The sequence below is a fragment of the Acanthochromis polyacanthus genome, chromosome 16 (assembly GCF_021347895.1).
Source record: "Acanthochromis polyacanthus isolate Apoly-LR-REF ecotype Palm Island chromosome 16, KAUST_Apoly_ChrSc, whole genome shotgun sequence".
Taxonomy (NCBI): Eukaryota; Metazoa; Chordata; class Actinopteri; family Pomacentridae; genus Acanthochromis; species Acanthochromis polyacanthus.
The window spans coordinates 24,284,993-24,521,760 of record NC_067128.1 but is presented as its reverse complement, the minus strand read 5'-3'; the positions used below and the strand labels follow the sequence as shown (position 1 = coordinate 24,521,760).

Genomic DNA, 236,768 nt, shown 5'->3' with positions numbered 1-236,768 from the left:
AGATAACATTAAATGAATCAGAAATGCAGTCTCGACATTGTTAACGTGGTAAATGACTATTCTAGCTGGAAATGGCTCATTTTTAATAGGGGTACAGAGGTCCATTTCCAGCAACCATCACTCCTGTGTTCTAATGGTACATTGTGTTCACTAATGGTGTTGAAAGGCTAACTGATGATTAGAGAACCCTTGTGCAATTATGTTAGCACATGAAAAAGGTGAGTTTTCATGGAAAACATAAAATTGCCTGGGTGACCCCAAACTTTTGAATGGTAGTGTGTATATAGTAGTGTGTGCATATGTCAAAATGGAGAAGGAAAGAAGCTACTCTGGTAATATTACTGTTTACTCCCTGTAATTGACCACAGGATGCTACAGGAGTGACCTGCTGTGACCAGGAAATACATTTCCCCACTGCCTCTGAGCTGCTGCTACCTGCCACCAGGAGGAGCTTCAATGGAGCCTTTTATGTGTCTATGCCCAGGGGCCAGTTGTGTTATATTTTAGGCCATAATAAAAGGATATTTGATTTAAGAAGTGTGAACTGTCCTTTCGGGGGGTTTTTTGTTTGTTTTTTTTGTTTGTTTGTTTTTTACGAGAGGCAGAACACTGGAGCTGTATTTGGTATGCAGCCACATTTGAACTTATTCACTTCTTGTTATTCAATTATATATACACTAAATGATGTGTAGCCAAGACACAACATATAAGAACACTGTCAAGTCAAATCAGAGGAAAATATTAGCACATTACTCCTGCTAGCTGTAGTAGCTGGAGAGTCATTCAACTCTCAACAAACAACTTAAATTAACTGCTGTCACTTTCAACTACTTAATTCATCTAAGTCATTGATTTTGCAGGTCCAGTTTGCAATAATTTAATATTCATTACAATTGCTTTTTATACCTGGATAATGTATTGTCTGGTATCATGAAACAGGTATTAAACTCAATTATGTGGCATTAAGAAGGTGAGGACCTTTGCCTGAATCTTTTGAAAAAAAAAAAAATTTAATTGCACAAACCTCCATCAGAGCTTTTGTGGGCCTTGCCACAAATTCTCCAGGTCTCTGGCAATCCACTGGATCAATTGCATACTTACATAAGATAGCCCCTCCTTTGGTGTTTGATGCTGGTGGCTGAGGTAAGTGCTTCTTGCTCCAAACTATCTTACAGGTGTCCAGATAGGTTGAGATTTAGTGGCTATAAAGAGTACAGCAAATCAAACATAGCATGTCATACACTTACTGAACCTCCATTGTTCTCTAGACAGGTCCGTGTCATCTCAGAAGACACCACTCCAATCACAGAGGAAGCTTTTATTCATCCATCTTGATCTAAATTTGAGGTCACCTGGGTTTTATCAGCATTCGTGTACATTTTACACAGCATTCTATGATATTGTTTGCTTCATTTGTCATGTAGTAAAACTATACAGAAGCATCTTTATCAGATTTGTTTCTCTAATCTGTTATTCAGCTTTAACTTCAGACACACACATACATTGATGGCCCCAGCAGCAGATTTTTATCAATTTAGATCTACTAAAGAATGGTAAGGTCATAAAGTTTCCATATGTCTGTGAGGGAATTAAAGATACATACAGATACATAACCTGATGATGACTTTCAACATAATGTCAAGATAGAAGACATTCTTGTCAAAAAGTCCTCTAGATGTGAGGAATGCATGACACCAGCTCCAGTGTGGATCTTTCTCTGCTTTATTCAAGATTGTTTTTTGGTAAAAAATAAAAGCAAATTTGGGATACAGATACATTCACTTGTCACAGATAAATGTGTTTGCTTGACTTGAATGTCAGTTCCACACTTTTATCAACACTTCCCTCTAACAGCAGAGATACTCTCTTGGAACTTTTATTTCTCTTTTAACTAGTCATACTTTGCCTATGCATTAAAAAAAGAAATCAAAAGAGAGAGAACTTAAAAACATAAAACCACCATAAGGCCCAAAAAAATAAAATCTTTCCTAGATTGTGTTAGAAAAAAAATTGAACAAAAGCAGCTTAACTAACATGCATGAACAACATTTGTCAATAAGCCTCAAGTACTTTGTAGGACGAGAAGGGTTTAACAAAGTGATAATCCAGGTTGCCACAGTGAGGGCACTGCTGGACATTGCTGTACTCGGAGAAATACTGCATTCCGACTCGAACGTCCACCACTGGCTTCCCGCAGTGTTTGCAGTTGAGACGGGCCTGAGGACACACAGGACACAGGTCAGTTCACAGGAGGCTCAATGACAACCGCACAAGTCAAGATTTAACTACCATGACAACTAGGGAAGTCATAAGAACCTACATTTTGGTACCAAGTTGCTGCTAAATTCAGAAAAGGTGACTGTACAAAGAAAACTTACATGTACAAACATGCGATTGGTACTGGACATACTGGGCACTAACCACAAAATGTGAAAAGGCACCAGCAAGTGCAGCTGCAGCAACAGGTAAAATGTTACTAATGGGGGAAAAATACACCAAGAGAGGAACATTTTGTGTTTCAATTGGATGATCAGGGACAAGTGATACACAACCAAAATTAAATATTAATTCATTCAACAATCAAGATTGTCAACATTTTCATGTCCTGAAATTTTCTGTTACTGTTGCTGACAGGACTGCACAGTAGCTCAGGAGTTAGCACTGTTGCTTTGCAGCTAAAAGAGCCCCGGTTTGCATCCCAGCATTCCCGGGATCTTTCTGCATGTAGTTTGCATGTTCTCATTGTGCACACGTGGGTTTTTCTGGGTTCTCCGGCTTCCTCCCACAGTACAAAAACATGTTGAGGGAAATTTATGATTCTAAATTATCCATCGGCATGAATGTGAGTGTGCTGTGTGTCACTAAATGTAGCCTTGTTCAGGGTGCCCCCTGCCTTCACCCCTAAGTCAGCTGGGATAGGCTCCAGTCCCCAGTGACCCTAATGAGGACTAAGCGGTGTATAGGGGGTGGATGTTTGTGACAGCTTTTTGCATTAAAGGACTCAAGTATCATATTTGGTATCAAGATTTGCAGGATTTCAGTTGTATTGATATTAGCTACCAAATTTTAGGTACTGGGACATTCATATTGACAACTACTGTATTTTAGCAGCTGTCAACAACAACTGGCAGCGACTGTTACGTTTGTAAAATAAATTTGAGGGAGGCTGCAGGCCTATCCCAGCTGACTTAGGATGCAGGCAGGGGACACCCTGGACCCTGGACAGGTCAGCTAAGTCAGCTATAAAAATTTAACAGCTGAACTTCATGTAAATTTGGACACTATCGTGTCCCATGTCAAGCAGCATCTGGGAAGAGCACTGACTCTCTAAACTGTGTAGAAAACAGTGATCATTTTGGAGCTATGAATGTGTTGTTGTGGCCAAAAGAATCTGTACGTAATCCCAGTGCTGTGAGCCTGCCCACAGCATACTGGAGCACCCACATGTCATCGTGCCTCAGTGTGGGATACCTCAGATACCGGATACCTCAGGATAGAATACAACTTTGCTTTGACAGTGCACAGTCATGACAGTTTGGGAAAAAAAACAACAAGGATGCTCCTGGTTCTCCTGACCTACTGCACTTGGTCCAGTCTTTGAGATTTCAGCTTTTTTACAGTGAAAAAAAAGCTGACCTCTTTGGGTCTCGGTGTGTTCTTTGCTCATAAAAAATCAGCGATCACTGACCAGCAATTATCCTGACTGATAGTGTTTGCACATGTTATGGGTTCATAAATGTGTCACGCTTTGCGCACATGTACCAGGTATAATCTCAAAATGCTCTGATCACATCTGGTATTAATAACTGTTTGCCCACAGGGGGGCAATGGAACAAGCTGACAGCACTGACTTCCTGTCAGTTGTAAAGGTGCTAATTAACAAACACCTGATTACGCTCTCATTGAAAAGAAGGACAAGACAAGTTTCTATTCGCGCTCCTTTTTTTAAAAAAATACTGTATTCATACTAGATACCCATCATAGATCAATGTGTCTACCTGACAACACGGTGAAGCAGCCAGTATATCATAGGTATACATGGTGCCCAGCTGGTGCCAGCTGCCATCCCAGCGTGATTTGCACTTGATGCAAACGATCTTGTGGACGCCTTCTAGACAGTCCACACAGATGGCATAGAGGTGCATTAACCGGCCTGTTGGAAGAAGAACAAGGGAGAATTAGATCAGCCAAGAAAATCTATAAAACAACAAATTCTTCAAAAGCTCATTGTCATGGTTTTATACAACAACAAAATAAAAAGTGATTGTGTCTATTGATGCAAAATTTATACCACAGTAAACTAATGGTTATATAAGCTGGTGATAAAGAGCTGGATTAAAATGACTTGTTTTGTCCATCTCCTAATCCAAAATCCAAATATATTTGATATTTTTGGCATTTTTGCATGATAAATATAATTTTTCAGACTAATCAACTAATGAACTTATCAATGCAGCTCTAGACCTGAGCAGTGCAGGTGACTGAGCCAACGTGACATCCACAAAAGCGTGATCATAAATGATTTCCAGGACGCCACATTTCCCCACTGATGTAATTTCATTTCCTAAAACAGCAGGAAGATGAAACTTTCTTAGCTTGGACTTAAGAGTAAGTTTAAAAGGCAGAGGTTGGAATATGATCACATCCATCCGTGGGAACAGTAACATTATATTTGTACAATAAGCAGTCTAAGGAGGTAGGAAACAGATGTAAAATTAATTAACGCACTTCTACCTACTTAGAAAGACTACACAATACCATTCAAAAGTTTAGGGGTCAGACATTGTTAATGTAGTAAATGACTGTTCTAGCTGGAAACCACTGATTTTTAATGGAATATCTACATGGGGTACAGAGGTCCATTTCCAGCAACCATCATTCCTGTGTTCTAATAGTACATTGTGTTAGCTAATGGTGTTGAAAGGCTAAGTGACGATTAGAAACCCCTTGTGAAACTATGTTAGCATATCAGCAAAAGTGTGAGTTTTCATGGAAAACATTTAAATTGTCTGGGTGACCCCAAATTTTTGAACGGTGGTGTATATTTGGTCTGAAAATATCTTATAACACTACCATTGTAATGTGCACAATAGCCACCTTGCAAGTGAAGTAAACACATCATACTACTTTTTTTTGCTAATTAATACAAAAAGGAATCTCAGACAGTTTTCCATGACTTATCTACAAGAAAAGCTTGTCTGATAGAACATAATTTACTCCTTCAATCTATTAACAAGACACCGAATTTGTAAACATACAGGCTCACATTTGCACAGCAACATGAGCATAGAACACAAGAGAACAACTGAAAAGAAAGGTTTTGTTTGTATGAAAGAAATAATGTCAGTTGTAGGGCTGCACAATTAATGGAACAGTAATCATGATCTTCTTCTTCTTTTCCTTTCAGCTTTTCCCTTCAGGGGTCGCCACAGCGAATCAATTGCCTCCATCTAACCCTGTCTGCTGCATCCTCTTCTCTCACACCAACTACCTTCATGTCCTCTTTAACCACATCCATAAACCTCCTCTTTAGTTTTCCTCTAGGCCTCCTGCCTGGCAGTGGGAAACTCAGCATCCTTCTACCAATATATTCACTCTCTCTCCTCTGCACATGTCCGAACCATCTCAGTCTGGCCTCTCTGACTTTATCTCCAAAGCCTCTGACATGTGCTGTGCCTCTGATGTACTCATTCCTGATCCTATCCATCCTGGTCACTCCCAAAGAGAACTTCAGCATCTTCAGTTCTGCTACCTCCAGCTCTGCCTCCTGTCTTTTCTCAGGGACACTGTCTCCAGACCAAACAACATGGCTGGTCTCACCACAGTTTTGTAAACCTTTCCTTTCATTTTACCTGAAACTCTTCTATCACACATCACACCTGACACTTTTCTCCAGCCATTCCAGCCTGCCTGTACACGCTTCTTCACCCTTTTCCACACTCTCCATTGCTCTGTACTGTTGACCCTAAGGACTTAAAATCCTCCACCTTCTTGATCTCTTCTCCCTGTAACCTCACTCTTCCATCTGGGTCCCTCTCATTCACACACAGACACTCCATCTTGCTGCGGCTAACCTTCATTCCTCTCCTTTCCAGGGCAAACCTCCACGCCACTAGCTTCTCCTCCACCTGTTCCCTGCTCTCACTACAGATCACAATGTCATCTGCAAACATCATAGTCCATGGAGACTCCAGTCTAACCTTGTCTGTTATCCTGTCCATCACCATAGCAAACAAGAAGGGGCTCAGAGCTGATCTCTGATGTAGTCCCACCTCCACCTTGAACTCCTCTGTCACACCTACAGCACACCTCATCACAGTCTTACAGTCCTCATACATGTCCTGCACCACTCTAACATACTTCTCTGTCACTCCAGACTTCCTCACACAAAACCACAGTTCCTCTCTGGGCACCCTGTCATAAGCTTTCTCCAGATCTACAAAGACACAATGCAGCTCCTTCTGACCTTCTCTGTACTTCTCTATCAACATCCTAAAAGCAAATATTGCATCTGTTATACTCTTTCTTGGCATGAAACCATACTGCTGCTCACAGATGTTCACCTCTGCCCTTAGTCTAGCTTCAACTACTCTTTCCCATAGCTTCATCGTGTGGCTCATCAGCTTTATTCCTCTGTAGTTGCCACAACTCTGCACATCTCCCTTGTTCTTAAAGATGGGCACCAGCACACTTCTCCTCCACTCCTCGGGCATCTTCTCACTATCTAAGATCCTGTTGAACAACCCAGTCAAAAACTCTACTGCTACCTCTCCGAGACACTTCCATACCTCCACAGGTATATCATCAGGACCAAGTGCTTTTCCACTCTTCATCCTCTTCAATGCCCTCCTCACTTCATCCTTACTAATCTTTGCTACTTCCTGGTCCACAACAGTCACCTCTTCTACTCTTCGTTCTCTCTTATTTTCCTCATTCATCAACTCTTCAAAGTACTCTTTCCATCTTCCCATCACACTATTGGCACCTGTCAACACACTTCCATCCTTATCCTTTATCACCCTAACCTGCTGCACGTCCTTTACATCTCTGTCTCTCTGCCTTGCCAACCTGTACAGGTCAGTCTCTCCCTCCTTACTGTCCAACCTAGCATACAAGTCATCGTAAGCCCCTTGTTTGGCCTTTGTCACCTCTACTTTCACCTTACACTGCATCTTCCTGTACTCCTATCTACTCTCTTCAGTCCTCTCAGTGTCCCACTTCTTAGCTAACCTCTTTCTCTGGATCCACTCCTGCACCTCCTCATTCCACCACCAAGTTTCCTTATCTCCTTTCCTTCCAGATGGCACACCAAGTACTCTCCGACCTGTCTCCCTGATCACATTTGCTGTAGTTGTCCAGTAATCTGGAAGCACCTCCTGACCATCCAAAGCCTGTCTCAACTCTTTCCTGAAAGTCATACAACACTCTTCCTTTTTCAGCTTCCACCATTTGGTCCTCTGCGCTGCCTTTGCCCTCTTCATCTTCTTCACCACCATCCTATGCTGTCTGGTTACACTCTCACCTACCACTACTTTGCAGTCACTGATCTCCTTCAGATTACACCGTCTACACAAGATGTAGTCTACCTGTGTGCTCCTACTTCCACTCTTATAGGTCACCCTATGTTCCTGCCTCTTCTGGAAGTAAGTATTCATTACAGCCATTTCCATCCTTTTTGCAAAGTCAACCACCATCTGTCCTTCTGTGTTCCTCTCCTGGATACCAAACCTACCCATGACCTCCTCATCACCTCTGTTTCGTGTACCAACATGTCCATTGAAGTTTGCACCAATGACAACTCTCTCACTTCTAGGGATGCTCTGCATCACTTCATCAAGGTCCAACTAGAATCTCTCCTCCTCCAGCTCACATCCTACCTGTGGAGCATACCCACTAAAAACATTGAACATCACACCTTCGATTTCTAGCTTCAGGCTCATCACTTGATCTGACACTCTTTTTACCTCCAGGACATTCCTAACAAACTCCTCCTTCAAGATAACTCCTACTCCATTTCTCTTCCTATCTACACCATGATAGAACAACTTGAACCCTGCTCCTAAACTTCTAGTTTTACTACCTTTCCACCTGGTCTCCTGGGCACACAGTATGTCCACCTTCCTCCTCTGCATCATGTCAACCAGATCTCTACCTTTTCCTGTCATAGTTCCAACATTCAAAGTCCCTACTCTCAGTCCGAGACTCTTGGTGTTCCTCTTCTCTCTCTTCCTACGAACACACCTTCCTCCCCTCCTTCTTCGACCAACAGTCGTCCATTTTCCACCGGCACCCTGTAGGTCGACAGCACCGATGGCGGTCGTTGTTAACCCGGGCCTCGACCGATCCGGTGTGGAAGTCATACATTTGATTCGCATGTTTGATTTGGCCAAAGTCTTACGTCGGATGCCCTTCCTGACACAACCCCCTGTATTTATCCGGGCTTGGGACCGGCACAATAAGACACTGGCTTGTGTCCCCTTGCAGCTACATTGGAACAGTAATCATGATCAGTGCTGTTATAATAAATAATGCTGATTTGCTAAATAATGATTTATAACTATGATTATAAATTTCAGATCTAGTCACAGTATTGAGTCTGCTCTGTTAGAGGTCCACAATAAAATTGCATTGTCTGTTGATGCCAAGCGCCTTATGATTGTAGCGCTGCTGGGTCTCACAGCAGCATTTGACACAGTGGATCATACAGTCCTCCTGTCTCATCTGAGCTAATATGCTCAGAGCAGTGGCATGCCACTTAGGTGGGATCCCTTCCTACCTTACTGATCGAAGTTTTTCAGTAATGATTGGTGACCTGTCTTCCTCTTGCGTGTCTCTCTCTTGTGGGGTGCTGCAAAGTTCAATTCTTGGCCCTAATCTGTTCTTGCTTTAGATGCTGTTGATTGGGTCAGTTAAGGCAAAGCATAATCTGTCTTTCCACTGTTCCGCGGATGACATTCAGATTTACCTATCAGTGCAACCAATTGAAAGTAAGGCACTAAGTATGTAACCAGCTGTATTATGGACATTTAACAAGTGGTTGTCGTCTAACTTTGAACTTTTAAACAAGGACAAAACTGAATGCATTATGTTTAGGGGTACTGATACTGATATATCAGGTTTCGGTACAATGACTTTGACTGATGGTCAAAAATCTTGGGGTGTTATTTGACAGTGACTTAATATTTGACAAACAAATTGACACAGTAGCCAGAGCAAATTTCTTTCAACTACATCTTTGAACCAAAGTCAAGCCTGTTCTTAATTGTATCAACCTTGAAAAAGCTATTCATGCTTTTATCAGCTCAAGATTGGACCACTGCAATGCACTTTGTGTTGCCACCTCCCAGTTTTCCATCAGCCACCGCTGTTTAAAATGGCTTTTAATACCTAGCAGCATGATGACATTTTATTTAGATTTTTTCTAACTTTTCGGTGTATATTTTAGTGTTGTTTTACTGTTGTTTATTTTTGTTGTTTACTGTATATTTTACTGCTTTAAGTCACTGTATTGTTTTTGTAGTTGTCCTCTTGTCTTTACTGAAAAGCACTTTGGTCACCCTTTGGGCTGTTGAAAAGGGCTATATAAATAAACTTTCAATGATTGATGATCAGGATTTTGGCTTCCAACAATTAGACGGATTACAATCCTGATGCTTGATAAATAGAAAACAGTCCATACAGATAAAATTACTTGATTTCATCTTGTGTAAATCTGACATTACAATGTCTTTTTTAAAGCCTTTCAAGGTAATTTTTGTCACACACCTGTTCAAGCTGTTGCACTGCTTTAACCGATGAAGACAAGAGGCTTCTGTATGCCAAGCTGTGCAGCAAGCTTCCACTGCAGCCTGCATGTGAGGCATTTAGGGGACATCAGTAAATTACGGCATCTATTGATAACCATATATTCAGGAAGAGAGGAATTTTGGGTACAATGGGTACAATTTTACCTCTAGGAGATACATTGAATTCAGGTGTGGCTAAATTTAAATGATATGTGATGCACATTTGTATATTACTATAAATGCAGCACATCATGGAAAAGTAAATATAACTTTTGCCTCTAAAAAGCAATGAATATTTGTGATAAATAGATCAATAGTAATCTCAATATTGATAAAAATGATCATGATTATCATTTGGTGCAGCCCTGATGTTGACCTAAAACAGGTACTCTGTCAGCAGTATCTTGCAATAGCTGCCACTGCCTGATTCACCACAGGCAATATGCTCAATCATTTAAATCATCCCCACAAAGCTCTCTGTGATGAGTGCTAAGAAAGACCCGAATAACAGAAAAAAATAAGTTAAGCCAAATTATGGATGCACTTTCATTTTGTTGAGTGTTATGTGCTTGGGGGCACATAATTTAATTAGCGCAGCTGCCCTTTAAAGGGGGCTGTTCCCAGGCCATGGAGAGTCGCACCTTGCTTCGCCTCGCCTGGTGGCTGCCTCTCTCTCATTCCCTCCTCACTCACTGCAGGTGCGGAGCTCATCACACACCTGGTGTGCTCCTCGCCTGAAGGTCTGGCTGCTTGGCTCTGGCCATGCCGATGCTAGCTGGTTAGCCTTTTGTCTTTAGCCTTTTGTCTTTTTTTTTTGCACTTTGTTTGTTTTGCCCAGGGGTGACTGGTAGTCATGTTTTCGTGTTTTGCTTTACTGGGTTTAGTTGGGGTTATTTTTCCTTAGTTTGAACGTGGAAACCGCTCCTACGACTGCGTAGCAGTTGGCCGGGGACCACGTCCTTTTGTTAAGTTTGGCTGGCGCTCCTGGGCCATCTTTCATTTGTACTTTGGGTTTTCTTTTTGTTTAGGGGCACGAGTGGTTAAGGGATCTTTTGTTCTTCTGTTCTGATAATTTAAGATATAACATTTATTAATGAAACCATCTCTTTTCAGAACGAAGAAGCAGTTTAAACCTAACAATAAAGTTCTTTATTTGATCCCTTACTTTTTTTTCCTGTGTCCCTTCTTTAAATATGTTTGGTCCCTTTCGGGGTCGTAACATTGAGGCAAAATCAACATCCAAATTTAACATCCTACTGGAAACTTATAAAGATGGGAAGTCACGCTGACAAAACTACTTTCATTTAACCTTATTATATATCTTAATGGGACCACTTCTCAACATTTATATTCTGTCGGACAGAGAAAAAAAAGAAAAACTGAATAAATAATCCTGTCATACTGATGCATATCATCAACATATATATCAAAGCACATCAAAGAAGCTTCATGCCGCCGCCGTGCTAATTCACATTCATGTTGGACAGTGCAGAAGCCTGCAGAAACTCTTTTATGTCTATATACACAGTGTGGACTGAACTGAGCGATGGATCATTTTTTCTTTATGTAAGGAAAGCTAACGCAGTTTAAACTCTTTAGATAGAGACTGAATAACTCAGCGACATAGCCTTTTAATGATTCATTTATAAATGCTCATTGTGTAAATTTTTCATGATTAGTAGTAATCCTGGCATTTCATGTGTTTTTGTTGCACTGTGTAGTAGTTTAAACCTTATGGTGGCTGTGAGATCTCAATGCAATGCAAAACACATGCAAATAAACTAAATAAAAACAAATAAATAAGGCATAATTAAGACATCCATCCATTATCTATACACCGCTTAATCCTTATTAGGGCTGGAGTCTATCCTAGCTGACTTAAGGTGACACCTTGGACAGGCCATCAGTCCATCACAAGACTACATAAAGCGACAATCAATCACACTCACGGACAATTTATAGTCACCAATTAACCTCAGTATGTTTTTGGACTGTGGGATGAAGTCGGAAAACCCATGCATGCACAGAAAGAACAAGCAAACTTCATGCTAAAAGATCTTGGGAAGGCCGGGACATGAACCGTGGATCTTTTAGCTGCAACGCGAAAGTGCTTTATTAGCCAACAGGTGTCCTGTTGGCTAATAAAGACATAAACAGTATTTTTGAAAAATGCAAAGTCAGAAAACACTCAGCACAGCCCTCTTCAGATCACCCCACAGATTTTCGATTCCGTTGTTGCCCCAAATATACCTTTTGGAATCATGGCCATAAAGTTCAACCTTGGTTTCTTCGGACCATAACACATTTTCTCACACACGTTTGGGAGATTTCAGATGTGTTTTTGCAAAATGAAGCCTTACTTGGATATTTTTCGTCATAAGGTAAGGTTTCCATCTTGCCACCCTACTCCATAGCGCAGACATATGAAGAAGACAGGAGATCATTGTCACATGTACTTGCCAGAAATTCCTGCAGCTCCTTCAGTGTTGCTGTTGGCCTCTTGACAGCCTCCCTGACCAGTTTTCTTCTTGTCTTATCATCAATTTTGGACGAACATTCTGTTCTTGATAATGTCACTGTTGTGCCATATTTTCTCCACTTGATGATGACTATCTTCACTATGTTCCATGGTATATTTAATTACTTGGAAATTCTTTTGTACCCTTCACCTTTGAACAATAAGATCCCTCTGATGCTTTGGAAGCTCGCTGCAGACTATGGCTTGTGCTGGAAGATGTGGCCACAAAAATGTCAGGAAAAGCCTACTAGAACAGCTAAACTTTATTTGGGGTTAATCAGAGGCACTTTAAATGGTGACAGGTGTGTGCTGACATCAATTTAACAGGAGTTTGAATGTAATAGGTTAAATCTGAACACAGTCACATTCCCACTTATAAGAGGGTGTGCACACTTGTGCAATCTCATTATTTCAGTTGTTCATTTTTACTTCACCTACCTGAAATTTTTCAGTTTGTTTTTCAATTGTGTTGTACATGTTACAGGTCACATTAAAGGTAGTAAATGTTGTGAAATTATTTATCTTGGTGTAATTTTTTTATATCACACCTGTTGGGTGTGTAGACTTTTTATATCCACTGTATATGCCTCACTCCAACTCTACCAGATTTTGTTCTTCTTTATACCGTCCATCAGATAGGGACAATTTGCCAGAGTTTTCTTTTTACTAATTTCTGTTTCCTTGGTGTGCAGCATACCTCAGCCTGACTCACTGCTTCATCAGTGAAAGTCTCCAGCTTCCTAGTTCTCTGGACTCCACTCTGGCCTGCTCTCTGAAAGTTTTCCTTCCCTGTATGTCGAGCTTTCTACCTAAGCCCTGGTCTCCAGCTACCTGCTCCAATTCCGGCTTCAGTTCAGTTCTGCCCACCTGCCCAAACTCCTCCTACATATGCAGCTCCTCTTCCGTTCACCCGGTTTCCTGCCTCTATGATCTGTATTTGGATTTTCACCTTTCCAACACTATACCCTACATATCACACTGCATCCTACTGCAAAACAATAAGCATATTAGACCTGTGTATTCATAGGCTTTTAATAGTTTGCAAGACACAAATTATCTGACAGAATTCACTTTTTCAAACTCATTGTTTTTGAAGTTATTAAAAATTCACATTATCAAACAGCTGGTCGAGTTAGTAGCAGCTCTAGAGTTTTCAACTGTATAATCTTGTCTCATAAAGCAGATGCACCAGCCCGGAGCAGGGCTCCAGACTAACTTTTTTTCCTAGGAGCACAGTGGCCCCTAACTTAAAATTTTAAGAGCGCAACCAGAAAATTTAGGGGCGCACACCAAAATCGACTTGCAAAGTAAATATTCACATTCCCTCTCATTTTCACTATATTACTGATAAATACTTGCACAATAAATGCAGAAACTATGTTTTCAATTCACATTTTATTGTGCAGCAACTGACAACATAACAAGAAAAGCACTCAGAGAGCACAGTACTCCACCAAAGCTGCTCAGCTGACGTATCACTTCCGACGGATATAATCTTTAATAAAAAATGACCTTGTGCTGAGCACAGGCATGTGTCATGCCTGTGCACGTTATGTGTTTATACTAAATCACATGTAAATTTCTCTTATAAAGGTCTGTTGATCAGTTCATCAATTTTGGAAAGCCTTTGTTTTGCTAGTGTTAAAATAACCATTTCCTCCAGGCTTTTATTTTGAAGGCGTATTTTTAATGCTCCAGGCTTTTTTTGTGACCATTTCAGCGGCACAGGAACTGGTTCTCTAAGAAGAGCTTTCTTGACATGACAAAGACCGAAAAGTCCGAAAATTTACATAACGATGAAAGAAAACGGTTCCACTCTGTTGCTGTCCAGCAAAGGATGTGTCTAAACCAGGGGTCTGCAACCTTTAACACTCAAAGAGCCATTTCGACCCGTTTCTCACAGAAAACACCAGGAGCCGCAAAATCCTTTTGGCATTTAAAATGAAGACAACACTGCATATATCGCTTTTTACCTCTATGCCCTTGTTAATTTTGACTAATTAATTAATAAAAAAAATAATGCATTAAAAAAATAATGTATTTAACTGCACCTTTCTCAGTTCCCCAATTTCTGGTACACCAATAACACTGATGAACACTCCAGCCAGGTAGGTAGCGCTATGAACCTAAAGTCTGTTTTCCAGCAGTGAAGAAGATTCACAGGATGCACTGTCAGCGTACAACAAAGTTTGGTGAACAGTGACTGAAGACGAGAACACTCTGAGTGTGTTGGGCAGAAAGTTTCTTTTAAAAATCTTCCTGATGGCAGCTTGGATAAAAGTGTGGTTATTTGCAAATTGTGCAACAAATAGTTATCTGATCACCGCAGCACTTCAAGCTAGTGTATCCATCCCATATTAGACCACTTTTCGAGATGCTAAAGGTGCTTGAATTTACAAAAAGCTTTAAAATATTGAATATAATCGCTATAAATGAACTTTGAGTTTGCAGCAATCTGTAAATGTAGTAGACAAATGAAAAATGCAGCTAAATATAAATGAAATCAGGGTTTCCGCGGGGTTTTAAAAAGTATTAAAAAGTGATAAATCAAAAACGCAAAATTTAATGGCCTTAAAAGGTTTTAAATTTGGGCAAACGGTATTATTTTTTAAAAACGAGGTATTATTTTTTCTTTTAGACAATGAGCTGTTTCATTTTGATCCAAAAATAAACATAAATAAAATAAAACATATCTTGCTTGCAAAATTTTATACCGGAACGTTCGTCAGTCGCTCACGTCGACGTCATAGCAATGCATTCATTGGTCGTTAGAGGCATAGACATATACAAACACTAGATGGCTCATGAGCGCTGTCAGCCTATGGGGAGCGACGTCGCCACATGGCGGCCATCTTGGGACAGGGCTGCTCGATCACTCATAACATTAAAGTCAATGGAGCATGGATTTTAAAATCACTGTAGATTGCTTAATTTTCAACCGATTTTAGAACAGCTTGGTTTGTTATAAACGTCAGAGATGTACTTCTTTTACTCTTACATAAGAATAATTAAAACCATTGAATTCATATAATAATGAACACAGATATCATCTTTTTTCAGCATAAATGGATGTAAATGAATTTTATAATTTAGCATTGCACTTCTTTATTACTATCAGCTTTCCAATGCACAGACAAAAACAAAGCTCAACCAAAATCAATACACAACAAACAGAGATGTTGTCTTTTCTTTTCATGAACCTGGTGCCTACATTACCCACAATGCATTTCGGCTGCAGGCTAACTAATCCAGGCATAGATGTATACAAACAATAAGTCTAAGGTCTCAATCAAAGTCTCTTAACAAGCAAATAAATACAACCACAACCACAAAGAATGTAATTTCACCTAAAGATTCGGTTCTCAAAAAACGTTGGTCTCAGGAAAACCTAATAATTGAAAATCAGATTGTGAGTAACACCATCTTCAATGTGAGTAGCCAGGCAGAAAAGACACACAACTATGCCGCATTTTTCAAAACGAAAAGCTGCGATTTCGGAATTGAGCCTGAATCATAGCCACATTAATAAGGCTTGTAATAAACTAAACCGTTTGTAAATCAATCAAGAATTGAGCGAGTTATGAGTGTTAAAGTGAGGAAATCATCCACCTTACCATTGACTACAGTACAGTGCGCCAGAGCAGTCCCCTGTCCTAAGATGGCCGCCAAGTGACGACGCCGCCGACTCCGTCTTGAGACATCTAGTGTTTGTATATATCTATGGTTAGAGAGCTGAAATCCTCTGCGTGCGCACTGAGTACATAGCTGACTTAGCTGCTGCAATGCTAACTTGACATCTCCCTGGATGATGCCACTTCGACTTCTGAGAGCGACCGCAGCTAGTGATGGGAGATCGAGGCTTTGATGAAGCTTCAACGCTTTATCCAATACATGCTTCATTACTCGAGGCTTCACTGACACTCAGTGCTCGAGTAGGACATCTAGTGGTCAATAAAATGAAGTGCAATTAATTCATGTTTCTGATTGGTTCATGGATTGTTTTGGATTTGATTCGCCATGCACGTTCCTGTTTCACTACATTAGATGATTGTATCTGTTCTAGTGGCTACAATAATAATAATATTACCAGCAATAATAATGACAATAACTACTGAAGAGCCTGTTTCTTATCTGCCATGTCTGTCTGTAACGCTATATACTCTTCACTGATATTCTGTGTTATGAAACATTTAAACGGTGCTGCTACATTCATGAGATGTGCTCTTTAAGTACAGACCGATGCAATTTTCACATGAGGCTGGTGCAAATACAGATTATATTATGGATTTTGGCAAAGTATGTCTTGGGTTAATTGGTAAAGAGGGTGTGCTTGTGTAACTGGATATGATTTTTTTTAACAATGTATTAACAGTTTTTGTATGCAGGTACATATATGCATTGCAGTATACCTTACAAGACTTACTCAGTTATGCAAATATTTTTAACCATAATGTGGTACTTGCACATTAAACAGATCCTCATAAAATAAGGAAATGAAGAGAAAAAGATGGGGGGAAAAAATGAAATAAACATGTTCTCATACATGCAAACGCATAAATACAGTACTTTATACAGAACAGCAGGTAATCCTGTCATTCCTCTCATTCTGGCAGTTCCACGAGGTTTACATCACAACTGTTCATTCCACCTCATCACTGTCATCTGTTAAATTCATGGATTTCAAAAAAGCAATAAAGGGTCCCCACGCTTTCTCAAACAAATCCTGTCTCCCTTTTCGTACATGTGTCACTCTTTCTAGAGGAAAGGTTATTAACATCTGCCTCACCCAGTCTACTAATCTTGGTATGCAAGTTTTTTCCAAAAAAATGTTGTAATGTAATGTTTTTGAATGCAGGAGGCTTGAATCTATTATTATACGCTCACTCTTGGTGTACTTATGTCACCTTGGATAAAGTCCCAAAATAAAGTGAGCAGGGTTCATTGTAATATTATTAGAAATAATATTTTCTATTGTTTGTTAAATCTTCCCCCAGAATTTTTTTAACCTTTGGGCAATCCCACATACAATGGTATAAAGTTCCGTTTGCCTCATTACATTTAACACATAAATCTGGGATGTTGCTGTTAAATTAATTTAAATGGTGTAATATATGTTCTCAACAACCATTTGTATTATAGCAATTTAAATCAGGTATTGATTGACTGAGTGTGAGCTTTGGTGCAAATCAGTTCCCAGTCCTCTGATGTTATGTCCATCTTTAGATCTTCTTTCCACTCTTTTCATTTTTTTTAACAGTCACAGTTACCTTGATATCAGGCAGCAAATGGAAATTATGCCATACACAGGACCTTTTCCTGATTGGCTCCTGCTGCAGATCTATCTATCTATCTATCTATCTATCTATCTATCTATCTATCTATCTATCTATCTAACGAGCTAGCTATCTATCTATCTAGCTATACACTACTAACTGTCAAAGCAACAAACGGCAGCAACAAAACCAACCTACTCTGCGGAAAATCAGTCAAATAAACGACACTCTGGGATCTCCTATCCCGGAACACACTCAATCCCTCCGAGTGATTCACAAAACTAACTGAACCAATCAGGTGATTCGAAGCAGTTGAGTGCTTCAAACGTCACTGAAGTGATTCAAACGTCACGAGTCACATGACCAAATCAAGCGTCGGCACAGTGGCTCGATACGATTGCTTCATGAGCTACCGCGCATGTGTTGAAGCCTCGGGTATCAGAAGACCATCACTAACCGCAGCCTGCGGGATCGTGGATTAGCGCTCATCTGTCCACAGATTGCTCTCCCACAACCTATACGTGGATCCAAACTTTAAGCCGTATCACTGCCGAAGTCTAATCACTTGGTCCTTGTGTCATTTCTGACCGACCCTGAAAACTTCATTCAAATCCCCGAGTCCGTTTTGAATGATGTGGGTAACAAGGAAATGATTCACACACGCTGATCGTCACATAACTCCGCCGTGGCTCTCAGCGGCGAGACCGAGACGCTTTGTCTGCCCCAGTTGTCCGACCACGGAGCGCGTTGCCTGTGGTAGCGTCCCGCTCAGGCGGTGGTCGACCCTCCGGATGACATGGACATTTCTCTCCACTCTTTGGTGGAATAATTAATCTAATTTACCTCATTCTTTCAGTGCTCTAATGGATCTGGATGCAACAGTTTCCATCATGGTGATTTATGTGGTCTGTTGTCCGCTCATTTCAGCCGTTCTAATATGTTTCGTGAGTGTGTATCAATCGATGATTTTTTTTTCTTTTTTTGTATTCCACCACAGTATTGCACGGTTGTAAAACAGTTTAGCTCCGCTTTGGTGAAGAACATCAGTGAATTAATTGTTTATCACGGTCTTCAGCAGTAATTTTTACTGGTAAATGAGAGACATCAGTATCGCACATGTCTGCATCTTCAAACCATAAACAGGAAGTGAATTCGGTGACATACGTGCATTACGTTTGCGCTGGGAGCCGCTATGATTGGTGGAACTCACGGGAGGCGGGCCAAAATTGCGGGAAAGTTGCGGTGATTGGACAAAATTGCAATGGCTGAACGAATCACAAAATCAAATTCTCTGAGGAGAAGATACAAAGAGAAGAAGGAGGAATTGGTGCAAATGGACCAAACTAATGAGGACAAGGCTGTGCAGCTGACGCACTTGCCGTAAGATTTTGATTTTGTCTCTCTCTATATATATATTTTATGAAAGGTTAAGGCACTTGGCACAAGATTTTTTTATTTTGTCATCCTGCTCTCTTTGATTAAGTGTTTTGTGAAAATTTGCTGCAGATTTGTTGGTCATTTAAACCTAGTTGGTTGTTCAATCCTTGTCTCAATTTGTTTTTACTGGTTTGTGTGGTTGTTAAACATGTTCTTAATGGGCTAGTGGAGTCTTCCATGGGGACAGGAAATAAATGTGCAATATTTTGTCTAAATCTCTTCTTTTATAGTATTAGTAGCTGTTGCCTAATGGTTGGGAGTCAATCTTGAAAAGGTTGTACGTAAGTTTAAATTCAATACCATTCCATCGCTTAAGCGCCTCTGAAGCAAGGCACCCCACCTGACATTGTACCAGTTACTGTAACTAATACCCTGTAGCTAAATAACTAGGTCTCCTTGGATAGTGGTAAGTATGATGTAAGTGTTGTATGTCAAAATCTGCGTGCATATCAAAAAAGGTTTCGGATTAATACTTGCAACTCGGTGTCTTGATGGTTGTAAAAAAAATCTGAAGGTAGTAAAAAAAGGTATTAAATGGTAGTAAATTTAACTTCAAGATTGGTGTATAAACCCTGGAAATAAACTTGTTGTTTAATGTATATGTCTGTTCACCAATTCAGTCATCAACCAAAAATTATTTAAATTGAAAAACTTTGCTGATTATGTCAGCAAAGTTGACATAATCAACTTTGTCAACTTTGCTAATTAATCATCAGTTGTGATTAATTAATTACAAAGCCTCTAATTAGATAGATTCATTTTTTTTAATTGTGTCCTACCACTAATACAGACCTGATCAAAATCTTAAGACCAGTTGAAAAATTGCTAGAATTTACCTTTTGCACATTTGGATCTTAATGAGGTTTTAAGTAGAGCTACAATATGCAAAAGCAAGAAGGGGGAGTGTGACAAAAAGCACTTTGAAAAAGTAATTTATTGAAAACAACAAGTTAACTGAAATAGGCTGTTTATCAGCTGATCAAAAGTTTAAGACCACAGGCTATAAAAGTCAAAATCTGCTCAAAATCTCATTTTATGTCAGCCATTCGCACGGTCATGCCCTCCTGATGGCTAAAACTAAGAAGCTTTCTCTTCTTGAACGTGGTCGGATCGTCGAGCTGCCTAAGCAAGGCCTCTCACAGCGTGCCATTGCTGCTGAGGTTGGACGCAGTAAGACGGTCATTCTAAATTTTTTTCAAAGATCCTGAGCATTATGGAACAAAAAAGTCAAGTGGTAGACCCAAAAAATTAGACCTGCGCTGAGCTGGAGGATCCGATTGGCTGTCCGTCAAGACACATTGCGGTCCTCGAACCAAATTAAGGCCCTTACTGGTGCCCACTGCAGCGCAGTAACCATCAGACAGCATCTGCGGGAAAGGGTTTCTAAAACAAAAAACGAATTCGAAGACCTCGTCTCCTTCAATGCCACAAAACTGCCCGTTTAGACTTTGCCAGGGAGCATCACACATGGGACACTGAAAGGTGGAAAAAAGTTTTATTCTCTGATGAGAAAAAATGTAACCTTGACAGTCCAGATGGCTTCCAACGTTACTGGTATGACAAGGAGATCCCACCTGAGATGTTTCTACCCGGCACAGTGGAGGGGGGTCCATCATGATCTGGGGTGCTTTTTCATTCAGTGGAACACTGGAGCTTCAGCAGAAGGACAGATGGTGGTTGACTTTGCAAAAAGGATGGAAATGGCTGTAGTGAATACTTTCTTCCAGAAGAGGCAGGAACATAGGGTGACCTATAAGAGTGGAAGTAGGAGCACACAGGTAGACTACATCTTGTGTAGACGGTGTAATCTGAAGGAGATCAGTGACTGCAAAGTAGTGGTAGATGAGAGTGTAGCCAAACAGCATAGGATGGTGGTGTGTAGGATGACCCTGGTGGTGAAGAAGATGAAGAGGGCAAAGGCAGAGCAGAGGACCAAATGGTGGAAGCTGAAAAAGGAAGAGTGTTGTATGACTTTCAGTAAAGAGTTGAGACAGGCTTTGGATGGTCAGGAGGTGCTTCCAGATGACTGGACAACTACAGCAAATGTGATCAGGGAGACAGGTGTGTGATGGGAAGATGGAAAGAGTACTTTGAACAGTTTATGAACGAGGAAAATGAGAGAGAACGAAGAGTAGAAGAGCTGACTGCTGTGGACCAGGAAGTAGCAAAGATTAGTGAGGATGAAGTGAGGAGGGCATTGAAGAGCATGAAGAGTGGAAAGGCACTTGGTCCTGATGATATACCTGTGGAGGTATGGAAGTGTCTCGGAGAGGTAGCAGTAGAGTTTTTGACTGGGTTGTTCAACAGGATCTTAGTGAGAAGATGCCCGAGGAATGGAGGAGAAGTGTGCTGGTGCCCATCTTTAAGAACAAGGGAGATGTGCAGAGTTGTGGCAACTACACAGGAATAAAGCTGATGAGCCACACGATGAAGCTATAGGAAAGAGTAGTTGAAGCTAGACTAAGGGCAGAGGTGAACATCTGTGAGCAGCAGTATGGTTTCATGCCAAGAAAGAGTACAACAGATGCAATATTTGCTTTGAGGATGTTGATAAACAAGTACAGAGAAGGTCAGAAGGAGCTGCATTGTGTCTTTGTAGATCTGGAGAAAGCTTATGACAGGGTGCCCAGAGAGGAACTGTGGTTTTGTATGAGGAAGTCTGGAGTGGCATAGAAGTACACACGTGGACAAAATTGTTGGTACCCCTCAGTTAAAGAAGGAAAAACCCACAATTCTCACTGAAATCACTTGAAACTCACAAAAGTAACAATAAATAAAAATTTATTGAAAATTAAATAATCAAAATCAGCCATCACTTTTGAATTGTTGATTAACATAATTATTTAAAAAAACAAACTAATGAAATAGGGCTGGACAAAAATGATGGTACCCATAACTTAATATTTTGTTGCACAACCTTTTGAGGCAATCACTGCAATTAAACAATTTCTGTATTTGTCAATGAGCGTTCTGCAGCTGTCAACAGGTATTTTGGCCCACTCCTCATGAGCAAACAGCTCCAGTTGTCTCAGGTTTGATGGGTGTCTTCTCCAAATGGCATGTTTCAGCTCCTTCCACATATGTTCAATGGGATTCAGATCTGGGCTCATAGAAGGTCACTTTAGAATAGTCCAACGTTTTTCTCTCAGCCATTCTTGGGTGTTTTTGGCTGTGTGTTTTGGATCGTTGTCCTGTTGGAAGACCCATGACCTGCGACTGAGACCAAGCTTTCTGACACTAGGCAGCACATTTCTCTCCAGAATGCCTTGATAGTCTTCAGATTTCATCGTACCTTGCACACTTTCAAGACACCCTGTGCCAGATGCAGCAAAGCAGCCCCAAAACATTACTGAGCCTCCTCCATGTTTCACCGTAGGGACAGTGTTCTTTTCTTCATATGCTTGGTTTTTGAGTCTATGAACATAGAGTTGATGTGCCTTACCAAAAAGCTCCAGTTTGGTCTCATCTGTCCAAAGGACATTCTCCCAGAAGCTTTGTGGCTTGTCAACATGCATTTTTGCAAATTCCAGTCTCGCTTTTTTATGAGTTTTTTCCCAGCAGTGGTGTCCTCCTTGGTCGTCTCCCATGAAGTCCACTTTGGCTCAAACAACGACGAATGGTGCGATCTGACACTGATGTACCTTGGCCTTGGAGTTCACCTTTAATTTCTTTGGAGGTTGCTCTGGGCTCTTTGGATACAATTCCAACGATCCGTCTCTTCAATTTGTCATCAATTTTCCTCTTGCGGCCACATCCAGGGAGGTTGGCTACTGTCCCGTGGGTCTTGAACTTCTGAATAATATGAGCCACTGTTGTCACAGGAACTTCAAGCTGTTTAGAGATGGTCTTATAGCCTTTACCTTTAAGATGTTTGTCTATATTTTTTTTTCGGATGTCCTGGGACAATTCTCTCCTTCGCTTTCTGTTGTCCATGTTCAGTGTGGTACACACCTTTTCACCAAACAGCAGGGTGACTACTTGTCTCCCTTTAAATAGGCAGACTGACTGATTATGAGTTTGGAAACACCTGTGATGTCAATTAAATGACACACCTGAGTTAATCATGTCACTCTGGTCAAATAGTTTTCAATCTTTTATAGAGGTACCATCATTTTTGTCCAGGCCTGTTTCATTAGTTTGTTTTTTTAAATAATTATGTTAATCAACAATTCAAAAGTAATGGCTGTTTTTGATTATTTAATTTTCAATAAATTTTTATTTAATGTTACTTTTGTGAGTTTCAAGTGATTTCAGTGAGAATTGTGGGTTTTTCCTTCTTTAACTGAGGGGTACCAACAATTTTGTCCACGTGTGTATGTTAGAGTGGTGCAGGACATGTATGAGGACTGTGTGTGAATGAGAGGGACCCAAGTGGAAGAGTGAGGTTACAGGGAGAAGAGATCAAGAAGGTGGAGGATTTTCAGTACTTAGGGTCAACAGTCCAGAGCAATGGAGAGTGTGGAAAAGAGGTGAAGAAGCGTGTACAGGCAGGCTGGAACGGCTGGAGAAAAGTGTCAGGTGTGATGTGTGGTAGAAGAGTTTCAGCTAAAATGAAAGGAAATGTTTACAAAACTGTGGTGAGACCAGCCATGTTGTTTGGTCTGGAGACAGTGTCCCTGAGGAAAAGACAGGAGGCAGAGCTGGAGGTAGCAGAACTGAAGATGCTGAGGTTCTCTTTGGGAGTGACCAGGATGGATAGGATCAGGAATGAGTACATCAGAGGGACAGCACATGTTAGAGGCTTTGGAGAAAAGGTCAGAGAGGCCAGACTGAGATGGTTCGGACATGTCCAGAGGAGAGAGAGTGAATATATTGGTAGAAGGATGCTGAGTTTCCCACTGCCAGGCAGGAGGCCTTCGCTGTGGTGACCCCTGAAGGGAAAAGCCGAAAGGAAAAGAAGAAGAAGAAGAAGAAGAAGAAGAAGAAGAAGAAGAAGAAGAAGAAGAAGGAACGCTGGAGTTTCAGGTGGTGCAGGGTCGTCAAATGGCGGCTGCTTACGTGCAGATGTTGCAGCAGGCATCCCTCATGACTGAGGGCCCTCGTCTGTGTGGTAACAGCTGGGTTTTTCAACAGGACAATGCTGCAGTTCACAATGCTCGCTTGACGAAGAACTTCTTCAGGGAGAATAACATCACACTTCTGGACCATCCCGCATGTTCCCCAGATTTAAATCCCACAGAGAACATTTGGGGATGGATGGCAAGGGAGGTTTATAAAAATGGCCATCAGTTCCAGACAGTCGATGCCCTTCGTGAAGCCATCTTCACCACTTGGAGCAATGTTCCCAAAAGCTTCCTGGAAACACTTGCATCAAGCATTCCCAAACGAATTTTTGAAGTGATTAACAAGAACGGTGGAGCTACTCATTATTAAGTCCTACTGAGAAAATTTTTTGTTCTGGTTTGGAGAGTTTTTTGTAATTTTTTGAGCGATGGTGTTAAACTTTTGATCAGCTGATAAACAGCCCATTTCAGTTTACTTGTTGTTTTCAATAAATTACTTTTTCAAAGTGCTTTTTGTCACACTCCCCCTTCTTGCTTTTGCATATTGTAGCTCTACTTAAAACCTCATTAAGATCCAAATGTGCAAAAGGTAAATTCTAGCATTTTTTCAACTGGTCTTAAGATTTTGATCAGGTCTGTATTTATCTTGCCTGGTTAATGTCATTTTTGCTCCTGGACCTCATATGTTACATAATGTTAGCTGGAAATCAATATTTTGCGAATGTCTATTTAACTTGTAAAATCTATTTATCTTCTTTTATCTATTTATCTAGTTATCTTAAACTAATAACTTTTCTCCGGTAAGTCGCTGCCCTATTTTCCAAGACGACACTCCTCTTACTCTCTGACCTGCTGCCTGGATGCTGGACGTGACATCGAGCCGTGCTCTCACGAGTAACGTGGTATTAACCTGACATATCAAAGAGTAGATACTGAGCAAGACAATTATCCATAGTTTACCTTAGTACTCACAAGTACCCGACACAATGAAGGACTCTGCTGTGAAGGTGGAGACGTGTGGCGGTGGTGTATTTGCAACAATAAAAACAGAAAGAAATTTGAAGGAGCAACGGGTACGATTTAGGAATGGTGGCCCACTGCTGCTGAATGAATGTAGAGCAAACACTGGGATCTGAAGATCAACAGGACTCCAAATGAACACACGCTGGCCGGCGAGTGTCGGAGATTGACGGCTGGGACGCATATGTTCAATTCAAATCAATTGAATTCAATTTTATTTATATAGCGTCAATTACAGTCAAATCGTCTCAAGACGCTTTACAGAACCCATATGCCTGACCCCCAGAGCAAGCCCAAAGGCGACAGTGGCAAGGAAAAACACCCTTTTAACAGGGAAGAAACCTCGAGCAGAACCCGGCTCTATATAGGGGGGACCCATCTGCCTGCTGGCCGGGCGGGTTGAGAAGGACAGAGGAGGGCAAGGGGGAGGGATGGGAGAAGAGGGAGGGGTGGGAAAGCAAGGAAAACACAACACACATTTCGATACAAAATATATATGTTGACAGACAAAAATTAAGATGTTTTATTTTGATGTTACAAGATCACCATAATATTCAAATTTAGAATTCAATTTTAAAAACTAACAAACTAAAATAAAAGAAATTTTAATTAAATAGCCTGATGATTATTTATTTTCCAAAGCTACAGGGAGCCGCAACAGAAGGATGAAAGAGCCGCATGAAGCTCCGGAGCCGCGGGTTGCTGACCCCTGGTCTAAACTTAGAAGCAACTGGAATGCAGACAAGAAAGGAGGGAAGGACAGAAAGGTGAATTTGTGTTCAAAATAAGGTTGAACGTAAATAGAGGCTTTGTGAAACATCAGGAGCTTCACCGTCATTCGGCCCCCGCTCTCTCACACACATTGGCCCGCCTTCTTCTTCTTTGGTGTTCATCTCCTTTCTTTTTCTTTTGGAGTTAATGTCGGTTGGTAAACCAGCTCATTTGCGCATTACTGTCTACTGGGCTGAAGTGTGGAGCAGAAGTTTGTAAGCAACAAAAAATATTCAATAGTAACTTGAAAAAAATCAGCAAATTTACTGGTCGCACATGCGTGAGTAGATGAAAAATTTACTCGCACTCGCTCAAATTTTGGTCGCAAAATGCGACCATTTCGTCGCAGTCTGGAGCCCTGGCCCGAAGTGTAAATTTGTCCAGAAACATCCCCAAAACTGAACATCTGCATTCGTAATTGGGCAGCTTTGTCTGATGAAGACAATGATGTGGAACAATCAAAAGCGCCAGATTGCCTACCAATTTCCTGTTTCCTCATAATGTATTATGTACTATTATTTGTGTCTCTTTATGAGTTTGTGTGCACATGGTGAGAACAACAATTGTCACAATAGTTCTTTGCATTTTTTCATATTTATGAACCTTTTATGTACAAAAACTTTGCACTGGTGCCCAGATAAGCTCAACTGGTTGAGTGGGCAACCCATAAACAGGGTCCCCGATGGAGCAGAGCAGCCTGCATTTGATTCCAGCTCACAGCTCTTTGTTGCAGGTCTTCTCCCTACTTTCCTGTCTGCCTCTCTACTATATCTACTATATCTATATCTACTATAATAAGTATAACCTATAATAACCTAATAATAAGTGTCCTGTTTTATACTGCAATCTGCTGGCGAGGCAGTATAAAGAACAAGGATGTAAGGGGTCTGAACAAATTGATTAAAAAAGCTGGCTCTGTGGTTGGAATCAGATTGAACACATTGGAGGATGACGTGGAGAGACAGGCACTTAGAAAGATGGAGGCCATTCTGACAAACATGCATCATCCACTTCACATCTGTGTCAGTGAACACCAAACCATTGGTGGACGGGTCCTATCCCTGCGCTGCAGGACTGAAAGATTCAGGAAATCTTTCCTGCCATCAGCAATCAGACTGTTTAATTCAAAAGCAAAAAGATGAGACCAGAGAATTGAATTGTCCTTCGGGGATCAATAAAGTCATTCTATTCTATTCTATTCTATTCTAACCTGTCTCACAAAGTCACAAAGGTCAAAAATATAACTTTAAACAAAAAAAACTTTGCATTATTTAATTCTGTAAGCAAGGCACAGGTGTCATCCCAAGAACACTCAGACTGACCTTGCAGGTGGCAGGGGACGTCGTACTCGATCTCATCGTGGCGTGACGGGCTGAGAAACAGTGTGCCATCCACCAGAGGAAACTGTTCAAACACAGGCAGCACCCGGTGGCATAGCGCACAGTTGACCACGTTTCTCTGGCTCGCACTGAGGGCTGACAGGATGAACCTATAAGATAACATGGGCAGAATTAATTCACCATCCTAAAGTCACTCACACTGAGTGGTTCAGGCAGATTGATGTGACATTTTTTCTCAGGTATGATACTAGAAGAAATGTTTTCATTTTTTCTTACAAGTCTCATACAAGAACCAAAATCAACAACAATTTGATCATTAAGGGTGCTTTCACACATACGCCGTTTGGTCCGCTTAAAGTGGACTGGAGTCCGCAACACCAGCAAGTACGGTTCGTTTGGGCTGGTGTGAAAGCAGACCAGATGTTTTTGGTGCGGACTAAAGAACCGGACCGAGACCACCTTCGAGAGGTGGTCTCGGTCCGCTTCTATGTGAACTCAAGTTCGGTTCGCTTCTGGTGAGAACACAAACCTGTCTCCATTCGGACCGGCTTGATAGCGCAGCAGACTTTTTAGTCTACGGGAGCTTCCGTAGCAACCTGCACGGGGAATTTTGGGATAACGATAACGTCTTGCAATGCATCTTCTCCGGGCCAAAAACGACTGTGTAATGTTCTTGTACCGAATGCGAGCTTCATGCTGGAACAACAGCAGCATTTGTGCTTGCTGCATAAAGCAATGATACGAATATCAGCGTTCACCTACGTCATTATTTTTGTGAACAGCGCCGCCAAACGACCAGGGGGAGATATAACATTCATCGTAGTTGGTTCAACTGCGAAAACACTGGTGTGAATGCGAACCGAACCAGTTGAAATTAGCAACATTGTAACAACTTTTGGGTCCAAACGAACCACTCTAACGGACTAACAGGTGTGAAAGCACCCTAAAACACATCAGTAAGTTCCTGTTTAACAGTTTGGTTGTGATGTTTGACTGACATGGGCAATGTAGTTGATTTTAAGGCACTCCCAGATAAACCATCCTGCTGCTGTATCATTACGAGATAGCGACAAGGCATCACTGTAATAACTATGGCTACAAGCTGGCTGCTGGCGATCACTTGATTGTGATCCTACTACAAATCCACCGCTGCAGACCACAAGTTTTTTAAAGATTTCATCCGTCAGAAATCATACAATGACGAAGCAGCCTTGGCAGAGTACTTTCCTCTCTGAGTGTATTTCTTGTTTAACTAAAGCTGAACACAGATTAAAATTTAGAGGAATTTTCAAACACAAAGCAACAGAGCTCTGGTGGAGCTTTTTTTTTTTTAGTTTTCTCTGAATATAAACAGGATTGTTTCCTAAAATATGGCCACAGCAAATCATCTGCTTCCATCTAACTCTATCCTCAACATCCTCTTCTCTCACACCAACTTACTTCATGTCTTCTTTCACTACATCCATAAACCTCCCTTTCGGTCTTCCGCCAAGCCTCCTGCCTGTCAGTTCAAAACTCAGCATCCTTCTACCGACATATTCACTATCCCTCCAATGTACATGTCCAAATCATCTCAGTCTGGCCTTTCTGGCTGTATCTCCAAAACATCTAATGTGTGCTGTCCCTCTGTTGTACTCATTCCTGATCCTATCCATCCCGGTCAGTCCCAAAGAGAACCTCAACATTTTAATCTCTGCTACCTCCAGCTCTGCCTCCTGTCTTTTCTTCAGTGCCACTGCCTTTAAACCATACAAGATCTCTGGTCTCACCACTGTTTTGTAAACCCTTCCTTTCATTCTTGCTGATAGTTTTTTTTTTCACACATCAAAACTGACACTTTTAAGTGAAATTTGACTCTAAACATGTTAATGAACACCTGTTATCATGTGACTAAAATTCAATACTAACCTGACAGTCAGTCTGCTCACAACTGCAATCAGGGTGTCAACTTGTGCAGATTTATTCTCCATGATTATAATAAAAACACAACTAGTCACGTTTTATCATGCTGTATGACATACTGTACAGTTTGTAGTTTATATATTTTTAAACTATGTTAGTTATGCTCTGTATGTTTGAGTTGAACATATAGAGTTTAATATTTCAAAATTCAAATTCATTCCTTACTTTTTCCATTTTGATGTTTATCGTTTCACAATATTCTCAAAAACTGAAAATGTTTGATGACCAAACTGTGCTGCCTTGACAAGAACAAGAGTGCCTCAGGACCAACACTCACTCTGACAATTCATTTCATTATAACACCATTTTTTCAACAATGCATCAGAGACTACATTTTCCAGAAGCCCTACCTGCGCAGCTCCTCCCCCTGGCCTGCCTGGGCATCATCTTCCATGCGGACGTGGTAGGTGTTGAGTTTATGGCGAGGGATGTGGGTAAGGAGCTCCGAGAGGTCCAGCCTCCTCAGGAACTGCACTGGGTGAGGGTGGGTGCCGTCACCCACACTCCCGGAGGTGAGTCGGTGATGAAGCGGAAGGGCGAAGGAGAGCTGCAGGGGAAGGACAGAACCTGGGTCAAGGTGAGGACCACCAGCTGCACTGCCAGAGGCTCCCAACGAGCAGCCGCCGCCCCGACTGAGAGCTCCTCCCACGAGCAGGTGTTTCCTCTGCGGGTCCATGTGGACGGCTGATTTGAGGAACTCTCCCAGCTGACGGGAACCCCGCAGACCTGCTCCTCCGCCTCCTGAGCCGAGGACTGCAGTGGGGCAGAATGTGAAGCCGGTAGGAGGGGACTGTCCTGGGGAGTCACATGGAGATTTCTGAGGAGGCCCCAGAGGAAAGGGCCCTCCTGTGGCGTGTCCTGCTGCTGCTGCTCCTCTTTCTGTAGAATTCTGTCGGTCCACTGATTGTCTACGAGGTAACTCCTGACTAGAGGCCCTGTGAGCTGGTTTTCCTCCTCCTGCTCCTCCTGGTGGCTTGCTTTTCTTGGGATCCTCAAAAAGCCCATCCCCAGACCCTGCAGGCCCTCCACTGGACCCGGTCCTGACCGTGCTCCTCTCTGATGGCTTCTTCTTGCGCTCGTCCTGCATGCGTTTCACTTGATACCAGTCGGTATCTTTCTTCAGGTGACCCTGACCACAACGGCAAGAGCAGAATCTGAAGGCCAGGTCGTAGCCCTTCTTGGTCCACATGTTCTGCCGGCACTGCTTTTCGTTCCAGGACCGTGCACGGCCTATGCAGTTAAACTGAACCAGGATGGAACTCTCCCACTCGTAGAAACAGTGGAGATGCATCCAGTTGCCGTAAGGACAAAGCTCGTTGTTGCAGAGCACCCGCTGGTAGTCATCCTTCTCCAGGTCGATGGCACGGCCCAAGTTGCAGCCCAGAGGGGTCGCACACTGGACCTCTGAGTAGGCAGAGAAGAGGAATGAGATGATTCTGTTGTGTTCTCATCAGTTTTACAAAAAAAAATTTAATTTATTCGAAATTCAATTCACCAGTGCAGTATTTCATCAATTCTATAGCTGCAGCTTCTCTATTAAACATTTGGTATGTAAATTTACTCTAAAACATTCCTATTGACACAGGGCAACAGTGTAAAACACAACATACAATATTTATCTGCTTATTACATAACAGTATGGTCTATTCGTTATCAGTAATTGCTAAAACTATCTTCCACATTTTCCTAGAGTTCAACAGAAGTCCTCAATGTAGTTTATCTGACACAAAAAGTGCTTGTGTTTCTGCACATAACCAAACACATGACATCAAAAGCCAGTCAGAAAGACATAGATTTGACTGTGTTCTTACCACAGCTTCTTTACTCCCCCTTCATACATACATTTTAGTGCTGCAAATAATCAATCAATATATCCTCTATTTATATAAAATGTTACAAAGTGGGCCCATTACCAGTCCCCACAGCTCAAAGTGAAGACTTCAGACCAATCCAAATTTGACAGGTACCTGGCCAAGTTCATTCAATGTAACTCCATTGTCCAAGTTTCAGTGAATGCAACTATACTATCCCAGAGAAAGTGAAAGCAACATCAGATGAAGCAATAGCTATGCCATAGTATTGCATCATCTCATGTTGCTTTCACTTGTAATTTGACAGGTTCTTGGCCAAGTTCATTCACTGAAACTCTGATGCCCAAGTTTCATAAAGTGCAACTATAATGTCTCAGGGCAAGTAAAAACATGAGGTGATGCAACAGCTATGCCTGGGTATGGCATGGATGGGCTGCATAGCCGACAGGTGTCATATAACACAAAAAGTAAAGTTTGTGCCTTTAGTTGAGAAGACACACGAAGACCTCTCCAAAATGACAAAACTCACTTCCTGGGTTTTGCACTGAAGCTTTTGGCTGTTCGTAGGAGTCCTGTAGCATGTGCACATCAAAAAACAGCAGTAATTTCCATAATTACTTAGAATCATATATAATCTGTAATTACGGAGACAGAGTCAGTTAGGATGCTACAGTAAATGATATTGTGTACTGTTTTTCAAGTCAGACAAGTGATTCACAGTTTGCAAGCTGTAGTTAAATCAGATTCATTTACTAAAGTCTTAATTATTTTTTGTTATATCGAGGGTATTTGTTATGGGGATTTTTCCATTTAACAGCAGAATATTTGCAGCAGTGACATTATACTGTATATGAAAACATTACTGATCATGACCTCTCTAATCAATAAATTAACTATGAAAATATGCCATTTTATTGTCCCATACGTTGGATGCAGTTATATAAATTATCATCATAGATGGCTAAAATTACAGTTTTGAAATCATATATAAGTTATGTACAAACTTTACCCCACAAATACATCTCTTCTCATGGACTATTTTAAACTTTAGTGACCAAAAGGTTGACTTAGCCTACTTTAGATAATAAGTAACATTGACTCTACACAAGAAGAAACAAAGAATGTAACTTGGTAAGCCTCAACACCATAACAGAATTCCTGAAATTCAGCCATGACTTCTGTGTCATTCCAGAATTGGAGGGCCGTTTGCATCCTGAACATCAAATTTCAAATAATCCATGTACAAAACATTAAAACATGCAGTTGTGTAAATGTACCTGTCCTGAGACCAAATCTTTAAAAAAAACTAGGAGAAAAGAATGTTAGAAAATATTTTTTAAAATACCAAATAAGTCTGAAGTTCCCCCTAAAATGGCATTTTTCTCTTGTCCCATAGCCTAGCCGCGCTAGACCCAGCTCTTAAGACACAAGGGTCTAGGAACGCTCGACAGGGAGGGAGGGGGGCTAAAAGGTTGTCTTTCAAATCACTCTGCAGCAATTGGGTAGGTATACAACCAATCAGCGCAACGAATAGGCTGACGTAGTTCCTAGAGCGCCATATTGTGGCTAAGTCCCATTAGCTTCCCAACCAGCGGAGCCAACTGGTATATTAAGGATTTGCCATATTCTGTCGGCATAAGTCCAAATACGTCTTTCTTCTCAATGAAACACTTCAGTGCCGTCCTTTGTTTATCTTTCAAGTTGAATTTTAGCTTCAAATCTTTAAGGGCTGTGGCCAAAGCCGAGTCGAAAGATAAGTGTTTATTGGGCGCTGGTTGTTTCTGTCAGAATTGTCGCGCCTCTGTCATCACTTAGTTACGCCCGCCTTCTGACTCTACACTTCATGGTGATTCGTCCAGCCAGTTTTAGGAGCATCCAACCTCGAGCCTTATGGAGGGTAACTAGACCCACCCTGGCAGAGAATTAAGTTCGTTGCTGTGGGTTGTCTAGCGCGGCTAGGCTACTTGTCCCACCCTGATGATGTACAAATTGAATCCCAAATAAAACAGTTAAAATAAAATTTAAATCTATTAAATTGTATTAAATCTATTTAATTTTGCTATTATTTTTTCATTGATGCATCTTGTAATTGTGGGAGCATTTTTTTTAATCAACATAATACTTTAAATAATAATTATTATGCATGGAGCGTGTGTCCCACAACATGTTAGAGTAACCTTTTTCACTGGTAGAAGAAGAAGCAAACAGTGAATCACATGATACGCTGTAATTAACATTATCAGTTTTCGAGAAGAATGGGTAGAACAAAGCTCTCGCTTCTATTTTTCATATTTTCATAACATTGTCAGCCTTGATTGAATGTCTCACTCTATCTCATGCAGCCCTGTTGTGCATATTGTCAGGATAAGACAAATTCTTTTTCTTTTTTCTTTACTATTTTACATCAGTAAGTCTGTCCTCTTGGTCAGCAGTAACAGTTAGCTAAATGTCTAGCTTCTACTCTTGAGAAAAAGCTAACATTAGCATGGATTAGCAACCCTGTTTCTGTGATTAGAGTAGGGTTAGCAAACAGCAAATAAAATATGGAATAAAAATGGTACCACTGATGTGTAAGCTGAGCAAATCAAGCCTTTGATAGTTTATCTATCATTGATGAATATGGAGCAGAAAATTGTAAAAGAGAAAGTTATTTTTTCAAAAGCTTTGAAGCCCAACTTTCCTCCAATCCTGGAATGACCATTCTGTATTTGGTGTCCTATAAAAACTGTGTGCGGGCACAACTGATATAATAGAGCCCTGTATTTGAGAAGCTCAAAAGGAAGATTTATAATTATTTAACATATAATTATCAGTTATCAAACATCCTGGGAGGACTTACACTCATACAGCTGCAGAGAACTAAATTAATCAGCAGTGCCATAAATCACATATTTGATGGTTTCAGCTTCTTGACGTGTTGCTGGTTTTCACTGACGTACATTTATATAAACTGAATATTTTGGTGTTTTTTGAATTTGACATTTCCATTTTGCAAATTAACCATAAGGAGAAGGCTGTATAATGCCTATCAATGTTCCCACTGATCAACTAATGGTAATAATGGATTCATATCCCAGCAGTAAAGCATTACGGGAGACATTATATCTGTAAACAGTGCTGTAATAAAACTGACAACTCTGCCTTTAAAGCAGTCTCTCCATCATAGGCTTCATTACCACATATGCAACATGAGGTAAAAATGCTCTAAAGAGTGATTTCAGTGCTGTTGCAGCCTCATCGTCAGCTATTTATGAATTTCAACTAGGCCTTCCAAGCCTGTGAGCAGCTCTATTCAAGCTTTGCCAATTGTCAAGCCTGGATGTGAATCAAGCAAATGTGGGCACACAGTCTCTACGAGGAGTAGCTCATGATAATACATTGTGGGTGTGTGTGTGGGGGAGAGGAGGGGGGGAGAGGAGGGAGGGGGAGAGGAGGGAGGGAGGGAGGGAGGGAGGGGAGTTTCCTCCTTCCTTTTCCGGTAAACTGTCACTGCTTTCTTCTCTCTCTCTTTCTAGCTCTCCACACAGCAGGGAAAAATACAATTATCTGTGCTTTTTGTAACCCTACATCTTAGTGGTAGTGAAGTGCTGCACTGAGTTCAAATTTTGGTATGAATGAATGGCTACGTAATAATTACTGGTTGTTTTCTTGATTAAGGGTTGGGTCATATACTGGTAAAAAAAAAAAAAAAAACTAGCAAAAAAAAAGGTCACCTTTGAGAAGTTTTCTGATGTTTACCATGTTTGCCTAAACAAATGACTCAATCATTTCATTGACTCACTTCAGCAGTGCTCTGTTGGGGTGCTACCTGCCCTTTGTTACTACAAATGCACTTCACAGCTGATGTGATGTACATTAGGTGTACACTCTGATCAGATGAGATCAAGACAAATTTGTTTGGCTCAGATGAAGTCCAGCATGTTTGGCATGAACCTGGTCAGGAAAGCCACAGTGCATAGTCCTTTTAGTGAAGCACAGAGTGTGATAATATGGGGCTGCATGACTGTAAAAGATGCTGTGGAGATGGCATTTATAGATAAATGTCTGGGGATCTACTAAAATACTGACAAGTAGAAGCTTAGCAGAAGAGGAATATTCCTGTATAATAGTGATCTGAAGCACATAGTCTAAATCAAACAAGAAATATTCTGAAGAAGGACAGTCAAAGACAGTCAAAACTATGACCTGGCCAAGTATGTCACCTTACTGGAATTCAACAGAACACCTTTGGGGACTTCTGTTGCATTGAGTTTCTACTGCAGGAACTGTATTTTTAACATTGTAAATCTAAACTGTAATTTTTCACAGTGCAAATACCTACTGTTCAACTTAGAAGTCCTGTGCACTACCGTTCAACAGTTTGGGGTCACTTAGAAATGTCCTTATTTTTGAAAGAAAAGCGATTTTTTTTCCAATGAAAATAACAATAAATGAATTAGAAATACAGTGTAGACATTGTTAATGTTGTAAAAGACTATTCTCGCTGGAAACAGCGGATTTTTAATGTAACATCTACATGGGGGTACAGAGGCCTATTTCCAGCAACCATCACTATTGTGTTCTAATGATACATTGTGTTCACGAATCGTGTTGAAAGGCTAATTGACGATTAGAAAACCCTTGCACAATTTCGTTAGCACATGAATAAAAGTGTGAATTTTCATGGAAAACATGAAACTGTTTGTGTGACCCCAGACTTTTGAAAGGTAGGGTAGTTATTGAAAAGTGAAAGAATTTAGAATTTGATCTTTAAATTAAATTGCAAAGGGGTGTACTCACATCTGTTGTATACTGTATGTATGCATTAAATTTGGATCAGTGTAATTACCAAGTACCTAACTTACAGTATGTTCAATTCTTTTATTGAGTTCAACAGTAAACACAGAGAAGTGCACTGATTTGTGCTTTTTTTTTACTTTCAAAAATGACCACAGCAAAAGCAGGTTTTCATTATAAGTCTCAGAACAATGTAAAAAGTGACTGTTCACTATATGTAACATTGCACTGGTGACCTATCAAGTGGAAGAATGGATTGTTCTGTGACATGGTTTCCAAACTCAAAATCTCTGTTAAACTACATATGTACTATTTGTCAGAGCACATGTAGCCCAGCAAGACGACTGTTTCTCGCTGCTGTACGTGTGCATGAGATGAAGTTGAACCTGAGTGCGCTCACAAGCGGTGAGTTGTCAGTATTACCCTTGAGGAGGAAGGCCGACAACTGTGGACAAGGTGCGCGTCAGGAAAAGACAGCTGAGGCCTGCAGGAGAGCCTGCTCAGCGATCAGACAGAGAGACGTTCAAACAAGGGCCTCAGTGTGCCAGGAACACTTCAGGTGGCTTCTTTTGACAGCAGGACATATTTTAAAAGGACCAATCCTTTGTTTTTAGAGGAGCTCGAGCGCCAGACTTCATTCATAAATTCCACAAATTAAGAATTGCTCCCTCACCATCTTCTACTGAAACAAGCAATAGCATGACTGAATCCGACTTATGAAACACCAACACCCGCTGTCAAGTTCGGCTTACATCCAACACACCAAGCAACACCTACTTTCATGATATTTCCACTGCTTCGTCTGCTGTTTCACTATTTTCTTGCACCAAAACAATCCCCAGGGGACTTTAAAAATCAGTGTTACAAACCAAGATTTCCGTGCAGCTGAGAAATAGGTCGTTGCTTGATTGTGCACATGCAAGAGACTCACTTCATTTACACAAGGCCTTCAGTCGCGGTCGATCAGCAGAGCCTATATGTGTCAATAATCGAGGAACCATTAAATGCCAGATTTTTTAATCGGAGTTGGCTCCATGTAGAAGAGAAGTGGAGGGGTCCAAACATTTCCAGTGCATGTATGTGACAGTCGTGCAGACAGAGTGTGAGGAAGGCAGCATCACCAAACTTCCCTACATCTGTGAGGGTTTCCTCTCTTACCACTTGAGCGCTCGGTTCTGGGTGCAGCCGCCGCCGTTGCGCCTCCTGTTGCGGCCGCACAGGCTCCATTTTCCTGCTCATCTCCGCTACTGTTAGTGCGTTTGCTTTTCTTTCCCTTGTTGCTCTTCTGGTTGGGCATTTTACAGGATTCGGATGTCAGTGTTATTTTCGACCTCTATCAACGGCTCCTGTCAACGCTGTTTGACATTTCCGTGGACTCCATGTTGTCAAAGGGCTCAGCGCTGCAGCAGAGACTCCTTGTGGTTCTGTGTGAGGATCCTCGTGGACGACGGGCTGCTTTCGTGCAGAAGCTAAAATAAATAAGCTGCTATAACCTTTAAGATGAAGGCGTGTCCGAGTCTTGTTTTGATTCTTGCTGCTGTTTTCTTCCAACCCTGACGTCACGGTCCCCGCCCCCCAGCATTGGCTGTCAACCATTGAAGCTGCCTTCCAGACCCGTGGGAATGCTCGGAATTTGCTGCTTCAAGATACAAGAACTTTATTGCCATATAAACCGCAGAAACACAATGGTTACCCTGAGTAACGAGATTCTTATTTTGCGAATTCTCTTCTTACAACTGAAATAATAAATTAAATTAAATAGAATAATATTATTTATGGTTGTGTAATATTCATATTATGTCCAATAATCATGCACTGAGCCGGTCTCTAACCACAAAACTGATTCCACACTGTATGTTGCTTACATTCTGCTCTCTGCATTTATTTCAGTTGTATATATTTTTAGTCAGTGTTTAATATTGCTTTGTATAGATTACTTTTTAATGCTACTAATGCAGAGAGCGCTAAAACTGATTTTCACTGTTTTTGTAACAGTGGCAATGAAGACCTATGATATTCTATAAAATAAAACAAAAGGAAAATAATATAAATATAGTTAAAAGAAATTCTTTGTGCAAATGTTGGCATCTTGTGCAATACTCTAATATGTAAACAATAGAATACTGTCATGTGTGAATAGGCAAGAGGTACGTGCAAAATATTTTTAGATATTACAGGTGAGAAAGTGATTCGCATGTATATTTCAGTGGGGTTGGGGCGACTAATGAAAATCAGCATCAAAGTTATACAGGTCAGGTACCATACACAATAACCTGAAACGCCAACATGTCAAACATTAACTTGTTTTTCATAAACTGAGCAAACCTGAGGTGGTTAGTTAACCATTTTCATAATGTAACACAATCAGGAATGGTTTTATTGTCAAGCAAATCCTAACACAGGAGGAATTTGACATGTGGCATGACGCTGACATGCAGATCATTTTTAAAGAGAGATAAAAAGATTTAAAAAGAAAGCAAGTTTTGCAAATCAAGAGACAGTGTTATAACTCAAACAAAAAAACAAAGATAACAAGAGTAGCACATCCACGCAATTTGAAATGATACAAAGTAACTCAAATATTTACCATTTGTAGGAATATATAAGTTATTGTTATACCAAGAATGTGCAAATTAACATAGTGCATGGTGTACACAACTTGAAATGTGCAACAAATAATAATGTGATTTAAAAATCTGTGCATTAATGTAACGGTCAGTGTTTATGGTGGAGGGTGGGGGTGTGGGGTGGGGTGGGGTGGGGTGGGGTGGGGGGTGGGGGCAAGGGCAATGTTCCTAGGTGTCTTTAGTCTTGTTGGTGAGAACAGCTGACAGTAAATTAATAAATTAACATCTTAGTCAAATTCTGGCATCAACAATATGGAAACATTGTTTGTATGCTGCCAATTAATTTGTTCATCTTTTTTTTGTCAAACACGTACAGTATTTGCGTCTTGGTGACTCGGTTCTGACAGTCTAGTGACTGATTCCCTGTTCTTCAGCTACAGACTGATTCTGTAAAGTAATGGTTTCTCATACCTGTGCTGCAGCCAGTCAGCCTCTTTACTGGAAACTGAAACTTAACCCCTTTTTCTCTGCAATATATTCTTTGCTGGAAACTGAAACTAAGAGTGTCTTTGAGATTTTCAGATTCTTGGAAATAAAAGTTATCATTGTACAAGACAGGTGGCACTAAGAGATCAACCGCAGTTGAAATATATACATCAGATTGTCTGTAAGATGGACACTGATGCCATACAAATACACAACTTTAACACTTATTAATTCTTAATATTTAAAGTATCAAAGGTTCATTCTGAATGTGGGAAACACTGTTTTAGGTACTCTGCACCTGCTGCCTGGAATTCACTACAGAACACGTTGAATCTGAAGGAACACATCACCACTGGACCTTTTAAAAAGCGTATGAAAGATTTTGCAGCAGCTACTCATCACACTCATCATTGTTTTAATGTAATTTTTTTTCCTGTGCTTTAATCTATCATGGACAACACCAACTGACTCAACAAAACAAGTAAAATTACTTGTTGAGTCAGTTGGCGTTCTCTGTTTTTAATTGTTGCAGTTTTAATGATACCCAGGCTGCTGTCTTGACCAGGCTTCCCTTGAAAAAGAGGTCATTGCATCTCAGTGGGATCAACCTGGTTAAATAAAAGCTGAATAAAAAAAATAAAAAAACTTATCAGACACAGTTTTTTTTTTAAAGAAAAAGATTTACCCATTTGTGCAACAGATGTGCAGTTGTTCTTTGGCAGCATTATATAATCTCTGGTTACCAACTGAAATCCTAAAGCTGTTATGTCAGATATTCCCAGAGTTTCTGAATGCAGCAGTATATTCAGTGAGAAGAATGGTCACATAAGAAGAGAAGTGATCAGGTCACATACCTGCAAGGAGGCATCACTGCCTTATTTATGTAATTATGAAAGAACATATTTCATCAGCTTGGGTGGTGACATTCCATGAAAATCACTGTGAAATAACTGAAGATTTGCAGCAAAATAGCATTAAGGCAGGTGGTGTTGCTATATGTAAATCAAAGTATCCAAACTACAGTTCATTGTATTTACATTTAAAACAATTTTTTTACCAACACAATGAATGAAATGTATAAAAATGATGAAAGACAGATTAGGGCACCAAAGCCCATTCATAAATCTGAAATTTTTAAAGATTTCTTGTGTGTCATATATTACTCAAGGCTGCTAAAGCACAACTAAAGATGATCTAATAGAAGCAATTCTATAATTTGGCCCACTTTCAACAGAAAAATCAACAAATGTTTTAGTGATACAAGATATATTATGTTACTCTTACAATCTTATTGCACCAAAACACACTTCAGTGGCCATAAAAAAAATCAGTGTGAACCTATTACACAATTGCAAAGCAATTAATTACAAGCTTTGCCTAAAATCTGCTCTGTTCAGAGACAATAGTACTACGATAACCAAAATGAATACAACACAAAGACAAAAAATAATTTAAACTTCTTGTGTTTTGACCAGAAACCAACAGACTGAAGTCAAGTATTAATGTTGCATATCTGACATCAGTAACATTTTTTTTAATGGTAAAATCTGAATCAGAGTTTTAAGATCTAAAAATGAAACACTCAACAAAGCAGGTTCAAAGCTTCAAGTGTAAAGATTTTATTTCTTGGAGTGTATTCCACAGTAACAGAAACCTCTGCTCTTTTAGGAATGTGTTATTGCCAGTATAAAAGACAGTAATGATGCGCTTGAACACATCACACAGGTATTCCACTCAAGTTGCTCACATAAATGTCTCGAGGTATTGACACAGCTCATTATTTTCTTTATCTTACCAAATGCCGATGTTGTCATTTGTATATTAGAAAGTCAAGTGAAACTCACTCCAGAGCAACAGCAGGATATATTCTTGACAGTGATGCGAGCACCATGTTCCTTCTTCACTCTTGCTTTTTTCTGTACGTCCTACAACTTTTAGACTTCTCCCATTACTTTAGTCATGATGATTATATGTCATGCAACCAGGTTACACTGTAGGTTCATTCAAAATGGCACAATACAATTCAGCTCATCTAGTTTTCTTAATGTCACCAAAGTTTTGATTCATCTATGCCACTGATGCGGAGAAATAAATCACACATTTCAAGTCAAGCTTAGTTCCTGAACATAAAAGATTTAGCGAGGCTGATCCAACAGCGGTGAATATGGAATGGGTTTTACAAAACTTTCAGACCAGATATAGTCTGATAACTTGCTTCTTATCAACATGAAAAAGCAAATAGTGTGCGGATGGTAACACGACCAAGGCCCCATTTAATGAACGACTGTCGAAAAGTTTGACATTATGAAAATGAGCACAGTAGCTGTCAAACTAAGTGTTACTCATAGCTCCTACCACCGGCTAAACTACAGAGGCCCAAAGAGGCCCACTTTCTTCTAGCTCAGCACAACAACATGAAATATTTCCTCATTCTGTTTATTTAATATACAACATTTTATATTCAATTTCAGCAGTTTGTCTTTCAATTCTGTTTGCTATTTATTTGTCTGTATTTATTCATACTATTACTTATTCCACATTGTCTTAACAAATTTTGACAGCTTTGGGCCATACAGAGCTGAGAGCACTTTAATAATATTTTGGCTGAAAATAATAACAAGAAGGTGTAAAACAAACAAATCCACTGTAAATGTAGATGGTTAATTCTGATAGTAGGAAAGTGTTCATATCTGGTCTACAAGTTTCACTGGACCTACAGTAGAGAATAAAGAGTGATAAAATTGAAAACAGTAGTGGAACTCTAAATGCACATTTTGTGTTTCTAATTTAAGTCACAGGACAATTATTAAACATATTTTGGTTGTGTTGATTTGGTCCTGAGAATCAATACAAATTAATCTTTTGCATTTGGCACCAATCACCCTGTAATTATACGTGAATAAAAATTGCACAGAAATACATTCACCATTTGCTCAGCAGCTATTCTTATGAAAAGGCAATTTTTGGAATTTGTTAGCAGAGAAATTTCATTAATGACTACATATAAAAAGATGAAATAAAAACTACTGTAGCACATTGCAATGAGTACAAAAAGGTGCATCGTCTTTCCTAAAATGTACTTGAAAAGTCAGTGTAGTCGTAGTTTCTATGAAGGAATTTCAAAAAGCACTGGTCTGATAATGTCTTATTACAAAGTCCACAAGAGGTAGTAGAAATGGCTCATGTAAACAATAAATGGAACTGCCATTTGGTGACGCTGTTGTGGACACAAAATACCCTCTGTCTTACAGATGCACTAGACTTTCCTGCAGTAATACTCATTACATTACATACTGTTCAGGTAATGAGGACTTAACTCCCACTGCCTTTTGAAAGCGTAAAGGGAGAATTTGCAGAGTGCAACACAATAGTCAAGATCAGACAGTTCCAATTAGAAATGTGAATTAGTTTGCTATAGTTGTTAAATTTAGCCAGCATCTAATCCTGTGTGTCTTTTATCCTGACACCTAAACTGTAAATAAAGGCATTTGATTGTGATCCACTGTAATTTCACCCAAAACAATAAAAAGCCATACATCAAATATTACATTTCTGATTTGTGCATTTGTAGTCTTAAAAGTGTAGCAAAATGACACCTATGGTTGATAAAACCAATGCCTGAGAAACACCCCTTTTCATGTAATCTGAAACTAACTGTAAACAGAGCTCAGCCCTGAAAACCATAAAATATTATCAAATCTGGCACACTGAAATCAGATAAAAAGCATATGCACACATGCCAGCTGGGTCCATAGGTAACGTCTGATCTGATTGGTTAATGCGTTTTGGTTGAAACACTGAGCTGTGTAAATGAAAGGAAATAAGTGAAAACAGAAGCTCAGTGACAGGTCGGTATACTGCAAAAGCTCAGTATTTAGGAGGATTCAATAGTACACACAGCTGCTGGAAGGCCGTCTGTACGAACATCCATCTTATTCTTGGAGCAAGATGATATCAACGTTGTCGTGGACGCCCTGTAGAAGCAACTCGCCTTGGAAGTTAATCAACTTCTTCTTTTTGGCTGCCTTCAAGGTGCCCACCAATGCCTCGAAGATATTGGCACAACGGTCGTCATTAAATAAAACCCCAAACTTCACCATAGTTTGACCATCAGCATCTGAAATAAGAGAAGGGTAAAACAGTTACAAAAATGAGTTTCTAACGGAGCGAAGTGCAAGAGTTTAAACAAGTAGTCAATGATTACTTAGTTGTTCAATGTAGGAAATTTACAAGTTAAAAATACAAAAATAGGTAAACAAACTGAACACAAAAGCATCAGGCGATTCAACAATTTCAATCCAGCCATTATCTATACATCACTTAATCCTCATTCGGGTCGGGGGCTGGAGTCTATCAGCTGACTTACAGTGAAGGCAGGGGACACCCTGGACAGGTCACCAGTCTATCACAGGGCTACACAGAGAAACAATCATACTAACATTTACACCTGTGGACAATTTAGAGTCATCAGTTAACCTCAGCATGTTTTTGGTACTGTGGGAGGAAATCAGACAGGGAGAACGTAGAAACATCCTGCAAAGGCTAGGACACAAACTGGGTATCTTCTAGCTGCAAGGCCAAAGTGCAAACCACCAAGTCACTGTGCAGCCCGATTCAACAACTTATGTAATTATTTTAATTAACAGGAGTTGAACTGTGCAAAACAGTACGATTACACATGGCTAGCTCTTTATCTCAGACAGCAGCCCACTGTTTTACAATAAGCCTGAATCGTTATGAGCAGCAGAACTTAACTGATAGTTGAGACATGTTGGGAATGATCCACTGAATGTTCTCGAGGCAGTATCAAGAATCTTTGTCATTGTGTTTCCACACAGCGAAATTACGATTGGTGACTCCCAGCTATAGATAAAAAGTAGAAAATGGCACACTATATACAAATAAAAACTTTTTTTTTTTTAAATCCTCAAAAATATAAATATGTAAACAGAGTTAGTGCACATGAGCAGTAGGGTGAGTGTAAAGTGCAGTCCAGTGGAAGACTCAGTTCTTTATTGCACATAATGTGTCTGTTGTGTGTGTCTAAGTTGGAAATGGATTGGACAGCTCTTGGACAAAAACTGTTTTTCAGTCTGGAGGTCAGAATTTTTATGCTCCTGTACCGTTTGCCCGAGGGAAGTGGAACAAACAGTGGGTGGGGTTGACAGCAATATGTTGGGCCTTCTTCTGGATCTGGACTCCAGCTCTGGAAGAGGATTTCCCACAATCCCCTGTGCTGTTTTCACCACCTGGGATAAGTTCTTTCTGTCCTGAGCTGTGCAGCTGACATACCACACTGTTGCATCAAGACAGAGGATGCTTTCTATTGTGGCCCTGTAGAAGTTTGCCAGGAACTGAGGGGAGAGGTCAGCACATTTCAGCTTCTGAAGGAAGAATAATCTTTGTTGAGCCTTCTTCACTAGGTGTGCCGTGTTCAGGGACCAGGTCAGGTCAGATGTAATGTGGATGCTCAGGAACTTAATGTTGTCAACACGCTCCACCGCTTCCCTTTTGATGAGTAGAGAAGCGTGCTCTGTCCTCCTGGACCTCCTGTAGTCCACAATGACGTCCTTGGTCTTGCTGGTGTTCAGAACAAGGTTGTTATCTGAACACCACTGAATAAGGTGCTGGATCTCCTCTTTGTAGTGGGTCTCATCATTGTCTGATATGAGACCCACTATGGTGGTGTCATCTGCAAACTTCACATCTGTGTTTGTGGAGTGGATGACAGTGCAAGTATGGCCCAGGGTTGGAGGTTATTCATGCTTTCAGCATTAGAAGTGATGAGCTGTGACTATTGATCAACACTAAATGATTGCATATTTGTTGTAGAAAAGGCTGTTCAGTAAATGTCATGCTGGCCCTTTAAGGGGCGAAGCTTAGACCACCGGTCTGAACTGGTTGCAGGAAAGGGGAGCAGACAGCAAAGAGAAGAGACGAGAGACAGTAGAAAAGTTTGTACTGAGTTATTTGGTTTATGTTAAAATTCAGTTCTCCAGTCACCAATATTTAAAGTACCCCCCACACACACAGACACCCTTACCACCTAACAAGTAGTCGTACAAAACAGCAGGAAGTGGTGCTGGCGAACAGCTGTAAAGTTTATTCACCCTCGTTAAAGCCCTTGCATCATCCAACGCCTCTTGATTTGGAGTTCTAACTGGACTCACCCCAGTGATTTGCATTGTCCACGAGCAAATACAGTCACTCGCTTTCATTTGTGCTTTATTAAAACTTTGGGGATTCTGTATTGCATCACACAACATAATAGCCTTAACTCACTTTTAGTTCCGAGCCGCTGAATCTCCTGCACCAGCAAATTGATTTCATGCGAAACATCCATTGTTGCTGAAAGGTAGAACAAAAATCAAGAGAGAAACATTAATACAATTTGACTTATTAGCAGGAAGTAGAAGAGTTGTAACTATTCATCAATCAGGTGTCAACTACTGAATAAATCGGCAACTATTTGATAATATACTAATCAGTTTGGGTATTGTTTTTAAAGACAACATCTAAATTCTCTTCTTTAATGTGAATTTTCTGGTTTTGTTACTCCTCTGTAGTCGTTAACTGATATCTTTGGGTTGTGGATAAATCAGCACATCTGAGGATGTCAGTCCCTGACTAACTTTAAAAAAAAGCAACAAATTTTTTTTTTTGCAATTTATAGATTTAAGAACTAATTTGTTACCTGACAAAAGAAACCAACAGATTTATCAATCGTCACAATAATCTGTACTACAATTTTAAACAATTTCCTGAACTGATATGGCATCTTTAAGTGACATTGAGCGCTGCTTTGTGTGCCAAAGTTTAGAAAACAAGTATGTAATGCAAAAAGAAATATCAGCAGTTCTTTTCCCAGGAGTGAAACTGGATTATCAGCGAGGGAATTCTAATTTTGACATTTTTGTGAACGCAGTTTGGAACGGGGATTCTTTGCTGGTGTGAGAATGCGTGTTATAGCCAGTACATCCATCCAATAAATGCAGTTAAAATTGAAGATGTGGTTACAAGAACACCTCAATGAGGCTTGAATTAAAGAGCAGGAGTGACTGCAGCTCTGAGATCAAGTAACAAGCTCCAACATGAGCAGGGCGGACTGTCAATGCGGAAGTACAAGATTAGCACTCGCGGCTAGCTATATCTAAGCTGAAAGGCTGCTTACTCTACATTAATTTCACAAATGTGCAGTTCTTCCATTCTAAATATTATTCACAGTTCAGTAATGTCTTCGATGACTTTATGCAAAGAGACAATACTCTTGTGAACAGCAGACATGAGCTCGCCGGTAACACAAGCTTGTACCGTCAGACAAATGATTTAAGAAGAATCGAGTTCAGTCAGCTGCACGGGTTTAATGAGCGGAAAACCGTTTTTAAAAAGTCAACACAGGACCAGTATAAACAATACTAACACGCCAATGTTTTACCTGATCACTGGAGCTTCTTTTGTCTGAAAAGAGGTGATGGACGACTTTCTCATCAGTCGGAACCGGTGGAAAATGTTGCTGCGTTCACTGTCTCCTCGGGGAAAAAAGCACAAATGTTAAAGTTCGCGCAGAACTCACACATTGTCTTTTTTCTATATGGGTTAAAATGCAATAAATAAATAAAAAAATCTGGCCCAGGAATGTGATTTTTTAAATATTTTGTTTTCAGAAGCACTGAGCACGTCTCTTTTACTCATTTATTTACTCATAGACTGTATATAAAGATGGACGTAGCATCTGGCTCCAAAAATGAAGCCCACCCGGAAGTGTCAAAAACTTGCAATATCACGCCGTCCGCTAGGGTTGGCTCCAAAAAGCTTTTGCCCCCAATTCATCACCAGAAAAAATAAAATTTGAGACTGATTTTCTACAGCTCAGGATTCCCCCCCCCCCCCTCTAGTCTCTAGTCCAGCCTGTTTGATGACGCTTTTTACGTCACTGGCTCCAAAAAAAATCCAAAATGGTGACCAGGAAGTAGCAAAATCCTTTTTTTTTGTTTTATTGAAAAATTACAATACAGTTCTTGAACAAAATACAGATGCCAGGGGGAGCTCCATAAGTAAGCAGTGCAAGAATTAATTATATATTAAATACATTCAGTGATAACCAGCTTTCATATGTTATAATAGCTTTTCTGTTCAAGCTCTGTGAGATAGTTGACAAGTACAATTCAACTTCCTTACTCACAGCAGGGAAAAATAAAGATGATGATAAAAATTTACATCTGTGAATGTGAAATTTGCAAAATATAATAATCAAATTAATCAGCAGCCTTCTGTTTGTGTCCATATTTCATTCATGGAAACCAAAGACTACATGTTCAAATTTTAACTCAAATGTAGAGTCATTATATTTTATAAATTGTAAGCAGTCTTTCCAAAAGCACCGAGTGACTGAGCACTTCCAAAAATGATGACCAATTGTTTCTGCACGTTCTTTACACAGGGAGCAGTTAAGATTAATCGTTTTACAATATTTTATCATGTATTGATTAGTGGTGTAAATTCTGTGCATAACCTTAAAGCAAACATCTTTCATTTTATTATTAATCAAAAACTTTTGGATTACTGTCCAGCCCCTTTTCCATAAATCAGAGAAAGTTCCACCAATAGAAAATAGAACTGGGCAGAGAGATTATATCTTGCTGAAACAGGGCACGTATTTTTCTGTTATTTTTACAAGTAGGAGTAAGACAAGCTTTACCAATGGTGGTGTCAGTTATAGACAAACACTTTCTTTCATCAGTGACAGTATTTTTAAACAGTTCGCAAATTTCTTTAGTAACTGCATCAAACACAATTGCATGTTCTTTAGGAGGTACAGCAAGGTTGTATTTCATATTGAACTCATCATTTCTCAACAAGTGTCCATTTCTGTCAAAAAGTTGACCCACTAGTTGGATATTCTTGTCAAGCCGATGACAAAATAATGATTTGTTTTTGTAAAGTATGTATTGGTTGTTCCATATGTAAAAGCTATGAGGAGAGAAATTATGCTTATATAGGCGTGCCCATGCTAAAAGGGTTTGCTTGTGAAATGTAGATAGTTTAGCAGGTATTTTGTCAACATTATAGTTGCAGAGGAGAAGAAAATTAAGGCCACCTAAGCTGGAAAATATTCCAAATGGACGTTGGATTCTTGAGATAAGACTTAATCCAGTTTACCTTAAAAGTATTATTTAGAGTTGTGAAATCAAGGAAGTTTAAGCCACCCTTTTCATAAGAGTTCATCACTACAGATTTCCTTAAATAGTGTATGTGATTTTTCCAAATAAAATTAAACAACATCTGGTCTATAGCTTTGAGTGTCTGATTGTCCAAATACAGCGCTAGAGCAAAGTAAGTAAGTCTCGAAATACCTTCCGCCTTAGAGAACAAGCCTCTACCTCTCAAACTCAAGTCTCTTTGGAGCCATTGGTTAAAGCGTTTTTTTTGCTTTGTCGATTAAAGGGACACAATTTAAAGCACTTCTCTCTGTATTGTCTTTTGAAATTATAATCCCCAAATACATTATGCCGTTTTTGACAGGTATGTCACAAATGCTTTCTGTATTGTTATTTTTAACTTGAAGTTCACTTTTTTTTTTAAAATATTAAGATAAAGTCCTGAAGCCTTAGAAAATGTATGTACTAAATTCAGAGCATATGGGATTTGACTACGATCCCTCAAAAAGAGAGTAGTATCATCTGCTAATTGGCTCATAAAAATTTCTTTGCCGAAAACAGAGATACCTTTTAAATGATTTATAGAGATATAATTTGCAAGAATTTGAGTAGCTAGTAGGAATAAATAAGGCGAAATTGGACAGCCTTGATGGATTCCTCTTCTAAGGTTGAATCGGGGGGGAGGTACCCGTTTTAACTTGACAGTGCAATTACCCCCTTTATACATAATTTTAATAGTGTCACAGAAGGGTGAGCCGAACCCGAATTTATGAAGACAGCTAAAGATAAAATCATGACTAATGGAATAGAATGCCTTATAAAAAAAAAAAAAAATCTAAAAAGAGAATATAACTATCTTCTGTTAAGAAGTGAGAATAATCCAGAATATCTAGTACAAGACGAATATTGTTTGAAATAGGTCGATTTTGCATAAAGCCTGATTGCATTTCTCCCATTTCAGAATTTAGGACTGGTTTTAGTCTCTTTGCAAACACAGACGCAAGTATCTTATGGTCATTATTCAATAAACAGATTGGACACCAGTTATCAAGAATTAGTATATCTTTTTTGGGTTTAGGTATTAGTGTGATCACTCCTTGATTTAAAGATGGAGGGTGCATTTGTCTATACTTTAAGAACACATTGGTTAGAAAGGAGCAATTAAATTGCAAAATTGTTTATAGAATCCCCCAATCAAGCCATCTGGCCCTGGAGACTTGTTGCTTTTCAGATGATTTATGGATTTAACAACTTCATCAGTTGAGAGGGGGGGGGGGGGGGGGGGGGAAACAAAAACAACACAATCATCACGTTCAGAGGGTTGAATCAGTTGTATATCCATATTTAAAAATTGCTCAGTTTTCAGAAGAATGTAGAGCATAAAGTTTACTGTAAAAAAAGCTTACATAGTCAGCCAGCCACCCGCCACAGCTCCTGTCCACAGAAAGAAATGCAAACAAAACAAGCAATCATACAACCCCTCCCCCCCCCAAAAAAAAAAAAAAAAAAAAAAGACAGAATCACAAAAGGAAAGAATAAACAGATCACAAACTCAGTAAAAAGTAATTCTAATCATTTTTACAAACAATGAGTGTGCCAGGCAGTGGGCACACGCACACCAGGATTGTCTTTTAAAACACCATAAAAAGACCAATGCAGCAATTCCCGATGGGCAACTTGCTGCAATGAACGCAGAGCCAGAACAGCAGCAGCTCGCTTGAGACGTGGAGCGGCTCGTCAATAAAACTGCAGTTCCTCAGGCATCAGGAGAAACAGCCGCACGATCACTGCCAACAGCAGTCAGTTCACGGGCAGCCTAGCAAACACATTCAAAATTACATGAATGAGCCAGCCTACCTCAAAAATCTGACACGATGCATAGTTTATGCCCAGCTCTGAGGCCACACACATCCGGCTCCCAGCCTTCAGTCAAGGTACCAGCCCAAATTCTACTAAAAGCAACGAGCAGATCAGACACAGCACAAACGTCGCTTGGAGACGCAGTGACTGCATCGGAACATACCTGACACGTAGGTAGAGAAATACTCCACCAGCATCTTGAGTCTGCCACGGCAAAACTACGTAGCTGAGTGAACACCCCAGCTCCAGGTAGAGGACGCATGTGGAAAATGCACAGCCCTCAGATATACTGCAGTGCAGCAACGCCCAGTAATCAAGATGCAATGGGATGATTGCTCCCAGCCCAGCTGCATTCAATGACCGGGAGCACTTAAAAACTACACCCCCTGATCCAATATACTTAACATAGGTGGAGACAGGCTAGGCCGTCCTGCCACACTTACCCCCCCACTTTTGCATCGTCGCCCCGACAATGAACCTAAAGAAGAAACTTAATGCATTAACACCAAGACCAGTGTAAAGCAGGCTGGACAATAGACTCAGCCCCATAAAAGGTCCAGCAACTTCAGGCAGTGCAGAGTGGTGGACTGGTAACATGGTTACGGGGCCTCAGTAACTAAACCAAAAGCCAGAGTCACCACAAACAAGCAAAAAGAGGGCAACACCATATGCCCCAAGCAGGTCACAAAAGCTTTGACAAATAACATCCATTCCCAAGGTTCCAGGGACAGAAGATGACACACTGAGGGGTCTCACACCACCAATATGCCACAACCAGGGAACACCTTACCACATCTAACTCAAGATAGCCGATGTATGGGATTGCTAGGCCGTTGGCGGCTCAAAGTTGCAGCCAATGACAAAATTTTATGCGATTGATGCCCCACAGTGCAAAAGATTTCCGAAAGAAGCTCTGTGACAGACACCATGAATCCAGTGTCCACCAAGCATGGGACCATGAGACTGCCCATAAAAAAAAGAAAAAAAAAATTACTATGAAGGCAAGATAACAACTTACCTACAGTCTCCTCAATTGAACCCATGAACTCCCCATCTGAGCTGTGGCTCAACAACTCAGTGGACATCAGTTTTCTGGCTGACGGGGAGAAAAAGGGTGCCTGACCAAGGGCAACAGTAACACGGGCACAAGGAAAAGCCCATTCAACTACATGAACACCAGTTTCACCATTACACCCGAGACCTCCATGATTTCTTGGTACCAACACCAACCATTCTGTTACCTGCCAATATGACATTACTCACCAGAGCAATAGGGGCTGGGGTGGCAGCACTGAGGCCAGCCTGCAAGGCCTGCCTCTCCTGGTGAAGCTGCTCATTATCAGCCTTCAGCTGCATGATAAGGTCCTAGCTGTTGCCTTTCCTCCTCCATGGCACCAGAGGAGGAGCTATACCAAAACTCACCAAAAACCAAATTTATAAACTTGATGCTGAAGGCTGATTAGATTTACACATCAACTACTGCTGTTCTGTCTCTAAAAAACATGTACACATAATAGAAAATCATCAACAATACAAAAAACACAGAAGAAAAAAACCCCCGTTGGAATACACATCTGTCTTCAGTGTCATTCTGCTGACAACGCCAAGAATGTGGCAATGCTACAAGGGTTAATGTACTTTGGCTGATTACCAAATGACTGACAACACCCCCTGGGGGAATTTCACCCCCAGGAAATCCGACTAGAGGGAACCACCACTCCAATACAGGGAAAGGTCACAGGTACATAGGACGCGAGAGACAGACATGACTCAAATATACACAAACTAGAATTTATTAACAATATGTTCCTTTGGTTAAAATGACAAGGGTTCAATATAAAAACCTTAGTGGCGGTGCCACGAGACGGCTCAATAGTAAGTGGCCAAATAGAAGTAATCTGTTAGGACCTCCAGGGTGCAGCCACCGAACATCTGTATACTGAACTTAGGGCTGAGGGCTTACCAGACCGGAGTGACTGACTTGAAGAGGGAGGGAAAGGGTCCGGATGAAACTTCTTAAGACCCTCAATCTTCAGTGTGTTGCCATTAATTAGCTTTTCCATGGCATCAAAGCGGGAATTGATAAGATTTGAGAGAACTCCAATGATTTCTTTATCACGGCCAGCTAGCCCCTCACCTTCAAAGTTTACGAGAGGGGGATTGTTTTTAGCAAACGGGCTTTTGTTCTTGGCAGATGATCTTTTCCTGTCTCGAGAAAACATTAAGACGTCAAAAGTATGGTTATGATAAGATACCAAAAACAGAGTATAGCGTTAAACCGATTGTTTTCCGAAATAAAATTTAAAGTTTGGTGCAACAGGTTGAAAAGGAGGGTTGCTCACGCCGCCATCTTGCCCCGTCCCAACTTTAATCCTCCTTCAAAGCAGGAAATCCGGGCTTCATTTTCTCAGCATTGAAACCAACGGGTGACATCACGGTTAGTGCACGCCTGCTTTTACTCTCCATCAAAACAATACAAACTTCGTGTCTTCTCTGTTCAGTAGCTTATGTTTCGCCCTCTCTGCAGGTATCTTTGGTACTGCTGCTGCTCTGTTTGTCTGTTCTCTCCCACTCGAATTATCTATCTATCTATCCATCTATCTATCTATCTACACTATATTGCCAAAAGTATTTGCTCACGTGCCTTGTGAACGTAAGTGACATCCCATTCCTAATCCATTGGGTTCAATATGACGTTGGTCCACCCTTTGCAGCTATAACAGCTTCAACTCTTCTGGGAAGGCTGTCCACAAGGTTTAGGAGTGTGTTTATGGGAATTTTTGACCATTCTTCCAGAAGCGCATTTGCGAGGTCACACACTGATGTTGGACAAGAAGGCCTGGCTCTCAGTCTCTGCTCTAATTCATCCCAAAGGTGTTCTATCAGGTTGAGGTCAGGACTCTGTGCAGGCCAGTCAAGTTCATCCACACCAGACTCTGTCATCCATGTCTTTATGGACCTTGCTTTGTGCACTGGTGCACAGTCATGTTGGAAGAATAAGGGGCCAGCTCCAAACTGTTCCCACAAAGTTGGGAGCATGGAATTGTCCAAAATGTTTTGGTATGCTGAAGCATTAAGAGTTCCTTTCACTGGAACTCAGGAGCCAAGCCCAGCTCCTGAAAAACAACCCCACACCATAATCCCCCTCCACCAAACTTTACACTTGGCACAATGCAGTCCGACAAGTATCATTCTTCTGGCAACCGCCAAACCCAGACTGGTCCATCAGATTGCCAGATGGAGAAGCGATTGGTCATCTCCAGAGAACGTGTCTTCACTGCTCTAGAGTCCAGTGGCAGCGTGCTTTACACCACTGCATCCAATGCTTGACATTGCACTTGGTGATATATGGCTTGGATGCAGCTGCTTGGCCATGGAAACCCATTCCATGAAGCTCTCTGCGCACTAATATTGAGCTAATCTGAAGGCCACATGAAATTTGAAGGTCTGTAGCGATTGACTCTGCAGAAAGTTGGCGACCACTTGGCACTATGCTTCAGCATCCGCTGACCCCGCTCTGTCAGTTTATGTGGCCTACCACTTTGTGGCTGAGTTGCTGTCGTTCCCACACACTTCCACTTTCTTATAATGCAGCTGACAGTTGACCGTGGAATATTTAGGAGCGAGGAAATGTCATGACTGGATTTGTTGCACAGGTGGCATCCTGTCACAGTTCCACGCTGGAATTCACTGAGCTCCTGAGAGCGACCCATTCTTTGACAAATATTTGTAAAAACAGTCTGCATGCCTAGGTGGTTGATTTTATACACCTGTGGCCATGGAAGTGATTGGAACACCTGATTCTGATTATTTGGATGGGTGAGCGAATACTTTTGGCAATATAGTGTATCTACATTCACCCCCATATGTCTGCCTTCCCTGAGCCTCGTTCTTTTGGAGGTTTTTGCCAGTTAAATGGGATTTTTTTATTCTTATTGTCACCAAAAAGTTACTCGAAAGGGAATTGTTTGAACTTGCTTGGTTTCTCTCAAATATTATAATATAAAAATAATAATATCGCAGTAATATATGGCAATATCTTCACATTATTAAACAAGAAAAGCACTCAGAGAGTGCAGTACTCCACCAAGGCTGCTCAGTTGTTGTATGATTTCCGATGGATGAAATCTTTTAAAAAAGAATTGTGGTCCGCAATTTGTAGTAGGATCGCAATCATATGATCACCATCAGACAGCTGACATAGTGGTCACTTGCTGTCATAGTTACAGTGATGCCGTGCCAATATGTCTCAATGATACAGAAATCTATAACGGATCCATGAATCCAGACTATAAGCTGCATCTCTGCCAAAGTCTAATCATATGGTCCTTGTGCTATTTCCGACCTCTCTGAAAATTTCATCCAAATCTGTTTGTCCGTTTTTCAGTAATGTTGCTAACAGACAACAGACAGACAAACGTACGCTGATTGTCATGTAACTGTGTCATGTTCCTTGGAGGAGTCATGAAGTGCTGTGAGATAACTTTTGTTTCAAACTGTGGCTGCAGGAAAATATGGAATCAAATTGAATTTTAAAAATGGCTCCATAAATAAAAGTTAATCAGTGAAACCATGAGTTGCAGCTTAAAGCTTCATAAATTTTTGTGTGAGTGGAATTTTAATTTTTTTTCCCTCCAAAGCTCTGCATTACTAAAGTAGTTCTCTAAGAATGCTGCTGTATATATGTTTGCCACAAGCTAAACATAACCAAGATGAAGTAATTCTTGTGTAATGGCAAGTGCAAGATGTCAAAATTTAGTATGTTTAAGTGTATAGTTTTTTATTCAGTTGTAATCACATTTCCCATAACACTTGAAGGCAACACAAAAGCTCATCTGACTTCATCATGACACAATGCTATGCTTTCAGGGGCATTGGCCCATATAAGGTTGTGAAGCAGGTGGAGCTATGTTGGCCTCCTTTCCTGCCTCTGCAAACCCGTCTGGTCAAAGACTGCAGCTTCGCTTTCATTTTTTTCCCGTGTTACCACTAATGCATGTATTTGGGAAGACTTCTTTTCCACTATATTATTGCTTTAGTACAAATGACTCTGATCCTTTTCCTCTCCATCGTTCCCATGTATAAACGTCTTTTCTATTCCATCTTCTGCCCCATCCTTGCCTCACTCATGTATTCGCTGCAAATAAAAAAAACATCATCATAGTGTTTCAGAAGTCTTCCCTTTGTATGTTGTGTATGGAAATGATGACAAACAAAGTCAACAGGTGAACTCCAGGGTTTTGTTTGTCTACTGGTTTGTACTAGTTTTTCTTTTTTTCTTTTCTTTAAGATTTGTGAGTATGCAATACCTGATCTCAAAATATTAGGACGGTCCCATGTCAAACTATAGGCTGATAACCCTCATCATTTCAGTCATCGCCCTGTGCTTCACATTTTCATAAATTAATATTCAAATTTATTGCAAGTGCCGAGCTAACAAATACATAATCTGGACAGTGCTATTTAACACAAACAACTGAGGGAATCATGAGTGTGTGCAGTTTTTATGTGTAAAACTTGTGAATTAATGCATTTTTATTTATTTTGACACTTAAACATAAAGCAACAATAAGTGACCTATTTCTGGCTATCTTTTGTGAAGAATAGTGTGTAACATCTGTATTCTAACCAAGGTTCGCTCTCCATCAATTGCAACTATAGGAATAAGCGCAGCTTTTATTGTGAAATCACTCATCCGAGTCTCAGCGGGCCAAGCGAGCTCGAGCTGCTCGGAGGAGTCCAGTGACGTCAAAGATGTAAAGTTATATCACATGAGTTTGAGCTTATACCGGAAGTGTACACAGTCTGCCTTCAGATTAAAATGATATTTTGGCACTGCAATTATTGAAACCAAGCTTTCTCCTATTGGAGTGATTATCTTTGACAGCTCTCTTCGTTTATTTATATATTAGGTACCTATAAATTTTTAAATGAAGTGCAACATTCAGGGGAGATTTGAATGAAAGATGATAAGGACAGATAATTTGACCATGAGCTTAGAATATTCTGTAACGTGTCTGTAATCATGTACAAGATTTAAAGAAAAAAAAGAAAAAAAATTATCTCTAGCTCGTGGTGCAAACACAAAATTATTTAGGAATGTGCACAATGTAAATTTTGGCTTATCTCTACAAACAAAATCAGTAGGTAAGACAGCATGTAAGGAAAGCCTGTGAAAATGTTATTTTGACTTTGTTCTGACCAGTGGTGTGGTTTGGTGGGGGCATTCTAGGCTAAAGCCGCAAATATCTTGTAAAGAAAACCAGCTCTGATTTTTTTCTTTTTTCTTTCTTTTTTGTATCACAGAAATAAGAATTGTGAAAAAGTAACTCTGGATCCATTCATCTGTTCTCCCTAACACGTGTTAAAGCCCTCAAAAATAAGCTGATTTAAAATGCTGGGACAGTACTTTTCTGTTTACACTACTTTATTGAGATTTTTCAGCAGCAGTGACATTATTGTGGGTGATCCTATAACATCTTATTAATAACTAACAAAATATGTCAACAAATAGCTGAGTGAGATTGAAAGAAAAGCATTCTTATTGTTTTATATTTTATTTTTATTATAAGTCGCTGTAGTTTGAAAAGTTAGATCATGAGACTATATACATGTGTTTTTTGTCTGTCACATAGTCAGCAGATTTATTTGGAATGTTAGTCCTTTTTTACTTGGGATCTCGTGTCATAGGACTTCATGTGTGAACTTTTTCCCCTCACCAGCAGCTTCAACGACTCTTCTGGGTCAGTCACTCATACTACTACTAAATTCAATTTATAAAAACAAGTAATTCTAACACACACCTTTACTTATGACTGTTGATTCATAAATCATGATTATTAAAATTAATTCCATGGCACATAGTTTGAGAGCCAGTGGTCTAGCTATCCATCACTCACAGCAATACTATTATAACTTGAATTAACCCTGTGCTAAGTCCCCCAGATGCTCATAACACTTGTGATTCTGACTAAGCTATGTAACGTCACCGCTGTACACGTATTTTAATTTGGAAAGTCGTACCGGAAGTCCTGTGCTGACTCTGACTGACTTGATCCTAGTGGCAGGAATGGCGGCTATGATTACCAGAGGAAGGAACCCAAAGACCCTGAAACTTTACTTGTAACGGCCCCGTAGAGGAATTTGTTTCCAGCTAAACACAGAAGCTCCCTCCTACGCCAGATAATAGGGAGAAGAAGTGCTTCACCTTGAGATTAACGCGATAGATATCCGTTTCGAGGAGGTGGACGCACTTTGCGACTTGCTAGTTAGCCTAACGTTAGTGCCGCTGACTTTGATTGAAGGTAGCTGTTAGCTCGCAGCACTACTAGCCAGCTGTTGGCTACTTGGCTTGGCTGACCCAACAAGTTAACTTAGTGATTAGCTGTGTGAAAGCATTCCTTATTTGTATCTTCGGACTAGGATCTGTGCTCTGGGTCAGTAGACAGTATTCTGAACCTTTACAGGGACTGGGAGCACACGACAACAAGTCGCCACGGCGCCTATTGAACATTATTACTGCTAACCCTGAACGTTAGCTCGGCACTAGCTAAGTTAGGTTTCTGAAGTCTCGCCCATTTTTGGATCCTGCCCCAGCCATTGGCTAAGGGCTAATCAACAGCCAACTAGTCTGCTTTTCAGGGTCAATTGGTACTACGATGGAAAGTCTAACGCTGAGTGATGTCGAGCAGAAATATTACTCGGATTTGTTCGTTTACTGCGACACGGACAACACCAAAAAAGTGGCTTCCAATGGAAGAGTTCTTGACCTTTTCCGGGCGGCCCAGCTACCCAGCGAAGTAGTCCTGCAGGTAAGCTAGCTTTAGCAAGTCGAGTTTTCAAACTTAACATTAGACTGTGATGACTGAGAACGAAGCGAGGCGCTGTTAATGGATAAATGGTAAAGTTGGCTAGTTCTTATGGCTGACCTGTCATCCAGTTTATCAGTGGTTAGCCTGGGTAGTTAGCAATGCTGCGCAGCAAAAGAGACACACCTTCTTCTGGCTAATGTTAGCTGTAGCCAAAGGGAGTAGGCAGCCAAGTCACATAGTTAACCAGAGCTGAAAAATGAGGCTCTATCTGACATTTAATACGTAAAAGGGAAGCTGGTGTAACTGTCCATGGTTGTCATTTGTGGGTATGTATTGATAAACGTCCAATATATAAGAAACAATGTACTCATCAGTTTTTTGCTTCATATTACAGCCCACTCTTTCCTGTCCTCTGACTCTATCAACATCTGCCTTTGTGTTAGTCACTGAACTGAACTGGCATGGTGGAAATGCAGAGCCAATGCCACATTGTCTACTAGCCAATGTGATTTACAGCAGTTACTATGTAACCTGACAGTCTGTTCCTTACACAGACTTTATAAATATGTATTGCCCCTCTGTTACATTAGTTTATAGTCAGGTTGCAGTATTCATCTTATAATTACACCACTGATAATCCCATCTGAAGGAGATCCCTGCCTGTTCTGTTAACTGCGAGTCATGAGCAGCCAGTTAAATTGCAGCAGCTCATGCTTGTGACTCCAGGTCTCTCAGCAGGCCAATATTTGCAGTTTGTGAGTCAGCATCCTTTTCAAGGTCAACAAGGGGAGCTGTGTGGTGAAAGAATTAGGCAGCCTTGGAATCCTCCACTTTCAAAATCTACAGTGAACACTCTGCTGCCCCGTGAGACACTTACAGCTACCGTGTCATGTTGTAACAGGCTGAGAAAAGTGACTGGTGCTTTGTATCCACACATACTCACATGAAGCCCTTTGTCAGCAAGAAAGGGATCAGTCAGCTGTGGCAGCTGGTGGTGGTGTGGCTGTCAGTGCTGATGGACTCACACTTCATGAGTTAGCATACTGTTATGAACTTTAATAACATCCAGGTTTCAGTTGTACTTATGTTACGCAGCTTCATGTAACCACACTATCTCCTGTGTAGAAAAGTGTACATTTCAAGTAGCTCTCTTGTGCTACTCTGTTTGCCATTATGAACCTGGTCAGTATGATGTAAAGCACAACAAACTATGTGATAATCAGGCTTGTTACTGCCTAGACTCATTAAGCGTCTGCCAGTAAACGGCAAATGAGACTGTTGCTTGTGCTGTACTGGTGACCTAAAGCAAGTACAACATGTCAGTGTTTGCAGTGTTGTGTTTGATCATGATGTAGGAATCCAATTGTAGAAGCACACCCTAAAATGTTAGTCATGTGTTGATTATTGTCTTTATGGTTTGTTTCCCGTATAAGACCAGCTCTGTTGTTTTCATCAGTAGTGGTTCGTAGCAGATTTTCAGATGAAAACAGCGTTTCTAAGTGTTTGCCCTTGTGTGTGGGTTTAGATCACAGAGCTATGTGGAGCCACTCGGCTGGGTCACTTCGGACGAAGCCAGTTCTATATTGCTTTGAAGCTCATTGCCATCGCTCAGTCTGGGCTGCCCCTGAGGGTGGAAAGCCTCAACTCGGGTGAGTTCAAAATTGAGTTCAATCATTGTCACTGTCTGGTACCTTTTTGGCCTGCTCTCTTCCCTGATCTTATGGGCACAGATTGCCAAATAACACCATCACGTAACAACACTGGCAAGTGCTGTAGGACTTCTCTTTTTAGTTTTAGATTTTTGCTACATAAAGGAGGTTAGAATCTTTTATTTCCTAAATGATAGCTGACTGAATCTTCAGGGTCACCTATTGGAACAAAGAGCCCGTTGTCTGTTGTCCTTCTTAACAGAAAATTGTGTAGTCAGAGGTTTAGCAAGAAAAGATGCTTTTAACTCTGGATTATTCTGAGAGGCGAAGTTAAAGAAATATTGTGTGAAACATTTACATTATCCAGCTTCTTGGTAATGACCCAAACATGGATAAACATGATGCATGCTGCATTTCTTATGTATATGTTTTACTGGAAGGTGCATGCCGTCTTTTCTTGATGTCCAACAAATATGGAGGTCTAAGCCTAAGAACATATTAGCTGATGCTTTTAAAATCAATTTTAAAATGAGATGTTTTTGAAAAGCCTTAATCAATCCTTAGAGATGCTTTCAAGTGTTGTCAATAAAAGCATAATTCTAAATGAAAAACGGGATGACCCCAAATTAATGATTATGTTTGTGCACAGAACAAATATTGTCCATTCTGTGCAGCTGATATACTAATATTTGTGTTACTGGATGATTGGGCCAGCAAAAGCTGTTTCATCTGGTTTTCTATGTATCTTAACCAAATAGTGTTTGTATTCTAAACTCTGGAGGGTTTAATGGCAGAACAGTGCTTTTGTGTTTGTCTCTGGTGTCATCAGAAAGATGTGACAGTCACTCACTGTACAATGTTACTTGTTTAGCCTGAAATATTGCAACATCCTGAAATGATTTCATAATTTCATTAAAACACAAGGAAGCTCAGAGGCCACTTCCTCCTAGCAAAATGAACACAATGCACAACACGATGGTTGTTAGGTTTAGGGATGTTTGAACTTTTAATTTTTTTGAAGTTGTTGCTGTCTCAGCAATTGATAGAGGTAATTCCTGATAGGATTTAGTAAAGAAATAAAACATTTGCTCTGTGCTATCAGAAACCCTGAAATCACTGCAATTGTGCCAAAATGTAGAATGTTGTTGCAGGAGCTGAAGCTTTCATGCACAAATGGTGAGCATTCAGGAAAAAAACTGTGCATAGAATATAGTGATAATGTTGATTCAGTTGTTGTGTCTTTGCTGTTTACTTAATGACAGTCCAGAGCATGAATACTCCTGTCTTTTCAAAATGGATATTTTTAGTGGGTTATGGGCCTGTAATTAATTAAGATTAAGAAGCTTTATTGTCATTGCAAGGGGTACAATGAAATTTCGTAATTATTTTAAATTCTTTAATGATGATACTTGATTGAAAACATTGTGTAATGTTCTTGACATTATTACAAATTAATGTCCTTTAAGTGCTGATTTTGCAGCTTCAAACTTTAGAAAGTAAAGGATACTTGATTTACTATCATTTATCATATGAGAGATGGAAACCAATAAATAGTTAGGATTTTGCTCAAAAACAAAAAGCACTGACTGATTATTGAAACACTTGGTAGTTAATTTTCTTTCTGCTGATCACTTTATTGCTGAATCAGTTCACTGCTAGTGGGCTGTATGCTGCCAGATATTGCTTTTGTGTGTATACACTACGATTCAAAAGTTTGGGGTCACTTAGAAATATCCTTGTTTTTGAAAGAAAAGCAATTTTTTCAATGAATATAACATTAAATGAATCAGAAATAAAGTCTAGACATTGGTAATGTAGTAAATGACTATTCTAGCTGGAAATGACTGATGGAATATCTACATAGGGGTACAGAGGCCTGTTTCCAGCAACCATCACTTCTGTGTTCTAATGGTACACTGTGTTAGCTAATCTTATTGAAAGGCTAATTGATGAGAGAACCCTTGTGCAACTATGTTAGCACATGAATGAAAGTGTGAGTTTCCATGGAAAACCTGAAATTGCCTCGGTGACTCCAAACTTTTGAATGGTAGTGTATATATTGGCAAACTAGGTGCCAAAGAGGGTTTGAGATTCAGTTTGTTTACTAGAAAGCACCGATCAGTCCCTCCAGGATTTCGCGGGCGTTTTTCGCGATTGTTGCAGCCGAAAATGCCTGAATTCGTGGCAGCTTTTCTAAAAAATTGCAATAAAGTTGTGATGCTTTAAGCTTATTTGTTGTGATGAAATTGCAGGAGACAGTGACAATTGCTAAAAAGCTGCATTTTTTCCAGCTTGTAGAACATGTTTCAACACTTTAACTGACAGTATTTATTCCGAAATTAATTATTTAACGTTCCAACCCATTTCCACAAAAGCTGGCACACCATGGTGGGACATTAGCAGCAGCCAGACACTGGTTTAATATGATGTGTAGGGATGTGCGCCACTAGTCGTTTAATCGTTTAACCGCCTACTCATTTATTAAACGTTTAGTATTTTACTGGTCGGTTAACGCTGCTTTAAGCATCATGCACCTTGTTCTTCACGCCTCTGCCTCGGCTTCTTTGTAAACAGGCTGAGCAGCCAGGGAGAGAATTGCTCCTCCTCCCCTCCCCTCACACGCACACGTAGCCACACAGGGCCACACAGTTTGGGGAAGAAAGTTTGGAAAGGTAAAGTGGGAAGATGGCGATGCTCCCGCATAAGAAAATCAGCACCGTTTGGCAGTATTTTGACGCAGCAGATGACAGCAAGGTCGCCTGTCGGCTGTGTAAGCAGAAACCAGTGTTGCCAACTTAGCGACTTTCTCGGTAAATCTAGCGATTTTCCAAAGCGTCCTAGCAACTTTTTTTTGTCAAAAGCGACTAGCGACAAATCTAGCGACTTTTTCTGCCGTTTTGGAGACTGACAGGAAAACTCGGATCATTCTGCAGTTACTGTCAACAAGCAGCAGGTGCTGCTGTGAGCTGCTGCCTGTCCCAAAGCACAGGCTGTCAGTCCAGTAACCCCGCAGCAGTCCCAGTGTCTGATTAGAGGAGACCCACATCACTCCGCGGCCAGACGGCAGATGAATCGCGCATGCGCAAAGTCACTACAGATCCCATCCAGACTTACGGAGCGGGATATAAATGAAAATGTTTCTTCACTGTCATTATGTAGCTTTATAGACTAGTCGACTAGTCGCAAATAAAATTTGAGACTAGTCGGTGGGGAAATTAGTCGAAATTCCCATCCCTAATGACGTGACCTAAATATGTAGCAAGCGACGGGAATTGATAGGACTCAGAAACACCCCCACAATTTAATCAGTTGTTCCTTGTGTCATTTCCGTCGATTTTTTTGGAGGATCACAGTCCTGCGATTGTCAGCGGGCCACTGAGGTAGCGTTCACTTGTTGCCATGGTTACCGTGCCGCTATCAGACGCCGTGCCACTATGAATCCTTAACAAATCCGTTGATTCAAACTTTAAACTGTATCACTGCTGAAGTCTAATCATTTTTTCCTTGTGTCATTTCTGACCGACCCTGAAAATTTCATTCAAATCCCTGAGTCAGTTTTTGAGTGATGTTGGGAACAGAGGAAGGTTTCACACGCGCTGATTCTCACATAACTCCACCGTGTTCTTTGGTAGAATAATTAATCTAATTTACCTCATTCTTTCAGTGCTCTAACGGATCTGGATGCAACAGTTTCCATCATGGTGATTTGTCTGGTCTGTTGTCCACTCATTTCAGCCGTTCTAATATGTTTCATTTTTAAAAAAAGTGTTTATCAATCGATGATTTTTTTTTCTTTTTTTTGTATTCCACCACAGTATTGCACGAGTGTAAAACAGTTTAGCTCCGCTTTGGAGAAGAACATCGGTGAATTAATTATTTATCACGGTCTTCAGCAGTGATTTTTGTTGGTAAATGAGAGACATTAGTATCGCACGTCTGCATCTTCAAACCATAAACAAGGAAGTGAATTCGGTGACGTACGTGCATTACGTTTGCGCTGGGAGCTGCTGTGATTGGTGGAACTCATGGGATGCGGGCCAAAATTGCGGGAAAGTTGTGGTGATTGGACAAAATTGCAAGGCCGCGCAAAATTCGCGGAGATTGATTGATTTTTGCATGAATTCGCGCGATCGCAACATTGTGAATTCCTGGAGGGACTGACCGATGAATTCATTTTCAGGCGCGATTTGTCCCGGTTTGTATGTTACTCATAATTCTTTAGAAAAGAGATTTTATTGAGCTCTTTAGAAACTGATATATGACTGTTTTTAAACTCCTTAAAATATATGTTGGTATCAGCATCAAAATTTAAATATTGGTTGGGCTTCATATGCCCACTAGACTCCCTTCAGATTACAGATATATAAGAATTTTGTGCAATACAGAGGATTTGAATTTTATGAGTCCACATTGTTTGACATTCCTGTGGTTACAGTCTATGACAAGTCACTTCCTTTAAATGTTAGCTCCCCAGTCATCATATGCTCTTTACATGTGACCTCTTTCAAGCACATCTGGATTACCAATTTCTTGCTTGCTTATTTTGTTCTTATTTTTTGTAATTTATTTTGTAACACAGATTTTCAAAATTTGTATACAGAAAAGAGCTATACCAGATGTTTTCAGTGATGCAAATCAGATGTAAAATTTCTCTATTTTGCTCTGACAGTTAACATCATCTGTCACTCCACTGTGGAGAAGACAAACGCAGTATTTACTGCACCAGTGGTATGTTGAGTAGATCAACAGTCGATGTCTTCTTATTGAGGAAGCAACAGTTTCTGAAAGCAATAACTTGTTAGTTCTCATTATACAGCTGTCACTCTTTACAAGCCGTACAACACCAGCTAATAGCAGCAAATGTATAATCCTACTTTAGGCATTCCGGGAAATGCTGAGAATCCGTAGCTGAGGTAGCATCAGATGAGGGAAACTCGGGCTGCAACTAACGATTATTTTAATAATCGATTAATCGGCCGATTATTTTTTCGATTAATCGATGCATCGGATAAAAAAACATTTTTAATTTCCACCTCTTTTTTCAGAAATAGAAGATTTGGAATGACAGAACAAGTAAGATCATTATAGTGAAGCCTTCATCTTCAACCATTGACAGAGGTCTCACGTTAGTGACGTTCATGTTGAGGATTCTCTCAGACAGCTGCTTGCTGTGGTGTACATGATGTCTTTCTCATCATAAAGCCTGTCAATGCAATTCATCCTGCCTCACTCCAACACAGACCAGTGTCTTCACTCAGATGTCAGAAAATTAAAACTCGAGGCTTAATGTTCAAATTATTACAACTATAGTGTGCAAGTTACGTTTATTTGTAATGCATATTCAAACCATGCTTTAGCTGATGAAAGTGAAATAAAACCTATCTCTCATAGTCGCACACGTGCCCTATCTCTGTCATTAATCAGTTAATAAGCTAACCCTAGCATCAGACAAGCTACCAGAGAAGAGATTGATATTACGTTTCCTCACTTTAAAACAGAACAAATGTAGGATAATGCAGTGACTTAAGGTGCGTGTCCACAAGATGCGACACATCGCATGTGGCATGCTGGTCTGGTTGGTGCGTTTCCAGCTGCGATCCGGTGTGCTTACCTGCAGCTCATTTTTATAAAGTAGACTCTTCTACCGTCCTTCAACATCTAAACGAGCAGTCGCTGAACTAAAACCACGACAGGTTCAGCTGCTGCACAGATTATTTCTCGCCTCAAATGCTATAGAAAAACTTTTCCCTGAAGTGTTTTCGAAATAATAAAGAAAATTTGCGGCCGCGCCGCTGTGTTTATCAGACTCATCTACCGGACCGTCAAGCTGAAAGCGCGGTCACGTGTCCACGTAGTGGCCCGCTCGTGACCATCCGGCATCAGTGCGATTTTCAGATGCGTGCATTCCCGTGTAGTGGACACGCAGCATGTCTTTGTTTTGTGAAGCGTGAAATGCTCCCATACTTTTGAGGACTTCGGTCATCAACTCGCTCTGCAGGTGAAGTAGATGGCTCCATGACATGGCGAGTGACACATGAATCGCGCGACACAACGAATCGATAATTCAATTCGTTGCCAGCGCTTTTAATAATCTATTATTATCGATTTTATCGATTCGTTGTTGCAGCCCTAAGGGAAACACATTAACAAAACAAACATCACAGACTCAAGATATCTGACAATTGTAGAAAGTATTTGATTATCAAGATTAGTGTGTTATGTCACCTGACTTTAGTGTGTGTCTCCCCAGTCAAAGACCTGCCGCTACCCAGGTTTGTGGTGGGGAAGAACGAGGCAGAGGCGAGACATGCTGCTCTGTACCAGGATACAGACAGCCAGGGCTTGTACCCAGCCCCAGGTGCTGCAGTAATACCCAGACCACCGGGCAGGGGCCACCAGAACAAGAAAGGTCCTCCCTCATCCACTTCACTTCCGGTCCACGAGGTCATCCAACCACTAGCACCCAGCATAGACCCACAGGTCGGTAACTTTGCTGTCCCCATGTGGACAGGACTCTGTCGTAACTACTGGCACTTTAAACTTGCTAATAGTGCCGTTTCCTGTAGATGTTTTAGAGTCAACACACAGAAAACTTAAAGTTTGGTGTTGACTTTTCAGTCAGTTTTGTAGCTCTCTTCCTTGACTCGTTTCTCTTTGTATCTAGTTGCCTGAACATCCCAAATCTGTGATGATGCAGATATAACACTTATCATTAGGCTATTATTGGCCTTTATTTGGTTTAGATGTGGTGTGTTCAAGGCTGAAATCTTGCAGTATAAGAGACTGGATCTGAATGTTAACATCTATCGCAGTTAAAACCAAAATAAGGCAGTAACAACTACACTGTTACACATACAAATACATCTGTCACTGAAACTCATCGTTCTTATTGATTTCTGTATAAAATACTGCATTTTTCTTACGTTTACTGAATATCTTGTTTATTCTACATATATATTCAAAGGGTGTGATTGTTTATCCATGTGTTACCAGCCCGAACCAACGTCCCCGGTGGTCTCACCGCATCAGTCACCCCCCGCCTCCCCTCACTCCTGGAGGAAACACAAGAGGCAACACAGTGGAGGAAATGCAGACAGACAACCAGTCGTGACTGCAACTGGAGCTGTGTGGACGCAGTTCAGAGAACCACAAACGGGTAACATCCACTGATCTGCTGCGCAGTTGTAGTTTCTTAATATTTTAATATTCAGTTCGAGCTGCAATAGTTATTCGATTGACAACAAATCAGTCAGAAATTAATTCATTGCTTTAAGAAAAATTGCCAAAATTCACTTTCTCCAATACCTCAGATTTCCATTGATAGTGAAAATATTCCCTAAATTTAATTTCCAGTGCAGAGTTTGTTTTGGTTTTTTTTTGTCCCCCTTCTGACAGTGAAAGTGATTACTCAAGCGTTGTCGATATGCCAGGGATTAAAGGTCTCCGTCACCACGATGGATTTCAGTCAAATGGAAAAATTGAGGGGGGAAAAAGTCATATTGAAGTAACTTCCCCACGTGTTTCGCGGAGTCCAGTCGGCACTGCAATCCTGTCCCGGGTCTGCAGCGCTCCGGTCTGCAGGTGTTTAACACAGGCACGCCATGCACAAGGGCCTGATACACACGTGGACAAAATTGTTGGTACCCCTCAGTTAAAGAAGGAAAAACCCACAATTCTCACTGAAATCACTTGAAACTCACAAAAATAACAATAAATAAAAATTTATTGAAAATTAAATAATCAAAAACAGCCATTACTTTTGAATTGTTGATTAACATAATTATTTTAAAAAAACAAACTAATGAAACAGGCCTGGACAAAAATGATGGTACCTCTATAAACGATTGAAAACTATTTGACCAGAGTGACATGATTAACTCAGGTGTGTCATTTAATTGACATCACAGGTGTTTCCAAACTCATAATCAGTCAGTCTGCCTATTTAAAGGGAGACAAGTAGTCACCCTGCTGTTTGGTGAAAAGGTGTGTACCACATTGAACATGGACAACAGAAAGTGAAGGAGAGAATTGTCCCAGGACATCCGAAAAAAAATTATAGACAAACATCTTAAAGGTAAAGGCTATAAGACCATCTCTAAACAGCTTGAAGTTCCTGTGACAACAGTGGCTCATATTATTCAGAAGTTCAAGACCCACGGGACAGTAGCCAACCTCCCTGGACGTGGCCGCAAGAGGAAAATTGATGACAAATTGAAGAGACTGATCGTTGGAATTGTATCCAAAGAGCCCAGAGCAACCTCCAAAGAAATTAAAGGTGAACTCCAAGGCCAAGGTACATCAGTGTCAGATCGCACCATTCGTCGTTGTTTGAGCCAAAGTGGACTTCATGGGAGACGACCAAGGAGGACACCACTGCTGAAAAAAACTCATAAAAAAGCGAGACTGGAATTTGCAAAAATGCATGTTGACAAGCCACAAAGCTTCTGGGAGAATGTCCTTTGGACAGATGAGACCAAACTGGAGCTTTTTGGTAAGGCACATCAACTCAATGTTCATAGACTCAAAAACCAAGCATACGAAGAAAAGAACACTGTCCCTACGGTGAAACATGGAGGAGGCTCAGTAATGCTTTGCTGCATCTGGCACAGGGTGTCTTGAAAGTGTGCAAGGTACGATGAAATCTGAAGACTATCAAGGCATTCTGGAGAGAAATGTGCTGCCTAGTGTCAGAAAGCTTGGTCTCAGTTGCAGGTTATGGGTCTTCCAACAGGACAACGATCCAAAACACACAGCCAAAAACACCCAAGAATGGCTGAGAGAAAAGCGTTGGACTATTCTAAAGTGGCCTTCTATGAGCCCAGATCTGAATCCCATTGAACATATGTGGAAGGAGCTGAAACATGCCATTTGGAGAAGACACCCATCAAACCTGAGACAACTGGAGCTGTTTGCTCATGAGGAGTGGGCCAAAATACCTGTTGACAGCTGCAGAACGCTCATTGACAAATACAGAAATTGTTTAATTGCAGTGATTGCCTCAAAAGGTTGTGCAACAAAATATTAAGTTATGGGTACCATCATTTTTGTCCAGCCCTATTTCATTAGTTTGTTTTTTTAAATAATTATGTTAATCAACAATTCAAAAGTGATGGCTGATTTTGATTATTTAATTTTCAATAAATTTTTATTTATTGTTACTTTTGTGAGTTTCAAGTGACTTCAGTGAGAATTGTGGGTTTTTCCTTCTTTAACTGAGGGGTACCAACAGTTTTGTCCACGTGTGTAGGTTTCACAGTGATGATAATAAGATGACTTCTTTATTTTTATGTCGGGAGGAGAGATTAGGGCTGGGCGATATGACGATAGATATCATCTGGACAATAGAAAATGTCTATCGTTTTATGTGAAGATCCTATCGTTTATATCGCAGTGTCGCAAAACACGCTTTACGGCAGTATTTTACGTCACCGACGTGCCTTACGGCAAGCCCAGGCACGCGGCCGCATGTCTATGCGCGGCCGCGGCAGTGTTGCCAACTTAGTGACTTTCTCGCTAAATCTAGCGACTTTCCAAAGCGTCCTAGCAACTTTTTTTTGACAAATCTAGCGACTTTTTGTACCGTTTTGGAGACTCTGACAGGAAAACTCGGATCATTCTGCAGTTACTGTCCTCAACAAGCAGCATGTGCTGCTGTGAGCTTGTCCCTCTCCCAAAGCACAGGCTGTCAGCCCAGTAACCCCGCAGCAGTCCCAGTGTCTGATTAGGGGAGACCCACATCACTCCGCGGCCAGACGACAGATGAATCGCGCATGCACAAAGTCACTACAGATCCCATCCAGACTTACGGAGCGGGATATAAATGAAAATGTTTTCTTCACTGTCATACTAAAATAAACCACAGCATTTAGCCTCTAGTTCAAAAACATATTTTAGGTGTTTTATACTCACTTTTTGGTGACTTCCACAATGTTATTCCTCTCCTACAACATTGATTACAATTACATGCAAACTGGGAAATATGCACATGAACAACCAGCTCAAACTGATGAGCTTGTACCTAAAAGAGGGGAAACTTCTGTCATATGGCGGTGGTTTGGATTTAAAAAGACCGACAAGGATCAGACTACCGTACTTTGTAAGGTATGCCGCTGCCCGGTCCCATTCATTCATTGAATTTTACCAAAAATATGCTATATCGTGATGTATATCGTATCGGGATATAAAATAAGCTATATCGGGATATAAAATTTTGTTCATATTGCCCAGCCCTAGGAGAGATTGATGACTATTTATCTTTGGAAGGAAACGCTGCTCATTATGTGCCTCAGAAACACATGGACAAGTCAAGCTTTACCGAAGTTCAGCCTCCAGACGCTAACTTTAGTTTAGTGCTAACAAGTAGCTTTCATTATGAAAGAACCACAGCGAAAAGGTAAGAAGACAGAACTGATCTACATGTACCTTCATGTTTGGGTTAATAGCTTATCTCCTCGTGTGTGTGTGTGTGTGTGTCCGTGTGTGTGTGTGTCCGTGCCCTTCCACGGTTGCGCGCCCGACTGCATAAGTGCTTTATTTTGACCCGTTTAGCATCTTATTTCTATCTGTGTGGTAGTGAAAACCAAAAAGTAAAAGATTAGTATGTTAATAAAAGCACATTTTCCCCAAAATTCATGTGCTGTTGGAGTTCTAGTTACATTTTAAGAGTTCCTAAATTGTTAAATAAAAGGTTTTTCACTCATTTTTTGCTGTACGGTTTTCTTCTAGTTATTATTTTCACTTATTATTATCACTTGCTTCAAAGATTTTCATACCCTTTAAAATTAACCAGAGAGCACCAAAATTGACCTGAAGCTTTAAAAATTTTATGGGGGAGGACCCCCAGACCCCCACCAATACCACTCATGACATTTTTTCTATCCATGTTACTAATCTTCTACACCTGTACACTCTTCCATTCAGTGTGTTTTTTTTAGTATTGCCAAATTTGATAATATAAACTTGTATGCTATAGTAGTATTGTATTGCATCATTTTTAATAGTGGCCAATGATTTTGACCAGAAGAAAATTTTCAGTCAGATGAAAAATTTTTGCTTTAATCCCTGCGATATGTGCTTCTGATGCCATTGTTGATCACTGTTTTTAGTAATCCTTGTGAATGCTGAGTGTCTGTTCTTCTGGAGAATCAGAAAATCTTCTTTGATGCTGACTTGGTTTTTCTTTCATAGACTTCACAATAGTCTTAGATGCTGTAGCCTACTCTGTCTCCATGGTTCCTCCCCTCTTCATTACTGGCAAAACAGTCATTGCTGGTGGACATAAAGCAGAATTTACCTTCATAGGAATTTAACTACAGAATCCATATTTAAATGTTAGCTATACTGTAGAATACTGAGAGATTTACCTGGCACTGACAGTATGTGCTGTGTGAACGTCTGTGGCTTGGATGTTCATTTGTATCTAAAAGTTCTTCAGCTTTAAAGTCAGTAGGAAGAGGCGACAAGCTAAAAAATAATGTCTTCTTATGTAGATGTAATTCTTTATAGGGGAATGTGTCCACAAATTATGAGGATTATATCAACAATCTATTTTGAAAACAGTGACAGATGTGGGACACAAATTGCTATTGATAAGTAATAGAGTCAGCATGTGAAACACATCAGTTGTGTTTGTGTTACTTACTGGTGTTTGGAGCTAATACATGTTGTTAATATAGTTTGCTGCAGTTAGCCATTAGAGGAACAAAGTAGACATCACATGACTTGTGCCCTGCTTTTGTTAGCACATAAAGTTGGTTTAGATATGCAACCAAAAAAAAATGATAGTTTGAAACAGTACTTCCTGCACAATGTATGAAATGTAATGTTTTAAGGTAAACTTACTTGACCTCGCCTTCCAGGTCCAGTGACTGGTGATGGCATGTGGTCATCCCACTCACCTCCACCTCCAGGTCAGGAAAGTTGGGTCAGTTTTACAGCAGACACACCACCATCCAGCACTCTCCCAGCAATGCATCCCTCATCAGTCCAGGTAGGGTATTGTTACACTTCTGTCTTCAAAAAGTTCCCTTTTCTTCAACTAACTTCCTGGGACAGCAATATAGCTTTACTGTGCAATCAAACCCCCTGTTTTTTTTTTACTGTTATGTCAACAGAGTTGGATGGATTTGTAACTTAAATTAAAGCTCAGTCATTATCACTATGAATGTGTTTTAATACTTAGAATTATTTTACTTTTTTTTTTTTAAATCAAAAGCAAACCTGTATTCGTCCTTCCTCAGCTCAGCTGGTTGTACAGCTAAGTTCTACCACTATCAGACAGAGAGTGAAAAAGAAAATGTGACATAGTAAGAGTGTGCGTGTGTCAAGTGACAACGCACACACACATACTTGGTGACAATGGTGGAGAGAAGTAAATGTTCAAAAGTGTTGGTACACTTCATTAGAGTCAGTGCTGACAATGCACATTATCACAATTACCTGCATTTAAGAGACAGTCCCTCCAGGAATTCGCGATGTTGCGATCACGCGAATTCACGCGAAGTCAACCAATCTCCACAAATTTTGCGCGGCCTTGCAATTTTGTCCAATCACCACAACTTTCCCGCAATTTTGGCCCGCCTCCCGTGAGTTCCACCAATCATAGCAGCTCACAGCACAAACGTAATGCATGTACGTCACCGAATTCACTTCCTTGTTTATGGTTTGAAGATGCATACATGTGCGATACTAATGTCTCTCATTTACCAACAAAAATTACTGCTGAAGACCATGATAAACAATTAATTCACTGATGTTCCTTTCCAAAGCGGAGCTAAACTGTTTTACACTCGTGCAATACTGTGGTGGAATACAAAAAAAGAAAAAAATCTTCAATTGATACACACTTTTTTTTTAAAAACATGAAACATATTAGAACGGCTGAAATGAGCGGACAACAGACCACATAAATCACCATGATGGAAACTGTTGCATCCAGATCCGTTAGAGCACTGAAAGAATGAGGTAAATGAGATTAATTATTCCACCAAAGAACACGGCGGAGTTATGCGAGGATCAACGTGTGTGAATCCTTCCTCTGCTACATCACTCAAAAACTGACTCAGGGATTTGAATGAAATTTTCAGGGTCGGTCAGAAATGACACAAGGAAAAAATGATTAGACTTTGGCAGTGACACAGCTTAAAGTTTGGATCCACGAATTTGTTCAGGATTCATAGCGGCACGGCGTCTGATAGTGGCACGGTAACCATGGCAAGAAATGAACGCTACCTCAGCGGCCTGCTAACGATCAAATGATTGTGATCCTACAACAAATCTACCTCTGTGGACGTATCGGAAATGACACAAGGAACAACTGATTAAATTGTGGGGGTGTTTCTGAGTCCCATCAGTTCCCGTCGCCCGCTACATATTTAGGTCACATCATGTTAAACCAGTATCTGGCTGCTGCTAATGTCCCACCATAGTCTGGAAATGGGTTGGAACGTTAAATAATTATTTTAGGAATAAATATTGTCAATTACAGTGTTGAAACATGTTCTACAAGCTGGAAAAATGCAGCTTTTTAGCAATTGTGACTGTCTCCTGCAATTTCATCACAACAAATAAGCTTAAAACATCACAACTTTTATCGCAATTTTTTAGAAAAGCTGCCGCGAATTCAGGCATTTTCGGCTGCAACAATCACGAAAAACGCCCGCGAAATCCTGGAGGGACTGAAGAGAGAAAGTTCAGCACATGCAGGCAGACATCTACATTTTGATTGCCTGGCTTGTATTGCATTTCACATTTCAAGGCTCCAGACTAACTTTTGTTTCGAGGAGCATGGTGGTTCCTAACTTAAAATTTTAGGAGCGCAAGCCGAAAATTTAGGGGCACACACCGAAATCGACTCGCAAAGTAAATAGTCGCATTTCCTCTCATTTTCACTGTATTACTGATAAATACTTGAACAATAAATGCAGAAATTTTAATGTTTTCAATTCACATTTTATTGTGCAGCAGTTGACACAACATAATAAACAGCTTACACACCGGATCGCAGCTGGAAACACCGGATGTTGCATGCTGGTCCGGTTGCAGTGTGTTTCTAGCTGTGATCCAGTGTGTGTACCCGGAGCGGGCCGCAGCATTTGCACTTCATTTGCATAAAGTAGACTGAATAGAAATAGAACTTCTACTTTATGCAAATTCGATGCAGCGTGCTGAGACTCCACGCATCGTGAAACTGTCTTCAAACATCTAAACTAGTCGTCGGTGAACTAAAACGAGAAAAGACTCAGCTGCTGTACAGCTTATTTCTTGCCTCAAATGCTTTCAGAAATACTTTTCGCTGAAGTGTTTTCGAAATAAAAGGGAAAGTTTGTGGCCGAGCCGCTGTGTTTATCCGGCTCATCTGCCGGACTGTCTAGGTGAAAGCGCTGTCACGTGAACCACGTAGTGACCCGCTGTTGCTCGAGCGCTGTCATGTGACAATGTTGTGGCCCACTAGTGACTGCCCGCCATCCATGCGATTTTCAGATGCGGTGTGTTGGTGTGCGGGAAATTTGCACGTACAGTCCTCTTTGTCATTGTTTACAAGAGTTATGTGAAACCTGTAGATTCGCGCGATAACCCGAAGACCCGCCTCCTTTCACACATAAGCCAATCACAGTGGTTATCCCCCAGCCATAAAATGGGTTTGGAGGAATAACATAGATGCTAATCTGGATATACACTGCTCAAAAAAATTAAAGGAACAGTTTTTAGTCTTAAGTATTGCATCAAATCAGTGAAACATGTGGGATACTGATCTGGTCAAGTAAGTAACTGAGGGGCTTTTTAGTCAGTTTCAGCTGCTTTCATGTTCATAAAATTAACAACAGATGCACTAGAGGGGTAACAATGAGACAACCCCCGAAACAGGAATGAGTTTACAGGTGAAGGCCACTGACATTTTTTTCCTTCCTAATATTGTCTGACTGTTTTTCACTAGTTTTGCATTTGGCGAGGGTAAGTGTCACTTCTGGTAGCATGAGGCGATACCTGGACCCTACAGAGGTTCCACAGACAGTCCAACTCCTCCAGGATGGCACATCAATGCGTGCCATTGCCAGAAGGTTTGCTGTGTCTCCCAGCACATTCTCAAGTGCATGGAGGAGATTCCAGGAGACAGGCAGTTAGTCTGGGAGAGCTTGACAGGGCTGTCGAAGGTCCTCAGCCCATCAGCAGGACAGGTATCTGCTTCTTTGTGCAAGGAGGAACAGGATGAGCACTGCAATAGCTCTACAAAATGACCTCCAAGAGACCACTGGTGTGAATGTCTCTGATCAAACAATCAGAAAGAGATTTAATGAGAATGGTCTGAGGGCCCAGCATCCTCTAGTGCCCGCTGTGTTCACTGACTGGCACCGTGGAGCTCGGCTGGCAACACAGGAATTTGCAAGTCCACCACTGGTGCCCTGTGCTTTTCACAGATGAGAGTGGGTTCACCCTGAGCGCATGTGACAGGCATGAAAGGGTCTGGAGAAGCCGTGGAGAACATTATGCTGCCTGTAACATTGTTCAGCATGACCGGTTTGGTGGTGGGTCAGTGATGGTGTGGGGAGGCATATCCATGGCGGGACGCACAGACCTCTACAGGCTGGACAATGGCATTCTGACTGCCATTAGGTATCAGGATGAAATCCTTTGACCCATTGACAGACCCTACATTGGTGCAGTGGTCCTGGATTCCTTCTGGTGCACGACAATGCCCAGTCTTATGTGGTAAGAGAACTCATGCAGTTCCTGGAGGATGAAGGAACTGATACCATTAGCTGGCCCCCATGCTCACCTGACCTGAATCCAATAGAACACCTTTGGAACATTATACTTTGTTCCATCCGATACCATCAGGTTGCTCCTCAGACTGTCCAGGAGCTCAGCGATGCCCTGGTCCAGTTCTGGGAGGAGATACCCCAGGACACAATCTGTCGTCTCATTCAGAGCTTGTCCCGGCATCGTCAGTCATGCATACAAGCACATGGAGGCCATACAAACTACTGAATACCATTTTGAGTTGCTGCCAAGGAATTTCAGCAAGATCGACTAGCCTGCCACATCAGTTTTTCACTTCGATTTTGGGGTGTCTTGAATTTAGCCCTCCTGGGGGGTTGATAATTTTCATTCCCATCAAACAATGTGGCACTTTCCATTTCTAACACATTATTCTGTCCATATCACTGCTAATATCCAGTTTGTTTTTCCCCGTATTGAAATATCATGTATTTTCAAAGTGTTCCTTTAATTTTTTTGAGCAGTGTATATGAGTTAGGCTTTTTAACTACTATTGGTAGTATTGGTGGTATTAGTAGTAATGCCACTACTACTAGTAGTAGTGGCAATACACCAACTACAGCTGCTGATGCTGTCGCAGCTACTACAACTTGTAATACTAGTACAAATGCTGATACTACTTCTACTACTCTAACGGCTATTTGTACTACTACTGCTACTTGAACTTTTGGTATTACTATTACTGCTGCGCGTACTTTTAGTATTACTACTACTGGTGCTTGTACAACTATACTACAGCTACTAATAATCGTCTGGTATTTGGTTGTCCAGCTGTTAGCTTGCGTTAGTGTTTTGCTAGCGGCTAACTAGTTAGCTCTCATAGACTCTCAGCAAAATTTAACAATGAAAAAAGAGCCAAAAACTATTCTTACCAATGGAAAGTTATTCCAACTTTCCTTGTCTCCATTGTTTGATGTAGTGTGCAATTAAATGTAGCGCAATGAGCCGGCATTGTTCTTGTTTTAGTTTTCGCCCCGTACACACCAATGGAAAATACCGGTTCTGAAATTTTGCCCCCACTAGCTTAGTGTCTCCGTAGGCACGCCGCTCTGAGGGGCGTGTCGTATCTACTCTTCATATCTATGCACACACCCACACACATTGGCCCACCTTCTTCTTCTTTGGTGTTCGTCTCCTTTCTTCTTCTTTTGGAGTTAATGCCATTTGACAGATCAGCTTATTTGCCTATTACTGTCTACTGGGCTGAAGTGTGGAGCAGAAGTTTGTCAGCAACAAAAAATATTCAATAATAATAAATAAAAATCGATAAAATTTACTGGTCGCACTTGTGCGAGTAGATGAAAAATTTTCTTGCATTGTCTCAAATTTTAGTGCGACCATTTAGTCGCAGTCTTGAGCCCTGCATTTACCCAAATAACATCTTTGCAATACCTATCCCTAACCAGGATGTAAACTAGAGTGGGTGACACAATTCTACAGGCACTAAATATAGATTGAGTTATGAGAATGACTGCACACATTATCGTAAAACAACGGCAGTCATGTCTCAAACATCACACAGCATTTTATATCAGTGCTTTATCTGCCAGCACAGCTGGACTGAAACTCGAGCAGTTTGTGTGACATTGCTCAGGCAAAGGTCGTAATACTCAGTGCCCAAGTTTAGGTAGGCATTGTTCCCATTTTCAGTTGCTCTGTGAGGTGAATGTGACGCAGAACGACGGCTTCGCTCTAACAGTCCTGATCTTTCCTGCTGGAAAGGGATTGCCGAGACACGAAGGACTTGCAAACATCTTTGCACGAGAGTGAAGTAAACGATTTGGCCTTGTCAACTTGGCTAGCGTTAGCCGTCGTTGGCCCCAGCTAGCACTAGCCGTGGAGCTTACTTTTCGCTAGCAGAAGCAAAACAAGTTTCCTACTTACAACGGAGCATGCCACCACTCACCTCTCCACCTGGCCCCTGCGATGGCTGTTTTTGGCTCAGTCAAAAAGGCGCCGAACTGGAAACCAGGGTCTCCCTTCTCCATCGGATCGGAGAAGATGAGCGCCTCATTGACTCCATGCTAGCGCAGGGATCCAGCGCTGCTGGAGCTGCCGGAGGACCCCTGGACGACACTGTGCCGTGGACCGGCTTGTCGGTGCCCACTGGTCCTTTGATTGGGACCAGTGGGCACCGCTAGGAGCCAAGCCCAAGTCTCTGCGGTGCTCTACTCCGGGGCAGCCGGCCCCATGGCGCCCAGTTCACCGCCGCGGCGGATCACTGAGGCTCTCACCACTCTGTCCTCCTCCACCAGCCCAGGATATCTGCCTGTCAAACAGGTTTGCTGTCCTGGATGAAGAGGAATTCCCACCATTGTCTCGTGACTCGCTGCGCCCGCCCGGGCGAAGACGGTCTGCTCCCCCCTTGGCGCTGCACCGGAGCACAGTTTCGGCAGCGGCTCACTCTACTCTCCGAAAACCGGCAGCTTTTGTGTTCACCCCGCGGCCAAACCCGACTGCGTCTGGTCCATCCTGCCTTCGGGTTCCAAGGAGCAGGAGCCCAGGAGAAACTTTACCAGACCTTGGGACGGCCACTCAGCCCGCTCCGGTAAAGGCCACCGCCGAAAGGCCACCGGATGCCATCAGGAGTCCACATCGTCGGGTGATCATCTGAGACTTCACCGTCGGACATGTGAGGTCTCGCCTCTCCACCACGCTGTGCTACCCCGCTGCCACAGTGAATGACATCGGCACCAAGGTCCGCGAAGTACTGGAGGCATACCCCTCTGTCAAAGCGGTGGTCGTTCACGTGGGCGCAAACGATACAAAGAAGCGACAATCAGAAATCCTTAAGAATGATTTCACCCGGCTCTTTTGGGACCTAAAACAATTTGATGTACTCACTTTCATCTCTGGTCCTGTGCCGGCTGTCGGCCGCGGAATCGGCCGCTTCTCCAGGCTCCTGAGCCTCCACACCTGGCTCTCCACCGCCTGTCGCCAGCACGGTGTGTTTTTCATTGACAATTTTAATCTTTTATGGGAGCGCAGGGACGCTTTGACAGGATGGCCTCCACTTGAATTCCCGTGGCGCCTGGCTGCTCTCCTCCAACATTCACTTCTCCCTCAATAACCACATGGTCAATCACCATCCACCTGTTCAGCTCGGATCATTATCACTCACGTCACTACCACCTTCTTCTTCACGTTCCTGACTCCACACGACCCAGGTACTGTCACCACCACTCACAACACAACTGGCTCCACCTGCAGTCTCGCCGGTGACATTCTCTACTCATCAATTCCCATCATCATCACAAACAGAAAAAGTATCAGACCCAGTTGTCGCAGTATCAGAACTATAAACAAGGACAATCTCGCCTTCCCACCACCCATCACAGATCAAAAAAAGCGAAATAACTTAGTTCCTGTCACACCTGCTTCAACCTCCTCACACTGTAATGAAGAGCGCACGTTCACCACGAACATCCAGCTGGCCGTGCTGAACGTGTGCTCTCTTTTAAATGAAACTTTTATCATAAATGACCTGATTTTAGATAACAAGTTAGACAGCATCTTCTTAACAGAGACATGGCTTGGCACTGACGCACCAGTTGTTCTCACCGAGGCTTGCCCACCAAATTTTAATTTTTTATTTTCGACCAGGGGTGGTAAAAGAGGGGGTGGAAATGCCTCTATCACGAGAAACACACTGAACTCAAATGAAGTCTCCTTTAACAGTTACATATCGTTTGAGCATCATGCCTTTGTTCTTAGCAGTCCTCCTATTCTTTGCATCACGGTTTACAGACCACCCCACCATCATTTTACCTCTTTTATCAGTGAATTTTCTGAACTATTGTTAATCATACACACCAACTGTAACAGAATTCTAATATCTGGTGATTTTAATCTACATGTTGATAATAGCTCTGACTCAATGTCCAGTGAATTTTTAAATCTTTTAAGTTGCATGGATTTTAAACAGCACGTCACACAGCCGACTCACAATAGACAACCCGGTTTCACAAGGATTCGTGAAACTGTCACGTAAATTAATCTATGGTTACGTGCGCACCAACACGATTTCTCATATTTTACGTGTTGCTCACAACATTAGTCAGTATTTGTTTATATATGTATATATAGCGTAATCATATATTGTCTCTTCAAATTATTAAAATAATAGACTTTACTGCCATTATCTGCTTCTCTAACATATATTAGTGTGTGTTTACAGTGTTTGCAAAATACCTGTCTACAGTCGAGCTTAATTTCAGAATATTCTATTACCTATCATTATTATTATTATTATCTTTTATTTCCGCTATGAATATTACTATGTTCAGCACCCCATTGATTTACACCTGCATTTTGTGCTTCATGGCGCTAGGTGTGCTGTTTGCATGTTGGACATTGTTTTACACAGACACCACCGAAGAAGAAAGGTGCCGAAGTGCTGCACGTTTTGTTTTGTTTTTTTTAAATTGAAGCAGGAGTCTGTCCGCATGAATGTCCAATGGGTTAGGAGTTGTCCATGAGTTTGATATCTTCAATCATGTTAAAAAGTTTTACAGCAGTCCGTTTAGAAATCTGCATTTGTGTATGAAAAACTTCCAAAATATTATAATAAAGCAGACCTGAATCGAACCCACGTCCGAGACCAGCTCTTGTACATGAGTCACCTGCTTAACGTGCTGAGCTATACAGGCATCGAATACCCACTCATCAAAATTATTTAATAAATACCAGCGCACCGGCCCGTCGGTCAAACGGCCGAATAATGTTTACACAAATTTTGGCCCGAAGCCACATCTAATTGCCGGCCCCTGCGAATGCAAAATATAGCGTTGGATTCGCAATGCTTTTACATTAAAAATATAATATACCGATTCAAAATGCCCTACGTAACTCGCTTAAATCTGACCGAGGAGAAACATGACACACAAGGAATATTTGATTAATTAAACGTTCTATTCAGGTGTGATTAAGATTCAGATATGAAAACAAAATCAAACCCGTTTGCAAACAAACAAACACTAACGTTTTTTAATCTCAAATACCCAAATCCTGCAGCAAAAATAAAGGCATCACATTATATATATGGGACGATGTAATGCAAAATATAGCTTTGGATTCGCAACGCTTTTACATTAAAAATATTCGTTTGAAATACGTTCTGAGTGGCATGAAAAGTCCTCCGCTTGAAATACACTGGTTTGAATTTCGTTGTGAGCAACACGTAAAATATGAGAAATCGTGTTGGTGCGCACGTAACCATAGATTAATTTACGTGACAGTTTCACGAATCCTTGTGAGACCGGGTTGCAATAGAGGACACACCCTGGACCAGGTCATAACCTATGGCCTGTCCACTGGTGTGTCCTCTGTCGTGGACCTGGCTGTGTCTGACCACTACTGTGTGTATTTTAACATCACCAGTTTTAACCACCAGGTGGCCCCGGTGGGAACGGTGAGGAAACGCTACATTACTTCTGAAGTGGCTGCAAATTTTATGGAGACTTTAAAGAGCACTCCTGCCGAAATTTTACCTGCGTCTTGTGATTTTATTGTTGACAATTTTAACAGCAAACTGAAAACAACACTGGACTCAGTTGCTCCACTTTTAACCAAAACCATAAAAACAAAACCTACACCACCGTGGAGAAATAATGACGAAATCAAAAAACTCAAAAGAAATTGCAGGAGTGCAGAGAGGAGGTGGAGAAAAAACAAACTGATGCTTCACTATGAAATATTACGTGAACAACTGAAAATCTATAATAATACAGTCAAATTGGCACGAATCTCTCATTTCTCAAAACTCAACACAGACCATAAAGATAACACCAAATTCCTGTTCTCCACCATCGATCTTTTAACAAATAGTAATTTTAAAAAATCTTACAAACCCCCATCAGATGCCCTCTGTGAGGACTTTGCAGACCACTTCAGAAGTAAAATTGATAATATCAGATCCAGTCTTTTACCCCAACAGAATTCATTTTTTAACATGCCTGTACCACCACTTTTACCTGAGGAAACACTGGAGAGTTTTGCCCTGGTGGACGCTAGGACACTTGGTCAAGTTTTCTCCCAAGTACACCCAGCAACCTGCCTTTTAGACCCAATTCCCACATCACTTTTAAAAACATTTTATGGCTTCTTTGAGGAACAGATTTTAAATATTGTAAATTACTCTCTTCAGACGGGTGTCTTCCCCGCCGCCTTTAAAACATCAGTGGTGAAGCCCCTTCTGAAGAAGAGTAACTTAGACCCCAACATTTTTAATAACTACAGACCTGTGTCCAACTTACCATTTTTAAGTAAAATATTAGAAAAGCTGGTTTTTAATCAAGTAAATGATTTTTTTAAATGGTATCAATATTTTAGAGAAATACCAATCTGGTTTTAGGATGAACCACAGTACAGAGACAGCCCTTTTAAAGATTTTAAATGACATTGGGTATAACACAGATTCACAACAACTTACAGTCTTGGTACTACTGGATCTAAGTGCTGCTTTTGATACAGTAGATCACCACATTTTATTAAACAGACTGAGAAACCTTGTCGGCCTCTCTGGTACTGTTTTTAACTGGTTCAGTTCCTATCTCACAGATCGATATTTCCGTGGACACATGTTCCTCCAGAACACATAAAATAAATTGTGGGGTGCCCCAAGGGTCAATTTTAGGTCCAATTCTTCAGCTTCCACAGTTACGCAGATGATACACAGCTGTACATCGCCGTGTCTCCTGAAGACACAGGGCCAATTGATGCTCTTTTTAACTGTATTTTAGATATTAATTCATGGATGGCAGAGAATTTCCTACAGCTCAATCAGGACAAAACGGAGGTCTTAGTCATTGGTCCTGAAGGCAAGAGAGAGAAACTTTTACCAAAACTACAAGATTTTAAACCAACACAATGCGTAAAGAACCTGGGCGTCATTTTTGACTCTGAGCTGAATTTTATTCCACATATTAAAAATGTAACAAAAATAGGTTTTTATCATCTTAAGAATACAGCCAGAGTCCGCCCATGTCTCTCTCAAGCTAACACGGAGGTGCTGATGCATGCTTTTATCTCCTGTCGTTTAGACTATTGTAATGCCCTGCTCTCTGGTCTCCCCAAAAAGACCATCTCTAATCTGCAGTTATTACAGAACTCAGCCGCACGTGTGCTGACGAAGACCAGAGGGCGGGCTCACATTACACCGATTTTAAAATCGCTGCATTGGCTCCCCGTGTGCTTCAGGATCGATTTTAAGGTTCTTTTATTAGTTTTTAAATGTCTTAATGGTCTTGGGCCCTCTTATTTATCTGACCTGCTTTTATCATATCAACCCTCGCGGGTCCTGAGGTCCTCCGGCACTGGACTTTTAATTATTCCTAGAGTTAATACAAAAACCCACGGGGAGGCTGCTTTTAGCCATTATGGCCCTCGACTATGGAATAGCCTGCCGGACAGCATCAGGACTGCAGAGACTGTTGATGTTTTTAAAAGGAGGCTCAAGACTCACCTTTTTGGTTTGGCTTTTAACTAATTTCTTTTAAACTTTTAATTCTTCTATTATGTTATTTTTACTTCTTATATTCTTATAGCCCTTCTGCACTTCTGCATTTTATCAGTATTATATCTTAAAACCTTATTATTATTATTATTTATTATTTACTATTTATTTATTATTTATTTATGTCTATTTTATCTCTACATTTTTAACTTTCTTAAAGCTTTTAATTTTTATGCATTATACCTGCTTTTTTTTTTCTTTTTCCGTTAGTCTTTTAGTTTTTAGCTTCAGTGTTTCCTCATGGGAGGCCTCCACACTGGGATGTATGCCTGGTCTGCCCGCGGGGGGGCGTTGCCCTGGAGGCCTCCTGGGCCCGAGGGGCTGGGGCGGCTCTGCATTTAGTGCGGGGTCTGCCCCTGCCCCTCAGCGTCTGGGTGGTCTCTGTGGCGGCGCTCTCTGTGGGCTGTGGCGCATCTAGGTGTGGAGGGCTCCCATAGGTGTTTCCTCACATGGTTCCTCAGTGCCCTGCCATGTCTCAGCACCGTGTTGTGTGTATGTGTGTGTGTGTTTTGTGAGTGTGTGTGTGAGCGCATGTGTATATATATTGTATATTGTATGTATATATGTGTGTATATATATATATATATATATATATATATATATATACATATATTGTTGGTTATACTGTTTTTTTTCGCTCTGTTGTTTTATTCTTTTATTTTGTGAAGCACTTTGTGTTGCATTTTAAATGGATGAAAAGTGCTATATAAATAAAGTTTGATTTGATTAGTTTCTAGTATCGTTATTCTGACCTAAACATGCTGCCATCAATTTTGTGTTTTGTACTATTGCAATTTAGATTGTAATTTCCCTGAATTATGTGTTTGTTTTTCCTTGAATTATGTTTGTATAATAAAAGTTTCACAGACCACTTTTACTAACCCAGTTTTGCTTAGCTAACCTAGTCAATTATACATTTCTTTGAATGCATCTTGATTTTTCTGTCAATGTACTATATGTTTTCCTGTAGGAAAGCACAACGATACGAACAGTAGCCTCAGCTGCAACAACCAATGAGATCCAGCGACAGTCCAGTACCTACGATGATCCATGGAAGATAACGGATGAGCAGCGACAGTATTACATTAACCAGTTCAAAACTATTCAGCCTGACCTCACTGGTTTCATACCAGGTAGGTAAATACAGACATAACCAGAGAAAGCTAGCTAATGAGAATGAACAAAGGTTGTCTTAACAATCCTTACTCCATTCCTGTATGTCTCAGGTTCAGCAGCAAAAGAATTCTTCACCAAATCAAAACTACCAATTTTAGAGTTGTCACATATTTGGTAAGTCCTCACTGTTTTGTCAGTTATAGTCTCTGCTGTGTTAGTTTGTCAGAGATTTAAGTGTACAGTGTAAATGTACTTGACAGTTAGGGAAACGTGGCATATTTTAATATGTATGTTAGGGCATAATGAAAGTGTTTACAAAATTTCCTAATTTGATCGTTTGTATAGCACTAGTAAAGGCTGTAGCGCAACAGTCTTCGTTCATTTGTTTGTAGTGGAGTACAGTGCGTGGCAGTGAAAGCTAAAGTTAGCTGCGAAGCTGGAGGAGTTTCTTTACGTTGAAGGTGGATTGTCAAAGTGTCGCGAAATTGATCAGTTAGTCTGTACAACCTACTGTTTAACAGCTACTGATATGTGATATGACATAGAGAAGAATCATCATTTTGTTACAGTAGATTTTAGAAATCACTTATCTAATTAGTACAAAGTTTTGTCTCATTGCATATTTGTTAAGTCAAAGTATAGCAATTTGCCAGTATTTAAAAGAGAAGTAACATGTTCCTGGAAAATTGCACATTTAATTACTGCAAATCCGACCTGTCCTGGGTGTCCCCTGCCTTCGCCCGAGTCAGCTGGGTTAGGCTCCAGCACCCCCCGCGACCCTGGTGAGGATAAAGCGGTGTATAGAGGATGGATGGATGGATTACTGCAAATCAAAACCAGTTGATGGACCCTTTTTACAATTCTTACAGAATTATTTTTGTAGAAGCCAGCAATTGCACTTGTCACCACCCGTTGTGAGTTGGACACACTACTACAAGTATCACTAATTGTGAGAACTAAGGCCTGGGTAGAATGGAGTATGTTTGTATAAATGCTCTATGTGCATATACTTCCTGCCCATATGTAGACAAAATTAAAATTAAAGGCATCCATACATTAGTTACACCTGCTTTACCCTGTTGAGTTTTGCAGATAGGTAGAGCCTACCCTAGCTGACACTGGGAAAGAGACAGGGTACACTCTAGAAATATCTCCAGTGCTTCACAGAGCTAACACAAACAGACAGATAATGATGCATGCTCACTCTTATGGCCACTTTAGAATCAACTATTAGCCTGCTATGCTTGTATTTGAATTGTGAAAGAATGAAAACCAGCAAAGGTACCGGGAGAACATACAGTCACACAGAAAGGCCCCAGCTGACCAGCAGGTTCAAACACAGAACCTTGTTGCTGTGAGACAAATGTTATGAATCTATCCACTGTGCCATCTAGACTGAAAGGCAGCTGTACTAAGAGATATAATAATCTTGCTGCTGGAGCTTCAGTTACCATTGTGACGCCTGCTAATGTTTGTTTTGAAGGGAGCTGTCAGACTTTGATAAAGACGGAGCACTGACCTTAGATGAGTTCTGTGCCGCCTTTCACCTGGTTGTAGCCAGGAAGAATGGCTATGACCTCCCAGAGAAGCTGCCTGAGAGCCTCATGCCAAAGCTGATTGACCTGGATGATTCAGCAGGTATGCAAGCTCACATTTTCTCAGTGATGAAATTTCTCCTAACTTCCCAAATTTAGACCTTGTGAACCTTGTGAGGTTACAGCACTGACAACAGTTTGAAAACTTTGCATTATTGTAGGAGTTAATTGATTTTGAGTGGGCTGTATTTTCCATGGAAGTGACTCATATTTCTATATTTCTCCTTCCTCTTAATGTGACATAACTAGCATGTTTATTATTTTCTCAGTATTTACTTTATTACATATAGGGGGGCGGCATAGCTCAGTGGGTAGAGTGGCCGTCTCGCAACCGGAGGTTTGCGGTTCGATCCTTGGCCTGTCGTGCTCATGTCGTGGTGTCCCTGAGCAAGACGCCTAACCCCTAATTGCTCCTGGTGGGTCGTGGTTAGCGCCTTGCGTGGCAGCTCCCGCCATCAGTGTATGAATGTGTGTGTGAATGGATGAATGTGACGTATAATATAAAGCGCTTTGGATAAAAGCGCTATATAAATACAACCACTTACCATATACAGCAATGGCAAAACTACAAAGAGTATTTTTAGTTTATAATATATATATATATATATATATATACATATATATAATGTTTTATTTTAATATTCTCAAAGGACAGAAATTGAAACTGTTGTGGTTTCATAGTTTTAGCTGTGGGTAAGTAAATATAGTTGTTTATCATTGCTGTTTAGGGCTGAAACTAACGACGCATCAACGCGTTGTCTGAGCACGATACGTCATCAAAAGCGGAAGTGAGCGTGCAATGCAACAGAAATCACCTTCCGACCGGAGCGCGGAACACGGACGAACGTCAGCGCTGCATCGTGCATGTTTATGTATGCACGCTGCAGCGCGGATGTCCGCGTTCTATCATAAACATGGATGTCAGCGTTTACTATACAGCTGTATCTAAACGCGGACGTCCGCGCTGCATCGTGCATACATAACACATGCACGATTTCCGACGTCCTGTTGCATTGCGCACTCACTTCCGCTTTTGATGACGTATCGTGCTCAGACGACTCGTCGACGTGTCGTTAGGTGCAGCCCTATTGCTATTCATAGTGCTTGCTAAAAATGTTTTATCCACACCTGCTGATGACATTGTGTCCTCTAAAGTGTACAGGATAATATTCTCTTTTTACAAATTGCAGATTACCAAAATGCAATTTGACGACAGTTGGTCGTAGCTCTAGTAATTCTAATAATTTGTGTTTATGGGTAAGACAAAAGCTTACCATGATCGTCTGGCAACAAGTGGCAGTGCATATGAGGGTTTTTAAACATTCCTTTCCCCTCTACATTTTTATTCTCTAAATATGATTTCCTTTTTTTCAACTGTCATTTGGTGCAGAAGCACCAAGTCATCCTCTGATATTTAAATAAATAGTTTAATATTTTGGGATAAGCTGCTTTTTTTTCTTGATTACTGATGATTGGATGAGAGAATTGATAGCAATCAGTTACCAGTATCCTGAAGTCGAATAGCAAAGACTGCAGGACCTCACTGTCCTCAACCAAAAGATAGTCCAGCAGATAACTTGCTGTGAAAAGAACATGCTGTTTTTACACTTTGGATTCTGTAGTTTTTGGGGATAAACTTCAGACAGTCAGAATAGCTGTTTCCCCGTTCCTCCTACATGTTTCACACTACCCTGCACATCAACTCTGGAGAGATATTTTACCATGCTTAATGTGCCACTCTAACGACTTGCAGACAACTTGCTTCTCTGTATATTTCGTTTGAACCATACAGCATTTATCTTGTCAAACACGTTTTATGCTTTTCATTTTCAAGTAAGAGTTAGTATAAACACTATATCTTTGGTGGTTTTGATGAAAAATTTGGATCTAAAGCTTAGATTTGGTTTAATATTCTATTGTGTTCTATTCTGTTCTATTCTATTATAGGTTTAACTGCCTTTCTCACAAGGAATTCTCTTCTGATGAGTCTACCCATTATTACAGCTTCTGCTTTGATACATTTTTCTTAGTCATTTTTTTTCTTAGGATAACATGTTGTTCAAACCCACTCGCCCATTTTGGGCTTCCAAGGGTTTTGACTGTTGCAGGTTATTTGCCACATTTGTCTGAAACCCATATGTGTCAATCTGACGTGTCTAATGTGGCATTCAGAAGTCCCGGAGCCGACTGCTGATGTTGGATACTCAGCATCGCCAGTGGAGGTGACCCCCAACAAGTCTCCCTCCATGCCTTCACTCAACCAGGCCTGGCCAGAGATGAACCAGAGCAATGAGGTTCCAGCATTCACACAACACATCATTATGTAGTAGTTTCACACACACTGCGAACTCTATGCTTGTTTGCTTTTGCTGTGTTTGCATTTGATTCATTTTCATTAATTGCTCAGGGTATAAAGGTCAAGTTGTTCTGTCTTTATCTGTCCATCATCATAATTTTACTACGTCTCCATCCTTTTCATCATCAGACACATTTACTGATAATTCAGATCCTCTTCTCTCACTTCTTGGGACTGTGGCAGTAACTTGCGGTTCTGTATGAAAGTCAGTGATGTCTGATGTTTTGTTTCTGTGTCTGCTGATGATGTCACGTTACCATGTCATCCGGCGATGACTGGTGAAGTCACATTGCCACAGAGGCTCAGACTGATGTTGTAAATGTGTGATGTCACTGCACTGGCTGACTGACATGTTTTTTTTCTCACTGTCTGTCTGTCTCCTGCAGCAGTGGGAGACGTTTAGCGAGCGCTCCTCCAGCTCACAAACTCTGACCCAATTTGACTCTAACATTGCACCAGCTGACCCTGTAAGTCAATCACTTAGTATGCATGGTTTCACCATTAATGAACAGGCATTAACCCTCTCTGGTCCTCTCTGCCTTCTCGCTCTCTCTCTCTCTCTCAGTCTCCCTATGTCTCTGCATGATGTTCTTCCAAAGTACAGTTCACTGCAGTAGCAGTGTGTGTTGTGATTTGGCTGGCTTAGCTTCTATTGGACCTCACTTTTTTTTCTACAGCGACATCCACCAAGCACTAGTGCATTTGCAGATTGTCAGAAATATATATTTTTTCCACAAATGGTCAGTGCTGTAAGTACTAAAACTTGTGTTCAATTTTGTTGTGCTTTGTAATTTACTGCTGAACTGTCCCAAGTCCGTTGCGATTTTTTTTTTTTTTTTTGCCAGACCGGTAGAATATAATTTGGTTACAGTAATAATTGAGTGTGGAATAGCTCAGCACAATTAGTCTGGTGAAAAGTATTGACAACTGCAGTTTCCCTTTTTTGCTAATGTGGATCTTTTTTAGATTGCTTTTTAGTACGCTCTAACCCTGGGCCGAAACTCCAGCAGAAAAAACAATGACATTCAATTTAACTCTTAAATCGGTTAGTATTTATTCATAAGATTAAATATCCATTAAATGTTTAGCACAGGCGTTCACATTACCAACCTCCCAACACTCAAACCTGAATGCTTTAGTAGAGTGCAACTGGACTTCTGTTTCTGGTACTTGAAAATGTTTCACTTCTCTCCCAAGAAGCTTTATCAGTTCTAACTGACTGATGGAAAGTCCAAGGTATTACTCTAATCCATAGCTCATGGCCATGTGTGAAATGTTGTAGAACTGCTTGGGGAGGGATGCTCCAGCCATTGATACACAGAGAAGATGGAGCATGACACCACTTACTGGTTGTTTATAACACAGTCTTGTGATCGCTTCTCAGGGTGTTTCAACAATGTTACCACCTTGAGTTGTCCTTCATGAGGTAGTTTCTCCACCATTTACACCTTGAGTCATATGAGCCCTTAACAGTCTTGGGTCCTTGACAAGTCCTTGAGCCATGTGATTCAGGAATAAGAATAAATACCTAGGATTCCCTACCACTCAGGTAGATTTGAGGAGGCCTCTTGGATGAGAAAGGAGAAATCTGTAAGAGCCAAAACGAGAAGTTCAGTTGTCTTCTACTGAAGCTGTTAGGGTTATGTTGTCCTGGATGAATGAGGATCTACATAGACATGTCCTACCTCCACATAGGAGCATGAACAAAACAGCTCACTCCATCTGGCAGACAGGCCGTCCCTCGAGCCCTGTGATCTGTGTGAATGAGTTAAACATTGTGTCTGTATTATCACAATCACTGTTTCCCCTAGGTTGAATTATTTGGTGCAGGGGGCCCAAAGCGGCCCACCTGGCCCCCTGCTGGGTATTTTTTGTTATGTTTGGACTACAGTTTTATTGCAGTCAGAGTGCTTGCATTGAGCAAAATACCTGTACTTTTTTAGTTACCTTTCTCCTAACATAAGCAATATTGACCTTGTAGAGCAAGAAGGAATTTTTCTTGTTTGACTGTGTAGATGGGTTAAAGGCTGCCCTCCTGTGTTGTCAGGAGATGCAGCTCTAACAGTGTCAGCAGGAGAGCTGCTACTGCTCTGGCTAGAACCTGCCCTACCATCAGCAGCAGTCTCCTGGTCACTCTTGCCACATCCAGTTTGAGTGTATTTTAGAAAAACCACAGATATTTTGGCTTGACTTTCTGATATTTCACAAAGAAGAGAACCTAGAGCAAAATGCAGAGAGGGTCTTTGACCGCCAGGGCCATTTGAGGGGATAGGGAAACAACATGACAGTGATATTTCAATTTGAATAATCAGATAAAGTAACCAAGAGAGCAATTTGTTTGGGTTTATAGTCTTGAAATGTCAACAGTTACAAATTGTTAAGATTAGTCCTCTGAAGCAAAAAGTAAGAATCAGCCTTACGAACATGACATGCCTGAAGCATTCATAAATTAAAATCTTCACTTTGTATGTGAGCTGTTATTTATCAGACTCATTACACAGGAGATTAGGCCTGTCCAGGTAAACAAATAAAAATGTTGACGAGTACAAACCATTTCTCCTTTGATCAAACCTGTCTGTCTTTTAGCATTTCTGTCTGGCTGACCCTCTGTGTGTCTATCTGTCCTCCAGGACACAGCCATCGTCCACCCAGTTCCCATCCGGATGACGCCCAGCAAGATCCACATGCAGGAAATGGAGCTGAAGAGGACTGGCAGCGGTGAGACACCTTCTGGCCTCAAACCTGATTGTATATAATCCTGACTTACAGTTGCAACCAAAATTATTCAACCCCCAGTGCCAATTTGGGTTTTAAGTACTATCTACAACTTTTAAGTTGTTTGGAATAAATTTAACATGCAAGTGGATTTTAAACAGCTGAATGTAACCAATAATACAAGGGTTTTCTCTAAATTCCACACAAAATGTTAATTTTAATAACTAGTGCAGTTTCAGAATTATTGAATAATTTTGGTTGCAACTGTACATGTTTGCTGATGTCATTGCATGTGTGCATTGTGGTTTATAGCTAATACGAACTGCAAGTTGTATAAGAAACTATAGCAGCACATTTTAGAAAATCCAATATGGTGTGAAAACATCCAGATGTGATAGCAGACTCAGTTTTGCAGATAGATATAACAACCCAAGAGGTTTCCATTAATTATCAGTAATCAAAACCTGACCTGTTTTTTTTTTTTTAAAAACGTATTTACACAGCAATTTTTATTCATGAACATGCAGTGGAATTATCTTGTTGCCAGTTTCAACAGCAGCAGGTCTGGTTGCTGCTAAAGCACCTTTGGTCAAAACTGATAGCAAGACTGCTAACTTGTAATTTTTAATGTTTAGTGGTGTCAACTAACATTTCACCTTTCCTGCTGTTTCTCAAACCTTTAGACCACAACCACCCTACCAGTCCTCTACTGACTAAACCTCCAGAACTGTCTGAAGAAGCCAAATTACCTGCTTCTATTAAGTTTGTAGCCACCAACACTGTAGGTGAGTAGTTTCTGTTTTTTGAACACCTTCTCCCACCAGCTTCAAAGTTTAAACCGCCCTCTCCCATGAGATTAGCATTGGGTGTTGTGGGATCTGCTGGATCTCAAAGGAGTCCTGTAAAGTGTTACTTTTAATCATTTCAAAAATTATAAGGAAGATGTTTTTGGCTCTCTTTTAGGTCATAACCATTGTAAAAAAATAAAATAAAAAAAAAATCATTTAATCGCCCTTTTCTAAACGCGTTATGAATTGTGATGAATTCCTAGTTGTCGTTGCGTGTTGTGTCAATATACTTTCCTTTCTATACTTGTGTTGTGAGTTGCATAGTTTTTGGCTTTTTGGTCAGTAGGTTGACCCAGTGTTTATGGATTTTGTTATTTCCATGAAGGTGATGGTTACAGCAGTTCAGACTCCTTCACCTCTGACCAGGAGCCAATCTCCAGGCAAAGGTGAGTTCTTTTCTTTTACTGGACAAGTACTGGAAATGAGAGTTTGCTGTGAGAACCACCATATATTTCTCACACCGTTACTGCCTCATCTATTTGGTCTATGGCATCATCTTACTGTTGGTGACATTTGTAGATTTGAAGGGGAATCCTGTCTTTGACCATCTGTCCACATGGATTAATATTCATTGTGAATAGCAATTTGTATCATTCCATAAATCTGGAAGCATAATGTTTGTGTCCAGGTCTCAGTCGGGTACGTCTCCAGAGGCTCTCAAGGTGGTAGCCCCACCTCCCCCTCCACCTCGCCCCCACCCCTCCCACTCCCGTTCCTCATCTCTAGACATGAACCGCACTTTTGCTGCCACATCTGCTACAGGACAACCTCAGCCCTCTACGATAGCTTACCCTCCTGCTGTGCCTCCTCGACCGCTACCCACACAGGTAAGACAACTGAGGATATTTCGGTGTCTGTGTGCTTCACCGTCACCTGTGTTTTTGGCCTTTCAAAAGTCAACCCCCCTCCTTTGCCTTCTTTTGCCATATCCCTAGACGTCAGTACCACTTACTGGACATCGTGTAGAGGCTGAAGGTGTGCCAGGAGGTGGTGCGGTGCTCACCACCACCTCCCCACAGCAGATTCCTCAGCAGCCAAACTTTGCAGACTTCAGTCAGTTTCAGGCCTTTGCTGCTTCTGAACAGCCCTCCAGCCTGCCAGAGGTCGATAAACACAGTGAGGCAGGACAGGTAGGTTGTTTTCTGCAGATAGGCTTGGGCATTATAATGATACATACGTCAAGATAATATAATTTTTCAACGTTCAAGAATGTTGCCAAAACACTTCTACAGTGGTTGCCATTACTGTAGTGTCACTAGGTCTGCCATTACAGGCAATGTTGTAAATCAGTGTTGGGTCTGCTGTACAAAAAATGAATTTTTGTATGATTTATGCATTAATAAGTAATTTAGTGAGATTAATTCCATTTGCTGCATTAGTGAAAAACAGCCATTCTCTTTAGTTATTTATTCCATTTCAAAAATGTATTTGTCATAAAATATTCCATATAATAGTAGGTTGAGGGATGTAAAATAATTTATTCTTTGGCAGATTTGATCTGTATGCCTGAACGGTTTCCTAAAGTTTAAAAATGTCACAACCAGAAGTGTTTCAGTTATACTTTGAGAACCTTCCAACGAATAAATGTCACTGTTCTGTAGCATTTAATGTTTGTTTTTTTTTGCACTTTTCGGACTTCAAATTACACTGATTGAATCCTTTAATATTTATATATTGATTTATATGATAATCGATGAATATTCTGCTTTTTGTCATTAAGCAACAAACTTGAAGCTTCTCGTACAAAATCTCAGGATGGACAGAGCACTTTAGCAATTTAATCAATCTTTTTGCTATTTTGCTCATAATTAAATTTTTTCCCATTATGGTGGTAAACTGAGAACATAACGGTCAGAAAATTACAGTCCTTTTTACGCTATAGGGAATTGGGAAATATGCACATTGATGAAGACTTCTTTAACTGCCAGAATGCTGTTTAGCACAACATCGTGTGAAGTTTTTGTTTGTGTGTGTCCACAGGTGGACAAGACATCAGAGGGTGCCGGCCCTTTAAGAACAGTGAAAAGTGATGGCCAAGCAGATGAGAGAGCCTCAGCTACAGTCAACTCTGTACGTCAGCATCTTAAAATTATAAATTAAATACATCATCCAATACAACAATTCAGTTACAACTGTACATCTGGGAGGAAATAGTGGAAGTGCACATCACGTCTTGTGTAATCATTGAAAAACGACAACAGAAACCTGAAAGCTGCTTCCTTGCAAACAGCTAGTCCCACTTAGTAACACTAAAAAATGTAATTTTTTTTGTTTTGTTTTACTATCAGACGAAGGGCTCTTCTGGCCCACTTGCTCCTCCTCCAAAACCTGTACGTCGGAGGTTGAAGTCTGAAGATGAGCTACGACCAGAGGACGAGCAGCATGGTCCGCAGAAATCAAATGTCATAGCTGCTGTCCTGGCCACTCAGCCCTCCATCCCCAGGTAGGACACTAGCGTTTTTTAAGAAGACTTTTCAGGGTGTTATAACTGTTAGTGGCTGAATTTTTATGTCTTTCTGTTTCCAGGTCAGTTGGAAAAGACAAAAAGGCAATTCAAGCTTCAATCAGAAGGAACAAGGAGACAAACACAGTTTTGGCACGACTGAACAGTGAACTGCAACAGCAGCTGAAGGTACAGAGGAAATTAGCAACTTGTAGTTTTGGTAAATAGGAGGCATCTCACCTCATGACTTTGACTGGGCTGTTTTCTTGCAGGACCTGCTCGAAGAGAGGATATCTCTGGAAGTCCAGCTGGAGCAGCTCAGACCTTTCTCTCATCTTTAACCAATGTGTGGAGGAAAACTCTGCCCTAGTTCATCCGAAGCAAGGCTGTGTGACTCCCCCACTCCGTCCCTCCCCTCTTTTTTCCTTCCATCACCTCGGCTTTCCCCGGAAGCACTGACCTGCAGCAGGGTGTCTCGTTAAAACTCTCATGCTCAATCACACACTGAATCATAAACCGGACGGATGTGAGGGCAGAGTCTCACAATGGGAGAAAGCGACGAGAGGATTTGACAAACTGGCACTTTTCAATTTTTTCTAAAGAGAGGTGAAGGTGAGGATGACAGTAAACTGAGAGACGGTAAGGAGTGTTGGACATGATGCTTCAACTTTGCGTTTGTTCTTAAGACAAACTGCTGGGGTCTGATTACTTTACTCTCTGAATGACTGAACAAGAAAGAGTGTATTGCAGAGTGTATTTGCTGCCTGTGTCTGATTGTTTGTGCATTTGTGTTCCTGTTTAGTGACTTACTTGGAGGCTAGTGTCAGTATGCTTGACACTGCAGCACCAAACTCCTTTTAAATATCAGGTAAATTTAAAGAATTGTTAAACAATTTGGGACATACCTAACCCAGTTAAGCGTAAAGACTGGAAGCAGGGGAAAACAGCTAGACTGGCTCTCTCCAACATAAATATTACACCAACAAATACCTCTGAATATTACTAATTAACATGTCTGGTCTCACTCATTTAAAGTGCACACACTTAAAAATTAAACCGACGATTTGAGGTTTTAGGTGGAGCTGTAGGCTAAAACTTCCTCTGAAAAAAACGTGAATCCAGTTATTTCCCAAAATGTTCAAAACTGTACCTTAGATCTCACTACCATAGTACTTATTGAAAACTGGACAATAGGCAGCTGCTTGGAGGACGTTTTTTTTTTTTTTTTGTTTGGAATATCCTCAGAAATGGTCTGTTATGCTGAACATTTGATGCCTGGTTATCCACTATTTTTAAGAAATTTTTGAAAGAGGCTTTGAAAACAGAAGGAAGCCCACAGTCTACAGAGGTCAATGAGCAATGTATAATAAATTGCCATTTTTTGGAATGGAGTTTGGTATGTTCACCTCCTTTGTAAAGCTTACTGAGTGATTTCCGGTCAGGACTGAGTGTTTGTGTGAGGCCTTTAATGGCTAAATCATCATGGTGAAGGCTTTTTGATTCATCCTGTGACATGAATTCAGCCTACCTTCCTCTTATTACTGCCCCTTCAAGAGTGTGTGTGTGTGTGTGTGTGTGTGTGTGTGTGTGTGTGTGTGTGTGTGTGTGTGTGTGTGTGTGTGTGTGTGTGTGTGTGTGTGTGTGTGTGTGTGTGTGTGTGTGTGTGTGTGTGTGTGTGTGTGTGTGTGTGTGTGTGTGTGTGTGTGTTAGATGCAGTGAATGGAAGTATTGTGTCTTCTGTTTTTTTTCCTCCATGTTACACAGTGTTTGAGGATTGTGACTGAATGGTTTAACTTTATGCCAAATCACTGAACTCACTTCTATTTGTGCTGTTTGAGGAAAAATGCAACCTCTTCTCCTTTCCTACAAGGTTTTCTTGATTTGTGTTTGAAACATAGCTGTGGCTCCACATTTCAGCTTACTTTTAAATCTCTTACTCTTGAACGCTGCAGTTATTTTTGATCTTAACTTCACCTGTTTGGGACAGCATTTGGTCTAAACAAGCGTTCATTTGAAAGGCTTGAAGATATTCCAGCTGTTTGACTGCAGGAGGCAGCGTTTATGAAGAATAACGTTGCTGATCAGGGAGAAGTTTTCCTGTGATTTCTCTTCAGATCCAAACTGATGGTGCAGGTACAGTTGACTTAAAAATTGAGCTGTTTTCCAATCAGGCAGTCAGTGCTATGCAAGTATGGGCGATACATCCTCATAGACCAACTACACTTAGCTGTTTGTACTATGATAGTAGCAACTGTGTGAACAGTATACTGTTTTTTGTATCATAGATCTTCCAGAGCACCATCTACTGTATGTTTGTGACTCATTTTGCCTTTTTGGTACTGACAAGCGGTCCGCTTCCCCCTGTTTCTGCTCCAGAGGGAAGTAAACTCCAGATCAATGTTTTTATCAGGGCAGTTTCACCTGAAGTCTGCAAAATGATACCCTTGCTGGGTGTAGATGAAGCTTAGCAGGAGACCAGTCAACAGAATGGGAGACCTGAATGACCTAGCTGCACTTTGAACTGAAACCCCTCCCCCCACACCCGCCTCCCTCATTATTACTTTTATTTGTTACGTTCCTATTTGCTTACTTTTAACCTACATGTTTGTTCTTGTCTCCCACATATATTTAAAAAAGAAGATACTATGAGAAGAAAAACAGGATGAACCACTTGAGTTTTATTTCTACAGTACAACCTGGAAACTGTAAGGTTTTTGTGCCAGCATGTCCTTCAATGTCCTATTTTGTTTGATCACTTTTTTTTAATGAATGTTTTGTCCCTATGTGTTGGTGAAGCATCAGTCTTCTAAAGCCTTACTCCCCCCGACTGGCATTCAGGTTTCCACGGTGGCTGACTGACCTCTCTTCCTTGTTGTTATCAAGGCTCGCCTTCTTTTTTGTGCTGTTGAGGACGATGATGTGCTTGGTGTGTATGTGTGCACATGTGTGCGCGTGTTATATTGTTTGCAGACCTGGAACTAATACCATTTAAAACCCTATTAAACACCTTCGAGTGGGATTGATTGTTTGCCAGCACAACAGCTCCCTCCTCATGCCTAAACCCAAAAGGCAATCCAGGCAGGCAGAAGCAATCAGTCATTACTTGAAGTCTCTGATGGGATTTGAATGCTATTTGCTCCCAGATCTATGTTGTATATTGTATATGATACACACTTTTGGACTCATATGTAAATTTGCATTAATTGCTGACTAACAGCGAAAGAATATTCTATTTAATTCCTTCTCTCTTGGCTGTGGGATCCTAGATGTTTAACTGCATGGATGTACTGTATCTCTGCAGAGTCAACTAGCAGCTGTGTGATTTTTACACAAAAATAAAAAAAACGGCACAATATTTTAAAAACTGCTCTTTTTACTCATTGCGTTATTGTTGCGAAAAACACATTTCTATAGTGCAGGGGTGTCAAATTCATTTTAGTTTTAGTTTAGTTCAATTTGATCTCAAGTGGGCCAGACCTGTAAAATCAGAGCATAATAACCTATAAATAACCACAACTCCCTATATTTCCCTTTGTTTTAGTGCAAAAAGTACATTCTAAAAATGTTCAGAATTATTGAACTGTCTTTTTACAAAGGTAGTGTCTACAGATACGGACCCGTACCCGGGTCCGTACCTCTAGTACAGATGCTACGGGTACGGGTCCGTACCTGTAGCATCAACCTTTTACAAAACCTTATGAACAAACTGAAATTTCTAAGAAAAATAAGTGCAATATACAATATATTATAATTCAGTTTATCATTTACATAATACAACTTGCAGATCACAGAATATCTACAAAGGCAGAAAACATTCTGTCTCTGGTATTTGGAACAAAGTATTTTACTTTATGATCGAAACAACGTCAAGATTTAGAAATTTTCACATCTGTTAATCCTGACTACCTGAACCATCATCATACAAACTAAAGTGGGAACAACTTAGGAAGGTTAAGTTGTCCCCCTGTCTTGTAGGTGTATTAAATTTCTAGATTAAAAACATAAAAGCTGTGACGGGACAGAAACAATGGGGTTCCACCAAACTCTTTTGTACTGAAGCTGCTGTTCTGACTGACATTATTTTTGCAAAAATGTTCAATGTCTTTAAAAGTTTTCACAGTATAGTGTAATTTTTTATACTTTGCAAAGTCATCCCTCTGGTGGGCCGGTTTTGGCCCTCGGGCCGTAAGTTTGACATCCCTGCTTTAGGGACACAATCTTGTAATGGCTACTTCCTACATCATGTTACAGAGCACAAGTCAATATCTAACTAATTTCATGACAGTGAGTTCAGCAGACATCAGTGGCCTCACTGGACATCACATTTGAGCTGAACTCAGTGAAACATCTTTGGGATGTGACAGAACAGGGGATTTATCATATGAATGTGATAAAACATATCAACATGGAGCAGAAGATCAAATCCAACATTTGTGTGGACTCTCAACAGCAGCAAAGACCTAAGAATGCAAAACTAACCTCACCATACTTATGGATTCCTGATTGTAAGACAGACTTGGAAAAAAATGTGAACCTATCCTTTGATAGAATCAAAGATAAACATATTGATCTGTATTTTAATGACAAATTAAAATTAAATAAATTAAAATTTATACATTGTAAATAATTTTCAATTGTCATTTCTGTACTTGTTCATCACCAAAAACTATACCAGAATAATCATATTAATGCAAATCATGTAATGAACTGATGCAGGAGTAGGTGCAGACTTGGTATTTTACAACAATTAAAAAAAAAAAAAAAAAATTACGAAAAATACGGAATGTGTCACTATAGGACTTTCTGTTAAATAATTTGGCAGATGAAACCACTTTTGAAGAACTGAGGAATGTTATATGTTCTAGGTTTGATGCTTGTTTTCACTCTGCATTGCTTTATATAGAAGTTTTTTTTATTTAAAAGACAACAAATGACTGGGCTTCAACTTACAATAGAAACACAAATTGTAAAAACAGAATAGGAGACAGAACAGGTGTGCACAGGTTTTATTTAAATCTCTACATCTTGCTTTGCTGCTAGGCTGTTTAACAGAGTTCAGAGATCAATTTATATTTCCATTTTACGACTTTAATCTTTCAGATCAGTGATTTTAATTCTGCTAAATCCACCACTTCAACCAACTAAGATAATTAGTATCTGAGCTCTGTAGAAGGGAAGATCAGATTAATAAATCCACTGCAACATACTGAATAAACTTTAGTTTCCTACAAATTTTTGCATAAAATCAAAAATCTTGATCTTAATGAACTGTGCTATGAGAATATATCTCATGTCACAACAGCTGAATGCAAAGAATAATAATTCACACAAGTAAAACAAGCACAAATAGTGTTTGCACTATGGCCCTTGTTTGCAAAGCCCAGCTCAGCTACGGTACACCTCCAACATAAAGCCTTACGTTGGAGGCTCTATAGACATGAGTCAGGCCAGTCATCTAGTTAATATCTTCTCTTACAGCAGGACTAATGCAACAATATAAACCACTGAGGTTAAACTGTGTTGTTTGCAAAAGCAGGACATAAAGAGGAATAGTGGAATCAGTGGGTTAGCTTCAGGAGGGCTTTCAAGCAGTGTTTGTGGTCTGAATCTCAGGTGTATTTTGATGAATCCAGAACATTCGCTTGTCAGCAGACACTGCAGGTTCAGCTGTAAATCTGGTTGAACTGAAGTTTATTTCACCACCCTGGGGAAGAAGAAACAGAGGATGAACAGAATTTACAAGAGATGCTTTGTGTTGCCATTAAAACAAGCTGATGTGAATTCTTCTCTTTTGTAATACAGCTACACATCTCTTATGTGGTAACATAAGACGGCAGCAAACAGCCCCAATCTGATGCAAATACAATTTAAAAGATCACTTTAAGTGGAAGTGCAAAGCTACGGCATTACACAGAAAATGTGATTTCAAACACATGCTTAAAGATAAAAAGAGCTTTATTTTGTTGGAAGGTTAAAAAAAATCCTGTGCAGGGTAGGGCTGAATGATTTGGGGAAAATATCAAATTTTAATGGTTTGCAATTTGATTTGCAATCAAATTTTTTAAAGCCAAGTTTTAGCTTCAGTTTGTCTCTCTGTGTAGCCCTGTGATAAACTGGTGACCAGTACAGGGTGTCCTCTGCCTTTACTCTAAGACAGCTGGGATAGACTTCAGCCCCCCACACCACCCTAATGAGGATTAAGTATCCAGTATCCCATATTAAAAATAGTGAAGCTCGAGGGTGACACATACCCATAGAACTGGAGTTAAATTCTAACCCTAAATTGTAATATTTACAATAAAATAAACACCAATTGGAACAATTGTTCCAGATTTTATAAATCTAATTTAAATAAGGGTTACATAAAAAGTTTTTTGTACACAAGTCAGTGATTTCGCCTGCCTAGAAAAGCTGCCTGGCTCCATCACTGCTCATATACACACGTGGACAAAATTGTTGGTACCCCTCAGTTAAAGAAGGAAAAACCCACAATTCTCACTGAAATCACTTGAAACTCACAAAAGTAACAATAGATAAAAATTTATTGAAAATTAAATAATCAAAAACAGCCATTACTTTTGAATTGTTGATTAACATAATTATTTTAAAAAAACAAACTAATGAAACAGGCCTGGACAAAAATGATGGTACCTCTATAAAAGATTGAAAACTATTTGACCAGAGTGACATGATTAACTCAGGTGTGTCATTTAATTGACATCACAGGTGTTTCCAAACTCATAATCAGTCAGTCTGCCTATTTAAAGGGAGACAAGTAGTCACCCTGCTGTTTGGTGAAAAGGTGTGTACCACACTGAACATGGACAACAGAAAGTGAAGGAGAGAATTGTCCCAGGACATCCGAAAAAAAATTATAGACAAACATCTTAAAGGTAAAGGCTATAAGACCATCTCTAAACAGCTTGAAGTTCCTGTGACAACAGTGGCTCATATTATTCAGAAGTTCAAGACCCACGGGACAGTAGCCAACCTCCCTGGACGTGGCCGCAAGAGGAAAATTGATGACAAATTGAAGAGACGGATCGTTGGAATTGTATCCAAAGAGCCCAGAGCAACCTCCAAAGAAATTAAAGGTGAACTCCAAGGCCAAGGTACATCAGTGTCAGATCGCACCATTCGTCGTTGTTTGAGCCAAAGTGGACTTCATGGGAGACGACCAAGGAGGACACCACTGCTGAAAAAAACTCATAAAAAAGCGAGACTGGAATTTGCAAAAATGCATGTTGACAAGCCACAAAGCTTCTGGGAGAATGTCCTTTGGACAGATGAGACCAAACTGGAGCTTTTTGGTAAGGCACATCAACTCAATGTTCATAGACTCAAAAACCAAGCATACGAAGAAAAGAACACTGTCCCTACGGTGAAACATGGAGGAGGCTCAGTAATGCTTTGCTGCATCTGGCACAGGGTGTCTTGAAAGTGTGCAAGGTACGATGAAATCTGAAGACTCTCAAGGCATTCTGGAGAGAAATGTGCTGCCTAGTGTCAGAAAGCTTGGTCTCAGTCGCAGGTCATGGGTCTTCCAACAGGACAACGATCCAAAACACACAGCCAAAAACACCCAAGAATGGCTGAGAGAAAAGCGTTGGACTATTCTAAAGTGGCCTTCTATGAGCCCAGATCTGAATCCCATTGAACATATGTGGAAGGAGCTGAAACATGCCATTTGGAGAAGACACCCATCAAACCTGAGACAACTGGAGCTGTTTGCTCATGAGGAGTGGGCCAAAATACCTGTTGACAGCTGCAGAACGCTCATTGACAAATACAGAAATCGTTTAATTGCAGTGATTGCCTCAAAAGGTTGTGCAACAAAATATTAAGTTATGGGTACCATCATTTTTGTCCAGCCCTATTTCATTAGTTTGTTTTTTTAAATAATTATGTTAATCAACAATTCAAAAGTGATGGCTGATTTTGATTATTTAATTTTCAATAAATTTTTATTTATTGTTACTTTTGTGAGTTTCAAGTGATTTCAGTGAGAATTGTGGGTTTTTCCTTCTTTAACTGAGGGGTACCAACAATTTTGTCCACGTGTGTATCCTTGGTGATTTGCTAACTGCAGTGTTTCAAATTGTGATTTTAATTTGCAATTAACTGTTCAGTCCTAGTATTGGGTATTTTCATGTTTTTAGATCAGCTGTCGATGAAAATGAGGAAAAGAAGAAAAAAATTACGTTAAAGAAAAGAAAAAAGAACTCTAGAAAGAGAATAAATTATGATTTAACATCCTGTTACCAGGTAAAAAAATCCTTTTCAACAAATTTCCTCAAAAATGCAACTTCTAGTTAAATTCATTGCAATTAGAAGCAGTAGTGGCTGGTGAATTTTTCTCGTGGGGGGGGCGCACTTAATTTACCAAACTAAATGGCAGAGTCGGCAACACCGGAATACCAAGAATTGATGTAAATTATGTTCACAGCCATTTGATGTGCTATTACTATGCACCACTAGGAGGGTACACCTAAGCACTACTGCTGAGTCAAATAGACAATTAAATGCACGTAAATGTTACCAGCTACTGAATTTGAATTTTTCTCCCCAGTGTTTGATATGATTTGCTCCAGATAAGGTGTAATTGGTACACACAAACCCTTAAAATCTCCTTTTCTATAATTAAACAAATTAAGAATGTATAAATATGCAAATCTATTTTTTACTTCAAAAGTAAAAAAAGAAACAATTTTTCCAGCTTCAAAGAGTGCCAAGTGCTTCTTCTGTCCAGCAAAATCTTTGGAATAACATATTTATATTTACATACTCAAACAAACAAAAACAAATCCATACCTGTGAAACCAACAAACATTGGACATTTTGTTAAAAAAAAAAACTAACTATAAGGCTTAAAGCAGACAGTGCTTCTGTGAGCTAACTTGTACATTAACAACCTTACATGACAATGAGAAAACAGCAAATCTGCATATTTAAGATCAAAGCAATAAAAATTTGTCACTTTGCCTGAAAAATAAATACTGAAACCATTAGGCATTATACTATGTATAACTATGCATGTGACATCTTATCTTATCTTAGGCTTCGAGCCCAAAGTGCTTCCGTCAACTAACATTAAATATTTACAATGAAAATAAAGAAAAACAGTAATTCTTCAGATTTCAGAACATATGAAAATCAACAGGCTTTCAGTTTAAAGTGTCACTTGTGTCAACTAACATTTCTATTTACATTATTATACGACAAAAAAGTAAATCCTCACATTTTAGAGATTAAAGCCAGCACCTCTACATCTGTGTTATTTTTTGTATGCAAGTTTTGCTCTTCTGTCTTTGAGACATGCAAATTTCTCAATGACTCTATGGTTAAAATCTGGGGTCTCCCTGACAAGTTTCTTTTCCATAGAGAGCATGGCCAGTGCATTAATACGATCCTGCGACATCGTGTTCCTGAGGAAGGTCTTGATTCTTTTTAGTGTTGAGAAGCACCTCCAGGGCCCGTGCGGGGCTGAGTGTGCGTGTGTGTGTGTGACGCATGTGGGCCTGCGTGCCTGCGTGCCTGTACAGGGCTGATGAATGGTTGGACGCTCATCCCATTCGGCCGCATTCACACCTACGGGCATATGGATATAGATAAATAAACTTTTTTTTTTTTTTTTTGCCTTTTTATTGTGATAGTCACAGGGAAGAGTGACAGGAAATGGGGGAAAAGTAGGGGGAAGACATGCAGCAAAGGGCCCCAGGCAGGAATCAAACCCAGGCCGCTGCATCGGAGACCAGCCCCTACATGGGTCGCCTGCTTAACCCAATGAGCTATAGGGGCTTCGGGCGCCCAATAAACAAAATTATTTAATAAATACCAGCGCACCGGCCCACATGTGGACCGGCCCTTCGGTCAAACAACCGAATGAAATAACGTTCAATCCGCCCCTGAGCACATCTCAGATTCAGCTGTCGTCATTGGAGTTGTGGTGAGGATCTTCAGGAGAGACACAGTCTCGGAGAAGCTGTCCTGAAGATTGTTGCTCATGAAGAGCTGGTACAGAGCCACAGCACCATTGCAGCTCCTGAACTCTGTGTTGCTGAAGATGAGCGACAGTTCAGCGCAGGGTGCGGTCAGACTGCACCCTGCGGTCTCCTATCTCTTGTATTGAAGAGGAACGAACTGCGCATGTCAAAGTTATAACGAGAGTCAATGGGGAAAGATGAGTGCGCCCCGGCCATATAGACCTTTTCGCAGTGACGTCAGAGTCTGGGACACGTGACCATACCTTCCTTAGCAACGCACGCCGCCATTTTAAGAGGGGGCAACAAAGTCATTAGCAACCGTGATTTGACCGCCAAAACCACGCGGTTTTGACCCGGAGAAAAACGTCTGGTGATTATTTCGGAAATCTTGAGCCAAAAGCCAAGCTACGATATAAAGAAAAAATAGAACTGGTTGGTTTGCAGTCATGTCCGTACGAAATTGCACTGGGATCATGGGAAAACGACCCGACTACGTGTCCAGATCTTCATTGGCACTCCATTTACGAGTACCTTATCAACAGCCCAGGCATCCACACAATGGAGAAGATAAAGACTTATAAAAGCCTGGACTCATACGTTTTCTTTGAGGTATGCTTATATTTATACGTTTTTGTGCATACAGGTCAATGTCAGAATGATAAATGCCTTGTAAGATATGGCTACACCAGCTCCGCTATGCTAAGCTAATGTTAAGCTAACGGGGTGAGCCATTACACCTTTTAATTTCAAGTGGAAGTCGTGTATGTATATTAGTTAGATGTGCATTATCAAAACTAAGAGTCAGATACCTGTAAATGAGCTCTACCCACCCAGGCCCAAGGGTATGAGGTGCTAACAATAATGAGGACAATGCTGCTGATTATGTGGGGAATATTCATTTTTGCATGTGTATTAAACTATCATGTTTTTATTGCTTTTGCATATTACTTATAATCATTTTAATTACTTTTTACTTATTACTTATAATCATCATTTTATTACTTTTACTTATAATCATCATTTTAATTACTTTTGCTTAGTAATCATGTTATTACTTTTATTCATTACTTGTAATCATCATTTAATTACTCTTTTACTATTACTGATAATCATTATTAATTTTCGTTTGATCATATTATGTGTTAATCATATATTAATGTGTTTGCAACTTGTATTAACTCTATACTCAAATGTATTAAGGTACTTATGGGTGCATGTTTGAATTCTCGTTCTGGATGTGCAGGTTGTCACATACGCACAGAAAGGCAGAGGAAGGGTGAAAAGTTCAAACAGCAGCTAGATGCTGGATCTGTGTCATGTGTGTATCTGACAGCAGGCCTTTTTTGCCCTCTGACTGAAATGGTTTGCAGATAGCCTGTGGTTTGTTTCCTCCGGAATAACTGCCAATATCAACAAAAGTATTGTTTGGAGATAAGGGTGCAGGTGTTCGCGTGAGAAAGCTTGGGGGAGGCTGCCTCCCACAGGGGAGGTGCCGGCAAGCCAAGAGTTTTTTGATTAAAATTATTAGGGAGTAAAGATTCGCTCTTTCCTTAATTGTGCAAATACTGGCAGTGGCAAAAAGAGAGATGAGTTAAGGGCCTGAACTTGCTCGGAGGGTTTAAGGGGTTCAGTTGTCAGACGGTGGGTTCAGAGGGCTCCCGGGACCTTTCTCAAGTGTTTGTTTGTGTCTGTGCTGTATCGAGAAAAAAAAACACTTTACATCTTGGCATCTGCAGATTTGGCTCCTGGATTCTCTGATGTTTCAATGGTGAGACTTAGATATTTTGAGACCTAGAGCTTAGGATTAAAGTGTTAATGCATAGAGTGATCAGGTTACACAGAGATCTTACGTAGTGGGGCAACTGGCCCCCACTACAAAGCTTAAACAAGAATAAAAGTTAAAACACTGTTGAGAATTAGGATTAATATATTTAGCTTAGTGAGAAAATACTATAGAAGAATCTAAATTAGCAATGTATTAAATTAACCATAAAATGGGAAAGAACATAGGAATCTGATATTAATAAAATAAGATTAAAGTAAATCAATAAAGGGAATGGGATCATTCAAATCTGCCATAAGGTGTGATTAAATTATCAAATTGTTGTTTAAAGTTAAGTTGAATAAAACTGAATCAGTAAATAGTTTAATTCAACACCAAATGGAACAGAAATCTGCAGATCTCAGCAGAACTGAGCTCTTAAAAATCTGTGTAAAGGTCACAGGGGGCGGCCACATACACACACATTCAGAGACACCTCTTGCAGGAGGAAGACGGAGGTGATTGGACAAGACCCAAGACATCCGGAGAGGCTGTCTCAGCGTGGGGCCAATCAGAAGACTGCAATTTCTTAGTTTAAAAACTCATGTATTAGCTTAGAGATTCATTCTTTCTTGTGATCACAGCTGCATGCAGAGAACCTTTGTCTAGCTTTAGCAGTTTTCTGCTATCAGCATCTGAACAAGATAGAATCTGCGTGCACGTATATCTGTCCATCCTTTGCATTTTTTACTAAATATTCTTAACTGAATATTTTGACTCTGAGTCTTCCTTGCGTCATGTTTTTCCCTCAGTAGCAGTAACAAAAGAATCCGTTTTCCGACAATTACAGCATAGTAGTTAGCAGAACGAAAGGGAGGAGAGAAGGTTTAAAAATAGCAGTGTGAGTAGAAAGACCCCTGACTTTTTGTGGGAAGCACAGCTAGCACTAGCCTAAGCTAAGTAGCTAGCCCTCAACATTTCAGATAATTATAGACATCATAAGCTGCAGTCAATTCCAGCCACTTTCAGTACAAAAAAATCGCTAATATTCTATTTGTAAATAAAAATATGACGAGAAATACAGGGAATATTGGACGCGCATCGCGAGGTGCATTTCCTTGAAAACGACCTATTCGTGGATTATATACCGACTTCAAGCTATGTTTTGGACAAAATATGTTACTGGCTTGTTTCGTCTGGATGTCCAATGTTGGATTATGGCCGTTTTTTGTGGAATATTTTCATCTGTGTGTAATAATGAATCCGGAAATGTGAGTCGCGCTGTGTATGTTGAAGCTGGGTATAGAGAACGGATGGATGGATATTCGTTGTTTGTCGGACAAATGTGTTTATATTACCCGCTGTGGTCATCACATCTGAAAGTGGTTTATATCGGCGGATTCATGAGAATCTAAGCTTTCCATCGGCGTATAGTGTTTGTATAATCGTGTTTGCAGTTTCAGTCGTTTAGCAAATTGCTTATGCAGATTTCAAAGTGTACCGCGGGCGGGACACTGAAGCGCAACTGGTTAAGCTTATTAATTAATAATTTCAGAAAATCAGTTAAGGGGTAATAATTTCATGAAACACAACATACCATTGACGAAATGCTGACTGCAAACATAGGACCATTTTGACTGTGGGCTCCATGTGGTTCCATTATTGTTTATCCGCCTCAATGCTGTGAGCCATAAACTCCTTTTCTGGCCCTTTTCAGTCGGAATCCTGTAAAAGGAAATGTTCTTGTTGCTCCATGACTGAGAACTACAGCCAAAAACAGCGCAGGTTTTGGGCATATCTGCTTTTGGTCGTTCAAATCGGGAGGGAAACGTGGGAAAGTAATGGTTGTCAAGGCAAAGCATACCCCTCTTAAAATGGCGGAATCGCGTTGCTAGGGCCGGTCATAGATATATACAAACGCAAGATGGCTTGTGAGCGCTGTCAGCCTATGGGGAGCAACGTCGCCACATGGCGGCCATCTTGGGACAGGGCTGCTCGATCACTCATAACATTAAAGTCAATGGAGCATGGATTTTAAAATCACTGTAGATTGCTCAATTTTCAACCGATTTTACAACAGCTTGGTTTGTTATAAACGTCAGAGATGTACTTGTTTTACTGCTTACATAAGAATAATTAAAACCATTGAATTCATATAATAATGAACACAGATATCAGCTTTTTTCAGCATAAATGGATGTAAATGTAATTTTAATATTTAGCATTGCACTTTTTTATTACTATCAGCTTTCTAATGCACAGATAACAACAAAGCTCAACCAAAATCAATGCACAACAAAAAGAGATGATGTCTTTTCTTTTCATGAACCTGGTGCCTACATTACCCACAATGCATTTCGGCTGCAGGCTAACTAATCCAGGCATAGATGTATACAAACAATAAGTCTAAGGTCTCAATCAAAGTCTCTTAACAAGCAAATAAATACAACCACAACCACAAAGAATGTAATTTCGCCTAAAGATTAGGTTCTCAAAAAACGTTGGCCTCAGGAAAACCTAATAATTGAAAATCAGATTGTGAGTGACACCATCTTCAATGTGAGTAGCCAGGCAGAAAAGACACACAACTATGCCGCATTTTTCAAAACGAAAAGCTGCGATTTCGGAATTGAGCCTGAATCATAGCCACGTTAATAAGGTTTGTAATAAACTAAACCGTTTGTAAATCAATCAAGAATTGAGCGAGTTATGAGTGTCAAAGTGAGGAAATCATCCACCTTACCATTGACTACAGTACAGTGCGCCAGAGCAGTCCCCTGTCCTAAGATGGCCACCAAGTGACGACGCCGCCGACTCCGTCTCGAGACATCTAGCGATTGTATATATCTATGGGGCCGGTGACCGACGGTGACGTTCGATGATGACGTTTCGGAAAAAGGTCTATATGTCCACTATTAGTAATTGTAGACAACGTCGGACGTTTCTAATCTGACTTTTTATTACAAATTGTACATTTTAGTAACTCTCTACAGTCTCTATTATCCATTTTTCTTGTTAAAAACATAGGATATACATGCAAATGTAATTTTAAACGTTTTATTAAAGGAAGGGCTGTGACTCTACATGATGTGAGACAGAGGGGGCGGCGCCCTTTATTGACCAGCCGCCCCTGATTAAAAGTAACATACTTTCTTCTGGGCTGCACAGTGGATCAGTGGTTAGCACTTTCGCCTTGCAGCAAGAAGATCTCTGGTTCAAATCCCGGCCTGGGCCTGGGAACTTTCTGCGTGGAGTTTACATGTTCTCCCTGTGCATGCGTGGGTTTTCTCCGGGCACTCCGGCTTCCTCCTACAGTCCAAAAATATGCTGAGGTTAATTGATTACTCTAAATTGCCCGTAGGTGTGAATGTGAGTGTGATTGTTCGTCTGTATATGTAGCCCTGCGACAGACTGGCGACCTGTCCAGGGTGTCCCCTGCCTTCGCCTAAGTCAGCTGGGGTAGACTCCAGCACCCTCCGCGACCCTAGTGAGGATAAAGCGGTGTATAGAGAATGGATGGATGGATACTTTCTTCTGAATTGTAAATGTAGTAGCAAAATCTCTCAGAATTCAAATACTGCCTCACATTTGTATTGAAAAAAGAGTGTGACCCACATTTTTTGACTTGACGCAGCCGGTTAGCTTAACAAAATGGGAAAACTGCTAATCTGATTTGGCACAAAAGTTAAAATATCTTCATTGCAGTGCCTCTCTGTATGAAAATCCAAGTGTAAAAATACAAAATATGGTTTTAATTTGGCTTGTATGCAGGACTGTTTTTGTCTTTGCTGGACTTGTAAATGAATTAAAATTCCCACTTAAAACCACAAAACTTGATGATGTGTTAATAATTGATTACATTTACAGTTTTCCTGTCTATAGTCTTCATGCTAAGCTAACCAGATATACTTTCCACATTATGACCACAAGCCTAATATTGTCTTGGTCTTCTTTATGCTGCTAAAACTCCTCTGACCCAGTGGGGCATGGACACAGGACCTCTGGGGATGCCCTGTGGCACTGGGATGGTGGCAGTGAATTCTGTGGGTCCTGTGGATTACAGGGTGAGGCCTACCTATTGATCAGGCTTATCCTGGTACATACCACAGATGCTCAATAAGCATCGTTGGGGGGTTACTTGACCTGCAATGTCTAGGTGGGTGGTACATGTCAAACATCCACATGAATGTCAGAACTCAAGGTTTCTCAGCAGAATGTTGTATTATAACAAGATGTTCAATGTTATTCACTTCACCTCTCCGTGGTCATAATGTTGTGGCTGATCGGTGTAATATGCAGTATTAATCTCCTCATATAACGCTATTTCCTAAAGTGCTGAACTGTTCCTTTAACTGTCGTCCTGTCCGACACTCACACACTGGTTTCCTTGTAGCGGTCCAGAGCCTCCTGGGCCACCACCTCAGAGAACTTCGGGTCGGTCCAGGGGATGTCGCCTGGCACGGTAATGTTCAGGGTTGGAGCATCAAAAAGCTGCACAGACACATCGGTTTCTGCAGGCTGGTCCTTCTGACCTGTTTTCTCATCAGTATCTTTGCTCATCACCTGCAGCAGAAGGAGACAGGGTCTCCTTTTAGCTGGTTGTTCTGCAAACAACATGACAATACCTATATAGCTGCATAGTGAAAGTTAAACATGTCTTAACTTCTAAAACTTAAGTTTTTTGAGACTGCAGATACATTATATCATCATATTTTTTGGAATTCACTTTAGTTTTAGAGAATAAAAACATTATGATGCAGTTATAATGCCATAAATTAAAACAAAAATCTTGAATTTGGAAAAAAGAAAAAAAATTAAAATGCAATTTCTCTGATCAGTTATTTTACAAAAACTATTGTATCAGTCTGCTTGGTGTAAACACAGACTGCAGTTCAGCCAAGAAGTTGCTGAATTTTTGTCACTATTGGTCACAACTGAATAACTAATTGCTTTCCAGATGTGCCAAGGAGTGCAGAATTTTTTATGATTTACTAATGATTTTGATTAGATATCATGATTTTAAATAAAATTTTGTTATGTTTCCCCAACGTGACAGATGAGTAGTTTAAGCACTGTCAGAAAGTTGACAATCCAACAATTCCCTCTGTTTTTACAGTTTCCTGCTTTGATAAATTAATAAATTTTAAAAATTCCTCATTTTGAGCGATTTTATAAAAGCCAACATGCCTTTCAAACTCACTTGTGGGGTTTGGGGTTCAGAGTTTTTCAGGTTTTATCACTGTTTTTTTTACTTATATACTCTACTCTCATGTGTTCTGTCCTTTTTTGATCTTGCAAATAAAGCAATCAATGTTCAATCTCTAGAAGAGAAAGATGAACAAACACTGTTGCAGGACGACAGTGAATCCCACTGACAGATGAATTCAACCAGTGGTCCTACATACTGTCTGAACACGGAAGATGCTGTCCTGGGTGTTGTTTGCCAGAGATGACACCCAGCCAAACTGCCTGTTGAACATATCCAGGATGGATGAGGTGTTGAACATCTGCTCCTCAAATCTCTTCAGGAGGGAGTTGTACTGCTGGGTGAAGCGCTCAGTCAAGGCCAGAGCCTTCTCCAGTTCTTCCTTGAGAGGGCCTTCCAGAGGTCTCTTCCCAGAGCAGTCTGTGAAGAAAACACCCAGTAAAACCAATAACATTATCATAAGATGCTGTAAAAATCTCTTCACTGCTACATTAGGCTCATATCAGTTAGGAGAAAGATGAGTTTTTTTTATATTGCTTGGCATTTTAAAAAGGATTATATCACATACAAAGATTGCACTGTGGATCAGTGGTTAGCACTGTCCCTTTGCAGCTAGAAGATCCCTGGTTCGTGTCCCGGCATGGGAATGGGATCTTTCTGTGTGGAGTTTGCATGTCCTCCTCATGCATGTGTGGGTTTTCTCTGGGTTCTCTGGCTTCCTCCCACAGTCCAAAAACATGCTGAGGTTAATTGGTGATTCTAAATTGCCCGTAGGTGTGAATGTCAGTCTGCTTGTTTGTCTCTATGTGTAGCCCTCTGATAGACTGGTGACCTGTCCAGGGTGTACTATGTCTTCACGGTAAGTCAGCTGGAATACACTCCAGCCCCCTGTGGCTCTAATAAGGATTAAGCGGTGTATAGATAATGGATGGATGGATGGATATATCACATATGCCTTTCAAATTCACTGGCAGGTTTTGAGGTTCCGAGACTTAAATAAGATCTGATTTAAAACAAGTTTAAATGAACACTTCTGAATGAAGGGGTTCTTTAGACCATCTCACAGGGCTGTGGGAGTTCACCAGATGAAAATTTGGGGAGCTACTGTTTCTATCAATTAGCAGAGACATCTCTCTGAACGTGAAACCAGCACGAACCTCTTTGTATTTTCCAAATGTCTCAAAATAGACTCTGCATCTTTTCTGTTGGAGCCCTGTCCTGTTGGTTCACGGAAAAGGAACAAAAAATCATCAGCACAAAGGAAGACATGATTAAATTAGTCTCCATGTGAATCCTCAGTCTTTCATTTGAAGCAACATTACCTTAAATCCTAATGGTGGTGCTCTAATAAAAACATCATTATTCAAGTCTCTTTGTCCAGAGGACAATATCCCTCCTTATCTAGAGGAGGTTGGATGAAAGGATGTTTAACAGGCCTTATTAGCTGTTTGATGGTTTCTTAGAAAATGTATTTATGTAGTTTTCCAACCAACTTTTAACCATAGTTTTCAAAGTCTATATCATTGTTGTATCCATGTTTATGTTATGAACATAACTTTTTACACAGAAAAAAGCAGCATTTTACCAGTAAGCTGTCTCACCAATATGCTGGATCTCTTTGCACTTCTCACATTCCTCACGGAACTTGAAGCATCCAGCTGAGTTGCGACGAATCTCTCTGCAGGTCATCCTGCCGTTACCAAAAGGTTTGGTGATGACAACATCTTCATTCACACTGCCATCTGTGTCCAGACCCAAACATATAGCAGATTTTAGAAACTTGTGGTTCCCATGTTTTCATCTTGTCTGAATGTAGCCATAGCTACTGTCAGCAAACCAAAAAATAAACCAGGTAGCAAAAAACGTACCTTCGTTAGGAGGAGTGTCACTATCGATGTCCATCATGGAGCCCATGGAACTGAAGAAGTTCCTGCTCATTCCCATCATGGGGGAGAACAAATTCTGGAAACCATGGAAAGGATCGTGGAACAGAGAATGGACGCTTCTGCTCTGACGAATGTGTGGTGACAGGAAATTTGGAAAAAAGAACATGGGAGGAGTGTCGTGAATGTGATCAGCCACCTGAAAAACAAACACATAGGGAGCTGATATCGTCGAGTAGTGACAGTGAAGAGCTCATCTATCTGCGCACTTTCATTGATAATAGACTTTAAAAATTACATTTAGCTTGCTTGTGTTTCTCTCCTGTTTGTAAAGATTCCAATAAGCATCACATTTCCATTTTTTTTGTAACTCAGTTTTTATTACTTTTTTTTTTACAACAAGATAATCAAAACACACACAACAACGAAGAAAAGCATCCATCCATCCATTCTCTATACACCGCTTTATCCTCACTAGGGTTGTGGGGGGGGGGGCTGGAGCCTATCTCAGCTGACTCGAGCGAAGGCAGGGGACACCATGGACAGGTCGCCAGTCTGTCACAGGGCTACATATACAGACGAACAATGACATACACATTCACACCTATGGGCAATTTAGAGTTATCAGTTAACCTCAGCATATTTTTGGACTGTGGAGGAAGCTGGACTACCCGGAGAAAACCCACGCAGGCACAGGGAGAACATGCAAACTCCATGCAGAAAGATCCCATGCCCACTCTGGGTGTAGCAAGAAGATCCCCGGTTCAAGTCCCGGCCTGGGCCTGGGAGCTTTCTGCATGGAGTTTGCATGTGTGGGTTTTCTCCAGGTACTCCGGCTTCCTCCCACAGTCCAAAAACATGCTGAGGTTCATTGATTACTCTAAATTGCCCATAGGTATGAATGCGAGAGTAATTGTCTGTCTGTATATGTAGTCCTGCGATAGACTGCCGACCTGTCCAAGGTGTCCCCTGCCTTTGCCCGAGTCAGCTGGGATAGGCTCCAGTATCCCCCAGGACCCTAGTGAGGATAAAGCGGTGGATAGAGAAATGCAGGTCTGCATTTCCCTTGCTATTTTATACCACTACCCTGTAATGTATTTCCACATCTCCTCTGTTATCCCCCCCCCCCCCCCCCCCGCCCCACAGATCTTCCCAAATTTTCAATCAGCTGCTTGTCCTGTATCATTTCCTGTACCAATGTTTGCTTTGTTAGGGGTGTCCTCTTTTGCATGGAAAAAACAGCTTCTCAATTGGAGGTACTTCCAAAAATCTGTTTTAGGTATATGGTATTTAGTTATCATCTGTTCAAAGGAAATAAATTTATCTCCCTCCAAAACATCCTCAATATCCCTGCTTTAATCCAATTCCGCCAGAATAAGATGAAAGGATTTGACCAGTATTGTTGAAGGTTTTGTCCGTCTTCAACAATTTATTATTCCAAAGTGATGATCTTCGAGTAAAAAGAGGCTCTGACCCTATAATTTGGTGTGAAGTCCTCCAAGTTTCTCTCATGAACCTCAATAGTGGGTTATTAAATGGGATGTCTCCCTCTTGTCTGTGCTACAAAGGTATGGATGGGAATAGGTTCTGTAAGTTCCCTCTCAATTGGCACCCAGGCCGGCGCTTGATCACCTTTAATATATATTTTAGATAACTGATTAAGTGAAAAAGCATAGTGATATCTAATCTACTCTTGGCATTCCAAGGCCTCCATCCTCTTTGGCAGCGTACAATTTGGTTCTATTAAGGGATTGCTTTTTACCTGACCATAGGAAGGTCTCCACCACCTTATTGAATTTTTTCAGCAAAGCAAAAGGAAGATTCAGGGGTAACAGATACGTAAATAATATAATTAATTTGTGGGACAACTATCATTTTTAAAATATTTATTTTGCCCAACAGAGAAAGTCCCAGCTTAGCCTAATTTTGAAATTTACTCTCAATTTTTAGTATGAGGGGGAGGCTTTCATCCATTATCTCCTTCAGACCTGTAGTTAAATGAATTCCTAAATATGTCAGGCCAGAGGGAAGCCACCTAAACTGCCTCCCTGCCTGACATCCGGCGGGCACACCTTTGGACAGAGGCATTGCTTCCGATTTGTTCCAATTAACTTTTTATCCTAAAATAGCCAAGAAGGAAGTGATCACTGATAATATGTGAGGTACAGCTGTTTTTGGATTTGTAGACACCAACAAAACATCATCTGCATACAGCAACAGTTTATGTTCTGCCTGTCCCATTTTTATTCCCTTTATATCTACATTATCTCTAATAGCGTTTGCTAAAGGTTCCAGTGCCAGTGCAAAGATTAAAGGGCTTAGGGGAAATCCCTGTCTTGTACCTCTAAAGAGGGGGAAAGGTGTAGACCTCTTTCCGTTTGTTAAGACCGAAGCCCTGGGACTATGATACAGCAGCTTGACCCAATTTATGAATGAGGAGCCCATCCCAAAACCATGCAAGTATGTCCATTCCACTCTATCGAATGCTTTCTCTGCATCTAGCGAGAAAGCAACTCTGGGCTCAACACTGTCTTTTTCCTGCCACATCAAATGTAATAATTGGCGAGCATTATCAGCAGAATGCCTCCCTTCAATAAAGCCCACCTGGTCCCGGTGAATAAGGCTTGGTAGATATTTCTCCAATCTTGCAGCTAAAATTTTTGCCAATATTTTTGCATCCACATTTATCAGTGATACCGGGCGATAGCTACCAAATTGTTGAGGATTCTTTCCTTTTTTTAATGAATAAGTGTTATCACTATAGATTGCATGCTCTCTGGCACACTGCCCCTTTTGAGTGCATCTTGAAATACCACGAGTAACTGTGGAGCAAGCACCTCAGAGAACTTCTTGTAAAAGTCTGTAGGGGAGCCATCATCCCCGGGTAATTTCCCATCACTCAGTTTTTTTATAGCTTGTTTGACCTCTTCAAGTGTAATATCTCCTCCAATATCTCTCTGCTCTTCTACTGATAAGGATGGTAAATGTACTCGTGACAAGAAATTATCTAAATCGTCCTGGTCTGTATTGCACTGTGAAGTATATAATTTTTTGTAAAATATTTAAAGGTTTCATTAATCTCCCCAGTGTCTGTCACCAATATCCCTTCTTCATTCTCTATAGCAGGTATTCAAGTACTACTATATTGCTGTTTTACCCTCTGAGCCAAGAATTTTCCTGCAGCTTCCCCTTGTTCATAATACCTCTGTTTGCATTGAAATAACATAAATTCTACTTTCTTCTGTGGTATGGAATTTAATTCCAACTTAAGTTTGCTCAAGCGCGAGAGTACTGTTAGGTTTGATTAATATGCACACATTTTCTCCAAATCCTTAATTTCTTTTTCGAGTTCCTGAAGTCGCCTGATACACTCAACAAAAATATAAACGCAACACTTTTATTTTTGCTCCCATTTTTTATGAGATGAACTCAAAGATCTAAAACTTTTTCCACATACACAATATCACCATTTCTCTCAAATATTGTTGACAAATCTGTCTAAATCTGTGATAGTGAGCACTTCACCTTTGCGGAGATAATCCATCCCACCTCACAGGTGTGCCATATCAAGATGCTGATTAGACGAGACTTCCGGTGGAGCGTAGGGCCAAGATGGCCACGCAGTACACTCGCTGCGGAGCCGCTCGTCTGCCACCCCCCTTTAAAAAAATCTGTTAGATATATCCTAAACACTGAAAATACTCGCGAGGTGAAACCCAGTCTAACTTATTATGCAACAAGTCCAGAAAACTCTTCCGCAGTACGGTTTAAGAAGCCTCACGCGACAGACGGAGGGAAGCCCAGAGGATAGCATGGCGGCTACTCCATGCCCATCACAGAAGGACACTGCAGCCGAGATAACAACCATTAAAACATTGCTACAGGACATCGCTTCTGATATGAGCGGATTAAAATTCGGCATGGATGCAGTCCAGGCAGCGGTGGATAAACTGGGAGCTCGAGTGACGGAAGCCGAGACTCGAATATCAGCCCTGGAAGATAAAAGTCACAGCCTGGATGTTACGGTGGGAGCGGCGGACTTGCCTGGAGGATGCAGGTCGCCGTAATAACGTCCGTGTGGTTGGGCTGGAGGAAGGTGCCGAGGAACAGGATATGAAGAGGTTTATGCAGAAGCTTCTGGCAAAACTTTTGGACATTGAAATGAGCCCGGAGTTTGAAATTGAGCGCGCCCACAGAGCAGGTCAACAGGGCGCCAGGGCTCGACATGTCCTGGTGCGTTTCCTGAGATTCGGAGCCAGAGAAGCAGTGCTGCGGGCGGCGCGGGAGAAAGAGCGTGTGGAATGGCGAGGCAAGAGGATTTCTTTCTTTCTTTCAAGATCTTTCTCAGGACGTTATTCAGAAGCGTAAAAAAGTTTGATGGCGTGAAGAAAAAGCTGCAGGAGAAAGGGCTTCGATACACGATGGTATACACGGCCGTGCTGAGAGTCGTGGCGGATAATGTCCGACACACCTTTGCCTCTCCTGAGGAGGTGATGGACTTTATTTCCAAATGGGCTGGATGAAGATCCCGCAGAGACAGAGAGGATGGAGCTGAATATGGAGCAAACTGAGGAACTGTTTTGCGGCTCCGTTTAGACGAACTCTTATGTGAGTCATTTCAGCTTTTTTTATTTCTTTTTTCCAATGATATAAATAAGCTTGTGCTCATTTGGTTTAATGTTAGGGCTCAACACGGTTAAAGAAGCAAAGCAATATAGTTACTGTTCTGTTCTGTTCTTCTCAGGGGTAAACATTACTATTAAATTACATGTAGCAGGAATATTGTGGGTGTTTTATTTTACTTTTTTTTTTTTTTTTCTTGAATATTTTTCTTCTTTGGACTGGAATAGAGACATGGACTTTATACTGGCAAAGGTTGGAAGGACTAAATAGACTATTAAAGGGATATGATGGACATTCATTCTGTTAATACAAATATTACACATATTAGTTCAATCCCCATTTAGAGAGATATATTTGGCGGCTTGTTTGGGTTGACTCTTGTTTTGATTTTATAAGAAGCAATTATTGTCTGCTGTGGGGCTTAAATTATTATTATTTTCATTATTTTTATTTTGCACTGTTCATATATTTTTGCAATTTATACTCCTGTTTGGGCTATAAATGATAATGGGGGGGCTGTGGGTGGCGGGTCGGGACCCTAAGAGTTTCATGGACGTATTATGTCGTGTGTTTGGCTCCAGAGTTTAGGGGGCCACGTTGTTTCTTTATGGTTTTCATATGTCGTGTGTTTTTTTGTTTTGTTTTGTTTTTTTCTCCATGTGTATATATATATATATATATATATATAATGTGATCACAGGGAGATTTCAAGTTTGGGTTGCTTTTCTCACAGCTCCTCCTTTATGGGTGAGTGCTTCTCAGAGTTAATTACAATGAACGAGAGCAAAATAGTACAGAAGTTACATTAACATGGTAGATGTGCTTAAGTTTCTGTCCTGGAATGTTAAGGGGGCCAATCTTGCTATTAACAGGAAGAAACTTCTCCTATATCTTAAACAAAAGAAGGTAGATGTTTGTTTCCTACAGGAAACTCATTTAGATAATGAAAAGTCAACAAAGCTGCAGAGGGACTGGGTCGGTAAAATATTTTATAGTGCCTACTCTTCTAGCCAAAGAGGGATCTGTATTTTATTACGTAAAAATGTAAATATCACCATTCACAATCAACTCTCAGATAGGGAAGGCAGGTGGGTGGCAATAAGTCAAGGGCGTAGGTTTGGTCTCAACATTGGTAGGGACGATACAACAGCATAACCTGCATGTACACTTTTTGCTGGGGACGGGACATTAATAAGACCAAACAGATTGGGTGAACGGGGGTCAGGGCTACATTTCTCACGAATATGAACCTAATTAATTGATAAGCTAAATGATCAATGCAAAATAAATCTGTATTGACTTATACTAACTTTCATGTGTATTGGTTCAGGTGATAGTAATTAAATACATTTTAATTAATAAATAAATGCACTAATAGGTATTTGGTTTCAAAAGTGTGAAGTCACAACATGCTCTAGCCTTCTTTCCTTCTAAACCAGGCCGTTTACAAGAAGAAAAGCAGCAGCATGTGTTTTTTTTTTGACTGTCAACACTTTCCTGTGAAACACAGACTGGGACCTCTCTCTCTAAGCAGCTTCTTGCTCACGTTTTTCTGGTTCTATATTTTCCAGCAGAGTTCACTACATTCCTCACAGTTTAATTAACGTTAAAAGTAGAAAACACATACAGGAGGACAATTCTCTCTAAGCAGCTTCCTACTCGAGTTTTGCAGGTTAGCAAGTTCAGACAGTTTAATGTTATGCTAACTCTGATGCAGGTCGGACTTTCAGTAGCAACATTAGTGGTGTGTTACCCACGTCCACAACATTGACGTCTTTTTACATTACTTACAGTGTCGTCTGCTGCTGCTGCTGCTGGCCGAAAAAAACTTCTAATATCCCTCCTCTTCGAAGGGGGCGGAGAAGGTGGCATGTTTATTTCTTGTGTATTTCTGTCGGGGCTGTGTGAGTGTGAGTGTGAGTGTGAGTGTGAGTGTGCGTGTGGGTGGGGGAGGTGGGGGGGTCAACTCATCAGCCAATCAAACGCTTGGACCGGCACATTCAGCAAGTGAAAAGGGGTAAATGTAAGTCTGAACCTGGTGTGAATATAATGAAAATAATTCACTTAATAATGGTAGGGTCAATTCTATCCTTACAACATATGGGAAGACAATCAAAATTACCTATATAACTGAACTCATTATATAATGCAAATAAGGTTGCTTAAAAGTTGGTGGGGACAATTTGACCCTCTTGAAAAATTGGTAGTGTTATGTCCCTACTGTCCCTATGCAAACCTACGCCCTTGCAATAAGTGCAGATCTATTTTGGCAGCAGATGTTCCCTCATTAATATTTATCCACCAAATATAGATTCTCCCGATTTTTTTTTGTAAATATAGGCAGGGTGGCAAAACAACAAGGGGATACATATGTAGTTATTGGGGGGATTTTAATCAAATAAGAGACCCAGCCCTAGATAAATCAAAAGCTGCTAATACAAGATTGATACATAAATCAAAGCTAGCTATTTAGGCTTTGGAAGATGAGCTTGGCTTAGTAGACATCTGGAGACTTCTACATCCCCGGGGAAAGGGAGTATACCTTCTATTCCAACCCACACTCTTCATACTCAAGGATAGATTTTTTCCTGATATCTAAACAGTCAGTTAGTGCAGTTTCAACAGCTTCAATCGGTAATATTGTATTATCAGACCATGCACCAGTGGAAGTGGTGTTGGGATCGAAAACTGAGTCTGAAACTCCCAGAGTCTGCTGGAGATTCAACACCTCTTTGCTTAAAAATGAAGAATCTTGTAATTTTATTAAAAAGGAAATTCTTGAGTACTGGGAATTTAATGAAGGATCAGCTTCTGCCCTGGAATAAAATGGGATGCATTTAAAGCTTACTTGAGAGGCCGCTTAATTCAGCACAGTTCTTATTTTTTTTAAAAAAGCTGCTACACGACTGGTTGAATTGGAGAAGGAAATAATCTTGAAAATAAAAATGCATCTCAATTAAATCCAGTAATTTTTACCCAGTTGAATAAATTAAAATTTTAACAAAATTCTATACTGCAGAGAAAAGCTGAATATTTATTATTTCAATGTGGACAGAAGTATTATGAACAAGGAGAGACAGCAGGACGATTTTTAGCCCAAAGAGTAAATCAACAGTTTAACCGCACACTAATAATTTCTGTGGAGAATGAAAATGGGAATTTAGTGACAGACAGGGGAGAAATTAATGAATCGTTTAAGATATTTCATCAAAAATTATATACTTCACAAGGTGGGATAGATGAAGAGAAAATAAATAAGTTCTTGTCCCAGATGGACCTACCAACCCTTTCTGGAGAAAAGCAAAATGAGATTGGTGGAGAACCAACATTGGAAGAGGTTAAGCAAGCTATATGGAAAATGAGATCTGGGAAAGCTCCAGGAAATGATGGGCTCCCAACAGATTTTTATAAAGAATTTATAGACCTATTAGCTCCGAGACTAGTCACAGTATTTCGAGATGCAATTAAAAGGGGTAATATGCCAGAGAGTATGCAATCTGCTGTAGGGATGCACCAAAGATGCATCGATGCATCGTCTGAGCACGACACGTCATCAAAAGCGGAAGTGAGTGCGCAATGCAACAGAAATCACCATCTGACTGGAGCACGGAACACGGACGGACGTCTGTGCTGCATCATGCTTATATTATGTATGCATGATGCAGCGCCGATGTCCGCGTTTAGATACAGCTGTATAGTAAACGCTGACATCCGCGTTTACGATAGATCACAGACGTCCGCGCTGCATCGTGCATACATAATATATGCACGATGCAGCGCAGACGTCCGTCTGTGTTCCGCGCTCCAGTCGGACGGTGATTTCTGTTGCATTGTGTAGGTGACATCCACATTAAGGGGCCCCAAACATTCCAGAGGAAATCTCACCTCAGATAACCAGCTCTCTCTTAAGGGAATCCTTAAAAAAAAAAAACACACAAAGTGCCCCAAAGAGGATTTTTATGACTCCAGAGACCTCCCTACCTTCCACTAAAATTAACTTATGATGGCATCTGACTCTTAAAGAAAACCTCCCTTTTCAACAAAGGACACATGTATGCCTATAAGAAGATTGGCACAGTTATATTCCCTTATTGTTTCCACTTTCACAGAAAGACCCCAGAGCCTATGCAGAGAACTGTTGTTTCCCAGAACTTTTAACACCTTTAAAAATGACCATTTAAATGATTGTTGTTCACACTGACAGGGAACCGCTTTGATGAACTGAACCTCCACTCTGTCTCTGGGTCCATCTCTGCTGCTCTTTCATCAGATAAGCAGAGTCGTAAATTTCCATGACCTCCTGTTGCCCTGAGGGTCTGCAGGAAGACTCTCTCTGTTCAGTTACCGGACTTTCCTTAAAACTCATGTTTCTGAAAGGTATTTTGTGATTCTCTGTTTACCAAAGATATAATGAGATGTCAACATGCATTTTGAATCGGTTGTTGCTAGAGGTACGGACCCGTACCCGTACCCTGTGGACTACGGATACGGCACTTGCCATTTGCCAATCAGATACGCGAGATCTGGTCACGTGACTCCCGGTAGACGCTAGCGGTACGGACCCGTAGCATCGGTACTACAGGGACGGACCCTAAACCTGACCCTAACACTAACCCTAACCTTAACCTTTGCTTACGTTTCAACAGTTTGCAGTGGTTAGCAGCTTCTTGACTCGCGAGACTCGTGTACGGGTCCGTATCTGTCTGGCAAATGGAAAGTGCCGTACATACGGGTCCGTATCTGTAGACACTACCTTTTGAATCAACTCTCGTTTTTCTAGCTTCAGTATTTAGGGAGATATATGATGTGTGGTTAACTCACTTCTTCTTCCACAGCTCAACATTGCCCCCTTTTGACGTCGGAATGCCATGACACTATCAAGGATTTCACTGAATTAACCATAAAACTTTGCTTTATTCAGGTTACAAAGACATGGAAAACTGTTTTGTCACAATATGTATGTCATATTACCCTGTTTTCACTGTGATACACATAAGAGTAGATAAAGCTCACAAACATATAATTAGGAACTAATAACTCATATATTTTTAGATTAGCTGGTATACCCCGTAGTATGTTATCTTTGACTGTTTAAAGTATGTTTTAAGGATCATGGGAAAGTAAACAGACCATTCTTTTTGCGCGTTTTAATATTTTTAATCCACTATTTGATTAGGTCTCATCTCTCCTCTCCCGAAGCCCAAAGGGGGAGGCACCCAGATTCAAAGGAAGCCGCGCTGAAACCAGCACTTCCACGCCTCTTTTCAGGAAAAACCTTTAAAACCAGCCATTTTACATAGTTCATCCTCTCTTCCCTTCTAACTTGCTACAAGAAACTAAGTCCGAGCGATTCTTTTGTTTTTTTTGGCGCCTTCTTTCACTCTTCTTCCCTTTATTCTAAGTCCACCTCAGCACCAGAGCAGGCCTCTGATAGCTGTGATTTCTTTAATCTTTTTAATCAACAAATAGATATCTTCGCTCACTTCAACCCGCCGAGGTCTTTTTTTTTTACCGGGGATTTTTTAAAAATAAGAATCAATCACATCCCGTTCCAATTTTATACTTCCAAATTTGCCGTGGCTCTGTCTAGACGCCTGCCCTTTTATTCGGCTGAACCGCCGACAAAATAGAACGAGAGCCTGCATTTTTATCAAGCTGTTTTTGGGTCCAGTCAACCCCAGAAGAAGGACGAACTGTTCCGGCTTTTTCTCCACCATCTGCTGAGATCAGAACGAGACCAGCGTCGCCTTACGGTTCTTCATGAACAGGACGTTTCAGGTTGCCATACCGACCAAGCCGCCGCCTCAGGTCCCCATACAGACGCTCAACCAAGCGTCGTCCAAGAAATGCGACTGCGTCCCAGTTCCAGAACCTTTGAGCGGCCATTCTTCATCAAAGTAAGATTAGCTGATGCTTTATGAGTCTGACTTGTGGGTTGACGTCCTTAAATAGCTTGATATTTAATTTTTAATAACTCCGTTTAGTCACTTACTGTCCGCTCATTTTCCAAATTATTATCTTGTCATATCTTCAGCGGTCTGATTACTCAGCTCATAATCCGAGATTAGAAATGCAAATTTACATAACCTACACACACACACACACACACACACACACACACCTATTCTCACATAAACACCCACACGTCACCTTTATTCATTCAAGTATGTGCCTGATATATTCATCGCTGTATTGTTATTAGATTAACCAATAAATGTCCTGCATTTAGACCAAAATTACAGTCTCTTTTGCGTTTATGTGTGTCAGACTTGGGTCAATTCTTCTGAGGATTCTCGGCTTCAGATATTAGACTGTTTAACTGAATCAATCCATTATCAGTTATTATTTTCTCTACGTTCGTAGAGTGGTGCCCCATTTGCTAACGAGTGCTTAATTCATTTTTAATAAGGAGTTATTCCTACAATTGCGCACTCACTTCCGCTTTTGATGACGTGTCATGCTCAGACGATGCATCATTTGGTGCATCCCTAATCTGCAGTAATAACCCTGATACATAAGAAAGGCAAAAATCCTCAACAGTGTTGAAGTTATCGTCCAGTGTCTCTTATAAATGTAGATGCCAAAATACTGGCCAAGATACGAGCCATGAGGTTGGAGGTGTATCTACCCAGCCTGATTCATCCGGATCAGGTTGGGTTTATTAGGGGTAGGTCTTCGGCAGATAATGTACGTAGGCTACTACATTTAATATGGCAGGCAACAAATTGCCCTGAATTTATAGTTGCTTTCTCTTTAGATGCAGAGAAAGCTTTTGACCGAGTTGAGTGGACTTATTTGTTTAGAACGCTATACAGGTTTGGATCAGGCCCTCCCTTTATAAACTTTGTTAGACTTTTATACTGTAACCCTAAGGCATCAGTATTGACTAATGGGAACATGTCCTCTTGTTTCCCCCTATACCAGGGTACAAGGCAGGGCTGTCCCCTTAGTCCTTTACTCTTTGCGTTGGCACCGATAGCGGCTGCCATTAGGAACAACTCCACTATCAAGGGTATGTTAGTTGGTAAGATGGAACACAAACTATTTTTGTACGCGGATGATATTTTGTTGGTGACCGCAAACCCAGAAACGGCTGTCCCTCAAATTCTAACTTTAATTGATACCTTCTCTTTGATTTCAGGTTACAAAATAAATTGGGGAAAATCTGAGGCTATGCTTCTGTCAAAAAATATGCCCACCAAGTATTAGACAGAACTGGCAGTTCAACTGGCTCCCTTCAGGTTTAGTGTACTTAGGGATAAAACTCACACCACGCTTAAAGGATATTATGACAGAAAATTTGCTCCCCCTGTTGTTGAAAATTGAGAACACATTACGGAACTGGGCTAAGTTAGGTCTCTCTCTTTTGGGTAGGATAAATCTCCCAAAAATGATTATTATTCCACAAATTAACTATATTTTACATTTATTACCCATAAACCTCCCTCCCCCTCTACTTAAAAAATTCAACGCTGCAGTTAATTTGTTCTTATGGGATGGTAAAAGGCCCCGTTTAAATAGAATTAAGATGAGGGCTGCAATTGAAGACGGAGGTCTTAACCTACCCAGTTTGGATTGGTATCATTTAGCCTTTTCTTTTAACCAGCTTACCAAAGTAGACAGTGCAGAGAACCAAGCTCCAGGCTGGGTTTTGATTGAAAAGGAACTTACAGAGCCCATCCCATTGCAGGCTTTTATGGCACAGACTGGAGGTGAAATTCCTTACAGAAATCCACTGTTATCATTTGTTAGAGAAACTTGGCAAAGGGTACATGATATTAGTGGCCTTGACCCTTTCTTTACTAAACAATCACCTCTTTGGCATAATAAACAGTTAAAGGTAGGGAAAGAAACTCTGTTCTGGAAATCATGGGTTATCCTGTTAAGCTTCAGTGTCCTGCCCGCGGGACGCTTTGAGATCTGCATAAGCATTTCCTTAAATGTCTGAAGCTGCAAACGCGATTATACAAACACTATACACCGATGGAAAGCTTAGATTCTCATGAATCCGCCGGTATAAACCACTTTCAGATGTGATTACCACAGCGGGTAATATAAACACATTTGTCCGACAAACAACGAATATCCATCCATCCGTTCTCTATACACGGCTTTAACGTACACAGCGCGACTCACATTTGCGGGTTCATTATTACACACAGATGAAAATATTCCACAAAAAACGGCCATAATCCAACCTTGGACATCCAGACGAAACAAGCCAGTAAAATATTTTGTCCAAAACATGTCTTGAAGTCGGTATATAATCCACGAATAGGTCGTTTTCGAGGAAATGCACCTCGTGATGCGCATCCAATATTCCCTGTATTTCTCGTCATATTTTTATTTACAAATAAAATATTAGCGATTTTTTTTTTGTACTGAAAATGGCTGGAATTGACTGCAGCTTATAGGGCTACGGCAGGGATTATTTATGTTGGAGATGTTTTTGAGAATGACAACTTAATGTCCTTTCAGCAGTTGGCAACTAAATATAAACTTCCTAAACAAGATTTTTGGAAATATTTGCAATTAAGAAGTTGTTTATTGCAACAAAAACAAAAATATCCCCTGCCTTTACAATCTGAGCTACAAAGGCAAGTGCAGGATAATCGGGGGGCTAAAGGTGGGGAATCTAAATTTTATAGTCTTATGAGAAAATCTAACCTTCCTAAACTAGCAGCTCTTAAGAGTATGGGAGAGGGACTTAGGGAGTGAGATGGCTATGGAGAAGTGGGAGGAAATTATTCAGTCCTGACATAAGATATCAAGAGAGAGACAGACTCGATTAGTTATGTACAAAATTATACACAGAATATATTGGACCCCCAGTAAGATGGCAAGGTTAAAGCTCTGTGATTCGGAGTTGTGTTGGAGATGTGAGAAGTATGAGGGAACACTTTTACACATGCTATATGAGTGTGAAATGACACAGAACCTTTGGAAAAAGATAATTTTATTTGTTAACAAAGTACTTGAGATTGATGTATACCAGAGCCCAGCCTTGTGCATTCTGGGATTGATAACAGATGAAATGGGGATGTCCTATCAACAAACAATATACTGTATGATGGCCCTCACAATAGGGTGCAGGATTGTTTTGAGACACTGGAAATCCAAAAATTTCATCACATTTAATGAATGGCTGGAGGAAATGACTAAAACAGCCAACTATGAACGGTTGACCTTTAGGTTGAATAACCAAGAGGGGGTGTTTTTGAAATTATGGGGTCCCTATTTGAATTACTTGGAGACATGTGATGGGAGAAACATGGCAGACTGATTTTAAGGTGAATAATGAATTATTTTAAGGAAATAAGGAATTAGTTGTGAAGTAAAATAAAATGGGATGGGGACTGTGAGAGTAGATGATTTGGAAAATCTAGACCCTGGATATGAGGTATATATGTATTTTGTATATCATTATTGATATTATTATTATTTCTGTCCTTTTTTTTTACTATTATGATTATTATTATTTATTCAGTTTATTTTTTATTGTGGAATTGTATTTTGTTATTATAAGGGAATAGTTTTGAATTTCAATTAATGTGTTTGTTCTACTGTTCTATTGTTTTTATGTTCTAAAAAGCAATAAAAGACTTCCTGTGACGTCATGGTCGAAGAAGCAGCCTGAAACTTTAGCTCCGGGGACCAACCCAAAAACTAGCCAAAATAACTGACATTTATTGCAAAACAAATCAACATAAACGCGACTAAATATGTCACAAACGAGAAGAGAGACAGAAAAGAAAGCTAAAACCACCTTGAAAGAACCCAGACGTGAACAATGCAATGAGGAGCCATCGAACACGAACCAGCCTGAAAACAACATGGCGTCGATGCCTGAGGAATTGAGAAACTTTCGAAAAGAACACGCAGATGCATTTAGAGACACTAAGGCTGCTTTGACTAGATTGGAAACAACCCTAAAAGACTTTGTCGACGGCACGGATAAGCTTGAACAGGACATGACTGAAACAAAGCAGAGAGTGAGCGACAACGAAGACCAACTACAGCGCCACGAGAGAGCTATCTGCCATTTGCTTCACCGAGAAGCCAAACTGTCCTCTAAATGCGAAGATCTTGAATCAAAATCTAGACGCAATAATTTACGCATATATGGCATTACAGAGGGCGAAGAGAAAAGGACCATGATTCCCTTCATAACCAGAGCGATTCGCACCTCCTTGAACATGCCGGAGGACCTGGACCTCGGTGTTGAGAGGGCACATCGTTCCCTGACCATTAAGCCACAAGACGCAGCACTGCCGAGGTCGATTATTGTCAGATTTTTGGACAACCGAGTGAGAGATGAAGTACTCCGAGCAGCGTGGAGCAGCAATGGAGTGAAATACCAGGGTCAGAATATATATTTTGACCAGGATTACACAGCGGAAACACAGAGGAAATGCAAAGAATTCCGGGGAGTCATTAAGCAACTCAAAAAGAAAAAGATATAAGCTGTCTCACCTTTTCCAGCTCAACTGAAGATCTACATCGACCATGGCGTGAAAACTTTTTCCACACTTGCAGAGGCAGTGCCGACCCTCAAACAGATGGGAATATGCATCAAAGTGGATGAACGGGAGAGTATCCGAGATGAACTAGCTAGGAACACCTGGTCTACTGCTACATCCAATACCTGAGAGGCATCGCTGAGCATCGTGGACCTGCGAGCGTTTGCATGCGGTGACAAATGATGTACTATTTGATTGACACGAGGAGCGCTAATATAGACCTATGCAAAGGATAATAATGACTTTTCCCTACAACAAGGCTAGTTAACAGAGACATGTCCGGAAACTATGCTACGAGGGTCTCCCCCCTGCCAAAGGGGAGGTAAGATGACTTTTTTATTTTCATTTTACTTCTTTTATTTGATTTATGCGGAAGCAAAAATGAGTGCAGCTTTCTGCTGCCGACAAGTTGCTAATACACGAAGTGTACCACATGGAGAGGTTTTGTCACGCCCCTCCGTCTCCATGGTGATGTTTTGGAGAACTGTTTTTTCCTGTTCAAGTTTGGGAGTCTGTTCGTTAAAATGTTCATTTATGTCAGTTTCTGTGTTAATATGACATTGAATTCTGATCCAAAAGTGCAACCATATAGCTATAGTTACATAGTATACAGTACAGGCAATATTTGTGAGAAAACATTAAGGTACTCCTTGACAAGTCTTTAAGTTTAAATTTTGAAGGGAAAGTTAACTGTTGTCACTTATAATGTCCATGGTTTAAACCACCCCATAAAGAGAAAAAAAAATTCAACCAATTAAAGAAACTTCAATGTTCTGTAGCATTATTACAAGAAACTCATTTGAGTGAGTTGGAACATTAAAAACTTAAGAGAATGGGTAGGTCAAACATATAGTGCCTTATTTGGAAAGAAAAGAGGTGTAGCTATATTAATTAACAAATCACTAGCTTTCTCGCCTGAAAAAGTAATTCAAGATAAATTAGGAAGATATGTAATGCTTCGTGGCCAAATAGGAGGAGAAGAAGTGTCTATTATAAATCTTAATGGCCCAAATGAATATGATGAAAACTTTTTTAAAGATATTGCAAATATTATTGCAGGGAACGCCAAAGGGATAATAATACTCGGGGGAACTTTTCATGCAATACAAGATGGGAATTTAGACAAAACCCCAGCCGACCCTGGCCCTCAAATTAAAAAAACAAAAATAATAATATTATAACAGAATTAGGTTTAGGAGACCGATGGCAACCTGCAAACCCAAGTAAGAAAGATTTCACTTTTTTCTCCAATGTCCATAACAGTTACTCTAGGATAGACTTATTTTGCATATCTCAACAACATATTTACAAAGTAACTGGCTGTCAGATAGAAAGTATAACTCTGAGTGACCATGCACCTGTGATTTTACACCTTGACTTAGATAAAGAGAATGTTTTTAAATATTGGAGATTAAATGTCTCACTACTAACTAAAATAGCTTTAGTTCAAGAATTAAAACAAACTTTGATTGAATATCTAGAAATAAATGACACTGGAGAGGTTAATCCAGTTACGTTGTGGAGTGCAGCTAAAGCAGTTATAAGAGGGAAAATGATTCAAATATCCTCTAGATTAAAGAGACAACGTTTAGAAGAACAAAACAATCTTGAAAACAAAATCAAACTATTAGAAATTGAGCATAAAAACACAGGAGTACAGTTGTGTTCAAAATAATAGCAGTGTTCTTCAAAATGTGAGTAGACCTCAAAATCCTGCTTGGAAAATTCAAAGTTTTTTTTATTTTATTAACTGAGAACAATGCATTTTACATTTTACATTAAAACATGGTGAGAAATTTCTCAATATTTTAAATCATTTGCAGAAAATTACAGGAACAAATATTTTTGCCCGTTCAAAAAAAATGGCAGTATCTGCACTGTGCATTTCAAACTTTAAAAAAACAGTTTGATTTGGCATTCCTGAGAATAAATAAACTAATATTTTGTTGTATAGCCATGGTTTTTGAGAACTACTTCACATCTGTGAGGCATGGAATCAAACAACTTCTGGCATCTGTCAACTGGTATTCCGGCCCAGGATGACTCAAAAACCTTCCACAGTTCCTCTGCATTTCTTGGTTTTGCCTCAGAAACAGCACTTTTGATGTCACCCCACAAGTTTTCGATTGGATTAAGGTCCGGGGATTGGGCTGGCCACTCCATAACCTTAACTTTGTTGGTCTGGAACCAAGATGTTGCACACTTGCTGGTATGTTTGGGGTCGTTGTCTTGTTGAAACACCCATTTTAAGGGCATTTCCTCTTCAGCATAAGGCAGCATGACTTCTTCAAGTATTTTGATATAAGCAAACTGATCCATGATTCCTGCCATGCGATAAATGGGCCCAACACATAGTAAGAGAAACAGCCCCATATCATGAGGCTTGCACAACCATGCTTCACGGTCTTCAGGGTGTACTGTGGCTTGAATTCTGTGTTTGGGGGACGCCTGACAAAGACTCTGTGGCCCTTAGACCCAAAGAGAACAATTTTACTCTCATCAGTCCACAAAATACTTCTCCATTTCTCTTTAGGCCAGGTCATATGCTCTTTGGCAAATTGTATCCTCTTCAGCACGTCTTTTTTTAACAGTGGGACTTTGCGGGGGCTTCTTGCCCATAGACTGGCCTCACACAAGTGTCTTCTAATTGTCACAGTACTCACAGGTAACTCCAGACTGTCTTTGATCTCCCTGGAGCTGATCATTGGCTGAGTCTTTGCCATTCTGGCTATTGATCGATCCATCCGAACTGTAGTCTTCCATTTTCTTCCACGTCTCTCTGGTTTTGCTTTCCATTTCAAAGCATTGGAGATCATTTTAGCTGAGCAGTCTATGATTTTCTGCACTTCTTTGTATGCTTTCCCCTCTTTAATCAACTTTTTAATTAGAGTACGCTGCTCTTCTGTACAATGTCTGGAACGACCCATCTTTGGTTTTCACAGAGAATTGCATGGTCAACATGTGCTGGCTTCATCCTTAAATAAGGGCCACCTGTATCACACCTGTTTCGTCACATAACGAATGAGCTCACTGATTGGACTCTTATTTTGAACACGCCCCTTTCAATTACTTATTCAATTACACAAACTCAGGAGCATGCATGCCATGAATGTAGGGTCTGCTGGTTTCTGTGACTCAACAACACCTACGAGTAAATTATTTGCCATCTCATAAAATTTCTGCCAAAAACCGTGATTAATCTGGTTAGTCATGATGGACTGCTATTATTTTGAACACAACTGTAAATAGCACACTCATAAAACTAAAAGAAACTAGAAAAGAATTGGATAAAATTTTTACATATAAAGCAGAAGGGGCTTTGAGATTTTCCAGACAAAAATATTATGAAATGGGGAACAGAGCCAGTCGCTTATTAGGTTTCCAACTTCGTAAAGCACAAGCAGATAGAATGGTTCTTAAAATTATTCATCCCACACATAAAACAAATCTCTATAAACCGAAAGAAATTGCAAATGCATTTGCATCCTATTATAAAAAACTCTGAGGAACCAAACCCAATGAACGATGAGATAAAACAATAGTGTGATATTTTTCTTAATTTAAATCTTCCAACATTGTCTAGAGAAGAAGCATCAGGCATGATTTCAGATGTAACAGAGAGTGAAATTCGAGAGGCAATTAAAAAACTGAAGAACAATAAACCTCCAGGAACCGATGGGCTTCCTGGAGAATTTTACAAATGCTTTACTGACATTCTATTACCTTTGCTGACTAGGGTCTTCAATTACACACTTAAGAATAGTGACATGCCTATCTCATGGACTGAGGCCATAATTTCAGTTATTCATAAAGAAAGAAAAGATGAAGCTCATTGTGATGGATACAGACCAATTAGTTTACTTTGTAATGATCTAAAGTTACTGACCAGTATTTTAGCTAAAAGGGTACAAAAACATGTTCAAAAACTCATCCATCCGGATCAAACGGGTTTTGTCCCAAATAGGCATAGTGCCAATAACATAAGAACTTTAAATATTATAACACAGGCCAAGAATATTAGTCAGAATTCAATGTTAATTAGTTTTGATGCACAGAAAGCATGTGACACAGTCAACTGGCAGTTTTTGTATAAAACTCTGTCAGTGATGGGCTTTCATCCTCAATTTATAGAATGGATCAAAATAATTTACACAAATCCTAAGTCGTGTGTCAGAGTAAATGGGAGCTGCTCTAACTTCTTCCATTTGGAAAGCGGTGTTCAGCAGGGTGACTGCCTTAGTCCCCTGTTATTTGCTATCAATATAGAACCACTTGCCACTTCAATCAGACTGAACAAAAATATTAAAGGCATTGAGGATGGGAGTAAGAAAGAACATAAGATTTCCCTCTTTGCCGATGATATTTTAGCATACATTAATGATCCAGCTACATCTATAACTCCACTTATAAAAGCGTTGGAAGACTATGGTAAGCTCTCCGGTTATCAAATCAACCAATCAAAATCAGAAGCGATGATGTTAAAAGGCCAGTGGCCAAAAGATCTTAGAACCAAATTCAATTTTCGAATGTCAAATCAAGGATTTAGATATCGGAATTATAATTACCCCTGAAGTGTCACAACTATTTAAGGCAAATTATGGTAAACTTTTGGATGAACTTAAAAAAGATCTTAAAGAGATGGGAAATCCTACCTCTCTCACTTATGGAAAGAATAGAAACAATTAGAATGAACATATTACCCCGGCTGCTTATCTCTTTCAATCTTTACCTATAAAAATCCCAATGGCTACTTTCACAATGCTTAATAAATGGCTCTCAAAATTTGTTTGGCAGAATAAACACTCAAGAGTTAGACTCAAAACCCTTACGTGTCCAAAAGAAGTTGGAGGGTTGAATATTCCAAATTTAAGAAATTATTATTATGCTGCCCAAATTCGATTAATGGTAGCATGGGTCTGTCAAGAAGAGGATACACTTTGGACTAGAATAGAACAAAGAGATTGCCGAGACATATCTCTTGACACTGTTCTCTTTATAAATCCAGATGCATGGTCACAAAAGAAGAAAACAATTACAAATGAATGGGTTAAAATACCTTAGCCACATGGTCAAATATCAAAAAAATATTAAATCTTCCTGACTCAATTTGCAGATTAATACAAATTCATCATAATCCAGAGTTTCCTCCCTCCTCTGGATTAAAAACTTGGGCTGAGAAGGGACTTACCATGTTTAGTCAAATGATGGAAGGTGGGAATTTGATGACCTTCAAACAACTTGAACAAAAATATGATCTTTCAACTAAAGATTTTTACAAATATCTCCAACTGAGGCACGATCTACATAAACATAATTATTTGACTTCCCTACAGGCTCCACCTTCTAGAATAGAACAATTTATGTATGTAATCAAAAAGGCAATCAACCGTAAATATGTATCACATGCCTACAAAATATTACAAGAGGAAAGAATAGAGAATACACAAAATATTAAAGGTAAATGGGAACTTGAAATGAACATAATAATCAAAGATGAAGATTGGAGCAAACAATGCGGGAGGGACATAAATAACCACTAGCCCAGCACTGAGGGAATTTGAATGGAAAACTAAAATTAGATTTTTTAGAACCCCCTTTGTCACATCCAAATTTGGTAAAACTTCATATAAATGTTGGAGGGGATGTGGTTGTGTGGGAGACCATACTCACATATTTTGGGATTGTTATCCCTTTAAAGTCCAGGCAATTTCCGCCCGAAATTTCTACTGAGATTTACAGAAAGTAAATTGAATGCTGTTCTTGAACTGTTTGGAGTACATGCATGGTTGGGGTCTCATTTGAAAGCTGACAACCTGAATTTTCACCCAGTGCAGTCAGAATTACTCTCGGTGCTACTGGCACAGAGTATTTCATGTTGGCACACACTGAATTAGGATGAATTTTTTCTCGCCTACATTTTTTCCCTAATAAAACACCTGAAAATCAGTGTGGCAGCACTGTAAGAGCTTGAAAACACAATATTGCAAAAGCCTGGGGTCTTACATAGTTCAGGTCAAAATTTCAGAGCAATACTACAAGAAATGAGTGTTTCACACATGTATTTGTACTGATATGCTCCGCCCCTGTCAATGTTGGATACAATCTTTATACACTGTGCACACTCTCTACAGAATGGTATAAATTCATTTTCACTTCATTTTCACATTATTTTCATTCCAAAAACTCATAAAGAACTCAAAAAAATCACTTCAGATAGGCTTCAGTGTCGATCACACACACAGATTGAGAGGAATACAGAGAAACAGCAGGTGGAGCCCGGAGCTCACGAATGAAATATCATATAAAGCCGCTGGCAGAGGCGGGATTTATATTCAAGCCATTCAGCAAGCTCATTGGCTACCAGGCCTGTCAATCTAACGTTTCCTCCGGCGTGATTTGCTGAGAAACAAGTCAATCAAGTGATGTAATCGATATCTGTCAGACTCGGCCATGGTTGGCTATATCGCCGAAGTAGGCGGAAACGAGTCACCTGATTGGTTGAAGTTCGGTTTGAAGCGGTAGAGAAGGCTCCAGTATCCATTTTGAATCGCGAACAAAGGGAATACGACCGTGTATGATAAAGTTATAATAGAAAGATGCAGTGAATATGAAACGCACAGCGCCACCACGCGCCGCGTGCACGCGCACGGAGCCGATCGTTTTCTGGATTTTTTACTTATTTCGAGACATGGTTTGGCCAAAGTATTATACTGGATTGTTTCCTCTGGATGGCTAAGCTTGGGTTCTGGCCGGTTTTTGTGGATTATCTTCTTTTATGACCAGAAACGAGCGTCCAAACTGCGTCGACAGGTGAGCTGTGCACGTTTACATGACTTGTTGTTTGTTGGATAAATGTGTTTATATTACCCGCTGTGGTAATGACATCTGAAAGTGGTTTATACCGGCGGATTCATGAGAATCTCAGCTTTCTATGTGTGTATAGTGTTTGTATAATTGTGTTTGCAGTGTCCTTCTATTTTAAAAAAAGCGTATACCGATATAAAAACGGCCCGCCCGCGGGCCGGCGTACTTTAACGGCAAAATACTGGAAAGATATTCAGGGCGAAACTGAAAAATGTTTAGATGTCAAAATTTCACTAGAACCAAGTTTTGTGATTTTAGGAATTTTCCCAACTAATTTTATACCAAATTGTAATAGAACTCTATTAAAAACATTACTTTTGATTGCAAAGAAAATGATTACGGTCTCCTGGCTCAATCCTCAGCCCCCCACTATTACACAATGGAAAAACAAGTTAAAAGAGGTGTATCATATGGAGCAGATAACTGCAAGATTACAAATGAAAAGTGACATATTTAAAGATAAATGGGCTCTAATAAACAAATATATCTTCAACAGAATAGTATCTATTTGGAAAAAAAAGTGTATGTTGTCTTGTAATGTCAAAAACTGTATGGTCCTGAAATAAGGAGTACTATAGCTAATTTGCCACACTACTGTGCTAGTTTGTTGTACTTGTATGATGGAGCTTGCACTGCAGAATTGAAATAAAGAATAAGTTTTTAAAAAAAAAGCAATAAAAAGTGAATTACAAAAAAAAAAAAGATGCTGATTAGACACCTTGATTAGTGCACAGGTGTGCCTTAGACTGCCCACAATAAAAGGCCACTCTGAAAGGTGCAGTTTTGTTTTATTGAGGGGGTCCACTCCTCTTCAATGGCTGTGCGAAGTTGCTGGATATTGGCGGGAACTGGTACACGCTGTGGTATACGGCGATCCAGAGCATCCCAAACATGCTCAATGGGTGACATGTCCGGTGAGTATGCTGGCCATGCAAGAACTGGGACGTTTTCAGCTTCCAAGAATTGTGTACAGATCCTTGCAACATAGGACCGTGCATTATCCTGCTGCAACATGAAGTGATGTTCTTGGATGTATGGCACAACAATGGGCCTCAGGATCTTGTCACGGTATCTCTGTGCATTCAAAACGCCATCAATAAAATGCACCTGTGTTCTTCGTCCATAACAGACGCCTGCCCATACCATAACCCCACCGCTACCATGGGCCACTCGATACACAACATTGACATCAGAAAACCGCTCACCCATATGACGCCACACACGCTGTCTGCCATCTGCCCTGAACAGTGTAAACCGAGATTCATCCGTGAAGAGAAGACCTCTCCAACGTGCCAGACGCCATTGAATGTGAGCATTTGCCCACTCAAGTCGGTTACGACAACGAACTGGAGTCAGGTCGAGACCCCGATGAGGACGACGAGCATGCAAATGAGTTTCCCTGAGACGGTTTCTGACAGTTTGTGCAGAAATTCTTTGGTTATGCAAACCGATTGTTTCAGCAGCTATCCGAGTGGCTGGTCTCAGACGATCTTGGAGGTGAACGTGCTGGATGTGGAGGTGCTGGGCTGGTGTGGTTACACGTGGTCTGCGGTTGTGAGGCTGGTTGGATGTATTGCCAAATTCTCTGAAATGTCTTTGAAGATGGCTTATGGTAGAGAAATGAACATTCAATAAACAAGCAACAGCTCTGGTTGACATTCCTGCTGTCAGCATGCCAATTGCACGCTCCCTCAAATCTTGCCACATCTGTGGCATTGTGCTGTGTGATAAAACTGCACATTTCAGAGTGGCCTTTTATTGTGGGCAGTTTAAGGCACACCTGTGCACTAATCATGGTGTCTAATCAGCATCTTGATATGGCACACCTGTGAGGTGTGATGGATTATCTCAGCAAAGGAGAAGTACTCACTATCACAGATTTAGACAGATTTGTGAACAATATTTGAGAGAAATGGTGATATTGTGTATGTGGAAAAAGTTTTAGATCTTTGAGTTGATCTCATAAAAAATGGGAGCAAAAACAAAAGTGTTGCATTTCTATTTTTGTTGACTGTACTTAACACTTAACATAATACTTGAGTTGTCAATTCAAGACTAATGCACTGTTTCATGTGCTCAGCTGTATATATAATTTATTGCCAAAATTGTGGTTACGCAATATGTTGTGCATGTTTTGTGCAAAAATGCCTCAAGTTATTAATATTGGCATTAAATAATTATTATTTCACAGAGCACTGATATCAAGTACCTGGGTGTTCACCTCAACAATAAACTGGACTGGTCCCACAACACTGATGCTCTGTACAAGAAGGGCCAGAGTCGCCTCCACCTTCTGAGCAGGCTGAGGTCTTTCGGAGTGTGCAGTCCTCTACTAAGGACTTTTTATGACACTGTGGTAGCCTCTGCTTTCCTCTACGCTGTCGTCTGCTGGGCCCCGGGCAGCACAGAGCGGGACATGAAGAGACTGAACAAGCTGACCAAGAGGGCCAGCTCTGTCCTGGGCTGCCCACTGGACTCTGTGATGGATGTGGGTGAGAGGAGGATGTTGATCAAGCTCTCATCCATCATGGACAACAGCTCCCACCCACTGCACCGGACCGTAGTGGAGCTGAGCAGCTCCTTTAGCACGAGACTCAGACACCCTCAGTGCAAGAAGGAGCGCTACCGCAGGTCCTTCATCCCCACTGCCATCAGACTATATAACACTACTGTGTAGTTGTTATTATGTGCAATATTTATTATCTTGTTCTTGCACTTTCGTGACTTTTTGCACTCCTCTGTTTTTTGTTTCAAAGAGCCCTGTAACGTTAAATTTCTCCTTTGTGAGATTAATAAAGTCTATCTTATCTTATCTTATCTTATCCTGCCATTTCTGTTCAGTTGTATTGGGATGGTTACTGAAACTGACTTGATATAGCACAGCCCCACCTAGAATATTTTTCACCAGCCGCCACTGAATCTCAGTCATCTTCAGGGAAAACAATACAAAATGAAAAGAAGTTAGTCTCTGCCAACAAGAGTCATCCCCTGACAAGGCCACAGTGACAGATCTTTGTCACTGCCTCAAGATTGGGAGATATGGACAGTCAAAATCAGCAATTATGCAATTATGAACATTGGCGATTGAAATTGCAGCATACTTTGACATTAATTTTCTCTAAAATTCTACAGTAAAATCAGGTGACATTGTGCATGGTGGTAGCTGGGATGACCACTGACAAGGCCACACTGACAGATCTTTACTGCCTAAGGATTTGGAGATATGGACAGTCAAAATCAGCAATTATGGACATAGACAATAATTTCAGCATACTGTGACTTCAATTTTCTTCAAAATTGTACAGTAAAATCAGGTGATATTGTGCATGGTGGTAGCCGGGTGGTAGCCACATAAGAAACAGAAAATATTGTGGAGGGCTGGGCCAAAAGGCTGAACTCAATTCTGCTTAATATTTATTGTATTTCTTTATAAAAAGCAGTAAATAAGAAGAGGACGCTGGCGTGACTGTCGCCACTCCCCCGCCCCCTCCCCCAAAACTGCTAAAATCTGCTGAAAATACGCAGCTTTTTAATGTTTTAAATTGTTTTTAAGTTCTTAAGTATGCAATGACTTTTAAGTAATGGCCTAAGCGACTAGGGACCAAGTTTCTCCTACCTTTGCTACTGGTTTCAAACATCGACTGAGAAGGACTTAGAACCCCTGTTAACAGTCTGAGGGCCCTGCTACTGAATCCTCTGTCCTATTGCTAGTGAAACAAAAGTGACCTCGCCGTAGCCAATCCTCTGGAAAACACGATCACTGGGGGACACCAGCTAAGCACAGCATTAGCCATCTTCTTTCGGCGGCAACATGCTCAGGTAATTGCCGGCATGGCTCCTCGCCTTGAACACTCTTGCTTCTGCCTCGGTCGACTCTGCTGTCATCAAGCAATTGGGAATCCTTTGCCGATCCTGCTATGTACATCGAGGGTCCCGTCGTGGATATATTTATTCCAGAAACGGCGGAGAGTTCATACAATCGCTCTGGTCCCGGTTCCCTGCTTGGAGTGGCACACACTCAACACGTCATCGAAACACCGACGGCTATGGACCAATTGAAGCCGTGGTGAGGAGGAGGTTTGCTGAAATTCCTGGAGTGGAACATGGGGTGGACTCTACCATCCTCTGCCCTTCTCCCCTGAATGGGGTGAAGTCGGGTGGGAAATCTGGAGTGCCTCCAGGTGTTTGACATGGGTGTGTCAGATCACCGTGCTGTGTTAATGGAACTACCAACATCCTTACTACCTGATAAAAGCAAGCGACAAATCTGCTTTAGGATTTTATATAAAATCGATCACACTGCCCTGTCCACCGATCTCAAAGAACTGTCTACAGACTTCCTTTCCACTGAAGAAGCTGTGCAGTATTATAACACCAACTTGCACAGTCTTTTGGACAATCATGCTCCCATAAGATCAAGAACCGTCACTTACCTTCACTCAGCTCCATGGCTTACTCCAGAACTGAGGAAAGTAAAAACAGCTGGACGGATTCTAGAAAGATGCTTTGTGAAATCTGGCCTTACTGTGCATAAAATTGCATATAGGGAACATCAGAAGCACTATTCCAGCCTGTTATCTGAAGCCAAATCTGTCTACTACTCCAATATAATCAATAAAAACTCAGGAAACTAAAAACAACTCTTCACTACCATAAACCATCTCCTTAAACCCAGAACATCGTCAGTTATTCATGCAACAGAGGATCAGTGCAATAAATTCTGTGACTTTTTCTCACGCAAAGTGGACAACATTCGTGGGCCTCTTGCTCTAACAGCCTGCATGCCCGTAGCATCTGTTACTCCTGACCACAACTTTGCAGACTTTGTGGAGGTGGAGGTGCAGGAGATTGAATCATTGCTTCATAAAATTAAACCATAAACCTGTGCTTTAGACCCACTCCCTACTTCTCTGATCAAATGCAACACCTCAGTACTCAGCCCCCTTATTACCACAATTATAAACAGTTTACTCCACTCTGGTCATGTCCCATCTACTTTCAAAATGGCTCTGATCAAACCACATCTCAAAAAACACAACCTTAACCCTGAAGACCTGGCCAGCTACAGACCTATCTCAAACCTTCCATTCCTTTCGAAGGTTCTGGAGAAGGTTTTAGCTGGCCAGCTCCACGTTCACTTATCCACATACTCACTATACGAGAAATTACAGTCTCGTTTCCGTTTGGCCCACAGTACAGAGACAGCCCTGGTCAGAGTCCCCAATGACCTTTTGGTGGCCTCTGACCAGGGCCCTCCATCACTTCTCATTCTTCTGGACTTAACAGCTGCTTTGATACAGTTGATCACAACATCCTTCTCCACCGACTGCAATACAATATTGGTCTGTCTGGCACTGTGCTAAATTGGTTCAAATAATTCCTGGCAGGTAAAGCTGAGTATGTGGTCCTGGGGGATGCCAAGTCAAGACCCCACTTTGTCACCTGTGGGGTCCCTCAGGGGTCTGTCCTTGGCCACACCCTTTTCAACATCTACATGCTCCCCCTGGGCCACATCACCGGCAAGCATGGAATGTCCTTTCATTGCTATGCCGATGACACTCAGCTCTACCTGCACACTGACCTCAATTCCACTTCAGCACCCTCAGCCCTGATGGCCTGCCTGGAGGAGACAAAGGCATGGTTAGCAGAAAACTTCCTGCAACTGAATGCTTCTAAGACTGAAGCCATCCTCATTGGTACCCCTCACCACCTCAAATCCTCTCCCATCTCTGCTGTCTCACTCTCTGATTTTGCCATTCCTCTCTCTTCCTCTGTCAGAAATCTGGGAGTCATCTTTGACCCACATTTGTCATTTGAACACCATATACAAAATCTCTGTAAAATCTCATTTTTTTTCATTTAAAAAACATTTCCAAACTCTGTCCTACTCTCTCCCCTTCCGACGCTGAGAAGCTGGTTCATGCCTTTGTCTCCTCCAGGCTGGACTATTGCAACGCCCTCCTCGTCAGGATCCCGGCAAAAAGCCTCCAAAAGCTTCAACATGTGCAAAACACCGCCGCCAGGATCCTGACGAGGACGTCCAAACACGCCCACATTACACCTGTTCTCCATAACCTTCACTGTCTTCCAATCTCAAAACGCATCCAATACAAAGTCTGTCTGCTTGCCTATCAGTGCATCCATGAACATGCCCCGGACTAGCTTTCAGAACTCTTAATCCTCCACTCCATCTTCAGACAACTCTGGTCCACCAATACCAACCTTCTGTTCACTCCTTCATCCAACCTGAGAACAATGGGTGACAGAGCATTCAAGACAGCTGCTCCTGAACTGTGGAATGCATTACCACCACCCTTGAGGGCCCCACAGTCCCTGGAGTCATTCAAGAAAGGGCTAAAGACGTTCTTATTTAAGTTTTAACGTGTTTCTGATATGTTTGTTTCAATGTTTTTGTAGCACTCAGAGATTTTATATGTAAAGTGCATTATAAATTAAAGGTATTATTATTTATTCTTATTAAATAGCATTGTTTTGACAAGCTGGCAAGAGTATATGTTAAAGTTATGCAATGAGCAAGTGAGGTTGCCTTACAAAAAAAATGTAATTTATTCACTCAAGTTTCTCAAAACATTGGAAGACAAAATGTTAACATTTTTTACTATTTGTGACTCATATTAGTGAACATTTTCAGTCACATTCAATCCAAAACACAATTTCAGTTTCATATACTGTTGAAAAGTTGTGTAAAGGTTCTGAGCATTTTAAAGGCATCACAATATTGTCTTTGTGCTCCAAACATTAAGCAAGAAACAACATATTGAACTGTCACTGAACTGTGATTTTGAGAAAGAGGCTTCTAAATAAAGTGTCCCAGTTCACTGCTATCTGGTGCCTTAACATGCCTACATTTGTGGTCTCATCCTCACCACCACCCCTTCTCCCTACAATAAACTCCTTTTCATCTATCCCTGCCTTGGTAGTGTGGTTCTCTGCTCGGGTCCTGTCTCTAAATCCGTGACACTAACTACCTCATTTGGTGTTTTTAAATTCTTTTCTCTTGTTCAGTGAGAGAAATCTAATCTCTGCTGGGCTTTAACGAGTGCATCAAAGTCAGGTTGAATGTCTGAAGTTGAGATGTGAAGCACAGCTGACAGATGATCATCAGTGAGAGAGGATCTCTATCTACATTTTGTAAACTTCATCATTGAAAATGTTTGTTCACAAATGTAGGTAGAGCCAAAGAGAACAAACATCTTCTGAGCATGTCTCCTAAAAGTTTGGAAAGTTCTCCTCCTTGAGAGAAGAGTAGAAATCCAGCAGAGATCCTGACTTAAAGTGATCTGCCAGTACTACATCAGACTGCAGGTCAGTGAGTTCCAGCTGAACATCACTGGGTGCATTTTCCACACGGCAGGTAAAGGGAGAGGAAATCATGTGCATTTCATCCTCCATTGTTCTGAGATCCTCAAATCGCCTTGAAAACTCACCATGCAATGCTCCTAGTGTGGCTGAGTACCTGCAGAGGTGATCAGCTGATGGTGTGACTTCCTTCAGGGTTTGCATGTGAGTGAGAGTGTTGCTCTCCAGTTGTCTTGAAGAAACTATCTTTCTCATGAAAGCCTTCACCAGGGTGTGCATTTCATGAACAAAAAGGCCCTTGCCTTGCAGCTTGGTGTTCAGTTCGTTCATCAGTGCAGTCACATCAACAGCAAATGCAAAATCTGCCATTCAGTTCTCATCTGAAAGCTCTGGGATGTCTTTGCCTTTCGTCTCTGTGACGACCCTTCCCCTATCCTGCCTGTAGTTGTGTGTGTGTGGTCCTCTCCCTGCAGGTAGTGGAGGAGTAGGTGTGCCCGATAATCAGCCATTGGCCACACCTGGGCCCGGTGTGTGTCAGGGCCTTTATAAAGCCTTCCTGGTGATCATTCTGGCTCTCTCCTGAGATGGCCAGTTGCTTTGCGTTGGTATGATTTGCTTTTTTGCACCGTTCAGCACTGCATACACCATCTTTCCACTCATGCACTCACCTACACTACTGATTTTACTGATGACTCATCACATTTAGTTTAAGTTAATCTTTTGCTATTTAATAAAAGTCTTGGTCATAATTGTTTTGTGTGCATCTTCCCTTTGTTTGTCATGGCCGTGTAGCCGGTTTATGACGAGTGGGGGCTCATCCACCTTAATTCGATTGTTTTGTCACTGTTGGAGAGTTTTGTGAGGTTTGGATTGAATTTGGGCTGCAGTTTGTATTGAGTGTGTCCTGGGCGGAAGATGCATTTTTGTTAAAATGTTGCTTTGATGGTTTTGTTTGGTGGCTGTTTCAATTAGGTGGGGCTGGTCCTGCATTTAGTTGTGAGATAATTTTTGTGCAGGCCTGAGCTATCAGCAGGGATTGTATGGTCCTCTACTGTGATATTTTTCAATGTTGTGGAGTTTCCCTGTAGGCATAGCAACGTGTTCCATCTGGGCTCATTGGTTTGTTTTTTCGTTTGTGATTTTTGTGTGGGGTGCGGCTAGAGCAGTTGTCTCGGGTATACCTCTAGAGTTATCAGGTGGGTAACCAGCTCGCTGGGGGCCTAACTGGACTACTGGGCTTGGTGTTTAAATATCCCACCGCTGACCCACATGAAGACTAGGGATCAGGTAGATAGATTAGTTTTATTTAAACACAAAACTCTCGAATCTGTGCTTTCAGGTCCCATACTCTTTTTAGCGCTTTGCCCAGGCTGAGCCATCTGACAGAAGTGTGGTAGCCAATGTCACTATGCTCAGTCTCATGCTCTTCCAGAAGTGTTACAAACTGTCTGTGATTCAATGCCCATGCCCTGATGAAGTTTACTACTTTAGTAACAACATCAATAACATGGTTAATTTTTAGCACTGATTTGCACAACACACATTGGTGTGTAATACAATGTAAAAATACCAATTTCTGATCTGGGTCAATTTCAGTCATTTTGTCCTGCATACGTTTTAAAAGTTCGACATTTTTTCCTGTAATATTTGGACAACCATCTGTGGTGACACCAGCCAGTCTGTCCCATTTCAGTCCCAGCTTGTCGATACACACATTTACCTCCGTGAAGAGATTGCTCCCTGTCGTCGTCCCTTTTAATGACCGCATCGCTGCCAGCTCCTCTGTAATCTTGAAGTCCGGTGTTATCCCACGGATAAATACTAGTCGCTGGGCTGTGTCGCGGACATCACAGCTCTCGTCCAAAGCCAAGGAGAAAAAGTCAAAACTGGGCACTTCACTTTGCAGCTGTAGCTCCAGATTCCCTGCAATGTCCTCAATCCTTCTCATCACGGTTCGCCTGGACAGCGGAACTTGCTCGAATGCGGCTTTTTTTCAGGGCATATTAGTGCTGTAGAGTCTACCAAGCACTCTTTCACAAACTCCCCCTCCGAGAATGGCTTGCTGTTTTTAGCTATTTTTATTTTTTTATATATATATTTTTTTATTGCCAATTGTACATTGGATAGAATACAAGTCTCTTACAAAACAATCATAGTTTTATATATTTTATAATATACTAAAATAAAATATAATGCAAAAAGAAGAAAAAAGAAACAGAAACAACAACAAAAAAACAGACAAACAAAAAAATAGAAGAGAGAAAAAAACAAAAAAAACAGCAGCAACATCAAACTTAAATAGATTAGATATGACAAAATGGCAGATTTCTACACAGCGTGGGTTCTATGGCAAGCAACAACAAAAAAACAGTGTAAGCCTGAGCTGAAGTTTATGGAACAATGATGGTAGCATACACTAAACAGAAGCTGTACACTAACGACAGATGAAATCAATACCATATGACAGGGAAAAGGACCTTTTTACAACCAGCATCATGACAGAGTTATCCTGAGAAGACATTCATATTGTAACATTGACCTCACTCGATTCCTTCAGGTACTTTAATACAGGCTCCCATACTTTATCAAAGATTGCCCGTCTGCCTGCATTTTTGTATCTGAATTTCTCCATGCACAGGGTTTCACTGAGCTCCCTTAGCCACATTTCAATTGAAGGTACTTTGTCTGACTTCCAGTATCTTAAAATAAGTCTTTTAGCCAAAATGGCACCGAAACATAAAGACTGTTGTAAAGACTTACTACTGTTAGAATAGTGAGTTGAGCCACCCGCTGATCCCAAAATGGCCACCAGGGGGCAGGGTTCACACAACCTTTTAAATGCCTTTGAGTAAAAATCGAATATTGAAGACCAGAATGAGTGGAGACTGGGGCACGTCCAGAGCTGATGAGTGAGTGTTCCATCCTGATTCTTGCATTTGTCACACAAGGCTGATACATTAGGATACATCTTGTTAACTTTTATATTTGAGTAGTGTAATCTATGTATTATTTGAAACTGAATTAATTTATGCCTAACATTGATTGAGCATAGATGAATATTTGAAAGACATGTGTCCCAGTATTCTGTGGAAAGAGGCACTCCCAGTTCAGATTCCCATTCCAACCTTTGCTTTTCTGTACTCGTTTCAATCTGGTTGAAGAGTATCTGGTAAAAATTTGATATTGCTCCTTTTTTACCTGGTGTGATTTGAATTATTCTTTCAAGTGCGTGGTGTCGTGGGATGTCTGATAGCGTTGATACATGGGCCTTTATAAAATTTCTGATCTGCAAATAGCGAAAGAAATGCGAGGCTGGCAGGTTATACTTAGCTTTCAGTTGCTCAAAAGACATCAGATGCCCCCTCTGGTATAAATCGCCCAAGGACCCCATTCCCTTCTCCCTCCATCGAGCAAACACTGGGTCTCCAGCAGAGGGCTTGAAAGCGTGATTGTTACAAATCGGTGTATCACTGTACATATTTGGGGCCTTCAAATGTAATTTGATCTGATTCCAAATTTTTACCGAATTGTGTATCGTGAAGTTACCTTTGTACAGTGATTTACTAATTTTGATGGGGCTGTTCAATAGGGCTAAGAGAGAAGTCCCTTCACATGCTGCTTTCTCTAAAGAAAGCCAGGCAGGGAATGGACTGGTTGTACCCTCAGTAAAGTTTGAGTTCCTCCAAAAAGCCAGAATATTTAGATGTGCTGCCCAATAGAAACATTTGAAGTTTGGTAGACCGAAGCCTCCCTCCTGTTTTAATTTACAGAGATGTTTTTTGTTTATACATGCTACTTTGTTTTGCCAGAGAAAAGGAGTCACTATTGAGTCCAGCCTCCTGAAATATACTTGTGGAATAAAGGATGGTATTGATTGGAAAATATATAGGAAACGTGGGAGAACTACCATTTTAATAGCATTAATTCTCCCTACCAATGATAGTGGGAGGGTCTTCCAGAAATCAATATTCTGCTTCAGTTGTTTCATCTTTAAATTCCAATTTTCCTCAAGTAGCAGACCAGGTTTCCTAGTGACAGACACCCCTAGGTAGGTGAACCTGTCCGTGGCGATTTTAAAGGGAACAGAATTCAGTGTGGTACTGTTATGATTTAGATGTATTGGCATTAATTCACTTTTTTCCCAGTTAATTTGAAAGCCTGAAAGGGAGCCAAAATAATCAAATACCTCCATAATTGATGAAATTGACTCTTTTGGGTTAGACACATACAATAATATGTCATCCGCGTAAAGCGACATGTGGTGTTTTTGCCCTTTAATAGAGACAGGTGATATCCTGGGGTGCTGACGTATTTTTGTAGCTAGCGTTTCTATGATCAAATCAAAAAGGTAGGGGGAGGTGGGATCCCCCTGTCTAGTTCCACGACGCAATGGGAATTCAGAAGAGACATCCTTGTTTGTAATAACACTTGCAGTAGGATGAGCATATAAAATCCGTATCCAGTCTATAAATACTTTACCAAAGCCAAATGCATTTAGGGTCTCATACATGTATGGCCACTCGACCTGGTCAAAGGCCTTTTGAGCATCAACTGATATTACAACTGTTCCTGTATTATGCCTAGTATACAGAATGTTGAATAGACGCCTTAAGTTAAAATAAATATGCCTATTAGGAATAAAACCTGTTTGATCAGGATGCACAATCGTATGAATATGTGTTTTTAAGCGATTTGCCAGGATTTTGCTGATCAGTTTTGTTTCGTTTAGAATCAGTGACACTGGCCTATAAGATGAGGCTTCCAACGCATCCCTGTTCTTTTTTAAAATTAGTGAGATGTTTGCTCTATACAGTGTTTGAGGTAACCTGGCCTTTGCTGCAGCATGCTTAATCATACGCAGCAGGAGCGGGGCTAATTCCTTATAGAAGCACTTATAAAATTCTGTTGTGAACCCATCCGGCCCAGGTGTTTTGTTATTTGGAGATTCCTTAATTGCTTGTATAAGCTCTTCTATAGAAATTTCCTTATCAAGCAGAACTACAGCCTCAGGGCTAAGTTGAGGCAGGTTTAGTTGGGAAAGAAATGATTTAATTTTGTCAGTGTCATGTCCACCACTTGACTTATATAATTTTGAATAAAATTCCATAAAATGTGTGTTTATTTCTTTAGGGTCTGTGAGAATAGTTCCCGAACCTGATCTTATTCTGTGTATAGCCTGCGAGGCTTGAATGTGCCTCAGTTGACGTGCTAATAATTTCTGGGGTTTGTCACCTATCTCGAATTGCATCTGTTTGATTCTATTTAACTGCTTATTAACCTGTGAGGATAAAATTGTATTATGTTCTTGTCTCAGGGAGATTATTGAATTCAGGGTGTTGGGGTCTGACGAGACTCGGTATGAATTTTCTAACTCGGTGATGGACTCATCCAATTCCACTAATCTTTATTTCGACTGTTTTTTCCTATTTGCCATATAAGAAATGATATTGCCTCTGAGCACTGCCTTGATAGCCTCCCATAATGTCGAATCATCGACATCTCCTGTGTCATTTGTTGCTATAATTTCTGGCAGCCTTTCTGACATATATTTCAAGAAGCTTTTATCTTTTAAGATGGTGTTATCAAATCTCCAAAAATAAGTGCTCTTACAGTGTTTAAATCTAATATCAAGGGACACTGGAGCATGGTCACTTACCAAAATATTATGGTAGTGCGAGGTTACAACGTTGGGAATCAATTTTGAGTCTAACAACATGAAGTCAATCCTTGAGTAGGAGTTATGTACTGGGGAAAAAAAAGAATAGGCCCTGGTGGCGGGGTTACGCAGTCTCCAAATATCAACAAGATTTAGACTGTGCATTATGTTTTTTAGGACCTGACTGGATTTATTCTTTGCTGGTACCTTCTGCGACTGTTTATCTAAAGAAGTATCAATTATACAGTTGAAGTCGCCCCCCATTATAATGTTTGTGTCACTGATATCTGGAATCCTATTCAAAACTGTTTGAAAAAATGATGGATCATCGAAGTTTGGACCATAAATATTTATCAAAGTTACAGTAATACCATTGAGCGTTCCTGATACAATTAAAAATCTACCATTGGGGTCTCCGATTGTATATCTGTGGTCAAATGATATGTTATTCTTAATAATAATGGCTACTCCTCTGGCTCTTGCCCCGAAATTTGATTGGAATACCTGTGATCCCCAGCCCATGCGTAGTTTTTGTTTAGCTGTATTTTTAATGTGTGTCTCCTGTAGATAAATGACATCTGCATTTAAGCTTTTCAAATGTGCCAGTATCTTCCCTCTCTTAACTGGATGATTTAAGCCTCTGACATTCCAGCTCACAATTCTTGCAATATCACCATTATTTGAAAACATGATGATCAAACATATTTATAAATATATAAACATAGATTACACCCATTTGTGCTGTAAGGACTCTGCCATTGTAGTATCACAACATCTATGCTGCTGCATAACAACATAAACAAAAATAGAACCAAACCATAAAGAACGGTGTCCTCCGGGGTCTTCTGTCTCTCCTTCCCTCCCCTCTGAGAACGAACATCTCCTGGATCTATCCTGCTAGGCTCGTAACCGTCCATACTAACCCGTGTCCGCACCCGCCCCCTCGTTACCGTGAGAAAAACAAACTATCCATGTGCGTTGGGACACCGTAGCTGTAGTCAGACGTGGACTGTGCATGGATCAGCCGTTCCCTGTGACTTTAGCTGGGGCATCCGTCTGCCGTGGTATTTTGTTGTCATCTAGGAACCTCTCAGCATCCTTCGGGTTGTTGAATGAGCGTCTATCTGAACCGACCGACACCACAAACGTCGCTGGGTATCTGAAGCCGCATCTCAGCTCCGCTGCTCTGCATCTGGCTCTGATGCTGTCGAATCGCTACCGTTGCTTCATTACCGCTGGACCCAGGTCCGGAAAAATGTAAAGTCGTGTGCCCTCGTATTGTAGGGGAAACTTTTGTGAAGAAAGTTTCAGAATATGCTCCTTAACCGGATCGTAATGGATCCGTGTGATGATTTGGCGAGGAGGACCGTCAGCTGCAGCTGCCCTGCCGCGGATCCCGTGGGCATGGTCAACTTTGACAGGTTTGTTGCCGAAGTGTTCTTCTCCCAGCAGCTTCGGGATGAGTTTAGCAACAAAGTCTGTGGGGTTACCTTTTTCCAATCCCTCTTTGACTCCAGCTATGCGGATGTTTTGCCTCCTGGACCGTGAGACCAAATCATCCAGTCTCTCGCCGAGTGACTGGGCTCCGTCCTCCCATCTTGCGCACCTGTCTACCAAGGCTTTGATTCGGGACTCGTGCTCGTTCAGTCCGCTCTCATTAGAAGTCACTCTCTCCTCGACATCTTCCATTGTTTGTTTCAAGTCCGCGAGAGATAATTGGAGTTTGTCAAACCTTGTGTCGACATTCTGACTCAGCCGGGTGATTGCAGACATGATGTCTGTAGCAGTTGGCGTCTCACTCGATGGCGTAGTATCTGTGTGCTCCGGGCTAGCTTCCATGTGGCTGCCGCCAGCGTTAGCCTTACTGTTGGCGTCGTCGGCTTGTTGCTGTCTTTCGGTTCCTTTGGTTTTGTTAGTTTTGCCCATCGTTCAGTTATGTGTCTCCGACTGTTGCTATCCAGCCTTTTAACAGTTCTCCTCTTTAATTGTATTTTTAAATTGTTAAACTTGTATGAGGGAGCGGAGCCTCACTCAAACACGTCTATCTCATCCCGCGCCCCTCGTTTTTAGCTATTTACTGAGATATCACAAAGCTGGTCTTGATTGCTGCATCCCTGGATGTATGGAGCTTGGTAAAAAAGCCTTGCTGCGTTTGCAGCTTAGCTGGCAAAGCTTCCGATGTTCGCGCTTTGTCGGCATCAGTCAAGTTTTTGTATTTCTCCCCGTGTTTCGTCGGGTAATGCCGACTCAAATTGTAGTCCTTAAAGGGGAACTTCGGTTTTTTTCAACCTGGGGTCTGTTTTCATATGTCTTTTCATACATGTGAGTGATGGAGAAATGAATTTTCGACATAGCTGCAGTATTTAGCCAGGCAGGCAGCTTCGCAGCTCAGCTAGCAGCTCAGCTAGCAAAAAGTATGGGGCAACTTGCCCCCCCCCGCGTCAAAGTCCGCCCCAATGTGCTTTTTCCCCCCTACACTGATCGGCTCGGATAGTCTCAACGAGTGTCCCACAACATGCTAGAGATGAGAAGTGAACGAAAACCTCCACATTACTTGGCGATTGCGCCAAAATCGCGCGATTTCAGAACGAGATTTGCTTTCTAGCGTCCTGAGATTTGGATACAGACCACAACAAATAGCGATCGGGGGGGGCAAGTTGCCCCATACTTTTCGCTAGCTGAGCTGCGAAGCTGCCTGCCTGGCTAAATACTGGAGCTATGTCGAAAATTCATTTCTCCATCACTCACATGTATGAAAAGACATATGAAAACAGACCCCAGGTTGAAAAAAAACAAAGTTCCCCTTTAAAACGGCTTTATCTCCAACTTCAGTAACTAAATACTTAGCTGTCCAATTTTTGTTGAAAATCCGACATTCGAAATCTACCTTTTTTTTTTTCTTTTTTTTTAGCCTGAGTGGACATTTTGAGGGCTAAAGTCGTCTTGTGATAAAATTCAATTACATGATATGCATAATACGTCTCTATGTACATAAATTTAAAAAGAAAAACAACTTCAGAATAAAAGTAATGCTGCTTTAGTCCATCAATGAGGTGAAATTAGAAAGTATGTTTATTTTGTTATTTCCAGTTAACCTTACACTGGGTCAGAGTCAACCAAAGGTACTGTATGTGGCCTGGGCCATATGATGCCCAGGTCTGTCATACACCCATTCACACAACAATGGCACTGGGGCTGCTATGCAAGGTGATATACTCAGAATATTCATTCTGAGTTTTGTAAATGATCTACACTTAACGCCTTGGTACCTTAGTGGTACTCAAAGCACTTTACAATGTTTCCCTTACACCCATTCACACACCAATGGTACCGGGGCTGCTATGCAAGGTGCTTGCTTGGGGTTCAGTGCCTTACCCAAGGACTCTTGGGCATGAGGCACGATGGCTGCACTCCATCTATATTAGGTCTTGTTAGTGTGGTTCACTGTCCTGGCTTCCTGGGACATTTAGTGGAACTACAGAATAAGTGCGGTTGACACAGTGAGAAAGATCTCTTGTGCATTACACTTCTGTCTGTTACTAATAATGCCTACACCTTTCCTAACAGGACAAAGTCAAAATGACTGCAGTGAAAAGACTTATGTGCTCTATTTAAAAATGCCTCCAGGCCTGATCAAACATAAAATTACTTAACTTTGAATCATAATTTGTTCATGAGCACACATTCACATGTGTGTACATGAACAATAAACTGGAATTGGAATTTCAAACTTAAAGGACTTCCTGAATGAATTCTGTTCCACAGATACAATGAGGGTTCAGAATCTCTTGAACTATATAATATCTTATGACAAGGTCACAATGACAGACTTTGTGGTAATTGTGCATTAAACTCATGACTGATAGACATATAAACAGTACCTTCATACTGTCTGAGAATATAGTATCCACACCATCGGCCATCTCTGTATATTTTTCCTCCAGGTCTTTGAACTCTCTGTTCTGTCGTTGTCCTTCCTGCATCAGGTCGTCGATCTTCTCCCCGTTGATCCAGATGGCGAAAGGAGATGTTTTGTTTAGCACATCCTCCAGCTACAGACACAAGGATCATGTTTAATTTCAAATTAAACCATGTTTATTAATTAGCATATTATATCAGGATAGCAAGACAGGAGATAGATAAGAGGTATACTATACTCATCTGAAACATATTCTCACATATTTAAGAAAAGAAAATCATTTCATCTTAAGAGTGTCCTATAGATCACCAACAGGAATGTGTAATCAACTACATTTAATCAGCTATAAAGGACAATACTGACCAGCTACCATCCAGACAACAGTCAAGTGCAACACAGTACACAGTATCCTATTTAGTGCCTGACCTGGCGTCCCACCATTCCAGATCCACTGCTGCAGGTTCGGGAGTAGTATTTAACACAGGTGCTCTTCAGACAGGGCTTACACTCCTCCCACAGCCCCATCATGGTGTCATTACAAACCTCCTCCTCCTGCGCCAGCTTAGCCTCCATCTTTTGAGCTGTATGCATCGCTTCCTACAGCAAAACCAGTAAAGCACTGGATTTAAAATTTAACGGTGAATTTGCTAGATTAAAGCGAGGATCCTACAATCTGTAGATACCTCAGTTATGACAAAAAAAGGCTCCATCTCTGTGTTTGCACACATTGTGATCACTGTTGCACCATTTAGTACATGGCATTAATGCACTGTTCTCATTCTCACTTTAATAATATTATTACCTCCTTCTGCTCCTTGGTTTTCTCCAGGGCATCCAAAAACTTCTTGTGGTCTTCTGAAGATTTCTGCATCACACTCTTCATCTCCTTCACTCCATTAATAGCATTTTCGATCTGTTTGTCCAGATATTTTTCTCCCTGAAGGGAGATTTCTGCAAACCACATAGACAGCTGGTTAACTTCTGCAACTTGTTTCTGCACTTTTGCCATGAAAGTGAATCTTTTTCCAAATAGACTGTGAGAGTTACATGTAATATTTCTGGTTATTATTTATTGTGATAGTTTGTTTAATTTGCTCAATATGCCCTATTATCGCTCACACAGTCTCCTAAATCACCATTTTCACATCTCCATTAACAATCACCTGAGGTACTTTTTCTATAGTTCTCCAAAAGCTTTATTACTTTCTGAGACTATAGGATGATTTCAAGGGTTCAGTTCAACCAAAATACGAGGTAAAGCCAATATCTTGTGGTTTTGAGTTTCACTAATAATCTCATATAAAGAAAATCACTAAGTAATCCCATTTCATTCTATAGACTTACGATTGAGATCCTCTCTTGATGGCAGCAGGAGACAGTTGGCTGACACCAGAAGAAGAGACACCATGGCCAAAGACCCCTTCAAGCCCTTCTTCTTCATCATCATCATCATCATTAACATCCTCTCTGACTCTCACAGGTCCAGCAGGCAATGATGAAAAAAACCTGGAAAACAAAAGGCACAAAAATATTAATAGAGCACATTTTCCACTAATCACAAGGTTGAAGATTAAATTTCTGGCCCCTCCAGATGTCAGAGTGTCCTTGGGCAAAACACTGAAACTGAAGTTGCTCCCAATGACAGGCAGGCACCTTACATGGCAGCTCTGTTGCCATGTGTGTGTAAATGGGTGAATGAGAAATACACTGGAAAGCACTTTGAGTACCACTGAGGAAGAAAAGCGCTATTTCAGTGCTTTACTGCACAGATTGGCTGTACAGATTGGTGTTATTGTAATGACAGTTCATCTCCACCAGAGAGCGACATAAGCCACAGAGAAACCAGACAAAGCTACGCAGTAGAAAAATGACCGTGTTTGCTCAGCAGTTTCCAGCCTTGCACAGCAAAATATAAAAAAACTGAACAAACCAATACTAATAAATAATTCAAAGCCATACCAAATGAAAGGATCATCATCTTCTTCTTCTACAATTTCCATCAATAAAGTGGAGACGTTCTGACTAAACTGACCTCAGATCAGTGTTTCCTGTGATACTGGCCATGCCTTTCAAATCTATTACATAAAGAGAACAGCAGGCTCTTTCTGTGTTTACCCATTTTTGTCTGACGTGTGTTTTGTCAGCTGCCCGTTTATTCAACAATGACAGATTCAGCAGAGGGTGACTGTGGCCTCTGATATTTTTTCTTTCTCCTCACACCGACAGACAAGATGGACAAAGAGAGAGAAATTCATCCGACACATGGACTGACTTTTTCTGCTCTCTGTGCAGCATTTCCCAGGCAATACAAACATCTCTCTGTGTCAGTCTAATTTCTGTTGAATAATTCTGCAGTCAGCCACGATCCTCTTTTTCCCTCGAAACACAAGGGGAGCAGCCTAACTGCCACTGTCAAGCATAGAAATGACAATATTTTACAGTTGCTGATCTTGAAGGGTCACTGGTGACCTTGGAAACTTGCTGATTTACTGTTACTTTATGCTGCTTTCTGTCACATCTTGAAGCATTCATCAGTAGGAGAAGCTTGATCAGTTGTCAGAATGTTCATCTGTTTGTCTACCTGTAATCACATGACCAAATTCCACCTTTAAATTAGCCACTAAACTATCTTCATGATTGCTTGAGCCACAGAATGCAGTCAGATGACCTATTTTGTTTTCAAATCTGTTATTAAAGCCATGTTGAAAAGGTTGCAAAGCTTGGTACACACACATATATTAGAATATGATCAAAATGAATTTAAGATTGTTGAGCTTTACTTCTGTTGCATTAAATTTGGTAGAGATAGTTATAAACACCAATGTCTATTGACATCCATCCATTATCTATACACCGCTCAGTCCTCATTAGAGTTGTAGGGGGCTGGAGTCTATCCAAGCAGTCTTAGGGTAAAGGCAGGAAGATAAAGAAGGGTCCTGGTATTGGCTCTGTGTGTTTCCACAGTAAAGTTAAGTTTGTGATCTGTCATGTTGAAACTTTCTCCTTAACTGTGGCCACAAAATTGGAAGCTGACAAAATGGATACAAAGACAAGCAATGTCTTTTGTTTATGAGTCAATATACTTGAAACAAAACATGTTCTGGGAAAAAAATTAACAAACTACATGTGAAAGTGATTTCCTTTCACTAAAACTGAGGAGTCCAGCCCAAACCGTGAAATTAAAAGTACACTATGTGACCATCCACTCTGTCACTCTCCCCGTCTGCCTCTAATTTGCTGCTTTCTAGGCAGGTTGTGGAGGAGGGAATCATCAGCAGCACTGGCAGGACCCAAGTCTGGAGTGTCAGCGCCCAGATAGCAAACTATGGGTGAATCAATGTTGAATCTATGTTGAGACCTAACGTAGAAATTATACAGAAAGCGCAAGGTTGATAAAATGTTGAGTCAACGTTTGCTTACATAGATTACATGTTTGCAAACAAAGATTCAACATTAATTAAACATTGACGTGTCAAACATTTTAATTAAACCAAAATACAATGTAGATTCAATGGCATCTTTTAAACACAAACTTCAATGTTGACAAAATGTTGTTGAATCAACGTTGATCCAACCATCAATCTTCAACCGTAACCACAATTCAACCTTCTTAACCCTAATTCAACATTGATTTAACATCTTTTGCTATGTGGGTGAAGTGTGATTTATGGTTGAAAAGCAAACGTTGACTCAACATTTTGTCAACCTTGCGCTTTCTGTATAATTCCTACGTTAGGTCTCAACATAGATTCAACATTGATTCACCCATAGTTTGACAAACTGGGTGCTGCTTCCTAAACATTCTCTAGTGCTCAGTTACTGGTTCTGTCCTCCCTGGGACGCCCAGCTAGTTTTGCACCATACAACACTCTTCATCTTTCCACTTGTGCACTCACTTACCCCTGCCATTGTTAGTTCAGGTTCTATTATATTTTTCAGTACAAAATTAGTTAATTGGTTTTGTTGCCCGTGTGTACCTTATTTGTCATCAGTGTCCCAGTTTGTTAATTAATTCTGTGGAGTTACTGGAGTTATTTGTTTTCTTATCTAATCTGTATTGAATATCATACAAACAAAACATCTCATGTAACTAAGTTCATATGTAAAACTAATTCCAGTGAGCGAGTGTTAGCTCATCTCCTGCAGTGATTTTTGGTCATTGTCACCTGCTCGCCCACCTCCTGTTTCTATGGAAACTGGCAAAGTATGCAGAGCATGTTGTCTTTGCACAAGATTTGAAAAAAATCTATCCAATCAACACAAAACATTTTACATTAATTTGTCAGTTTATCTCTTAATCTACAATTTCCCCACTTCCCCATTTCATTCCTTGCTGTCTGACTGTATATGTGCAGGATCAGCTTATTTCACATGTTATTGGCGAGAAACATTCAAACCTACGCCATTTTTGCAACTGCATCACTCAATCAAAGAAGGTAGTTAAGATTTGTTGGGCATCATTTTACATAAACTGCCCCAAATATTCAGCCTCTCAGATGCGTAGAAACTTTTATATCTGTTTCTGGTTCCCAGTCGGTCTCATATCCAGCAGCTGCTGCTCACTGTCCCTACTATGCTGCTGCCCCCGTACCTGCTCAATACCCTGGTGGCTACCTTCCAGGGTCAGTGCAGCCAAGTTTGCAACCTGGTGCACCCCAAGCCTACAGCTGGGAAGCTGACCCTGTCAAGCCTCTTCCTGTTGAGACCTAACAATCTTCATCATCTTCAACTCTTGGTGCCCCTGGAGATGCTGAAGCATTTGGTCCCAGCAGTGGGTTAATTCCAGGCCCTCCAGCATCCCATCCCTCTAATTCTTTTTCCAAAAAGCATTGAAGCATTTTGTATGCTGAAAACAATGTAATGATTCTACATGTCTGTGCCTGTACAGAGGACAGAAAAGATAAGAAACTACAACTTTACTGTGTATTTTCTTGAATTACATATTAAGGAATTACTGTTGTTGTACTATCTTAAAATGGGTTACATCATAGTAATCACGAGGCATTGCTTTTTTGGATGATGTACTATAATTCAGTCCTGCATTGAGGCACGGTTGGGTTTTCTCACCTTTGCACAGCTCAGCACAATGAGAGTTTGTGGAGTCTACGTTCTTGTGACATTAGAGATAAACTCAAAGCCCTGATGGTATTTCCTGGATATTTCTGCAGTACTATAATCTGCAGTGAAAAACAAATCAATGTCACTGCCTGTTCAAAACCAAGCAGGACTGGACATCCACCGGGAGAAAAGAAATTTCCCACTTACTCCTCCCTGTATGAGCTCATGTGTTCAGGAGTTAAACACATAAACTATGGCACAAATAATGAGGTCATTCTGCACATGACAATAAACTTCTGGCTGAATTACAGCAATGCCAGGAAGGGAAAGGTTTGTAAACACGAAATTATTGCTTTTCAGCAGCCTTTTCTAATGCGAGCAAATAAGTCTTGATGCGCACCAAGGGGAAAGAATGAGCAACACTGAAGAGGAAAGGAACGCAGACTGAGCCAGAGAGAGTTAAACGGAGTAAAAAGAGAGGCAGAGAGGAAGTTAAACAAATAAAAAGGTAATTTACTATGCAGAGACAGGCTGCACTATTTTCCGAATACCAACTGCAGGGATCCTGGTTACACAAGATCAACACTCCTCCACTCCAGATGTGCCTGCAAGGCTTTACACAAAGCTAAACTTACAAAAGCGAAACACCAATCAGTTATATGACAGTACATGGTGCTACCCACAACCTGTTTTTCATGGTGAACACTTTCACAAGTGTTTTCTACAAATCCAATTCTAAAAGAAATGATTTCACAGTTACTACACAATAATACAACATTATCACACAGCTGCTATTTTTGTTCTGCGGATTGACACTGTTGGTTGATTAATAAATTAGTCCATATTTAGAGAATTATTTACAATTATTTTTCTAACTGATTCATTGCTTAATACATCTCCAGAGCAAATATTTACTAGTTTCAGCTGTTTTTCTTTGTCATATATTAAAGTTATTGTATATTTTTGGCGTTTGGGCAGACAAAATAAAGCGTCTGAAGACATGAACATTTTTACTTTCAGTTTTTACCTCATCGGCACAAAAACAGTTCCTTGCTTCATTATCAAAATCATTAGTTGCAGTCCTAACTTTGCTTGTAGAATGTGTCATATGCTAAATCATAACATTCTTTCATTGTGTAGCATTATTACTGTAACACCTACATGGTGTAAGATATTCTTATATTATCATAATTGTATTTACCCAGATAGCAAACTATGGTGAATCAATGCTGAATCTATGTTGGGACCTAACATAGAAATTATACAGAAAGCGCAAGGTTGATAAAATGTTGAGTCAACGTTTGCTTTTCAACCATAAATCACACTTCACCCACATAGCAAAAGATGTTAAATCAATGTTGAATTAGGGTTAAGAAGGTTGAATTGTGGTTACGGTTGAAGACTGATGGTTGGATCAACGTTGAGTCAACAACATTTTGTCAACATTGAAGTTTGTGTTTAAAAGATGCCATTGAATCTACATTGTATTTTGGTTTAATTAAATGTTTGACACGTCAATGTTTAATTAATGTTGAATCTTTGTTTGCAAACATGTAATCTATGTAAGCAAACGTTGACTCAACATTTTATCAACCTTGCGCTTTCTGTATAATTTCTACATTAGGTCTCAACATAGATTCAACATTGATTCACCCATAGTTTGCCTATCTGGGTATTAATACAATTTTAGTTGCATGGGTGCCCCTCACTCTATTTTTGGAAATATGTTTTTCCACTCTATCATATTGTCTAATATACTGTAACATATACTACTGTTTCAGAAGTTTGGGGTCACTTAGAAACGTCCATATGTTTTGAAAGAAAAGCAGTTTTTTCAATGAAGTTAACATTAAATTAATCAGGTACACAGTCTAGACATAGTTAATGTGGAAAATGACTGTTCCAGCTGGAAACTTTTAATTTTTGGAAATTTTTAATGGAATATCTACATAGGAGTACAGAGGCCCATTTCCAGCAACAATCACTCCTGTGCTACATTGTGTTAGGTAATCGTGTTGAAAGGCTAATTGATGATTAGAAAACCCTCGTGCAATTATGTTAGCACATGAATAAAAGTGTGAGTTTCATGGAAACATGAAATTGTCTGAGTGACCCCAAACTTTTGAACGGGAGTGAGATGTTGTAAAATGTAATTTGTTTCATTTCTTATTCAATTATTCATTTCATTCTCAATTTTACCCTTTCGTCTGTCTGTGTGCTGCTGTAACATGTAAATTTAATCAGCAATATCTTGCATGGTAAATGGCACTTGACACTTGGAGGCTACCCTATTGATGCTTGTTGTGACTGTTAATTGAATTTCAATTGAATTTCCCTTCGGGGATCAATAAAGTCATTTTATTCATTCTATTCTAATTAATTTGCTTCCATATCCTTTCTCAATCCCCCCCCCCCCCCCCCCACAAACAAATTTCCCAAGGCTAGAATAAGAAGGAACAATTAATTAATCTGCATTTGGCCATAAATGGGACACTGGCACATATGGCCTAATTTCATCCTTATTTTAAGTGTTTGGGATTTCTGCTACGAGGATTCACATTGTAGTATGGAGAAATTAAGGTCAGTTCTAAGCTATTGTCAGTACTGTAAAGGGTCATTCTCTCCTGTACTGCTGAAATAGAAATAGAATATAATGCTCTGCATGCATCCTTTATTCCTTCACACATTGTCACTCTGAAATGACATCATTCAAAAGTTTATCATCAGGTTGGTTGTTTATTTTCATTTCTGGCAGCAAGAAATCGCGGTATCTTTACAGTTTACTTGCATTAAGGTGAACCACCACAATAGGACGCCATCCATCCTAATTCCAGTTGTTTTGATCCAGAGATGGAGGTCACACCCATGAGTAGCAATACAAACAGCGTCACCAAAACAGTCATGAAGGCAGCATTCTGCACCATGGAAAACAATGTTCGTGGCACCATTGTTATTACGAATTTTTTACAAGAAACCATCACAGTCTGCACATAAAAGACCATTTTCCCTCTGAGCATCACTTAGCTGCGACACTGAACAAATAAAGTGACTCCCACGTCTGTTTCCTGAGACTCCAGACCATCTGAGGCTGCTCCAGAGTCTCTGCTGCTGCTCTTTATACAGCGGATAACGGGGACGGTACAGACACGTGATTCACCAAGCAGCCTGCTGCCGCTGCTCCGCTGGTGAAGTTGCTTGCCATGTACAAGTCAATTTCCTGTCGCATGCTTTCAAATAAATCACTGGCTAGAATGTTACTTCACAATGTGCTCATAAAGGGAGACAATTTTTTTTTCTTTATTTTATTTCATTTTTTGCTCAGTATTTTAAAACATCAAGTGGCATTAAAAGCTTGTAACTACTGAAGGAATAGCTCAATATTTTGGGGAATGCACTAGCTTGTTTGTCTGTGCAGTTAGTCAATTAGCTTATCTATAGGTTCAAATTTGCAAGATAAATATTAGCTTAGTTCACCTGACTGAGAAAGGCCACTACATAGCACCACAAACTGTTCTTTTCATTCATTTTGCACAGACTAAAAACAAGAAAAGCAACAAGAGAGTGAAGTACTCGTTACTCGTTAGTAGCTACTAGTTACAGTGACACCACCGTTATCTCACAATGATAAGGCAATTCTTAACAAATCCGTGAATTCAGAATATTAGTCACATCACTGCCAAAATCTAATCACTTGTTCCTTGTGTCATCTCTGACCCTCATTGAAAATTTCACCCAAATTCATTTGTCCTGTTTTGAGTAATGTTTTGAACTGACAGACAAACAGACGGACAAACCAGCACTGATCGTCACATAACTCTGTCACATTCCTTGGCGGAGTAATAAGCAATATGTTAGCCAGTGAGCTTTAGTGGAGCTAACTGCTCGCTAACATCATTTCACTAATACTGGGAAATACATCCATCCATCCATCCTCTATACACCGCTTTATCCTCATTAGGGTCGCGGGGGTGCTGGAGCCTATCCCAGCTGACTTGAGCGAAGGCAGGGGACACCCTGGACAGGTCGCCAGTCTGTCACAGGGCTACATATACAGACAGACAAGCACACTCACATTCACCTGGGAAATACAACAAATGTCAAATTATTGTCTTAACAAAACAAAGCTTTTGTTAATCATTTTTAATACCAATTAAAAATGTGACGTGTGAGTGTGTATGTGAAAAGGTGAATGAAAAACATGCTACACATTTAAAATAAGGTTTAAAAGTGTTATGTTAGTGTGTATTTAAATATTTTAAATAAATTTACCTTAATGCTAACATACAAGCTGAGACAAAGCCAAAAACAATAGAAATACATTAGTCCTCATTATTTGCTCTCTATCTACATTTCCTGTGCATTATTTAAATTATTTTTATATAAGCAATTTGATTACTTCTTTCGTGAAAGTGTTTTTTAATGTATGACCTATTAAATTTTTATTTCATTTTGCAATATATTATCAGTAGATTGTTTTAATGGTGTTAAATTAATTTTTTGCCAAAGTTGTATTAGAATTCTAGTTTGAATAATAGATTTTATGTTTTAGACAATAGATCATATGGCTTTGGTTTAGACTCAGTTCCTCTTCTAAAAGTTGAAGAAACAACTTTATTTTGAAATCTGAATGCTTCTTTCTGTCATTTATGTCATTACTCTTTACCACTTGACAGTCATAAGGACTGAGGACTTTTCCAGAAGTTTTGTAATTATTGGCAGGACTTACAGCTTCGAAACAGAGAGCAGACATTTGATTCATTCAGACTGTGGACTCAACATTTTAAATGATTCTGTACCTGCTTATTACCAAACCAGGTTATTAAAACACACTTTCACAACAGTTTTACCACAACTATGTGGCTTGTAATGCAACATTACTGCACAAGCAATATTGATAGATGATCACTGAACAGTAAGATAAGATAAGATAGACTTTATTGATCTCTCAAAGGAGAAATTACTGTTACAGGCTCTTAGGAACAAAAAACAGAGGAGTGCAAAAAGTCACGAAAGTGCAAGTACAAGATATAAATATTGCACATAATAACAACTTACACAGTAGTGTTATACAGTCTGATGGCAGTGGGGATGAAGGACCTGCAGTAGCGCTCCTTTCCTGGCACTGAGGGTGTCTGAGTCTCGTGCTAAAGGAGCTGCATTCAGGCAGCAGGTTTTAATCTTGATGGATCTGGAGACATCCATCGATCCATTATCTATACACTGCTCAGTCCTTCATTAGGGTCGCAGGGGGCTGAGTCTATCACAGCTGACATGGGATGAAGGCAGGGGACACCCTGGACTGGTCACCCATAGTCCATGAGCCAGATAGGTTGGTCGGTACCACTCAGGGGGGCAAATTGCCACCTATACCATTTTATGTGCTACCAATGCATATATCAATTTGGTATGATAGACCCTCAAAGTGGCAGCTTAATGTATTTTATGCAAGTCGCAAGTTTTCGCAGACTGTGTCTCAACAAAAGGGCTAGCCATTTACCAGCCTATCCCTTGCTTTAGTTTGGAAAGAATGTCTTGAACATCTCCAGAAATGCTTTTAGAGTACATTTTGAAATGGGCCTTTGTGTTCAAAACAGAACTTGATGCTATCTAATTTTAAAATGTACGTAAATTCTAATATTTTTTATTGTTTTCACACACCTGTAATAAGCTGTTTTCCCTAATGTTATGAACTGGCTGAGTATATACTGGTGCTATAAACTGTGGGCACGCTGTGTGCTTTCCTAGGTGTTAACATTACAAATAGACCAGACAGATACTGGTACCATCTCAGATGACCAAACCTAAGTGGTACTAAAATGTACATTGGGATAATATAAGTACATTAAGATGGGACAGCATTTCCACTCTAGCAGCTTTATCACTTATTTGTGAAACAGTCACATTCACCATAACTGTGGTTTTACACAATTCATTTAACCCATTGAGGCCCACAGTTGGAAAACTGCAACATTTTTTAAGGCTGTCTAGCTGGATCAATTTCTGACTGAATGTAGACAAAACTACATATCCCAGCACCCCACATTCTGAACTGCAAAATGCAACATTTTTGGCAGGAAAATAATACTACTGTCAGACATACCACATTCCAAGTTCAAACAGTCTTCCCGTGACCCCCCCAGCTCTCTGTTTAGAACAATTTCTGCAATTTTCCAAGTAAGTATTTGACCTGCAATATTTTTTTCTTCATCCTAAAGATGTTTAGTGATAGACAACTCAAATAATTAAAAAAAAAAAAAAAAGTACGATACACTTGATTTTTTAGGGATTTCTTTCAATGGTTCAAAAATCCAACACTGGGTCCTAATGGGTGCTACTTGTTTACACAGGTGTTTCACAGGTCATGAGTAAATTCATCAATTGTGCCATCTATACAGTGTCTATACTGTACATATACAGTCATGGAGCAAATGATCAGACCACCCTTGTTTTCTTCAATTTCTTGTTCATTTTAATGCCTGATACCAACAAAGATATATTACCTGAAGAATGCAATGAACACAACAAAAAATGCAGCTTATTCTATAATACTTTATGTCCTATCTGGTATGCTTCAGCTTTATTGTATTCCCAGGATATATAAGAGGACATTTCATGTCATCAGCAGCACTGCACATGCAAAGACCTAGAACGGTTTCCTGCTGACATTTAAGCCTTAGCACAACTCAGAAGTTGTCAGCTCTCACATAATGCCTAAAACGAAAGAATTATGTGAAGCCACAAAGGCAGCCATCTTGGCACTACTGGAAATTTGCATGAGGGAGAGACAGGTAGCGAAAAAACTGAACATCTCAAAGACAGCTGTTCATTACACCAAGAAAAAACAAGCTAGCTGGTCAGGAAATGTCTTTCTACCACCACATGACTGTCACTCAACCAATCCATTTTCCAGTTGATGCTCACTTCAGCCAACTCACTGGTCAGGAGGAAGCCTGGAGAAGCTACAAACCAGATTGTCTGTCTCTACAGTAAAACATGGGCGTGGATCAGTGACCATCCGGGGTTGTTTCAGTCTGGGTGGAACAGGGCCAATGAACCGGGTCATGTTTGGGGCTACTCTAGAAAACCAGTCTTCTTCCATCAGCTGGAAAACTCTTTCCTGCTCCAATGACTAAATTTTCCAACAAGACAAGGTCAGTTAAAGCCTGGGATGGAGAACCAGAACATTGGAACTATGTCTTGGCCTACTCAATCACGAGATCTAAATCCAACTGAAAACCTGTGGAAAATCCTCAAATGCTAAATGGAGAATCACAAGCCCAAAACAAACAAGATTAATTAGAATTAGTGCATCAGGAATGGGCTGAATGGGCTGTAAGCAATCATCAATGCCATGCCTACTGATGGAAGAACTGAAGTGATTTGGTTATCAAGAAAACCATGGAAAATGTCTGATATCAGATCTGATATTAAACTCTTATGCGCTACTTTTGTAGTTATTATATTTGTCGAAATAAATGTAACTTTAGTGGTACCAGGCATTAAAATGAACAAGAAATTGAAGAAAACAAGAGTGGTCTAAGAATTGTTCATGACTGTATATAGGTTATGGGGTTAAGATTAAAGGTTAACCCTGTTACAAGTCTGGTCAGAGGAATTGATACTGCTTCGTCAAAAACTGGCTGAACACTTCAGCTCAAGCTGTTCCATTGCCACTGAACATCAAGCTTCATGTTCCAACAACAGTGGCATGGACAACATTGATCGCAATGAAGAGACACTGTCTGGGGCTGGAACATCACACAGGGCAAATGGGATAATTGTACAATCAAAGGTGTACGGCTCAATGCCTGAGCCCAAACCCACAAATGTCATCCAAAAAGACAAGAGATGACTATTGAACCAGGAGTGGTGGTTCAATAGTCTTCTCCTCCAGTTTACAGTGGAGGAGAACACACTGGCCCTGTCCCAAGGCCACATGTTGCCTTAGAGTGTGACAAAGTACTGAGAGATGCTTGAGCAAAAAACCTGCTCTGGTTGGTAGCTTGCATGGATTGCTCTTCCAGACAAACTGTAAATGGATGGACTGGCTTCAATATTCAGACAAGAGATGAGGAAGAAGTTATCCAAGACACTCTGGGATATCTTCCAACAATTAATGCCCCTGCCACTGACTTATCAACAGTTGAGGAGATTCTGACACAAACTCTGAAGATTAGGAACATGCTGCAACTACCACATATAGCTGTAGTTTTTGACCAAGCCTTCTAAGCAAAAGCCACTGACCTTTTGTTGAAACACAAAGAGAGGTTTCCAAATATCATTCCAAGGATGGGAACCTTCCACACCTTATGTACGCTGCTAGGAGTAATTGGCAAAAGATTCCAAAAAGATGCAGGTTTGCAAGACTTGTGTACTGAAGCAGAGATGATTGAAGAGGGATCGGTTGCTGGTGTTATAGAAGGATGCAAGTACGACAGGGCCAGGCATCCGACTGCACAAACTGCTGTATGAAGCTTTGTTCTGTCTTATATGGAAAGGCTTTCTTTATTGGATTCAGGACACTGGAAGCAACAAGAAAGTCCATCTAGACAACATTTCATTGTTTATGGAAGAGCTGTGTGAGAATGTGAGACAACAAACACTCCAAGAAACATTGAACAATCCATCATATCCAAATTTAGTTGACCATTTTGGAGAGTATCTTGATCACCTGCAGAACCATAATGGAAAGTTGCCATCTTATTGGCGGTCTTACATGGATAACCCTTATGGTAACCATTAATACTTCCATGTAAAGGTCAAAGCTCAACCACAGAGGTGGGAAGGATGTTAAAGGTTGTAAGGACACATTTTCCTTTGCTCTATGTCACACTCAAGATTTATTGCATAAAAGATGAATGTGCCACAATCTACAAAAAGGATAATGACAAAAATTAGTGTTAAACGCTCTGCTTTAATTTAAATTTCTCAGTTAAAATGTGTAGATAAAAACATTCCTTTAAGTTCTTTGTACCACAGCATATAAATAAGAAACTCATTATAGTTTTTAATGATTTTGAATGTCTTTTTTGAGTGTAGTCAGTATTTAAATCAATGTATATGCTTGCATTTTCCATATCAGAGGCTAGAAAATTGTATTGACATACCTATTAAAAACCCATGGATATCTCACATAAAGCTGCCACTTGTGCATGTCTATCATACAGGAATAGTTACTACTCCTTAACAAAAATGCATATGAGAATTTGCCCCCCAAAGTGGTACCAATGACCCCAATTTCACCCACTTGGCTCATGGACTACCAGTCTATCACAAGGCTACATGTAGAGACAAACAATCACACTCACATTCACACCTATAGACAATTCAGAGTTACCAATTAACCTCAGCATATTTTTTTTGGGACTATGCAGTAGGAAGCCTGAGAACCTGGGGAAAACCCATGCATGTATAGGAAGAACATGCAAATTCCATAAAGACAGATCCCAGGAAGGCCTGCAAGTGAATCGGGAATTTTCTAGCTGTAAGGTGAAAGTGCTAACCACTGATCCACTGTGCAACCCTGTCTGAAGACATTGTTAATTATATATTAAAGCATTTACAAAATGTACTACTTGATATACATAAACTAGTTCATGATTTTTGAGATAATTATTTAATCTAAAATCAAAATCAAGGAAATAGCAAACAGATTTTTCATTTGATATCTAATCTTTTCTCTGTAATGCATGGATCTATTTATTTTTGCTTGTTGCAGAAATAAAAGCTCAGATATTACTGATAACATTATTGAAATATCCCAGTGTCAACAAGTCAAGATAAAAAAAAACACACAAATGAGATAACAGAGGTGAGTACACACTTTTTCAATATCAGTCAATGTCAAATGTTTCAAAATTATTTCACCGTGCAGTACTGTTATGTTGAACAGTTTGATGACAGACTCAGTCCTCCTCAGCATAGAAGATGCTAGTGTAGTACAAATTCTGGAGAGCTGTTTGGCCACTCTTCAAAGGCACTTTATTTTTGGCTGCTCGTCGCTAGGGGCTGTGTTGCTCTACCTTCCTCTTTCAAATATCCCAAAGATGTTCTATTGGATTCAAGTAGGTCGACATATTTGACCAAGACATAGTTTTCACTTTTATCTTCTTCAGAAACTCTTCTATGATGTTGGCAGGGTACTATACATGGTTGTCATGCTGTCACATTCCTCTTCTGCCAAATTTCTGTACACTCTCAGTTATCTTGTCAGCCAGTATTTTGTTAGATATATCTTCTAGGAGTCATGGTGCCATCGATAAATGGCTTTTCATAACAACTTTTGCACTCATATAACTCTATATAATCACACCTCTCTGTTTCACTGTCAGGACTATGCATTCACTGTCTCACTCCTGGCCAGGTTCATGACAAACATACCAGACCCAGTCTGAGCTAAATAAATTCATCTTGGTCTAATCTGACCAAAGAATATCCTCCCAATGCTCATCAGTCTTCTTTAAATGTCTTCTAACAAAGTTTCATCTCACAGTTTTGCACCAAAGATCAAGCACAGGTTTTATTCATAGAGGGTTATGTAACTGTCTGAGCTGTCACAGAAATTCTGATTTGCACTGATAAAACCTGCTTTACAAAGCTCAGTTACTAAACTTCCTGCATCTTTTGTTTGCTTGTCAACTTAGAAGTGAAGCAGTTTCTGCAAGGTGATGCAATTTTGAATCATTTAACATTTAAGAAATATTGCACAGGGATATGCTGACTTCTGTTGTATATATTGCAAGATTTCTACAGATATTTTTGCAGAAATTTTAAATAAAATAATAACATTCCTGAAGTCTCAGTAAGTCAGTGACAACATGCATGAACCAGGGATATCTAAATGCACTGCAGTCATTGTTAATTCATTAACTGTACATGTGTATTTCTTGCTACCATGTGTCAAATATTCAAGCAGCAGAGCATATATGTAAGAGTTTTTATACTGCTTAATTACAATAAGCAATTTAAACCCAAGTTCTCTGAAAAATAAACGGTCACAAAGCAATCAAAGCAGAACTGCTTCTCTTTATCAGTATAAACCTCACATTTTGCACAAGCATATTTTTCATCGGAGAGCCATATAATTTTGAGCTGTATCCAAAAAGCTCAGAGGCCGCTGAGCTTCAATCAGCCTGCATCAGCTTTCCGTAAGTGTGAGGACCCTTTCTGGAATTTAAAACATAAGAATGAGATGTGCAAGATGGTTAAAGCATAACAACGCAGAAATACACAGAGTGTGCACTTAATCAGGTAATCCTTTAATCCTTATAAAGAGCATATCGCAAAGTCGTTGCAAGCCCTGGTAGAATGCAGCTCAGGGGCTACTGACACACGAGGGTTTGTTAGTTGCGTCATCTCAGGGGAGGGATGTTCACTCACTCTCTCTCTCTCTCTCTCTCTCTCTCTCTCTCTCTCTCTCTCTCTCTCTCTCTCTCTCTCTCTCTCTCTCTCTCTCTCTCTCTCTCTCTCTCTCACACACACACACACACACACACACACACACACACACACACACACACACTGTGTTTTCCTATCCTATGGGGATCTACCATTGACTCCCGCTCATATCTAACCCCTAACCCTTACCTAACCCTAACCTTAATCCAGACCAAAACAATGCCTAACCCTAAAGAAACATTTTTGCGCTTTTACTTTTTTCAGTAACAACAACATGGCCAAGAAAACACTATTTCCCCTCATGGGGACCCAAATGAGGTCCCCACAAATGACATTTCTTTTGGTTTTCCTATGGTCCCCACAACAATAGCCACCACCTGATCACACACACACACACACACACACACACACACACACACACACACACACACACACACACATATTATGTTTTTCTATCATTGTGGGGACTTATCATTGACTCCGTTGTGGGGACATTTGGTCCCCCACAATGTAGCAAAAGCTAGAACACACACACACAGACACACACACACACACACACACACACACACACACACGCACACGCACCCCAGATAGCAAACTATGGGTGAATCAATGTTGAATCTATGTTGAGACCTAACATAGAAATTATACAGAAAGTGCAAGGTTGATAAAATGTTGAGTCAACGTTTGCTTTTCAACCATAAATCACACTTCACCCACATAGCAAAAGATGTTAAATCGATGTTGAATTAGGGTTAAGAAGGTTGAATTGTGGTTATGGTTGAAGATTGATGGTTGGATCAACGTTGATTCAACAACATTTTGTCAACATTGAAGTTTGTGTTTAAAAGATGCCATTGAATCTACATTGTATTTTGGTTTAATTAAAATGTTTGACAGGTCAATGTTTAATTAATGTTGAATCTTTGTTTGCAAACATGTAATCTATGTAAGCAAACGTTGACTCAACATTTTATCAACCTTGCGCTTTCTGTATAATTTCTACGTAGGTCTCAACATAGATTCAACATTGATTCACCCATAGTTTGCTATCTGGGACAGATTCTTTCAGTCTGTGTCAGCTGCAGTCATCTCTCTGTAGAGCTGTGATCTGTAGTCCAAGAGTTCACCAGATGCTTAAAATTTTCATTTCATAGTGCTCTATAGTGTTAGGGCACTTTAACTGTGCTCTTAGATTGGTCTAATGCAAGTTAAACATTTTCATAATAGTAAGACGGACTTCTTTTAAGTGTAAAAAGTAGCCACCACATGGGGAAACCTGCCCAAATCAGCTACAGCATTATAATTCTTTCAGGAGTACTAGACATTTTAACTGACAGATGGAGTTCTTCCAGTGTGAAAAATGTACACTGCCTTTCAAAAACTTGGGGTCACCCTGTCAATTTTCATGTAAAGTGTGAGTTAATGAAAACTCACATTTTCATTCATGTGCTAACATAATTGCACAAGGGTTTTCTCATCATCAACTGGCCTTTCAGCTTCATTAGCTAACACAATGTACCATTAGAACACAGGAGTGATGCTTGCTGGAAATTAACCTCTGTACCCCTATGTGGATAGTCCATTAAAAATCTGCCTTTTCCAGCTAGAACAGTCATTTACCACATTAACAATTATTATTAACAAATATTTTTTGCATAATTTGTTATATTCATTTAAAAAATGGTTTTCATTAAAAAATAAAGACATTTCTAAGTGACTCCAAATTTATGAACAGTAGTGTACATAACCCCAGATTACTTTGTTAGACACAGTATTTCTCACTTACACTTAAAACCCGTTAAGCTTCCGTCAATTTTCGCCTGAAATTTCTACTGAAGATGTACGGAAAGTATATTGAATGCTGTTCTTGAACTGTTTGGAGTACAGGCATGGTTGGGGTCTCCGTTGAAAGCTGACAACCTGAATTTTCACCCACTGCAGTCAGAAAAATGGTATATGTTCGTTTTTCAGCCCGTTTTCACATTATTTTCACTCCAAAAACTCATAAAGAACTCAAAAAAGGCACTTCAGAGCAGCTTCAGTGTGGATCAGACACAGAGACTGGGAGGGAGACAGACAGGCTGCTGCAGCTACAGCTGGAGCGGAGGTGTGAAAAGTGACAGAACCCTGCTGGCAGAGGCTCTATTTATATCATGCTATTTAGCAGGCTCATTGGCTACAAGCTAGGGCTGGACGATATGGCTAAAACTTTTATCACGATATAGCTCTTAATTTCGGTCGATGCGATATAATTCCGATATCGATATAAGTAATATAAATGCCTCAGAAAAACTGTTAAGAATGCACATTATTTTTACAGGACGCACCTCCAGTGTAAAATTTAGAAATAAAAACTACAAAAAATTAATGTTCACCTTTTATTTAAGAAATTTGAAATCACTGTCAAATAAACACAAAAGTCTCACCTTTTTCAATACAAATAGCCTTAACTTTAAACTGCAATACAGTTATGCCATTGTTATAGATTCAAACAAAGGTGCTTCAACCAGGAAAAAAAAAGTGCTCAGAACTGCTGCAATACACACAAAAAAGAGTGAGCGACAAACACAAATGCTCCTGGGACAGGGTCTTGAAATCACTGCCATACATCAAACTCACCTTTTCAATATTAATAGCAAACTTTTAAAGTACAACACAGTTTTTCTTATAGATTTAAACAAAAGTGGTTTAACCAGGCAAAAATATAAAAGTGAGCAGAATTCCTGCAATAAACAGAAAAAAAGAGTAAGCAACAATGAACACACATGTAGCTGGGACAGGGACACTGAGGATTAATGACACCCCACAAAGGTTTTAAAGGTTTCTGGCAAGAAATACAAGCTGGTCTACATTATCCGACTTCAGAGATGCTCTTTTGCACGTGACAATGTTGCCGCCTGTACTGAAGACCCTCTCAGATGGGGAACTTGTGGCCTGAATGCACAAGTAATGTTTTGCCAGCTGGCTTACTCTGGGGAAGTTCTTCTGATAGACCTTCCACCAGTCCAGAGGATTTGAGTCACTGTCAGCACCAGGAGACAAAAGGTAGTTACTGAGCTCCCTCTCAGCTGCCTGCTGTGCACTCAAGCTTTCCGTCTCTGAGGTAGTGGGCCTGTTTGAGAAATAGCTAGACAGAGACCTTTTTGTTTTCTTGGCTGGAGGCCCTGCTGCAGAAGCATCTCCAGTAGTCTCTTCTCTGGACTCTTCTCCAACCACAACAGCTGTTTCGCTCTTAAGCATCTCCAACACAGCCCTCTCTTTGATGTGCTCTTTCTTCTCCTCCTGAGTGTACTGAAGCTTGAATCTTGGATCGACAAGGCATGCCATGTTGAGCAGATCATCCATGGCTGGATCCTTGATGCTTCAGGTACGGGTTGGCTCAACTTTTTATGGTGCTTTATCTTCTGACTCTCGGCATACTCTATCGAGTGGAAATGCTTCAGATGGTGGAACAGGTTCGATGTGTTCCCGCTGCGAGTTGGCACGACTCTCCGGCATATTTTGCAGCACACTGAAACCTGAAGTTTATCGGATTTTCGATAGCCGAACCACTTCCACACCACCGAATTAGTTTTTCCTCTCTTATCAACTATTTCGTCAGCTTTTTCTTCGCTTGTGGTAGCTTGTTCAGTCACGTTTACATTACGGTCATGGGCACTCATTTTGTAGCTTACCGCGGTGGGCCTTTGCTTGCTAGCCTTTCTATGAGCTGAGGACAGCCAACTGCTTCTGAGCTCAATCTGGCTCGTCTGTGACTTCATCAATCTTCGTAGCCAATGTCTTGCGGCGCTTTCTGTTCGGCTTCTGTTCGGCTTGAATCGGCTTGAATCGGCTGCGCCGTGAACGGCATGTGAAACGCTGTAATTACATACTCTAATGTACTATAGCGAAATATCGAAAATGTGTTTAAAACTCATATCACTGTTATTGAATAAAAATATACCGCGGTATATATTGATATTGAAATATTGTCCAGCCCTACTACAAGCCCTGTCAGTCAAACGTTTCCTCCGACGTGATTTGCTCAGAATTTACTGACGAAATGAGGTAGGTCCAGATCGGTCAGTCTCGGCTACGGTTGGCCGTTTAGGCCTGGGAGGCAGGCCAGAGTCACTTGATTGGTTGAAATGCGGTGTAAACCAAAAGGATACACTGTGTCCGAAATGGCATACTAACGTACTACTAATACTAAGTGTGACATCAAAATAAGTATGTAGAGCGTTCACATTAGATAGTATGAAAAGATTGAGTACGCGAGAAATACCCGGATGTATACTATTTCCGGAAAATTTTTAAGTATGCGCGGTGACCACACTAGTCATACTCAACCGCCCCATAATGCTTTGCGAGCTACCCACCGAAATGGAAGCCTCCGCAGGATCTGTGGCCGGACCGGGGCGATTTTTATTTTATTTTATGTGGTTAAGTAGTCATCCTAATCACCCCACAGATTTGAGAAATAGGTGTTTTCCGACCAACGTTTTGTCAGACGCCTCACAAGGTGCTACTGAATGCTAGCAGCTAGTTGCAGCAGCTCGCTTTGCATACAGAACAAGTAGCAGCTACCTCCAGTAGCCTGCAGCTACAATTGAAACGATTCACATAATCTGGCTAATAACTGCATGAGGAGTGACAGCTTGAAATTGCCACATTAATTATGCGACTGTTTGTTAGCGTAAAATCGACCTGAAGCCTGCATTCATCCGAGATATTTGATAGCCGTACTTCCGGTTTTTGTCGTTGGAAGTTTGAAATGCATTATGGGAAACGTAGTAGTATACTACAGTGTGAACGGTTGGCATTCTAATCATACTTATAGTACGTAGTATACAGTATATACTCATTGAGTATGTAGTACGTTAGTATGCCATTTCGGACACAGCCCACAGAGTTCAGTCGCCATTTTGAGTGCAAGACCGTGTGGATTTGTGTATGCTGTATAAAAATATGGACAGAAATACAGTGAATATGAAACGCGCAGCGCCACCATGCGAGCGGAGCGGAGCCGAGCTATTTGTGGACTATTTACTTATTTCAAGAAATGTTTTGGACAAAAGATTATATGTGGTAGTTTTGTCTGGATGCCGAAACTTGGATTCTGGCTGGTTTTTGTGGATTATTTTCATCTTTGACCAGTAAAAGAGCATCCAAAGGTGAGTTGTGCCCTTTAAATGTTTTGTTGTTTGTTGGAGAAATGTGTTCATATTACCCGCTGTGGTACTCACATCTGAAAGTGGTTTATACTGGCGGATTCATGAGAATCTAAACTTTCCATGGGTGTATAGTGTTTGTATAATCGCGTTTGCAGCTTGAGACATTTAGTGAAATGCTTGTGCAGATCTCAAAGTGTTCCGCGGGCGGAACACTGAAGCGCAACGGGTGCTGTCTTGGTTTTTGTGTGCTTGTGTTACATACTGAGGAACATCAAAGTGAGACACATATGCTCCTGATTACACAGTCAAATCTAAAATTTAAAAACCTTTGTTTAATTTCATGCTGGTGATAGACTTGCTCATCAGTGTAAAGGTCAGAGGCAACACTAGGTGGCAGTAGCTACATTCTTATAAACTCTCCTGTCTCAAGTTCTTAACATGAAGTTTTGAGGCTTTAAATAAAGACACTTGACTGATTAATAACTGCTTTACCGGGTGTTTCATGTTTTCATTTCTTCTCTGGGTGTTTATTTTCCCACCAAACTGAAAAAAATCTTGAGATCAACAGATAATTCTGACAAGGCAAGGCAAGGCAAGGCAAATTTATTTATATAGCACATTTCAACAACAAGGCAATTGAAAGTGCTTTACAAAGACATTAAGACAGAAGATGACAATTATTAAAAGAAAAACAAACGAAAACATTCATGAAATCGTTAAAAAAAGGTCAGAAGAGTAAAAGATCAAAAACAAGAGTCAGAAAACAAGGGCTGTTTAAAATAACTGTCATAAAATAGGAGTTAAAATAACTGTTAAAAGTAACTGTCATAAAATAAGATTTAAAATAATTTAAAATACTTTAATCAAAACAGCTGAGAACAGGTACGTCTTCAGAATGGATTTAAATGTACTGAGAGTTTCAGCTGTTCTACAGTTTTCTGGGAGTTTATTCCATATATATGGGGCATAGAAGCTGAATGCAGCTTCTCCGTGTTTGGTTTTTACTCTAGGAACTACTAGAAGACCTGATCCAGATGACCTGAGTGGTCTGGGTGGTTCATACTGAGTCAGGAGGTCTCTGATGTATTTTGGTCCTAGACCATTTAAAGCTTTGTAGACCAGCAGCAGGACTTTAAAATCTACCCTCTGAGTGACAGGAAGCCAGTGTAAGGACTTTAAAACTGGAGTGATATGATCTATTTTCTTGGTTTTAGTGACGACTCAAGCAGCAGAGTTTTGAATATGCTGCAGTTGTTTGAGTGTTTTTTAGGTAGACCTGTAAAGATACTGTTACAGTAATCAAGCCAACTGAAAATAAATGCATGGACTAGCTTTTCCAGGTCCTGCTGAGACATCAGCCCTTTAATTCTTGAGATATGTTTAAGGATAGTAAGCCGACTTTGTAACTGCTTTAATGTGTTTTCCAAAACTGACTTCTGAGTCCATCACCACACCCAGATTTCTGGCCTGGTCTGCAGTTTTCAACTGTAGAGACTGAAGCTCTGGCTCACCTTTAATCGCCCTTCCTTGGCTCCAAAAACCATTACCTCAGTTTTGTCTTTATTTAACTGAAGAAAGTTCTGACACAGCCACTCATTTATCTGTTCAATACACTTTCCCAGCACCTGTATAGGGCCATGGTCTCCTGGGGACATTGTAATGTAGATCTGTGTGTCATCTGCATAGCTATGGTAACTAACTCTAACATTATTGTTTTCAATAATCTGAGCCAGTGGGAGCATATAGATGTTAAACAGAAGAGGCCCCAGAATGGAACCTTGGGGAACTCCACATGTAATTAACCACGCCTGACGTGTACGTCAGTGGGGTTACTGCATTCGCTGGTTGGCTGGCTGGCTGGGTAGGTATGTGTGTGTGTGTGTGTGTGTGTGTATGTCCGTTCAGATATCTCTGCAAGTGCTGAAGTCAGGATGATCAAATTTGGCACTGAAGATCGGTCTAAGGTCCCCTGCTCAGTTGTGGAGTTAGAGGTCAGCAGATCAAGGTCAAGGTCACAGGGGTCACTTAGCACATTTCTTGCATATTGCATCATGGGCGTGGTTCTGCCCTCTACTGAGGGCTCGTCTAGTTACTGTCTACTCAGACGTGAAGCTACCTGTAGACACAAAGTAATTCCTATTCTTTAGGTAAGATCTGAACCAGTTGAGTACTGTGCTGGATAGTCCCACCCAGTTCTCTAGTCGGTTAAGTACGGTAGTATATTGTGGTCGACTGTGTCAAATGCAGCACTCAGATCCAGCAGGACTAGGACCGACATCCTGCCGCTGTCTGTATTTAAGCGCATGTCATTAATTACTTTAATAAGAGCCGTCTCAGTGCTGTGGTGCTGTCGAAAACCTGACTGAACAACACTGAAGCTGTTACTTTTTATTAGGTAATTGTTTAGCTGTTGAAAAACTGCTTTTTCAATTATCTTACTTTAAAATGGGAGATTAGAGATTGGTCTGTAGCTATTCATTTTTTGTCAAGGTTGCTCTTTTTAAAAAGTGGCTTAATCACAGCAGTTTTTAAAGCCTGAGGAAAACACCTGACATAAGAGACAAGTTCACAATCCATAAAAGATCTGCCAGCAGTACTTGGGAGACTTTCTTAAGAAACCTTGCTGGCAGAATATCCAGGCAGCAGGAGGAGGAGTTTAGTTGATGTATAATGTCCTCCAGGTTTTTGTGATTAATAGGATTAAATTGCATCATGGTGTTTAAAATGGTTTTACGCTGACACAGGACATATCCTGAACCTGCTGTGGGTTCACTAACTGCTTGTCTAATGTTTTGGATTTTCTCTATAAAGAATGATGCAAAGTCGTTGCAGGCCCTGGTAGAATGCAGCTCAGGGTCTACTGACACACGAGGGTTTGTTAGTCTGTCCACAGTAGCAAATAAGGCTCGTGTATTGTGACTGTTTTTGGTGATTATATCTGCGAAATAAGATTGTCTTGCATTCCTCAGTTGTAAATTGTAAGTGCACAGTTTCTCTTTGTAAATGTCATAATGAACCTGGAGTTTTGATTTTCGCCATCTGTGTTCAGCTTTCCGACACTCTCTTTGCCATTTCTGACCAGTGTGGCATTTCTCCAGGGAGATTTTTTCTTACCAGAGATAACTTTCACCTTAGTTGGAGCAATGGCATCCATAATGTTTACAATTTTAGCCTTAAAACTACCTATCAGCTCATCGACTGAACCCCCAAACAGAGCTGGTGTAGAAGAAAAAGCCTGGTTAAATATTTCAGAGGTGTTTTCAGTAATACACCGTTTTTTGGTTACCTCCGTGAAAGTTGCTGACTGCACCGAGACAGTGCTCTCAAAGAAAACACAGGAATGATCAGAAAGACCAACGTCAGAGACTGTAACATTGGAAATACTCAGACCCTTGGAGATAAGTAGGTCTAACGTATGCCCTTTGTCATGTGTGGCCTCTGTTACATGCTGAATCAGCCCAAAGTTGTCAAGAGTGTTACACAGATCTATAGTCATTCTGTCCTGAGGATTGTCAATATGGATGTTAAAGTCGCCAGCAATAATTACACAGTCAAAATCAATGCAGATCATAGACAGCAGTTCACTAAATCATCAAAAAAGTTTGCACAGTATTTAGGAGGCCTGTAAACATTAAGTAGCACAACTCGAGATGAGGACTTCAGTTGAAGGGCTACGTACTCAAACGAGAAGAAATGTTCGAAGGATAACTGCTGATATTGAAAAGATTCTTTGACTAAAATTGCAACACCGCCAGCTCCCTTGTGCACCCTGGCCTCACTGATAAAACTGAAGTTGGGAGGGGTCGACTCGATGAGAACAGCTGTACTGTTATTTTGGTCTAACCAAGTTTCAGTTAAAAACATAAAATCAAGATTGTGCTCAATAATAAAATCATTAATGAAAAATGTCTTCCCTGCTAAAGATCTAATGTTTAATAGAGCCATCTTTAATGTTTGAGGAGTTTTGCCTGCCATGTGAGCGGAAGTTGTTTGTGGTTCACACACAATACGTGCTATATTTAAAAGCTTTTTCTTTCTGTGTCTTGACATAGCCACCTTTCTTTTTCTGTTGCCTACTAGGACAGAAATACTGGTTGTCTGATTCCATAAGGCCCTGGCTTTTCCTGGTTGATAACATTAATATCAGCTTTGAAGCCTGGACCTGGCACATATCAGATATCAGAACAGCTGAATTTTCAGAGACAAGACTAGTTGGCAAGCATATGGGATTTCGGCGCGGTGTCAATTTTGTTCCAGCATTAACACACCTTTTCATGTCATCTGTGAAATCCAGATGAGTAGGGGAGGAGAGAGACTGGCTGGGGAGGGCAATGAGTTAGGGGAGGTTTCTACAGGTTGAGGTTGAAAAGAACCTCCTGTTGGGAGTGGGAGCCACTCCTCTTGCTGTGGGGGTGAAGATGGACAGTGTTCTTTTGGATGAGTGGCAGGAGGCGATGATGTAGTTGAGGACTCTCTCTGAGTCCCTTGTTGTCCTTGATCTGTTGGATGAGGGCAGGAGATGGTGATGTAGTTGAGGCCTCTCTCTGGGCCCCTTAATGTCCTTGATCTGTTGGATGAGGGGCAGGAGGTGGTGATGTAGTTGAAGCCTCTCTCTGGGTCCCTTGTTGTCCTTGATCTGTTGGATGAGGGGCAGGAGGTGGTGATGCAGTTGGGGCCTCTTCCTGGGGTTCCTTGTTGTCCTTGGTCAGTCCTTATCTCCAGCAGTAACAGTTCTTCTCCAGCGTGCTATGCAATCTGTTGTTATTTGAATGTCCTTGGCTTTTATCTCTGACCGTGGCTGGTGTCTGACACACTGAGTAGAAATGTTTGAGCACAGTAGCAGCAGTCCTGATCTGTTAAGGAAGATTCCATTTGCCTTAAAGAGGTGCCTGCGTTCCCAATAAAGTTTATTGATTGAGCAGCACATGTAGCTTTGAGCCATCTGTTTAGCAGCATCAGCCTGCTAGATTTCTCATCTCCTCTCCGGACTGTAGTAGTGGACCCGCTCACATAAACAACAGGTTTTCAGACCTCTGACTCTGTTCAGCAGATCCATGGAAGTCCTGTTTCAGCACTTCTGACTGCTGCTTCTCTACGTCGAGGGCTTCTGTATGTATGACAAGGGATTTAGCTGTGGGATGCTCAGCAGTGATCCTCATAATTTTCTTAGAAATGTCAGACACCGTATCATTATTAAAGCACAACACTTTGGTGCTTTTTTTGTTCCAAAAGTGCTTTAAATCATTCATAGCTCTGTCACCACTATCAGAGTTTGAGGCCCAGTAGTAAAGCTCTTTCCTCAACCTTTTGGTTCAGCGGTTAGCTCATTCTGCAGCCTTTTAGTGCCAAAACCTTAGTCTTCTTTCAGGAGATGAACTCTTTTGGGGTGGGTGTCAGAATCTGTTGCAGTACAGCAACCTGTTCTCCAATTGAACCTCTGTTTCTTGTTTGTTTACTCTTATTCCTGTTGTAGCCACTGGTCCAGGGCTCCTTACTTCTCTGTATTGCTGTGGAGGAGATATGCTGTGGGATGGCAGAGCAGGCCAACAGTTTCATCACTAATCTCTGTGTGTAGGGAGTACTGCTGGTTGATTTGCGGCTGTTTCGACAGGCCTCCTCGTCCTTGGCGGTGGTGCTAATTAGCTGTCTGTTAGCCTTCTCTTGTCCACTGCTTGTATCACCGGTAGAGAGTGGTCTCGTTTCCATAATGTCCATTTACCTCCATATTCACTTCCAATTGGTGCATTTTCATTTCCAGAACTGTTATCTTCTGGAGGAGTTTTGTGATAATCATTCATGGAAACGGGAGGCATCTTTCTGCTAGTTAGCACTTGCTAGTATCTCAGAACGACGGGCCGGCTGCCCAGACACAAGTGATCGGAGGCCGCCTCGTCCTCCCGCAGAAAAGTGCTCACAAACCTCGACTTCTGTCCGTTAATCCACGTCAGTCTGGGTTCGCTGTGAGATTCTGTTGCTTCTCAAGAGAGAAGCAATGCTGAATAAAGTGCAAGCTGTGTAGTTAGCTGTGTATTAGCCTGTATTAGCCTGTATTAGCAGAGATAGAGATGGAGAGAGGAAAAATGCGATCCGCCTCCTACGGAGAGCACAGTTGGACCTGATGTTTGTTTGCCATCCAGAAGAGGTTCAAAGTCTCATCCTGGTTGATTTAAAAGACTAATTAGTCTTTCAGGTCTGAAAAATGAAACCAGTACAGAATGTCCTTAACCTGAATGATCAAAGAGTCAGAAAGGGGCGACCCAGTTGTATAGAACTCGAGGACAATATGGCACTATTTCTCTCTTGATTTTTATACTCCCCAATAAACATTTTCTTAATGAGTTCATAGTTTCAATTGCTAGTTTCAAGTCTTGTTCAATACAGTAGGATATTCATTTTGTAAAATATTTCCCGTTTAGAGGAAAATAATGCTAAAAAAGGGATGCTGTAGGACAGTGCTAGGTTGAGGTTGATAAGTTGCCAATATATAGAGTGTGCAGTATCCTTCTGCAATCCAGTCAGATACTGTCTCTCATTTGACATGTCCAGTTTAAGAAAAACAAATGTGATGACATCCCCGTGGCTATATCTTGTGCAGTCTGTTGGTATGGCTTCTCACTGGATCAGAATACATCAACAATAGTTACTAGAACATCAGGTTAAGACAATAGTGAGACTCTGTACAGACGACCCTATACTCCGTCAAATTATGGTATCCACGTGTGAGCCAATATACAGCTCTGCTATTAGTTGACAGAAGTCTTAGCTAATTTGATCTATTAAACAAAGTTCACTTCACAATATGTAGCACTCCGGATGGAGCTTCTCAAATTCAAGATGGATATTGTTGAAATAAAGCAAATTGCTCTCAGTAGGAAGTACGAAATAGAATCTTGAAACATCTTGTGGTGGTTACTGTTTATGCTGATTTAAGCCTCTTACTGAACTCCTACCAAAGTTCACTCACTGACTTGAAATAGCAATTCCCTGAAAATGTCACCAATCCAGGCTAAAAGATAAAGCATGTAGCATTTTCTGTAATCTAAAACATCTGTATAGTTCCTAATATCAACATGACGAGTTCATAGTCATATTGAACTGTCAGTATTCCTCGAATCACAGGCCGAGGGGAGGAGTAGCTAGCAATTACCATTCTCGTTTAAAATGTGAACCAGAGCCTAACCTGATACAGTCATTTGAAAAATCTCACTCTTAGTCTCTCTCATCAAAGTTGAAGCTCAGAAACAACCAGTTTTATTTGTTGGTCTATATATCGTTCCTCCTGCTCCCTTTATCTGAGTTTTTTAGGCTCAATTCTCAGACTTTTTATCTGAATTAGTGCTCAGTTCAGACAAAGTTATTATTGTGGGTGACTTTAACATTCATGTTGACATAGACAGCGACAGCCTTACAACAGCTTTTAATTCATTATTAGACTCAATTGGGTTTTCTCAACATGTAAATAAACCAACTCATAGTTTTAATCACACTCTTGACTTGTCCTGACTTATGGCATAGAAATTGAAGAGTAACAGTATTTTCCCCGAGAACCCCTCTTCTTTCTGACCATTTTATGATAACATTTCAATTTAAAGTAAAGGATGTTTAGCAGTCTGAGAACAAATATCATTACAGTAGGTGTTTGTCTGACAATTCAGCTATTCTAAATTAAGGAAATAATACCCTCACTGTTTACTTTCAGCACATTTACTGATAATCAGAAGGCAATTTTTTTATTTTACCCTACAGAAGTGGATTTTATTATGTAATAATGCTTCAGCCTCACTGCGTACAACTCTTGATAGTGTTGCCACCTGTAAAAAAGAAAGTTATATCTCAGAGAAGACTTGCTCCTTGGTATAATTCCCAGCTGCGGACTTTAAAGCAGGCATCCCGAAAGCTGGTAAGAAAGTGGTATTCCACTAATTCAGAGGAAGTGTATGTGGCTTGGAAAAATAGTCTAGTAATCTATAAAAAAAGCTCTTCGTAATGCCAGGACAACTTATTATTCATCTTAAATAGATGAGAACAAGAACAACCCAAGGTTTCTCTTAGGCACTGTAGCCAGGCTGACAAAGAGTCAGAGCTCTGTTGAACCTTTGTATTCCTTTAGCTTTAACCAGTAACGACTTGCATGAGCTTCCTTTACACATAAAATAGTTATGATTAGAGATAAAATTAATCTGGCCCTTCCTACAAATGTCACAGATGCTTTTGAATTGGCTGTTCGACCTGATTGAATCTTTAGAATTCTTCACTCCTATATGTCTCTCTGAACTAATTTCAACCGTTTCTACATTCCAAACCATCAACATATCTTTTAGATCCTATCCCAACTAGACTCTTCAAGGAGATTTTACCTTAATTAATTCTTCAATGTTAGATCTGATTAATCTCTCTCTAGTAACAGGCTATGTACCACAGGCTTTTAAGGTTGCTGTCATCAAACTTTGCTTAAAAAAGCCCACTTTAGATCCAGATGTGTTAGCTAACTATAGACCGATATCCAACCTACCATTTCTCTCTAAAATTCTGGAAAGAACAGTTGCAAATCAATTATGTGAACACTTACAAAGGAATAATTTGTTTGAAATGTTTCAGTCAGGCTTCAGAGTGCATCATAGCACAGAAACAGCTCTAGTGAAAGTTACTAATGACCTTCTCATAGCATCAGATAATGGACTAGTCTCTATACTTGTTTTGTTAGATCTTAGTGCAGCGTTTGACACAATCGACCACAACATTTTATTACAGCGTCTAGAACATTCAATTGGGCATTAAAGGGGACAGCACTGGACTGGTTTAATCCTACTTATCAGATAGGTTCCAGTTTGTGCATGTCAACAATAACTCTTCTGAGCATACTAAAGTTAATCATGGAGTTCCTCAGGGTTCTGTCTTAGGACCGATACTTTTCACATTATACATGCTTCCTTTAGGCAATATTATTAGGAAGCATTGTATTAACTTCCATTGTTATGCAGAGAGCACACAAGTGTATTTATCTATGAAGCCAGATGAAACTGATCAGTTAGCTAGACTGCAAGATTGTCTTAGGACATAAAACCTGGATGACTTTTAACTTCCTACTGCTAAATTCAGACAAACTGAGTCATTGTATTTGGCCCCAAACATCTTAGAAACTCGCTTTCAAAGCAAATAGTTACTCTGGATGGCATCACATTGGCCTCCAGTACTACTGTGAGGAATCTTGGAGTTATTTTTGACCAGGACATGTCCTTTAACTCACACATAAAGCAAGTCTGTAGGACTTCCTTTTTCACCTGCGTAATATTGTAAAATCAGGAACATTCTGTCTCAGAGTGATGCAGAAAAATTAGTTCATGCTTTTGTTACTTCAGGCTTGACTATTGCAATTCCTTATTTATCGGGTTGTCCAAATAGCTCTCTCAAACATCTTACAGTTGATCCAAAACGCTGCTGCAGAGAGTACTGACAGGAGTTAGCAAAAGAGATCATATTTCCCCTATACTTGCTTCTCTTCACTGGCTTCCTGTTAATCCAGAATAGAATTAAAATCCTTCTTCTGACATATAAGTCCTTAATAACCAATCTCATCATATCTTAAAGATCTGATAGTACCTTATTATCCTAGTAGAACTCTTCGCTCATCAAGCTGCAGGCTTACTTGTTGTTCCTAGAATTTCTAAAAGTAGAATGGGATGCAGAGCCTTCAGTTATCAGGCGCCTCTCCTGTGAACCTGCTCCCAGTTTGGGTTCGGGAGGCAGACACCCTCTCTATTTTGTAAGACCAGGCTTAACATGTCCTTTTTGACAATCTTATAGTTGGGGCTGACTGGGTGACCCACAGGGGTTCGGCTTGTGTCTTCATTTGCACAGCTGACTCCCTCGTTGGACGTCCCTTCGTTCTGCCTCTAGTCATGCTGCTATAGCCTAGGCTGCTGGGGGGACTTTCTTGACGCACTGAACCCCTTCTCTATCTACCTTACATTTAATATGTATACCGTTATTGCAGTACATTCACTCTGTTCCCCCTGTGCTATTTCTCCGAGTGTCCCTGTCCCAGAGCTGGATGCTTCAGATCTGCGGTTGATGTTCCACCAGCTGGTCCAGTCTCCACCATATCCACTGTGGATGCTGCTGCTGACCTTCCTCCAGCCCTCTGCTTCCAACTCCCTTTTTCCACCAGTCAACTCTGCATGCCTTCACATACGTTATGCTAACTTACATACTGTTGAATTTTACTGCTAGCTATATATGGAGTATGTTAATGTCAGGAGCCGTACATCATAAGAGTAATTCTGAGTCAGTTTTCAATGTTAGCTATACTTTGCTATGTCACATATCCTGTCATGCATGTATCCAAATGTGTGTTGTGTTTCCTTGCTTTCCCACCCCTCCCCTTTCTCCCATCCCTCCCCCTGCCCTCTTCTGTCCTTCTCAACCCGCCCGGCCAGCAGGCAGATGGGTCCCCCTATATAGAGCCGGGTTCTGCTCGAGGTTTCTTCCCAGTTAAAGGGTGTTTTCCTTGCCTACTGTCGCCTTTGGGCTTGCTCTGGGGGGGTCAGGCCATTTGGTTCTGTAAAGCGTCTTGAGACGAGTTGATGTAATTGACGCTTATATAAATAAATTGGAATTGAATTGAATTGAATGGACAATGTAGCTACAGGAACCTATTAAACAATAAACACTTCTGCAACACATACGCTCTACTTTCGATCAACAACTTTAGATTGGAGATTGTGCAAGGCCTTAAGCAATCTGGAATGAGTCCAATACATTTTTGCTTTGTTATATGTTTGGATTGCCTGTTTCTTCTGCTGACAGAAAACCTTTGATCTGAGTTTTTCCATTAGCATTGTCTGAAGTTTGTTGATCTGTTCATTTAAATTTTGATCCTCGTAGCTTAAGTTGCATTGACTCTATTGCATGGCCTAATCTGCATAATTTCCCATTTGCATGTAATTGTAATCAAGTGTCGCGGTGCAACTCTACACTAGCACACTGTACATTGTATGCTTTCAAAAACTGAGAATTATCCTCCTTTAACACAAGTTCATTTACTTATAAGGCTTGAGACGTGCCCAAATTAAAACAATTTATTGTAATTTTCTTTTAAAAAAAACTGAATTAAAACAGATAAAACCCCATTCACACTTAGGCCAAACTCAAAAGAAACAAAAACTAGTTAGTTGCTGGCCGCCAGGTGGATGGGGCTAGTGAAGGTGAAGGGAGTACGGCCAGCGGCCTGCTGACAATCACATCATTGTAATCCTGCAACAAATCTACCACTGTGGACGTATCTGGAAATGACACAAGGAACAACTGATTAACTTGTGGGGTGTTTCTGAGTCCCATCAATTCCGTCACCCGCTACATATTTAGGTCACACGATTCGGTATGTACACATGCATAACACACACCTGCGTTCAGCGCAAGGTCAGGTAACGAAACAGTCTTGGTGGAGTTCTGTGCTCTCTCAATGCTGTTCTTGTTAATTGACATGACAAGCCATGAGCTTGTGTGTGAACACGTGTGTGCCAGGAAGTGAAATTAACTTTTTAAGCCACTGACAGATGTGTCCAAATATGATTCATTCAATAGTAAATGATCATTCTGTGCCATAAATCTACCAACCACTTTATGTTTAACTAGTATCTGGCTGCTGCTCATGTCCCACCGTGGCGTGCCAGCTTGTGGAAATGGGTTGGAACATTTAATAATTAATTTCGGAATTAAATATTGTCAATTACAGTGTTGAAAAATGTTCTACAAGCTGGAAAAAATGCAGCTTTTTAGCAATTGTCCACTGTCTCTTGAAATTTCATCACAACAAATAAGCTTAAAACATCGCAACTTTTATCGCAATTTTTTTTAGAAAAAGCTGCCGCGAATTTCAGACATTTTCGGCCGCAACAATCACGAAAAAATCCTGGAGGGACTGCCTAAGCATACCAACAGAGGAGCCCTACCAGAGAAACACAGGAGCAAACATACCTGTCACGCAGAAGTGACACAGTTGTGAGCAGAGAAAGAAGCTGGGGAGGGACCACAGCTTAAATAGTTCTTCTTCAGTGATTGGATACCAGATGCATAGCATCAAGTGAGGCTGTATAGCATTAAGAGATGCAATATTAATGCTGTTACATTCCCTTTTTCCTCTTTTTGCATCGTTCCCCCGACGATGGACAAATTAAAGTTTCAGAGTCTAAACCAAAGCAGACACTGCATTGGACACAAAACCAGAGGGTCAGCAGCCGACACATTCCCAGCTGGCCGTGTGAGATGGTGTACATTAGAGTGCTGGTCAACAATTGACCGTGGGGTTCAACGTGCAGCCAGAGAGTCCGGCACAGGTCAGCTAAGTGGAGGAGCAGCCGGAGATGTTGATGTTCCAGTGTACAAAGCTGTTGAGCCACACCCAGGAGATGTGGAGGGGCATGGTTGTACTGGCATCTGAGGTGCAGTTTGGGTTGTTGCTGCCAATCTAGCGGAAGGCGCAGCAACATTAACCACTGGAGATTGTTGCCCAAGAACCACCAAATCATACTCAAATGAACACACCCTCAGAGGGTGGCTGGTCTAACAGATGGAGGTTATGGTCACGTGCATGCCCAGGTGAGTCCACGCCAACCGCAGCCTTTAACATGCTACGATGGACTTGTCTAGCCTTGGTCAGGTCGTCAACTGGCCCGATGACATACACGGAGTCACCTTCGTTAGGTGCTCTCAACACACGATATTTCACAGAACTCCATCAATCTCGGGTCTTGGAGGGCCCCGAGCGCTGAAATCACTCAAGAAAACCAACTGACCCAGCGGCAGCCTCTCACATGTTGATTGTGAGCTTGCCATTGGCAATCAGCAGCATGCAACAACCATTCTTGTGCACCTTCAAATGCCACCTGCAGTTGAGGCGGGTGCTCATGTATCCAGTCATGGACAGACCCACTCACCGGACTCTCAACGCTGCAGAAGAGAAAGTCTACTGGCAGTCTAGGTTCCTGACCAAAGATCAGGAAGAAGGGGGACTCTCCAGTAGTCTGATGAGGAGGTGTGTTATAACAATACAAGACCTGATGCAGACATGTGTTCCAGTCCCTCTTCCTGGAGACAGTCAGTGTCTGGAGCAAACTGTGAAGCGTGCGGTTAAAACGCTCACACTGACCATTCCCCTCAGGATGGTTTGGAGTAGTGCGGGATTTGACAATGCCGTACAAGCTACACAACTGCTGGATAAGAGAGCTTTCAAAGTTACAGCACTGGTCGGAATGTATCCGAGTAGGGACGCCAAACTTATAAAACCACTCCAACACTAGAACCTTAGCCACAGTGGCAGCACACTGATCCCGCGTTGGGACAGCTACAGTGTACTTATTGAACACGTCTGTCATCACCAAGACATTCTCAACACCATTCTGGGCAGACTCGAGAGGGGTGCAATCAATAGAAAGAATCTCATTAGGACGCAATGCCAACAAATGCCTCACAGAGCTCCTTACTTTGGGGTGGAGTGCCAATGTTTGCTTCACTCCCTGGTGCCCATGCTCCTGGTGGACCATGGTCAAAACCTCACTACACAGTACACGAGGCAACAACAGCTGAAGCACAGCTTCAGCACCATTCAAGCGGAACACCTGGCGGTACACAACACCATTCTTTTCAACCAGGCGGTCCCACTGCCAGAGCAGAGCCAGTGTAGATCCGGACAGCTGTTCCCGCTCCTCACGGCGAGGAAGCTGTTGTCTACCCCAAAACTCCAGCAGTTCCTGGATAACAGGGTCTGCCTGTTGAAGGTCACAAAGCTCTGAGGGAGTATGCTGTGGCAAGGCTACAATGGCAGCCTGAGTTGCCACCACCTCCCTCATCCTCAGGGATTGCTGCAACGGCTTAGGCACAATGGTACCAGAGAGCATAGCCTCCACATCCTCAGAGTAGCATAAGCTATTGGCCTCACCTTCCCAGCCTGCTCTTGAGAGAGCACTGCTCCAAAGCCACCATGGCTTGCATCAACCTCAAATAAACGGGACGGCAAAATCAGCATAGGCTGGCACTGGTGCAGCGGTAAGCCTCGCTTTCAGTGCTTCGAAGCACTGTTGACACTCATCAGTCCAACACTTGATAACCCCATGATCAGACTTCCGGGCAGTCCAAGTACTACCACCTTCAACTACAACCTTGTGCAGCGGGGCTGTTAACTTGGCAAAACCCTCCACAAAATGGCAGTAATAACTGGCAAAACCAAGAAAAGACCGCAGATCCGTGACAGTGGTGGGAATCGGTCAATTGGCTACCACCTCAATTTTACTCAGATCTGTGGAGACACCGTCACCAGAAATCACATGACCCAAGTAGCGGACTTCCTTTTGAAAGAAAGAGCATTTACTGAGCTTTGCTTTAAGGCCCATCATACTGCAGTCACTCCAGATGTTGTTCCACGGAGGGAGAATACACAACAATATAATCCAGATACAATAATGATTGGCACTGCTGATCACCAAAGATACGCTGCATTAACCTCTGGAAGGTGCTAGGACTGTTGCAGAGGCCAAAAGGGCATTCAATTCCACTCAAACAAGCCGAAGGGTGTACAAAAAGTGGTTTTGGACCGATCAGCCTCAGTAACTGAAAATGGTTGCAACTACTGGCCAAATCCAGAGTCGAGAACCAACAAGCACCAGACAGGGCATCAAGGGACTCCTCTGTGTGTGGTAGAGGGAAGGCATCTTTCCAGGTCTTGTCACTGAGCTGTCTGTAGTCAACACACATACATATAGTACCATCTTTCTTCCTCACCAACACAATGGGAGATGCATAAGGGCTCCTAATCCCCTGGATGGTCTGTAACAACAGCAACTGGTTGATATGTTCCTTCATAACCTCATATTCGGAGGGCGGAATACGCCTATAGCGTTGCCTGACAGGAACCTCATCAACCAAGGGAATGTCATGGGAGATTAGGTTGGTACAATCCAGGTCTCCATCATGAGCAGAAAAGACAGGAGTGTATTTCCTCACCTGATCCTGTTCTTCGGCAGACAACGAGGACAGATCTATGTCCACCTGCTGCTGTACACTGGGAGAAACTGTTTGGGAGAACATCATAGCCACACCCGATGGCACCTCAGTAACTCCAGCAGGGAGACCGACAACATTAACAAAATCCAGTACACCAACAGCTGTATGGGATGCAACCACACATCGGTGGAACCAACATTGACAACAGGTATGTAGGCTGTACCTCTAACTACTATGACAAGCGTGGGAGATGTAAGCAATCCAGCATGCAAACCTGGATCCAGGGGCTCAAAGAGGACAGTGGAACCTGAGTACTGACTCAGAACATGTTGCAGTGACCACATTCATGACACTAGGAATCCGCCACGCCTTCTACCCTGGACCGTCACTCTTCCTGGACCATCCTGAGGGCCCTGATTACTGGTGTCCTGACACTGCTGCACTGCCTACATGACAGGCTTAGGGACCTCCAAGACACAAAGCTGTGAAAACAAGCTGCTCCATGTTGAACAAACAGCTCTTGGTAAAGCTTATGGATGATGTTCATCCTTAAAACACCAGACACTTGAACCGAGGCACCACCAGGGGGATCCCTTACAATCAACATTCCACAGTGGGGCCTCACTTTGCCACAAAATTACACCTCCAGTTCCAAGTAGTCAATATAGGGTATGACCAGACCGTTGGCAGCTTTAAGCTCCAACCAGTGGCATGTTCAGAGATGCTCCAGACCCAAAGGCTCAAAATGCTGGCGGAAAAAGCTCTCCAAAATTGTTGACACCATGGAACCAGAATCTAACAAACAAGGGACCTTAATACCACCCATGTCCACATCTAAATGGGGACAAGAAGAAATCAACTTAGAAGCCTCTAAGTTATTTGAAACCTCTGGTGAACCAGTAGTGGCCCCACCCAAACTGTGGCTCTGCAATTTGGTGGGTGCTGATTTTCAGACCCTGAAACAGTGTGGGACTGCCTGGCAAGACTGGACGGAGATCGAGAAAGGACTTGTGGAGCACGCACTCTATCACAGTTTCGTGCAATATAACCAGGTTGATTACAGTGCCTGCAAATTGAAGGGCCACTACAAGGTTGACAACTAGTTAGGGGGTTCTTCTTCTTCAGACACAGAACCGAAGGAAAACGACACATGAGAGCCACCTTGAACACCATACTGGACACCAACCACTGAGGGGACTGAGTAACTGCGGCCCCTCACATCATCTGGTAAACCTTCACACTCCCACTGAATCACCTCTGCTCTAACATCAAGCAAGGTGGAGCCAGACTGTCTACACACCAACTGCTTCAACTCATGGCACAGGGAATTATCCAACACATATCAACAAGCTGGTCTGTCAGGAGGGCTTCAGCATTTGGAATAGCAGCAGGTGCATGCTGCTTCATGCATTTCCCCCTCTTCCTCCCTCCTGGAGAAGAATGCCTCCTGCAGAGTGACATAAGAGTCCAAACACCCATACAACTCCTGTAAAATGACAAGTATGCTATCAGGGTCCACTCTCTCCGCCTCTGAGCAGACAAAGCTTCATGCCCCACATCTCAGATCTCTGGCGCCTCCCCTGCTTTAGATGGTCAAACAGGACAAATGCCTGATCAACCCGAAATAAATGATGGGCCCTCACACAAGCCTGCACGTCCTTGATCCATTCACTCAGCCCTATACCTTTTCTCCCTGTAAAGACAGGATACTTCCTATCCCTAGGCACAAAAATTAGTCTCTCTGCTACAGGAACACGAGAAGTAGGAGGAGCCAGATATAGCGCCAAAGAGGCAGATGGAGGGGCACTAGGACCAGCCTGTCCCTGTCGCAACCGCTCGTTGTCAGCTTTCAGTTGTGCAATCAAATCTCCGAGTTCCTGTATCTCTTCCTCCATGGCTACACATGCTACACTACAGGTAGTTAATATCAGTCCCTCCAGGAATTTGCGATGTTGCGATCGCGCGAATTCATGCGAAATCAACCAATCTCTGTGAATTTTGCACGACCTTGCAATTTTCTCTAATCACTGCAACTTTCCCGTAATTTTGGCCCACCTCCCATGAGTTCCACCAATCATAGCAGCTCCCAGCGCAAATGTAATGCATGTACATCACCAAATTCACTTCCTTGTTTCTGGTTTGAAGATGCAGACATGTGCGATACTGTGTCTCATTTACCAACAAAAATTACTGCTGAAGACCGTGATAAACCATGAATTCACTGATGTTCTTCACCAAAGCGGAGCTAAACTGTTTTACAACCGTGCAATATTGTGGTAGAATACAAAAAGAAAAAAAATCATCGACTGATGCACACTTTTTTTTAAAAACATGAAACATATTAGAACGGCTGAAATGAGCGGACAACAGACCAGACAAATCACCATGATGGAAACTGTTGCCTCCAGATCCGTTAGAGCACTGAAAGAATGAGGTGAATTAGATTAATTATTCCACCAAAGAACACGGCGGAGTTATGTGACGATCAGCGTATGTGAATCCTTCCTCTGTAACCCACATCACTCAAAAACGGACTCGGAGATTTGAATGAAATTTTCAGGGTTGGTCAGAAATGACACAAGGACCAAGTGATTAGACTTCGGCAGTGATACGGCTTAAAGTTTGGATCAACGGATTTGTTAAGGATTCATAGCAGCACGGCGTCTGATAGCGGCACGGTAACCGTAGCAACAAGTGAACGCCACCTCAGCGGCCTGCTGACAATCACATCATTGTGATCCTACAACAAATGCACCGCTGTGGATGTATCAGTGCTGCTCTTGTCAACTGACGTGACAAGTCATGAGCGTGTGTGTGAACACGTGTGTGCCAGGAAGTAAAATTAACTTTTTAAGCCACTGACAAATGTGATTCATTCAAAAGTAAATGATCATTTTGTGCCGCAAATCTACCAACCACGTCATATTAAACCAGTATCTGGCTGCTGCTCATGTCCCACCATGGTGTGGCAGCTTTTGTGGAAATGGGTTGGAACGTTAAATAATTAATTTCGGAATAAATATTGTCAATTACAGTGTTGAAACATGTTCTACAAGCTGGAAAAAATGCAGCTTTTTAGCAATTGTCACTGTTTCCACCAATTTCATCAAAACATGTTGACACAAACTTGATTCCATTAAGAATGTGTGGCTTTCTGGCTGCTCTGACGTGCTCTTGTACTCCGTCGTGGTCCAAAAAATAACAAAAATAACACCAGTAGAGTCTATTTTGTCCTTGCAGATCCTGCACTGCTGCGACTTCGAGTTGAGCATGTTGTTGATGATCCAACATTTGAAATACTGTCCATTGGTGTTATTTTATCCTCAGTGCCTTTCACAGCTTCTTCACATGCACACTCCAAATATTTTGCGACACTTCGAGAGACTTCATCCACACCAAGAAGTTTTGCCTTGAACCATATTTCATGTTTTTGTGCTTCTTCCACATGTAGCAGCTTGAGCAGAGCATTATGTGCACCTTTTGCATCATTAAGCAGCACTTCATATTTGTTAAAGTTGCTTTCTACTTCAGCTTTATACCCAGGTTCACACAATAACTCCCGAATTGTCCTTTTTAATTCAGCAGCTTTACTAAGCTTAGATTTTCTTGTTTTTTTCTAAATCTCCTATTTTACAAAGCAGTGCTTTTGTAGTAAGTTGCACTTTTCTGTTTTGTGACTGGGAGTGAAGCCTCACCAACAGCCTGAGATTCAGCAGTTAGTTCTACTGCCTCAGTCATCTTTTCACACAAATAAGTATCGTTACCTCGATTATCAGTTTAAACCTTCAAACCATTTTGTGTTTCAGACATTTTTTCACCATTTGTTCATCAACCACACATAATTTTTCATTTAAAAGTTGCTTTTCAGAAGTTCACATTAACACAACATAAGTAATGTAACCTCAAGAAAGAAAGTACACACTCTCGGTAGACGTTTAACTTGGTTTATCTTAAACTCTTTGGAATGAAAGAACAGAGCGGCCGGAGACCGGACCGGTGCCATTGAACCACACAAAAAACCCCAGGCTGGGCGGGGGCCAGTGTCCAACACAAAGGTTCCGGGTAGCAGCACTAACAGCTCCACTTTAACACAATCACTCTATAACACTTCTCCCCCCTAAAATCCAAACATATAACATTACTCAAAGTGCACGACCTATTTCTGTTTAGTCTGTTTCAAAAGTGCAAAATAAAACTTTGTCTCTCTTACGTCTTTTTTATAAAAACTTTACAAAAAATACACATCACCATTATTAACATAACATTTTTTTGTTTTACAAAAACACGTTATTTTGCATCAACATTGTATTTCTTTTCTTGTAAACACAAATCAAGTTTTCTTTTTTAAATCAAGCATTGCTTAACTCAACAATTCACAAATTCAGTCTGTCAGGAGGCTTGTGCTGCCTCGTGGACCTTCTCAGACCTGCTGTGGTTTCAGGAGCAGGCTGTGGTCCTCTGGAAGAACTTGGGATTGGGGAAAGAAGACCAGTTTGCAGACCAGTTTGCACAGGCAGTTCGTCATTGTTTTCGAGGGTAACTGGTACCATCGAACAGTCCATCGACCTGTCCACACTGTCATCAAGGGGAGCCCTCTGAGGCCCCTTTTCCTCTCCATCAGTGCGGGCTCGCACATGATCCACATGCCTGCGAACCAGCTTGCCATCACACAAATCCACAATAACAGACACAGGACCAAAATAACGGTGAATGGTAACTGGCACCCAGGGTGAACCTCTGCCAAAGTTTTTCACATAAACTCTGTCCCCTGGCTGAAACAAACGCTCTCTAGCATGCAGGTCCCGTCGAGCTCTCTGCTGCTCCTGGGAGTGGGCTACCCTGGCTCCCACATCTGGACGAAGAAGGTCAAGATGAGATTTGGGTTTTCTCCCCAAAAGCATCTCAACGGGGGTCAAGCTAGTGGTTGAGTGAGGAGTCAGCCTGTACTGAAAAAGGAAGCGTGACAGCTTCACTTCAAGCGAGTGACCTGACATCTTCCGCAGACCAGCTTTCAGAGTTTCAACTGCACGCTCTGCTAAGCCATTGGAGGCTGGGTGATAAGGTGCAGTGCGAACGTGACGGATTCCATTTCGTTTCACAAACTGTTTAAACTCCTCACTGATGAAAGTGGGCCCATTGTCAGTGACAATAGTGTCTGGCAGACCGTGTGTAGCAAAAATGCTTCTGAGTGTATCAGTGGTAACTGAAGCTGTGATGTTTGACATGATGTGTGCTTCTAACCACTTGGAATGTGCGTCCACTAACACTAGAAACATGCGACCCATAAATGGACCAGCAAAATCTAGGTGAAGCCTGGACAATGGGCGGTTAGGCCATTCCCATGGGTGGAGCGGCGCCACTGCTGGCATCTTTTGGTTTCCCTGACATTGTGAGCATGCTTTTACCTTCTCTTCTAAGGCAGCGTCCAGCCCTGGCCACCACACAAAAGACCTGGCGAGGCTTTTCATCCGGGAGACCCCTGGATGGGCTTCGTGCAGCACTTCCATGATCTGTGCTCTACCTGGAGGCGGGACAATAACTCTGGATCCCCAGAGGATGCAGCCATCCTGCACACTGAGCTCCTGCTGACACCTAGAATAAGGCTTAAGCTCGTCCTGCTCCACTACTGCTGGCCAACCCTGCAATAACCAGCACTTAACCTGTGACAACACTGGATCCCTGTCAGTCCACATTTTGATGTCTTTCACTGTCACTGGGGAAGTAGCTAGTCTCTCTAACAAAAACACAGTCTCAGGGGGTAAGCTGTCCAGACTAGGAGTGCAAGGGAGGGGGAGACGACTAAAAGCGTCTGCGTTTGCATTGTCACACCCTGCCTTGTACACAATGCGATATTGGTACGCTGACAATGCCAATGCCCAGCGCTGTACACGTGCTGAGGCCATGGGTGAGATCCCTTCAGTCTCACTAAACAGACCCATCAGTGGCTTATGATCTGTGAAGATGGTAAATTGACGGCCGTACAGGTACTGATGAAACCGTTTCACCGCAAAAACTACAGCTAGTCCTTCCTTTTCAAGCTGGGAATATCCCTTCTCAGCTACTGTCAGTGTGCGTGACACGTAACCAATAGGCCTTTCTGTGCCATCCTCCATACAGTGGGAAAGAACTGCACCCACACCATACGGGGAGGCGTCACAGGACAAAATTACGTCCTTGTCAGGGTCAAAATGAACAAGAAGAGGTGCTGAGTGTAGGAGTTCTTTTACCTGCTGGAACGCTTTCTCTTGCATTTGCTGCCACTGCCATGGACTGCCTTTGCATAACAACTGGTAGAGGGGGGCAAGCACAGTTGAGAGATCAGGAAAAAACTTTCCGTAATAGTTCACTAAGCCCAAAAATGACCTGAGCTCGGCAACATTCTTTGGACTTGGAGCCTCCTTGATCGCTCTCACTTTCTCCTCCAGTGGAGACAAGCCCTGAGCCGTGATCTGATGACCCAGGTAGGAGACACTTGGAGCTTGGAAAACATATTTACTGCGTTTCAGGCGCAGCCCAGCTTCTGCCATTCTGTGCAACACCTGATCCAAATTTTTTAGATGTTCCTCTTCTGTTCTGCCGGTCACCAAGATGTCATCCAAGTAGACGGCTACATGAGGAATGTTTTGCAACAGATTGTCCATTGTGCGCTGAAAAATAGCTCAGCTAGAAGCTACGCCGAACACTAAGCGGTTGTACTTGAACAGTCCTTTATGTGTGTTGATGGTCACATATTTCTTGGACTCCTCATCCAGCAGCAACTGCTGGTAGGCGTGGCTCATGTCCAGCTTTGTGAATGTTTGCCCGCCTGCCAGCGTGGCAAACAGGTCCTCCACTCGTGGCAAGGGATAGGTGTTCAGCTGCGAGGCTTGATTTACTGTCAGTTTGTAATCACCACAAACTCGTACTTCCCCATCTACCTTCAGCACTGGAACAATCGGGGCTGCCCAGTCAGAGAACTCAATAGGCTCAATAACACCTAGCTGCTGCAGTCTCTCCAACTCTGCTTCCACTTTGGCTTTCATAGCATAAGGCACTGTGCGTGGTTTGAAAAAGCGTGGCTGGGCATTTGGATCCACACACAGTTTGACTGTTGTACCGCGGAGGGTGCCCAGCTCATCTTTAAACACATCAGCATACTTCTCAAGTATGTCTTCCATCACTGTAACATACTTAATTTCTCTCCAATTCAGGCAGATCGTCTGTAGGATGTCACGTCCCAGTAAGCTAGGTCCCTCACCTTCCACCACCAGTAACCTTGCTGCTGCTTTCTGGCCTTGGTATGCTACATTTACTTCTATAGCTCCCAGAAGCGGAATGCACTCACCCGTGTACTGTCTCAGTCTGATGTTAGTCTCTTTGAGTGCAGGCGCCCTTCCTGAGCGCCACAACCTGCGGTAGGTGTCTTGGCTTATCACTGAAGCTGAAGCTCCGGTGTCCACCTCCATCTTCAGTTCAGCCTCATTCACCTGTAGAGTTGCATAGATGGGCTCTGCCTGCGATTCGCTGAGGTTGAACATGTTGAAGGCACAGTCCTCCTCTTCAGGTGCATCGCTCTGCAGGTGATGCGTGTTCCCTTTGGGCTTGGATTTCCACTCCTTTTTCTGTTTACCTTTAGTGCAACCTCTGCACTTCTTGGCTATGTGTCCCTTCTTTTTACAATTATGGCACACACTGTCTTTAAAACCACAGTCATTGGCAAAATGTGCTCCCCCACACCGGTAACACTCAACTGACTTTTGTGGCTGGCCTTTCCTCACCTTGTACACATGATGAACGGTGTTTGGCTGCACACTCCCGGCACTGTTCTGGATGTCTTTCATGTTATTAGCTGCAGTTTCCATGGCCTGAGCAATGTCCAGCGCCTTTTTGAATGTAAGCGCGGTCTCTCCCAACAAGCGGCGCTGCATGCCGTCGTCATTAATGCCGCAGACCAACCTGTCGCGCAGCATATCATCCAGCACACTTCCAAACTCACAGTGCTCGGATAATTGTCTTAGCTCAGCGACAAACGCAGCTACTGAAACTCCCATCTTCCGTGAGTGAGTGTGGAATTTAAAAATGTCTGTTCACACCGTTTATGTATTTTTGTTGCAATGTGCGCTTTGTGTTTGGTGTTTTGTGTTTGTGGTTTATGTGTACAGCTTGTATTCACCTGTTATTAATTTTATATATTTCTAAATGGCACCTCTAAAATTCCTAACATGGAACATAAGGGGAATTGGTTCTCAGGCTAAAAGATTGAAAATACTTAATCATCTTCACAAACTACAAGCAGATATCTGTCTACTACAAGAAACTCATCTAACTGACTCCGATCAGAACAAACTAAAATCACCACAATTCTCTCATGTTTTCTCTTCAACCTACAATAGTAAACAGAGAGGGGTTTCTATCCTGATCAGCAATAGGGTCTCATTTGTTCACAACTCTACCATTACAGACACAGAAGGACATTTCATTATAATTAATATATCAGTCAACAATAACCCTATCACAATCAGTAATATTTACGGACCAAATTCTGATGAGCCTTCTTTTCTTCACAACTTTTTCTCATCCATCTCAAATAACTTCAACTGTCCGATCATAATAGGAGGTGACTTTAACACAGTCATTGACCCATCTATAGACCACAGCAATAACACAGCCAAACGAATCTGTCAATCCTCTGATACTATCAAACAATTTATGACCGACATGGGACTTGGTGATAGTTGGAGGCTTCAACATCCATCAACAAGACAATATTCATTTTTCTCCCCGGTTCACCAATCATTTTCACGTATTGATTTATTCCTCACCAGTAATTCAATTATACCTAATATTTCAGAATCAAAAATCCACCCCATCACCATTAGTGATCATGCCCCAGTAACATTTACATGGAATAAAACCGTCCCACACAGACCCAACATCAGATGGCGCTTCAATACATCCCTCCTCAATGATCCACAATTTGACATCCTTATTAGAAAAGAGTGGACGTCCTTCCTAGAAATAAATGAGTCCCCAAAGTTAACTCCATCTATCATATGGGAAACAGGTAAAGCAGTACTAAGAGGCATAATCATTTCATACGCAGTACACAAAAAAAAGGAAGAACAGCAACAAGAAACTGAACTGGAACAAAAAATTAAACACTTAGAGGACATTATTACCAATAACCCAACAGAAGAATCATGCACTGAACTTACAAAATGTAAACTTAAATTGAATGAAATCGTGAATAAAAAAACTCTATTTCTAATACAAAGACTCAGACAAGAACATTTCTATCACAACAATAAATCAGGCAAATACCTAGCAAATCAAATTCAGCAAAATAAAGAAAAAACAACTATTTCCACCATCCAGAACTCAGCAGGGAAGCCAACAAGCTCACCCGAAGAAATTAACACAGTATTTAAGGACTTTTATACAAACTTATATTCATCAGAAAATAATCCGGACCAAGAAGAAGTCACCTCATTTTTAAACAACATAAACTTACCACAACTCAACCAAGACCACATTTCAGTTTTAGAAGCCCCAATAACTCCTGAAGAACTCTCATCTGCACTACGCCTCATGCCTAATAATAAATCCCCAGGACCTGATGGCTTCCCTGCTGAGTTCTACAAACACTTCTGGTCAATTTTATCCCCACTATTCCAAAGAGTAATAGCCGACATAAAAAAGCAGTTAAAACTTCCATCAAATATGAACTCAGCTACAATTTCACTCCTCCTTAAACCAAACAAAGACCCACTACTGCCAACCAGCTACCGTCCTATCTCGCTCCTAAACGTCGACTTAAAAATCATCACAAAAACACTTTCTCATAGAATAGAAAAAATCATCCCATTCATAATTCACCCCGATCAGACCGGTTTCATAAAAGGCAGACATTCATCAACCAATACCCGCAGACTCTTTAACCTAATGGTACATTCATCACAACAACATACACCATCCATCATTGTCACACTAGATGCAGAAAAAAGCATTTGATAAGGTTAACTGGTCATTTCTCATCCTCGCAATGCAAAAGTTTGGCTTTGGGGAATAATTTATTAATTGGATTAAAATTCTTTACACTGCACCTTTAGCCACAGTTGTCACAAATGGACTAACATCACAACCATTCACACTTCACTGGGGGACTAGGCAAGGATGTCCACTCTCCCCTTCATTATTTACCATCTTCATAGAACCCCTAGCTGCAGCCATCAGACAAAACACCAGTATCTATGGATTTAAAACAGCAAACTACCATCACAAAATCAGTTTATATGCAGACGACATATTACTTTTTCTAACGAAGCCACACTCTTCACTACAGGAAACAATCAGTACTATAGGAAAATACTCAAAATTATCAGATTATTCCATAAATTGGCATAAATCATCAATCCTCCCCCTCCAGAATAGCAGCTGGGATGTGGCAGCCCACGCACCACCCATTCCCTTATGCACTGGTCACATCACGTATTTAGGTATTCACATTTCCCCCAGGTTGTCAGAGCTGTTGAGTCTCAATTATACACCTTTACTTAAAACAATAACTGACACTCTCCTCCACTGGGTAAACTTACCACTCTCACTAACTGGCAGAATAGCATCAATAAAAATGACCATACTACCCAAAATAAATTACCTTTTCTCAATGATCCCACTGAAACCCACCCATTCCTGGTTCAAATCTCTAGACTCTGCTATCAATAAATACTACTGGAAAAACAAGACACCCAGAATTAAACTTTCAACCCTACAGAAACCGAAAACACAAGGAGGACTAGCTGCGCCAAATTTTCACCAGTACTTCATTGCAAATCAGCTACAGTACATATTAAAATGGATCAACCGCATACATTCAGACTACACATGGCTAGACATTGAACAAACATTATGTGATAATATTCCCCTCTCAGACTTACCATTCATTAGCCCATCTATCAAACGCCACCCTTGTTTTAAATCAATAACAATATCATCAGCTCTGATAGCCTGGTGGGAATTTCACAAAATCACAAACTCTTCTCTTGCACTATGTAAACTCACTCCAATCTGGAACAACCCTGACTTTCTCAGCAACAAAAAACCTCTCCACCTCCACTCATGGTCAGACAAGGGAATCACGCATCTACAACACATCTTCCACAATAATGAATTGGTTTCATTTTCACACCTGGTCCAGGAGTACGGCATCAGGAGTAATCAGTACCTGGAATATCTCCAGATTAAATCATCTATCCACGCCAAATGTAAGATTGCAAACATCGACCTGCATCTCCCACCACTCATCTCAAAATTTGTTAGTATAACATCAAGAAAAAAACTTCTATCTAAATCATACCAAATCATATACGAGTCAGATACTACCATAAAACTACCAATTACAAAATGGGAAACAGATCTATCAATTACTCCTGATGCCGACTTCTGGAACCAAATCATTCAAAAATATTTATTCAATGTCACGAAATGCCAACCTTCAATTAATCCAATACAAAATACTTCACAGAACACACCTCACGGGACAGAAAATGTTTAAAATGGGATTCACCTCAGAAATTTGTATTCACTGCACTCAAAAATCACCAGACACCTACCTTCACGCCTTCTGGGACTGCACTCCAATTCAACACTTCTGGAACGAGGTTACAAAATCACTTTCCACCATGATGGGCTGCCACATCCCCATGTCCCCCTCACTCTGTTTACTTGGTGATGTGTCAGTCATAAACCTCAACAAATCCAACAGCAAACTACTCCTCACAGCCCTAACTATCGCCAAGAAAACCATCCTCATCAACTGGAAAAGTAGGAGCAAAACAAACACCACACACTGGAAAAACTTACTCATAGACCACATCACCTTGGAACATTCACCCATACACACCCATACCTCAGCCGTAGAACCCCTCTCTGTTTGGACCCCTCTTCTCAACCACCTTCACTCTTGAATTTTCTTATCATTTACTATTACCATCATTTTCACTATCATGTGTTTAATATTATGATATCAACTACCTGAGAGCAAATTCCCCTGATCCTCCAAATGTCATACCCCATTTTTAACCTCTGATTTTGTTGCTTTTACATCCATTTCATCACTTCTGCCTTAATATTATTATGAACTTAGTATTATTATCACATACATAGGCTATATAGGGTATATTATCGATTTATTTAGTTATTCATTTACTTCTACTCACCTACTTATTCAAGTATTCATTAAAAATTAGAAATGCCACTCTGTTATTATTACTTTATAATTTATATTCTTAATGGGATGCACTGTAAAGGGATTTTTATTTATGTTTTACATCTAATTTAATTAATATACAATAGATATATTATGCATAAATAACATATACTATTTGAGTTAATCCACTTATTGTTTAATTATGTTTGTTTAATTGGATTCTTTATGTTATTATTATTATTAACACTATTACTACTAATTTGCTACTTCCTATGTGTATGCATATATGCTTGTGTGTGTAGGTGTATGTATATGTATATATATATCATTTCTATAATTTACATTGTTTGATATAATATTAATATTTTTTTCTTTTTTTTCTCTTTTTTAGATTGGTAATACTACCATATGTTATAATTATCACATAAACCATATATATAAAATATATAGGGTATATTATTTATTTATTTATGTATCTATTTATGTATTTATTTACATATTATTCATGTATCTGTTTATTTTTGTTTATTCACTTATTCATTTATTTATTTTCAATTCATCCATTTATTCAAGTACTTGTTTATTTAAGATTAGTAATACCACTATACGCTATAATTACTTCATAGCTTATATTCTTAGTGGGATGTTTATTATATTGAACTTTTGTGTTTTTTTTTTATCATTTTCACTACCATTTTCAGTATCACTCTCTCTTTAACCTAAATAGATTATTTATGTATAAATATTTACTATCTATTTGAGTTCATTCTTTTGTTATTTTTTTTTCTTTACTGGATTATTATTATTTTATTAACTATTATTGTTCTATTATATATGATAATATTATGAGAACAAATAGTAGATATAATTATGTGTTGTGGTGATGAGACGATGACCTGAGCATGGGGGTACGTGTGTGGGGGGTGGACTGGGGGCCTGGGGTTTGGCGGGCGGTGGCAGTGCGCCCGGCCCCCCCCGGCTGGTATGTCGGTGTCCCTGGTGGGACTGGTTGGATGGGGGGCGGGGGGGTGGCTCACGCCCCCACCCATCCCTAAAGGGAAAGAAATTATTTAAAATAATAATAATAATTATTATTATTATTAAAAAATATATATATATATAATAAATAAATAAATAAATAAATAATTGAAAAAATATTAATAATAATAATAATAATAATAATAATAATACAATTAAATAAATAATTGTAGCCTTTCTCTGACAACAAACTTCCTCCCCAGGGAGGAAAAACTGGCAGAATAGGGGAACGTTGAGGGCGCGGGATCTCACTCGCCTCCCTGCCCCACCTGTTCTTGTTAGGGGCCCTAGTGTGCCACCGCGGGCTGGTGCACGGTGTCATTTGCTCGCCCCCTGGTTCCCTGATTTACCCCCTCGCCCACCACTCATTGCTCAGTCGTTGTTTTTTTATTACAACATATATAGTATTGTTATATATTATTATTAATAGTATATTCAAACAAATTATATTATATACTATCAGTTTGTCTCTTCACTAGACCTTATTGTATTATATTCACCGTTGATGTTATCACTATTACTATTATTATGGTTGATATCTTATTATTATTTTATTCTTCTTCGTATTATACCATAGCATTATTTTTAATATTATATTATAGGTTGTGCATCGCCCCTCACTGCTTGTTCGTCAATTTTTATTCTTCATCTTTATTTGTTTGTTTATTTTTTTATTTTTTCTATTTTTTTAAATTATTATTGTTTTTTGTTTTAGCTTTTTCTTGTTCCCTTCTCCCTCCTCACATATCAAGTCCCCGCCAGTCTACATTATTACTCATGGTCATTTAACTTACATCGAATCACTGAAACACAATTGCCACTTATCGACAAATGCAGGTTTTTTGTTTTTGTTTTGTTTTGTTTGTTTGTTTGTTTTCTGTGCTGGATCTGTTTGTTTGAATTTGTCTACTTCTGTCTCTTTTTTTTAAATATTTCCATTCATTGTATCTTCACTGTCTACATCACTGTTGTTGTTATTGTTTGTCACACGGTTTCACAATAAAAAAAATAAAAAAAACTTCTCAACAATCCTTTGCAGCTTTTCCAGGTGTTCTTCCTCGGAGTCGTCTGCGATGAACACGTCGTCAATGTAGATTGTTGCTCCAAGTCCTTGTAGAATGTCCATTACAGCGGCTTGGAACACATTTGGCGAGTTCTTGAAGCCTTGGGGCAGTCGAGTCCACACATAGGCTTTTCCCTTATGCGTGAATGCTGTCTTGCCCTGTGAAGCTTTGGCTCGGTGCAGAGAGAAGAATCCGTTCGCCAGGTCAATGCAGGACTTGTATTTCTTAACCTGTAGGGTCTTCAGGGTGCCCTGGGGATTGATCAAACTTGCCTTGTTCGCGGTTGTCCGTCTGTTAAGGGCTTTAAAGTTGATCACTGGCCTCCATCCTCCTCCTGCCGACTCAGGTTTCTTCACTGCCTGGATCGGGCTATTGGTTATTGGATTCGGCTCGTCTCGGATTATCCCCAGTGCGCTCAGTTCTTTGATGATCAGGTCCATCTCTTCTACTGCACCTGGATTGAGGGGATATTGGCGGACTGCTGGATGCACTCCTCCAATGATGGTATGGGTGTACTTCTCCCCAAGATCCCCACAATCGTTCTTGAACTGCACTACCTTGGCTTTTGAGATGATTTCCTTCAGCTGTTCTTTTCCTGCAGTGGAAAGATCACTCTCTTCAACCTTCTGTGCTGCGACTTCTTCCACATCGACTGGCTTGTACCACTGCTTGAGCTGGAACTCTTGCTGAGGTGTAAAGCGAATCAGGCGTACATGCAACTTCTTCAGTCTCTCGACTGTCATTTTCTTCTTAGGTTGATGTAACCGCTTCAGGTCTTTCGTCGTTACCAGATTGAAGGGCCCCAGAACCCATACAACTCCTTTCCAAATTGCATATGGGAATTCTCTAACTGTTCCATCAGCTCGTTGGGCCTGCAGGTGTCCTGCTACGTCGACGCTCTTGCGGGTCATCAACACCTCTGCCCCAGAGTCTACTTGGTAAGGGACCCAATCCACATCAGTGTAGATTTCATCCCCTTTCCAGTAGGCATGTTCCAGGGTGACCCGCGCCTCTTGGGGCATCATTTCTCCGGCCCTTGAGTGCTCGCTGCTTGGCGAGCTGCACGGAGGGCGTCTCTCTGCTCTGGGGTCAGCTTTCTGTATTCTTCTGGTGGCAGGTAGTCACTCTTCCTTTCACCAGCCGGCTTCTGGGTCTGTCGAGGCTGGAACGGTTGCTTGTTCTGGGCTGGTCTTGCCTGGTCTCTGGGGGCTGGTCGGTTAGGCCAGGAACGAGAACGCGGTGGTGGGTTTGGTTCTCTTAGCCGTTGAGGGGTCTCTTGTGGTGACTTAGCCTTTGGTGGTTGCTGTTGTGACTCCTTTTCCTTCTTTGTCTGGTAGAACCTCTTCTTTAGGTCCCACCCTTTCACTGCTGCATTGAGCTGAGTTACAGTAGCATCAGACGGTATGGCGACGAAGTCTAGCTCATCCCTCTGACCTCTCATCAGGATCCTCAGGGCTCTTACATACCTGGACGGTGGGACTTTGTCCTTGATTTCATGCCAAATGAGGGTAAGGGTCTGTCCCTTCTCCAGCCTTGCTTTGGCTCTGAGTAACCAGCTCTCTTCATCATCTGAGTCTTCAAGCACCAACCGGTCATAATGGCTCTGAGACGTTTCTCCCTCTTTCACTGTGTTACCTGTTGCATAGGCCAGCCACAGCTTTCTTGCTTCTTCGCATGTAGTGGTGTTCTTCACTAGCGACCAGTTGTCTCTGAGGTAATTTACCATGCTTTGCCCAGGCTCTTTGTCTTTCACCAGCATCTTGACCTTTTTGAACTCTGTGAAGCCCTGGGTTGGTGTCAGCAGGCTCATCGCATTACCAGCTGCTCCTGCTGGCGCCGCTGCTGGGACCTCCCGTGGCTGTGGCTGCGGTTGGGGTCTTTCTCCTGTTTCTTCATCCTCAGAAAAGTCCTCCAACATTGCCCTTTCTACTTCTTTGGCATGGTTGTATGCTGCCTTCTTCATTCTTCGAAGCATCACATCATGAGTTATGGCGATGAAGGCCATTCTGAAGCCAGTCGTCAGTTGCGTGCATGCTGCCAGAGTCCCATAACTAGGCATCATCAGTATGTTAGCCAACTCCCCAAGAGTAGCACTCACCGGCAGGATTTTCTTGTCATCTGGGTTTTCAGCCCAGCTGAGCGGTACGTCATAGCTGGTCTGGTTGACTTCTGGCATGTATGCTTGCCTCTCATCTTTGGTCTTTATGGGGCCAAAGCTCAGGTCTCTTGCCAACCTTTCTGAGGTTCTTTTTACCGATACCATCTCCACCGGTTTCTTCTCACCTTTTCTGGTACCCACTCTGAGGTCTTTTGGAGGATTGGGTGTCCGATGGGGGACCGATTCCAATGACTGGTCATCCTCATGTCCTTCTTCTTCATCAGATGACACGTTGCTGCTCACCTCGACATCTTGTTGCGGGGCTGGCTCGACGTTAGTACGTCTTGGCTCCAAACTGATGCGTCGTTGGGGGATAGGAGGTGCTGGTACCGGAGTGATGGGTGAAACAGCTGGGCCTGCGGTTCCAGGGGTTCTTGGGGTTCTCTGTTCCCTAGGCTCCTGCCTGGTGGTCTGCATATTGGTATAGTCACCTTCGGGGATCACGTTTCCCATGGCCCCTTCTTGGTCCCGTAGGTACAGCCTCTGCACCACACTTTCCGGAGGGGTCTCTTGTTTCCACACCACCAAAGACTTGCGTTGAGGTTGGCTCTGGATGTAGCTGTGTTCCCCCTCGGGATAAGCTCTGGGCGGGGCTGCTTCACCAGGTGTAGACGACTTTCTCTCCCGTCCAGCGCTAAACACCTCTGGCATCTCCGCCTCATCTTCCGCCGGTCTATAAGGCCTCTCGCCTTCTCTGCATCTTTGCAGGGCTTCAGTATGCGATCTCTCCGCTCTTTGTTTTGAGCTGGGGAGGTCATGACCACCAGTTGCTTTAACACATTACAGACTTGATGCTCCATCATCTGCCATTTCGCTGCTCTCGTGGCTGCTTCTTCTGCCACTTCCCATGGCAGAGATAAGATAAGATAGACTTTATTAATCTCACAAAGGAGAAATTTAACATTACAGGGCTCTTAGAAACAAAAAACAGAGGAGTGCAAAAGTCACGAAAGTGCAAGAACAAGATAATAAATATGCGTGTTGGATCTCAGTCCATCAGCGCAGATGACCACTCTTCTGTATTTCAGGTCATTTGCTCTTGCCAGTCCCTTGATTAGGGCGCTGCACAGCCTTTTTCTGTACAGCTCAATGTCATCCCCATCACGATATTCATCTTCTATCACATGGATTATTGAGTAGTACGTTGAATCTCCCCCGCTTGTTACCACCACAGGTCTGCACCCTTCTGGACGATTCCTATTTTCCTTACTGGCTTCTTCTTTTTCCCTCTTGTACTCCTCGCTGCGTCTGTGCGCCAGGGCTCTCCTGAAAGCAGCATTCCTGACTTTCAGGGTCGAGGAGGATACCACCAGTAGGGCATCTGCGTGGTACTGCCAAGGGTCTCCCTCAATGTAGTAGGCTGTCGCCCCCATCTGGTTGCTGAATTTTTTTACCATCGGTGGGTAACGGTGGTAAGGTAGGGAGGGTTCTCTCGGACCTGTCGCTCATCGACTCATCTTCTGTGTGGTCTGCATCAGCTGGGTAGTCTGTAGCTTTGTGGGCTGCAGTATACGCCTTCAGGGACTGGATGACCTTTCTGCTGGATTCAATGAGCCCATCAGTGGCTTGTATTCTTCTTTGTGCCTTGGGGGACAGTGCAGAGTAGTTCCCTGTAAGGCCTTGGTGGGGCGCCGGGAATGGACGGTCCGGTCCACCAAATTCTGCCTGCCGAGCCTCCCATTTGGCGAACCCTGTTGGCTTTGGCAGCGGTCCTTCTGGTTCTGCGTCTTCTTCATCTGACTCTTTCACAGACCCCGAGTACATCTGTTCACTCTGCTGGTCCTCATCAACCGTCATCTCGCTTCTTGAGGCTTTATACTCATGTATTGGCCTCAATACATCTCGCTGGTCCTTCTGGATTGCCGTTGCCCGCACGCGGTTGGTGATCAGGACTGGAGTCACCTCCGTCTCTTTGGCAAGCATCTTTACCACAGGGTCATATTCTGCAGAAGGGCTCAATATCATGGCTACCTTTGACATCGGCAGACTCCTCGTTGATTCTGTCAAGTAGTCTCCCCACCAGGTTATCCAATCTCTCACTTCTTGCTTCGTTTTGGGTGGCTTGGACTTGCCCTCCAATACTGTTAGCCAGTACTTTCCAATTCTCTCGTGGGAAACATAGCACCCGTCTTTTTCTAGGCTCTCCTGTATTTGCTCTTTCAGTTGCGCTTTCGTCAACCTTTGGTTAAAATTATGCACATGCTGCTTTATACCTTCCTCCCAGGTATCCCACCCATTACCTGCCAGGACGATCTGGTACTGGTACACTGGAGTGAGGCCTGGGCGAAGCTTCTGCGAAGTGGAATCTTTTACCACTTCGTTGATTGTTGTTTCCCCCGGCACTGGGGTCTCAGAGGACGAATCCTCTTCTTTTTGCTCACCGGACCCTCCGGCTTTTGCATCGTCTTGTGGGGCAAGTTCTTCTTCTTTGTCAGGGACGAGTACATCTTTCTCTGGTTGGCTCTCAGCCATCGTCTTTGTCGTCACGAGTTGTCTGCTCCCTCAAAACCTCTCGTAGGACCGTTGAGCAGGGATGAGTGCAGACCTCGTCTGGCTGCTCTGCGGTGCCTCTTTTCTGGGATGCCCTGGCCCAAGGTCACTGCGGCTTCTTCAAGCCTGCGGTTCTCACTGTACCTCCCATCAGGCGTGATGATCCCGAGTCTCTCGTCGGCTGATCACCCGTGCTGTGGATCCTCGGTCAGAAGGTCTCGTCCTCTCCTTCCCCGATCTCTGCAGCTGTGGAACCTCGGTCAGAAGAGATTCGCCCTCTCTTCCCCAGTTTCCACTGAAAGGTTCTGGCGGTTGATTCTAGGTGTCGGTGCCGGACCCTCAGAATCTTCTTTTTGAGCTCTTCTGTCTTAGTCGTGCCCACCCAGGGACGCCATGTCCGCCAGTCTAGTCTTCTTTAACCCTTGCCTCAGGTTAAGTCTGGTCCAGCTCTCCGTTTAAAGGGTTAGATTCTATCTGCCTATTAGAATTTCACCTAACAGGATTCAGCAGAATAATTAAGCTGGAGTCGAGGGACACTCGCCTAGGTTCTGACTGCCTTACATCCAAACGTCTCACCCCTCTTATCTGATAAATGCTATCTCACTAAGCAGCCCTCCTAAGTAGTAGAATTGATTTATCAATCATGTTTGTTAGCGGCAGCTTCCCCCTAAGGACTGCATGCACTTGGTGCTATTCCTAGGTTGGTTTTAGAGGTTTGGAAGAAACTAACCTCAGGGGTAATGTTTAAACACTCTCAAATTGGACTAAGTAACCTTTAAGAACCATTAGATTTAATGCACACAATCAACTTAACTTTTTACCACTATGCAGAATCGGTGGTTTATAATAATTTCATTAGGCTTCTCTTTAAATGCAATGTAGCGTTTTATTAAGCAAATATTAGCAGGGGCACAGCATCAATTCATGATTAAACAATTAATTATTCCTGATTAAAAATTATACTAAAGTAACTAAATTGAGCGTACCTGACAATCTTCTCTAATTAGTAAATTTAGGAGAGAGAGTGGACAACGTGGCCACTGCTGTATCACCCAGTCTTGACTTGCGTCTGGGAGAAGCCCTCAGCTGTCCAGTAGACTCAGTACGATGTCTTCTTTGCGGACAAAAGGATTTCTTCCCTCAGCAGGGGGAGCGGAGGAGTCCCGTAAGCCAATCGTGGTCTGGCAGTTATCTCTGAAATCGGCTAGAACGTTAGTGCTTATGCCCCAGCTGTCTTCTCTGTTGGATGGTGATGATGGAGAACCCTCGTCTGTTCAGGCTGTAGTGGATCACTGGTCTCCCAGCCCCGGGGAGGGGAACAGCCCTGTGCTGTTGCCTCCTTTGGCTCTCTGGATGTAGTCGGTTCTTCCTTCTCTCTGTTGGTCTCGTCTGGATAACTGCAGAACCTCTTAGGACTCTCCATTTGGCAGAGTGTGGTCTTCGCTTGTTGAACAAAGTCAGAAAAAGACTTTGCCTCCAACGATGTTCTCAGCGATCTCTGGAGCCTAAGTCCTGCGTTGTCTTCCCGTCTCTAGGGCAATAGATGCGGCGAAGAATCTTCAGAACTCCGGCCAAGTTCCCCTTTGCAGCTCTCTGCAGCTCCGGCGAACATCTCCCGTATAATGTCTCTGCGCTCTGGGTTTTATACCCTAGCTCGACTTCAGCATAGCACATACACATATTACACACAATACTAACTAGTAGGTATGCCCAATTGATTGACTCATAGGTTTAAGACACAACCTTCTTCCTATTACACATACATCATTGATTCTAACAATCTTTTCTGTTAACACATCCACTTGTTACACATACTTCAGTTGTCATTGACAATGTAGGCCTCAGCCCATCCTGTCATCCTGTGGAAACTCCAAGTTCCTCATTTCTGAAGAGACTTCTGCTTTTCCCATCCTGTGTAAACTCAAAACTGTCACTTAATATCACAGCTTAAAGACACAATCAGTTACATTGAATCACTCCTTAACTCATACTCCATATTGTTAAACACATAATAATCATTTCAGTCATCATCATTTTTAATAAATCAACACTCTAGAATATATGTATTTCAGCAAGCATAATCATGTGGTTAACGTATAATGTTTCTTCATTTAATCTTTCTATTCATCTGCTTAAAACCGTTGTTACCTCAAGGCCTGAGTGCTTTACTAAGACCTCAACTTCTGCATCACACTTGACAACTAACACGAGCTAACAGCTGGACAACCAAATACCAGACGATTAATAGTAGCTGTAGTACAAGCAGTAGTAGTAATACGAAAAGTACAAGCAGCAGTAGTAGTATAAGTAGCTGTTAGAGTAGTAGAAGTAGTATCAGCATGTGTAATAGTATTACAAGTTGCAGTCGAAGTGACAGTATCAGCAGCAGTAGTTGGTGTATTACCACTAGTAGTTGCATTAATACCACCAATACTACCAATCGTAGTTATAAAGCCTAACTCATATATATCCAGATTACCATCCATGTTCTTCCTCCAAACCCATTTTATGATTGGGATTACAGGCAATTCTTTAGGACTGCTTTCAAATAATTGAAATGTTACCAAACAATGCTATACTTATCAAATTAAATAGCTTTGGTCTCCAGTATATTGGCTAATTCAGTTGTTTGTGCTTAATTTATGAGCATGATTTCTTTATAAATATGTTGTTGTGTACATACTTATTTACTTCTCTGTCTACTTTTTCTTTACTCCATGTAGGTTCCCCAAAGACTATGGGTTGAGGAAGAAGTGGGAAGCAGCTCTGAGGAGAGGGGTTTGCTGCAAGTATATAACAGCCTAGAGAGAGAGATAAATAAATAATAATAATTATTATTAATAATAATTCTGTTGTTTATTGTAATTGTGGTTGTTTTTATGTTTCTTTTTTCTTTGTTGCGTTTATTGAGATAGTTTGTCCTTGTTCCTTATTACTGTAGCATTGCTGTAACTACCTATAATTATAAATTTCTATTCATATTTTCACTGTGACTTTTATATACGGTGAATTGTGATCCATGCAGGAGTGGATGGATTTAGCAGGCTCATCGTTTACATAGGAGCAGCTACAAACAACAAATCCACCACTGTTCAGGTCAGCTGTTGCTCAGTATGGCGTACCATCTCGTATGTTGTGTGAGAGTCAAAGTAATGCTACCAAAACACATAAAATGTTAAAACAGATATGTTTAGTTGTTTTGACAATTGCTCTGATGTGATGTAAGCTTGTGAGGCTAATACATGCTTCAGAAGAAGGTTCACAACAGTTCTTGTTTTTGCTGCTGTCAGGCTCAAATTGTTGTGTGTGACATTTAACATGTAACAGAAATGTGGCGGCCTGTGAGTTGTCACAAGAAGACAGTTTAAAGGTGAGAGCTGAGAGAGTGAATCAATGAAATAGCTTATTTGTTATGTGAAAGATTCAAAAACGATGGTTCAGGTTTGTGCATTTCTGCGACAAGAAAATGTTTCCACACTTGTGGAAGACTGTCTTTGGAGAACAGTTGTAATATTTGGAAGTTAAAGAAAAGAATTGTCAGTTCTATTAAACGTTTTTATTGGCACATTGTTTTAATGCTTTTAAAAGCTGTCAAACTATTCAGCATGCAGTAAAAGCAGTTTTATATCCCTTTGCTGTGTCTTTGTACATTGTTGTTTTCAAAGGCATTTATTTGAAATTCACAACTGGTCATAAAATTGTGCACCAAAAATTTGCAGCATTCTTTTGAGTCTTGTTCGTTACATTCTGATTATGTTAAGGTGAGTTGTGATATGTCTAGGTTTGTTGAAAAATGTCCTTAAGAATATACACTGTATCCATGTATGCCCGTAGTGCAGCAGAAAAAGGGATGGCCGGATCAGGCAATGATGTAACTTCAGCCTGTGTAAGCTTCCGGGGTAGTTGTGCATCAGGTACAGTGACGCCTTCTGGGTATGGGGTGTGAGGTCCTGTCCAGTCTATCCCATTATCAGCAGCAACCTGAAAGGAAAGCATAATTTGGAAGCAAGCTCTTCTATTAAGAAATGCACACTCCTCAAAAAAAAAAAAAAGTAAATTAGATTAGGGACTACATGGCATGGCAAAACTTGATTTCAAATGTGGGTTGGACAACAAGATGTGCAAGGAGTAAATTCATGAACTATAAAATTGTATAGATATTATTTTACACCATTGAAATATCTATGTTAAAATTTTAAAATACCAAGTGCAGAAACTACAGGACCTGTCACAGCTCTATAAAGAATAGATATTATTGTGCTACTAAACCAAGTATAGTATTTTTGAAATGTCCAGGTTCTCCTAGCAGTGTTAGACAGCATACATCAACACTGTGTTTGTTAAATATGCTTTGGTAATTTCAGTTTGTTAAGAAATCAAATCTGGACTCTGAATGAGAAAGTGAGATCACACGCATTAGATTTTTTCTTGGCAATTTAACCATCCAGTACCAAAGTAGAAATAATAAAGTTAACATATGCCCAATGTCTGTCCGAGACATTGCCCGTCACTTTAATGTCAACATCACTACCATTTACTGTCTCCAGCGTCAATACAACACCACACAGAGCACCGATGACCTTCCCCGAAGCGGACAGACTCTCCAGCTTGCAGACGTCCGATGGCTTGGTTCCTCTCAATTTGGTTTAAGCGTGGCATAGTTAAACAGCAAGTGAAATGCCTATGATCTTGAATGAAATTTATACCCACTGAAGGTGTCGATAAATCGTGCATATTCAATTGCACATGCAAAGTGTGAATCATGTCCACATCATCAATGCATTGGTGTATTGATGATGTGGACATGAAGGTGTCGATAAATCGTGCATATTCAATTGCACATGCAAAGTGTGAATCTTGTCCACATCATCAATGCATTGGTGTATTGCGACGATTCGTTTTCCTATTTCCGTTTTCACACCAACCTTACAAAACGCAACAGAAAATGTTAAGAACACACCATGCACCACAAAGTACCAAATGCATTTTTGTTTTGGGAAACCAAATTTAATTTTTCATCAGGTAAAAGAAACTTGCGTTTCTTTTGCGTGAGTATATAAAGGAAGACAGGAAGGTAAAGGTACAAGAGAGGATTCATACCTCAACTGGATCAGCAGCATTTCCCTCACGTGGCTGACTAAGCCACAGTTGCATGGGGGATTGCCCTCTCTCTGTCCTCAAACTATGGTGATTCCAGGCTTCCTTGAATGCCTGAAGATGCTGCTGCAGCTGTGGGACGTAGGTCCAGTGCAGAGTGAATACTATACTACAGCTATACTACAGCTACTACAACTATACTACAGCTACTATTAATCGTCTGGTATTTGGTTGTCCAGCTGTTAGCTCGTATTAGTGTTTTGCTAATGGCTAACTAGTTAGCTCTCACAGACCCTCAACAAGATTTAATAATGAAAAACGAGCCCAAAACTATTCTTACTTGTGGAAAGTTATTCCAAGTTTCCTTGTCTTGATCGTCCGACGTAGTGTGCAACTGTATGCCGCACAATGAGCCGGCATTCTTCTTGTTTTAATTTTCACATCAATGGAAAACACTGAAACTTTGCCCCCACTAGCTTAGCGTCTCCGTAGGCACGCCACTCAGAGGGGCGTGTCGTATCTACTCCTCATATGCCTGTGATCAGGAATGATGAGGAAGCCCCGCCTAGAGCCATTTGATTGACAGCTCAGTCCACCAAGTGAAAGCAAACTGATTTGCATTTTATTTCTTGGTGGTTATTTCAGGATGGACTGACACCAAGAAATAGAAAAATGCAAATCAGTTTGCTCTGGGCGGGGCTTCCTTTTCAGGGTGGGGAGTCGTACCTGCACACAGGCTTCTGTCCTGACGCCAGCTCCGACCACGGCTGAAGTGAAGCCGTGTCACCGTGGAGCTTCGGCTGATTCTGCCATCAGACACTGAAAGGACGCTGCTAATTCGGTAAATTAATTTTTATTTTCTTATCAGTGGCAGAATAAGCCGAAGCTCAACGGTGACATGAGTTCACTTCAGCCGTGCTGGGAGCTGGTGTCAGGCAGGACTCCTGTGTTCAGAATCCCCGCCCAGAGCAAACTGATTTGCATTTTTCCTTTTCTTGGTGGACTGAGGAAATATAAAGGGAAATAAATAAATAAATAAATAAATAATTAAATGTGGAAATATAAAGATAAATAAATAATTAAATAAATAAATGTGGAAATTTAAAGAGAAATAAATAAATAAATAAATAAATAAATAAAAGGAAAAAACAGAAAAGGTAAAAGCAAAGACAAAATTTTCCTTTTAATTAATTAATTAATTTATTTATTTCTCTTTATATTTCCACATTTATTTATTTATTTATTTATTTCTCTTTATATTTCCACATTTATTTATTTATTTATTATTTTCTCTTTGTATTTCCACATTTATTTATTTAATTATTTATTTATATTTTGATTTGGCACTCCTGTGACTCCATACAACAGAAGTTGCTGTCCTAAAAGGAAACTTCAAAGGCCAAATTATTAAACACCTTTCAGATGATAAGGGATGGTGAATTATGTTGTTACTAAACACAGATCACACAATTTATTTTGGTAAACATCTATGCAACCAATAATAAAAAAGAAAATGTTAACTTATTTTTGGCTATAGAAGATGCAATTAATGGATGATTGTCAACATTTCCTTTAGCTAAGATTATCTGGGGTGGGGATTTTAATACAGTTATGAATGATGAAATTGATAGACTCCTATCAAAAATAAAAGAGCAATGAATGAGTTAGATAATATATGTAATAGGTTAAATTTAATTGACATATGGAGGCATAAACATCCAAATGATAAAAGGTATAATAAAGATAAATCCTTACAGTCTCGTATTGACTTCTGACTGGTCTCAGCCAGCACAACTGATAATGTAGAGAGAACAGATATTGAACCCACTATTTTCACAGTCCATAAGGCAATTTCAATTAGGATAAACCTGTCTAAAAGACCAAAAATTAACACAGACTACTGGAAATTAAATAAAACACTAAGTCATAACTATGACTTTCAAAACCAAATAAAAAAGCTCATTGAGAAGTACTGGAGACAAGGGGTCAGGGGCCAAAAGTATAATCTGTTTTTCTGACCAAACCGACAAACGAAAAAGGGAAAAACGGCTCAATTTTCATTTTTTCGTTTTCAACCAAAAACAAAAAAAAGTTTTTTTTCTTTCTCAATTCAAAACCAAAAACGAAACCAACACAAGCAAATTACGGCCGAATGTGGTTTTTTGGATTTCAATTTTTCGTTTTTTTCGTTTCAGGTCTCAAAACGAAAAAACAGAAGCACGTGACCCCTGACCGTCACGGGTCAAATGGACTCCCTACCAAAATAAAAGCCTTACTAATAAATGGCTAATAAAAGATAAATTATATTAAATAGCGTTTTTATTTTTGCACAGTATTTATTATATACACTACTAGACTTGTGATAATGTTAGAAAATAATAATAATAATTATTATTATTAACAACAATACTACTACTACTACTATAATAATAATAATAATAACAATTACAGGTCTGCTGAATGGCCTGGATACATCTAATATGCGGACGCGAGATCGTAAAGTGTTCACCTTTGCGATAAGTGTGACATCAACTGGCACTCCGGTTGATGCTATGTCTGTTGATCATAAAATACGTGGGTCATTTTAACTTTGTGACATGTCAACTGCATGGCGTGTGCTGATGAGAAACTCGGTCGTCCAGGAGGAGCTTGGAGTAGAACTGCTGCTCCTCCATGCCGCTTTACGTGTTGAGAACAGCCAGATGAGGCAGCTCGAAAAGAACCGTTTCCCTTTTTCGCCCAGTAGATGGCAGTGTGAGCCAGTTCAGAAGAAAATCCAGTACTCAGTTGAGGGACTAAGGATCTTACAATGTTCATATGCTCCTATGGACAAACAGTGGCATGCTCCTCCTCACTGCTTGGCCTCACTGGAAATTAAACTACCTTGAGACATTACATTTTCCATTCTCAAAAGAGTTTGCTGTGCTATGGAAAAAGTAGATTTCATTTACATGACCTGAATGTGTTTGCAAGTCTATACAGTAAAACAAAGCAACTACAATGATGTATTTGTTGTATGTGTTTTAACTACAGTAGGGGTTACAGAACAAGGACCTGACTCAGGAAACAAAGGTATACAAAGAAGCATTTATTAAAAAGGAATACAAATAAACATTACTATTATAATTTTATTATCAACAGAAAAACAACAGAAAATTACAAGCAGACGCTTGGAATAAATGCACGCTGAAACATAAAAAAACCAACAGAAAATCACAAGCAGACGCTTGGAATAAATGCATGCTGAAACAAAAAACAACAGAAAATCACAAGCAGACGCTTGGAATAAATTCACGCTGAAACATAAAACAACAGAAAATCAATCACGAATACAGTCTTTCAAAATTTTCACTGTCTCCTCCATTCCTGTAAGTTCGAATTTATTTCGTCCAAAGTCGGGATCCCTGCACTTGGGGCAGCTTGGGTCGTGGGCTGTCCACTGTTCTGTGCACTGCCGGCAGCCAATCAGGCTGCGGCAGCAGGGTCCAACAACAGGGTTCGGCATTGGTTCTGCAAGAATCATATAAGCTGTGTATCAGAATTTTTATTTTTACTGTCAGTATCCTAATGTCAACACTGTCTTACATGGTACATTGATAAAATACATTAATGACAATTGGCCACAGGCCATTTTTACATATTGTAAGTTGCTGACATTTTAAAATCCAAAGTGATACTACATCTCCTTTTTTGTTGTGAGTATAACATAATTGAGTGTGTTGTGTCTCTGAAATATCTTTAAATACATCCGACAACATATTTTTAAAATTATCAAATGTTTTTTGTGTAGTAAACTCTCTCATAATAGATATGTGTTTCCTCCGGGTTCATTCAAAGTCTGTTGCCCACCGAAAAAGGTGCAAGCTGATTTTATGCAATAAATGACGAGTATCTTACAAACCTCTACAGATGACACATTTCAATGTAACCTTGACAGAGGTCAGGTCTTCCTCTGTCAGGGCTACAGTTGTCATCTTATTCGCCCTGGCATATTCTCCCAGGTCCTTCAGTGTTTCAGTTACACCTGGTGGCAACTCATCTGCTGCCAGGAAGAGCTCCTCCAGCTTTTCTTTCACAGTTTCCTCATTGACGCTGGTGGAATGAGGGAAAGTTTCACTTGCCAACACTGTAATAAACAATGACTGCCGTTTAGATTGCTGTCTTCAACTTTTAGGAGACTATTTAATTTAATATAGAATAGTCATGAGCTACTTGTATTTGAATAAAGACAAATAAAAAAACACACTACAATTAACAAGGGCTCCCAACATATACATCTCCATTCAGATATGCAGATGTTTACAACAGAATTTAGAATTTATTTTTTGTGTTTTTGGATTAATAAAATGTTTCTTACCTACTCCTCCTCCTCTTTCTCCTCTGGAGCTCTTTGTAGGCACTCTCTGTGAGCGCAACTGTCTTTCCTACAGAAAAGACCAAAAATGTGTTATTGTTTTTCAATGGGAGAGCTGATGCCATGTGCTGGTATATAAAGAGCCTATACAGAATATGTGCTTGTTTCATTTACCAGCATAACAAGTTTGTTATGTCTTAACCACTTTTGTGATCTCTTCACAAGCCTAGTAGTGTATATAATAAATACTGTGCAAAAATAAAAACGCTATTTAACGTAATTTATCTTTTATTAGCCATTTATTAGTAAGGCTTTTATCTTGGTAGGGAGTCCATTTGACCCGTGATGGTCAGGGGTCACGTGCTTCTGTTTTTTCGTTTTGAGACCTGAAACGAAAAAAACGAAAAATTGAAATCCAAAAAACGACATTCGGCCGTAATTTGCTTGTGTTGGTTTCGTTTTTGGTTTTGAATTGAGAAAGAAAAAAAAAAGTTTTTTCATTTTTGGTTGAAAATGAAAAAACGAAAATTGAGCCGTTTTTCCCTTTTTCGTTTGTTGGTTTGGTCAGACAAACAAATTATACTTTTGGCCCCTGACCACAAGGAATGATTACCAACCTGTATGGAGAGTCCTGGGAATTATTAAAATACGAAATCAGAAGATTGACTATAGCACTGGGCAAAAAAAAATGTCTAAAACACAAGAGAAAAAGAACTCCAAATTGTTACAAAATTATGAACTTAACTGAAAAAGAAAACTCGTCGGAGGATGAAGCCAGAGAACTTGCTTCACTGCAATCTGGAATGGATTAAATTTATGAAGAAAAGGCTAGAGGTGCCTGCATTAGATCCAGAAGAAAATGGCTAGAGCAAGGTGAAAAGTGTTCTAAATATTTCTTTTACCTTGAAAAAAGAAATGCTGAAATGTCTTCTGTGAGCAAACTTAAAATTAATGGCACGATTTGTGAAGATGAAGTGATAATCTCTAATTATGTGGCTAACTTTTATAAAAAAAAATTGTACTCCAGACAAACTCTTGACGAAAGTCAAATGAATCTGTATTGTCAAAAATATAAATCAAAATATTAAAAAAACTGACAACAAACTAAAGGACTTGTGTGACCAAAAAATCTTTAATCACAAAATACTTAAAGCTATAGGTTCACTAAAAGATAATAAATCTCCCGGAAATGACGACATTACTGGCGAATTCTTCAAAAGCTTTAAGGATGCCCTTACCCCGTTTCTTGCATGTACTTTTGAAGAATCAATCACAAAAGGCAAACTCCCACCTTCCATGCTGCAAGGACTTATAAAATTAATACCCAAACCAAATAAAGATGAATTGAATATAGAAAAATGGAGGCCAATAACCTTATTAAACAATGATGCTAAAATATTTGCCTCCATCTTTGCACTGAGACTGAAGGTAGGATTGGGAGAAACGATTGATGAGGAACAATCTGGGTTTATGACAGGTAGAAGTATAATTAATAATGTAAGACTAACATTGGACTTAATAGAGTACAATGAATACATAAACTAGGACAGTCTTGTTTTGTTTGTTGACTTTTACAAAGCATTTGATACAGTAAACCACCAATTCATAGTAAAAACACTCAATACCTTTGCATTTGGAGAACGTTTTTTTGATATCATTGGAACTTTATACAAGGGATGCAACAGCTCAGTAAAACTACAGCATGGAACTTCTCCTAGATTCAGTATTGACAGAGGAATAAAACAGCGCTGTCCTCTAAGCCCATACCGGTTTATCCTTGTAGAATAGATGTTGGCTACACAAGTTAAAATGACAAACTTTGACGGTATCTGTGCTTTTGACAGAGAATTCAAAATATCACAACTGGCAGACAACACTGCCGTTTTTATTAAGACGCAAACAGAAGTAAGTAAAGTAGTAAATTGTATTAGAGAATTCTCTTATGTATCTGGGTTACAGTGGGTACGGAAAGTATTCAGACCCCTTGAAATTTGTCACTCTCTGTGTCATTGCAGCCATTTGCCAAAATCCAAAAAGTTCATTTTATTTCTCATTAATGTACACTCAGCACCCCATCTTGACAGAAAAAAAAAACAGAAATGTAGAATTTTTTGCAAATTTATTAAAAAAGAAAAACTGAAATATCACATGGTCATAAGTATTCAGACCCTTTGCAGTGACATTCATATTTAACTCACATGCTGTCCATTTCTTCTGATCCTCCTCGAGATGGTTCTGCTTCTTTATTGGAGTCCAGGTGTGTTTAATTAAACTGATTGGACTTGATTAGGAAAAGCACACACCTGTCTATATAAGACCTTACAGCTCACAGTGCATGTCAGAGCAAATGACAATCATGAGGTCGAAGGAACTGCCCAAGGAGCTCAGAGACAGAATTGTGGCAAGGCGCAGATCTGGCCAAGGTTACAAAAGAATTTCTGCAGCACTCAAGGTTCCCAAGAGCACAGTGGCCTCCATAATCCTCAAATGGAAGAAGTCTGGGACGACCACAACTCTTCCTAGACCTGGCTGTCCAGCCAAACTGAGCAATCGTGGGAGAAGAGCCTTGCTGAGAGAGGTAAAGAAGAACCCAAAGATCACTGTGGCTGAGCTCCAGGGATGCAGTCGGGAGATAAGAGAAAGTTCTACAAAGTCAACTATCACTGCAGCCCTCCACCAGTTGGGGCTTTATGGCAGAGTGGCCCGATGGAAGCCTCTCCTCAGTGCAAGACGCATGAAAGTCTGCATAGAGTTTGCCAAAAAAAAAACACATGAAGGACTCCCAGACTATGAGAAATAAGATTCTCTGGTCTGATGAGACCAAGATTGAACTTTTTGGTGTTAATTCTAAGCGGTATGTGTGGAGAAAACCAGGCACTGATCATCACCTGCCCAATACAATCCCTACAGTGAAACATGGTGGTGGGAGCATCATGTTGTGGGGATGTTTTTCAGCTGCAGGGACAGGACGACTGGTTGCAATTGAAGGAAGGATGAATGCGGCCAAGTACAGAGATATCCTGGAGGAAAACCTCTTCCAGAGTGCTCAAGACCTCAGACTGGGCCGAAGGTTCACCTTTCAACAGGAAAATGACCCTAAGCACACAGCTAAAATAACAAAGGAGTGGCTTCAGAACAACTCTGTGACCGTTCTTGACTGGCCCAGCCAGAGCCCTGACCTAAACCCAATTGAGCATCTCTGGAGAGACCTCAAAATGGCTGTCCACCAACGTTCACCATCCAATCTGATAGAGCTGGAGAGGATCTGCAAGGAAGAATGGCAGAGGATCCCCAAATCCAGGTGTGGAAAAACTTGTTGCCTCATTCCCAAGAAGACTCATGGCTGTACTAGCTGAAAAGGGTGCTTCTACTCAATACTGAGCACAGGGTCTGAATACTTATGACCATGGGATATTTCAGTTTTTCTTTTTTAATAAATTTGCAAAAATTTCTACATTTCTGTTTTTTCTGTCAAGATGGGGTGCCGAATGTACATTACTGAGAAATAAAATGAACTTTTTTTTTATTTTGACAAATGACTGCAATGACACAGAGAGTGAAAAATTTCAAGGGGTCTGAATACTTTCCGTACCCACTGTAACTATGAATTTAGGAAAATCTGTGTTGTTGCCAATGAAAACTCATAGCCTGCCAGAAGTCTGTGACATTCCTGTCAAAAGCACGGTTACTTACCTTGGGGTAACAGTAAACACCCAATCCAATCGATCTGATCTGAACTTCAGCTCCATCATCAGTCAAGTAAAGAAAAGGTTTAACATGTAGTTAATGCAAGATTTGTCCATTTACGGTAGAGTTTTATTAGCTAAAGCTGAAGGAATATCAAGATCTGTATACATGTCTTTGTCAATGGATTTATCTGTTAACATATGTAAAGAACTGGATAAAATGCTTTTTAATTTCATATGGAGAAACAAAGCCCATTATCTAAAAAAAAGAGATTTTCTGTAACCAGAGGGGAAATGGAGGGTTGGAAGTTATAAGTTTTGAAACTATGAATAATATGTTCAAAATTAATTGGTTATGTCGACTCATAAGAGAAAATGTTAATATGTGGAATGCAATACCAAATTATGTATTCAAAAAATTAAGAGGAATTCATTTTTTACTTAAATGTAATTATAAAATTGACAAAATACCAATTCAATTATCAAACTTCCATACACAGGTGTTGCTCTCCTGGGGGCTGATCTACAAACACGGCTTCTCGCCAACCAGCTGCTACATATGGAACAACCAACATATACAGCACAGAAACAAAACAATATTTTACAAATCTTGGTTTAATCAGGGATATTGTGGCTAACTTTTAAAGAAAAAAAGCAATCAGCCGCAGTGGGCTGAACACAGGAGAAAAAGTTGTTGACGCGCACTCCACGTTTCCGTTTTAATTTCTCTAATCTTTATTTCAATTTCAAATCCATCGCTAACGGTAAAAACATAAAACAACACAATAAAATTGCGGTCAACGAAAGGTTTCGCTCCCACTGCTCACCCCACACCATGTGCAACAAACGCCACCTGAGGAGACCAGCTGAGTGCCATCGTAATCAACACTGATCACACCGAAAGTGACCCGCCCCTCACCTGTCCGTCAATGAGAGGTGCATACACATACCACAGCACTCACATATGGCTCCTACATACCGGCCCCTAATTATTATAAACAATAATTACACTACTAACAACCTGTAGGAGATAAAACAGACAATTAGCAAGATAGCAACATTACATTTAAAATATCCCTTACTCAACCCAGATCTGTGGCAACAAATCCCACTGATCATTCAGATGGGAAGAATTTCAGTCCAAGTCCATTCACATATAAGTGTCCATATTAATACAAGATGTCTACATAGAGTCAATGTAGTTCTTCTGGCTCCTCCGCCTCTTGAAGAAGACACACCTTGGTGATGGGCCTGTCCAGGCAGCTGCTCCGAGTCTTAATACGGATTCGACGAACAAGTCCTCCCTTGTCAGGGTCTGCCTGCACAACCCTTCCTGTAATCCATGAGTTGCGTGGAGCAGAGTCATCCATGATGATAACGATATCTCCAGGAATAAAGTTCCGTCTGGTGCCCTGCCACTTCAGGCATTCTTGAAGCTGTGGCAAATACTCCCTTACCCAGCGCTTCCAGAACAAGTCAGACATATATTGAACTTGTTTCCATCGTCGACGGACATACATGTCCTCCCTTTGGAACACTCCTGGCGGCAATGAAGGTTTTGACTTGAGCAGCAGCAGATGATTTGGGGTAAGTGCCTCCAAGTCATTTGGATCAGTGGAGGCCTTTGTTATAGGCCGGCTATTGATAATAGCCTCCACTTCGCAAAAGACAGTATGGAGACACTCCTCATCTAAAGTCTGTGTTTTTAGAACTGAGTTCAACACTTTCCTCACAGATCTTATTAATCGCTCCCACACTCCACCATGATGTGACCCAGAGGGTGGGTTAAAAACCCATTTGATTCCCTTCTGTAGGAGTGTATCATTGATCTGGACATGATTCCATTTTCCAATTGCTTCCCTCAGCTCTCGTTCAGCTCCAACAAAATTTGTGCCATTATCGGAACGCAACTCCAACACCTGGCCCCGTCTTGCTATGAACTGTCTCAGGACATTCACAAAGGAATCAGTGTCTAAAGGTGATGCCAATTCTAAGTGTATGGCTCTCAACGCCAGACATGTAAAGATGACACCATACCTCTTCACCATGCCTCTCCCCCGCTTGACCTCAAAGGGCCTAAAACAATCCACCCCAACTCTGGTGAATGGAGGCTCATCAGGTAAAACTCTGTCCTGAGGAAGATCAGCCATACGCTGATATCCCGGGGTAGCATGCAGTTTTCGACAGACGATACACTTAGATAAGGTCTTCCTTATTGCAATACTAGCACCAGGAACCCAATATCGCTGCCGGAGTTCTGAAAGCATATGGTTGCGCCCACCATGACCTGTTCGCTGATGTATATGACGCAGTAGGAGATCAGAAATGTGAAGATCCTTAGCCAGTATAGCAGGATGTTTTGCCTCATCAGGCATGGCTGCTCTTTTAAGCCTGCCTCCAACTCTCAAGACACCTCCTTCAAGTATGGGATCAAGGCTGCGAAGGTGACTAGCCTTCTTCACACTTTCTCCCCTTTGTAAACAAGCTATTTCTTGTGGGAACCGCTTTCTTTGACAAAAACAGACAATTGTGATTTCTGCTTTATCTAACTCTTCAAGTGAAAGAGACCCCTGTGCAGCATGAGCCTTAACCCTCTGCACTTCTTCCTCTATTTTCCTTTCAAGCTGTTCTTCATTCAGGCCAGAATGAACAAGATCAGCTTTCAATTGCTTCCGCTTCCGAGCAAGACACCGCAACAAACTCTTAAACCGGAGAAGCCAACTAACCATCCTTTTCAACCTGATCCAAGAGGAGAAATTACTCATAAAGTGCATGATGGTGTCTACCTCCTCACTGGTTTGAACAGCATTCACAAAGATAGCATCCTTGATCTCAGGATTTTCTAGAGAAACATTTCTAGAGACATCAGGATTAACTGACCACTTCACTTCAGGTTCGACAAGAAACTTGGGACCAAACACCCAAGTGTCACTCTTTAGAAAAGACTCAACCTTAGCTCCTCTTGAAGCCAAGTCTGCGGGATTGCTGCATGTGTTCACATATCTCCATTGGGATGCGTTGGTTGAGGTAAGTATCTCTGAGACCCGATTTGCCACGAATATTTTGAACCTTGAGGTTTCATTTCTGATATACTTAAGCACAGACATACTATCAGTCCAAAAAACTGACTCCTGCAGTGGCATTTGCAGCTCCTTCCTCCACAACTTGTCCATTCTGCTAGCAACCACTGCAGCCGTTAACTCCATGCGAGGGATGGTGATAGACTTTAATGGAGCAACACGTGCCTTACCCATTACAAAAGCACAGTGCACCTGTCCATAGATGCTACGCAGTAACAGGTAAGTCACCGTGCCATACCCATCTTCACTCGCATCCGCAAAGTGGTGGAGCTGAGCTGAAGCAACCTTTTCAAAGGTGAGAGGTTTTAAACACCTGTTAACCTTAAAGTCCTCAAGCTGATGCAACTCATTTAGCCAGACATTCCAGTCTCGGGCAACAGTGAGCGGCAAAGCATCATCCCAACCAGGCCGTTGCCTACACAAGTTTTGAAGAATCCTTCTGGCAGATAGCACAATAGGAGCCAAGAATCCTAAAGGATCATATATAGAGCTGACAGTGGACAAGATCCCTCTCTTCATCAGGGGTCTGTCCCGGAGCACGATTTTAAACTTAAATGAATCTGACTGGACACACCATTGCACCCCCAATGCTCTTTCAATAGGCAAGGTGTCACTATCCAGGTCCAGATCCTTCACCTCCTTAGCTCTTTCCTGTTGAGGTATAGCAGCAAGGACAGCGCATCTGTTACTAATCCATTTAGTGAGTTTAAACCCTCCTTTGGCACAAAGAGCAACAAGTTCTTCATAAAGTGAAACTGCCTCTTCTTCCAAGCCAACAGACATAAGGCAGTCATCAACATAAAAATGATTCAACACACAGTCAACTGACATTGGGCTAAACTGCTCTTCGTTATCATCAGCACATTTCCTTAAAGCAAAACTTGCGCAACTTGGAGAGGATGTGGCACCAAACAGATGTACAACCATCCAATATTCTACCAAATCTTGGTCATGGTTTCCATCTGGCCACCAAAGAAACCTCAACAGATCCGCATCAGTGCTTGGTACTCTGACCTGATGGAACATGGCTTCGATGTCCACCATTAGTACAACAGGCTCCTTTCGGAACCTGGTTAGGACCCCCACCAAAGAGCTAGTCAGATCAGGGCCCTGGACAAGCTGAGCATTTAAAGATGTCCCCTGGAACATAGCCGCACAGTCGAAAACCACTCTTATCCTTTTCTTCTGTGGGTGGTATACACCATGGTGAGGTATATACCACACCCTACCATCACAGCGTTCCAGGTCCCCGACCGGGACTCTCTCAGCATAGCCCTTAGAAATGATATCACTCATGAAACTGGTGTAGTCAGCATGGAATAAGCTATCCCTGCTGAACCTCCTTTTGAGACTCAGAGCACGCTGCTCTGCAACAGCTTTATTATTAGGCATCTTGACATCATCTCGTCTCAGAGGTAAACCAATAATGTAATGACCGTCCACCAATATGGCGGACTCTGTGACCAACTTCATAAAGTGACGATCATCTTTTGATAATCCAAGCTGCTCATCCTGCGCACATTCAGGGAAATCAACCTTTGTTTGCTGCTCCCAGAATTCCTCAAGTCTTGAGACACAAATCCTGTTGACAGTGGCACATTGCTGTGTATAAGCAGCATTACTATTGCAGTATCCTCTAAGAGGACCATTTATAGTCCATCCTAGCATCGTTTTAACTGCATAGGGACCACCATTCACACTTCGAATGACCTCCCATGGCTCTAGAGCCATGGGGACATTAGTACCAATCAACAGGTCAACCCCCGAGTCGATCTCATTTATCTTTACATGTTCCAGGTGTGGCCATCTTTGAACTTCTTCCTGTCTCGGAATGTTACCTTGGTGGACAGGCATGCTTTTCTGAGTGAATACTTCAGACAGCTCACAGAAACTATCTGTGTCCAATCCAGCTATCTCCAAGTCTGAAACAATGTAACTATCTACCACCTTCTCCTGACCCATTGTCCTAAGAAGAATGCCTGCTCTTCTCCCTGTGAGATTGAGCCTGTTCATGAGCCCTTCAGTACAAAATGATGCCGAGCTCCCAGGATCCAGGAAGGCATAAGTGACCAATATTTCATCTCCTTTCTTTGACTTCACCCGAACAGGAAGTACTGAGAGTGTACAGTCACGTTCACCGGCCCCAGTGAGCCCACTTGACTGCACAGAGATTAAAGCCCTTCCAGCTGGTGTCTCTGACTCCATTCTAGCATGCTCTAAATCACCTTCCTTTTCCTTAGAGTAGATATGTAGCATAGTAGGATGTTTCAGATTGCATACTCTACACAAAAGACACTTCCGACAATCTTGGCTCCTGTGCCCAATGCACAAACAGTCAAAACACAACCCATTTTGTTTCAGGAAGGACATCTTTTCGCTGTGTGTTTTCCTTTCCAATAGACGACACAGATCCAACGCATGTCCAGCTCCACAAAACAAACAGACCTTACTAACAGATGAGACCTTTCCTCTCTTCTTACTAGACTCGACCCTTTTGTCCAGTGTAGCAACGGTGGTGGCAAAGCTGCTTCCTTTCGTTTTAGAATAAGGTTGAGATTTAGAACTCCTCACATCTTTTCTTGCTAATGTTGGAGGGTCTTGTATATCTCCAAATAGTGGATCACTTGCAACCTTCACTTGCTTTTCAATAAATTCAACGATGTCACAAAAGGTCATCCTGCGATGGAATTTATCCTGTAAATCACAGGCAACGTGCCCCCATCTATCTCTAAGTTTATAAGGTAATTTTTTAATGACTGTTTGCATGTTAGCTGTGATGTCCAACTCATGCGTGGCTCCAACCTCTCCCATAGCATTACAGCATCCTCGTAACAAGTAACTATATGCCTGCAGGGCTTCCACGTCCTCAGATTTCAACACCGGCCATGTGAGGACCTTCTCCATATAGGCAGAAGCAATTCTGAAAGAATTACCAAAATGTTCCTGCAGCAAGGATTTAGCCTTAATATATCCTCGATCATGAGGCATATACTGACAGCTTCTGACTAAGTCCTTAGCCTGGCCCCTTGTATACTGCTCAAGATAGTACAAGCAATCTTTACCATTGTGTGTCTTCTCTTCAATGCTATGTTCAAAGGCCCTCATGAAAAGTCGAAATTGTAAAGGGTCACCATCAAAAATCGGAATGTCTCGTCTTGGAAGAAAAAAGAGAGACTGCTGCTCAACCAGCAAGGATGTAATTTCATTCTGTTTCTCCAAGACTGTCATTAATCGATTAGAATCAATGCTATTTTGCATTACAGGTGCAGAAATTTTAGGTTTCAACTGAAACTGAGATAGTTGAGTACTCTGTGTTTTAGCTTGTTGCATCTTTGTCTCCAGACCCTTTGACAATGTGACTTGTGGCGGCGGCTCAGTCATTTTGACCTTGGGTCTCACATCCAACAAATGTGATGGTGTGTGATGGTCTCCTATTGGAATGTACTGAGGTGGCTGTCGTACTGCCACAGCAACCCGGTCTCACGGGGATTCGTGAAACTGTGACGTAAGTTTTTGTTTCGGTTTCGGTTTCGTGCGCACCAACACGATGTCGTCATGTTTTTCGTGCAGCTCACCACGAACGAAACCGGCTGTGGTAATCACATCTGAAAGTGGTTTATACCGGCGGATTCATGACGATCTAAGCTGTCCATCGGCGTTTGCGGCCGCCGCCGCGGCCGCCACCGCAGCCGCCACCGCGGCCGCAGGACATTCTTTAAATTCCTATGCAAATTCGTCGGATTCATGACGATCTAAGCTGTCCATTGGCGTTTGCGGCCGCCGCCGCGGCTGCCACTGCGGCCGCAGGACATTCTTTAAATTCCTATGCAAATTCGTCGGATTCATGACGATCTAAGCTGTCCATTGGCGTTTGCGGCCGCCACCGCGGCCGCCACCGCAGCCGCCGGACATCCGGCCACAGCGGCGGCCGCAAACGCCGATGGACAGCTTAGATTCGGCGGATTCATGACGATCTAAGCTGTCCATCGGCGTTTGCGGCCGCCACCGCAGCCGCCACCGCGGCCGCAGGACATTCTTTAAATTCCTATGCAAATTCGTCGGATTCATGACGATCTAAGCTGTCCATTGGCGTTTGCGGCCGCCGCCGCCACCGCAGCCGCCGGACATCCAGCCACAGCGGCGGCCGCAAACGCCGATGGACAGCTTAGATCGTCATGAATCCGACGAATTTGCATAGGAATCTAAAGAATGTCCAGCGGCTGTGGTGGTGGCCGCGGTGGCGGCCGCGGCGGTGGCCGCGGCGGCGGCCGCGGCGGCGGCCGCGGCGGCAGCTGCAAACGCCGATGGACAGCTTAGATCGTCATGAATCCGCCGGTATAAACCACTTTCAGATGTGATTACCACAGCCGGTTTCGTTCATGGTGAGCTGCACGAAAAACATGACGACATCGTGTTGGTGCGCACGAAACCGAAACAAAAACTTACGTCACAGTTTCACGAATCCCCGTGAGACCGGGTTGGCCACAGGCACGAATGTCTCAGCATCAGCATTCAGTGTTCGAGCTCTTCTTTGTTCTCTCTCCAAATATGAATTCATTCCATTTGATTTAACACTGGAAGCTCTAGAACCTTCAGAGGCCATTAAAACCCTTACTTTAGCTACTGATGCAGCTATTTCCATGTCCAAATCAAGCTGCTCTTTCTTTTTCCTTAGCTGCTCCTCTTGCTCTTCTAAAGCATGCTTGTCCTTTAACAGCCTTTGGCGAGCAATAAGCGCTGCCATATCAGCCTCAGCTTTAATACGTGCTGATAAGGTAGATAAAACACTGGACTTACTTCCTGCTGAACTTCTTCTCCTTGAGGTTCTGTTTGCTACATTAGTAACGCTGTCACCCGGATCAACATCATCTACTGGCACTGCGCTGGCTTCACCATCTCCACAATGTTTAGAAACACATGACTCAATTTCATTATTTTGTGCATTAACTGATTCAACATGAGGTATGAGTGGCTGTGGTAAGGTAACATCATCGGTGCTCACTTGTGCCACAGTTTGCCTGCTTGCATCAGATAGCCACATCTTAACATCCTCCATAAAACCACTATTATATTTAAGTATACTCGAAAACCAAGCATTTTGCTTTTCTTGTTCTTCTTGAGGAAGCAACTGATTCACAGCATCATGAAGTTGACCAGCATCTCCAAGCAACGCAGATAAATTATCAAGATGAGACTGAACACTTGGAGCATTATTTCCAGTTTGTATTAGTCCTTTAATTTCCCTTACAACAGCTTTAATCTTACTGACTTTCGCTTTACGTTCTGTTTGAAGCCCTATAATTCGATTTTCCAGCGCGTTTTCAGTGAGTTTTATTTGTCGTCTCTGTTCACCTCTTGCATTCACATCAGTACACAAAGTAGATCCACTTGCCTCCATGTTCACTTAGTAATCATCCAAGTTCATACAAAAATCCAAAGCCAAAGCCAAAATCGTTATCAATTCACAGTGTCTTCATTACACAACTTCATCACGGAAAAGTCGCACACATCATCAAACATAAAACCAGTGGCGGCTGGTGAAAAACAATCTTGGTGGGGCTGGTGTGCCAACAGATTTCCCTGCCTAATCTCGCATAAGCATTCAAATGAACAGTCGGAAAATGACTACAGGTCCACAATAATAATTTAATTTCAGTTTCCAGTTTCACAGAAGAAGTAACAATTTACAGACATATTAGACATTATGCTATCAATGTGGGTTGAGTTATTTTTGAAGAGAGAATGAAAGAGAACATTTCCTATAAAAATGTAACATACAAAGAATTGAGAACCAACTAACCAACCCATTGGCTGTAAGACCTGATGGATATTTAGACTCTTTCACTCCTATGCAGCTCTCTGAATTAATTTCAACAGTTTCTGAATCCAAACCATCGACATGTCTTTTAGATCCTATCCCCACTAGACTGCTCAAGGAGGCTTTACCTTTAATTAATTCTTCAATGTTAGATCTGATTAATCTCTCTCTAGTAACAGGCTATGTACCACAGGCTTTTAAGGTTGCAGTAATCAAACCTTTCCTTAAAAAGCCCACTCTAGATCCAGATGTTTTAGCTAACTATAGACCAATATCCAACCTCCCATTTCTCTCTAAAATTCGGGGAAGAACAGTTGCAAAGCAATTATGTGAACATTTACAAAGGAATAGCTTGTTTGAAGAGTTTCAGACATGTTACAGAAACAGCCCTGGTTAAAGTCACTAATGACCTTCTTATATCAGAAAATGGTCTGTTCTCCATACTTGTTTTGTTGTACCTTAGTGCAGCATTTGATACAATCAACCACAAACTGCTATTACAGCGACTAGAACATTTTAATGGCATTGAAGGGACAGCACTGGACTGGTTTACATCCTACTTATCCGACAGGTTCCAGTTTGTGGATGTAGACAATGAGTCATCTGAGCATACTAAGGTTAATCATGGAGTCCCTCAGGGTTCTGTCTTAGGACCTATACTGTTCACATTATACATGCCTCCTTTAGGCAATATTATGAGAAAGCATGGTATTAATTTCCACTGTTACGCTGATGACACGCAATTGTATTTATCTATTAAGCCAGATGAAACTAATCAGCTAGCTAGACTGCAAGACTGTCTTGAGGATATAAAGACATGGATGACCTGTAACGTCCTACTACTAAATTCAGACAAGACTGATGTCATTGTATTTGGCCTCAAACATTTTAGAAACTCGCATAGAGTTACTCTGGATGGCATTACATTGGCCTCCAAGACTACTGTGAGGAACCTCAGTTATCTTTGACCAGGACATGTCCTTTATCTCAAACATAAAACAAATCTGTAGGACTTCATTTTTCCACCTGAGAAATATTGTAAAAATCAGCTGCTGTGGCTGGCGTGGCACAGACTGTTGACACTTTGGCTTTATTGTGTCCTGACCATGAGAAAGATGAAGATGTCGCTATATTAGTGGGTACAAATACTAAGTTAGTGAGAAAGATGTTCGAGTCCTGCAAAGAACAAGCAGGTGAACAGTTCATGAATGCCATGACCATACATCCCGCTCTTAGAGAGGCTTATGAAACAATAACTCAGTCTAACACTTCTGAAGATGTGGAAAAGCATGGCACTGTGTGGTTTACCCAAAACAAGTCCATCACTTTACAACCAGGTCAGGTGTTTAAATTCAGTGGTGTCCCCAAGTTCCCTGGTTGTTTCACAGACCCCCTAGCATTGATAGATGAGCCTGCAGTCACCTCTTCTTTTGGAGGGCTGTGGGTAAGGCCTGAAGCTCACCCTGCAACAGTGGTTTCCAGTAAATATGTTACTGTGACTGTCAAGAACCTCTCAACTGAAGAAATTGTTTTGAAACATGGAAGTCCACTAGCTCACATTTTTCCAGTTACCCCTGTCCATTCATCCAAAGTACACCGTGCTGAAGAAACTGTCAGTGAGCTAGATCTAGCATCCTTTGATTTTGGAACCTCTCCTATGCCAGAGAAAGCAAAAAGACATCTATATGAAAGAATGATGGAAAGGAAAGAAGTCTTTTCTTGTCATGAATGGGATGTAGGTTGTTCTAAAAGCCCCACACATGAAATCAGACTAAAAGATGCAAGACCCTTTCGAGAGAGATCATGGTGCTTACCACTTTCTGATTTTGAGGATTTGCATCAACACCGAGAGGAATAGAGGGCTGATGGCATCATCTCTGAGTCACGTAGTCCCTATGCATCTCCCATTGTGATTGTACGCAAGAAGTCAGGCAAAGTAAGAATGTGTGTCGAATACAGAACCCTTAACCTTCGAACAATACTCGACCAGTACACTGTTCCAAAGATCAAGGATGCTTTACACTGTTTGTCTGGGAGTCAGTGGTTCAGTGTTCCTGACTTAAGGAACAGCTACTATCAAATATCCATGAATGAGGCTAACAAGGAAAAGACAGCTTTTATATGTCCATTGGGCTTCTACCACTTTGAACGCATACCCCAAGGGATTTCAGGAGCACCAGCTACCTTTCAAAGGGTTATGGAGCACACTGTTGGTGACATGAACCTTTTGGAAGTGCTGGTGTATCTAGATAACCTTATTGTGTTTGGGCGCACACTCGAACAATATGAGGAGTGGCTCCAAAAAAGTGCTCGACAGGCTCAAAGAGGAAGGCCTGAAAGTTTCTCTAGATAAATGTTAGTTTGGGCGAACTTCTGTCAACTATGTTGGACATGTGGTGTCACAGGATGGAACTGCGACCGACCCATCCAAAATTGAGGCCGTTGTATCCTGTCCAAGACCACAAACTGTGACAGAGCTCTATTTTTTTCTGGGGTTCTGCGGCTGTTATCGCCACTTTGTGAAAGACTTTTCCAAGTTCTGCTGCCCACTTAATGGACTTCTCCAAGGCTATCCTTCCCGTGCTTATTCAAAGCCAAGTAAAAATGCAGTCATCTAATAAGACGTACTTCAAGCCTTCTGAACCTTTTGGCTCTTGATGGACTGACGCATGTGAGCAGGCGTTCCAGGAACTTAAGTCTCGACTGACAAAAGCACCTGTTTTAACATTTGCTGAGCCCCAGAAGCCATACGTCTTGCATGTGGACGCTAGCCTAGATGGGCTAGGTGGTGTCTTATACCAAGAGCACAGTGATGGGCTACGGCCAGTTGATTTCATTAGCAGAAAACATATGCCCTCATCTCTGACAGATTTTTCTGGCCCCGCATGAAGCTAGATGCAGAGACATACTGCAAGACATGTGAGCGCTGCATAAAGAGAAAAATGCTGCCACAGAGATCCGCACCCCTCTCACACGTCAAAAGCTCAGGGCCTATGGATCTGGTTTGTATAGACTTCCTTAGCATCGAGGCAGACTTCCACAATGTGTGTAATGTGCTAGTTGTAACTGATCATATTACCCGTTACGCACAAGCCTTCCCGACCAGAGATCAGAAAGCCACAACAGTCGCTTGAACTCTGTGGGAGAAGTATTTCATTCACTATGGCCTCCCCAATCACATACATTCTGACCAGGGGTGAGATTTTGAAAGTCAATAGTTAACCCTTATGTACCCTAGGGGGGTCATTTTTTTTGTGAGGGTTGATCTGGACCCCCAACCCCACTTGGTACACAGGAGGAGGAGGAGGAGGAGGAAAGGGGAGTCGGGCAGGGGTCTTTGTTTCTTACAGGGTGGTGGTGGTAATGGGGGTTGTCCCCCCCCACCCCACCCCACCCCACCCCACCAAGGTCGACCAGAAGGCGTAAGCGGTCTTCATCTTCGCGGTCTCCTGTGCGCTGCAGGGGAGGCGGCAGAGGCGGCAGTGGCCTGGCGGCGGCAACCTGGCGACAGCGGCAAACACGCGCCCTGGGGACAGTAGAGGGGTCTTCTCGTCGCACCCGACACAGGGCTGGATCAGGGCTCTGCCCAGCTGTTCCAGGAACAACCTTCGCTTGCTGAGTTTTCCGCTCATCCACTCGGGGTGAAGTTCACGCGTTGTAGGCCGAGACGTCCACCAATGTTGTGGAATAATGCCATGGGGCCAGCGATACGTTTTTCTACAGCTGTAGGTGGCCATGACCTTGTCCAGGTTGTCCACCCCTTCCTTGGTACGATTGTACTTGAGAATGTATATATATATATATATATATATATATATATATATATATATATATATATATATATAGTTTTGCTTGTTTTATGTTTTGGTCCTGTTTTGTTGGTCGGAGCCGTCCGACCGGCTGATGCTCTTTTTATCTCTATATATATTTTTTGTTTGTTTTATGTTTTGGTCCTGTTTTGTCGGTCGGAGCAGTCCGACGGGCTGTTGCCCTCTCTTGTTGTTTTTACACACGCACACATGCACGGAAAGAAAAAAAAAACACACAAAAACACAATTACCACAGGCTTACTCTGGTGTGGTGGTCACATACGGTTGTTGTTTTATTTTTGTTATAGTTGCTCACATTGGCTGAACACATGTCAAACACAACTTGTCACCGTAAAGAGTGACTCCACCTGAACACAACACCCCCCCACCCCACAGGGTTGTTTTTTATTCTTGTTCTTGATCTTGTTTTTGTTCTTCTTGTTTTTGTTCTTCTTCTTCTTCTTCAGGGCAGAAGCCTGGCTATCTGCCCTCTCGCCGATGGCAGACGGCAGATCTTTTTTTTGTTGTAGTAGTCCTTGTCGTTTGTTGTTCGTGTTTTTCCTCCCCTTTGGTTCATGACAGACTCTCTGGCCACTTTGAGGTGGATTATATTCCTTCCCTGAACCCCCACTGTCAGGAATGTGTGATGTCAGGTATTCTCAGGGACTTTGAGAGTATCGCGAGACGAGAGACAAACAAGGAAGTAGCCTGGGAAAAACGTGTGTACTGTGAATTATCGGAGGTGGAATAAAAACGGCATCTTGAGAGCACCAAAGACTATTTATTTTACATATAAACCCTTCACATGGTGTCAGAATGGCGAAATTCCAGCCCCCGGAAAGTTTTTGCTTTGAGAAACCCTCAGAATGGCCTGAATGGAAGAAACGTTTCACGAGGTACAGAATAGCAACTAAACTGGACAAAGAGGAGGGCCCAGTTCAAGTTAGCACGCTGGTGTATGCGCTCGGTAAGGAGGCAGAAAGCATTCTCAGCTCATTTACCTTTGAAGATGAAGCAGCTGAGTTGGACTATGATACTGTGTTAGCAAAATTTGATGCATACTTCATCCCGAGGCGCAATGTGATCCACGAACGGGCGTGTTTCAATCAGAGGGTGCAACGGCCAGGGGAGCGTGCAGAGACATTTATTCGCGCACTTTATGAGTTGTCTGAGAACTGCTCGTTTGGCACAAACCGTGAGGAAAACATAAGAGACAGAATAGTGGTGGGGATCCTTGATAAGGATCTTTCCCAGAAACTGCAAATGCTCCCAAATCTCACGCTGGAGGTGGCTATACTGGAGACACGACAGTCAGAAGATGTCAAAGCCCAAGTCAGCCAACAGGGGGAGCAGGCGTGCACTGTGCAAGAGATAGCTCAACGTGACGGCAGCGGGGCAAAACCAAGATGGCAGCGCCCACAGAGGGACCGGCAGAGAGACGGTGACAGTGCAGCTGACCGGGGGAAATGTGGCCGGTGTGGGAAAACATCACACAGGCGGGAGGAGGATTGCCCAGCAAGGAGGTCTACCTGCAACAAGTGTGGAAAAAGGGGCCACTGGGAGAGAGTGTGCAAAAGTAAACTGGTGAGGGAAGTGATTGATGATGGTGACTGTGAAGAGCAGGAAGATTACTATCTAGGCTCAGTTAACAGCACAACTGACAACAATGATGAATGGACTGTCACATTGAACATTGAGGGCTCACCAGTAGATTTTAAAATCGACACTGGGGCTGATTGTAGCATCATAAGTGAAACTATGTACAAAGCCCTCCAGAAGAAAACCGTCTTACAGAGGCCAAAGAAAATACTGAGTGGTCCTGGGGGAGGGCTTAACTGTTTGGGGCAGTTTATAACAAAGACTAGCTACAAAGACAGATCTTACACATTCAGACTCTATGTTGTTCGAGGACAGAGTGTAAACAACCTACTTAGTAGGCCAGCAGCCTTAGCTATGGGGCTAGTAAAACGAGTATATGAGATTAACAGCGAGCAAGAGTTTGGACTACTGAAAACCCAACCAGTTAAAATCGTGCTCCAAGACAACGCCCAGCCCTACGCAGTCTGCACAGCACGGCGTGTACCCATACCCCTCTTGGCTGCAGTGAAAGAGGAGTTAGGTCGCATGGAGGCCAACGACATCATCGAGGCTGTGACTGAACCAACGGAGTGGTGCGCCCCGATGGTGCCCGTTCCAAAGAAGTCTGGAAAAGCACGCATCTGTGTCGACCTGAAGAAGCTTAATAAAGCCGTCAAAAGAGAGCGTTTCATACTACCAACATCAGAGGAAATGATAACCCAGCTCAGTGGCTTTACTGTCTTCTCTTCACTAGACGCTGCCTCGGGATTCTGGCAGATCCCGCTGGACAAGGACAGCCAGAGACTAACTACCTTCATCACACCATTCGGAAGGTACTGCTTTAAACGTCTTCCTTTTGGAATCACCAGTGCGCCGGAGATATTCCAAAGAAAAATGGTGGAGACACTGGAGGGACTGGAGGGCGTGGCTGTATATATGGATGACATCATCTGCCATGGGAAAGACATGAGAGAACACGACGAGCGTCTGGAAAAGGTCACTGAGCGCCTGGAGGCTGCCGGTCTAAAACTGAACTCGGAAAAGTGCGTTCTGAGAAAGAGTGAGTTACACTTCCTGGGCCAGGTTATCAACAGAGAGGGCGTCCGTCCTGACCCTGAGAAGGTGTCGGCTATTAATAAACTTGAGCCACCTGTGAACGTCCAAGAGCTCCGGAGGGTTCTCGGCATGATAACCTACCTGGGCAAATACATCCCAGACCTCTCCACAGTGGGCCAACCTTTGTACGCACTCTTAAAGTCTGATGCAGCATGGATGTGGGGTCCAGCCCAGCAGACAGCTTTTGAGAAAATCAAAGAGCTCCTCACAACATCACCTACCTTGGTGTACTACGATGTCAACAAGGCGACAGCGGTCTCGGCGGACGCGAGCAGTTACGGGATAGGAGGCGTCCTGTTACAGCTCCATGGCGCAGAGTGGAGACCTGTGGCATACTGCTCAAGACGACTGACCGAGGCTGAGACTCGGTACGCTCAAATCGAAAAAGAGTGCCTTGCGAGCGTGTGGGCATGTGAGCGTTTTCAGATGTACCTCTATGGCCTATCGTCTTTCAAACTCATCACAGATCACAAACCGCTTGTCCCTCTCATGAACTCTCGAGACCTCGATAACGTGCCCCTCCGCTGTCAGAGACTCCTTATGCGGTTAATGAGATTCAACCCAGTGGCGGAGCACATGCCGGGGAAGACTTTAGTTGTAGCAGACCTCCTTTCTAGGAGCCCACAGACAGAGACAGGACCCGGCCCAACCAGCCCTGCCGACATTGAGTGCTACGTTGCAGCGGTGATGAGCAGCATCCCCGCATCAACCAGGAGAATGGACAGCATCCGGACTGAGACAGCAGCTGACAGGCAGCTCCAACTGGTTATCAGGTACATACAGTCAGGCTGGCCCGAGCATGCAGCACAAACAGACTCCAGTGTTAGGGAATACTTTACAGTCAGAGACGAACTATCTGTGCATGAAGGAATAGTAACGAGAGGGTGCAGGATAGTAATACCCACTACACTGAGGTCAGAGATACTAGATCGCATACACGAGGGACACCAGGGGCTCAACAAATGTAGAGAGAGAGCCAACACCTCAGTATGGTGGCCTGGCATGGCTTTACAAATTACACACAAAGTAGAGAGCTGCATGTACTGTCGTGAGCACAGAAGAGCACAAAACAGAGAACCTCTTCTGCCAACGCCCCTCCCAGACAGACCATGGCAGAAGATTGGCATTGATCTATGTGAACATGAGAGAGAGAACTTCCTAGTCATAGCAGATTACTACTCGAGATATTTAGAGATACTCCATATGCCAACCACAACGAGTGCTCAAGTAGTTCTTAAACTGAAGGCCACCTTTGCTCGTTTTGGGATTGCTGAGGAAGTCATCAGTGACAATGGGCCTCAATTCAGAAGTGACATTTTTAGAGACTTTGCCCGTGAGATGGACTTTAAACACACAACC

The 236,768-nt window shown here is 41.2% G+C and overlaps 6 protein-coding genes across 8 annotated transcripts in view; 2 read left to right on the top strand and 4 right to left on the bottom strand.

Annotated features, from left to right (window-relative positions):
* Positions 1–1,706: 1,706 nt before the first annotated feature.
* On the bottom strand, positions 1,707–37,270 carry heca (hdc homolog, cell cycle regulator). The gene is made up of 5 exons (XM_022212382.2): positions 36,855–37,270; positions 29,460–30,513; positions 27,130–27,296; positions 3,999–4,153; positions 1,707–2,217 (listed from the first exon to the last, which is right to left on the bottom strand). Exons 1-5 carry the CDS (start codon positions 36,991–36,993, stop codon positions 2,053–2,055), a joined length of 1,680 nt encoding a protein of 559 aa, XP_022068074.1. The 5' UTR covers positions 36,994–37,270; the 3' UTR covers positions 1,707–2,052.
* Positions 37,271–40,344: 3,074 nt separating this feature from the next.
* Positions 40,345–49,872, bottom strand: abracl (ABRA C-terminal like). Its single transcript, XM_051960948.1, has 4 exons — positions 49,765–49,872; positions 46,185–46,275; positions 45,032–45,097; positions 40,345–42,866 (listed from the first exon to the last, which is right to left on the bottom strand). The coding sequence occupies exons 3-4, from the start codon at positions 45,090–45,092 to the stop codon at positions 42,682–42,684; spliced, it is 246 nt and encodes an 81-aa protein (XP_051816908.1). The 5' UTR covers positions 45,093–45,097; positions 46,185–46,275; positions 49,765–49,872; the 3' UTR covers positions 40,345–42,681.
* A 6,925-nt stretch (positions 49,873–56,797) lies between these two features.
* reps1 (RALBP1 associated Eps domain containing 1) lies at positions 56,798–96,945 on the top strand. 2 transcript variants are annotated; one of them, XM_022212388.2, is made up of 19 exons: positions 56,798–57,578; positions 59,104–59,227; positions 65,478–65,707; positions 66,221–66,383; positions 71,086–71,216; positions 83,488–83,650; positions 83,744–83,807; positions 85,117–85,271; positions 87,401–87,522; positions 87,971–88,051; positions 90,215–90,302; positions 90,983–91,084; positions 91,473–91,533; positions 91,776–91,974; positions 92,083–92,277; positions 93,128–93,217; positions 93,436–93,590; positions 93,674–93,779; positions 93,863–96,945. In XM_022212388.2, the coding sequence occupies exons 1-19, from the start codon at positions 57,426–57,428 to the stop codon at positions 93,929–93,931; spliced, it is 2,451 nt and encodes an 816-aa protein (XP_022068080.2). In that variant the 5' UTR covers positions 56,798–57,425; the 3' UTR covers positions 93,932–96,945. The 2 variants fall into 2 exon arrangements, with proteins under 2 accessions (XP_022068080.2, XP_051816867.1); XM_051960907.1 differs by lacking the exon at positions 87,971–88,051.
* A 1,636-nt stretch (positions 96,946–98,581) lies between these two features.
* Positions 98,582–152,863, bottom strand: clu (clusterin). Of its 2 annotated transcripts, XM_051960921.1 has the most exons (9): positions 152,671–152,863; positions 152,129–152,277; positions 151,753–151,923; positions 151,289–151,459; positions 112,410–112,623; positions 112,143–112,283; positions 110,741–110,961; positions 109,711–109,898; positions 98,582–99,294 (listed from the first exon to the last, which is right to left on the bottom strand). In XM_051960921.1, exons 1-9 carry the CDS (start codon positions 152,786–152,788, stop codon positions 99,282–99,284), a joined length of 1,386 nt encoding a protein of 461 aa, XP_051816881.1. In that variant the 5' UTR covers positions 152,789–152,863; the 3' UTR covers positions 98,582–99,281. The 2 variants fall into 2 exon arrangements, with proteins under 2 accessions (XP_051816881.1, XP_051816882.1); XM_051960922.1 differs by lacking the exon at positions 151,753–151,923.
* A 34,335-nt stretch (positions 152,864–187,198) lies between these two features.
* Positions 187,199–206,853, bottom strand: LOC127530395 (uncharacterized protein K02A2.6-like). Its single transcript, XM_051937046.1, is given in 3 exon segments — positions 187,199–187,230; positions 192,670–195,996; positions 206,622–206,853. Coding segments are annotated over 3 exon segments (3,591 nt in total).
* Positions 206,854–233,746: 26,893 nt separating this feature from the next.
* The window catches only part of LOC127537741 (uncharacterized protein K02A2.6-like), a 3,690-nt gene continuing 668 nt past the window's right edge, over positions 233,747–236,768 (top strand). Inside the window, exon 1 of the mRNA XM_051960905.1 lies at positions 233,747–236,182. Coding sequence (XP_051816865.1) covers positions 233,979–236,182 — 2,204 coding nt within the window. The 5' untranslated portion in view covers positions 233,747–233,978. The remainder of the gene's footprint in view (positions 236,183–236,768) is intronic.

What these genes read in the sequence shown, in the direction of transcription:
- heca (XM_022212382.2), bottom strand. Translation starts at nt 36,993, where the DNA reads ATGCCCAACCAGAAGAGCAACAAGGGAAAGAAAAGCAAACGCACTAAC. An exon ending in CGTCCCCTGCCACCTGCAAG is followed by an intron (nt 4,154 to 27,129) that starts GTCAGTCTGAGT and finishes TTCTTCCAACAG; the next exon opens with GCCGGTTAATGCACCTCTAT. An exon ending in CTGCTTCACCGTGTTGTCAG is followed by an intron (nt 2,218 to 3,998) that starts GTAGACACATTG and finishes GTGTGTCCTCAG; the next exon opens with GCCCGTCTCAACTGCAAACA.
- abracl (XM_051960948.1), bottom strand. Translation starts at nt 45,092, where the DNA reads ATGGATGTTTCGCATGAAATCAATTTGCTGGTGCAGGAGATTCAGCGG. An exon ending in TCAGCGGCTCGGAACTAAAA is followed by an intron (nt 42,867 to 45,031) that starts GTGAGTTAAGGC and finishes CTCTTATTTCAG; the next exon opens with ATGCTGATGGTCAAACTATG.
- reps1 (XM_022212388.2), top strand. Translation starts at nt 57,426, where the DNA reads ATGGAAAGTCTAACGCTGAGTGATGTCGAGCAGAAATATTACTCGGAT. An exon ending in GGTGGAAAGCCTCAACTCGG is followed by an intron (nt 59,228 to 65,477) that starts GTGAGTTCAAAA and finishes GTGTCTCCCCAG; the next exon opens with TCAAAGACCTGCCGCTACCC. An exon ending in TGCATCCCTCATCAGTCCAG is followed by an intron (nt 71,217 to 83,487) that starts GTAGGGTATTGT and finishes GTTTTCCTGTAG; the next exon opens with GAAAGCACAACGATACGAAC.
- clu (XM_051960921.1), bottom strand. Translation starts at nt 152,788, where the DNA reads ATGTTAATGATGATGATGATGATGAAGAAGAAGGGCTTGAAGGGGTCT. An exon ending in ATCAAGAGAGGATCTCAATC is followed by an intron (nt 152,278 to 152,670) that starts GTAAGTCTATAG and finishes TGTGGTTTGCAG; the next exon opens with AAATCTCCCTTCAGGGAGAA. An exon ending in CTGGAATGGTGGGACGCCAG is followed by an intron (nt 151,460 to 151,752) that starts GTCAGGCACTAA and finishes TTGTGTCTGTAG; the next exon opens with CTGGAGGATGTGCTAAACAA.